Source organism: Jatropha curcas, chromosome 10 (assembly GCF_041381405.1).
Source record: "Jatropha curcas cultivar XTBG-Jc1 chromosome 10, XTBG_Jcur_1.0, whole genome shotgun sequence".
NCBI classification, from domain to species: Eukaryota; Viridiplantae; Streptophyta; class Magnoliopsida; order Malpighiales; family Euphorbiaceae; genus Jatropha; species Jatropha curcas.
The window spans coordinates 624,174-862,862 of record NC_143160.1 but is presented as its reverse complement, the minus strand read 5'-3'; the positions used below and the strand labels follow the sequence as shown (position 1 = coordinate 862,862).

At 34.4% G+C, this 238,689-nt stretch overlaps 42 protein-coding genes, 4 long non-coding RNA genes, 3 other non-coding genes and 2 pseudogenes across 69 annotated transcripts; 20 read left to right on the top strand and 31 right to left on the bottom strand.

Annotated features, from left to right (window-relative positions):
* The first annotated feature begins 4,503 nt into the window (after positions 1-4,503).
* Positions 4,504-9,460, top strand: LOC105650485 (linoleate 13S-lipoxygenase 2-1, chloroplastic). The gene is made up of 7 exons (XM_012237399.4): positions 4,504-4,980; positions 5,067-5,335; positions 6,869-7,424; positions 7,515-7,600; positions 7,690-7,800; positions 7,890-8,458; positions 8,602-9,460. Exons 1-7 carry the CDS (start codon positions 4,632-4,634, stop codon positions 9,359-9,361), a joined length of 2,700 nt encoding a protein of 899 aa, XP_012092789.1. The 5' UTR covers positions 4,504-4,631; the 3' UTR covers positions 9,362-9,460.
* A 7,219-nt stretch (positions 9,461-16,679) lies between these two features.
* On the top strand, positions 16,680-20,371 carry LOC105650487 (linoleate 13S-lipoxygenase 2-1, chloroplastic). Of its 2 annotated transcripts, none has more exons than XM_020685789.3 (9): positions 16,680-17,100; positions 17,285-17,553; positions 17,648-17,885; positions 18,126-18,269; positions 18,339-18,424; positions 18,518-18,628; positions 18,723-19,024; positions 19,108-19,374; positions 19,488-20,371. In XM_020685789.3, the coding sequence occupies exons 1-9, from the start codon at positions 16,746-16,748 to the stop codon at positions 20,245-20,247; spliced, it is 2,532 nt and encodes an 843-aa protein (XP_020541448.1). In that variant the 5' UTR covers positions 16,680-16,745; the 3' UTR covers positions 20,248-20,371. The 2 variants fall into 2 exon arrangements, with proteins under 2 accessions (XP_020541448.1, XP_012092791.1); XM_012237401.3 differs by having other exon boundaries at positions 17,964-18,269.
* LOC105650486 (beta-glucosidase 12) lies at positions 20,363-23,707 on the bottom strand. Its single transcript, XM_089726995.1, has 13 exons — positions 23,506-23,707; positions 23,349-23,418; positions 22,867-22,925; positions 22,696-22,771; positions 22,373-22,450; positions 22,172-22,259; positions 21,830-22,085; positions 21,616-21,731; positions 21,254-21,471; positions 21,125-21,156; positions 20,923-21,025; positions 20,737-20,845; positions 20,363-20,627 (listed from the first exon to the last, which is right to left on the bottom strand). Exons 1-13 carry the CDS (start codon positions 23,662-23,664, stop codon positions 20,459-20,461), a joined length of 1,533 nt encoding a protein of 510 aa, XP_089583121.1. The 5' UTR covers positions 23,665-23,707; the 3' UTR covers positions 20,363-20,458.
* Positions 23,708-26,092: 2,385 nt separating this feature from the next.
* Positions 26,093-35,992, top strand: LOC149492886 (uncharacterized). Its single transcript, XR_016322992.1, has 7 exons — positions 26,093-26,801; positions 27,018-27,155; positions 27,844-27,925; positions 28,745-33,877; positions 34,094-34,231; positions 34,920-35,001; positions 35,821-35,992. It is a non-coding gene; the product is annotated as an uncharacterized LOC149492886 (long non-coding RNA).
* Positions 35,993-36,457: 465 nt separating this feature from the next.
* LOC105646238 (beta-glucosidase 12) lies at positions 36,458-39,892 on the bottom strand. Its single transcript, XM_012232055.4, has 12 exons — positions 39,632-39,892; positions 39,396-39,465; positions 38,776-38,834; positions 38,618-38,693; positions 38,446-38,523; positions 38,238-38,325; positions 37,774-38,145; positions 37,395-37,612; positions 37,265-37,296; positions 37,070-37,172; positions 36,867-36,975; positions 36,458-36,746 (listed from the first exon to the last, which is right to left on the bottom strand). The coding sequence occupies exons 1-12, from the start codon at positions 39,797-39,799 to the stop codon at positions 36,578-36,580; spliced, it is 1,542 nt and encodes a 513-aa protein (XP_012087445.3). The 5' UTR covers positions 39,800-39,892; the 3' UTR covers positions 36,458-36,577.
* Positions 39,893-43,522: 3,630 nt separating this feature from the next.
* On the bottom strand, positions 43,523-45,778 carry LOC105646237 (uncharacterized). Of its 2 annotated transcripts, XM_037640011.2 has the most exons (3): positions 45,559-45,778; positions 45,381-45,456; positions 43,523-44,242 (listed from the first exon to the last, which is right to left on the bottom strand). In XM_037640011.2, exon 3 carries the CDS (start codon positions 44,192-44,194, stop codon positions 43,781-43,783), a length of 414 nt encoding a protein of 137 aa, XP_037495939.1. In that variant the 5' UTR covers positions 44,195-44,242; positions 45,381-45,456; positions 45,559-45,778; the 3' UTR covers positions 43,523-43,780. The 2 variants fall into 2 exon arrangements, with proteins under 2 accessions (XP_037495939.1, XP_012087444.1); XM_012232054.4 differs by having other exon boundaries at positions 45,381-45,778.
* A 1,829-nt stretch (positions 45,779-47,607) lies between these two features.
* Positions 47,608-50,670, bottom strand: LOC105646236 (G-type lectin S-receptor-like serine/threonine-protein kinase LECRK3). Its single transcript, XM_020684146.3, is given in 2 exon segments — positions 47,608-50,296; positions 50,298-50,670. Coding segments are annotated over 2 exon segments (2,418 nt in total). The 5' UTR covers positions 50,316-50,670; the 3' UTR covers positions 47,608-47,896.
* Positions 50,671-50,787: 117 nt separating this feature from the next.
* LOC105646235 (G-type lectin S-receptor-like serine/threonine-protein kinase RLK1) lies at positions 50,788-53,549 on the bottom strand. The gene has a single exon (XM_012232053.4). It carries the CDS (start codon positions 53,472-53,474, stop codon positions 51,036-51,038), a length of 2,439 nt encoding a protein of 812 aa, XP_012087443.1. The 5' UTR covers positions 53,475-53,549; the 3' UTR covers positions 50,788-51,035.
* A 498-nt stretch (positions 53,550-54,047) lies between these two features.
* Positions 54,048-56,910, bottom strand: LOC105646234 (G-type lectin S-receptor-like serine/threonine-protein kinase LECRK3). 2 transcript variants are annotated; one of them, XM_089726759.1, is made up of 2 exons: positions 56,770-56,910; positions 54,048-56,576 (listed from the first exon to the last, which is right to left on the bottom strand). In XM_089726759.1, the coding sequence occupies exons 1-2, from the start codon at positions 56,771-56,773 to the stop codon at positions 54,277-54,279; spliced, it is 2,304 nt and encodes a 767-aa protein (XP_089582885.1). In that variant the 5' UTR covers positions 56,774-56,910; the 3' UTR covers positions 54,048-54,276. The 2 variants fall into 2 exon arrangements, with proteins under 2 accessions (XP_089582885.1, XP_037495944.1); XM_037640016.2 differs by lacking the exon at positions 56,770-56,910 and having other exon boundaries at positions 54,048-56,741.
* A 3,360-nt stretch (positions 56,911-60,270) lies between these two features.
* LIP2 (lipoyltransferase 2) lies at positions 60,271-62,102 on the bottom strand. Its single transcript, XM_089726761.1, has 2 exons — positions 61,800-62,102; positions 60,271-61,127 (listed from the first exon to the last, which is right to left on the bottom strand). Exon 2 carries the CDS (start codon positions 61,122-61,124, stop codon positions 60,369-60,371), a length of 756 nt encoding a protein of 251 aa, XP_089582887.1. The 5' UTR covers positions 61,125-61,127; positions 61,800-62,102; the 3' UTR covers positions 60,271-60,368.
* A 493-nt stretch (positions 62,103-62,595) lies between these two features.
* On the bottom strand, positions 62,596-66,955 carry LOC149492884 (selenoprotein O). The gene is made up of 8 exons (XM_089726760.1): positions 66,458-66,955; positions 65,955-66,064; positions 65,649-65,705; positions 65,176-65,475; positions 64,500-64,747; positions 63,790-64,096; positions 63,440-63,713; positions 62,596-63,029 (listed from the first exon to the last, which is right to left on the bottom strand). The coding sequence occupies exons 1-8, from the start codon at positions 66,866-66,868 to the stop codon at positions 62,775-62,777; spliced, it is 1,962 nt and encodes a 653-aa protein (XP_089582886.1). The 5' UTR covers positions 66,869-66,955; the 3' UTR covers positions 62,596-62,774.
* A 1,317-nt stretch (positions 66,956-68,272) lies between these two features.
* On the top strand, positions 68,273-73,662 carry EML3 (Emsy N Terminus (ENT)/ plant Tudor-like domains-containing protein). Of its 3 annotated transcripts, none has more exons than XM_089726587.1 (11): positions 68,273-68,908; positions 69,113-69,251; positions 70,139-70,338; positions 70,435-70,544; positions 70,653-70,887; positions 71,003-71,197; positions 71,271-71,339; positions 72,380-72,625; positions 72,696-72,764; positions 72,839-72,902; positions 73,291-73,662. In XM_089726587.1, the coding sequence occupies exons 2-11, from the start codon at positions 69,224-69,226 to the stop codon at positions 73,458-73,460; spliced, it is 1,386 nt and encodes a 461-aa protein (XP_089582713.1). In that variant the 5' UTR covers positions 68,273-68,908; positions 69,113-69,223; the 3' UTR covers positions 73,461-73,662. The 3 variants fall into 3 exon arrangements, with proteins under 3 accessions (XP_089582713.1, XP_012087437.1, XP_012087435.1); XM_012232047.4 differs by having other exon boundaries at positions 70,133-70,338; positions 71,012-71,197; XM_012232045.4 differs by having other exon boundaries at positions 68,274-68,908; positions 70,133-70,338.
* A 10-nt stretch (positions 73,663-73,672) lies between these two features.
* On the bottom strand, positions 73,673-75,761 carry LOC105646229 (uncharacterized). The gene is made up of 2 exons (XM_012232044.4): positions 75,297-75,761; positions 73,673-74,181 (listed from the first exon to the last, which is right to left on the bottom strand). The coding sequence occupies exons 1-2, from the start codon at positions 75,643-75,645 to the stop codon at positions 73,859-73,861; spliced, it is 672 nt and encodes a 223-aa protein (XP_012087434.1). The 5' UTR covers positions 75,646-75,761; the 3' UTR covers positions 73,673-73,858.
* Positions 75,762-76,379: 618 nt separating this feature from the next.
* On the bottom strand, positions 76,380-80,316 carry LOC105646228 (uncharacterized). Its single transcript, XM_012232043.4, has 3 exons — positions 79,715-80,316; positions 78,893-79,616; positions 76,380-77,626 (listed from the first exon to the last, which is right to left on the bottom strand). Exons 1-3 carry the CDS (start codon positions 80,017-80,019, stop codon positions 76,619-76,621), a joined length of 2,037 nt encoding a protein of 678 aa, XP_012087433.1. The 5' UTR covers positions 80,020-80,316; the 3' UTR covers positions 76,380-76,618.
* Positions 80,317-86,730: 6,414 nt separating this feature from the next.
* Positions 86,731-86,820, bottom strand: LOC119370873 (small nucleolar RNA Z122). Its single transcript, XR_005178423.1, has one exon. It is a non-coding gene; the product is annotated as a small nucleolar RNA Z122 (small nucleolar RNA).
* Positions 86,821-86,976: 156 nt separating this feature from the next.
* On the bottom strand, positions 86,977-88,983 carry LOC105646225 (uncharacterized). The gene has a single exon (XM_012232040.4). It carries the CDS (start codon positions 88,607-88,609, stop codon positions 87,326-87,328), a length of 1,284 nt encoding a protein of 427 aa, XP_012087430.1. The 5' UTR covers positions 88,610-88,983; the 3' UTR covers positions 86,977-87,325.
* A 1,656-nt stretch (positions 88,984-90,639) lies between these two features.
* LOC119370874 (small nucleolar RNA U31b) lies at positions 90,640-90,721 on the top strand. The gene has a single exon (XR_005178424.1). It is a non-coding gene; the product is annotated as a small nucleolar RNA U31b (small nucleolar RNA).
* Positions 90,722-90,776: 55 nt separating this feature from the next.
* On the top strand, positions 90,777-90,863 carry LOC119370872 (small nucleolar RNA Z195/SNORD33/SNORD32 family). The gene has a single exon (XR_005178422.1). It is a non-coding gene; the product is annotated as a small nucleolar RNA Z195/SNORD33/SNORD32 family (small nucleolar RNA).
* An 827-nt stretch (positions 90,864-91,690) lies between these two features.
* Positions 91,691-93,668, bottom strand: LOC105646226 (SNARE-associated protein-like protein). Of its 3 annotated transcripts, none has more exons than XM_037639852.2 (4): positions 93,317-93,668; positions 92,991-93,188; positions 92,704-92,775; positions 91,691-92,216 (listed from the first exon to the last, which is right to left on the bottom strand). In XM_037639852.2, the coding sequence occupies exons 1-3, from the start codon at positions 93,606-93,608 to the stop codon at positions 92,750-92,752; spliced, it is 516 nt and encodes a 171-aa protein (XP_037495780.1). In that variant the 5' UTR covers positions 93,609-93,668; the 3' UTR covers positions 91,691-92,216; positions 92,704-92,749. The 3 variants fall into 3 exon arrangements, with proteins under 3 accessions (XP_037495780.1, XP_037495779.1, XP_012087432.1); XM_037639851.2 differs by having other exon boundaries at positions 91,691-92,251; positions 93,317-93,664; XM_012232042.4 differs by having other exon boundaries at positions 91,691-92,251; positions 92,991-93,155; positions 93,317-93,654.
* A 24-nt stretch (positions 93,669-93,692) lies between these two features.
* LOC105646227 (uncharacterized) lies at positions 93,693-95,025 on the top strand. The gene is made up of 2 exons (XR_002285769.3): positions 93,693-94,012; positions 94,690-95,025. It is a non-coding gene; the product is annotated as an uncharacterized LOC105646227 (long non-coding RNA).
* A 679-nt stretch (positions 95,026-95,704) lies between these two features.
* On the bottom strand, positions 95,705-98,522 carry LOC105646224 (Pentatricopeptide repeat (PPR) superfamily protein). Its single transcript, XM_012232039.4, has 2 exons — positions 98,042-98,522; positions 95,705-97,898 (listed from the first exon to the last, which is right to left on the bottom strand). The coding sequence occupies exon 2, from the start codon at positions 97,782-97,784 to the stop codon at positions 96,081-96,083; it is 1,704 nt and encodes a 567-aa protein (XP_012087429.1). The 5' UTR covers positions 97,785-97,898; positions 98,042-98,522; the 3' UTR covers positions 95,705-96,080.
* Positions 98,523-98,613: 91 nt separating this feature from the next.
* On the top strand, positions 98,614-99,079 carry SMP1 (seed maturation protein). Its single transcript, XM_012232038.4, has one exon. The coding sequence runs from the start codon at positions 98,664-98,666 to the stop codon at positions 98,931-98,933; it is 270 nt and encodes an 89-aa protein (XP_012087428.1). The 5' UTR covers positions 98,614-98,663; the 3' UTR covers positions 98,934-99,079.
* Positions 99,080-99,421: 342 nt separating this feature from the next.
* On the top strand, positions 99,422-104,326 carry LOC105646221 (BTB/POZ domain-containing protein). Of its 3 annotated transcripts, none has more exons than XM_012232037.4 (8): positions 99,426-99,763; positions 99,859-99,985; positions 100,160-100,667; positions 100,765-100,898; positions 100,984-101,426; positions 101,573-102,703; positions 103,249-103,401; positions 103,569-104,326. In XM_012232037.4, exons 1-8 carry the CDS (start codon positions 99,660-99,662, stop codon positions 103,996-103,998), a joined length of 3,030 nt encoding a protein of 1,009 aa, XP_012087427.1. In that variant the 5' UTR covers positions 99,426-99,659; the 3' UTR covers positions 103,999-104,326. The 3 variants fall into 3 exon arrangements, 2 of the variants coding, with proteins under 2 accessions (XP_012087427.1, XP_020539795.1); XM_020684136.3 differs by having other exon boundaries at positions 101,573-102,754; XR_002285768.3 differs by lacking the exon at positions 103,569-104,326 and having other exon boundaries at positions 99,422-99,763; positions 101,573-102,878; positions 103,249-103,388.
* A 197-nt stretch (positions 104,327-104,523) lies between these two features.
* LOC105646263 (transcription factor bHLH25 pseudogene) lies at positions 104,524-105,004 on the bottom strand (annotated as a pseudogene).
* Positions 105,005-105,721: 717 nt separating this feature from the next.
* Positions 105,722-107,368, bottom strand: LOC105646220 (xyloglucan O-acetyltransferase 3). The gene is made up of 3 exons (XM_012232036.4): positions 107,181-107,368; positions 106,803-107,083; positions 105,722-106,712 (listed from the first exon to the last, which is right to left on the bottom strand). Exons 1-3 carry the CDS (start codon positions 107,308-107,310, stop codon positions 105,924-105,926), a joined length of 1,200 nt encoding a protein of 399 aa, XP_012087426.2. The 5' UTR covers positions 107,311-107,368; the 3' UTR covers positions 105,722-105,923.
* A 700-nt stretch (positions 107,369-108,068) lies between these two features.
* On the top strand, positions 108,069-109,678 carry LOC105646219 (galactomannan galactosyltransferase 1). Its single transcript, XM_012232035.4, has one exon. The coding sequence runs from the start codon at positions 108,095-108,097 to the stop codon at positions 109,391-109,393; it is 1,299 nt and encodes a 432-aa protein (XP_012087425.1). The 5' UTR covers positions 108,069-108,094; the 3' UTR covers positions 109,394-109,678.
* Positions 109,679-110,441: 763 nt separating this feature from the next.
* On the bottom strand, positions 110,442-114,893 carry LOC105646218 (protein PAT1 homolog). Of its 2 annotated transcripts, none has more exons than XM_012232033.4 (5): positions 114,660-114,893; positions 114,329-114,471; positions 114,133-114,189; positions 113,631-113,694; positions 110,442-113,133 (listed from the first exon to the last, which is right to left on the bottom strand). In XM_012232033.4, the coding sequence occupies exons 1-5, from the start codon at positions 114,700-114,702 to the stop codon at positions 111,104-111,106; spliced, it is 2,337 nt and encodes a 778-aa protein (XP_012087423.1). In that variant the 5' UTR covers positions 114,703-114,893; the 3' UTR covers positions 110,442-111,103. The 2 variants fall into 2 exon arrangements, with proteins under 2 accessions (XP_012087423.1, XP_012087422.1); XM_012232032.4 differs by having other exon boundaries at positions 114,329-114,474; positions 114,660-114,889.
* Positions 114,894-115,117: 224 nt separating this feature from the next.
* On the top strand, positions 115,118-117,307 carry LOC105646217 (putative pumilio homolog 19). Its single transcript, XM_012232031.4, has one exon. The coding sequence runs from the start codon at positions 115,721-115,723 to the stop codon at positions 117,077-117,079; it is 1,359 nt and encodes a 452-aa protein (XP_012087421.1). The 5' UTR covers positions 115,118-115,720; the 3' UTR covers positions 117,080-117,307.
* A 435-nt stretch (positions 117,308-117,742) lies between these two features.
* Positions 117,743-124,429, bottom strand: LOC105646216 (protein PAT1 homolog). 2 transcript variants are annotated; one of them, XM_012232030.4, is made up of 5 exons: positions 123,873-124,429; positions 123,114-123,256; positions 122,129-122,185; positions 120,816-120,879; positions 117,743-120,575 (listed from the first exon to the last, which is right to left on the bottom strand). In XM_012232030.4, the coding sequence occupies exons 1-5, from the start codon at positions 123,952-123,954 to the stop codon at positions 118,507-118,509; spliced, it is 2,415 nt and encodes an 804-aa protein (XP_012087420.1). In that variant the 5' UTR covers positions 123,955-124,429; the 3' UTR covers positions 117,743-118,506. The 2 variants fall into 2 exon arrangements, with proteins under 2 accessions (XP_012087420.1, XP_012087418.1); XM_012232028.4 differs by having other exon boundaries at positions 123,114-123,259; positions 123,873-124,427.
* Positions 124,430-126,002: 1,573 nt separating this feature from the next.
* LOC105646215 (GTP-binding protein-like protein) lies at positions 126,003-130,437 on the top strand. Its single transcript, XM_012232027.4, has 11 exons — positions 126,003-126,493; positions 126,575-126,763; positions 126,881-126,934; positions 127,366-127,476; positions 127,808-127,870; positions 127,991-128,245; positions 128,371-128,517; positions 128,602-128,629; positions 128,924-128,994; positions 129,851-129,910; positions 130,002-130,437. Exons 1-11 carry the CDS (start codon positions 126,263-126,265, stop codon positions 130,068-130,070), a joined length of 1,278 nt encoding a protein of 425 aa, XP_012087417.1. The 5' UTR covers positions 126,003-126,262; the 3' UTR covers positions 130,071-130,437.
* Positions 130,438-133,347: 2,910 nt separating this feature from the next.
* Positions 133,348-134,164, top strand: LOC105646214 (SAUR-like auxin-responsive protein family). The gene has a single exon (XM_012232026.4). The coding sequence runs from the start codon at positions 133,540-133,542 to the stop codon at positions 133,942-133,944; it is 405 nt and encodes a 134-aa protein (XP_012087416.1). The 5' UTR covers positions 133,348-133,539; the 3' UTR covers positions 133,945-134,164.
* A 748-nt stretch (positions 134,165-134,912) lies between these two features.
* LOC105646212 (uncharacterized) lies at positions 134,913-139,973 on the bottom strand. Its single transcript, XM_012232025.4, has 8 exons — positions 139,376-139,973; positions 138,952-139,047; positions 138,066-138,176; positions 137,684-137,993; positions 137,329-137,419; positions 136,466-136,799; positions 135,909-136,057; positions 134,913-135,618 (listed from the first exon to the last, which is right to left on the bottom strand). Exons 1-8 carry the CDS (start codon positions 139,730-139,732, stop codon positions 135,099-135,101), a joined length of 1,968 nt encoding a protein of 655 aa, XP_012087415.1. The 5' UTR covers positions 139,733-139,973; the 3' UTR covers positions 134,913-135,098.
* A 1,427-nt stretch (positions 139,974-141,400) lies between these two features.
* LOC105646211 (Trypsin family protein) lies at positions 141,401-146,903 on the top strand. 6 transcript variants are annotated; one of them, XM_012232023.4, is made up of 7 exons: positions 141,401-141,653; positions 141,972-142,003; positions 142,676-143,179; positions 143,314-143,457; positions 144,315-144,555; positions 145,291-145,791; positions 146,199-146,903. In XM_012232023.4, exons 3-7 carry the CDS (start codon positions 142,688-142,690, stop codon positions 146,648-146,650), a joined length of 1,830 nt encoding a protein of 609 aa, XP_012087413.1. In that variant the 5' UTR covers positions 141,401-141,653; positions 141,972-142,003; positions 142,676-142,687; the 3' UTR covers positions 146,651-146,903. The 6 variants fall into 6 exon arrangements, with proteins under 6 accessions (XP_012087413.1, XP_012087412.1, XP_089571795.1 ...); XM_089715669.1 differs by lacking the exons at positions 141,401-141,653; positions 146,199-146,903 and adding exons at positions 145,927-145,976; positions 146,053-146,177 and having other exon boundaries at positions 141,953-142,003; XM_012232022.4 differs by lacking the exon at positions 141,972-142,003 and having other exon boundaries at positions 141,402-141,653.
* Positions 146,904-147,843: 940 nt separating this feature from the next.
* SR45 (arginine/serine-rich 45) lies at positions 147,844-152,877 on the top strand. 2 transcript variants are annotated; one of them, XM_020684143.3, is made up of 12 exons: positions 147,844-148,205; positions 148,673-148,741; positions 148,821-148,909; positions 149,626-149,672; positions 149,757-149,837; positions 149,929-150,085; positions 150,174-150,408; positions 150,491-150,556; positions 151,184-151,297; positions 151,546-151,612; positions 151,740-151,768; positions 152,570-152,877. In XM_020684143.3, the coding sequence occupies exons 1-12, from the start codon at positions 147,961-147,963 to the stop codon at positions 152,574-152,576; spliced, it is 1,206 nt and encodes a 401-aa protein (XP_020539802.1). In that variant the 5' UTR covers positions 147,844-147,960; the 3' UTR covers positions 152,577-152,877. The 2 variants fall into 2 exon arrangements, with proteins under 2 accessions (XP_020539802.1, XP_012087411.1); XM_012232021.3 differs by having other exon boundaries at positions 147,846-148,205; positions 152,594-152,877.
* Positions 152,878-153,483: 606 nt separating this feature from the next.
* On the top strand, positions 153,484-157,646 carry LOC105646208 (2-oxoglutarate (2OG) and Fe(II)-dependent oxygenase superfamily protein). 3 transcript variants are annotated; one of them, XM_020684107.3, is made up of 5 exons: positions 153,489-153,781; positions 153,911-155,018; positions 155,627-156,010; positions 156,904-156,957; positions 157,177-157,646. In XM_020684107.3, coding segments are annotated over exons 2-4 (1,443 nt in total). In that variant the 5' UTR covers positions 153,489-153,781; positions 153,911-153,961; the 3' UTR covers positions 156,906-156,957; positions 157,177-157,646. The 3 variants fall into 3 exon arrangements, with proteins under 3 accessions (XP_089582728.1, XP_020539766.1, XP_012087409.1); XM_012232019.4 differs by having other exon boundaries at positions 153,491-153,781; positions 153,940-155,018; XM_089726602.1 differs by lacking the exons at positions 156,904-156,957; positions 157,177-157,646 and having other exon boundaries at positions 153,484-153,781; positions 153,940-155,018; positions 155,571-155,769.
* Positions 157,647-157,859: 213 nt separating this feature from the next.
* LOC105646206 (Lojap-related protein) lies at positions 157,860-160,224 on the bottom strand. The gene is made up of 5 exons (XM_012232016.3): positions 159,860-160,224; positions 159,369-159,492; positions 159,078-159,216; positions 158,897-158,985; positions 157,860-158,342 (listed from the first exon to the last, which is right to left on the bottom strand). The coding sequence occupies exons 1-5, from the start codon at positions 160,109-160,111 to the stop codon at positions 158,221-158,223; spliced, it is 726 nt and encodes a 241-aa protein (XP_012087406.1). The 5' UTR covers positions 160,112-160,224; the 3' UTR covers positions 157,860-158,220.
* Positions 160,225-160,348: 124 nt separating this feature from the next.
* LOC105646207 (large ribosomal subunit protein eL27) lies at positions 160,349-161,054 on the top strand. The gene has a single exon (XM_012232018.4). The coding sequence runs from the start codon at positions 160,462-160,464 to the stop codon at positions 160,867-160,869; it is 408 nt and encodes a 135-aa protein (XP_012087408.1). The 5' UTR covers positions 160,349-160,461; the 3' UTR covers positions 160,870-161,054.
* Positions 161,055-161,283: 229 nt separating this feature from the next.
* LOC119370871 (uncharacterized) lies at positions 161,284-162,061 on the bottom strand. The gene is made up of 2 exons (XR_005178421.2): positions 161,816-162,061; positions 161,284-161,469 (listed from the first exon to the last, which is right to left on the bottom strand). It is a non-coding gene; the product is annotated as an uncharacterized LOC119370871 (long non-coding RNA).
* A 5,559-nt stretch (positions 162,062-167,620) lies between these two features.
* BRG3 (SBP (S-ribonuclease binding protein) family protein) lies at positions 167,621-169,377 on the top strand. Its single transcript, XM_012232015.4, has 3 exons — positions 167,621-168,081; positions 168,180-168,537; positions 168,646-169,377. The coding sequence occupies exons 1-3, from the start codon at positions 168,026-168,028 to the stop codon at positions 169,219-169,221; spliced, it is 990 nt and encodes a 329-aa protein (XP_012087405.1). The 5' UTR covers positions 167,621-168,025; the 3' UTR covers positions 169,222-169,377.
* Positions 169,378-178,266: 8,889 nt separating this feature from the next.
* LOC105646204 (protein WHAT'S THIS FACTOR 1 homolog, chloroplastic) lies at positions 178,267-180,164 on the bottom strand. 2 transcript variants are annotated; one of them, XM_089715519.1, is made up of 3 exons: positions 180,030-180,164; positions 179,612-179,744; positions 178,267-179,450 (listed from the first exon to the last, which is right to left on the bottom strand). In XM_089715519.1, exons 1-3 carry the CDS (start codon positions 180,060-180,062, stop codon positions 178,318-178,320), a joined length of 1,299 nt encoding a protein of 432 aa, XP_089571645.1. In that variant the 5' UTR covers positions 180,063-180,164; the 3' UTR covers positions 178,267-178,317. The 2 variants fall into 2 exon arrangements, with proteins under 2 accessions (XP_089571645.1, XP_089571646.1); XM_089715520.1 differs by lacking the exon at positions 180,030-180,164 and having other exon boundaries at positions 178,267-179,514; positions 179,612-179,738.
* Positions 180,165-180,174: 10 nt separating this feature from the next.
* LOC149492883 (cell division cycle protein 48 homolog pseudogene) lies at positions 180,175-182,577 on the top strand (annotated as a pseudogene).
* A 366-nt stretch (positions 182,578-182,943) lies between these two features.
* Positions 182,944-187,229, top strand: LOC119370125 (elongation factor 2). The gene is made up of 4 exons (XM_089726948.1): positions 182,944-183,115; positions 183,828-183,876; positions 183,967-184,054; positions 184,577-187,229. The coding sequence occupies exons 2-4, from the start codon at positions 183,874-183,876 to the stop codon at positions 187,015-187,017; spliced, it is 2,532 nt and encodes an 843-aa protein (XP_089583074.1). The 5' UTR covers positions 182,944-183,115; positions 183,828-183,873; the 3' UTR covers positions 187,018-187,229.
* A 2,911-nt stretch (positions 187,230-190,140) lies between these two features.
* LOC105646201 (elongation factor 2) lies at positions 190,141-194,472 on the bottom strand. Its single transcript, XM_089726907.1, has 4 exons — positions 194,362-194,472; positions 193,508-193,556; positions 193,339-193,426; positions 190,141-192,800 (listed from the first exon to the last, which is right to left on the bottom strand). The coding sequence occupies exons 2-4, from the start codon at positions 193,508-193,510 to the stop codon at positions 190,360-190,362; spliced, it is 2,532 nt and encodes an 843-aa protein (XP_089583033.1). The 5' UTR covers positions 193,511-193,556; positions 194,362-194,472; the 3' UTR covers positions 190,141-190,359.
* A 902-nt stretch (positions 194,473-195,374) lies between these two features.
* Positions 195,375-199,571, bottom strand: LOC110010756 (uncharacterized). The gene is made up of 2 exons (XR_002285778.3): positions 198,929-199,571; positions 195,375-198,700 (listed from the first exon to the last, which is right to left on the bottom strand). It is a non-coding gene; the product is annotated as an uncharacterized LOC110010756 (long non-coding RNA).
* Positions 199,572-201,212: 1,641 nt separating this feature from the next.
* On the bottom strand, positions 201,213-205,451 carry LOC105646200 (Per1-like family protein). Its single transcript, XM_012232010.4, has 6 exons — positions 205,303-205,451; positions 204,333-204,427; positions 203,210-203,471; positions 202,880-203,076; positions 202,093-202,280; positions 201,213-201,737 (listed from the first exon to the last, which is right to left on the bottom strand). Exons 2-6 carry the CDS (start codon positions 204,425-204,427, stop codon positions 201,451-201,453), a joined length of 1,029 nt encoding a protein of 342 aa, XP_012087400.1. The 5' UTR covers positions 205,303-205,451; the 3' UTR covers positions 201,213-201,450.
* Positions 205,452-206,471: 1,020 nt separating this feature from the next.
* Positions 206,472-209,795, bottom strand: LOC105646261 (cytokinin dehydrogenase 3-like). The gene is made up of 5 exons (XM_012232076.4): positions 208,748-209,795; positions 208,362-208,489; positions 207,244-207,519; positions 206,914-207,161; positions 206,472-206,792 (listed from the first exon to the last, which is right to left on the bottom strand). Exons 1-5 carry the CDS (start codon positions 209,355-209,357, stop codon positions 206,483-206,485), a joined length of 1,572 nt encoding a protein of 523 aa, XP_012087466.2. The 5' UTR covers positions 209,358-209,795; the 3' UTR covers positions 206,472-206,482.
* Positions 209,796-209,826: 31 nt separating this feature from the next.
* On the bottom strand, positions 209,827-212,240 carry LOC105646199 (cytokinin dehydrogenase 3). Its single transcript, XM_012232009.4, has 5 exons — positions 211,508-212,240; positions 211,242-211,369; positions 210,892-211,161; positions 210,549-210,796; positions 209,827-210,218 (listed from the first exon to the last, which is right to left on the bottom strand). The coding sequence occupies exons 1-5, from the start codon at positions 212,112-212,114 to the stop codon at positions 209,918-209,920; spliced, it is 1,554 nt and encodes a 517-aa protein (XP_012087399.1). The 5' UTR covers positions 212,115-212,240; the 3' UTR covers positions 209,827-209,917.
* A 1,336-nt stretch (positions 212,241-213,576) lies between these two features.
* Positions 213,577-215,488, bottom strand: LOC105646198 (NAC (No Apical Meristem) domain transcriptional regulator superfamily protein). Its single transcript, XM_012232008.4, has 3 exons — positions 215,124-215,488; positions 214,242-214,543; positions 213,577-214,151 (listed from the first exon to the last, which is right to left on the bottom strand). The coding sequence occupies exons 1-3, from the start codon at positions 215,320-215,322 to the stop codon at positions 213,747-213,749; spliced, it is 906 nt and encodes a 301-aa protein (XP_012087398.1). The 5' UTR covers positions 215,323-215,488; the 3' UTR covers positions 213,577-213,746.
* Positions 215,489-220,227: 4,739 nt separating this feature from the next.
* Positions 220,228-229,421, bottom strand: ABA3 (molybdenum cofactor sulfurase (LOS5) (ABA3)). The gene is made up of 22 exons (XM_012232007.3): positions 229,139-229,421; positions 228,929-229,027; positions 228,783-228,841; positions 228,275-228,435; positions 227,828-227,985; positions 227,182-227,308; positions 226,413-226,515; positions 226,287-226,332; positions 225,919-225,957; positions 225,687-225,843; positions 225,208-225,310; positions 224,728-224,844; positions 224,536-224,613; positions 224,315-224,416; positions 223,967-224,066; positions 223,313-223,423; positions 223,078-223,142; positions 222,380-222,531; positions 221,807-222,039; positions 221,182-221,318; positions 220,700-220,810; positions 220,228-220,554 (listed from the first exon to the last, which is right to left on the bottom strand). The coding sequence occupies exons 1-22, from the start codon at positions 229,254-229,256 to the stop codon at positions 220,444-220,446; spliced, it is 2,487 nt and encodes an 828-aa protein (XP_012087397.1). The 5' UTR covers positions 229,257-229,421; the 3' UTR covers positions 220,228-220,443.
* Positions 229,422-230,291: 870 nt separating this feature from the next.
* LOC105646196 (scopoletin 8-hydroxylase) lies at positions 230,292-233,742 on the bottom strand. The gene is made up of 3 exons (XM_012232006.4): positions 233,207-233,742; positions 232,104-232,449; positions 230,292-230,696 (listed from the first exon to the last, which is right to left on the bottom strand). The coding sequence occupies exons 1-3, from the start codon at positions 233,704-233,706 to the stop codon at positions 230,451-230,453; spliced, it is 1,092 nt and encodes a 363-aa protein (XP_012087396.1). The 5' UTR covers positions 233,707-233,742; the 3' UTR covers positions 230,292-230,450.
* A 2,022-nt stretch (positions 233,743-235,764) lies between these two features.
* Positions 235,765-237,281, bottom strand: LOC105646195 (scopoletin 8-hydroxylase). The gene is made up of 3 exons (XM_012232004.4): positions 236,724-237,281; positions 236,289-236,637; positions 235,765-236,187 (listed from the first exon to the last, which is right to left on the bottom strand). The coding sequence occupies exons 1-3, from the start codon at positions 237,227-237,229 to the stop codon at positions 235,942-235,944; spliced, it is 1,101 nt and encodes a 366-aa protein (XP_012087394.1). The 5' UTR covers positions 237,230-237,281; the 3' UTR covers positions 235,765-235,941.
* Between the last annotated feature and the right edge of the window lie 1,408 nt (positions 237,282-238,689).

The window sequence follows — 238,689 nt, the reverse complement described above, 5'->3', positions numbered from 1 at the left end:
GTGAGTCTATATTATAAATATAGTGTATTGTAAGCAGGGTAATTTGTAAATGTTTAAGATGTTTTAAATTTGGGCCGAGATTTAATAGAATCTTGAAGTTTATTTTCCTATCAGTATGGGCTGAATATTAACAAAATTATATTGAGATAGTAAATTTTTAGTGTTTCAGGCTTACTACGGGCCTCGGGAGCCTTAAGCTTACCTGGGCTCTAGTGCCGGTCCGGCCCATGGAATCGGGTCGTGACATTAATTAAAAAATATTACGTTTTTATATTGATAATAACCCTTGTTTGTAATAATAATTCCACAAACTGATATAATTGTTTTTCTAATTTCTCTCTTCATCCCTTTTCTAGATTCCCTCTCCATCCATTTCAAGATATTATGTTTTTTTTTTTTTTTCTTTTTAGGAGTGAATAATATTTAAAGTTTACTATTTTACTTTATTTTTATCTAATATGCGCGAAATGGTCAAACTACTATATTATCTTTAACTAAATCTATATAGGAACAAAATCAAAATATTAATATTTAATATTTGAAATAAAACTCTATTTTATTATACATTTGATTATAGTTTGATTAATTTTAAAAATAATTTAATATGTATCATTAAAATTTAATGGATATTAGGATAATGGTATATTAGGAAAAAAAGAAAAAGAGTGTTGTTAACTTATTAAAAATTATTTATCATACTTTTTAATCTCTTACGCAACTTTTTCATTTTAAAAAAATGATACACGTGATGAAATGTAACAAAACGTTCAGAAAATTGTTCGACTGGCATACCATCGCATGCTCGCAGAGTCGCAGTGGACAGGAGGGGAGTCAGACTCTAAAAATAGAGGGGTCAAAAAAAATTTTTAAAAGTTAAGGGGCCAAATCAAAGAAAATAATTTTTTACACTATTTTTAGGTAAAAATTTTTTGGAGTTTGGGGAGGCCGAAGGCATGGCCGGTTCAATGAACTGCCGGTTTCCGTTCATTGAACCGCCGGTTCGAGATGTTTAAAATTTTGAACCGGAACCGGCCCTTGAACCTCTGGTTCCGGTTCCAGCATGGTTCAGCACGGTTCCGGCGAACCGACGGTTCAAATTACGGTTCCGATTCGGTTCCGGCATTACGCAAATTTTTAAAAAAATAATAAGATTTTGATTTCGAATTCATGAATAAATAATAATTTTTAAATTTTTAAATTTTATTAACTAAATAAATTATTATAAAATTTTAAAACAAAAACTTCTATTAATTTAGAACTGTTATCACTATATTTAAATAGAGGAGTGTTAGGATCACCGTACCTTGATGACGATAATTGAGTTTGAGTTACATCCATTCCTACCTCACTTGGATGATGTGATTTTAAATGCCTATTGAGAGTGCCATATCCTCCTCAAAGCTTGAATGCATATTCTTTTTTGCAATAATTACATCGAACCGCATTGATTTCTCCATTATCTTGAACAATTTTTGCAAAGTGCTTCTTGAAAATATCTGATTTTGGTGGTTTACCTATTGAAATATTAAGAGATATTGCTTCTTGTGGTGAAAAATCAATCAATGGATCATTTGAATCAATTTCTTCCACGCTTTGAGCAACTCTCTTTCCCTTGGAGCTTTGTGAATTGTGTGCCATAATTTTAAATGGAATTATGGAAAAAAAAAATGAATAAATGGAATATGAAATTAATGGAATTTAGAATTGGATGTATGAAAATAAAGCAATATTAAGAAGAGAAGAGGAGAGATAAAATATAATTGATTGTAAAAAAAAAAATAATAATCAACTCATCATATTTATACATATTTTTCATTTATGTAGTTTCCCAAATTGTCCCTTATAACAAAAAAAAAAAAACAATTATATTTTTGAATAATTTAGTAAATTATAATAAATAAATAAATAATTAATTAATTAAATTATAATAAACAATTATATCCGTTTGAAGTTTTAACATTGTGTAAATTGTTAATTGTATAGTTAAAAAAAATATGTGTTTGTAAACAAAGTTCAACGGCTAAGTGAAAATGAAATGATGAGCTTTCAAAAAAAAAAAAAGTGAAATGATGATGCTTCCTTTTTTTAAACCAAAATGATGATGTTTTTTTTACTATTTTTGATTATTGTAATAAATAATTTTGTTTGTGAATCCAGTTCGAACCGGACCAAAACCGCCGGTTAACTGCCGGTTCCGGGCCGGTTCAAGTTCATTTTTTAACATTCACATGAACCTTAACCGGCCCTTGAACCACCGGTTCCGGTTCAAAATTTTGAACTGCCGGTTTCGGTCCGATTTCGATTCATCTACAGTACGGTTCGGTTCCGGTTAGAACCGAACAGGTGGCTATGCCCTGGCCGAGCTCCCGCCCCTGCTAGGGGACAATAAATATCTACCCAGAAATTTATCAATAATTGCAAATGGACAGAAAAATTTTGCATTAACTTAAAGTTTTTGTTTAAGAAAAAAACAAAGTACTATGGACCATTTCATGCCATAAGACAAAACGCGTTTCATATATTTCACAAGCAGAAAGAATGAATCCACTCATTTAATGGTCCCCATATACATATTCAGATTGGATGATACTTCGCAAAAATATAATTTTGCTTATATTGTGCAAGCAATTTTTTGGCAATTTTTTTTTTTCCATTTTCAAGTGATGAAGATAAATGCTTGCTTCAGAAAGTATAAAAGAACAAATTTCTTAATTCTCGTTGAAAGATTTTGATGCAGAAGGAGTTAATAGATAGCGTAGAGTAATCCAAATTAGTAAAAACGTGACATTAATGGCCGGTGGACACTCTTTTATTTTTTTTCCTTATTATTTTCCAGATTAAGAAAACCAGAAGCCTCATTTGCAGAAGCCTTTTAGAGGTTGACAAGACCATCACATTCACATGCAACAAGAAGCATTTATCATATCTCAAGATAAGAAAAGGAAATTTCCCTTAAAAAACAAAAGAGATAAGAGTAAGAAAATGAAATGATTTTGTACATTATGTTTAAGTCAACAATTACAGATATTACAAATATTACTCAAAAATGCGATTATAGAAATATTATTGCACAAAATTTACAGGTAAATGTATATGCAGATAGATACGTTACTCTATTGATAAATAACGTGTAACTTACGTTATAAAAATTAGTTCTAGAGGAGGAAGGTTTGTTCAAATTTTATATATTTGTCTAAATGAAACGCACTTGAAGAATGAGTTTGAAATTATTGTGGATGCCAACCGTCCACCAACTGCTGATAGAAGAACACACACATCTCTGTCGATGTATTTATCACTCAAAGAAAAACGATAAAGAACTCTGTTCAATTTCTAAGGATTAAAGGAAAAAAGGGCTGCTGTCGGCCAAAAATTTTCATATATATCTCAAAGTACCATCCATGTGCATGTTTTTTATGTGTCTGAAATAGAAGGAAAGAACTGGGAAATGCTTGGCTTACAACCAGGAGAGGAACTAAAATTTGTCAGTAGAGGCCAAACTGGTAGAAAAAACGGGAAGAGGAAAAGTAAATAAATATTAAGAGGGCAAGATAGTTGAAAGAACAAAAGAAATTACAGTAGAGTTGGGTTGGAATTTTACTGTTGCAAAAGGAAATATTATTATTTTTTTTAAAAAAAAGAGCAATTAATTAATTAATTTGGCATCCATGACCTTTTCAGAATAGACTTCAGGTTTTGAATTATTTCCTTTCGATTAGAGACTTTAATTTTCAGAAGAAAGATGGGATGAAAGTAGATATATGTCTGCGCCAACCACGTGACCAAACTCTTTTTCCATTCACGTCATCGCAATAAAAGTTTTCTTTAATTATTGTACTTTCTTCAACGTATAACACAGTGAAAATTTGGAATTTGACTCATTTTCACTGTAAGCTATTGTTGAATATTATAATAAAAATCTTTTATTATTATATTATAAATTATTTATTGTTATTTAAAATACTTAAAATGATTTGTATATTTTGAGACAGCGAAAATATATCATATTCATTCTAACAACATGAAATTATAATAATTGTATCAGTACAAAAATTCGATTTACTAATTAGATTTTTTTAAAATTAAAATTCATTATATAACTCTATTTTTAGTCACAGATAGGAGCAGGGGCAAAAACAAAAAAAGAAGAAAGCTAAATAGTACAGTTTATGAGGTATGCAACCCTAACGTCATATAAAAAAATCCATGGACTCAAGGAAATAAATATTATACTTTCCTAAATACGTTCTATAATTTTATTTATGTATTAAATCGGTAAAAATATAATTTTTTTTAAAATTTTCACTTTATTCCTTTTTTTTCATGTTCACGGATGGACCCTGTGACAAGTCAACCCCGTAAATAATGGGTTCAAATGAGTTGTAATTAGCTGATTGGCCAGTACAATGGATAGAATTGTCAGTGGGAATAATAATCTAGGAAAAATCTAATCCTATGTAACTTTAGGCCTCACATTAATTTTTCCCTTGTTCAAAACGTGCAATGTCTCTTTACAAAGGAAGAATCCATTCTCTTCTGTCTCTCCACGTCTATATAATTTAGTTACAACCATAACCAAGTCTCCACATCTTTCGTATAATCAAACCAAGGTTCTTCTAATTTCTCCAAAAATGTTGAAGCCACAGGTTCTCCAAACTCATAACTCCTCCAGAGCCCTTTTCCTGCTCCCAAAACCATTTATCCATGGAAATGGCCAAGTCTGTCTCCCTGTCCTTTCGAGGTCCTCATCTAGTAAAACGCATAGAAAGGTTAGAGTTGGCTATAAACCTGGAAATGTTAAAGCCATAGCGAACCTTACACAAACACAACAGTCTACTAAAGTGAAAGCTATAGTGACTGTCAATCGAACTGTTGGAGGGTTCTTGTCCAATATAGGGATAAATAGAGGACTTGACGATATAACTGACTTGCTTGGCAAATCTCTCCTTTTGGAGCTTGTTAGTGCAAATCTCGATACCAGTAAGTAATGTATAGTTATCACTCGCAGTCAACAAAATGATTCATTATACTTAATATTACTGACTTGTTCTTGTATTGCTGTGAAGAGACGGGATTGGAGAAGGGGACGATAAAAGGATATGCTCACCGGAAAGATAAGCATGGATCAGAAATCCGGTATGAAGCAGACTTCGTAGTTCCTGATAGTTTTGGAGAAGTAGGAGCTATTTTAGTTGAAAATGAGCACCATAAGGAGATGTTCATCAAGGACATAACCCTTGACGGCTTCCTTGCTGGTCCTGTTCATCTGGCTTGTGATTCCTGGGTTCAGGCCAAGTCAACCGACAAGCGGAAAAGGCTTTTCTTCACTAACAAGGTCGACTCCCTTTCATGCATTAACTCGCCACATTGATTAATTGCTACCCACCCCATGATTGGTGGGTTTCTTAGTTGAAAGTTAAACCCTGAGGATAGAGGCATAACCAACAATCAGGGATGAGAAAACGATTTGGTTTATTGAAAATCGATTTTTATTAGTTTAATTTTTAAATGAGTCATTTCAATTTTATTTCAGTTTTGTTAGCTGTTTCAATTTGGTTCGGTTTCTTTTTTCGTTTGGTTTGGTTTTAATAAAAGAAAAAACTAAAATAATCAAATGGAATCGAATTTTATATCTCTTATATAATTATAAATTATAAATAAATATAATATTTTTATAAGCTCATGTTACTATTTTGTCTTTCCCTTGATATTTTGTTAGTTTTTCCTATTAAATAATATCCAAAATTAGAAGTTTTTCTATACTATATTTTATTTTGCAAACGACAGAGAACTTCAAAGCTACGGTTTTAAGTATTAGATTTTTTACTTATTCAGATTAGCAATTTCATATGGTGTTTATGGAAGAAAAGAATTATCTACACTTGATATATGATTCTCCTCCTATACACTAAATTAATTAGAAGTTTTTTTATTTTAAATGAGAGTATTTCTGATCATACACAGAAAAAAATGGATAAACAGTAATATTTTTTTAAAAAAATATTTTTTTTATCAACTTAATATATGAGACTACTCATAGGCTGTGTTCGGTCATACTAGCTATTCTAGTAGTTGTTAGCTCTGTATAATTTTAGTAGCTGTTAGTTGTTTAAATAGTGGTTGAAAGCGAAAATGTTCAATAAAAATAATTGTTTAATTAATAATAAATTTAAAATGACAAAAAAGTCATTGGAATTTTCACCTAAAATTTTCAATTAACTTCATTATAGAAAAAAAAAAAGATGATTTCACTAAATCTAAGTTTTCAAAATTTAAGAGAGAAAAAAAATTGAAAAGTTCACTATTTTATAAATAAAATTGAAAATTTTTAATATTTTAGAGATCAACATTTTTAACTTTTAATTTTTATTTTTTTAGTTTAAATACAAATATATAAATAGGGACAAAACTAGGGTTTAAAAAGGAAGGGGTAAACTATTATAAAATTTATTAAGACAATATCATGAAAAAAAGAAGGGGAAAAATAGTTAAAAGTGTCTTAAAAATTTATATAAATAAGAGTTTTTTTTTTTATTTTTTTACTATCAACAACCCAACATAAAGATAATAAAATACGTAATGTAACAGCAGAAAAATTTGATATTAATCAAAGACAATATTAAGCGAAAAAAGTGAAAAGTTTTGTTAAATAAAAGCGAAAATGTCCCTAGATTTATGCAAGTGAATTCCGTGATAAATAAGAAGTGGCCCTGGATTTTTGGAAGTAGATCAAAAGAGAATATTAGGACACAACACAACGTGACAGCCAATAGGTGAAAGCACATTAATTAATTACTTCCGTAGATTTCAATTAAAAAAAAAAAAAATTGTTGGTGTTGACAATTGACAGTTAAGTTCTGTAAAACAGTCATACTTGCCATCACAAACGCCAGATGGACTAAGAAGGCTGAGAGAAGAAGAGCTTGTTCTTCTGAGAGGCGACGGTCAAGGAGAGCGCAAGAAAGGCGAGAGAGTATACGATTACGACGTCTACAATGATCTAGGCGACCCTGACAATGACTCAGACACTAAAAGACCGGTGCTTGGCGGCAAACAGCTTCCTTACCCTAGACGCTGCAGAACAGGAAGGCCAAGGTGCAAGACGGACCCATTGTCGGAGTCGAGGAGCAGTTCCGTTTATGTGCCTCGAGACGAAGAATTCTCAGAAGTGAAGGAGCTCACTTTCTCCGCCAAGACACTTTACTCAGCTTTGCATGCGGTGCTTCCCTCAATAGAGACTTCAATAGTAGACTCCACCCTTCCATTTCCATTTTTCAGTGAAATAGATGATCTGTTCAATGAAGGAGTCAATTTACCTCCTCTTAAAGGCCAAGGCTTGAAACATATTCTGCCTAATATTATTAAGGCTATCGGAGATGAAGCTGACAGCATCTTGCGTTTTGAGACCCCGCAAACTATGGAGAGTAAGACCTCTGTTTAATTACAATTTAATTAATCTCTAATAATGATTCTGTCTCAATTAATTTATTAACGTTCGTTTTTGGCATTTTCAGGAGACAGATTTTTTTGGTTAAGGGATGAGGAATTCGGTAGGCAGACTCTTGCAGGACTCAACCCATTGAGCATAAAATTGGTCACAGTATGTAAACCAATTAATTACTTATATGAAAAGAAAATTAAATTTGCTTGGCAATTGTAATATCATAACATATAAATTAAATGATGCAGGAATGGCCATTGAAGAGTGAACTTGATCCTGCAGTGTATGGCCCTCCAGAGTCAGCAATCACTACAGAATTGATCGAGGAAGAAATCAAAGGGTTTTGTACAGTTCATGAGGTACATATATCAATATATATATTGGCAGGAAATCCAATTTCTAGTACTATTATAATTTGATTGTGGATATATAAATAATTGCTATGTAGGCTATAAAACAAAAGAAGCTGTTTATCCTTGACTACCATGATTTGTTTTTACCATATGTGAGCAAAGTAAGAAAGCTTGAAAATACAACACTTTACGCTTCTCGGACGCTCTTCTTCTTAACCCCAACACACACATTGCGTCCACTGTGCATTGAGCTTACTCGCCCGCCAATGGACGGGAAGCCGCAGTGGAAAGAAGTGCATAGACCAACTTGGTATTCCACAGGCGCTTGGCTTTGGAAGCTTGCCAAAGCTCATGTGCTTGCACATGATTCTGGATATCACCAACTTATTAGCCACTGGTTAAGAACACATGCTTGCACTGAACCCTACATAATTGCAGCCAATCGTCAACTTAGTGCAATGCATCCAATTTATAGACTCATGCATCCTCATTTCCGATACACAATGGAAATAAATGCTCTGGCTCGAGAAGCACTTATCAATTCAAATGGGATTATTGAGTCATCATTTTCTCCTGGCAAGTATTGTATGGAGATGAGCGCTGTTATTTATGATAAGCTGTGGAGGTTTGATCAGCAAGCGCTACCCAAAGATCTAATTAGCAGGTAATTTGGTATTTATGTGCAACTATATATTGAGCTTTAGCTGGTTCTAACTTTGACAACCCAGTAGAATCCAAATTAACCGCTCTTTTTTTCACGTAGCCATTTAAATTAAGTTCTAATTACAAGATTTTGGAAACTGGCAGGGGAATGGCTGTTGAAGACCCATCTGCTCCACATGGTTTAAGACTAACAATTGAAGACTACCCATATGCAAACGATGGATTAGTTTTATGGGATGCCATCAAAGAATGGGTTAGTGACTATGTGAATCACTACTATCCACACTCAAGTTCGATAGTGAACGATACTGAGCTGCAAGCATTCTGGAGAGAAGTTAGAACAATCGGACACGGTGACAAAAAGAATGAATCGTGGTGGCCTGAGCTGAAAACACCTCAGGACCTGATAGAAATTATTACAACAATTGTATGGGTAGCCTCCGGTCATCACGCGGCAGTCAACTTTGGTCAATACACATTTGCAGGTTATTTCCCAAATAGACCTACAATTGCAAGAAAAATAATGCCAACTGAAGAATCAACCGAAGAAGATTGGAAATTCTTTTTGGAAAAGCCTGAAGCAGTACTTCTGCAAACATTCCCTTCACAGGTTCAAGCATCAAAAGTCATGACTGTTTTGGATGTTCTATCTAATCACTCTCCCGATGAGGAATATATCGGAGAGAAAATAGAACCATCTTGGAATGAGGAACCTGTTATAAAAGCAGCTTTTGAAAAGTTCAGTGGGAAGCTGAAGGAGTTAGAAGGAATTATTGATGAAAGAAATGCCGATGTGCATTTGAAGAACAGAAATGGAGCTGGTATTGTGCCTTATGAGCTTTTGAAGCCATTCTCAGAGCCTGGAGTTACAACAAAAGGAGTTCCTTACAGTATTTCTATATAATGTAATCTTATCTTAACTATAAATAATGGTCCAGAAGCTCAATGTGCAAAGAAAGCCGTTCATGTTGAAATAATGAAATTGCTATAACATTGGTTCCAATGAGAGGTTATTTTGTTGCTCAAACCTTAGCCATTTAAACAATACCTGCCTTCACCACTTTGTCTCCCATCACTTGCAAGATCAAATATTTGTTCCCTTAACTTTAAATCTTAGCTTCTCCTGTTAATCAGTACTACATAATATTGGTCATCGGAGGTACTATTTTGTAATCCGGCGACTTAACAACAACAAAAAAAAAAAAGATAATTTTTTATAAATTATTAACGAGTATTACAAAATATCGATTATTGGAACTATTATTTTTCAATCTTACTACTTAAAAAAAAAAAAGTCATTTTTTACAATTTAAATAAAGGAAATACCAACATTAATCTATTTATCAATGTCAGATGAGAGATGCATTATTATTTAGTATCATCAACTTACTAACATACTATATGTATAATTATTTTTAATGATATAATATCAATATATTTATTTATTTTTTTTAAATGGAGAAAGGAACTGCCCAAGTTAGGCATGACTACAGTTCTAAACTAGCAAAAAAATGCTAGTTCTGGTTATAAAAAAAGCAGAACCAAAATTGAATTGCTTTTAGACGGTTTCTATGACAGTTTTGGAACCGTCAAATTTAATTTTATACCGGTTTTAAATTGAAATTAAATAATATATTTAAAACTTTTTAAAAAAATTTTTAGATTTGTAGCTTGAATAAATAATAATAACAATAAACATTACTATGAAAAAAAACACTAAACCAATTTAATAAAAAAAATCTTAAAAATTGCTTTGCAAATTAGAATAAAACGAAAAAAAAAAGTTGGGAGTTTCTTTAATAATATGTTTTGCATAATTTCAAACCGAAACCGTCAGTTTTAATTTCAAAAAATAAAAAACCAGAACCAGAATCAAATTTTAAGTACGTGATTTTAGTTACAGTTTAAAACTAAAATCATTGACTAGACTATATATTAGTGCTGATATTGACCTGTTCAGTTTTGATTTGATTCCAATTTAATATCAAATTGTGGTCATCCCTAACCCAAATAAAAGAAACAGGAAATTTCATTCCTTTCAAAAAATAAAAAACCAGAACCAGATCAAACTTTAAGTAATGATTTTACTTACAGTTTAAAACTAAAACTATTGACTATGTATTAGTGCCAATATTGACCTGTTCAGTTTTGTGTTGTACTTGAAATAATATTATGACCGTATAAACAACTTTTTTAACCATGAATAAAAAATAAATTGGTAAAATACTACGGTGTGTATTTTTGAAAAAATTTAAATACTTTTCGTGTTCCACAGAGATAGAATTGTTTTAATTTAATTTTCACAAATTAAGAAAAATTAATTAATGTAATTTTAATTCTATTTATATTTTTTGTATACTCTTGTATGAGAGCCACTTTTAATTAGAAAAACTATTAATAATAAGACACGCTAAATGGCGATATATTACATAATTAATAAATTAATTATACCTTTAAAAATAAAGTAACCTATAATTTGAGACAAATGAAATATCTTTATGATATGGTGGCAATATTATTATTTAAATTTTGCATTCATTAAGAAAAGCATTGAACAATTTAATTAAAAATATTACGTTTTTATATTGATAATAACCCCTTGTTTTGAATAAATAAATTTCACAAACTGAGATATAATTGTTTTTCTAGTTTCTCTCTTCATCCGTTTTCTAGATTCCCTCTCTATCCGTTCCAAGATATTATGTTGTTTTTTTCCTTGCAAGAGTGAATAATATTTAAAGTTTACTATTTTACTTTATTTTTATCTAATATGCGTGAACAAATATAATGGTCAAACTATTACATTATCTTTAACTAAATCTATATATGAACAAAATCAAAATATCAATATTTAATCTTTGAAAGAAAACTCTATTTAATCTCTTACACAACTTTTTCATTTAAAAAAAAAAAAAATGATACACGTGATGAAATGTAACAAAACGTTCAGAAAATTTTTCGACTGGCATACCATCGCATTCTCCAAAAATAGAGGAAGTCCGCCTCTGCTAGGGGACCAATAATAAATATTTACCAAGGAACATCAATAATTGCAAATGGACAGAAAAATTTTGTATTAACCTAAAGTTTGTGTAAAAAAAAAAAAAAAAAAGTACTATGGACCATTTCATGCCATACGACAAAACGCGTTTCATATATTTCACAAGCAGAAAGAGTGAAGCCACTCATTTAACGGTCCCCACACACGTATTCAGGTTAGATCATGCATCGCAAATATATAATTTTGCTTATATTGCGTAAGCAAAAATAAAATGTTATGGTCAGTTTGCATAAAAACAGATACGACACAAACACAAAACATGATGATTTTTCAAAAATAATAGGATGTTTTTTCAAGTATTCATAAATTCAGAAGTGTTTGAAAGATGTTAGTATATTGATACAATCTGGGTAGATTGAACGTATTAACATATCCGTGCAACCTATGTTACAAGAAAAAAAAAACAGAAATATACGTGTATGTGTATAATTTTAGCTCTTTTTTTTTTTTTTTTTTTTTTTTCTGTTTTCAAGACTTGAAAACGGCCCTTGAACTGCTGGTTTCGGTTCAAAATTATGAACCGTCGGTTTCAGTCCGGTTCCTATTCGTCTACAGTACAGTTCGATTCCGGTTAGAACCGAACCCGTGGCCGTGCCTATTTCAAGTGATGAGGATAAATGCTTCTTGCTTCAAAAAGTATAAAAAGAACAAATTGCTTAAGCGGAACTAATTCTCCTTAATAGATTTTGATGCAGAAGGAGTTAATAGATTGCGTAGTGTAATCCAAGTTATTAAAAACGTGACATTAATGGCCAGTGGACACTCTTTTATTTTTTCTTTATTATTTTCCAGATTAAGAAAAATAGAAGCCTAATTTGCAAAAGCCTTTTAGAGGTTGACAAGACCATCACATGCAGCAAGAAGCATTTATCATATGTCAAGATAAGAAAAGGAAATTTCCCCTAAAAAACAAAAGAGATAAGAGTAAGAAAATGAAATGACTTCGTACATTTTGTTTATGTCAACAATTACAAATATTATAAACATTACTCAAAAAATGTGATTATAGAAATATTATTGCACAAAATTTACAGGTAAATGAATTTGCAGATAGGATACGTCACTCTATTGATAAATAAGGTGTAACTTACTTTATAAAAATTAGTTCCAGAGGAGGCAAGTTGTTCAAATTTTATATTTTTATCTAAATGAAACGCACTTAAATGAGTTTGAAATTGGTCATCGGAGGTACTATTTTGTAATCCGGCGACCTGACAACAAAAAAAAAAAAAAGATAATTTTTTATAAATTATTAACTGAGTATTACAAAATATTGATTATTGGAACTATTATTTTGCAATCTTACTACTTAAAAAAAAAAAAAAGAGTCATTTTTTACAATTTATTGATAAGTATAAAAAATTTAAATCTCGTTCCTTTGATAATAATAAAAAATAAAAAATAAAATGACTATAATAAGGAGAGTTCTAAATTTTGATGTTGGTGATTGCTTCAAGATGATTCAAATTCGAGATTTCTCGTACTTCATATATTGTTATAAAAAGTAAGAAGCTCAATCAAATCGCAAATAATTGATTTTCTTTCTTTAATTGATTTAAAATTTGTTAATTGATCAAATAATTTAACTTGCCTTTCATATGTAATAAATTTATAATATTTAAGTAATTGAAAATTGAATTCAATAATTCATAAACTTTAATTAGATTAATTAACTTAAATTAAAATAATTCAAAAATTGAAATTTTGATGTAAAGTAGCGTCTTGTGCAGTTAGATGATCAATAAAATTTTAATCTCTCTCTCTCAAACCTCCTCCTCTTTTCAATTCTCATTCTCCTTTCCCTCAATTTCCTTCCATTTCTAAGCTACCAAACACGTTGTTAAGAATCAATCAACACTGAGTCTTTGCTATCGAATATTCGAGTTCTTTAAACCAAAAATAAAATTAAAAAAAATAGAATTTTCAAATTCAAATACCGATCTAAATAAAATCCCCAATTATCACGGACAACCAGAAAATAAGTTGGGGATATTTCATTTTCGATATGCTGTATTGACATGTGAACATGATGTAAAATTTCAGAAACGAGATTATTATGCATAAATTAATAGGCGAATGGTACGCCTTCATGAATGTATAGATTAGCTTTTTAATCAAGTGGGGCCACTCTAGAACCGGCGGTTCTAAAGTGGCCTCACTTGATTAAATAATTTAGAACCGGCACATGATTGATTTTCTTACCTTAATTGATTTAAAATTTGTTAACTGATCAAATAATTTAACTTGCCTTTCATATGTAATAAACTTATAATATTTAAGTAATTAAAAATTGAATTAAATAATTCATAAATTTTAATTAGATTAATTAACTTAATTAAAAGGATTCAGAAATTAAAATTTTAATGTAAAGTAGCGTCTTTTGCAGTTAGATATGATCAATAAAATTTTAATCTCTCTCTCTCTCTCTCAAATCTCCTCCTCTTTTCAGTTCTCATTCTCTTTTCCTTCCATTTCTAAGCTACCAAAAACGTTGTTAAGAATCAATCAACATTGAGTATTTGTTATCGAATATTCGAATTCTTTAAACCAAAAATAAAATTATAAAAAAACAAATTTGTCAAATTCAAATACTGATCTAAATAAAATCCCCCGTTATCACGCACAACCAGAAAATAAGTTGGGGATATTCCATTTTTGATATGTTGTGTTGACATGAGGATATGATGTAAAATTTCAGAAACTAGATTATTATGCATAAATTAATAGGGGAATGGTACGTGTTCATTAATGTAGAACCGGCACATGATTGATAGGGGAATAGCACATGTTCATGAATGTAGCTTTTTAATCAAGTGGGGTCACTCTTAACTGGCGGTTCTAGAGTGGCCCCACTTGATTAAATAATTTAGAACCGACACATGATTTATTTTCTTACTTTAATTGATTTAAAATTTATTAATTGATCAAATAATTTAACTTGCCTTTCATATGTAATAAACTTATAATTTTTAAGTAATTGAAAATTGAATTGAATAATTCATAAACTTTAATTAGATTAATTAACTTAATTAAAAGAATTAAGAAATTAAAATTTTAATGTAAAGCAGCGTCTTGTGCAGTTAGATGATCAATAAAATTTTAATCTCTCTCTCTTAAATCTCCTCCTTTTTTCAATTCTCATTCTCCTTTCCCTCAATTTCCTTCCATTTCTTAGCTATCAAACACACTTTAAGAATGAATCAATACTGAGTTTTGGCTATCGAATATTTGAATTCTTTAAATCAAAAATAAAATTTTTAAAAAAATAGATTTGTCAAATTCAAATATTGATGTAAATAAAATCCCCAATTATCATATACAACCAGAAAATAAATTGGTGATATTTTATTTTCGATATGCTATATTAGCTTTTTAATCAAGTGGGGCCACTTTAGAACGGACGGTTCTAAGTAGATTTTGAATTTTATGTTAAACGGTTAGAACCGCGGTTCTAACCGATTTGAGAAGCTTTTTTTTATTATTTTTTAAATAATTTTGTGGAATTTCCAAATTACCCCTTATAACGACTATAAACGGTTAAACCTAAAAAGGATATGTAGGTAATTTATTTTTTTTTTTTAAAAAAATTAAGTTCAAGCCCTCTTTTTTAAATAAAAAAAATAAGTTCCAACTTTTTTAAACAAAAAATAAATTAAGTTGAAGACTTTGTTTTTTTAAAAAAAAAATTAAGTTCAAGTATTTTTTTAAAAAAAAATAAATTAAGTTTAAGCATTTTTAATTTTTTAACGGTTTTTTTTAGAAATTATTTCACAAATTTTTAAAGTTTAAATTTTGAACAAAACATGTTCTCTACTTTTTTATTTTATAATTATGTGAGCCGCCGAAAAATCAGTCGGAGAACCGACCAAAATCGTCGGCTATAAAACCGTTAAGAAACTAAAATTAAAATCGTAACTGTTTATCTCAAATTGTAACCGAAACTGTCAATTTTTAATTAGATTTCAATTTCAAAATTTTTGAAACCGGAACCGTGCCACTAAATAGAGTGATTTATAACCGGCAATTTCGTGAATGCAAGCAAAAAGTTAATGGATTTCTTCTGGCGTGTGGTGTGAATAGCCAAATTTATCCTTGGCAAACGTACTTCAATTATTGGTAGCCATGCATGCATAAATATCTTTAGCTCATTAACCGTCCTGCGGTGCAAGTCATTATTTCAAGAGCCCATGGCTCCAGGGCACGGCCTTGGTTGGCATTTTTTTTTTCTAGGAGATTTAATCCTCTAAGATAATGAAGCATAAAGATTTTAAATCTTTTAAATCGGAACGTTTTCTGAAAATTGAATTTATATTCTAATTCTTACGGAATTGAACTCACTTTTCATCCAAATCAACACTTTATGGGTCTTAATTGATAATTGATCGGTATTTAAGCATAGGATAATTGATCATTTTGCTTCATAATTGGCTTTGGCCATGAAAGTGACCTCTCCGATAAAGGTTCGGACAAGAATTTCGTTTCATTAGGGACAAAATGGTCGAGTACGATGTACTATATTGGCAAGTAACAATTTTTTTTTTCCAATTTTTTTATAGGTTATTAATTTTTTTTGGCATAAACCACCGATATCTAGCTTGAGACTTAGTCACAGTTAAAATCCTTCAGCTTTTTCTATAAATATATTTAGTTGAGATAGAACCCGAAAACATTCTTTCCACATGTCCAATCAATATTGTCAATTGAATCACAATTCATAAGTGGTAATAATTTATTTATTAAACTAAACTTTATACATAAACATGAATTGGGTGCTTTAAATTTATCAAATGAACATAAATGAAATTTTTTAAAATCAAGTTTTGAACAATTAATAAGCAATTTGACTTGATCTTTTTCCCTTTAATTAAAGATTCGAATTCATAACATTAAATATAAAGTCCTTTTAAACAAAGAGAATAAGAATTTGTCACAGATTGATATTGAAACTTTCTGTTCCCAAAATCATAATTATATTTCTAATTTCAAATTCAATGTTTTTACTAAAGTTGTTTAAAATAAGTAATAAAATTGGTTTCCCATCAATGCTATACCGAACTTAATCAATGTGAAAAACGAGGGAATATACATAATGAATTTTTTATTGTGATCAGTTGCTTTTAAGCTTTCATGTCATATATAAAAGAGTGACATACCTGCCTTTCTAATTTCTATAACCACTTAATCACTTATCTTCTCCTACACTTAGCTTGCAACAGAAGGAAAGAAAATGTTGAAGCTACAGCTTCATCACCAAACACATTCTAGAGCTACAACAGCAACAACTATGGCTCATCACTTCTTATTGCCTAATAAACCATTCGCTAATGGAGATGAACATGCGTCAAGGTTCCTTTTCAAGTCTTCAAATTCTCCACTGTTCAGAAAAACACGCAATTTTTATACTATTAGAGCTGCTAATTTTATTAACAACAATACCATCAAAGCCCAACCACCGAAGCAGTGCATTAAAGTAAAAGCTGTAGTTACTGTTAAAGAAACCATTGGTGGGTTTGTCGCAACTATAAAAGACCTACTTGGCAAAACACTCCACTTAGAGCTTGCTAGTACTGACCTAGATCCCAGTAAGTACATATATTTTCACCTTAAGTACATATATTTTCACCTTAACCTTGTCTGCCGACTAGTTTCAGTTACTACTTGTTATTTTCATATTTACGTACTAAGTGATAAATGTTTAATAGGGTAGAATCATGGAAAAGAAAGAAATGTGGTGTATATTGAAAAGTTTTCATTTTTTGTTTGAAGAGACGGGACTAGAGAAGCCTACGATTCAAGGGTTTGCACACCGAATGAGGAAAGAAGATGGAGATATCAAATACGAAGCAGAATTTGATGTTCCAGAAGATTTTGGAGATGTGGGTGCCGTTTTCGTGGAAAATGAGCATTATTCTGAGATCTTTCTTCAGGATATAGTGCTTGATGGGTTTCCCCATGGTCCTGTTAATATCACTTCTGCTTCTTGGGTTCACTCCAAGTATGATAACAAGCAGAAAAGAGTCTTTTTCACCAGTGAGGTCTGTCCATGCATTTCTTTTCGATTTATAGTTATAACTATTTGGGTTTAATTAATGGTATTAATAGTTGATTCTCTGTTATTTTCTGGCGCAGTCTTACTTACCATCACAGACGCCGAGTGGAATAAAGAGGCTACGAGAGGAAGAGCTTATGTTCTTGCGAGGAAATGGACAAGGAGAGCGTCAGTTCGGCGAAAGGATATACGGTTATGATGTATATAACGATCTTGGTGATCCTGATAGTAACCCGGACTTTGCAAGACCAGTACTTGGCGGCAAACAACGTCCATATCCTAGACGATGTCGTACTGGACGGCCAAGATGCGGAACAGGTATATAAAATTGTTGAGATTTCCTTTTAGCAGTAATAAACGTGTTTATTATTGATTTAAAAATGATTGGATTTGTAGATCCATCATCGGAGAAAAGGAAAAGTAACTTCTATGTTCCTAGAGATGAAGCAAAGCAACTAACATTCCCAGCCAAGACTATATATTCATTACTTCATGCACTGGCACCATCATTAGAAAATGTGATTATTGATTCTGAACTTGGATTCCCTTACTTTAAAGCTATAGATTCACTGATCAAAGAAGGGATTCCTATGCCTCCCCTTTCAAGAGAGGGCTTCTGGCAAACAATCATGCCTCGGCTTTTCAAGGCTATCACTGATGGGAAAGGTGTTTTGAGCTTTGAGAGCACACAAACATCAGAGAGTAAGACCTCCAGATATCTATTAGTAATTACAAGTTTTGATCTATCTGATGTGAATTTTTGCATTTCAGGAGAAAAATTCTTTTGGTTAACGGATGAAGAATTTGCTAGGCAAACTATTGCTGGTCTCAACCCTTGCAGCATACAATTGATCGAAGTATTAATTCCATATAACCTGCAATTAATAGCTTTTTGTCATTTTTGTTTAAATAGGGATATTCCAAATATATTTTGCATGTAAATGTTGTAGGAATGGCCACTGAAGAGTAAACTTGATCCTGAGATATATGGACCGCCGGAATCAGCAATTACAACAGAAATAATTGAAGCAGAAATTGGAGGGATTGTTCAAGTTTGTGAGGTAAACCGAACACTAGCACTCATTTATGTTGGTGAAAATAACTCATCCAATGATGATTGATGACCATTCTTTAAATTGTATTTGACTAGTTCAGGCCATAGAACAAAAGAAGCTTTTCATCTTAGATTATCATGATCTGTTGTTACCATTTGTGAGCAAAGTAAGGGAACTTAACGGCAGAACACTATATGGCTCACGGACAGTGCTATTCCTAACCCCTACTGGCATATTAAGGCCCATAGCCATTGAGTTGACTCGCCCACCCATGGATGGAAAGCCTCAGTGGAAGCAAGTGTACACTAACAGTTGGGATTCCACAGGTTTCTGGCTCTGGAGGCTAGCCAAAGTACATGTCCTTGCTCATGACTCTGGTTATCATCAACTTGTTAGTCATTGGTTTGTTCCGGTTCCTCAGTCGTGTATTTGGAGGTTTTAAGTTCTTAACACCAAAATTAAGTGCTTTTGTTCAATTTTTGCAGGCTAAGAACACACTGCGTGACAGAACCTTATATAATTGCAACCAATCGGCAACTCAGTGTTATGCATCCAATTTATAGACTATTACACCCTCACTTTCGCCATACAATGGAGATTAATGCTCTGGCTCGAGAATCACTAATCAGTGTAGGTGGAATTATCGAGTCTTCATTTTCTCCAGGCAAGTACTCTATGGAGTTCAGCTCTGTTGCCTATGATAAATTTTGGAGGTTTGATCATCAGGCACTACCCAATGACCTAATTAACAGGTATTTGTTTACCGTTTCTTCCTGTACAGCATGAAATTTTTGCTTCCAATGTATACAAATAATCTATCCATTTGTCGGTAATCTTTGAATTTTGAACCTTCTGTAATTGCCAGGGGCATGGCTGTTGAGGATGAAAAGGCTCCGCACGGCCTAAAACTTACGATTGAAGACTACCCTTTTGCAAACGATGGTCTAATTTTATGGGACATCATCAAAAGTTGGATAACTGACTACGTAAATCACTACTATCCTGAACCAGACCTTGTCGCGTCCGATGAAGAGATCCAAGCATGGTGGAGGGAAATTCGAACTATAGGACACGCTGACAAAAAGGACGAACCATGGTGGCCTCAGCTTAGAACACCCCAGGATCTAATTGATTTCGCCACAACTATGGCATGGGTAGCCTCAGGTCAACATGCTGCAGTTAACTTTGGACAATATGCATTTGGAGGTTATTTTCCTAATAGGCCTACAATTGCAAGAATAAAAATGCCAAGTGAAGACCCCACAGAAGAAGACTGGAAATTTTTCTTAGAAAATCCTGGGGCAGTACTATTAGCTACTTTCCCTTCAAAGCTTCAGGCAACAAGAGTTGTGGCTGCTTTAAACGTGTTATCGAACCATTCTCCTGATGAGAAGTACATTGGGGAGGAAATGGAACCATCATGGGCTGATGATCCGATTATAAAGGCAGCTTTTGAGAAGTTCAGAGGAAGATTGAAGGAGTTAGAAGGAATCATTGATGAAAGAAATAATAACAAGAACTTGAAAAACAGAAATGGAGCTGGCATTGTCCCATATGAGCTTTTGAAGCCATTTTCTAAACCAGGGGTTACAGGAAAGGGTGTTCCATATAGCATATCCATTTGAAATCTACAGAGAAACCTACCGCTACTGCTTCTGCTGTGCTCAAAATTAAAATTTGCGTACAATTTTTATTGTCTTTTCTTTGAATTGTTGATATGAGAAATAAATTTGAACCTGATTGGCATAATTATACTTTATTAGTGAAAGACAATACATAAAACATTGTAGGTAATGACATAATGAGGTGAATTGACGATGATAGAAGATAGATAGTCTATTTCCTGAGGAACTTCTTGAACCAGCGAGCAGAAAGTTTGGGATATCTTTTCAACCCATTTTTATAATCTACGTAGTTGATGCCAAATCGCACAGTATAACCTGAATTCCATTCGAAATTATCCAGTAATGACCATGCAAAATATCCCTTCACATTCACACCATCTCTGCACGGCCACATCAACAAATTAATTAACTTTAAACATCTCTAATTACATAAAAAAAAAAAACGAGAAACAAATTGATGAGGTAATTAATATTTAATTAAGCATTTACTCGATTGCTTTTCTAAGGAAAGAAAGATGGCGATAGTAGTAATCGATTCTCATATGATCAACCAGCTGTTCTTCTAGTGTTAGTGTGCCATTATTGAACTCGTCAATACCTACAAAGAAAAATAAACATATTTATTTTCTTTTATTGCATTAATGTTGAAATGAAAATAGTTAATTATATATTTACCATTCTCAGTTATGTAAATAAGGGGATTCCTGTATTTCTCTTTCGTGTACAATAAAAGATCTCGAATTCCTCTCGGATAAACACAGAGCCAGTCTGAAGCTGCCTGCAAAGAAATAGTGGTAATTATCTCATTAAGTATTTTGATTTGATTATTAATTATTAATTATTAATTATTCTGAGTTGAGGCATAGCATTAGCATACCTTAGGACCAATTGGAATCCCACGACGCTCAGCTGCATAACATCAAAAATTCAAGTGATTGTTAATTATGTTCAGTTGTAAAATTTGGAAAAATTAAACAGATGATTAGTGAAGATAATCTGAGCTTACATGAAAGTTTAGCACGAGCGTCAGTTACATAGCTAGCATTAATAGCATTAGAAAAAGGAACATAGGCTGCATAATTAGCAGTATAATAGTTCAACCCAAGAAAATCGATCGACCCCTTTAGCATTTCGGATTGCTTTTCTGTAAATTTGGGTAATCGGTTCCCGACAAGAGACCTTAGTGTGTGTGGATAGTCACCATATGTTACTGGGTCCATAAACCTACAATAAAACATTTTTAAAGGAAATTTCAACAATGCAACATCAGTTACTGGAATAGGAGCTGCAATATTATTTCGACATATTCAACATTCTATAAATGATAAAAAAATAATTTAATGATCGAATGTTTGAAAGAATACACACCAACCAAACATGAAATCGAGGGCTCGTTTTGCAGCATTTTGGTGATGCTTGGCTCCTGAAAAAGGCACAAACCAGTGTGACACTAATGTAATTCCAATCACGCCCTTCTGAGTTGCCTGCACAACAACAACAACAATAATATTATTATCATATTCCTCTTTCTTTTGACAGAAATCACATTTCAGACCGTAGTAGAGCGTAACTATTCTAGAACCTGGTACTTTGTCTTGTACAGTTTGACAGCGGCAGCATGAGCAAGAAGCAGGTTATGTGCCACAATATACGGCTCAGTTGCTGAATCCCCACCCAGACAATTCAATTTCTGCCAATCTGAACATCTAAATGGTGCTAAGGATCCCAATGCATATCCACCGTCGGAAAAAGTCCATGGTTCGTTCAATGTGATCCAATGCTTCACTCTATCTCCAAAATATTTGAAGCATATATCCGCATACTCTTCAAAATCATTCCTTTACATTTACAAATTAACAAGTAAATTTACAAATTGAATATATTTTTAATTAGAATATATATATATATGTCTTGGTTAACTTACACAATCTTGGAGCTAAGAAAACCGCCATATTCATCTTCCAGGGCTTGTGGAAGATCCCAGTGGAAGATGGTAACAAAGGGTTGAATGCCTGCACATCATAAGATCACATGTATATATATATAGATTTGGCAAATTAAGAAACAAAGATAAAGATATTAATAGTTGCCTTTAAAAATAAAAATAATTAGATTGAATCACAACCTTTGGATAAAAGCTCGTTGATGAGGTTGTTGTAGTATTTGATCCCTTCAGTATTCACGCCTCCACTTAGCTTCCCCTCTGAGTATTTTAGTTAAATTGATAAATATTAAATCTCAAAATCAAAAAAATAAAAAAAAATGCTTAAATTTGAATAATATTTATTTATTAAGTCGAATGCTTAAATTTGAATTATTGATAAATAATTAAATTTGAATAATTGATACATATTTGGTTCAAAGAAAATTTGTTTTAGAATTTTTTTATGACCCAATTGGTCAAATTATAATATAAATATAAATGCAAGTAAGGACAACCAATCTTACTTGGTAAAATTCTAGACCATGAAATAGAAAATCTGTAAGCATCTAAGCCCATCTCTTTCATAATCCCAACATCTTCCTGCAACATTATTAAATTGGTAATGGTTTATAACAATATATATATATATATATATATATAATATTACTCTATATAATACAGTAAAGTAATTTTACCTTGTACCGATGATATTGGTCAACTGCCACATCTCCATTGCTTCCATCAGTTATTTTACCTGTAATTGACATTATCATCATTTTTTATAACTAGTCATGTGACCGCATCTTACTTTTAAAAATTCAAATAACATTATTTATATTTTTATAATTATATTTCAAAATCTTGAGATATAAATTTCAATTTCTTATAGGTGTTAATTGAATATATTGTAAAATGATTAGAACTAATTAATTTGAAATTGTTAATAGCAGATCTAAAATAAAAAAATTAGACAATTTTTTTATAGACCAATAAATAATAAATTCTCACAGTATTATCTTTATGATTTAAACCTAATTTTAAAAAATTAACATGATATTTTCTAAAATTATTTTATTATCGTAAAAAAAAACATTGCAAAAAACAATATTTGTTAGACCAATAAAATTATTTTTAATTTTACTTTTAAAATCTATTAATGGCAAATGGTAATCTTTACCTGGATATCTATGAGAGTAAGTGTCCCAAATACTTGGTCCTCTACCCGCTTCTTTTGCTGCACCTTCATACTGACAAATGAAATTGTTTTAGCATCTTAATTCTCAATATATATATATATATATATATACTGTAACTCAAAACACTCAAAAACTGACCTGGTAAGATGCTGATGCTGTCCCGAAAAGAAAACCTGCCGGAAAACTGCTGCGATTAAGTGAAACGGTGGCGTAGTTGGAGTCCTCAGCCACAGCATTGCCAGTAATTAGGCCAAGAACAAGGAGGAGGCTAAGCAAAAAATAGCTTTGAATTGTCATCTTCGATTTGCTGGCCAAGACACTTCTATCCTGTCCCTCCTATATGTAGTGCCAATGAGAATAGACATCTTGTATAGTGATTGAAATATCCAAATTATATTATATTATTTATTTATTTATTATATTACCATTTAAATTTGACCGGTTGAATGCATAGACCGACACATGTAATTTTTATAGTATCCTTATCCTTAATCTTAATGTTAAGCTGTTAACTCCTTTACTTTGTAAATTATATCTACTCAAAACTTTAATTTATAATATTGCATGTTGAATATAACTTTACATTTTGCTGTTAGTGAATATAAGTTGGATATTTTAAATGTACTTTAATATAAATTATTGAATAGTAATTTTTATATTTTTAATTATTTGATAGTTAAATATTTATTAAATATAATTTTATAAGTTAAATATTTAATAAACAAGAGTTTAAAAGTTGAAAATTTTAGTAACTAAATAGTAAAGATAGAGAATATTATCTATGGAATGTGGCTTAGTTGACAACGCGGCTGAACATGTGAGAAGAGCTTTGAATTCGATTTCACTAAATACATCTGTAAAAAGACATGAAAAATTTTAACTGTAACTAAATTTCAAACCGATTAAACGGTTGATAATAAAAGCAGTATGCCCAAAAAGTAGTAATGATAACGGTACGGTAAATTGGGATATGATGAATCATCCACTAGCACTTTGTCTGAATAAAGCTTAACACTTTGTTTTGAAGAAATTTCAGCCTTCCATTGTTTATCCATCACCATCAGTATCTTATCAAAATTAAATTTTATTTATTTATTGATAATTTGTTATTCAATGAAATTACTACTTCAAGACTTAAAATGGAGACATACATATGCAATCATCCAAATCAATTTAATTTAGTTGGGAAAAAAATAAATTAATTAAATAAACGTGTCAATTTCTGACTTCCAAGTCAAGGTTGGCGCTGTGATCAAATTTAGGTTAATACAAATATGTTAAACGACAATTACTTCATAGATACATTTGGACAATTTTGATGTCTCTGTTGGTCCCTAACCTCAAATTAGCTAATATTGTCACAACATGTCTTCCAATCATTTTTTATGAAATGCCAATAAAATAAAATATTATTTTTAATTGACTAAATCGGTTTAAGTTGAAAGAACCATTATTCTCTTGTTCGAGCTTTCTATCATCGTACTCGTTATAAAGTGTGGAAATATATCTCAGATATTAATGATAATAATTTAACTATTATATTTATTGCCAAAAAATATATTAAATAAATATAAAATAATAAATTTCAAATATTATTCATTTCATTTTGTAAAGGAAAAAAAAACTATTCACTTCTATACAAAGGAAACATAACAACAATTTAAGACAGCTGAAAAAGGAATTACGATAAAAATTATGGAAAAATAAAATAATATAAAAAGTGAAAAACTAATATTATCTGTAAAATTTTTTATTATCCTATGGGATAAACTTTATAAAAGAATTTGGAATGGGAGGCAAGGGCCACTCCTCACACCTCTCCCTGGATCAATCCACATGGGAAACATGATAACTCATCAGCAATTATATATTCATGATTAGATGTATTTATTAATAGGACAAATAACACTTCAATCATGTATGTCGAGGCATAAACCAGTAATAAATGCATATACAGTGCAACAACGGTAAATTCAATTTTGAATTCTCCGATTCTCAAGAAAAAATAACAGTTGAATTATTGTTCTGAGTCGGAAAGAAACCTGACCTGCATATGTATAAGAATCCCCATGCATATGCGTGGGCCTCTGCCACCTTTTTTGCCTGCACCTTGGTACTGCCAAATTAACGTGTTTTAGCATCTAAAATCAATTCTCAATATATTGTATATTAAACATTTCACTGTAACTCAAAACACCCAGAAACCTATCTTTTAAAATTTTAAGTGTGAATTTAAGCATTTGTCCAAATTATTTTGATCACACACCACATGAAATAGGGACGCATTATTAGTTGTAGGTCCAAAATTATTGATAATCGAAATGATCTATCATCCACTGATCAGTAATATTATATATTTATATATAAACACACCCATATATAGAAGTTGTTGTGATGAAATCTCAGCCTTTTATTTTTTTTTTGAAAGAAAAACTTCATTAAAAGAAAATCTGAAGAGATAAAAAAGAATCTTAGCCTTCCATTATTTATCCGTTAGTATTCTACAAGTTTATCAAAAATGTAAAAGAAAAAAAAATTTATGTGAGAGATTTACATTATCTGTTATTCATTATTCAAAACTAAATTTTATTTTTTTATATAATTTTTTCTATTTTATTATGACATTATAATTTCGAAATTCAAAATCTAGATAAAATTATCTATTTTAATAGTTATTAACACAATTAAAATTTTATATTTATGTAATATCCCGAATTTTTATTTTCAAAACTTTAGAATTTTTATTAAATCAAAAATCCGAATTTTTTTTATAGTATGGGTCGTGAAGACCGAGCATTTCTAACTTGAGCCCAAATTTGAATTGAGCCCAAGCCCAAAAACAGAACGTTCAGAAATTTCGATGAAATAAAATGGAACTCTACGATATAAACTAATTATCCTAAATTAATTTATTGTTATCATTATTTGTTGTACTATTAGAAAGTTAATTGAAGAGATGTTTTATGACCCAACTAAATAATTAAATAAATTAAACCGGACCTAAAAATTAATTAACTGTGTCGAAACCACACGAATAATTGAAAAACCGAGCGAAAAAAAAAAAAAAAAAAAAAAACCAAACGAAACGAGATCAAATCACTGAATCGGACCGAATCGGTTCGAATCGAACCGGACCGGCCCATTTCCTTTCTTTTCTTTTTTTTCTTTCTTTTTCTTTTCTTTTCTTCCTTCTTCTTCTCCAGTAGCGTGACCTCCTCCTCCTCCTCCTCCTCCTCCTCCCTCTTCTTTGATCTCCTTCCTCCGGCCACCGAATTTGGCAAATGAATACTCTAAAAACATCTACTCAACGCGAGGAAGAAGATTATAGCGTAGATTTGAACTGAAATTGTGACTATTTCGAAGGGGAAGAGCTTGAAGTTTCGGACACCTTTTTCCGGCGATTCACGCCGTTTCAGGCAAGCCTAGGACACAAGGTGAGTACCAAATGACTCCTCTCTTCTTCCTCTTTAATTTGATGGCCTCCTCGTCGACTGAAATAGCCGGAATCGGAAAACCCAAAATGGGTATCACCGAACCTTTCCGATCAATTTTCGGCCAAATAGTTCGTACCCACCTTGATTTGAATACATATTAATGATCCTCTCATCGAAACGAATAAAATGATATATTGTTTGTTAATTTTGGTGAAGATTTGAATTTCCGGCCACCGTGCACGGTGGCGACGGCGGTGGTCCGGCGACTGGCCGGCGACACTCCGGTGAGGCACCAAAAGGCAGAATCTTCCTCTTCTCATGTAGGTTGTGGATCCGTCGTCTGATTTTCAATCGGTACACTCTAAAGCTTAATTCGCAATTTTTGAATAAATCCCGAATTAATTAATTAATGAACTTAATTAAGTATTTAAGTAAATTGAATTAAATATTGTTAAATATATTTTATGAATATTAAGTATAACTATAAGGTTGGTACAAAAAAATATATATATATATTCCTAGCTAATAATAAATTTTAGGTATTAACAAATAAATAGTTATAGAACAATTAATTATAATGGATTATGTGAATTAAGTGACCGAATAAATGACGGATATGGCGGACGAGATTAGTGGATATGAATTTGCCCGATGGATGGGCTGTGTGTGTGGATTTGTGAAAATATGAAAAATTTGGATAGTCCAGTTTATAGAGAAAATGTTGCCGAATTTTTAATAAAACACTTAATGAAGAATTAAATTAGTTATATTCTTAAGAAGTAGTGACGACAAAAATTTGAAGTATTAAGAAATATTATACAATATTAGAATTATCATTATATAATATTTCTCACCGAATAATTAGAGATTTTATCTAAAGGTTATAAATTAGAATAGTTATTTATATAAATGAGAGAACCTAAATATATATGCGTATATAACAAGTGAATTAAATGACCGGTAGCCAAAATAAATAAACGAATGTGAAATATAAGTTTTTGAATTAAAATTCTTATTTAGAATTTTCTTATTTATTTTAAAGGTTTATAAAATACAAAATGCGAGGACAAAAGCTGGAAGCATGTGGCTAAAAAGGCAGTCCTTTTAAAGGACAATAAAGAACTGTGAGTAGTGTTAGATAACTAGTATCATCCGCCTGCATTCATGCATTCACGGCTAAATGCTATCATGCATTAATTTGTTGAATTGCCATATTGTGCTGCACTAATTGTTGATATTAAATAAATTATGTGATTACTTGTGCTGTGTATATACTGTGCCTTGTTTGTGTGGAATTGGGATGAAGTGGGCCACCATGGGTTTGTGAGGACGGTCTATGTGATATGGATCCTGAATATGATATGATATGAAATGTGACCGTCGGCCGGGAAAATGGGAGATCGGCGCCCCCGTGTGCACCTGATGATATGGATTATATAGAACCACAGGATGGCCTCTTGTTGTTGCGCACCTGATAATCTAGATTTGATTGTAGCCCGCAGGGTGGCCTCCTGTTGTGAGCACTTGATGATCTAGATTGGATGGAGACCACCGAGTTGCCTCCTGTTGGTATGGAAAAGAAAAGAGAGAAAATGGAAAAACAATGAGAGGACTGGTCAGTGAGGATAAGACCAGTTGGCCGTATGGGGGATCGGCTCCCTGGTGCACATGTATGAGAGGGCGAGCCATGTGTGAGGACGGCTCGTTGGGGTTTCAGGTGGTGCCACTGACTAATTTCCACGTGATGTGATTATATGAAGGTGATGATACTTGTGATTGCTGTTGTATTGCCATTTGTGTGACAAACTGCATGATCATATAATTAAACGGTAACTAGATAAAAATATTTAGCATCTGTGTGATTGTGTGGGGTGAGAGGGTTATCTAACCCTACTCATTGAGTTTGGCGCTCACCCCTGCCTACTATTTTTTTTTTTTTCCAGGTAATAAAAAGAAAGAAAAGCCTTGTGGAGTTGAGACACTTATTGTAGAAGACTGTTAATGATAGAAATAACGATGTAAATACAAAGGTAGAGTTCCGCAATTGTATTCCAGTTGGGTTGTAATTAAATAATGAAAGTCCATTTTAAATATATGAACTGTATTTTGAATGCATATGCATAATAAGTTAATGGGCCCGAATCCATAAATATTTGTAGAATGTCGAATTGGAATAAGTTAGGCTTACTACGGGCTTCGGGGGCCTTAAGCCCACCCAGGTCCTAGTGCCGGTCCGGCCCACGAAAATGGGTCGTGACAAAGTTGGTATCAGAGCGTAAGTTGGGACTTAGGAATCAATTGCGGAACATAGGAATTTAAATAGAGAACTCCTCTGTTGGGATCGGCCGTAACCAACAAAGGAGCTGTAGTCTGGATTGAATTCCATTTTAGTGCCGATGGACGCATCGTGCACGAGGATGGAAGGAAATCTGTATCAAACTTAGGATGAGAACTAAAGGTACATAAATAATAGGAAATTAAAATAGGTCTGGGTAACTGACATTTATAAACGAAATATTTTGAGTTTGCTAAATCCCCTCTATAAAATTTTGAAGTAGAGGATCAGTTGGAAATTGGTGTAATGGCCTGATCACCCAGTACACCTTGATCCAACAAGAGACACTGCTTCGAAAATTATTTAAAATGGTTTAGAAAAAAATTTGGAGTTTTAAAGACAATAAGAAAGTGAGTTTATTTGAACTATGATTTGAGAAAAATGTTTTATTCTTTGCTTGTTGGAAATTGTTTTTATTGTGAAGTTGCAATTAATTGTTTGATTTTATTATTTTGTCGGCATGTCAAAAATTTATTTGATTTTAGAATTTAAATTACTTATAATGATCGCATGTTTGATTAATTTTTATCATATTGTCTATCCCGAGGACTAAATTAGGCTTGCAAAAGTTAATATTGATAAAATAATAATAAATGGTATAGAATATGAATTAGAATGAACATTTCAATGAAGATAGAAATTAAATTCTAGAACTGTTACTGTTAGGGAATAAAAAGTGAAAATTGTAATTTACATTACATGAAGGGTAAAAAAAAAAAGAGGATCTAAGACAAATAAATTAAACTCTCAATTATTCAAGGCTAAACTCAAGGATGTAAAAAGAGAAAATTTGTAAATTATTTAAGTATAACATTAAGGAGAATAGAGACTTATTGGCATAATTAAAAAGAGTTAGACGTGAAAACAATAAGTTGTGTCTAAATACAATAAAAGGTATTTGATTGGTCAAATCTCGATATACAAAATTTAAATGGAGTAATTAAAGCAAAATAAAAGACAAAGGTAAATCAATTATGTGATTACATGTTAAAAACTTTCTTTGGAGAAATTAGTGTGAAGGGTAAAATTTGAGTGTTTTAATATAGAATTAAAAAGTGGTTAGTAAATAATTGGGCAAAAGTTTGAATTTAAAAATTTGATTAATATGGGAAATATTGACTAATGGTTAAAAAAAAAAAAAAAATAAAAAAATAAAAATAAAAATAAAAAAAAAATAAAATAAAAAAATAAAAAAATAAATTACAAACCATGAAATAATTATGAATCTATTGTAATAAAATGAGCAATTAGATTGAATCGATAATGGACTTATGGAACTAATGTGGAACTAAGGGCTAGTTGGTATAAAAATAATAATAAATGAGGTGAAAATTCAGTTTGTAATAAATTTATTAGATATTATATAATTAAGCTCCTAGCATATGTAGGATACTTAATGGGCTAGACTAAGTTCATGAATCTTTTATAATAAAAGGAATGTAGAAGATGATGAGTAACTTTAAATCACAAATGGGGAATTAATGGGGAAAGAATGCTGTAGGAAAACTTAATAATTAACGGAATTTGATATATCTTGACAGAGAGTTGTGCAGAAAAGACTAATATTATTTATTAATCTAAGTTAAGTATAAGAAAACTTACATAAAAATCTGCTTTAAAGAATTCAGTACAGAATTAGATCGAGGTGCTAAATAAGATAAAAATAAAATAAAAGTTAATAAAATTTGGAAGAGGATAAAGGTCTAAGATAACTCATAATGATGAAATTAGAATAAGAAATCCAAGAAACAATGACCTTACGACGGAATTAAATTTTGTGTAGAATAACGGTTTCACGCCATAGATTCATGTACCCACCATTAAATTCTTTTACGGATAAGACTTAAATGAGGTTGGGTACACTAAGAAGATATGGAGGATAAAAAGGAAGATTAGAATGAATAAAAAAAAAAAATCTAAAGAACTTGTATAAAATTAGGGGATGCTAAATAGTAGTAAAGTCAATGATGATAATATGGTCAATTAATCCACGATGAAATACTAGAATAAATAATTAGAAACAAATTGAGGAAGGAGTAAAATTCGATGTAAGAAATATGCAAAAAAAAAAAAAAAAAAAAAAAAAAAAATGAATGATGCTAAAATAAATAACTAAATGAATAAAGATAAAATAATAATAATAATAATAATAATAATAATAATAATAATAATAATAAGATAAATATAAATATAAATATAACTAATAAATCACTAATGAAAATAACTTTTGGAAAAAATTTAAGGTGTGGACCAGTCTATTAGGGAGATTAAAAATAGCGAAAGGAATAGTAATGATGAAGATTAGAATATGCTTGGTTTAAGAGGATCAATTAGGGATGAAATATGTAACAATAGACTGAAATTAGATGATTAAGGATTGTCCTTGTGGAGATAGACAATTTATTTTTATTAAATACCAAAAAGTTTTAGAAATACAATGAGTATTGATTTTCAAACTTCATGAAAATATTTTTATACCACGATTGAGATTGGTTTTGAAATGAATAAAAGTGGATACAAGAATTTCAAAGTTTTGTGTGAGTGACATGCCGATATTTTTTTTAAAAGTGGGAAAGGAAAATTATTTTGAAAGTTTTTAAATAGCCAGTTACCCATAAAATGGTCAAGCTAGTCGGTCGTTGTTAACTCATTAGTAGAATTTTGGATTAAATGATGAATCTAACAAATCAAATGGATGGAATATAATGTGTATTGAGAATATTAATAAAGGAAGTTAGAAATAACTTGTTAGACTAAATAAGAAAAGTTGAGATAGATAAATTGATATTATATTTTAAAACTTGGATGGAAAAAATTAAACAATTAACTTATGTAATATGAAGATGAATTAGGGCCTTATTACTATTTCATAATTAAGGCAGAAATTGAAATTCTATATAGAAACGAATAAATTATTTAGTTGACGCGTAATTTAATAAAGGAAGTAGAATGATTAATGCTTATTTATTCGATGTAATATTTGACTGGTAAGGCAACATTAAGTCGAGATGTAAGAAATTTCATTGAAGACTTTATATGTTGATAGGTATGAGGTAAAAGGTAAATAGTAGGGGCAAGTAATAAAAGGTATTGGATGAAATATTGTTAATGAGATAAATGATGATTAATAATAGATGGAATAATTAAAAAGTACGCTTCGATATTCTTAGGATGAATTAGTAAGCAACATACGTGAAATAGACAATTGAAAAGCAAAAGATGTACTAGGGAAGTCAACTTCTAATGATATATGTTAAGATAAGGAATGAGATTAGACGTAGGGACTACGATTAAATAGAAAGTGTGGAGGTTCCTATAGAGTAAGATAACTAATAGTGCAGGAATGTCCATAGTAAATGAGCTATTTAAATAATTGCGCTAGTGTACGATAAAAGTATTTTAACAAGAATAGAACTTGTATAAAAGAACTGAGAGTGAGCTCGAATAACCCTGTAGACAATGAAAATTTCAAGAAAATTTTTCTTAAAATCTTGGATTAAAGTAACAGTTTTTCGACTTTGATTAAGCAAAGATTTCGTCATAATATATGTTAAATAAATAAATCAAATTAAATTTCAAATTGTTTTACTTTTTGCAAATTATGTATTTGGTTTTCATAAAGAAATGTGTAATAAAATTTAATTTGGGAAAAATATAAGTATTAAGCATTTTGTTGTAAAGCTCGGTTAATTGTAAGATTTTTATTTAAAGAAAGATTTTCTAGCAACTGTCCGATGATAGTTTAGAGGCTAAAGTAACAAAGCTTCCTATAAGTATCAGCTAGGTGGTATTGTATAGCTTGAACGAAATTTTGGTTTAAATATGATTGGTGGTAGAAATACAAGCAGAATACCTCATTCACTTCGTTTCCTCGATTTATATTTTTGCTCGCGAGCTGTCTCCTTGGTATTGGAAGCAATTTCATATAACTTTAAAATTTCCATGTATCCATTCTTATTCTTTCCCACTAGATTCAATTCGAGGACGAATTGTCTTAAGGGGGGGAGATTGTAATATCCCGAATTTTTATTTTCAAAACTTTAGAATTTTTATTAAATCAAAAATCCGAATTTTTTTTATAGTATGGGTTGTGAAGACCGAGCATTTCTAACTTGAGCCCAAATTTGAATTGAGCCCAAGCCCAAAAACAGAACGTTCAGAAATTTCGATGAAATAAAATGGAACTCTACGATATAAACTAATTATCCTAAATTAATTTATTGTTATCATTATTTGTTGTACTATTAGAAAGTTAATTGAAGAGATGTTTTATGACCCAACTAAATAATTAAATAAATTAAACCGGACCTAAAAATTAATTAACTGTGTCGAAACCACACGAATAATTGAAAAACCGAGCGAAAAAAAAAAAAAAAAAAAAAACCAAACGAAACGAGATCAAATCACTGAATCGGACCGAATCGGTTCGAATCGAACCGGACCGGCCCATTTCCTTTCTTTTCTTTTTTTTCTTTCTTTTTCTTTTCTTTTCTTCCTTCTTCTTCTCCAGTAGCGTGACCTCCTCCTCCTCCTCCTCCTCCTCCTCCCTCTTCTTTGATCTCCTTCCTCCGGCCACCGAATTTGGCAAATGAATACTCTAAAAACATCTACTCAACGCGAGGAAGAAGATTATAGCGTAGATTTGAACTGAAATTGTGACTATTTCGAAGGGGAAGAGCTTGAAGTTTCGGACACCTTTTTCCGGCGATTCACGCCGTTTCAGGCAAGCCTAGGACACAAGGTGAGTACCAAATGACTCCTCTCTTCTTCCTCTTTAATTTGATGGCCTCCTCGTCGACTGAAATAGCCGGAATCGGAAAACCCAAAATGGGTATCACCGAACCTTTCCGATCAATTTTCGGCCAAATAGTTCGTACCCACCTTGATTTGAATACATATTAATGATCCTCTCATCGAAACGAATAAAATGATATATTGTTTGTTAATTTTGGTGAAGATTTGAATTTCCGGCCACCGTGCACGGTGGCGACGGCGGTGGTCCGGCGACTGGCCGGCGACACTCCGGTGAGGCACCAAAAGGCAGAATCTTCCTCTTCTCATGTAGGTTGTGGATCCGTCGTCTGATTTTCAATCGGTACACTCTAAAGCTTAATTCGCAATTTTTGAATAAATCCCGAATTAATTAATTAATGAACTTAATTAAGTATTTAAGTAAATTGAATTAAATATTGTTAAATATATTTTATGAATATTAAGTATAACTATAAGGTTGGTACAAAAAAATATATATATATATTCCTAGCTAATAATAAATTTTAGGTATTAACAAATAAATAGTTATAGAACAATTAATTATAATGGATTATGTGAATTAAGTGACCGAATAAATGACGGATATGGCGGACGAGATTAGTGGATATGAATTTGCCCGATGGATGGGCTGTGTGTGTGGATTTGTGAAAATATGAAAAATTTGGATAGTCCAGTTTATAGAGAAAATGTTGCCGAATTTTTAATAAAACACTTAATGAAGAATTAAATTAGTTATATTCTTAAGAAGTAGTGACGACAAAAATTTGAAGTATTAAGAAATATTATACAATATTAGAATTATCATTATATAATATTTCTCACCGAATAATTAGAGATTTTATCTAAAGGTTATAAATTAGAATAGTTATTTATATAAATGAGAGAACCTAAATATATATGCGTATATAACAAGTGAATTAAATGACCGGTAGCCAAAATAAATAAACGAATGTGAAATATAAGTTTTTGAATTAAAATTCTTATTTAGAATTTTCTTATTTATTTTAAAGGTTTATAAAATACAAAATGCGAGGACAAAAGCTGGAAGCATGTGGCTAAAAAGGCAGTCCTTTTAAAGGACAATAAAGAACTGTGAGTAGTGTTAGATAACTAGTATCATCCGCCTGCATTCATGCATTCACGGCTAAATGCTATCATGCATTAATTTGTTGAATTGCCATATTGTGCTGCACTAATTGTTGATATTAAATAAATTATGTGATTACTTGTGCTGTGTATATACTGTGCCTTGTTTGTGTGGAATTGGGATGAAGTGGGCCACCATGGGTTTGTGAGGACGGTCTATGTGATATGGATCCTGAATATGATATGATATGAAATGTGACCGTCGGCCGGGAAAATGGGAGATCGGCGCCCCCGTGTGCACCTGATGATATGGATTATATAGAACCACAGGATGGCCTCTTGTTGTTGCGCACCTGATAATCTAGATTTGATTGTAGCCCGCAGGGTGGCCTCCTGTTGTGAGCACTTGATGATCTAGATTGGATGGAGACCACCGAGTTGCCTCCTGTTGGTATGGAAAAGAAAAGAGAGAAAATGGAAAAACAATGAGAGGACTGGTCAGTGAGGATAAGACCAGTTGGCCGTATGGGGGATCGGCTCCCTGGTGCACATGTATGAGAGGGCGAGCCATGTGTGAGGACGGCTCGTTGGGGTTTCAGGTGGTGCCACTGACTAATTTCCACGTGATGTGATTATATGAAGGTGATGATACTTGTGATTGCTGTTGTATTGCCATTTGTGTGACAAACTGCATGATCATATAATTAAACGGTAACTAGATAAAAATATTTAGCATCTGTGTGATTGTGTGGGGTGAGAGGGTTATCTAACCCTACTCATTGAGTTTGGCGCTCACCCCTGCCTACTATTTTTTTTTTTTTCCAGGTAATAAAAAGAAAGAAAAGCCTTGTGGAGTTGAGACACTTATTGTAGAAGACTGTTAATGATAGAAATAACGATGTAAATACAAAGGTAGAGTTCCGCAATTGTATTCCAGTTGGGTTGTAATTAAATAATGAAAGTCCATTTTAAATATATGAACTGTATTTTGAATGCATATGCATAATAAGTTAATGGGCCCGAATCCATAAATATTTGTAGAATGTCGAATTGGAATAAGTTAGGCTTACTACGGGCTTCGGGGGCCTTAAGCCCACCCAAGTCCTAGTGCCGGTCCGGCCCACGAAAATGGGTCGTGACAATTTAGTAGTTATTTTAATAGCTGTATAAATATTATTATTATTTTATTATACTTAAATGGAATTTATAACAAAATTTAAGGACTAAATAATTAATTACTCATTTAATTGAAGGAAATTATGTATGAAAGTATAATTATCCTCCAATTTATTAGTGAAAAATAATATACTCTCCGTCCTATTTCATTTCTTTATTATTCTTTTTTTGAATGTTTCAAAATGTTTTTAAGATTTTTAAATCTAGATATGTAAATAATTATTTTTCCACGATAACCTTTATGATTGTTCATTACATGAAAGACTTTTATTAATATCTTCATGAATTAAGGGTAAAAAAAGCAAAATAACTTTTATCGACTAAATTCTTAATATGCGGGTATTGTCAAACCATGCAAACAAAATGAAACGGAAGGAGTAAAAAAAACATTATACATAGAAATGCTCTATTTCCTGAGAAACTTCTTGAACCAGCGAGCAGAAAGCTTGGGATATCTTTTCAACCCATTTTTATAATCTACGTAGTTGATGCCAAATCGCACAGTATAACCTGAACTCCATTCGAAATTATCCAGTAATGACCATGCAAAATATCCCTTCACATTCACACCATCTCTGCACGGCCACATCAACAAATTAATTAACTTTAAACATCTCTAATTACATAAAAAAAAAAAAAAAAAAAAAAACGAGAAACAAATTGATGAGGTAATTAATATTTAATTAAGCATTTACTCGATTGCTTTTCTAAGGAAAGAAAGATGGCGATAGTAGTAATCGATTCTCATATGATCAACCAGCTGTTCTTCTAGTGTTAGTGTGCCATTATTGAACTCGTCAATACCTACAAAGAAAAATAAACATTTTGATTTTCTTTTATTGCATTAATGCTGAAATGAAAATAGTTAATTATATAAAATAGTTAATTATATATTTACCATTCTCAGTTATATAAATAAGGGGATTCCTGTATTTCTCTTTCGTGTACAATAAAAGATCTCGAATTCCTCTCGGATAAACATAGAGCCAGTCTGAAGCTGCCTGCAAAGAAATAGTGGTAATTATCTCATTAAGTATTTTGATTTGATTATTAATTATTAATTATTCTGAGTTGAGGCATAGCATTAGCACACCCTAGGACCAATTGGAATCCCACGACGCTCAGCTGCATACACAAGAAAAAATCAAGGGATTGTTAATTATGTTTGGCTGTAAAATTTGGAAAGAACAAAAAGGTGATTAGTGAAGATAATCTGAGCTTACATGAAAGTTTAGCACGAACGTCAGTTAAATAGCTAGCATTAATAGCATTAGAAAAAGGAACATAGGCTGCATAATTAGCAGTATAATAGTTCAACCCAAGAAAATCGATCGACCCTTTTAGCATTTCGGATTGCTTTTCTGTAAATTTGGGTAATCGGTTCCCGACAAGAGACCTTAGTGTGTGTGGATAGTCACCATATGTTATTGGCTCCATAAACCTACAATAAAACATTTTTAAAGGAAATTTCAACAATGCAACAATACCTATTATTAGAAGGGAAGGAGTATTCTTGATTTATAACTCAGTAATATTATTTCGACATATTTAACATTCTACAAATGATTTAATTATTGAGCGTTTGAAAGAATATATACATACCAACCAAACATGAAATCGAGGGCTCGTTTTGCAGCATTTTGTTGATTCTTCGCTTTCGAGAAAGGCACAAACCAGTTAGACGCTAAGGTAATTCCGATGATGCCTTTCTGAGTTGCCTGATACTTTGTCTTGTACAATTTAACAGCAGCGGCATGAGCAAGAAGCTGGTTGTGCGCTGTAATATAGGGCTCAGTTCCTGAATCCCCGCCTGTACAATTCAATCTCTGCCAATCTGAACATCTAAACGGCGCTAAAATGCCTAATGCATATCCACCACTGCTCAAACTCCAGGGTTCATTCAGTGTTATCCAATGTTTCACTCTGTCTCCAAAGTTTTCGAAGCATATACCCGCATACTCTTCAAAATCTTTCCTTTACATTCCCAAAATATTAACCAGTAAAATTACCACACTAAATTGTTTCAAATAGTTAATAAAAATGTATTCGTTTCTTGGTTAACTTACACAATCTTAGAGCTAAGAAAACCACCATATTCGTCTTCCAAGGTTTGAGGAAGATCCCAATGGAAGAGAGTGACGAAGGGTTGAATACCTGCACGTGCACTTATACATTGATATTTACGGCAAATTAAGAAACAACAATAATAAATAATAATTACATTACACGGGTGATAAAATAAATAATTAAATTATTATGAGATTAAAGCACAACCATTGGCTAAAAGCTCATTGATGAGGTTGTTGTAGTATTTGATTCCCTCTTTGTTCACTCCTCCACTTAGCTTCCCTTCTGAAATGTAGTATTTTATTTCAATTAATAGATATTAGATCTCAAAATCCATAATTACAACTATTCCAACTTGTTTAAGGACAACCAATCTTACTTGGTAAAATTCTAGACCATGAAATAGAAAATCTGTAAGCATCTAAGCCCATCTCTTTCATTATCCCAACATCTTCCTGTAACATTAATTAAATTGACAATAAAAAATATGAGAGAGTCCAAAAAGCAAAGTTGGGACCTTTTGTTTTTCCTTTTTACCTTGTATCGATGATATGCATCGATAGCCACATCTCCATTGCTCCCATCCTTTATTTTACCTGTAATTTAAAATCAAACCACCATTACATTTTATAATATATTTATAATTATCAACATAGTTAACATTAATTAAAAAAAACTAATATTATATTTAAAAGAAAAACAGTCAGTCCACAAATTAATTTAATCTAATATTTAAAAAATAGCAGCCAACATCTAGAAATAGGGACAATAATTAAGAAGAGGAAAATATGTAATTTCAACACTAGTACAGTCCTATATCAAGACACATATATAGAAGCACATGGCAGACATGATAATTGATTACGGATCATACATCACGTCTGTTACTGTATAGAACAAAGTAGAAAAAGACACAGTTTTCCTGTGAACACAATAAATTTTTAGTTTTTTTTATTTGTTAGAAAACCGAATAAACCCATATAACATCTGAACTCCTAAATCTTATGGGCAAAATGGGGACAATGAACAATAGAATGATCCAAACCGAAGAAAATATACAAACAATTTATGATTTAATCCATTAATCCTCGATCAAAGAAATAAACAATTTGTTTTTCCATTTTTAGTTATTATTATAAGATAGAAGGAAGAGGGACCTGGATATCTGTGCGTGTAAGTATCCCAAATACTTGGTCCTCTGCCCCCTTCATTCGCTGCACCTTCATACTGCCAAATTAGTGTTTTAGCATCTCAATATATTAACTTTTCTTTTCTTTTGTTTTGGTGAAAAAGAACAGACCTAAACGGCACAATTAGGGCTAAAAGCTATTCTGCTAATATCATAATTAAGCCGGAGAGAAAGAGAGAGAGTTCGGAAACACCGAAAACTAACCTGGTAAGACGATGAAGCTGTTCCAAAAAGGAAACCTACTGGAAAACTGCTACGATTAAATGAAACGGTATCGTATCTGGATTCCACAGATACTGCATTGCTAGTCACTGAGCCAAGAACAAGTAGGAGGCTAAGCAAAAAGTAGTTTTGATTCTTTTGGATTCTCATCTTTGATTTGCTGCACAAGACTACCCCCTCTCATTTCATTTCTCCTCTCTATATTTAGAGTCGAGGGACTCATAGAACAAATAATATATTTTATCCAATTTACTTTTTCAACATAAGATTAAGTTAATTGTGGCCATGAATTTTCTATTTCATATTCTTTTCTCCTTTTGCTTCGTAAAAATTAAAAATTCTAATAAAAAGAAAAATATTAGTATTTGAAATTTGTCTGTTTATGATGTATTTTATATAATAATTATATTTAAAATTTTATATTTATAAAAAGTAAAAAATTGATTCCATATTTTTTCATTTAAATTAATATCTTAGATATTTATTAAATATCATTTTTTAGAGGAGACAGAGAGATATAATCATTCAAACCAATTAATATAGGAGGAGAGGACAATAAAAAAAAAAGAGTAAATAAAACAAAATAAATTAAAAAAACGTGCTTGAACGGCAATCCTGTATTTTCCACTTGGATCGGAGGGCAAGGTCCACGCTACGATCCAATTACGATTTTATAATAAAAACAAGAGATCATGGTCTCCACCCCTTAGGATATTTATTAAATTTGGTTTATTTGTTATTTAATTGAATGCGCAAATATGATAAATGACAACTAATTATTAATTAGATTTGGACAATTATGATGCCGTTGTAATCTTAATATGATTATATTAATTTGACTAAATTAAGGTCTATTTCTGCTAATATTGCCACCTCATACCTTAGACCATTTGTCATTACTTGTTTTCTTTTTGCATGTAGTAAGAGGAAAAGTTATTCTAATCAAGTTTTGACAATATAAATAATATTTGTTGACTAAAACAAAAAAATATATATATATATACATATATATGGGTTGATGATGTTATATAGGGTACAAACAAAAAATCATTACATCTTTATAAGAAATAAGAAAGACTCGTCATTTTCTTCGCAACCAAATCAATAAAATTTAATATTTTTATTAAAACGACGATATTTTTAATTATATAATTGAAAAAAATAAAATTAGAATATTTTATAGAAAATACTTTATTTAATTTGTTTATTCTATAGATGGGTAATGATCGCCCTTAAATATCCTAGCAAGAAAAAATCAAGCGACCTGTTTTATATTACCTCTGTTTCTTAATACTTGTCACATTTGAGAAAATAGTTCGCTTTGTTCCAAAATACTTATCACATTTGTGATTTCAAGAAGTAATAAATATTTTTTTTCTATATTTATTTTTTGTATATGATTGATAATTATTACTTCAATTTACTGGTTTTTTTAGAGTATTAGCATTAAATTAAGGGTAATACGGTGAATTTAAATAATAATTTATTGTAACTTAAATAAATTTAATAATTTTTTTAAGAAATGTGAAATTCCAAATGTAATAAGTATTATAGTTTGTCAGTTCCAGCAAGGGGGGTGAAGTTTAAGTTATTGGGCTTTTACCAAGCCCAATCCGAGAAATTGGCCCATGGCCATAGTACTAACAAAACTCATGGGCCAATGTACAATACTCTTAGCATTCAGAGGATATTCGTGTTCCCGAAATTGAAATTTTTAGGTCCTTTTGAGACAGACATAGTGTATAATGTCATTCTTAAATTTCAAATTTTTTGTTTTTTAAACCGAAGTGAGAGGATGAACTTAAACAAGCAATAAGATATCAATAATATAATACAATAAACCAAACTAATTAAATAGTTATATTTCCTTTTTCTTTTAATTTGAGATGAATGCAATTATTAATTAATTTCACATTTGATTAAACTCCTTTTAAATTTATTTATTTTTGGAAGATAAATGTAAAAGGCTTGTTTTTATTTGAGCATAATACCTAGTTATTTTATATATACATACACTAATATAATAATAATAATAATAATAATAATAATAATAATAATAATATAATTGCATAAATACTTGGTCTGTTTTACAAGTTCGTTAGAGTAATAACGGACTTGGGTACAATAAATAAGCCCAATTTTACACGCAGCAGATACAGTCAGACAAGCGGGCGTCTTTCTTTCTCTGGACTTATTCCCTCTCTCTTACCGTCTTCATCTTCACCCCTTAACCGATGATCATCATTGCCTTTGCCTTGGAAAGGCACTGTTGAAGATGGGCGCCATTCAAGATCATCAACCATCATTTACTACTGGAAGCTTTTCTTATCAACCTGATGAGCTTCAACAATATGACAGTTCAGAATACAAAGAACAAGAATAGCTCTTAGAAGTGAAAGTGCTATCCAGTACGCATAGTGGGCGAGTTGGATCCAAAAGCTTTTTATTTTACAACGATAGAAGAAACGTAAGACAGTCACATGAAAATTTGGAATATTTATTTGGATTTGTATTTTTTTTTTTTTTTCATGTGCCTTCATTAATGCTTACCTTGGCGGTTAGGTGCTTCACTAGTAACCACTTGCCATTTTTTAAAGTTTAAACATTATTGATTCAGAATCTATTTCATTGATTGTAGTATTTGAAAAAGTTAGGTTTGAGTTTGTTTATCTTCCTAACTTATACCCATAAGTTTTTCAAAACTGGAGTTCTTGGGTTGTAGTGTAGTTTTCGATATAGTTTGACTACCAGCAATGCAGTGTTCTCGCTCAAAGTCAAAATGATTAGTTGCTGTGGTAGAACGCAATTTGTTTGATAAAATTCCTCAATGAATTTCTTTTTCCTGTTTGAAACCGCAAAGACAACTAGACAACTAGACAAAGTACAAACCAAAAAGCATCATCAAAGCACCAAAACCCTTACTAGCACTATCCAAAGAGACATAAAAAAAATCATTAGTTTTCAGCAATCTTATCCTTAGCCTCAGGGAATAATTTTGAAGAATGAAGGTCAGCTATTAGGTTATATATCTTAATATCTAGAATCATATTCATATCTGGCAGCTGGAAACTCTCAACAAATAGTGAAATCATCCGTACTATCCATGTTCCATTTTGTGCTTCTCTTCATCAACCATTAACAATAAAAAGTTCAAATATTTAGTTAGATGCCTATGGTTTTCAACTGACCTGTTCAAGCTCCTCAGCTTCATTTTCCCTTATATCTGACTTTCAATTGAAGCTTCTGATGGACAATTCCTTCCAATCGAGCTTTTCAACCTTAAAAGTACTCCAGAATAAAGTAGTACAAGATCATAACTCAAATAGAAAGCTGTGCAAATTCTTAAACAAAGAAGATAATAATAAACAGAAACATCTCTATTACGGCATGTCCCCTTTGCTAAGGAAAATTAAAGAAATCAATCAGACATAATTAAGGAGCTATAGAACCAGTAGACAAAGTAAAGATAACTGAACTACAATATATCAAGGAACTGGATGGCAAACAAAAAATAATGTAATGCATGCAAACCTATCAATCAATATGACAACAGTGTCAGAAACACAGTTCATCAGTCAATACCACACACAAGATAGATATTTGCAGACTTCATAGTTCTATGTCTCCAAGCAGCTAGTTAATCGTTGGATAACATGCATAACTGTAACAAATAAAGGAGGATAAATTTTCGAGAGAGCGCAGACTCACCTACCACTTATGCTCCACAAGAGTTTGAACAAGGAGCACTAGGATTATAAATTTGATGGTGCTATCCAAACCATCAGTTGCATACTCAATATTCATGGAAAGCAATCAAAACAGACATAATTCTAGAGCTGAAGCAATAAACCAACAGCATGTTATGTAAATCACTTGATATGAAATATTAGTGATAATATAAAACATAATAATATTATCAAAAATTACAGGCAGCAAATACGTTTCAAAACTCCCAATGAAAATGAAAAGGAATTAACAATTGAAAGTTGCCAAAAAGATCTTCAAAATAATAAACCAAAAAACAATGTGGAACTAGAGATTTACTAGGCCTCACGTCCAATCTTGTAATTCATCCAGCAAGTCAAAACAAGAGACCCATCATAAATGACCCACGTAAAGTCATGCCAATCATCATTTGCATTCAACACCTGCCTCAGCAGCTCGTCGAGGCTTGTTTTTCCGCCTGCTTCCGTTATGCCGGAATCCATTTGATTTAGTGGAATCATCAGTACTTGATCTGGTAGTAACACCATTTTCTTCCTTAACTGAATCAGGCTTCTCCTTTGCTTGTGAGTATCGCTTCCTTTTCTTTCCATTTTCTGCTGCTATTGGACTTTTTATCTCTTTGCTTGTAATCCCTGTTTTTCCATTCTCTCCATCTTCCTCCTCTATTTTTTCAACTTCTTCTTCATCAATATCATCCTTCAATGGTTTTTGAGGCCTTCCTCTTCTCTTTTGTGCAGGAATTTTCTCTTCCTCACCACTTCCAGGATCCTCATGATTGCTAACAGTCAATTTTTTTCCCTTTCCTCTACCTCTACCCATAACTTTACAATAACGTGAAAGAACAACTCATACGGACAAAGAATATTTCTGTCAAACCAAAAAGGAAGAAAAGAAAATGCTAAGATATTAATTTACACAAAATTTTCAGAATGCAATTTTAAACAGGAAGCATGATAAATGATAAATACACTTTTCACTGAAGCGAGAGAGAGAGAGTACCCTCGTGCTTAAAATCTGACATATTACAAAATACAAACTATCATTCAGGTTTTGCAAGAATAAAAGCTTGTGTGCGTTTAGCACCATTTTTGGGATTGAAGTTACAACTGGAGGCATGATTTCATTTCTTTTATATGCTTAAATTAAGATGATTCCTTTTCAATTCAATACTTCATTACAGAAAACAGGTATGTCCAAAAGGCAATAACCCATTTCATCAGCACCTCATAAAGAGAAAAAATAAAGAAAAGGCACCAGTTAATATATATAAGTGTCTAACCACCCATCTATTGATAAAAACATTAACTTTACCTTGTTTGTGCCAAGAGAAAACAAAAGGACAAAATTTCAGATCAGTGTCTTGATTTTCTATTTATTATGAACTCAAAAGAAGAAATACTCAACTTGATATAACTTAATGACAGTGTTCAGATGAGTCTACTTGAGGCTTTATTTTCAGAAAACCCAATAAGTGAATTCTTTGGAATAAATAATAAATAACTTCTCTTCTTCTCACATAAATGTTTAGAAATATAGAAGTCTAGAAGCCAATCAAAGCATAAACAACGTTTTGATGTTTACGAAATTACAATCAAAAACTGAAAACATATACTAAAATTACTAACAATAGCCGGAAAGGCAGCATCCTAAATCACAGAAAAACTGCAATTAAGGAAGAAAAGGTGCATCCTTTTAGCAACTCAAATTAGGGATCAGTAATTTGATATGATGGAAAACAATGAACAAAAGAAACAAACCACAATCATGTACTTCTGAAGCCACGCGCAAGCTCCATAAACTTATTCAAAGTAAGATCCAATAAAAGCATCGCAATTCTCAGTTTCAAAATAAAAGGATTGAGTAGAACTGAACTAACAATCAAAACAAACTCAATTAGCTTCAACGCTCAAAACCGAAAAAACCAAAAGCCAAAAGCAATACAAATACCCCACCAAACAAATGCTCCTATCAAAATATGCAAATAAAAGAAAGAAAAGAAACTAACCTGGTTTTGGAAAAAGCTTATTTGCATCCTCAACAAGAGACCCATTACTCTGAATCTGTTAAGAAAACAAACAAAACTGAAAAAAGACCAAGAACCAGTTGGATTCTTCCCTGCTGATGGACAAAAGTAAAGATTTTTAAAGTCTAAAATAATGATCTAAAGAAGAAACACTTGATACCCAGATCAAGAAACATCGAGATTCGAAGATATTAAGGATTTGCATAAAGTACTAAAGGCGTGGCCCCCAGAAAAACATAGCCAAATGAAACCACCTACACAGAGAAAAAGAGACAGAAATACACAAAGAGAGAAAGAAAGGGAGAAGGAGGGAGCTAAGAAGCGTGAAGAGATATTTGTTGATAGGCCTTTGCGACTCTGTAAACTGTGTGCTCGAAGTGTAAATTAGTAATATATGTGTATCTGAGTGTTAATGTGTGTAAGAATATTGAATTGTAAGGGCAGTGTGGTAAGTGAGCAAAGTGTAACTGTGCAACAACTAATAAGTAGAGGATACTCCTGTCATCTCTGCTTAACTCCTTGCCTGACCCTCAACCCCTCAAACCTCAACGTGGGATAAAATTAATGCATAATACCAATTTTTCAAAATAAAAATCATCGGGTTTTTAGTTAGCAGTAAAAAACTCGAGTATTTAATTCATTAAAAATAAAATTGAAATTTAAACCTAATTAGCTATTCAAATTATTTTACAAAAAGAATTTTCAAAGTATATTTAACTTTGAATTTTATTATTATCACGACATTCGTTGGTCTCTCCAAGAGAGTTTAAAACGATGAAAATGTTTCGATTTTTAATTAATTGTGAAAATTTGAAAGGGTTTTTTTTTTTTTTTGTAATTTTTGTTCTTTACTATATTGTATTTTATTTTATGACTAAATCCCCTACTCCACAACCACAAGTAGTGATGGAGCTAAGATTCAATATTACGAAGGTAAAAAAATAAATATTAATTAAGGGGTTAAATTAAAAAATAAAAATATATTTTTAATATTTTATAGGATTGAAAAAAATGGAGGTAGGAGCGGGGCCACCTCCCGCCACCAGCCGTGTCTCCGCCACTATGTACAAGTTTATATCATGCCATACATGCATGAATATATTAGGAAACAATTTTATTAACTTAAAAATTAAGTTTTTATTTTTGTCATAATTGCAAGCCTTGAAAAAAAAGTATACTTTTGATGGATTAAGCAACTCAATTGATTACTATCCTTACATTTTAACAAAGCATTTAATCATGTTAAATAAGTATCTATAATTAACACGTTGGTTAGAACATAAGCTCTGTGCAAACGAAGGTGTCACTATAAGTAATAATAACAATATCTTGGGAGGGAGCGCTTTACCTGATTTGTATACTTGCTCGGCGTGATTTTGGATTAGTTGGACTAGTGAATTTCAGACAACACCGAACGATTAAAACTAAATAATAAAAACATGTATAAAAATATATATTTCATCCCGTCTCATAATTTTGTACAGATTTAACTTGCACACATTAAGAAAAATGAGTTAAATTAAATTATAATTTTTGCTTGTTTTTCCTAACATATCCTTATATTGATATCCTAATATATCCTTCAAATATTATTTATTTCATCAAAATAAAATACGACAACAATTTACGATGGATGAGAAAGAAAAATATGACAAGAATTATTGAATAGAAAAAGAGAAAGTAATATATAGTTGTCTATTTCTACTCAAAAACAATGCAATTAAACACTTGGGTTCCACTGTTAATACCCTGTCTGTGATTTTCAATTTTTTGGAATTAAAAAGAAAAATTAAAAAATTTTTTTAGATATTTTTCATGCTAAAAATGGGAATAAGGAAATAGAGAGAGAGAGAGAGAGAGAGAGAGGCATCATGTAATTGTAACTGCCCTTATCTACCAAACAAAATTTACCCTTTGCATTAAGTCAAAAATCTTATCCCTAACGTGGCCACTCTCTTTATGCTTTACTTTGACTTGGTCCTTACTCCTCAATTGGCTCCATCGTCTAATCCTTTTGCTAATTTAAACTGATAAAAAAGGATTAATTTCACAATGAACTATGTAGAATGACATTATTTTCCTTCAAATGATTCAAATTTTTTTTATTAAGAAAATATTTTCAATTGGTTAATTTTTCTAAATACTTTAAACATTAAAAATATTTTTTTAAAAGAAAAAAAGGTACGAAAGGGAGAAAGAAAGAGGAGGAGAGAGAGAAGGGTGTTTTCTGTTTCGTGGTCCAACAGCAATGTTGTTCAACCACAAACTTTGGTAGAATTTTATGTTTGTGGACCTTTTAATAAATAAATAAGTAAAAAATGTTGTCCAAGAAACTACAAATAAACGGACTACCTGAACCAAGAACAAGCAAAGCGTAATCTTGCAATTTACGTTTGATTGACTGTCCACTTCCATTTCTTAGTCACCTGAAGAAAGCATTGATAGTAATTTAGACCAACTAAATTAAAAAAACTAATAATCAATCTATGAATAATATTTCAGAGGGATCCAATTGAACTCATAAATGATGATGGATCTGGAGGAACAGAAACTTCCACTGTTCCTTCCAGCATCTGTGTAACTTTCTTCATTGCAGGTCTTAGAGATGGATCCTCCTGAATGCACCAGATTGCAATCATCACAAACTTCTCAACCCTCTTTATGTCTTGCTTTGCCTCCTCATCGTTCTGTATTAGCAGGTACAATTCCCCTCCCTTGTAGCAATCATAAGCCCAGTCGGCTAGTACCATCTGATTTTCATCTTCCACCTCTGCTTCAAAATTTTTCCTGCAGCAGGTCAGCTCTAAAAGCAGAATGCCAAAACTGTAGACATCAAACTTGGCTGTGACAGGCAAGTTCTTGAACCATTCAGGGGCTACATAACCTCTGGTTCCTCTAATTGCAGTTGTTGTTCGAGTCTGGTCTGTCATCAATAGCTTGGCTATTCCAAAGTCAGAAATTCTTGCAGTAAATGAGTCATCAAGAAGAATGTTTTGAGGTTTAATGTCACAATGTATGATCTGAGTGCTGCATTCTTCATGCAAGTAGAAGAGTCCTCTTGCAATTCCAAAAGCAATCTGCTTTCTTTTGTACCAATGGGGTCTTGAATTTCCAAATAGAAAATTTGCTAAATTTCCATTTCTTACGAACTCGTATACCAAAAGGCGGTGTTCTTCTTCGTTGCAGAATCCTATTAGGTGCACTAAATTCTTGTGATTTGTTCTGCCAATTGCTCTCACTTCTGCTTTAAATTCCTTATCATTTTCTCCCACCATGTTGTGCAATTTCTTAACTGCGACCAGAAGTGCATTATCAAATCCTAGTACTCCTTTATAGACTGTTGCGAAAGCACCCCTGCCAATTTCTTCCTTGAATTTATCTGTGGCTTTTTCTAATTCATTGTAAGTGAAACTTTGCAGGTTTATTCCTTGCATGGTTCCCTCTAATTGAAGCTTCTTTGCTTTTCCATAACCAAAGCAGAAAACAGCCAGAAGAGCTCCTAGCAGTAGAAGAAAGTTAAGAGACAATGAACTACTTAACAGCAACGACCCAATGATGATCAAAGTTGAATGATTTTTATTTCTTGATGAATTTTCATCATCAGGCTTCAAAGTAGAGTTGTCTCTTCGAACTTTTATAAGAGCTTTTCCTCCATCTGTGGAATCAAACCTGCCATTTGATAGGGGAATTTTCTTCTTCCAACATTCACCATCTCTGAAAATGGCAACAGCACAGAAACAATCACTCAAGCAAGCCTTTCTGCACCAATCCTCAGTTACTATTCTAAAGTACTCATAATCAGATAATGGCCAGTCCGTGTTTTCCTTTACTTCCATATAGAATAGATCCACTTCTAGTGATGCCTCTTCACAGTTCTGTGAAACAAAGTCCTGCTTGCATCCCTTCATCACATCATCTGGATCCAAGAAGGTATAACCCTGCGGACATCTGCAATTTGGTCTGTGGTCATCATCTAGAACGCAGTAGCTATTGAACCCACAAGCTCCACTGCCTTTTTCTTCTCTAATTTTCAAGCAGATGTTTACAGGCGTGAATGATACAGGGGACCACCTCATAGGCCCGCCAGCGACACGGAGACTAGGGTCCTTTGGGTAGACATAATGCCTGAAAACTCCATCATATTCCAGAATTGCTCTATGATAAAAGTCTTGAGTTGAAGGTACACTTGCAGACAACATCACAAGTATGCTTTTGTTTTTTGCTTCAAGGTAAATTTCTCCAGACTGGTTGAAGATCACCTGAAAGCCACTGTTAACAGTCTCAGATGACCAATAACCAAAGTTAGGAGAAGCCAGTGGGAAATAAGTTGTATAGAGCTTCAGATCACCATCAGATTGTAGTGTAAAAAGAAATCTTCCAGTTGAATAATTTGTGCTTGAGTAATGAGAAATGAGTTTATTTCCTTGAGTTAAAGTTTGTGTGGGCAATATGGTGTCAGTTGGTTCACCAAAGCTCTCCCACAAATTTTCCGTACCATCATATGCAAGCACAAAGTTTCCATCGTTGAGCATGGCTGCATAGGCAGGTCTGCGTCCAGCAGTATCAGCGTTCCATATCCGTTTGCCTTTTGGGTCATTAAGAACTAATCGGCCATCTTCAGTGAGCTTAATTTCGGAGCCTCTTTGCACTAGATTATTTCTATTAGCAGACCAGGCAATTGTTTTTTGAGGTATCTTGTCGAACCAGATAGCTAGTAGGAAGCCATCAGTTTCAATTTGCTGAAAACCGAAGGCAAATTCACCCGACGGTGACGACCAGGAACTGTTATCATTCAATGCAGTGAGGGATGCACCTAAAGATATGTTTTTGAAGGATTGAGCAGTGGCTAAAAAGGGTTCTGTCAGTAGTAGGAGAGGAAACAGAGGGCAGAGATGAAAAAGGTAGCACAAAATCCATGACATCCCAGAGAAATTTTTCTTTGGGGATTTGCTAAAAGGTTATCAATATGACAGAATGGAATATGTTAAAAGAAATGGAAGAATTCAACCCAGATACCCTGAGCAAGTCCTATGCTGGTTTCTGCAGGTAAAACACTGCTACTTTGGTTTCTTATTTAAATCAGAACAAATTTCTCCAATAAAAAATGACTTCGTAGAAAAATGGTATTCTGGATGCACAAGACATGGAATTTCTTATTGTATAGGTCAAGGTCTGCTTGACTTGTAATAGAAGGCCGCACTCTCTGACCTTGGCCTCCTGAATTTTATATTGACCGCTATTCTCAAGTTTACTTGAGTTTGATTATTATGTTCCATAAATAATGAACAAACCAGCTTGAAGAGAATATCCAACAATATATTTACTAAAACAAGCAAGAATTAATAACAAATTGTAATACAATTCAAGGAAATGTAGATTTAAAGTTAAATTTTGTACGACTCTAAAAGATAAATAATTTTTTATAAAATGATATATTTGGGACACCAAGTCAACAGATTAGACAACCTTGATGCTAAAGTTACATTTTTTTTTTTTTTTATCAAGCGGGTTCATAGACAAAAAATATTTATATATATATATATATATATATATATATATATATCACCAACGCGAAACCATAAACTAACTACAAAGCATTTTAAAAAAGATTACAATCTGCAAAAAAAAACATTTTTATTAACTAACTATGCTAAATGGGAATGGACATGGTGGAACTGGAACTTGAATAATACCTTCAAGCATCAGCATCACAATCTTCATCGTTGGTCTTAAATTGGGATCTTCTTGAATGCACCAAATTGCAACCATCACAAACCTCTCAAGCTTTTTCACATCTTTCAAGGCTTCATCATCATCATCTTCAATTAAAGCACTTATTTTGCCTTCTGCATAGCAATCATAAGCCCAGTCAGTGAGAATTGCTCTCTCTTCACTTATTTCTGTATCTGCATTTCTTCTACAGCAAATTATCTCCAACAATAACACCCCAAAACTGTACACATCAACCTTAACTGTAATTGGGATGTTCCTAAACCATTCTGCTGCAACATACCCTTTTGTTCCTCTAATGTTTGTAAATGTTTTGCTCTGATTTAACACCATTAGCTTTGCAAGTCCAAAATCAGCAATTTTCGCATCATAATAGTCATCAAGAAGAATATTTTGAGGCTTTATATCACAATGGATGATTTGAGTACTGCATTCTTCATGTAAGTACAAAAGTCCTCTTGCAATCCCCAAAGCTATTTGGGTTCTTTGGTACCAACTAAGTTTAATATCTCCAAAAAGAAAATTAGCTAATGTTCCATTGCTCAAAAACTCGTATACCAGCAGCCTGTGTTTTCCCTCATCACAAAATCCTACAAGCTGGACTAGATTCTTATGGTGTGTTTGGCCAATCACATCAACTTCAGTCTTGAATTCTTTGTCATTGTCTTCAGCTACTCTATCCAATTTCTTGATTGCAACAGGGACTTTATTACTGCCCATTTTTATTTGCCCTTTATAAACAATGCCAAAAAATCCTCTTCCTAGCTCTTCTTTGAAGCCGTCTGCTGCTTCCATAAGTTCCTTATAGCTGAAGTAGCGTAAATTGGATTCTGCAACTCTTTCGGTCCTTGAGGATTGTTTTTGGTAAAGGAAGAAAAAGTAAAAACTCACAACACCAACTAGTATGAAGTTGACAAACACAGAGCCACCTAAGAGGACAGACACAGCAATAAGCAAACTGTCTTGGTCCTTCTTTGCGTTGGGGAATGGAAGAGGAGGTCCTCTTATTGTATAATTACTTTTCCTTATTTTGATGAGAGCTCTTCCCATGACACTGTCATCTTGTCTCCCATTTGAGAGTGGCAGCTTCTTCTTCCAGCAATTGTCTTCTCTAGACACAATCACATTGCAGAAGCAATCTTGGCTGCAAGCTTTCTTGCACTCTTCTATGTTATAAGGTTTATACATCTCATAATCAGAAGTTGGCCAATCAGTATTTATCAGCTCCACAAAATCATAATCTTCTAAGGAATTAGACGCACCTTCTAGTTCTTCTTCACATAATTGGGTGTAGAAATCAGGTTTGCAGCCTCCATACTCATCATTTGGGTCAAGTAAAGAAAACCTTGGCGGGCATCTACAGATTGGGCGTTGATCTAGACTTAGTTGGCAGACACCATTAAAGCCACAGGGCCCAGTTCCTTGACGTACAGAAAGGTCACTGCAAATATTGTCCGGCATAGTTCGAACAATCGACCAATTTCCATTTCCAGTAGAATTCTTTGGATATGAATATTGAACCATAACCCCGTCAAAATTGAGAGTTACTCTGTGATAATATTCTGCAGCAGGGACTACTCTTGCCGGAGTGAGGAGCTCCCTTTCATTGCTTGCTCTCAGGACATACAAGTAACCTGACTCATTGAATACTACTCTTAAACCCTTATTCGTTGAGTTAGAATCAACAGTGTTGCTCCAAAAATAAGCTTCGTAAGCAGCACCAGTGGGCAAATTAATTACATTAAGTACAGCATTTCCATCTGGAATCAAACGGAACTGAAACCTTCCACGGGAAAAATTGTTTTGCCTTAGCCTAGAAGAGAGAACTTGGCCACCAGTCTCTAGACTCTGCTCAGGCAATAACCTCTCCATTACCTGTCCAGGCAACAAAGTATCAGTGGGATGATCAAAGCTCTCCCACAGCTTTTCAGCTCCCGCATTTGCTATTATGAAATTTCCCGTATCATTCATCAAACCATAGGCAGCAGTTGGCGTGCTGATACCAGATGCCCAAATCTCTGTTCCTTGAGGGCTAGTAAGCAGTAGCCCACGATCAGAGGTTAGCACTACCTTTGATCCAGTTGGTGCAGGCTTATCTCCGTTTGCATACCAGACTATTGTTTTGTGTGGAATTTTGTTATACCATATGGCAAGCAAGTAAATATCATTTTCCTCAAGCTTGTGAAACCCGAAAGCGAAATCCTGAGAAGGAGAAATCCATGCTTGTGCCCCATTACCAGCAGTAAGGGAGTCATCCACTGTTATATTACCACTATTTTGAGCAACTACTGACAAACAAGGGAGCAAAAGCAAGAAAAAGAGAGAACAAGAAAGAGCAGAAGCCATTGCTTGAGCAGTTTGGTAAGAGAATTCGTGAAATTGAGGTGGATTTTTTTATGTTATTGAACAAAAAACATATTATATAGGTGTTATTAACATCAGTGTGTTGAAGAGTCAAAGCTGCAGAAAATTCATTTGAAGGACAAAGGCAAACCTATTCCTTTAATGGGTCCCCAAATCAATCAGACACGGCATTGGCAGGTGTAAATGGAGTTCCAAATTTCCAACAAGTAATTGAATGCTAAAACCTGTCCCGACAATGAAGCGATTGAAAGTTTCTTCTCAAGCATCTTGACCAGGTCGTATCTTGTGCTTGAGTCTCTTTTACCATTGCAAACGGAAATAGATAATTAATATACCGAAGAAAATAATCTCTTAAAGGACATTTTTGGAGTCCAAATGTTAGGTAAAAAAAGTAATAAAAAAATGGCCTTGAAGATCATTGACAGGATATAATTGATTAGGTCCAAATCAATGTCATTGTGTTTAGATGTATAATACAATATTAAAAAAAAAAAAAAGCTCTCAATCAGTTATCATTAAATTAGTAATTTAAAAGAATATGAACTCAGAGGTCTCTTGGTGGAAGTTTAATATATTTACTTGAGATTAATATCATAAAATAGAATAAAAATTTGTACATAAAGTCATTTCAAGATAAAATGATCCGCAAAAGAAATAAGGAAAACCCACATATACATATATATATATATATTTTTTTTTTTTTTTTTTTTTTTGAATTATGCCGCAAATATTATTAGTGGCTGCTAATAGTGACCCAAGAAGGTAGAATAAACAAAGGCAGGTTTCAACTAGTCGTCATAAATGGGAAGGGACATGGTGGAATGGGAACTTCAACAATTCCTTCAAGCATCTGTGTAACTTGCCTCATTGTGGGTCGCACAGATGGATCTTCGTGAATACACCAGATGGCAATCATCACAAACCTCTCTAGTTTGTTCCTATCATCCATGGCCTCAATGTCGTGTTCAACCAGGGCATCTAAACTTCCTTCATTGTAACAATCATAAGCCCACTCAGCCAAAATTACTTTGTCTGCATTGCTTTCTTTGCTATCCACACATCTTCTGCAACAAATGATCTCCAGCAGCAGAACACCGAAGCTGTACACATCCACTTTCACGGTAATAGGCAAGTTCCTAAACCAATCTGGGGCAACATATCCTTTCGTTCCTCTAATGGCGGTAAGGGTATAGCTCTGATCCAACGACAAAAGCTTTGCCAACCCAAAGTCAGAAATCCTTGCATTGTAATAGTCATCCAGAAGTATATTCTGGGGCTTTATGTCACAATGGATAATTTGAGTACTACATTCTTCATGTAAGTACAGTAATCCTCCAGCAATCCCAAACGCAATCTGGATTCTTTCATTCCAACTGGGTTTATTATCTCCAAATAGAAAGCTTGATAAAGCACCATTGCTTAAGAACTCGTACACAACTAATTGATGCTCTCCATCATCACAGAACCCCAGCAGTCGAACCAGATTCTTATGATGGGTCTGACCGATCACATTTATCTCAGTTTTGAATTCCTTCTTACTATCTTGGACCACAGTATCTAACCTTTTCACAGCCACTTGGATATCAGACCCCATATTAATGAACCCTTTGTAAACAATGCCGAAAGCTCCCCTTCCCAGTTCTTCCTTGAATCCATCTGTAGCTTCTTCAAGCTCTTTGTAAGTAAAACAACGCAAATTTGTTTCTGCAAAACTATCTTGATGGGGCATTCTTTTGAGTTTCTTTTTATTGATGAAGTAAAAACCCAAACACATTGCACTAACCAATAAAATGTTAGCGAACACAGAGAAACTCAGAAGCACTGATCCAACTACTATCAGACCATCTCTATTTTCTTTCTGTATTCTTACTTCTGGTGCAGTTCTCGGGACATTACCTCTCCTAACCTTTATAAGTGCTCTTCCTTCAAGATTAGGATCCACTCTCCCATTTGATAGTGGTAGCTTCTTCTTCCAACACATATCGCCTGATCTAAAAATAGCAACAGCACACATACAATCCTGCAAGCAAGATTGCCGACAGTCTTCTTCTGTAAAAGGCTGCAAGAGAGCATAATCACTTGTTGGCCAATCAGTATTGTCAAGCACTTGAAAATCATACAATTCTTCAACTGGACCAGTCTCGAGTTCTTCACATCTTTGTGTGTAGTTTGGTTTGCAGCTACCATACTGATCATTTGGATCTAGTAAAGAATACCCTCTTGGACATTCACAGGTTGGTCTCCTATCTGGGTCCAGTCTGCAGACACTATTGAACCCACAGATGCCGCTACCAGCAGTTACCCTACTGGCTTGGCAAATATTATCAGGTTCAGACCAAAGAGTTGTCCACTTTGCATTGCCTGTTGATGCCGTTTTTGGGTAATAATAGTGAGTGAAAACTCCATCAAAATTGAGAACTGCTCTGTGATAGAAATTTCTAGTTGAGGGGATCATACTCTCTGTGAAATGGAACCTCTGGCCATTTTCTCTCAATATATACAAGTACCCTGATGAATTGAAGACCAGTTGGTTACCAGCATTTGAGGAATTTGAATTCCCTGTAGTTCCACTCTGATAATAAGGCTCATTAGCGTGTTCGCTGGGCAAGTTTACTGTAGCAATCACAAGATCACCGTCGCCTTGAAAGTCCAGCTGGAACCTTCCTCTGGAAAAATTGGTGTCTGAATATCGAGAAGAAAGCACCTTTCGTCCCCTATCAAACGTTTGTGAAGGCAATATTGTATCAGCAGGATTCTTGAAGCTTTCCCACTTCACAGAATCTCCATCTTGAAGCACAAAGTTGCCAGCATCTGTCATGGCACCAGAGGCAACAACGCCAGTGATGGTCTGGGATCTCCATAACTCTCTGTGTTGTGGGTCAGTAAGGACTAGCCCACCATCGGTTAGTTCTAGCTTTGAATTCTTGGGGGCAGGTTCATCTCCATTTGCATACCAAACTATGGTTTTGTCAGGTATTTTATCATACCATATAGCAAGCAAGAACAGATCTGCACTGTTGTCCAATTTATGAAAACCAAAGGCAAAGTCACCAGACGGTGAAAGCCATGAGAAGTTTTGATCAGCTGCAGTGAGAGAAGCACCAACAGTTAGATTACCTCTGCTTTGAGCAAGAGCAAAATTTGGTAGCAGAAATAACAAGGATAAGCAAAGAGGAAGGATAAGAGCAAAAGCCATTGCTGAAATTGATTTTATCATAAAGAGGTAGATTGCATCAAATTATCAAAATAAACAAATTAAATAGGACAAACAAGAGACCCATCAACTAGGAAGAAGTTTTAAGTCAGCTTCAAAGCCTCCTATGTAGGGCCATGGCCTGGATAACCCACTTTATGATCCATAGCAAAGACTTTTCAAATGTGATCTATTATTGTCCCTCCTTACTGCTTCTTCAAAGACTGATCACCAGTTTGTTTAGATTAAATCAAGTATTTATCTCATAATATAGGTCCAAAATTTGAATAGGCAATATAATTAATATTTATATTTAAACAAATAGAATTTGCTGTAGACATTAAGTTTGATTTCAATCATTCTAGTTGATCGAACCAAGAACTAGTTTGATTCCATAATAATTTCAAAAATATTGTTAAGCAGTATTAAAAGTCCTATTCAAGCACCACTTTGAATAATGTAACAACTTAAACTCGGGGTCAGAGAAAATGGAAGATATGTGACGAATTATGTAAAGAGAAAAAGAACTTCTCAGATTGACGGGCAAGTTATGCTTACCAGCTAATTATTGGCTGCTCTCACTTTCAAATGTCCACCCAGGAAAAAATAAATAAAATGCCAATGCCCAAACAGAAAATTCAAACCACAAATTAGCAACAAAGAAACGTATATTTATCGCAAACAACAAAAGTAAATGAAGTTTCTTCAAGTATCAGTACTAAATGAATATGTACTTGGGGGAACAGGCACTTCAACCACCCCTTCAAGCATCTGTGCGGCTCTCCTCATGGTTGGTCTAAAAGATGGTCTTGAAGAAACCAAATGGCAATCTTCCCGTTCTCGATCAAACTGCGCATTGCACCTTCCCGTTTCAGGGAAAATTTATATTATAGCAAACGACTGGTCATAATGTTCAGTGAAAGAGAAAACGTTGAAAAAAAAGATCGGAAAAAGTTTGTGTTTTTTTTTTTTTTTTTTTTTTTTGAAATTAAAAGTTCGTGCGTAACGAAAGAAAATAATAAAAGATACCATTACTATTTTTCTTTATTTGAGAAGAATAAGAGAAATAAGGGGGAAAAAACAGAAGAAAAATACGTTATTTTTTTTAAAGGATTTTCTTTCCGAATTAGGAGAAAAACGGAAAAAATGTGAACTGTAATATTTTCTTTTCCACTCAGAAAACAATGATCTGTTCAAAAGTTTTAAAGCGTTCGCTCTTTTAGTCAGCAAACGACATTTATTACAGCGCAGTCGTACGGCATTTATTCACGTTTTATTACCTATAAGAAATTCTCCTTGCGAGTTACAATAGGAAAAACCTAAAGAAAGTATGTTGGTGTTGAAATTAAGTAACTGAGAAGAAACAAGAAAGTGATGATAAACTGATTTTATCTCCATTATAACTCATAGAATACCTGTAAATACAGTTCAACTTTGCATCCTCCAAAATTTACTTCGAAAACAAAAACTTGGGGAAAAATTAAATAAACTACAGATCCATAGAGTGTAATTCTTTCTATCTATTAAAAAGTGGAACTGCAAAATTTGAAAAGAGAGTTGAGATTCTCTTTCTTCTAGAGATCTCTCCATGAAAATTGTTGAGGTTACTTGTTCTGAGTAGGATTTGAAAGGCTTGGTGGCGCTGTCCTCAGACTTGTCTCCAAACCTTTCTGAGGATTTTTAATGGCTCTGCTTAAATTGCTCACGTTCGATGAAAATGAAGAGACAGATGGTAGCAGTCTCCTTGGTAGATTCCTGTCTCCTGGATGGATCGTTCTCTCATGATGGAAAGACAGTAGAGAAGACATGAGAATGTGAAAAATAATCAAGGCAAATAGAACAACTGAAACTCTACTGGTTCTCATGTTATTCTATAGGAAAACAGATCAAACAACAGAAGAGGCCTTGAAGGGAGGACATATATGGTGATATCTTTCAACGAAAGGTGGTAGCACATGCGTTTTACAGGCAAATCTGTCTATATCTTTTCAAGAAAGGTTGTAGCACCTATATTCGAGTTTGGTACTTAAAACACTCCTATCTCTAACCAGGCATCAAGTGTTTTTAAGCTACTTAAGCAGAACCACAGATAAATAACCAAGATAATGGACAGAGACTTTACTGTGATCTAAATTCTTCTTTAGTTTAAAGGAGTAGAAACACAATTTGACTGGTCTCTTTCCTGGTAATATTTTCTTTGGGAGATATATTATGGGGATCTTATTCCTTATTTTTATGAGTATTTTTGTTATGTACCTTTTGTTCTTTAATGGGTTAGAACTTGGAAGCAGCTGCTCATGTGATCCTGAATTGAGTATTATATTTCTCTGGTTTCTGTACAGTCCCTTCAAATATTAAACCTAATATCTCATGTGATAACTGATAAGTCACATGAGACCAAATCAGTAATCCATTTTCTGTCCTGCCTTGTTTATTAAATAACTAAATAGTTACGCATTTCTATTAGATGACAAATACAGCTAAAGTTCGCTAAGCAAACCTGCTTTCCACAGCATAAATCAGCCCATATTCTTTCCAGGAAAATGCCAGTTTCTATTCCAATTCTTATCATGTGCTACTTTGTCTTGGGTTCTATCAGAATTGATCCCTATTAGGCTATTACTGCATCTTCTAGCCTTAACTTGATTCACCTAAACCTGGACTCGATGACAATTTTCCTCATGTCTATACAATAACAATTTACATTTTGCCTTCACTAAATCTAGCTGGCTTGTCAGCCAGTCTTGACCAATCTCTTTTGGATTCGTAAATTCTAATTCAAAATTCCCTTCATAGTCACTTCTTTCCTAAATATCATAGATGGATATAACATAGGACATGGATTTAGAACATAAAAGATATGGTAAACCTTAGGTATCTAAATGCCCAAGCTCTATCAGCATTGTTTGAAGCATTATGGAAAACATATCCATTTAATTATGTGAGTCAGTACCACTGCTTAGTCACTTCAGAATACCTTATTCAGCATCATTCGAATTACTTTATGCATACAAATTTCAACCTCAACTCTTTAGGCAGAAGAAAAATAATCATAGAGGCTAGAGAAGAAAATTGTATTGCAAGATCTGGTCAAAGAGCTGGGTTTGAACAACATTAAGATGGTCTCATCATCTTGGACACCAAAGTGCGTGCATATTGAAGATTCTGCGTTTATAAGTAACAATGTTTCTCCCAAAGTACTATTGAAGAAAATGTACTGACTCTTAGACTCCTCTAATGAAGCATCACCATAAAGTTTAGGCATAAAGGCTGAATTATGGATCTAAATGATGCGCAACTTGGATGATTTGGGAAATATAGTTTCAGCATGACCGGAAGGCAGAAATTGTTTAGAGGAGGCAAAACATCAAAGGATAAAAAACTTTCTATTAATGACATTCTACCTCTAGTCTTTGTTCCCCCAATTCCAGAAAATAATTTAGCAATTGTAAAAACGCATCTCAAGTAAAATAATCATCAGATGTTGCAGGATCTGAAAGTGTCTGGTTTCTGTCACTATTTCCAGAATGCAAGAAATTTATTACTACAGTTCGCTAAAACAGATTCAACCTTCACAACATAGTCTATCACCCAAAAAATTTCATCGATTTTCCTTCAATGAATAATTAGATCATACAGTGCAGAATTTACACGGTTTATCTCTCAAGTAGAATATAAGTACATCATTCAGTTTTCTCATTACATAATACTGAAGCATTAGCAGTCACATATTTTTCACTTTTCTCAGTATCTGAAAATACTGAATCATTTGCCTTCCAAATAATACTACTAAAACCAAACAGTCGAGCAAAACAAGAAATCAGCTGCTCATGAACTACTTCATCAGAAGGAAGAACAGTACCTGTCTCCCTTCTCAAAGATGTAACTTCTTTATCCACAATCCCACAAGGTACAATATGCTTAAAATAGTTTAAATCGGGATCAATGTTAAATGCCAATCCGTGAGAGGTGATCCCAGATGATATACGAACTCCAATTGCACCGATCTTTCTGTCTCCAACCCAAACACCTGTCTCACCCTTTTGTCCAGCACAAGCTTTCAAACCATATAGTGATGCCAGTTCAATCATAGTCAATTCAAGTTTTTCCACATAATTTCGAGCACCAAGTCCAATATCTCGAAGCGCAATAATTGGGTATAGAACAGCCTGATGAGGACCGTGATATGTGATGTCTCCTCCTCTTTGTGTATAGTGAAGTTCTGCTCCTATCTTCTGAAGTTGAGATGTGGGAATCAATAGATTGTGATCAGTCCGCCGTTTGCCAAGGGTATATGTAGGTGGATGTTGAAGGGACAAGAGTGTATCAGGAATTTTATGAGCTTTTCTATCAGAGACCAGTTTTTCCTGCAGTTTAAGTGCCTCCAAGTAGTTGACTGTTCCCAGTTTCCAGACCTGAAGACTTCTCAAAGATCTCATTCCCTGTCAACCATGAAACAATTAATTTATTTTCTTGTTTCATTATCACATGGCACCATTTCTAATTATTGTGTGATCACATGGTATCCTTTGTCCAATGTTGACTAAGTCTGTTTATGATTGTCTTATTTCGATTTTATAAAAACAAAATTAGGAGAGAAAAAGAATCGCAATGTAAATATTCAAATCCAAAATTCAAGCATGCTTAACAATAAGAGTTCTTTATCAAACAGTATACACTCTATTTTTTATCAACTAGTTCAGTACAAAAATGCATATTTTTTAAGTGTTTATATATAGACACAACTTATTTCAATTCAGCTCAAACATATATATAAAAAACTGTAATATCATACAAGAATAGAAAAAGATCACAATTATGATATTGATTTAATAGTTAAAGGCTTATAAATTAATTATTTAATAGTTTAAATGGTTCCACTTTAATCTGATAAAATGATAAGTTTTCATCTTATGATCCTTTCACCCTTTCCCGCTTTCTTAACCATATATATATTAAAAAAAATAAACAGATGAGAAATGACGATTCTGAGACGGACCCATGTGTAATTTCAGAACGTAATTTAAAGACAACTGAGAGTGATAAAAAAAAAAAAAAAAAAAAAAAAAAAAAAAAAAAAAAACAGATAATAAGATAGATAGGAGGAAGCTTACAATCACGAAATTGAATATCTGGGATTTCGAAAGCGACAAGCATAGATCACCGCGTTTGGATCTTATCCAAGGGCGGAAAGCCGTTCATGAGGCCTAATATACAATTCCAGATGAGAGAAATCAGGTTTGCTAAACTCAATGCACAGGATTTTATTGAGGGAGGGAGGAGAAAAGGTGGCTCTGTTTCGAAAGAGAGGGGCGGCCAGAAATAGTCTGAAGCTGATGAGAGAGACTGATCGACTGAGAAGGATGAGAAGGGAGGGGTGAGTGTTTTTAGTTTATTTAAACGGTGAGTTGGTTGTTGTCCGGACGACAGCGATCCACATCAAACAACTACAAGGAAAAAAAAAAAAAAAAAAAACACAAATTACCGACACGTTTGACATTTCCTTCTCTTTCTTGTTTTACATAAACCATTACGAAACGGAAGCGTGAATTTTTTTTATTTTTTTCTCAATTTTGAAAAATACGATTTACTCGAACAAGAACAGTGAAATCGATTTACTAGAACAAGAACAGTATAAGAAGTAGATTTACTAGAAACAGAACAGTTAAAAATGTAGAGAGTATGAAATCTCCGGTTCGAGTTCTATGTACTAAAACAACAATCCTCAAATGAATATTATTCAAAGAAGGGTCACACAGCTGTACAACCCACGAGCAAATTTCTGATTTCTATCGCCCATTTAGCATTTTTGCCCAAATAACTGAGCTTTATTCTTAGATTAAATATATAACTTTGACAAAATCAGGCAGGTTTCACATCCTCCATAAGCAATACCATAATCCTTGAACGAGACAGATAAAACTGAAAATGATATTTCAGAAAGTAATAAATAAAATATTCCCCACTATTCAACCGGTACAACATAAAGAAACGAAAGTATACATAATCTACACTTTAAGGGAAAACTCAATTCAACTATTATATACAAGCTAAAAAATATATATTTTGGTATTTGAAATACAACAAACTCAAGAAGAACAAGAAAGCATGCAAACACCAGGCCGATAAGCCCAGGCTGGTGGCAGGCGAGCATATTTTTCCATCCCCGGTTGCTCATCATATGGCCGTTCTATTAATTTAAGCAACCTCCTCACTTCCCCAAAATCACCTTGTTCAGCTGCATCAATAGCAGTCTGGCATAAATAGTTTCGAAGAATGTACTTGGGATTTACAGAGTCCATTTGTGCCTTCCTTTGCTCATCGGAAATGCCACTAGCAGCCAGCTGCAAAAAGCATAAAGGGATTGTATAAAAATATTTTTGAAATGAAATCATGCAAAATGTGAAACACAACCTCCTTCAACTGTTTCAGGGGGAGAAAAATTTAGGGACGTACAAAGACTTTTAACTGTTCCTAAACAGTGAACCTTGATCTATAGTTGGTATGCTAAACTAATAACTATTTGTCAAACAAGAATGACATAGCAATCCATATATAACAGTGTCTTCACAAGAAATCCTTCAAAAAGAAGTTTTTATCTTTTTGCTCAAAGTACATATAATGTGCAAGGTTAAAAATAAGATATGAATCACAGTCAATATGGAAAAATGCGAGAGAGTGAACATTTTGATGCTCAATGTAAAAAATAGATGAATGCATATCCAAGGTACAGACATACGGACTCATATTGTACCTCCTGCACATAGGATTGCACCCAGTTGATCCATGCCTCTTTCCTCTCCTTGCCAATATCTAACAGAACAGCCTTTAGGGGAACTAACATCTCATCTTCTGGAATGTTTGGATCTGCTTTGATATTGGAAAGTAACCGGAAGAAATTTGTGTAATCAACTTTATCCACAGCCATATTATTGAGAAGTTTACCAATCAGCTGTTTATTGTATTTAGGAAGACCAAGTTTTCTGGTCATTATAGCTTGATACTCATCCATGAATTTAGTTCCATATCTGTACAATTAAAGGAGAAGACTTGTAAATAACTGCCATTATGAGTAAATCTCCATTGATGAAAATTCACAAGTACCTTTCCATGGCATAGTTTGCCTCCTGATCATTAATCAACTGGGCAGCTGTTAAAGAAGCTGTGAATTGTGCAATATTCCACAAGCCAATGTCAGGCTGATTTGCAAAACAGTATCTTCTACCAGGAAGATCTGTTGTATTTGGAGTGTAACTTGGATCAAAAGCATCCAAAAAGCCAAAGGGACCATAGTCAATAGTGAGGCCCAGTATGCTCATATTGTCTGTGTTCAGGACACCGTGAGTAAAACCAACCCCTTGCCAGCTTGCAACCAAGGAAGCTGTTCGTTCGGCAACCTCCACCATCCAAGCTGAAATATTCCACAACACAGCAAAAAGGCAAGGTAATCAATACTTCTCACATTAACTGGGAAAAGTATACATGAAAAAAATAAACACTTGAGGAGATAAGAAGAGAGAGGAGGAAAACCAAACTAGTTGCAAACACAAAGCTGATAAATGAAAATGGAACAAATCAGTGTCATATAAGGTGACCGTTGAGGTCATGTTTGTCAATAGCAAAATGCAAGCATAAGACATGGAATTGTCCTCATACCATGCTTCTGCCTTTAGATAATTAGTCATTTAATCAAATCCAATAAGAAAATATAATGCAAATTGCCCAACCAGCTCTCATCCCATTGTACAGTCATGGACTAGACACTTCATTGGTAAGACAATTTTCTTTTATGTTTTTCAGAACTTGAAAGTTACCAGCATATTTGTTGGAGGTTAGATCCACAACTGAATGGTCTTCATCGCCTGTGCTAAAAGATAAGCTCTCACTTTTGTTCATATTCTCAATATGAGGAAAATGATGTCTAATTGCATAGTCTGCTAAAGCACGAACGATGTCAAGGTCCTCATTCCCTCTAGAAGCATGTATTTGGTAGGAACCAAACCGAAGAAATGATTGAGCAACTCTGCAAACAATTGCACCGGGTTCTTCCTTTGGATTGCCACTAAAAAAAAAAAAAAGATAAGAACCTGCAGTCAGCATTCACTAGAAAGAATCTTTGAATTATATGAAGTAATAGATCAAATGATTAATTTCATAAATAGGATTTCAATGACTTCCTAATACAATGTTTTATTATCCATTTCCAATTCTTACTTGCCTGTCAATTCAAAATATTTGTAGAATGACTGTTTTCTTTGAAGAAAATAATATATATTCCAACTATAATATCTCACAATGCTTCTGTGAGGTAAAATTTATTCTGAAATACTATGGAAAATCAGACCTCTTATGTATAAAACAAAAGAGAGAGATTATCTTCCAAAATCAGACAACCTTGCATTAGAGAAACACAAGGTAGCACAAAGGAAGCAGATATGCTGTGAACTGCAAAAAAAAATATCAATCATGATTGAGGTGCTGTTAACATACTCGTAAAACATGTCTCTAGTGACATATTTTCCAGTTGTAACAAGACAAAGTGCACGAGTTGTTGGGATTCCTAAATGGTGCATTGCTTCGCTGCATAGGAATTCCCGAATGCTACTTCGCAGCACTGCAAGGCCATCTGCAAAACGGCTGTATGGAGTTTTTCCAGCACCTTTAAGCTGCAGTTCCCACCTTTCAGACTTCAAATTCAGAATCTCTCCGAGTGTTATAGCTCGACCATCACCCAGCTGACCAGCCCACATGCCGAACTGATGTCCTCCGTAGCACTGAGCATAGGGCAACCTGCCAGAGAAAAGGTCGATAAAGATGAAAGAATCAACTGTGAGAAAGATTAAAAAAAAAAAAAAAAAAAAAAAAAAGAAAACTGAAATGAATAGAAGAAAATAGATAAGCAAGAGCTCAGTGATTATTCTAGGCAGTCACAACGAATTGAAGTGAGAACATGCAACACTTACGCTCCAGCCAATGGAGAAGACCCAGAAAATATAAGGGGGAAGTCCGGTCTTTCAAATCTGCAATCCCATCATGCAAGTTGGCAGTTAGTCCCGCTAATACCAAACACCACATGCACCGTATGTAAAAAATAAAAATAAAAAAGCCAGAAAACAGTAACCAACATTAGTGAAGTTTTAAAAGACGTGAAATGGGTAAAGGGTAGCTCATCATTCTCAATAGATATCTCCACATGAACCTATATCCACAGTTTCAGAAACGCAAAGGCACTCAACCGACCAAGAATCATAAGATAAGGTAAAACTCACTCTTTAGGATCCAAATCAAGGAATTCAGCTACTGATTCCGACCATGCAATAAGCTGAGGATTCTCTACTTCCACTGATGGGGAAACTTTTGTATAACAAGCATGCAAGACCTGGAAACATAGAACATAAAGTCTGAATTACTCCTGAATGACCGAGATTATAAACAATTGGAAGAGAACTAATTTTTAAAAAAAAATCCTCTTACAAACCCTACAGCGAAAATCAAACATTATTTCATGACATTGATTAATTTCGATATGTGCATATTAAATATTGCAACTATAAAAATTTCAAAGTCCAACGTTTAAACCTTAGGATTAATATGAAAAATAAAATAACTACTAATTAAAAATTATTGAGCAAGTATCCAACAAGCAAGTACACTGCATATTCAAATAGGCAAATAGCATAAATCAAAAAAAAAAAAAAAAAAAAAAAAAAAAAAAAAAAAAAGCAACATAAACTGAAACAAAAATCAAGAGAACAAAACAAGAGGGAAATACCTGACGTGGAATCGTATCGGTTCTTGAATCACCGGGCAATTCTCTAATAAAAGAATGGTCCCAATTCAGATCTTCAAGCGTCAATTTAACCTTATTAGCATTACTATTGTTATTATTACAAATTTTATCATCGGCGCCTAGACTCTGATTCTTCAAATCATTCGCCAAGGAGTCTATAGACACGGTGGCTTCCGGCGAGGAAGTATCCATGGGAACGCTACCGCTAGAAGAGCTAGTGCGGACTCTGCATGTGAGGGAAGGTTGTTTGGGGAGAGGACAGAGTTGAGATTGGAAGAAAGCAGAAGGGTAAAACCCGAATCGGAGAGAGCGAGAAGAGGTGTGGTAATAGGTGGGTAGAGTGCAGAGGAGAGGGCGGAGTGAGGACTTTGTAGAGAAATGAGAAAGCAGCATGTTTTACTTTATTTGGTTTGACTGATAATATAAGGAAAAAGCCGGTGGGTTTTCTTTGTTTTAAATTTGCGTTTGGGAAATGTGAACATCGCGAAATTAAAACGACGACAGTTTTGTTATATACGGTGATGATTACATGGCCAGCTAAAAGTCCTGTCTGCCGTGGTTTAATTGTAGCAGTTGATCAAACGGATTTATATCCTCCAATCCATATAGCGGTGGCCGAATGGTGGTGGTCCAACCCTGCAATTTTATTTTTTTAAAAAAAATAATTAAAGTTGAAAAATCAAAAAAAAAGTTTTGTTGAGCGGAGAAAAATCAAAATTGGTTTAGAGGTAGTGTTTGACTTAAATGGCTAGTGATGTAAAATTGAATTTTAGTTAGAATTTATTTAAAAATAAATTTTTATATTTGGTACGTTATGTATTTTAGAATCACAATTTAATTAAGTTGCATATAATTGAAGTTTGGTGGTATAATTTATAATTAAAATTCATTTATTTCATCTTTTAAACTACCAAAAATATAAAAAAATACAGTAATAATTTGCAACTCAGTTGAAAAAATTTTGTGCTAAAGAATTTACAATAATTAATAAATATAAAAAAAACTCTCCTTTAAAAAAAAGTATAAAAGAATTCATTTGCCTTATAATATAGGAATAACATATAAATAGTATCATTGAGAACAAATTTAACATTTTCATCTGAATTTATACCATCGCTAAAATTTGAATTTATAAATGAATTTTATAAAATTTATTTGTTTCAAATAAAGGGTAATTGTGTAAAATAAGCTAAACATTAAAGTTATATTTTTATTAAGCTTTTATTTCTTATTCAGATAGATATTGTACTCTCATATAATACGAAATTCCTAATTAAAGTGCTTTAAGGATAATTAATCTTAATATTTTTTTTTATTTAGAGTTAACAAGACGCAAAAGAAAGGGAGATGAAAGCGTACGGTTACCATAACGAGCATCGTGTGGCAATTGCGTGTATATATCTGATTACGCCTCTTTTTGATAATACTAACGTTTTATGTAGCACCGTTTACACTCCGTTTGGATGGGGTGAGGGAAGGATAGTTAAAGGGAGGGTAAGAAAGGGAAAGAATAAGAAGAGTTATAATAAAATTATATTGATATTTGAAAAGGGTTAAATTAATGGAAAGGTACAGAGATGAATAAATAATTAAATATAGTGCAAAAATACTAAATTACTTATCTCTCCTTCATTACATTCTAATTGGGCGCCTCAAACTAGCCCTAAAAGCGGCACAATTTTAATTTACATAAATAAAAATATTAGCGAAATCAGAAGGTTTTTAAGTTTTGGGCTTTGACTTTGTTTAGTTACGGCTTCGGATATACATTTCTTTTCCAAATTCCAACACCTCAAACCGACACCGTTTCTCTGGTTTTTTGCCGGAACTCAAACACAACTATTAACTTGAAAAAATGAAGCGCGATAAAAGACATTTCAAGTCCGTGTCCGTGTTCCCTCTCTCGTGCAACCCTCACTCATCTTGCCCCGTGCTCGATCAAATCCCTTCTACTCGATTTACACCTTAATTCCTCAATTAATTGACGAATTTCTATCAAAATTTCTCTCTAAACCAAAGTTATCACTATAAATTCCAAGTAGTGCTCTCTAGATCTGTCAGAAACACAATTATCACGTACATCAAATCGCTTCCAATGGCACAAAAGTAAATGAGAAATTGCAGTTATTAGGGACTATATTGGTGAGCTAAAGCAACGAATACTTCGATGGTATGGGCCTTTTGAGTGCTGCAGAGAGCTCAAAGTAGTGTTTCTGGAGGGGCTTCAGCGACAAATTCTGCTTTGAGCCGTGTCGGTTCGTTTAAGTTTGAATTTCGAAGGATTTTTTAATGCAAATTTTCGGTTTTTAACTGCCGTCAGGTGTTAGCAGCTCGTGAAACCATTCATATTTGCAGTGGTTCATTGAGGTTTTTTAAAGCGTCTTCAGGGTTTGGAGAAAGCTTCCATGTAATTTCAGGCCGTTGATAATAGCGGTGCGTTTGTGGTAGTTTTTAGATTTGTGTAAATTTTGGTGGTTTTTGACAGATTTTAGGCTTTAATTTTGCTGTGGGGTGCAGTACCCTTTTGGTTGATGTTTAAAGCTTCGTAGAAGTTGACAAGATTGTGAAGCTTGATTTGAAATTTTTTTCAGTTCAAATGGGAAATTTTTGACCGATAATTTGTTTTCTTTTTGTCAGGTGTTTGTTGCTTCAGTTTTTTGAAGAACTTGGTTCTTTTTTATGTTATTTTTGCTGAGTCCTTTCCTAGTCGTTGTAAGAGTTAAACGGCTTTGGTTTTGAAGAGTTGCAATGGACTATGAACTCTCTGATAGCAGTGGTGAGTTAATTCAAATATTTTGTTTTCCTTAATGAAATTTGCCCAGTGTTTTTGGGACTTAATTATAGTTTACCGAGTTCTACTTCCATCTTCCAAAGTATAGAGAAGAAACTAGGATGTTTTATCCTTCTAATCTGGACTCATAATTCAATATTGTGAATTATGCACTTTGAGATACCGAGGTCATTGTCTAGCTTTTCTATCTCGAAGAGAACTTCTGGAGGTTTAATAAATGGGTTGAATTTTTGTTTGAGAAAACTCTATGCATTACTTTTTGGGTAATGTATTGATAGGCTTGGAGATATGGTGAGAGGATTGCAATAATCTGTGAGATGGCAATATCCTAACGTTTTCTTCTGCATGCATAGTAGATGAAATTATTTTTAGACCCTGCAGGATGTTGAGGATGTGTAAATTTTATTGCTTATGCATTATGGAAAATGGGAAATAGGCTGCCACTGCCTTCAGCTTAACCAGTTAACTATGGGATGCATTAAATGCAGTTTGTAGTTTCAAATCTTACTAACCACTGCCTAACAGCTGTTAAAGAGCTACGCACTTTCATGTATTTGATGGTGTTGTCTATTGAAAGAATTATATGGCTAGTTACAATATTTATTATCAAATCCCAGCTGTCTCTGGTTTCGAAGAACAAGTTACAGCATTTATGGACTCACTTTGTGTATATGTATAATGGATGTTGAAGGGTGTTGCTCAGTGCTGCATCAAAATCTTAAACTATTTGATTGTATTCTTTTAAGTTGTTTTAGTTCTTTGTATTGTATATTTATTATTTTGTTTCTTGGAGCATTTCCATGGACAGGGACTTTTACCTTCATTTATCATTTACAATGCTGTGTCCCTCATCATTTTAATGGCAGGAACAGATGATGACCTTCCACCACCACATCGAAATAGATTCCCAAGTGGGGTACGACCTGCTGGGAATGGAAGATCAACAGTTGTTGGTTCTACTCCATTACCTAGGATGCATAGTGATATGGAAACTCAAATACACAACATTGAACAAGAAGCTTACACTTCAGTACTACGGGCGTTTAAAGCACAATCTGATGCTATCACTTGGGTATCTGCTCGCATACTTATCCAATGTATTAAATTTCACTGTCTATAACTGACTGTTAAGTAAATTTGAATGTGCTTTGTGATTTTCTTTTTCCAGGAAAAGGAGAGTTTAATTACAGAACTCAGAAAAGAGCTAAGGGTATCAGATGAGGAGCACCGGGAGCTCCTATCCAGAGTTAATGCTGATGACATCATCCGCAGGATAAGGTCTAATTACCTCATGGCATGTTCTGCCAAGCTTCTTTTTTCCAAAATCTAACAACTTCTAGTCAGTTTTGTTCTTTAATGGGACAATGTAATAATTTATGTTGCTAGGGAATGGAGAAAGACAAATGCGATCCAACCCAGCATGCCGAGCACAGCCCAGCCTGCTCATGATCCCACACCTAGCCCTACTGTTTCAGCATCACACAAGAAACAAAAAACATCACAGTCAGTTGCTTCATTGTCCATGGGTGCGCCCTCTCCTGCATTGCCGTCTGTGCAACCATCTTCATCAGCCATGAGACGAGGTCCTCCACCAGGACCTAAGAGCAAGAAGCCCAAAGCAGTAAGTTGAATAGCTTTGCACTGTGAGGAAACTGATTAATTGGTTTATATTTCCTGTTTTATTTTTCATAGTTTCTGGATAATGTGGTACATTTTCTGCTGCATCTTCAATGAAGTCGATGCAGTATCCTTCTGCAGGTTTGACTGGAAGAGCTCAAGCTAATAATCGGAGTTCTTCTGGTGCATTCGCCACCAGTGAACCCGCAGAGGCTACCAGTTATGACCCTTTGATTGGAAGAAAAGTTTGGACGCGTTGGCCTGAAGATAACCACTTCTATGAGGCTGTTATAACTGATTATAATCCAGTTGAGGTACATTTTTGGCTTCATGCGGTAATCCAGTGATTCTTATGGTTCAACATGACCAGTTTTCTTGTATTTACAGGGGAGGCATGCTTTGGTGTATGATATTAATACAGCAAATGAAACTTGGGAATGGGTTAATCTCAAAGAGGTAAAATTGTTGCCACGTTCCTATTGATTAATAATTTTACATGGTTATTTTACTTTTATTTCTTATATAAACTTAATATGTAATTGCTAAATGTTGCCAGTTGTTTGTAAAATATAAAAGGCAGGAGTTAGTAGCCTTAGATATCATCTATATCTTGTAAGTGAAGTGAGAATGCAACAAAATTGATTTCTGCTCATCTGTGATTGACCACTTCTGCTTAATTAATTAATGTAATAAATGGTGACTGGCATCTCACGAGATGCAAAGCTTTAATTCAAAGGGCACAAACCTACAACATTACCGTTACAAGTGGCATGTTTTGACCAATTAAACTATAGGCCCCTATATCCTTGAAATGAAACTCCATGCGAACTCATTTTTTTGAAGGAATGAGGCTGTGAACCAGTGAATCTGTGATTTTGGAAATGATTGACACTTTAAATTTCATGTTGAATTTTGCTTCAGCTCTGATATGATGCATGTTTTTGGGATTCTCTATTTATTATTATAATGTGGCAACGTAATTCATGATGGAACTTTCCATGTGGATTAAGTTTGCTCAGCATAATAGTTGCTTCACTTTTTAGAATCACTGGCTATTGTATTGGGACATTTCATTTCGAATTAGCAGTCTTGTATCTGCTTCTCCTCCCCTCTGTCACATACATTCATTGCTAGTACTACTAGCGGATCTAGAAATATTTTTTTCCAGCGTCAATATATAATTTTTTGAAAAAAGAGGGTTCAAAAACATAAATAAGTTGAATTTTATAGATTAATTTAGATAAATATATATATATATATTAAAAAATTCTAAAAAAAAAGAGGGGTCAATTGACCCCTCTTTTTACAATGTGGATCTGCCACTGGCTAGTAGTTGCAATAAAGATTAGAATCAGTAGCACATGTTCTCACTACCCTTTCATTCTCGCATGCAATTAGCCATCAATTTTTTTCCCCAGTTACATTTCATCTTGAAGATGCATCCTCATGGAAAAAAGATCTCTACTCAGTTGATTTGTGTGCTTGTTAATTGGCAGATATCTCCAGAAGATCTTAGGTGGGAGGGAGAGGACCCAGGAATTTTTCGCAGAGGCAGCCGCCCTGGACCAGGCCGTGGCAATAAGAAACCCATGGCTCGTGGTGGAGCACTTGCTGGTGGTGGAAGAGGTAGAGGTACAATGAAGGGGCATTCTAGAAAAGATTTCCCATTATCGCAAAATGGTATTGGAAAAAAGGCGATGGGGGATATTGAGATACTTCACACTGATAGTCTAATCAAGGAGGTAAAACTGGACCACTGCTTAAAACTGCAAATTAATAGCCTTTTTACCTAATTTTTGTGATTTTAAACAGGTGGAAAAGGTTTTTGGTTCTAGCCATCCAGATCCAATGGAAATTGAAAAGGCCAAGAAAGTGCTAAAAGTAAGAACGAACCAAATACCTTGTATCGATGTGCATGTTTCCACTGCAGGATTTTTATATTTTCTATGATGCAGGAACATGAGCAAGCCCTTGTCGATGCAATCGCAAAGCTCGAAGATGCATCTGATGGTGAAAGTGGTAATAACTAATTGCACATAACCATGCTTATATTATACAGTGTTCTCTAAAGACACACTGCCCTTGTATTGTATTATCAAATTGTTGTTTTTGGATCTCCAACGTTAACCTGTAATAGTCAGCGTACTATTTATCATTTTACTAGTGTTGTTTCATCTGAGTGCTAGAGAGGTGGGTCAATGGTTATACGGAAGCTTGCCAACACATCTAGTTGTTTTCTTTTTTAAAAAAAGTTTTGCCTCTTCATCCTTAATAAGAAGAAATCCAGTTTAAGCATCAGTGAGATGGAATAGATGACGGTGCAAATCCTGCATCCACTATAATGGATTTGTTCAGCAATGGGTTTGTGTTTTCTTCTTTTTTTAATTTTCTTTTGGCAAAAAAACAGATGGAGAACATACGTTTTCTCATGGACGATCAATGGACCAAGATCGGGGATGGAGAAAACGGCCATATGATGAGATAGGTGGTGAAGGTAGAGTAATTGAAAGTTCAGATGGCAACAAAATGGCAAGAGATGGTAGAGGTGGGTCTATTGAACTTGGCGATGACATATAAATCATTTGTTTTATTGCTGAATGCAGATGACTTTTGTTGTATCATAGAACTAATTTAATGACCAGCCAAGCTTTTGGCTTTTAGCCTATTCGTTGGCATAGAACCAAGTTCATTTTCATTGTAATTTTTATTTCATTGAATGTTGAAAATGCTTTATGTAAATTATCTTCAGAATGACCTTATGAGTAAAGATTTTTTATAACTCTCCCCTCTTAAAAAAATTTCCGCAACAATATTTTCATTTTCAACGTGATGGCACCAGGCTTTATATAAACCATCAATCACACCCTGCGATTTAACAAAAGATAAAATCAGCACATGCAAATCATACACACAATACTCTGACCACAGGAGGCAATCTGAACCATCAAAATTCAGAGACTGCCAGAAACTAACTGCTATAAAGATGCAATAAACGTGAGGATAAGGTTTGCCATTTGATCATCATAAGCTGGACCTTCCATTTGGAAGTGGCCTGCTCCTTCAATTAGATGTGTTTCGACACGGCCTGAAGCAGAACTCAGCTTGTTCTGTAACTGCTTAACACTGGTAAACCCGTCCCGGGTTCCCATTACAAAGAGTTTCGGTTTTGGAGACTGTAAGATGGCTTTATGATGTCGCCCGAAAAGGACTGAAGCCATCATGCCAAAAGGGTATCCCAGACTAACATATCCAACCACCTCCTTTATCTCATCTACTGCAGAACCTGCGATCGGCGCACCTGTACAACAATGAATATGTCATATTTAACCATAATTAGTGACCTTCACTGTCCAGAATCTTGCAATCTAAGTTCATATAAAAGTTAAACTCTTGTGCATCGAGACAGTGAAACTAGCATTCATTATTGTCATATAAATTAAAGAAGTTGCTAGGAACAATTCGATATGCACCCCAAACTCCCCATGAGAAGGAAAAAGAAAATTACGACTTGAATGGACAGGCATAGTGCAATGAATAAATGCAGCTGGCAATATAACTTTCTACTTTTATGGTTTTGTTTATCCATGTTAAAGCTATCAAAGGTTTATATCTTCTTTTTATCACACTATATATATTATTTGGTCAGGTTACTATGTTTAGTTATCATTTTCCAAACTTTTTTCATTGCATCATTAACTTTCCCTTTTGAGGGGAAAAGAAGAACAGAAAATTTTTTAATCAAAGCAGAACAGGAACGCATGCAGCTGATATTCTACAAAAGGAAGTATATAGTAAATGTCCAAATGATGCATTTAAAAAGGGAAAAACAGCCAAACAACAATATGCTACTCAAGAATCCCACAACCAAGTATTAAACATTTTTCTTCACTAAAACTACCCACTATCAAATTCAGCTGAACTTATCACCTAAAATCCAGCAAAAATATCTATACGAAAACAAGTAAAACACATGAAGCAGAGAGAATAATTAGCATAGCCGTGAAAAATCCCCAAACAGTATGTTTATCCAAGCATAAAAAATCATCAAAACTAGCTGCTTGATAAGTTAAAAGGAAAATATATCAGTCTAACTTCACCAATCCGCAAAAAGCTCAGAAATATCTAATTCCAACAAAGCTAAAAGAAAATTTAATCACTAATGAGCAATTTTAGTAAACTGAGATATGTTGAGAAGCAGTTTCTTTCCTTATATAATGTAAAACGAGCCTAATGATTGCAGCAGATTCACAAACGCATACCAATTTCATAGATCTAATGAATCATCCATTGAAACTAATCAAACAGGCATTTGTAATCATTACCCACAACTCACTACAAATCCAAGTGAAAATAATCGCACATCATCCACTAATCAAATGAATACAATTAAAAATTAATGAAAACAACACATACCTGCCGAGGAACCCACCAACAAAATCCTGTCCGTAGAAAGATTGTCACAAACCCATTTGCAGACAGCGATTACATCTTTGATTTCTGAAAAACCAGTTAGAGAAGGTCTTCCTGTAGACCTTCCGGCACCTCTCATGTCAAAGGTCACAGCCCTATAACCTTTCTCAGCTAACCCAATTGCTATGCCTTTCAAAAGAGCTTGACAACCACCTAAGATTGAAAATGGATGGACAAGAACAATCACCAAATTGTCTTTGATCTCATCTTCTTTCGGCTTGAAAACCCTTGTCCGGAGCTTCACTCCATCACTGGTCTCTACTGTGGTGGACTCAACTGTACAGTTTGACATCTTTCGAAGATAGCTCAAAAATGGCTATTGGGTGGAGGAGAGAGATTGATTACCTCATACCTCGTTGGACAAAACAAGGAGCAGTTGTAAAGACTGCGGTCATAAAGAGAAAGTTGTTTGTTAGCCAAATTTTTGGTGAGCTTAGGCATTGGTTTACTGTTTTTTTTTTTTTAATCATTAACAAAAATTATAAGATAAAGTGCCATTTTTTATATAAAGAAATTTTAAAATATCAATTTAAATTTTTTAAAAATTGATCATTTGAGGTCTGTAGCAAACATAGGAAGAAAATAATTTCCAATACACAAAAAAGATTAAAGAAAGAAAAAGACAATGCTGATTAGTGCACAGAGTTCATAAATTTAGGGTGTCAGTCCTTAATTATGTAAACAGTCTGTGTCCTAAGTTACTCCTTAAAGAGGGTAAGGTAGTTTTTCTTATACATATTGCAGTCAAGAATTAATCAAAGTCTCATTAATTATTTCCAACCAACCACCAGAGCAGGAAATTCATCCACAGGTCCAAAAGTCATTAATCAAGCCTGCAGAACACTCGAGCTTTCCCAATTGGTAGAATAAAAAGAATCTAAGCCCATTCTGCTTCGATCTCAAGCCCAAAATTCTTCCTTCCTCTGCTGAAGCACTGGACAGGCCCACAATACCTGCTGCAAGAGGTAGGAAAATCTACACCCCTTTTAAGAGCAGAAGGATGCCATAAGTTTTTTTCACACAAAGTGCAACAAACAAAAAAATCTTAGCTTATCATTCATGTTATCCCTACAGATGCTGTGTATATGCAATGACTACCACAAACATTCTTCTACAAGTTCACAGTACATTCTCAACTTCCCTTTTTCCTAATCTCCTCTTTAACTTTCTAATGAATAGTGACATTTTAACATATAAGCAAGGCAAAAAATTAAAATTAGAAAAAAAAAAAATCAGCAGTAATATACATCATACAACAATCCACATCACCTCCTTGACCTCTTCTTGGCCCTCCCACCACCCTCAGAACAACCATTATCTCTCCTCCTTTTCCCTGACTCTACCGTACTCTCTGCCTGCTTCTTTGGTGGCCTTCCGAGGTTTCTCTTTCCTCTTCCACTCTCTTCTCTTGCACCTCTTCCTCTGGAACTCCTTGTAATTCGTTCTATGATTGGCTCTCTATTCCTTCCTTTTCTTCCTTTTTCCTCCTTTCCTTTCACATTTTTACTCTCTTCCTCAGAGGAGTCATCACCATCATTGTCATCACCGTCGTCGTCATCATCCTCCTCAGTTACTTCACTCGGTGAATTTTGCTTCATTCTTTTCAAGAAGCTTGCTGCTCCTTGTCTCTTCCTCGTGGTACTCCCTTTTCTTTCCACCTTCATTTCCAAAGCATCATGTGAACTAAGCTCATTGCCGCCATATTGATGCTTTATCTCTCCATTTTTGTTGCTTGTATTAGAGACCTTATGATTGGACGACACCGTCCTATCTTTTGTCCTTTTCTTCTTTATGCTTTTATCCTCAATCTTAACAAGTGAAGCTTCATTCTTCTTGGCACTTGACTTTGGTTTTTCTTCAATCACTCTTTCTTTCTTACTATCAACTTTTTTAGTAGCATTTTCAGACAATGATTTGGCCTTGCCGCAAACAACAATGGTAGAAGAAGATCTGTTGGGTTTTGAAAGGGAAACCGGTTTAGGTTGTTGTTTGGGTTCAGGTATAACAGGTTTAAATGGTTTAACGATGATGGGTTGAGGTTCTGGTTTCCGAAGCTTCTCAGTCATTTCCTTCCAGACTATAGCTCGAAGTTCACAAGCAGCAAGATTTTCTGGTGAATTTTTTCTGAAGAAAATGATTGCATTATTGAATAAAAGGAGAAGATCTCTGAAGAACTTTTGAATGCACGAAGAGTAGACCCTTTTATCAAGCCTAAGTTGAATCGTCTGGAGATCCATGTGTTGCCGGATCAACTTTCTGTACCGTTCGGATTCCTGCAAAATAATTGCCATTAATGATTAAAGACATTTGGCTCTTAATTGGAACTCCATTAAAACACTTAAAATTTTAAGTTTTCGGTGCTTTCTCCCAATTCACGTTCTACGCACAGATGATTTTGTTTTGGGGCTATTTGATCGCACCAATGGTTTGCCATTACCACCAATAAAATGTTTGTTAGGTTACCAGGATTCTGTCATAGTTTGGAGCTAAGTTTACATTTTAGTTCAAAATAATTAACATACGACAAAACTAAATTATATATACATAATACATATGGTTTAAATTAGAATAATCTATACTTTTGTAGGCATATAAAATAAAATTTAAAATATTCTGATCTATTTATAAATAATATTTAATTATACATCATTAACTGTTTTTACAGATTTATCCAATTCCGGTTCAATTCATACGTTCATTTGTATAACAAATAAACAACACCAACATTCTACTTCCAATCACCTAATGCCACGTGCTCATGTTCTACAGTCTATAAAGAGTGGTAGAGATCGTCAACGTGCCAATATTAAAACAACTACTACATCCACTGCCACGTCAACCGTACCACAATGTTCATATTTTAATTTTTTGACGGTCCAAAAATGTCCCTTACTACTTTATCAGGCAATATTCTTTCAAACATGCACCAATAATAATTTTTCCTAGGTAATGACTGCCATACTCTCTCACTTTTTCAGTGCTCTGAGGACTAGGAAAATCCCGTAAATTCGGCATAATTTTTCTAAAATATTTTCTTTACTCATAAAATAGAAGACATGGATATGAAAATTAGAAAAAAAAAATTTAATTATGAGCACTAAGTATTAGTTCATAGCTCTTAATTATTTTTCCCATGAAATATTATGGCTTTGCATTAAAAAATTTTTTTAAGGTATATCTTAGAGAGTTACCTTTAACCGTACGCGAAATTATCACGTAGTTTTCAACAAAACTGTTACATGGACCCCACAGAAACTAGATGCACTTCATCCACGCCGTTAATTTCTCAGAGAACTACGTCAACGCTTCGCAGCTCAATAGCTAACGCATATCGCAGAAGGCTTAAATGACCAACGGAGTAGCACTTCGATTCGAACCGAATTACCAACATACCCACCCTGCATAGTAGGACTTTGCCAATTTGCTAGCCTAAATATTTTTTAGGAATTGGTGTTGCCCGTCAATTGGGAGTGATTATTATGGTCTTTTTAAAATTATATTTTTAAAAAAACATTCCATTAAAAAGCAGATAAAAGTACCTGGCTTCGAAGCCGCCGCTCGAACACAGAGCCAAGCCGATGAGACCGAATTATCCCAATAAGCTTAACCAACGACTCTGATTTGACGGCGGGCGTCTGCTTCGTGGCGGGAGAAACCTCATCACCTCCCTCGGGCTCCTCCCCGCTGCTACTACCAACCCCCAAAACGTTTCCACTGCCACTACCACTCCTACGACGCCGTGTCTTAGTCTTCAGCGACAAACTAGCTGAGCTTTGCACGTCACTATTTTGCTTATCTTTCTCTTCCCGCTTAGACTCCCCGAACGATTCGACCAGCTCATTTGACTCGCCGAGCCCACCCGTGGTCCGACTCATTTTAATTTCAGTTTCCTTTTTATCTAGTGGTGGTTTATCGTCATCATCGACCTCCTCTAACTTACCGTTGCGGGACCAATACTTCGGGTCGGATCCGTCACGAACCCGATCATTTTCATTTTTTATTTCCGGTTCGGTTTTTATACCCGGTTCTCCATTTACGATGTCGTTTTGCTCTCTCACCGCTGATGTATCAGCTTTTTGTTGACCCGTAGAATTGGACTCGTTGAACGATCGGTTGTCGCGCTCCTCACTGGAGTCGTCACCGGCGGCGGATTCACCGGTAACCTTCTCAGGAGAAGGTTTTTTCTCTGTCGCCAGATCTGTCTCCACGTTCAAGCTGCGTTCTCTTTCCTCCTCTAATCTCTTGACCTTCAATTCGAGGGACCTGCAAAGACAAAAGGACGTTGAGCGTAAAAATTCTCAGATCTCAACAAAAACCCGACCATCTAGAATCGGATCTTCAACAATAAGCGCGAAATTTACACGATCGAGACATCACGTCGATGGACCTCACGTCGAAGCTCCTCCACCCGAATCTTACGGAGTTCATCTACCATGGGAACGAGACTGGCAGATGTATCATTTTGAGGCATGAAACGCTGTTTAAGGTCGTTGAACTTATCCCTACAGAGTTGCGAAGTGAGAGAACAGAGTGTAGATGTTCGGTTCTGTACTTCCATGGCGATGGAGTCCCAGCTGTCGGTGCCGTGGCGGTTCACGGCGCAGGCCAATAATAGCTCCTCTAACGTACCCCAAGGTTGCGCGCTGGTTTGGTGTTCCTTGGCCATGAATCTCTTTCATGTCATCATTATGTTTTGTGTATTAGTTCATTTCTGTTTTTTTTTTTTTTTTTTTTTTTTTTTGAAAATTAGGGTTTTTGCTCTTTTGATTGATTGGGGTCTTTCTCTTATATATTCTGCAACTCGTTTGATAGACGATGATGGATTTTTACCTTTTATGTTTTTTAATTTCTCATCTTCATTTCTGTGGCGTATGTATCAATCTATATATATAGCTCTGTTTTTCCTCTTTGTCTTTCTGTATTCGCGGGTATGGGTTTGGATTTTTTCGGCTTTCATGAGTTTTGGGCTTTTTGATTGATTTTGAAGCTGATAAATGGTTTTTGGGTTTTTCTTTCTTTCCCCCTAATTTCCTGCGTACGATAAAATGAGAACTTACATAAATGCCCTTCACATAAATATTTACAGGTGTTTGCCATTTCTGGTTTGATTTAATCAAACGGTTGAAAATGGTCGCAGTCATTTCACAGGCACATGAAATTTCCTTCATCTGCCATTGCTCTGAGCCTCTGACCAAAATAATCCATCATCATTTGAAAGTGAGACAGATGAACTCTTATATGGCGTTATTTCACTTGGCTTTTACAATTTACATGGTGATTGAGATAATGGATTGTTCTTCTTTTTTTTCTTTTTTGGTTAATTTCATTTACATGAAAGTGACTTGGTGTAATAAAAAGTTACTCTGTTTATGACCTAAATCATCTTTTTTTTTTTTTTTTATTTCGAACTCAAATCTTACGTTTTAATTAATTTGAGAGATAATTTTAATGTCTTTAGATGAAAATTGATTAGCGAATCTTTATTATATTTAAGAATAATGAATTATTGATTATTCATTGGTATTAGGGAGTAAATGCCAATACAAATGATAAGCACACCATCTATTATATAAAAAACATTCTATTATTATTTTTCCAATTTCGAATTACAGTCTTCAAAAGTTATAATAATTCTTATTTTAGTTTAGAAATCACTTCTCATGTGTTTAGCTTTTGAAGTGGAGAGGGTTATAATAATTGCTTGTTTATTTTAAAATAATTTCATAAGTTCAAGATTTTTATATACTTGTAGATTTTTTTTTTTAATTTGGAACAATATACAACGATATTAATTTAGCAAATAAAATGCTGAAGGAAATTTTTTTTATCTCTTTTAAGATTTAATTTTAAAAAAATAAATCTAAAATCTTCAAAAAAAAAAAAAATAAAAAACACACTGATTAAGTGTAAAAAAACAAAAAATTAGCTTGAATGCTTAATGTTGGTTTCTTTATTTTTATATTATTAGGAATCTTTGCCCCCAACGCACGAAACTTTTGACAAGCCTTAAAGGATTATTGGGCCGATCATTCAAATTGGGTACTCTATGCAACAGAACAAAGTAAATAAAGGCCCAACATCATTGTAATTTGGGCTTAAAATTGAAGCCCATTTAAATTCTGAGTCAGGTCGAACTTATGTAAATTATGCCCGAGTCTCTTAGTCAGGATCCCAGCCCAAAAACAACAGAATGCAGAGTAGTTGAAAATTGAAATTGATGGGCGTGGTGTGTTTTAGATAAACAAAAAAAAAGAAACACAAGAGTTAGCTAAAGATGATCAATCACATCAAGTAATCATTCTTTTTTTTCTGCAAGCGTTTGAAGATTTGATTGATCATATCACAGAGGTCTTTTCTTTCACTCAATCAAGTTGTAACCAACAAAAGTTAATTAATTTGTGGCAAAAAGAAGAGAAGGGCTTTAATGATGTTTAGTCTTACTTAAATTTACCAATTTAGGAATCCAAATAGAGACATGGCTTTCACATTTTTTCCTTAGAAATTTACCCTTTTTGGACATGTTTTAAGTATCAAATTTCAAATGTTATATTTCTGAATCTCATGTTGAATAATAAAAAAAAAAAAAATTGAATAACTTATAATTTAATTGGATAGTGTATATAACACAAGTCAATTTAATTTTTATGCGAGCGAATTCCGGTGCTTATTTACTTATAATTTTACATATATATTTCAATATTCTTTTTTTTTTTTTTGAAAAGACAATATTCATTTAAAATATATAAAGATGAATAGTCAAATTCATTTTTGCATTTTGCAACCTTGAGTTTGCGACGGTCTGAATTTTGTGAGTGTCTTATAGTGCTTTTAAACTTAAAAATTTTGTTAATACTACATACATTTTCACATTAACAACAACAATTTTTAGAGTTTTTGATTTTTACATGTAAAATATTAATTTATAATAAAGTTATTGTACATTTTAGGATAATCATTTTACATTTTTATCGATTTTATATATGTTTAATTTACCTAATTTTGTAAGTTACCATGTTTAACAAAATGATTTTACAAATTAAAATATTTAATAGGCATTATTTCAATTTGATCAATTTTAATTAAAGGGATTAATTATAGAATATTAAAATTAAAGTACTAAAAAGGGAAAATAAAAAGGAATTGGACTGATCATAGACGTTAATATATATTCATACGGTAATTCGAGACCTAATTAATAATGGAAAGAAAACCCAAATGAAGTAGCTTAAGTCACGAACTTGATCCTCCATAATGTAAATTTCTCTGAATCGATCTCTTTATTTTTTAAAATGAGTCGAAATTAATTAAATTTGTAGATTATTAAAATAAACAAACAAACAACAAAAGAAAGGAAAAGATATACCTTACCTGGCCCTTTCTTATCCCTAATTTTCTTTTAAAAGACCAGGACAAAAGTGAATAGAAGTAGAAAAAGGACAAGAAGATAGCCTCGTTGTGGCAAAGGGATAGTCACGTGACAATTACAATAAAAACATGACAAAAACAAGACATGACGTACGGTACTCGTTATTCACAGAGTAATTTCGTTTTTTTTTTTTTTTTATTCTAATAATTAAATCTAAGTTGAAAACAACAAATCAAATCAATCCTCACCTCTCATCTCCTCCAAATGCAGTCAAAACAAGCACTGCAGCTTTCCCTAGCCAGCACTAACTAGATACCACATCCCTCCAACCAAATTTCTTGGCTACCGTATACTAAACTAAAAAAAGAAATTTTATTTTTTCCTTTTCGCAGTCCATTTGAACTAAAATACTACTTTTATCTAGTTTGGTACACAGACGAATGATTCGTATATTAAGTATAGGTAAATTTTTCCATTTTTCCAAAATAAAAGACTAAGCTCTCGTTTGATTTAAAATTGCCTATTTTCCCAGAAAATATATTTTTCAAAAAATACATTTCAAATGAAATTATTTTGTAGAAAATGTAATATAAATCTGTTTGATATGCAAATCAACTTCGCTGAAGGTAAAAAGCTCTCAAACTACAAATTATAATAATATCCATGATATAATTTTGAGTTTATTTAGAAAATAGGACAAATTAATAAAACATCATCTAAAAGTATTGTACTGTTGCTCTCCAAGCTCAACAATTTTTTTATAGATGTGAGATTAATTTCATTTTACGTTTCAGTATTTGAGGTTGCTCATCTCATAAATGTTTTTCTATTCATCTTAATGAAAGAAATGTAATTAATTAAGTAAATAAATTGATTTTCTTTACTGTCACGTTAACTCCTGCTCAGAGAAGATGCCCTACCTCCACCATTTTCTGCTTCGCATTCATTACCTTTTACCTCTAACGATGAAGCTTAATTGGGTACAATTCTGTATATCCAAGTTCTGTTCAGCTAAGGTCATGACGTTGCTGTGGCAAAAATTTTCATTGCAAAGTAGTACTTCCTAATATTTTCATGCATGTGATTCTCTGACCACTACACTTGCTTCTTCATCAATGAAACTACTTCCTTCTCAGATAAAGAGTAAAAGATTAACTAAAATTTTTAATCAAAAGAAACTTTCTTCCTACTCTTTGATTAGAGTTTGAGACACCCTTTTAATTAATTATAAATGGGCTAAGGTAATTTATCATAATTAGCATATTCTGCTGCTATATATATGCCAACACTGGAAGGCCAAAAAAAAAAAAAAATCGTGAAAGATCTAGAGAATATGTAAAGGCAAGAGTCCCATTAATCTTTTTGGCAAAGGACTGCAAAAGTATTTCCTTTTGCTACTCTTATCTGCAGAAATCACCATTTTTGCTATTTATGTCTCTTTTGGGTTGGATTCTGATAATATATCATTAAGCTAAAAGAATGAAACTTGGCCCCAAACTTAATTAGCCTAAAGTTACTTAATCCCTTTTAGCAGGTAGTTAGGCAAGTGGGTTGCTTAAATGAAGGAGTTAGGGTTTGGCATGTTTAGATTTACACCTGCAAGAGTTAGGGTTTGGCAGGTTTAGATTTACACCCACTCTACAGTTGTGGAGGTTTTTGATTTTTGCTTTGCATAGTTAGATTTTAGACCCCTCTAGTACTGATAAATTAGAAAAGCTTATGGCTGCAAATGGTCAGATAGCCTTCACGATCATGAAACACCATTCAATAATTCCATCACAAAATTGTTTCTTTACTGTCCGAAAAGGAAACGTATAATTCAACTGATTCATGCACTTAATAGCAATTTTTTGACAGTACGAATAAACAACCAAGAAGAAATGTTCATGAAGTTAATGATTGAGAGTGTGGAATGGAGGGAGTTTCGTCTCCGCTTTGCAGGAATGATATGACCATCACTTCAGAGCGTGGTGAATTTGAGATATAGAAATGGCAGATATTTTTCATGTAGTTACAAAGCTTACAGCTCACCCACGCTGCCTAAAACAAGATACGCTGATGTGACCCAAATAGTTCACATGCCCCCACTCTCTATACTCTCTACCCATTATTCTTTTTTCTTTTTTTTTTACTCGGTCCAATTTATGCTTTTTATGCCTTTATTAACAAGAAGTTTCCAATTTACCTATCCTAACTTAATAAAATTTTATGTGTTCAGAGGTTCAAAATTGAATTAGTATGTGTGACATTGAATTAGTGATTTTGTTCTTAATTTCCAACATTGAAATGTTAAAACCTTTATGAGATTGATAACTCCTAAAACTTTTTAAGAGGGGAAAAACATAAGGAGAGAAAAGCTGAAAACGGGTGCTCTTTGGAAGAAATAAAAAATTAAAAAGAGATTGGAGAAAGAGGAATCTAATCAGAGGCCAGGCTCGAGCTCGACTGTCCATGACCACGTTCTTTTTCGCAGCTTTGCCTTCCCTTCAATTTTCTAACTATTTCTTTCTTATAAATCAAAATACATTACGTATGTATCTCTTTTTTTTTTTTTTTCTTTCTATTGTATGCTTTTATTATTATGCATTCAATATGGTTAAGTACAATTATGACCGTTGCATTTAAAATTTCACTTGCTGAGTTCTTGCTTTTACTAAAGAACGTGAGAGAAAAGGACCTGAGATTTCATTGTCAATTAATATTCATTCATTCATTCATTGTTATCACCAACTGGTGGCTTACACGGCAAAAACCGTTGAGATTAAAAGTTTTTTTTTTCTATCAAAATACATTAATGATAGCTTGGGGATTTGACTTTTCTTTAAAATAACTACATTTCTTTATTTGTAAACTAATTTCCAAATACTCAAGGAAAATAAATAAAATCATCAAGAAGCAAAGTGAACTATATCTTTAAATCTTTAAATAAAACAATAAGATTAGACATTCAGAACCTAAAATTATAATTTTTCTATTGCAACGGCCATTTCAGGAGGCTGTTCGAGATAAACAAATTCCAATTTACTTGTGTATCTATTTAGTATTCCATTTTATTTAATATATATTTTTAAGTTTACTTGAAATATATATATATATATATATATATATTTTGTTAAAATAAAATTATATAGAAAAAGTTGTAAAAGAAAAAAAGAGATGTTGGGGGGGTGGGGTTGGGCGTGTGTGTGTGTGTGTGTGTGTGTGTTGAGTGGGTGCTTTGTTTTCACGCTGTCTACCATTGCCCAAAACGCAAGAGGACAAATTCGTTGGTCCGAGAAGACTAGTCAAACTCCCCCAATCGCATGTTATTGATTCTTGAAGGTTAAAAATTCAAATACAAACAAACGGCGACTGATAGATCCAACGGCTAACTATTGGGGTAGGATATTAAGAGCTCTATAGGCCATGGAGTAGGATAATACAATCCTCCAATATATATATATATATATATATATATTTTTTTTTTTTTTTGTTTTGGGGTGAAAAATAAAATTATAAAAAGCCAGTGGTGTTATCTCATAAGATGATAGACCCATTGGACAACGACAAACTGAAATTTGATAATTAAATGATATGCTTGCTCTTTTTCACAGGCACATGGACTTGCATATTTGATTATACAATCCTGTAGGCCACCTGGGGTTATATAAGCATCTTATTTAACTATATTGTAGAACAAATTATGTCCGTCTTTTTTCAATTATTTTTTTAAAAAATTTTAATCTATCAGCGAACAAAAACCAGGCAAATGAACTGGAATTGACATTTTCATCCTCTTGGCTATTTCACTTCAGATAAAAAGATCCAAGAATCTGCCAAAGAATCTGACCAAGTAAAGCATATATTTTCGGAACTTGACCCACATGGGGTCACCCATGGCCCACCGAACACATAATCTTACCCAGATCAATGATCCACTGAAATGGACTAAACAGGTAATTAAAAACTAATTAAATCCTAATTAAAATAAGAAAAAGAGGAACGGTTTAAACAAGGAGGAGGGGGCAAGAGTTCGGGATCAGACTGACGTGCGATAGATTATTCAGCAGAGAGCGCTGGCGCGTCTGCTCATCTGTTTGAATCTTGTCATCATTCCCCAAATTTCACCGCTAAACAACAAAATACGGATTATAAAATATATAAACAAAATTAGTAGAGATAAACACATCAGATTATATTAGATTGCCCATAAGCAAAATACGAGTTCTTGAAGCGCGTGCAGATCAAACACAGCTTGCCATTCCCAACCAGAGAAAGTGAGAAACCAGAGTGAGAGAGAGAGATTCCATATCTTTCAGTCAAGAAACAACTACAGGGATTAGCTGGTTGTTAGATCAGTGGAACAAGAACCAACTAAAATAGGAACATAACGGAATGACATCAACAACAATAACCAACAGAACCCGCCGCTTATATACAGCCATCTAAAAGAACCCCAATGTCATGTGGTAATTTGAAAAAAGAGATAAGGGATAAAAAAAAAATTGAAGAAAAGTCCATAACCGAAATCCCATGAATAGCATTAAACACGCTCTAAAAATCTAAAAGTTAAAAGCTAAATGATGGTGTTGTTGTTACCCTTCTCTCTTTCGCTTTCTCTTCCTTGCTATGTTCGATCAGTCCGGTTCCGGCTACTACTGTGCTGCTGCTGTTGCTGTTGCGCTTTGTTACTGGTTTCTCTTTTTTGAGGAGATGATGAAAATAGTTGACCAAAGCCGAATACAGAGACTGACTTAGAAGTTCCTCTCAGGGAACAAACGGGAACATTGAGAACTGGAGTGACTCTCACATTGGCTGAATATGACCTCTCCATTCCTCTGTGCTTGAATCTTGGACCGCCGTTGAAGCTACTTGGACTACTGGAACTCCTTTCCAAGCTCTGGAAAACTATCTTCCCTGACGAATTCATTCTCGGACTGTCCACTGAAACTCCTCTGCTCGTCACTCCACTCGATTCCCCTGCGGTCCTTCTCATTGGGCTCCTCCCCGCTCTCGTACTAGCCGTTGGATTATTGTTACTGTTGTTGCTGCTATTGCAATTAGTCTCTGATCTAGGCTTCACCATTCTCATTCTAGGAGGATTTTGGTTTGGATTGCGATTGAGGACAAATGGGTTTGGGCTCGGGTTAGGATTTTGGAGGGAGTTCAAACTCGTGTTTGGTTTCTCTGAATCGAGTGAAAGTCTAGGGAGATCCTCATGTTCATGGCTCGAAGATGAAGAAGAAAGCGATAATCGAGAAGAAGAAATGGAAACGGACTCACAATCTGAGTCCTTTAACAACGGAAGACTCAGAGAGTGGTCTAAGGAAGATGAAGAGCTGCAACTGCAAGATTTTGAGCTTCTATGCAAGAAATGCTTCAAAGATTTTGGGTTAAGGTTTGATGAAGATGACGAAGAGGTTGTTTTATGGGTTTCAGCTTTGTTATTCGCATTCTGGTATAGCTTTTTCAACCCTAAGAGCTCCTTCCATCGGCTCGAACACCTAGGGGCTTTCGGGGAAAATAAGTAGGGATCAGTGCTGGATATTTCCATCTCCATTCTACGACAAGATTTCGCAGTCTCCGGCGATCTGATCTCGTTCATAGCATTAACCGGCTTAAGACTAGTAACTTGCAGTGGCACAAGCTTCCCATCGGAAAAAAGCTCGTCGGCGGGTAGCATGGTTACAGGATCCTCCAGTCGGAACTCAAAGTCGACAGGATCTAGAATCTCCGGCGGATTTTCAACCGGAGTATCACATGAGACAGTTTTGGAGGATCCTGGTTGCTTGGAGGCATCTTCTTCGCGACTGAAAGAGATTCGGGGACTCAACCAGCCATACGATGGGTAAGCAGCCGGCGAGAAATTCTCCGGCGACACACTTATATTGTTCACACAAGCCGACGCCATGCCCTACAATCATGCAAGGAAAGCACTGCTCATGTAAATGAATGAGTCACACTCTTGGTTTGTTAGGGGAGTGCTGTACAGCATTAACGGAAATCCTCAGGCGGATGAGATCTATAGAGAGAGAGAGAGGGAGGGAGGGGTGGTTTTGTTGGCGCTTTTGTTAGGGTTTGGAAACAGAGAAATGATATGGGCGCTTAATTCCAAGTGGCTTTGCGTATAACCAGCCCACTGTCTCTGTTAAATTGAAATCTATACTGATTTTTTTTAGATATATTAACAAGCGTGTTGTAATTTTTGTATGGGAAGGCATTTGCGACGTCGTTTCTTGGAATTTTCCCTCATCTCTCCCTCTCTGGCTTTGGGTGTGTTTTTTGGATCAAATTTTTGAGAATAGCTCTATTATTGAATGGAGAATGTATATGAAATGACCAATTTAAACTTTCAATATATGTTATGGCGTGCTGGGCTGGATAAAGAAATAATGCAATATGAATATTCATATAGAAAGAGGTTAGAAATTTGAGCGATCTTTTTTGGCATTAGCATGCAAAACAATAATTAATCAATCAACTATTTCCATCCACAAAGTGCGGTTGCACTTGACTTCTTTATGTCCATATCAAATAACTAACCGTTCTATCTAAAACAGTCACCCATTTCTAAGCCATCAAAATTTCTTACTTCTGTAAAGATTATGAATTGAATTGCTTAAATCCGGTGTGTGCACCACCATGAAAACTAGGGTTGTGAATGAATAGATATGAACACCAATTTATTATATTTAAAACTTGGCTAAAGCTCGATTTTAAACTTTCGAATTTGAAAATTTTAAATTTAAATTTAAATTCAGTTTAATTCAAGTTCAATTTGAAAAATTTTAAATTTGAGTTCGACTTGAATAAATCTAATATAATTATATAAATGTAGACATAGAACCTCAATAATACTCTGCGAGCTTTCGAGCTTAATATCATTAAGATAGAGCTGAATATTTTCGAACTTTTTCAAGTAGAGTTTGAATAGGTTGCGGGTTAGTTTGGTTTATTTAAGCCACTAATGAAAACCCATGAAAAATAATTTTTTATTAAAATATAATTGATTGAAAAAAATAGAATAGTGTGAAAATAATTATTAAATATTTTTTTATTTTGATTTATATATTTGTGGACTTTTAATTAAAATATCAATGTATCAAAATTTATTACTTAAACCTTCAACAGTGAAATACCTTTAAAAAAAAAAACCTTCAACAGTGAAATGATTTGAATCCTAAAATATAGGACAGTAAAAATCTGGACTATAAGAAAAAATAAAAAGTTAATTTCATTAAAGAGGCAAATTGTCAGGAAGAGAGTCGAAAGCCACAATATTAAGAGCTCAAACTGGAAATTCTTGCAACCAAACAGAAACCGTGTCAGAGCCTTTAAAACGTTGAGCCCAAAAGCGGATAGCCAGCCTTGTTCAAGTTCCTGGTTCCTGCTGCTGCTCTTCAAGGGAGAAACTGCAATTTTTAAATGAATTTAATTAATGAATTACACAATTTTAAATCTGGTGAAATCATTATATATTGTTTGGTTTAAACGAACTGGAGTTGAAGTATTCTTATGTTTAAAATCATACAATTTTTATGATGTGAAAAATGAAAATATAGCGCCTAAGTTTTTATTTATGTAATAAATAGTAATATCTTGGTCTTTTTCTCAGCAATTCATTATGTCGACACTTGTTTAGCTTGTAGATGTAGGTTAAGTGCTTGGGTCGATGCCGAGTCCAAAAGGGCTTTTCGTTCTCGGGCTTGGTCCAGTAGAGGTTAGGCTGTTCGACCTAACCGAAAACGAAGCCCAAAACAGGTAAATTTCAACCCCCTTGTCCATTCCGAAGCTAAACCCTAATTTTAGCTCTTTATATTCGCCATATCCTCGTCAATCGTCATTGCTTCTTCTGTTATAAGGTTCTCTTTATTCTATATTGTTTTTTTGTTCTTCTTTTTTTTTTTTTTTTAAATGAGTTTGTGATTTGATCTGAACGGAGAAGATGATGATATTAGATGTCGCCCCAGTCTTACAAGCATATATGATGCTTGATGGTGATTGACACTCCATTATCTGATTCTCTTCTCCTCAATTTGACAACTGAAATTTGGAAAATCGGTACAATTATGTGCAAGTAGATGCGTGATGATGCCTATCCATTAAATTCTGACATCATTGTTAATATGATGATCTCAAAAACATGCACTACCATCTGATTCCTCTTGCGCTTTCAATCTGCAATTTTTTTTTTTTTCTTGATTCCAGCGTAAAGAATCACTTTCGTGCAATCTGTGATGCAATTATCATGTAGTTTATTTACTGATGTTACAGTGATTCGCATATTCACCATCTTTCGACTGAGATTGCCTACTTTTGTTGATTTTTTTAAAATAAAGAATTCAACTTCATACTGTAGTAGAAGTTGCCGGATGGTATCTGACGCCTGCGCTTCATTAAACGGCTAGGCGTTTCGTATGAACGGCAAATAGAAATATTTACAGGCAATTGCGACACGGTCTGCTCATTAGCTTGCCGTTACTTTAATCCTGATTACATTTTATTTTTCTAAATAATAATTATTTAGTTATTTATTTCTTAATTGAATGGCTTTATTTTCTATACAGGTATTAAATCTGATATTTTTCATTACAAGATTGCCAAAAACAAATAAATAAATTTGATGATAATATAAAATCGTTTATTAAGAAAAATTATTGAGATGACAAACTCCGACAGTATAAACGCGGATGTTCACAAGAAAAAAAAAAAAACAAGGTAACTCGGATATTTCTGCTTGCCTTAGCCCGAAGCTTGACCTTGGAGACTGAAGAAAAACACCGGAGAGACCATCTATTACAAGAAATTTCACCAATTTAGTGAGTAAAAACTATGTATCTTGTTTTTCAGTCCATTGGACTCGTAATGAGTTAAAAAAAAAAAAAGAATAATGTAAAATTTAACCTTATATTACACCCAGTTTGTCCGGCATTAATGGAGATTTTCAGAAAATCTGAACAACATTAAACAAACTTAGTTGGGCTAGAAAAGCTTCAATAAATATGCACATCTGAAAATGCCTCTAACATTTATACTGAACGCCAATGGCACATGATAAATATCCACATGCACCCAAGATTTGCATGGATCATGAAGTCAAATTCTAAAACATTTTCCATATGGACCATACCTTGTATACTCTGACCTTCTGCACCTAATGAACAACCAATTGAAGTTTTTAAAGATTTAATCCAATAGACTGGATCTCAGGCGTGTGATAGTGCTCAGTTAGAAACTTGACTGCTTAAATACAAAGCTTGAATCCAACACAAGACAGGTAAAATCTGACAAGAAGGACACACTCAAACTCACTAATAACCATGCCATAGCAATATCCTGGCATCGGTAACCATGACACTTAGAAATCGACTCATCTTTCAAAAAATGGCTGAACATAATCATTAGTCTTCAAATTAGCTCCTTTGTAAATAGATAGAAGAAAAACGCAAAGTAAAGACCATTGCTTTCTGGATGTTTGTGGCAGGCGGGTGGTTGCAAATAGCACAGCACACACTTTTCTGCAGGTGCAAGTAGCTCTATCAGAAGTTTGAATCTGCAAGGGAAACGCTTTTTTTTATGAAACCAGCAATTCTTCTACGCACAAAAAGATAGCCAACTATAATTCAACTTGAACTTCAAAAACCAATCGAATGATGGGCAGATCAAACAGATTGACTATGGTACATAAATTTTTCAGACATATTTTAGTCTTAGATGAGATCATATCTGTGATGATGACCGATCAAGCACATGAAGCAATGGAAGAAGCTCCATTTAACAGTTTGTGAGAGTTAAAGAGAAGAGAAAGTTGCTTCTTTTGTTGAAATAGATTCAATTTCTGCAACACATTGAAGTCTTTGCCCATCCAAACATATAAATAAAGTATGTTTTTATTTGAAAAATCTCAGCATAGCATTGTCTTTCTGTTAGATATTTAGTTTCACAATAATCACTGTCTTTTAAAACTGTAATATTATTCGAAGAAAATGCTGAAGGAACACATACCAAATAAAAGATTTAGAAGTGCATGATTGAGAACCAATGCTAGTTGTCAGGAACTCCCTGAATGTGTTTTCTCTGCACATAAAGAAAAAAAAAAAAAAAAAAAGAAGATTATATATATATCATTCTCTGAAGCATATAATGCAATGACAAGTGACAATATCAAAAATAATCAGGAGCAGGAATTGGATTACACTGAAGTTTTCCAGATTAATAGATATCTAGACTATAGTATTAAACAAAAAATAAAAATAAAAAGTATACACAGCACAAGAGGAAATTATAAATACCTTGAAGAACACCCACAGATAGCATCCGATCCATATTATCAATACGACGCTGTATAGACTTTAGAAGAGAGTTCAATGACGAAACTCTCTTTTTAACTCCTGAAATCTTTGCAGCATGCTGCATAATGAATGGCAAGGGCGCATCTTCTAACAATTGATCAAGCTCTAAAACCCATCCAAAGCCAATAAAAAATTCATCTTAACAAGCAGGAAGAATAGAGTTACAAAATAAACCTAAACCCGCAACATTTGTTACGGATATAACAGAGATTTAAAATAAACTTTGAATCCCAAAAATATTTCTACAGCCAAGATAATACAATTACCTCGGGTAAGACGATCGATGGCTGAATTAAGTTGGTCTTGGCTTTTGAGAGTTTCTTGAGCTTTAGAATCGAAATCCCTAATAACATTGGCTAGCATAGTTGATAAACCCTTGGCCAATGCGTCGCTGCTCTTATTGATTTCATCTTCAGTGTTGGTTTTAGATTTGTGTTCTTGCGAATTAATTTCATTCGAATCTTTATTTCCATTAGATGAAACTGTACGTTCCGCTTCAACGGAAATACAGACGCTACTTTGGTCAGTTGAGTCGCAACTCCCTTTCGAGGTTTCCATTTTGACTCCGGATTTCGGGTGTCGAAGGGAGGAAGAAGAAGAAGATGGAACTTATGTGGTAATGGGCCAACATATTCCATGAGGACTATTTACAATAGAAATGGGCTCAATAGCCCATTTAAAACTTTTAATAAGAGGACAGTGTTGTTGGATCCTAAAGGGCCCATCTTACTTTGTAACGGACCTTATAGCCCTAAAGAACTTCAAACGGACGAAAATAACCCTCTAGCTTCGCAAGGATTAGGGTTTCCAATTGCCAAAACCTTGTCGCCTATAAATATCTAAGAGAGGGCATATTCAATCGTCTTAAAAATTTATATTAGAAAATCTGGTCGATTCTTGTCAAATCGCCGAAAGAGGAAGAGAAGCTGTTTCAGAGAGCTTGAACCAAGATGAGAGCTAAGGTATGATTTTGGTTTCACTGTTCGAATTGTAATCTTATCTTTCGAATGCTATTGCTGGTATCTTGGTAGCTAGATTCACATGTTAGGGTTTTAGAATCACGAAAGGCATGGTGATTTTGGTCTGCTTTCTAGATTTCGAAATGTATCTGCGAGCATGATTTTTTTGTTGTCTGAGTGAAGTAAAACATGGGTTTGAAGACTATACTTGACGGTGAGATTGGAAGCAGTGTTCTAGTAGTCTCCTGAATTAGTTTCTCACAGTCCTTTTTTCCTTCAATGAAATGCAAATAAAGAATATATTAATAATAGGTACAATGGGTAGATCAATCCAATCTGTAAGAATTTTTTCTGTGCAATTTGATTAGCGTTCTTATTCCAATAGCGGTTTACTTTGTTTTTTACATTGGATTGTGCTTCTGCCATATTTCCAGTAGGGCTTTTGCTTGCATGCTTGATCTATTGTTGTCTGTTTTTGCTGGTATTTATAATGTTTAAACTTGAATGAGCTGCCATGAATTGTTTCTAGCTGAAACTAATATTTTTCTCTCTTGCACATGTTCTATTGGTTTTTACAATGGTTATTTTAATTGTTCGGTGAAACTAATTCCTTCTGTTGGTATCTACTCTTTATTCAATAAAGTAATCTTAATGTGTTGTTTGTTGTTTCTACGATACAGTGGAAGAAGAAGCGCATGAGAAGATTGAAGAGGAAGCGCCGAAAGATGAGGCAGAGATCCAAGTAGGCATGTGGAGTGGTACGATATGGGGTTCTTTCCTAGTGATATACTTTCAGCCTTCAGCCTATGGTTCATTAAAATGAATGACTGAATGATGTTCTATAGGGGGAACTCGTTTTGTTTTCTGTGTTCTAGTTTTAGCTTTAGCAATTGTTATTGAGGAGACAGTGATGTTTTCCGACTTGTGGGTTAAATGTTTTTAATCGTATTTGACTTCTATTTTAGTATTGTTTTCAAATGGATGAAGAATCTGCTTAAAAAAGTCCTATTTCACTATGATCTAATCCTTAATATAATGTTCCTTGTATTGAAATGTGTATGATAAATATTTTTTTTATCCCGTCTTTCCTGGTTTACTGTAGCATGTTCCTATTCTCTCATTTCATCCCACTTTGCTTGTTTTCTTGTAAGACTAGAAGATGGATTCTAGGTCTCTGTTGCTTTATCTTGGAATATTTATTAGGGTGTTTACTATAAATTGGATTCTATGAGTTTATGAAATTTATTTTTCGATATCTTCAAATCCATTGAATTGATTTATAAAATTTATTTATTCCAAACAAGGGATATGGCCATTTTCTGATGGAAAGATGGTAAAATATACAGGCTTTTAGCATTACAAAGTATCAGGTTGTAATCTTTATTTTTCGCCCCTCCGCTTAACTTCTAAGTTAAGTGGTGTTTGTAAGTTCCAAAGTCACCTGAATGAATGATAAATCAATTAGTTTTGGGTAAGTCAAACATAGAATTGAATAAACCGTTCTGGGTTTTATTCAACTCGACCTTAATAAATTAATAATGACGATACTATAAGGTTCACCAAACATGATCCTTCGAGAATTATCCGTTAATGGCCGCAGCAAATGCATATGATGAAATGTTGGCGAATGCGCACCTATGAGAAGGGAAAAAGAAGGTTCTAAGGCGAGATTTTTACTTTCATCGGAAAAGTAAGTACCTAGAGCAATATCTAGCATTTAGCATTTCCAAGAATATAGTAAAAATCATACACCAATTGTATGTTTTGTGTTACATATCAATGATAGATGAAGCTGATGAATTATATGTCACAGCAAATCAAATCAACCATGTGAATTGTTTGCTAACTGAAAGATGCAAGATCTCTGCCATATGCTTGAAGGAAGCAGAGATATATAACATGACCGCTTGCCAACCTCTCTAAAATTTGTATAAATTTTGAATGTTAGCCTCTCTTCGATCTTCATTCCATAGATTTCTTAATTTGGCATCGCTATGGCTCTCAATCTGAAGAGTCACAATCTAAATTTCTTGGGGTAGTTTTCTATTCCAGCGGGCTACTGAATGCGGATTTATATTGGAAAACCCTCAAGGTCGTATTGCACAGAAAGTCTTTCAACTGTACTTTGACTCATAACTCGTCTTAGATGCAATTCTTTTAAGACTTCTGCTGCTACTCCCTTCTCATCCTCATGGATAATTCCTTCTATCAGAATAGTGTAAGTTGTTTCACTAGGCTTGTACCCCTTCTCAATCATCATCTCAAAAACCTCCAAGGACAAATCTGTTCTGTGAGATTTACAAAATCCTAGTATAAGGGCATTGAAATTGTCAACATCAGGCTTGTAATGATTTTCTTCCAATAACTTAAAAACCTCCATTGCTTCATATAGCATTCCTTCAATACACAATCCTCTTATCAAAGATGAGTAAGTGTAAGAATCAGGAGTAAATCCATACTTTGTCATCTCATATAAAAGCTGAAATGCTGGATACGTGTTCCCTTTTTTACACAAACACGAGACTACACCTTTGTAGAAGTCATGGGGGGAAGCAGTTTGTTTATTGCTCAAGCTTTGGATTAGGGAAAATGACTCTTGAACCTTTCCGTCCTTGCAGAGCACAGCAATGGCATTGAAAGTTCCCTCATTGGGATTAATACGGTGATGAATCATTTGGTCTAGACACTTAACCACAAGGTCCACCTTACCCTCTCTGCAAAGGCGTGCGATAATTGGATTATAGGCAGTAGCAGTGGGCTTAAATGGTCCCTTCATCATTTCATCAATAATCTGAAGAGCCTGTTCTGTCCTGCCATGAAATGCGAGTGAACCAACTAATATATTATAGGTAACAATTGTTGGAGACCGTTCCTCACCATCCATCTCAGACATAAGATCATTTGCCTCCTCCCATCGTCCCTCGTAACAGAGACTACGCAGTAGAATATTACAGCTTACAACATTCGGATTGAACCCTTTTGAAGGCAGACTCCTGAATAACTGAATTGCCTCTTCAATCCTACCTTCCTTACACAATCCAGTTAACAAAACATTATAACTAACCAAATTAGGCTGCCCGCCCTTTGCAATTATCTCATCTAAAAGCCTCATTGCTTCATTCACTCCTCTCTCCTTATAAGTTGCTTCAAGCAAGGACGAGTAAGTGAATGCATTTGGGACCAACCCTTTCTGCATTAACTTATCCAGAAACTGCAAGCTCTTATTCAAGTTCCCGTTCAAGCAAAACCCTCTAACAAGCGAATTATAGGTAACAGTATTGGGTGGGTAGCCATATTCTTCCATTTTCTCCACTAACTGCATTGCGTGCCCAATGTTTCCCCTCTTGCACAAATAGTTTACCAAAAAAGTATAAGCAGAAGCATCAGGAATAATACCAGAACCAATCATAATTTCCATCACTCTTATTGCTTTCTTCATCTTATTTGACTTGCACAAATCATACAATAGCTGTGTTGTTTGAACGGCATCAGGCTTTAGTCCCTTCTTAACCAAAAACTCTAGATGAAAAAATGCATCACTGAGCCTAATTTCCCTACTTCTTTGATCATTCTTACCAGATCTCCAATTGGGTAGTGTAGCAACGGAGTCTTTTGGTGAAATTGTGATCTGGGTAGATGCCAAAACTCTAGTAAATCCTTTGTTGAGTGAGAACGAATGGAGATTTGGTACATGAGAAAAGAACCCGCAAGCTATTCTTGCTGCCTCTGGAAATGCTTTCGTTAAAGGTGATACTGAATTTACCAAACTTGCCATGGACAAAATCCACTAATGAATTTTTTCTAGCAAAAAGATTTTAGCTTTAGCTCCTTTCCACTAACAAAGCTGAAGAATTCAAATGTCTAGGTTTTCCTAATACTGTGCTCCACCCTAAAAGCAAGCGAAAAAGAAAGAAGTTGTACTATGGATGAATGAATATGAGATAAAATGTGAAAGACACAAGAGTGGCATCTGATATACGAACAGACATACACGAAAATAATGCAAATAAACAGAGAATAGGGTTAACATACAGCTTTTGATATATCGCAGCTCGATTCTTTTCTCGACAATGAAAAAGTTACTGGAGAAATCCAAGAAAAGAGCGAGAGATGAATGATGAAAAAGGCAACAGTGATATGCAGTGTTGTTTATTTTCGCTATCTATTTTCTTCTCTTTCGTGCAGCGCAGAGGGAAGGTACTAGGCTTCTGTTTGGTCCAGTCCAGTCCAGTCGCATCCAATCTGTAATTGCTCTCTGGTTATCCAAGAGTCTTTAGTTGCGGATTGATGTCATTATCACGCCTAATACGCGCCACAGATTGTCGTTTCCACATTGGGCCCTCCTCCTCCGGTTGTAAGCCCAGACCAATATTAAGTTGTAAGTTGGTCTAACCCAAACAGGTGAACGCTAGCCCGACAAATTCGAAGTTGGAATACGTATAATCTTATCCAAACAAGGTTACATCGCAGGCACACATTGCAAAATTGAAAACTGAGAAAAGGGACCACGTGTCAATGAAAAGACACTTGTCAATCTGAAGCTCTCACAATTTGCCACGTAAACCATCCAGGACGTCCAATATTTATATGGATAGATAATAATTCCAGCAACTGGCATGTTGAGAGAGAGAGAGAGAGAGTTGATGGAGAAAGAATGGCAAAGAGTAAGGATGATATCAAGTATGGGACAGCACAGGCAAAGCTATCAGAAGATGAAAGTCTAAGGATGAGGTATAAGCATGGGACTCCGCTTGAAGGAGGCAAGATTGCTGATTCTGAGACTGTTGATCTCTTCTCTAGTGCTCATAATATTCCCAAATCATCGGACTCCGCCACTTCCACTGATCAATCTCAGAGCCACCGCCCCTCGAATGCCGCCGGAGGAAATGCTACCAATAACAATCCCACCACTACCAATGATTGAGAGTTTTATTTTGTTTCATGTAATCTGAGAGCGTGTCGTAGAAAAAAGAAGTGTTAGAATGTTTCTTCTGCTGCTCTCCAGAAACTATATGTGTAATAATAATTTAGTTTTTTTTTTCCTAAGATAGCAATATATAAAAATTATTAGATAGTTTTGTAATAATTCCTGGAAAAAAAAAAAGCATGAGACGACCAGTCCGAAGGATCGTCTTTAAAAATAAAGCAACCAGACACGTTCAAAAAAATAGACGAGTTGTCATTCGTGTAGTTCAATCAGAAAAGCCCAAGTCGTTTCCGTACAACGATAATCTATTCATTTGCGTCAAAGATAAAATAGACATGTTAGTTGTCACTAAAACAAAGAAGGGCTCGTTTGTGCCGGTTGAATAATTCGTTGAAACAGCCCACATAATGGCCCAATTATAACAAAATTAGGGCTCCTTAAAGCATAAGCCCAAATAAAAAGCCCATTTAATAGAAGACAGAAGTAGACGACAACGACCAGTGACGGGAATTATCTGGTATTTTGTAGATAGAAGCCAGAAGTAGACGAAAGATTCATCACGTCACTGATCGCGATTGTTGGTTTAATGGCGGTATTGGGTCTTCCCGCGATTAGAGCAATAGAGTACACCGTCTTTCAAAACCCTAATAAGCTAAACTCCCACTTGATTTTGATTTTTAATTTTGATTTTGATGTCTACGAAAGACGCTGAAATCGAAAAAGATGAGATCTTCGAAGCTACCGGCAGCAGATAACAACAAGGGCATAAATGGCCACATTTACACCCTTTACCAGCGTCTCTACCACGCTCTCAGCCTTGGCAGCAGGTTACTATGTTTTCGATAAAGAATTGGTCCATTTCTAAATCGTGCTGCTTCCAATTCATCTTCATTTCTGATAATTTTCTATTCGTTTCTGACAGAGTTTATGATGGAAAAGAATTAAAATGGCAGTGTGCGGATATTGAAATTCAGAGACTCGTGGTTCGGTCCATTTCTTCTTTTCTTGATTGCATTTCGGGAGACACTGCACGCCATCCTCTAATAAAGGTATGCAGACTGCAGTGGTAATAAGGATAGTTGGACGAAGATGACAGTTAGTAGTGTTCTAATTGAGGTTTATGGATTGACAAAGTGTTCCTTTTTATTTGAATTATGTTTTGCCTTCTCTAAATGTCTTTGTGAATTGCATTTAATGTCTCCTGCTTTGCCTTCAATTTTCAGGATTCAGTGGCTGACATCGTTGCGGCTTTAGTATGGATTCTTCAGAATAACAGTACGGCTATATCAAGCATGGCAGCTAATGTGGTAGTAAAGTTGATCAACGTCGTACCCAATACATTACTGCAATCTTACTTGTTAGATCTGGTCCATCCTTTGGCATCCTTGTTATCTTCTCATCAAGAAGGAGTATCTATTCCATGTGCCATTGCATTGAATATGATTTTTTCAAATCTGAGCATTAAACAAGAGAAAAAGATTTGGGATATCCAGGTTGAAACAGAAACTGTTTCTCGCATTGTCTGTGGCATGCGGGAGTTTGCTGATGGTGATATGTCAATTGACTATTTCCAAGAGATGGCTACGCTCTTGAGTACAATTCTTCATCGGTGGCCTCCATCCCGATACCCTGTTTGGAATGATGATAAATTGTTGAAACTTTTGGAGGTTATGCGTGTAAAACCTGATATTTCCGTTAAGATTGTAGTTTTGAGGTTATACTCTGCATTAGGTATCATTTTTTGCATTGAATTATGTATTTTCTGCTTCCTTTCCGTGGTTGCTTTAGACTAAAATCTGCTAATTAAATCTTTTCTTTTATATGCCAGCACTATGTGGTCATGGGGCCAAGAAACTTCTAGAAAATGGAGAAGCCCTTCTACAAATGATGGTTCTTTGCATGGGAAGGTCCTACCCTCTTTCTATTCGGACGGAGGCCTTTAGACTTGCCCAGTGTTTAGCGGTAATAATTGTAACTTCTTGTTTCACACGATGTCTAATTGAGACACATTACGTGTATAAGTTATTGTAAATCATCTATTGCTCAGACAAATGAACAGGGATTTTTAAGAATGATGAGCTTGTGTTGTGAGCCTATTGTTAAAGCTATAATTGATGGAATGAGTGGTTGGACCTCACATTCAGGGAAGATTGCAAATGACGAGATGTCCTTGCTAGTGGAAGCTTGTCGTCTCTCTTTGATAAATCGCTGGGCAGGGGAGCATCATGATTACTTTTGGAAGCAAGGAATTGACAGGGTCCTCTTCAATCTTCTTCTGACTGATTTTCTCAATGGACCATCTCAGCAATTTCTTTCGTTGGAAGAACAAATATCTATAGCAGAGGAAGGTCTCAAGGCTAATTTTCTTCTGGGTTTGAGGCCATATGTCTGGGACCTTCTTGGTTGGCTCGCAACACATTGTCGGGAAGATTTCAGCCCTGACATGCATGGCCATGACTTAAAAATTGACATCCTTATCTCATGTACATGGTAATGTGCTAATTTTCTCTTATTAGTAACAGAAATATAATTAAAATTGTCTTCACGGTCTTCTTTGTTAATCACACTGTCTTTTGGTTCTTGTATAGCTGTATTTCTAGGACGATTCTAATTGTTAATACATATTTCATCAACAGCATAGCTTTTGTGGATTCAGTTCAGAAAGGGTGCCAAATATATCAAAGTGATGTAGCTGATGCCATCAGAAGCGAGTCAGCTTCAAGGGCAGTTTTAATGATGATTTATTCTCCCTGCAAATACATAGCATCAAAAGCTAGAGTCATACTGCATGAAATAGCGAAGCCAATCAGCAAGGAATGTCTAACACGCTTATTGCATCTCCTAAATATTAAACCATCCAAGGATAATTTTGGGATGCCTAACAGGCTTCAAACTACAATTAGCTTGGTGTCTTTAGTATGTTATTCTGGTTTGCCACAATATCAAAGTCATATTGTTAAAAATGGAGGCATTAAGACACTTGTGGATTGGATAATGTGGTGCATAAGCAACGATATTCATATGGGAAGGCTGAGCCTTGCTCCTCATTTGCATAATACCTTCAGTGAGAGGACTTGTTGCTGGGTATGCAAAGAAGACTGGGAGGGCAATGACATTCTTTTATTGTATGGTCTATGGGGGCTAGCTGAACTAATAAACTCTGGATCTGTAAGAAATAATGTAGAAATTTTTTCTGGTCAGTTAGGTTATGCTGTAGCTCAATTTGTTAGCACACTCCAGGAGATCTGCAGTAACAGTACTTCTCCTGGAATAAAATGGTATGCTGCATTAGTTCTAAGTTACTTTGGATTATATGGTTTTCCATGTAAACTTGGGAGGCGTATTGGGAAAGCACTTAATGTGAATATATGTGCAGATATGCAGCTTATTCTCACAAATGGGGAGACTATGAATGTCCACAGTGTCATTTTTGCTGTTCGATGTCCATCATTGCTGCCTCCTGAAGAATTGCCTCATGATGGTTCTTCAGTCGGATACGATACAAAGAGGAAGCATAGAAATTTTCAGAAAGAAATCCGTTTGTCTTCACATGTTGATAACCAGGCATTAGCCAAGTTATTGGAATTTGTATACTTGGGATATCTAAATGCAGGAGAGGAACTTGTGAAGAAAGTGAAAATTCTTGCCAGACGCTGTGGCTTACGACCTCTATTAATGATGCTTGGCAGAATACGTCCCAAGTGGGGTGCCCTTTTCCCCAGATATGAACTTGCTTTTGCTCTTTCTCCGGCAGGGCATCGTTATTCGTATGATTTGCTCCTTGATATATTTTCAGCTCGTCTTATTTATTTATACGTGTAAATTTCCTTAACCTCCCATGAGGCTTCTTGAATCCTGAAGTGGCTGGTTAACTTGCTTTACACTCCTGTGATGGTGAACCTTTGAAAAAATTCTCTCTCTTTGTTGGTGGTTGGTGGAGGGGTGAGTGGTAGCTGGTGATATGCTAAGCTAGTGATATTGTACTTAATCTTTCCATCTCTGGCCCTCCATCTGCAATTTTTTTGATTTGGAAAAAAATTGCTCAACTTAACCATTAATTTCCTGCAGAATTTAGTTGTAGAATAGAGATTTGCAATGTGGTTTTGAATTAGGAATTGAGGTGGCATATGTATCGCAACATGTTTTCTGTATCCTTTTCAATCAGATAATTTAAATCTGGGACGATTTATTGTGGTAGATAGCCTTAAGGTTTAAGTTGTGACAAATTAATTGAGCATGTTGGGATTTGATTGATTTCATATTTTTAGGCGGTATTTTTTCACTTCTGGAATTGATTTATTTCCTGATTCAGGGACATCGTCTTGGAGGCTAAAGCAACCAAATCAATCTGCTGGACATGCAGTCTGTGCTCCCAATCAGTGCCGCATATGCATTGTCACAAAGTTGTGTTGTGGTCAAGTTGTGATTATCTGCGAGCCTTGTTTCAATCAGGCATGCTAGAAAGGTGGTTGCATGACTTTCATATTGTAACCTTGGATGTTATGTTTTGGTAGATTGATTTGATTACTATGCCTCCATTTTACTGTGTATCTCTTTCTAGCTTGTAACTTTGGTCATTTATGTAGTCTTTTTATATTTCTCATGTAATTCCAACACTATTCATGTTCACAGTGACTCTGAAACCATAAAGGTGCCTGTTAGCTGGGAGGCAATGACTAAATTTGTGAACTGGTGCTATACGGATGAACTGCCTAGTCCTCCATCTGGATGCTTGTGGGATAATATGGATACTGAGGAAAGGCTATCTGTGCTGCAGCCATATCTAGAGCTTTTCTGGCTTGCTGAATTTTGGTTCTTGGAAGACGTTCAGGATATCAGTTATAGAGTGATCATATCTTATCTTGATTCTGCCAGACACTTGTCTATCAAAATTATCAAAATCGCAGCCGATTTATCTCTTTGGAAGTTGGTTGAAGTTGCTGCAATTTACTTGGCTCCTTTATATCGTCAACTTTGTCACTCTGGTGATCTTGAGGCACTAGATGAAGAAGTAGTTGATATGATACGTGCAGCTTCTGTTCGGCTTTCTCAAGAAGGATAAGCAATTCAAGGCAATATATAATGCTTTGGATAAAAACCCTGCAGTTCTTAGCAGCAAAGGACCCCAGGGATGGTTATTCTAATCCCTGAAGGGTGTCAGAAACTATGAAGAAGGGATTACTTGAATTTTGCGAACTCCTTTGGGTTTTCAGTTTTATAGGGTCAATTTGGATTTTGTTTTCTTTTGTCAAGCATTGGAATTGCAGAATGTTGTATATTAATTATTTATTAACGGAAGTTGTTGAACTGTGACCTCTCTTGTCTGAAATTGTACACTTAGTGTAATGTTTTCAATTTCAAGACAATTCTATTCCATTTTTGTTTCTTCATTAGAGGCCGTAATGGTTCGTCTGCAGTTGGAAAGTTATTTCAGTGTGTCTAACTTTAAAATGTACAGATCTTATTTCTTTGAAAGGTTAACATCGTAGTATCGAGATATTTCTGTTTCTCTCTGTCCTTGCTACCTATATACAAAATCTAAGTAGGCGTTATTCCAGATGTGGTACTTGTGGGTATATTTAACAGTTCAAACATCGGACCTGAAATTCAAAAGTGCTGACCGTAGGTACCTCACAAGATCCTTGGCTCTAATGGGGACTTCAGTGTTGATCTGCAAGAATGATGATTTCTGGTAAAGTTCTGACTCAAAATCTCCAAAAGTCTAGAATACGAATACCCTTTACATTTGCAAAAAGTTGCATTTAGGAATTCATGCTCCATACCTGACCAATAACAGTTAGATCCATGGTGCAGCTCCCAAAAGGCAGAATATTGGTAGCCACCACTATTAGAGGAAGCTTCTCCAGTTCATGCAGGACCTTTGCTAGATTTCCTTTGTTCTTCTCACAGTGAATTCTGACGAGTACACTCTGATCTAAAACTTTGGCTTCAATTTCTGGCAGTGGATGATTAAGATTGTTGTCGAATTTCTCATCAACAGATGGCTGAGGCCTGTTTACAAGTAATGCAGATTCCACGATTTTCTTCTTAGCCTGTTCCTCAAGCATGTTTTACATTTTCTTGGAGCTGTTTCAAGTACCTGAGAGCTTCTCCAAGAAGGGAAGTTCTGTCTCTCTTTTGAACAAACATGGCAAAGTTAAAACTCTAGAATAGACAGATGCATAATTTGAAACATGTGAATTTAATCTTGATACCTTCGTTAGACCTGGAATGATGTTTGAAAGAGTGACGAACTGCTGGTTGACAAGTTCTCTGCGCCTTCGCTCTGCTAATATATGATGTGGAGTGCGTAAAAGCATTTGAGTTTCCATTCTCGTGTTCTCATCCCTTCGACCAGCAATAAGTCTGTGATCTTCATATCCTGATGAGGCCTGAGAGATCCTAGAAAAAATGTTTATACATCCATGAGAAGCCAGGTCCCCCCTTTGCCTTCATTCTAGCTTTTTTTTTTTTTTGGGTAGATTTGGTTGCAGGGAAAGTAAAAATGTGGATCCATTTATTGAGCCGTGCTTGAAACAATTGTCTAGCTATTCTTATTTATGATTAACAAATGCAAATGGCGTTTTCCTCGTCTCAGGATGTTTATTGTTTTTATATTTGCAGACTTTTTTAATTAACTTTTATTGCTAGTTTCAATTACAAATTAATCATGAAATATCCATTAATTTATGCAGTTTCTTTCTTTGGTCAAAGATTAGGGTGACGCTTCAAATATATTTAACAAATAGTTAGAGATTTGAGCAACAAGTAGAAACATACACGTCTCGGATACATTTTTATATAGCTTCAAATACATTTTCGAAATACATAACATCAAGAGAGAAATATTCCTGTATTCTTTTAGTAGGATCAAGGAAATTGTAGCTAATCTTTTCCTTTTACATTAACACCAACAATACTACAAACTCCAATTCTTGTGGTTCAAACAAGTAGAACTTCTATGATATTGTACATAATATAAGTTTTTCATTCATTTATCTCCTTTAGTTTAGAGAAATCAGCATATCTTTTAAGCAAAGCCATCAATAAATCATTCCACACATCAATAGGACCTGGCAAGCACCAATGAACACAGTCATTGTAACCTTTCATCCATTGATTATCCCAGTAAGAATCAGGATGACCATCAGGTCTCATTAACATAGCCTTGGTTATATCCAAAACTTCAAATCTTTTCCCTTTTTTCTCTACTTTCCTTGCCTTCTCTATCTCTTCTACTTGAATGCTTCGAAGCTTCCAATCTGAACTTTCCAGGTTAAACTCTCCTTCATCTAAAGGTTTAGTTCTGTTACAGTTTCCTCCTGTGTTCCAGGACCCATTCTCAAAATGTGCAGGTGAGTATGTCCTTAAGAAGGTGACTATGTCTTTGCATTCTTTGCAATTATTAATGTAGTTTAGCACAAGTCTTATTATTCTTTGAAGGGCAAATTCAATATTATAGTTTTTGATATTCGGTTCGTCACAAAATATGCATCCTATAATATTTCCATTGTCATATAAGAAATTCTTCCTGTAAAACCAATGCATATCTGATATTATTGCATAGTCCAATTCAGGAAGTTTACTTGTCCAATTCCTGTCAATCTTGTCTAAATGCAAATCAAAGGTACCTGAATTTGTCCCATTAATCACTCTCTCCTGTCCAGTAATCAAGAACCTAGTCCACAGCACCATTACAGTAAAATTATTGTCAGGAAATTTCCAAGTTCGAAAACGATCATCAGGATCGTTAAAGGTGCTCAATGGGGTTTCCTCCTGCAAAATTTGTCATATTTGTTATAGCAAAGCAAAGGAAGTATGAAAACCTTAAACATTTCTTACATTTTGGTATGTAAAGAAACTAACCGGCGACAAAAGACACAGAAGTGATTCTGCATGGTTTCGAGCAACCGAGTCTCCTACAAATGCCATTGTCTTTCCTCGAACAAGGGCGAAAAAAATCCTGGGATCGAATCTTGCAAGTTCACAAGCATCAGGTTTCCATCTCCAGTTCAAAAAATCTGTATCTTGTCTTCCATGTTTGAAACAATCTTTTGAGTCAGGGATTGATGGGCAGCTCACATTCGTGTATTGAGAACCTCTCAGGTCAGGAATCCAATGGCCGCTGAATAAGTCACAATTTTGCTCTGAAATTTGAAAAATGCAAGAACCAAATAAAAACAAATTGCGAGAAAATTTTCTAAGATCAGGAAAAGAGAAAATTCTGTTAATTAGAAATTTTACCCTTTTGAAATGGAAACCATTGATGAAGGGCTAAATTGTTTGACAGGTTAAATATTTCTGGAGAATAGATAGTCAAGAAGGTGAAAAAGAAAGCCAATCCTATTAAAATTAAGTAATGCAAGAAATTCATGTTTGGATGGAAAGAAAGGAGAAAAAGAAAAAGTCTTAAAGACCAAGTAAAATCTATGGAAACTCTGGGCAAGGAAAATAGACATTTACTTCATGATTAATTTATAAATACATAATTGATTTTAATTGATAAAAATGTAATTTTCATTTGTGAGCTAAATTTCGGTTATATTTAATAATCCCTCGATTTTGCAATAAATAATTATACCAAAAGTGTCAATGTTTTGATTAATAAGGATTTAATTTCCATAAATATTCTAATTATTTCCTTAACTTTGCAATAAATTAATTATATCATAAATATATATTAATATTGTGCTTACATGAATTTAATTTCCATGTGTACTAAAATTTAATTATATTAAATTATTTTTAAATTTTACAAGGAATTAATTACTAAATAATTAATACTCACTTTTATTTTTACGAAATTCACAAATATTTGTTGGTTTAAAGGTATTAAAGTAACAAATAAAAGATATTATATTTCTTAATTGTAAAATATTTAGATGTTTTGTGTCTAGTTTCACTTTGTATCTAATTCTAATAAATATATAATGATTATAAATAAAATAAAATAACTTTCTTATTATAATATTCATCAAATAATTGTAGAAGCGGGGATTTAGAGTGGGCCGTAAAATTTCTGGGCCAATAATAGTAATTGGGCTATAGGTGTAATGGATCTATCTTTCGTTCTCTTTGTTATAAAATGATGCACCTTTCGCGACAGGCTTCACTATATAATACTCAGAAAGCGCCAATTTTTCGACTCTCGCTCTGCAATGGCTTTTCCTGAACTGTCTTCCACAGAGAAACCCATTTTCCTCCAAAGTAAAGCCATTTCACTGGTCGTTAATGGATTCCTATTTGTCGTAGGTGCTTTTGTTGCTGTTTCACTCCTTTTGGAACTCTTTTCTCTACTCAATCCTTCCCCTACTTTCCAAACGCCAATTAGTATTCCTGTTAATCCACCACTCGCCGCCGTTAACATGAGCTATGATCCGCCTGATCGTACTTTCTACGACGACGTGGATTTTCTGAACTATTCCATTGACAGCTCCGTCAAGAACTGGGATGTTAAAAGAAAAGAGTGGCTTAATTTCCATCCTTCATTTGCTTCCGGTTCAAGCAATCGGATTCTCCTTGTTACAGGATCGCAACCTTTCGCTTGCAAAAATCCGATCGGGGATAATTTGCTGTTGAGATTTTTCAAAAACAAAGTCGATTATTGTCGGTTACATGGATACGACATTTTCTACAATAATGTTCTATTGCATCCCAACATGACATCGTTTTGGGCTAAGTACCCAATTGTAAAAGCTGCAATGTTGGCTCATCCGGAGACCGAGTGGATTTGGTGGGTTGACTCAGATGCAGTGTTTACAGACATGGAGTTCAAGATTCCACTAGAGAAATATAAAGATCATAATCTTGTTGTTAGAGGCTGGCCATCTCTTATCTACAAGAAACAGAGCTGGACTAGCCTAAATGCAGGTGTGTTCTTGATAAGGAACTGTGAATGGTCAATGAATTTCTTGGATGCTTGGGTTAACATGGGCCCACAAACTCCAAATTATGATAAGTGGGGCCAGATTCAAAGATCAACATTCAAAGACAAGATGATACCAGAAGCTGATGATCAAGCGGCTTTGGTTTACCTTCTTTTGAAAGAGAAAGAAAAATGGGGAGACAAGATTTATATAGAGGAGGATTATGATTTGCAGACGTATTGGTTAGAAGCTGTTCAGGATTATGATAAAATTACCCAAGATTACATGGAAATTGAGAGAAAGGTGTCATCTTTAAGGAGAAAACATGCAGAGAAGGTGAGTGAGAGCTACGGTGCATCAAGAGAGCAATATATCAAGGTCAAGAACAACTTCAGAAAAAGACCTCTGATTACACATTTTACTGGGTGTGAACCCTGTACTGGTAACCATAATCCTGTTTATTCTTGGGAAGATTGTTTAAATGGTATACAAAGAGCTTTAAATTTTGCTGATAACCAGGTGCTTCAGAATTATGGTTTTCTGCACCAAAATTTACTGGATTTTTCCTCAGTGTCTCCTCTACAGCCCTGAGTAATCAGTACTATGAAATACAGTTCACTTCCACTGATCTACTGATCTAACTGTCTACTGGTTGTTCTTGATTATTATTATTATTATTATAAATTATTTTGCTTTTACTCCTTTTGATAAGGAAATTACCTTATAATGGTGTACAGAAAGGCATCTTGAAAGCAGCTTAAAGTTGAAGGATTGCACATGAAAAAAGAAGGAAGGATGCTTTTAGCAATTAAATTCTTGCTGATGATTGTGAATATTTTATTTCGTTGATTCTAAAGAAGCTCTGCTCTTTTTTCTCTTTTCCTTCTTTTTATTAGTTGGGTTATTTGAAAATCTATTCCCCCATCTTTGCTTAACGAAGTCATTAATGAAAGATTCCACTGTCAACATCCCACCATTTTCTTTCTTCCTCTATTAGCAGAGAATTATCAATTTATACATATAATTAATCTATTTTGGCGTCTAACAAGACATATGTTTCTCTGGCTAAGACACCATTTACCAAATCTATGCAGTTTTAGGTGTAAAATCAGCCCCCGGGGAAACCAACAATTGAGAGACTAGCGCTTCTTCCGGATCATCTGGAACAGATCATGCCTTAAAATATAAGCTAAATCAATTATTTATTCTGCTTTCCAACCATATTTTATTTTATTTATGTGTAATTATTTAATTTTTCTCACAACTTTTGTTAATTTGTTTTTAATTTGTGTCCAAGTTTTATTTTTTATTGAAGGGACAAAGTATTTCAACAAAATTTATAATTTCACTCACTTATCACTCTTTTTTTAATTTTTTATTCTTTTATATATCTTTTTATAAAAAAAATCTCAACAATTGTTTATAATTTTCATTCAATTTCGAAAGGAAAAAAAAAAAAAAAACAGGAGAAAAAAAAATAAAAGATTACAATTTTAATATATGAGTAAAGCAAAAGAATTATCGTTATTGTAAAATTCAATCACATGCATGATAGCCATTTTCAATGCCATCTACGGCTACAATTTAGGACTAAAATTAACTTAAAATCAATGAAAGAGGATCAGAGTATCACTGTAGATAAATGTAATTATCTAATGATCTTTTCTGTGTTTTAGAGATACTGCATTACCAAAACTTTAATCGATTCTAATGTAGTAATACAAAGGAAAAAAACAATTCTTAAGGTCTCTGTCCTTAATTTTCCTTTCGACTTTTCTAACATTCTACCTTATATCCCACGTTTGAAAGGTTCCTGTCCTTGATCCGTAACTTTCTTGTAGTAGTAGAAATCAATTTCTGCAAGTTCTGAGATGCCCCAGCCAATGTCATCTATGGATTCCTCCATCGGAAGCCTCTCCTAAGAACGGAAGTATTGACAGAAGCGCCGAGTGTTCCTCTTTGGAAAGTAGAAAAATCTTTTTCTGATAACGTCTCTTCAGCAAAACCCAACAAGTTGGATATGATTGAAAAAAAAAAAAAAAAAAGCTAGGTTCGAAGATTCGAAGCCATTTCAACACTACTGTATCAAAGAAAAAAAAATATCTGAGGTAGTCGTCAAAATTTTACCGCTGTCACGAAAAATCAATAAAGCCTCAAATTGTATCCTGCGAGGTCCTTAGAAGAGCACCTTTCACAATATTTCCATGAATCATAAGGCACAGAGAAACTTCAGGAAATGTTATTTTTAAGGCACCCAGAGCTTGGTCAATTAATCATTAAACCAGAATTTGCATGACCACATCAACACCGCCTTGACAAACTAAGGAATGCTGGGGAAATATCATATATCATCTTTTTCTGGTAGTCATTTGTATGGGGAATACTGGCACGCAAGAGCTCCAAAGGTAATTCTCTCTTAATGGCTTCTGCTGAATCTGGTGAAGACTGCATAATACTATCCAATTTATTTATGCAGTACTTTACAAGTAGGCTAAAAAACTCATCAAATGAGGCCTTCCAAAGTGCTCGATTTGTTAAATTATAGTTGCTAGCATCTTGAAGCTTATTCAATAGTTCAGTTGCTCTATCAAGAACACACATTAAAACAAGAGAAGCCCCATTTCCAGCAGAGCTTCCAAGGGGGCGTAGTGGGGGCTGCTCTGAGGAACAAACCACAGCTGCAAGACAAGAGCCAAGTGAACCAAGATCCATGCAGCGCACATGTAATAGTACAACTCTTACAAGGTTATGTACAGTCTCTGCTGCTCCCAGATCAGAGGGGAGACCTCCAAACAAAAACCTCAAATGACGAAAAATAGCCATGCAAGCAATTCGCATAAGATCACCACCTGGAGAAAGACACTGAAGATACCTCGCCAGAAGTTTCCTACCCTTGGGAAGAGATACTATTCGTAAGAACACAATGTCATCCGTTGGAGCTAGTTGAGCTGCGTGCCCATCCTTGCCAAATGGATCAACCAACTGCAAGGATTCTGCCAGCCCCTCCAACAATGCCTGCCTCCTGCATTTCAATTGGACCCCTCCATCTTGAAGCTGATTGAATTCTAGAAAACGGTCAATATCATCCACATCAAGAAGGCAGCAAATGCCATCTTCTATTGTCACTCTAGCTGCAAGCATTGGCTCCTGTTCTAGGGGCTTCTCAGGAACTTTCTGATCAGTGACAGCACTAGCAGATGAGATTGGCGGATCAATCTCAAGAAGTGGACGGGGTCTACGAATTGAAGAAAAGGGAACCCTTCCAAGAGCATCAACCTGCAAAAAAGCATGGGGCTCCGAGCTAGTGCGTGCTCGAGGAGGAAGATCCCTCAAGTGAGTTGGGCAGAAATGATGTCTAAGCTTTGCACCAGCTGTTTTTTTCGAAAGAAAAGCCTGGTGATAATAATCATCGACATATGGGTCATTACTGTGTGTAGCAGCAAGATGCATTCTGATGATGTTCTCAATTTCATCAGCTGTCATGTACTTGGATCTGAACTGAGACCAGACACCATTAATGCTTCGACCATAGTTAACAAAGCCCTGCTGAGAATAATGGAGATTTTGTCTATCTTTTTGAGCAGATTTAGGTCTTTGATCTCTAATATCACCTGGACCAAGCACCGCTTCAAACTTGCTCGTCCAGTGCGGGGATGAAGGGTGAAGATTAATTAGTTGAGACTGCATCCCAGACAAGTGGGCCAATGATGGCTGAACGTGATGTAGTCTATGCTGCTGTGGCTGCCGTTGTGGAATCAAGTGCGGGGGAATTAAACCATGTTGATGAGGTAGCTGCTGCTGCAGCATATTGTTAGAATGGTTAGGATGATCTCCATGACACAGACCTGTATGATTAATCCATTCGTTTGGAGGCTGTCCATTTGCAGACAGACTAGATGAAAGCTGTGACAAATTTCCACCTAAGTTAGGTGATCCATGATGTAAGCCTGCAAACTGAAGCTGAGGACTAGAAATGGCAGAGAGGTTTGGTAAAGATACTGTCATTTGAGGACCAGAACCAAGATATGCATTATTCAGCTGACCATGATTTGGTGAAGCCTGTGGAGATTGTACACCAGGAGGATGATATGAAGTGTAACAAGACTTTGGTACAAGAATGGGTTCACTAGATAACTGTTGATGGTGTTGTTGCGGCTCAGGGTAAGACGATTGTCGGTACGGAGACATTGATTCTGAAATGTGAGCAGTATAAGAATATGGCTGTGAGGACTGTCTTTTGCCATCCTGAATGCGTTCATAGTCAAGCAGCTGCTGCTGATCAAACCAGTTAGGAAATTCCTCCCCCTGCACCCATTCAGCAGCAGATGAACCTGGAATAAAATATCACACTTAGCTTTTCATTGTTTGTTCCATCCTCAAGGATGAATCCAAAATACTGATAAAACCTTAAGCAAAAATAGTAGAATTTGGTTCACACCAAGCTACAAAATCACAATTTTCAAGATAAATAAATGCCCTGTATAACTTCCCAATGGTTCCCATTGAAAAGATTTATACATTAACAAATACATGATTGTAGCTAAATGGATTATATGACATTCACTGAGAAGTCAACGATTGTCTTGCTTGTATTCAGATCTTCACCCCATTGAATAGAACATATGCAAAATAAGGTTCCCAATATAGCATTAGCTGTACCTGCAACTGTATGGACTCTGAAGGTAAAATCCTTATCCATGAGCAACCTTAAACACTAAAATTGTCTACCACTGAACTACTACAAGTCCACAACCACCATCACATAATGAGGCAATGAAGTATTAGAAAAGCAAAATAATATTTAGAAAATTATATATTCTATACTCACTTGCTCTGGATCCCCTACTACCAATTACTCCTGCACTAGTTGACCCACTGACAACCTTGTTCAACTGCAAGAAGATAAATAGTCGAGCATATGCAAGTAAGAACACGGCAAAACTAGACCGTTCAAGACCTTTGCCAATAATATGATTGACAGCCAATTCATACTTTCTAAATGCCAGCAAGAGCAAGCTTGGATGGTAAAAAAAATGTTGATTTCAAATAATCTTTAAGACTCAAACCTAGCATGCCCCAACCTAAACAAATTCAACTACAACAAAAGTAATGCCTAACAGCTAAAGATTGAGGCAGGAGGTCTTCCACACTTATTTTAAAAACGTTTGTTCATCTAGTCAATTGAAACAGCTTAGAAAGTGTTCACCGTGCCAATCTGGGATGACTCTCGTGACAATAGTTTTATGTGATTTAAAAAACACCAGAAATCATAAAATCAAAATTTTAAAAAATGACTCACACTTCATAGTATCAGGAACTAGTCAACTAACCTTTGAAAATCTGCTAGCAAGATCATCAATATCAGATGTAGATCTTACAACCTCACCCTGCAAATAAGAAAGAAAGTCAGTTGCGCCATTGGAAATGCCTACCACCATCAACCAAAAAATTGAAATTTATATTGAATAACAGTTGTTACATCACAATCAGGTAGGAAAATCTGGAAAATAGAAAGGAAAGTGTAACCTCTTGTCCAACAAAGAGAAACTCCTCCTCATTAAACTCAACTGGAGGAGAGTCCTCTTCATCATCCTCCAATCCGCCTAGCTCAACCTCCCCAACAAGATCTTTACCAAAGAACGCATATTGAGATGCATCAAACACAGCACCTTCTGCACCAAAAAAAAAAAAAAAAAAAAAAGTCATAAACCTTTCAAGTAAGCTGAACTGAAATGAGATTATTGGAAGTACCTAAACAAAAAAAATCTCGAAGACTCAATCTCCAAAAGACCAATTTGGTAAGCGAAGATTCAGCTAAAAGGACTAAAATACAGTAAAGAAGTAAAGACAAACCAACCTGTAGCCTCTTGAATACCGCTCGGACTTTCAATCACTTCCATATCCACACCTTTCCTTTTCCCTATCACTAAAGCTAAAAGTAAAAACTTCAAAAAGCCTAACAGAGAAAATGAATCTAAATCTAGAAAAATACATAAATAAATAACGACACTAAGTACCAAAAACCCTAACACTGAAACTTCTAAGACGTACGGTGAGAAGATTTGCACAGTGAAATGAATAACAAATTTTTGATTTTTTATATTTTTTTGGAAAATTCATTCAATTCCATATAATATTTTATGAAAGTCTTATCTTTTTTATTATTGGCACTCTGCTGTGCCAGGAATAATTAGCAAAACACGTAGATAGGAAAAGGCTTTACCTAAAAAGCGGATATTTAAAAAAATTATTCTTGTTTTATTTATGTTTTTCCTTGTACATAGCCATGAATATCCTGAAAAAAACAAAACTTGAAATATATTTTTTTATTTGTTTGGTGTTTGGGTGGTGCCATAGACGGGTGAATTTGTTTTTACTACTATTAAAACGGCGGGTCGTCTCATATGAAACTTAGAACTTTTCTGATCCGTACCCTGAAGGCCAGACCCTAGCTCCACGTTTACTTTTTTTTTTTTTTTTTTTTTTTGAATATTTAAGTAAAGCTCTTTTACATATTCAGGTTTTAAATCTTGGATAAAGTTCGATTAGAATTGGGATAAATAAATAATTTTCTATTTTTGGGTTCTACGGATAAATAAAGAAAGTCACCAACTCTACATCAATTTTTTTTTTAAATCACAAAAATTAATTAAATACATTTCTTTTTTCTTTTTTCTCTTTCTTTTCTGTTTTTCCTTAGGCCACAAGGATTCCTAGGACAGTCACTTCACTTGTAAAAACTTCTAGTCCTTGGTCTTTTACCAATTCCGATTCTAATAGGATTTTGAATTGCTGCTTGACGATTCCATAAACACTTGTATAAAAACTTCAACGCCAGCGAGACTTTATCAATTTCTTTTTATTTGCATCGTTTCTTGAAATTCTTTGTTTCTTTACTCTGCAACGTGTAGCCTTATTATGGAGAAGGAGAAATCAATTGCTGAAAAATCTGAAACACCCAAATCATTATCTTCTGCGAATTCCTCTATGGAAAGTCTCAGTCTTTCTGTCGAGAATCTTTCCCTTAACAATGGCGAGGTTTCGTCTTCTGTAGGAAGTACCAATTCTTTTCTTTTTCCTGGAGAGACCTCTTCAACAAAAATCCAAGAAATTGTTTCTAAAAATCAAGAAACTTCGTTTGATAAATCAAAGCGAGTTCTACCACAACTTTATCCACAAAATATATGGGCAATCAACAATCCAGAACTTCAACTATCTGTCCATGCTTTGCATAACGAGGGCGCTAATCAAGATTCTGCTCCGCATTCTGTATTTGGTAAGCTTAAAGGGTATTCTTTTCTGGGATATGCTAGAAATCAAGAAGGCTCTAAGAACCTTCAGGAAGTATTAATGTTCAAGAATACAAAAATTACGAGTCAAATTCTTGAAAGGGTTACAGCCTCATTGGAGGGAGTCCCTATAATCCACTATCTGATGATTGATCAATTTGGTTGGCATGTCTGTTCTAAGCTAATTGATTCTTGCAATGAGAAACAGTTGGCGTTGATTGTGGAGACTATAACAATGGATCGACAACTGTTTATTATTCTGTCAAACAACATAACTGCTTCCAAGTTGATCAAAAAATTGATCAAATTACTCAAAAAATCTCCTTACATCAAGTGGCTGGTTGCTAGTCTCTACCTTGCGTTTTACCAATTGATGATTGATAAAATAGGATCATATGTTATAACTTACTGCTTGGACACTCTTGATATTAAGCAGAAAGTATTACTCTATGAAGCAATTATCCCAAATTGTCTTCACTTGGCAATCCACGAGATAGGATGTATATCTTTAAACAACTTCATAGACAAAATCCAAGGTTGGCATAGGCAACACCTTTTAGAATTAATCTCTAACAATGCAGTGTTCCTCTCACATGATCCTTCAGGTAACCATGTTGTGCAGAAAGTCTTGGGGCTTGAAAATCCATTCTTTACTGAAATAATAGGAAACCTGCTTAGAGGTCACTATGCAAGACTATCATTGCAGAAATGGGGTAGTCATGTTGTGGAAAAATGCCTCAAGTCACCAGCTATGAGTTATGCAGTTGAGGACCTTCTGAGCAGCAGTAGCAACCAACTATTGCAAGTTGCCAGAGATCAGTTTGGGAATTATGTGATTCAAAGAGCATTGAAAGTCACTAAGGAACTGAATTTTCCGCTCCATTTGGAACTTCTGAGAAGCCTTCAACCGCATCTCGAGACTCTCCGGTATGGATATGGAAGAAGCATCTTCAATTTGATTGCCAGTGGAATTCCAAATGAAGTTTGATTTCAACTTATGATGACTCTGATATGTTAGTATGTTTTCATAGGTTTTTTTACTTCTGTAGGCAAGTATGTTAAAATTGTTTTAGTTTAGTAACTGGTCATGTCTTTTAGCTTAGGCTTGAATCCTGGTTGCAGTGGGTTTATTCTGGATGGTGAAGTGGTAATTAAATAATGAAACTGTATAAGCTGATGGTTCCTATCATTATATCTATGCAAAGTTTTATGCCAACTGAAGTGATTGAAAAACAAGGTTCTTTGCTCTCGTGTTATTGACAAACAAATTTTAGTTTCATTAGTCATGGACCGATCTAGGCAAATTAATCCCGGCTGATGTTTGATGAAATTAACTATTTACTTTTTGTCTTGTCAAAAAGAGTTGAATATTTATATTTCTGTTGCTAATTGCCTAATAAAATAATCTTCTATAAGAAATACAATAGAAATAAAATAAAGGGTATTCTGATCTGTCATCCAAAATTAACAATAAAATGACCTATCAGTCCAAAAATACAAATCACAGGACAAGGACAAATTTAATTTCATCTAACCAGAGAGACTAAATTACACGAAAAAAAAAAAAAAAAAGAGATTTTTTGATTGCGCCGTCAACAAGACATTATTATTAAGCGAAAAATAAACAAAGCATCAGTCAACTGCGCTAAACTTGCTAAAACGATATGAAAGAAAATTAGAAATCAAGGATAACAATGTCAACGTTTGGAGAAAGCACAAGAGGGCTAATACAATGAGAATGAAAATTAGATGAAAAAAGAAAAACTAGGCTAAACTTGCTAATTACTTGAGAACTCAAAACTCCATCAGCATCCCACATTCGAAACACAAACCACCAGCCTTATTGTCATTTACTTGGGAACCATGGCAAGCACATAGCCCATACCAGAAAAACATGAAAATGTCTTCAAGACTTCAACCCACCTCCTGGATAACAAATACAACAGGAAAGTAGGAAATCTATGTACCAAACCCTGTACACCCTACACAATATTCAGAATTCCACAACAGAACACCAAAGCCTCTAAAGACTTGAGGCGTAAAAATACCCAAGTAAATGAGGAACTTCCAACAGATTTCTAGCACAATACAAGACAAGACAGGCCTGTAAAAAGTTTAGCCAATGCAGTTGCCTGCAATTGAATGAGAAAAAAAAAAAAAAAAAGAAAAAAAACTAAAATTTTTTAATACTATATCCCGAAAGGACTAGACCGACTTTCAATTGATTGCTCCAAAGCATCTGCTTCACTTACTCCGTGTGTTCCTAAATATCCACGGTTTGCAAGTACAAGTAAAAAACAAATACCCGACAACATTGTTGGTCCAACAGTCTTTTACATTCACTTTTTTCAGAAGTCAGCACCACCTTGAGCTCATGTTTTCTAAGGGCCATCATGTTTTTTCACAAGCTTAGCATCAACTCAGCACAGATTCAGAATTCATGTGACCACCATTACCATCTTGACTGGCTAAGGAACGTTGGGAAAGGTCATATAGCAACTTTTTCTGGTAATCATTTACGTGAGGAACACTGGCACGCAAGAGCTCCATAGGTAATTCCCTCTTAATAGCTTCTGCTGGATCTGATAGAGAAGATTGCATAATACTATCGTATTTATTTATACAATACTTTATAAGTAGGCCAAAAAACTCATCAAATGAGGCCTTCCATAGTGCCCGATTCGTCATATTATAGTTGTTAGCATCTTGAAGCTCAATCAATAATTCAGTTGCCCTTTCCAGAACAGACATCAAAATGAGAGACGCCCCATTTCCTGCAGAGTTTCCCAGGGGTCGAAGTGGGGGCGGCTCCGAGGAACAAACAACTGCTGCAAGACAAGCACTAAGCGAACTAAGATCCATGCGGCGCACACATAATGATACAACTTTTGCAAGGTTATTTGTAGTCTCCGCTGCTCCGACATCAGAAGGGAGCCCTCCAAACAAAAACCTCAAATGACGAAAAATAGCCATGCAGACAATTCGCATGAGTTCACCACCTGGGGAAAGAAACTGAAGGTACTTCGCAAGCAGCTTCCGGCCCTTGGGAAGAGATACTAATCGTAAAAACACAAGGTCATCTTTTGGAGCAAGTCCTACTGAATGTCCATTCTTGCCAAGTGGGTCAACCAATTGCATGGATGCTGCCAACCCTTCCAATAAGACCTGCCTCCTGCGTTTCAATTGGACTCCACCATCTTGAAGCTGATTAAAATTAAATTCAAGAAAACGGTCAATATCATCCACATCAAGAAGAAGGCAAAGGCCATCTTCGATTGTCACTCTAGCTGCAAGCATTGGCTCCTGTTCTAGGGGTTTCTCAGAAACTTTCTGATCAGTGGCACCACTAATAGATGAGTTTGGGGGGTCGACCTCAAGAAGTGGGCGGGGTCTACGAATTGAAGAAAAAGGGGCCCTCCCAAGTGCATCAACCTGGAGAAAAGCATGAGGCTCATTATTAGCACGTGCACGAGGAGGAAGATCCCTCAAGTGAGTTGGACAGAAATGATGCTTGAGCTTTGCCCCAGCTGATTTTTTGGAAAGACAAGCCTGATGATAATAATCATCCACATATGGGTCATTACTGTGTGTTGCAGCGAGCTGCATTCTGAGAATACTTTCAATTTCATCAGCTGTCATGTACTTCGATCTGAACTGCGGCCAAAAACTTTCAATCTTCTGGCCGTTGGAGTCAAAGCCATGTTGAGAATAATACAAATTTTGTCTACCTTTCTGAGCAGTTTTTGGTCTTTGATCTCTATTATCACCCATACCAAGAACTGCTTCAAATTTGTTCATCAAATGTGGGGATGAGGAAGGATGAAGATTAAACAGCTGAGACTGCATGCCTGATAAATGGCCCAGTGGCGGCTGAACAGGGTGGTGCATTCTATGCTGCTGTGACTGCAGTTGTGACATCAACTGTGGAGCCATTAAACCATTTTGATGCGGTAGTTGCTGTAACATATTGTTCAAACGGTTTGGATGATCTCCAGGATATAAACCTGTGTGGTTCATCCATTGGTTAGGTGGTCGGCTATTTGCAGATGGACCAGATGAAAATTGTGACAAATTTCCGCCAAAATGAGGCGATCCATGATGTAAGCCCGTCAGTTGTAGCTGAGGACCAGAAAAAGGAGAGAGGTTCGGTAAAGAAATTGCCATTTGGGGACCACCACCAAGATATGGAATGTTTAGATGACTATGATTTGGTGAAGCCTGTGGTGATTGTCCAGGAGGATATGAAGTGTAAGAAGACTTCGGCACAAGAATTGGTTCGCTGGAAAAATGTTGATGATGTTGCTGCTGCTCAGGATATGAAGATGTCCTGTACAAAGGCTTTAATTCTGACAAACGAGCAGAAGAAGAATATGGCTGTGAGGACCATCTTTTGCCATCTTGAAAACCTTCAGGATCGAGTAGCTGCTGTTGATCAAACCAGTTAGGAAAATCGTCCCCTTGAGCCCATTCCGCAGCAGATGAACCTGGAAGGAAATGCCACAGTTAGCGTTATTATTTTTTACCTCTTCAAGGATAAACCCATAGTTAAGAGAACTAAAAATTTTTTAGAAGATGAGAAGAATGTAGGAGTTGACTGCAATAATATGAGAAAAATGGAAAGGACAATATCGTGATTCATCATGAGAATTTATAAGCTTATAATTAAATTTTAAAATTCAAATTTTTACATCACTAAAAGAGATTATGCAATTTTCTACACTCACTTTCTCTGGATCCCCTGTCACCTATTACTCCTGCACCTCTTGGTCCACTGACAACTTTATTCAACTGCAATAAGATAAACAGTAGTAAGTAAATTAGTATAATCTGACACTTTCACAAAGATACTCGGTACATGCCATTAAGATTAGATATCAAAAGAAGTTCAAAAATATCTGAGAGACACAGATACTAAGTTGTGATTATCAGAAACAAATACTGCATCCAATAAAACCAGAGGTAAAAAACTGTTAATGGAAAAAATAATTGACCAGATTCAAACCAAGGATATCTGAAGCCACCACATTCTTTTACAACAACAGAAATAATGCCCAAAGGCTGAATAAGGCATAAATCTAACGACAGGCTCTGAATATTTCTTAAAAATATAAACAAATATAAAGGTTCAATTTTTCCCTCTGTATGTACTGACGCCAGAAAGACCATTTGACCTTTGACATTCAAGTTACAACTAGAGTTAAAATTTATAAGTGTTGAAGCAAGAAAATGCATAAATTTCAAGCACTAAAGTCTACGCTTGCTAATGTTAGAAAGACAGTATATATTTACTTTTGTTTCAGGAAAAAAAAAGGCAGGTAGTCAATGGGTAATTTACTCGTTTTTTACAAATTTCATGTAATCTACATGGTAGAAAATAGAACTCTGACATTAAACTCATGTGCACAAGAAGACTTGAAGACAATAACAAAAGCTAATTAAGGACGTAAAAGATTCTTTTTCAAATAATAAAAGAAATTTGACAACCTATCCACAAAAAGGTCCACATGTTCATATCCATCACTTTGCACCTGCTCATCTCAAAAAGGTTGGAAGGTGTTCTTCCACCATGCCTATTTTTACACAGCCCAGTGTACCTCGTGAGAGTTTTGGGTAATGCAACCAAATTTGCAGTGAATAGAGAACAACTGATAAAATAGAAAATTGGCAAGGGGATATGCACCCATTTTCTCATCTTAATAATTCTTCTGAAAAGAAAACTGTCGCTCTCATCACTCCTATATAGAAATATAGCATTCAGATATAGTCCTAGGAAGAAGAGTATAATTAATTCCCATCATTCCCAAACAGCAAATTATTCGTATGAATCTTTAAAAATACCTTCCAAAATCTACACAGAAAAAGAATACAACTCTTCCACATGAAAGGCAATCAATGGAACAATAAAACTGAGTGTAAAAAAGGCATCAAACAGTGACTAGATTCTTATATGACTTAAAAATTAATAAAAGTGGGGAGGAGAAAAAGATACGAGAGAAATAGACACATAATTTACAGCAGCGGCAATTAGTAAACTGACCTTTGAAAATGTACTAGCAAGATCATCAATATCAGAAAGAGATCTTACAATCTCACCCTGCAAATAAGAAAGAGCAGTTAGTTGCACCATTGAATTTCCTATTGCTGGAATATCATCAACAAAAAATTTACATCTGAAACCATTGTTTTAAACATATCAATCAGGATGTTACAAGTCATGGATATTGGATAATGCAGTCCAAAACCAATAAATTGATTTAATACAAGCATGCAAAGGAGTACTTCAACTCCTGTAGGTTTAATTATATAAAAAATTCGCTGTAAGGGTTGCTTAAAAAGCTGAATTTTCACATTTTTCAAATTTTATGAAAGAAGGAACAACCTGCCAACCAAAACACAAAAGAAAGAAAGAACAAATGAAAGAAACAGCAAAGGAGGAAAAGCCCACTAGACATCCATATTTCATCACCCTTTGTCTAACCCACGTCATTAGTCTCAAATTCCACCAACATATACTCAGAACTTGAACTTCAACGAGAATACCACATATTCCTTATGTTGTAAACATGAACATTCTCATTCTTCAAAACATCCATAAAAACTCCTGCTATTTCAACAAAAAGGAAAAGCTACAGAAGAGCAATTAATAGAAGAATGATTAGAAAAAAATTATTGACAAGCGATATGCCTCTAATATCCAACAATCAGCAGCTAAATGGCAGAGTAAGAGCAGAACAAAGAAAAGTATTTCACTTAAAGTTATTGTGGTAAAGAACAAATTTCTTTAGCTCTATTATGATCTAGGATTTCATGAATCTTGCAGTAAGCCATGAAGAATAAGCTGAACCAAATAGCTCACGAATAATTTATACATTGAATTCATTGATAAATCTACTTATTTACACTCATAATTTATTATTATTATTATTATTATTATTATTATTATTATTATTATTATCAACTAATGCCAGTTTCCTGGTGAAATCACAAATCAACAAAAATCCAAAAACAAAAGAAATTCTGACCTCTTGTCTACCAAAGAGGAACTCTTCCTCATCAAGCTCAGCCGCAGGCAAGGCCTCTTCTTCATCGTCCAACCCCCCTAACTCAACTTCCTCGACAAGATCTTTACCAAAGAATGCATATTGAGATGCATCAAACACGGCATCTTCTGCACCACAGAGACATTCTAGTCAAAAAACTACAATTATCATCAATAGAGATACTTTAATAATGGACATCAGGTACTAACATTCTAACAAAATAGAAAAGCTAAAGTCACTCATAAAAACCAAAATTGATCTATAACACAGTTACGCATCAGGAAAACATGCCTAGTGTTGGAGCTAACTACAACATCACTTTTTCCTATAATTTTGTGGGACAATCGAGTTCATAACGAAATTATGAAAGTTTCAAGCATCTTATGAAGTTGAAGATGCAAAATCAAACAAACACAGTCAAATCCATAAAAACGAAGAAGTATTAACTAACAGCTACACTTCCATTTGACTAATAAAGGAAAGCAATAAATTACTCGAGAATCAAAACAACATCGATCCTGGAATGAATAGAAATTATGCATAAAATGAAACTTAAAACATCATTCGACCTTGACAACATACCACTGCTTAAATAAAAAGATTTGATTCAATTGTCCAGTTATTGAGCCCAGTCGCTGGGCATCCAAATAAAAAGCAAAACGAAGATCTCAAAAACCTCAAAATGGAAAGCTAAGATCCAGCTGAAAGAAACAAAATAGAGAAAAAAAAATCAAAACCAACCTGTAGAGTTATCTCCAGTCTGCTTAGGATCATCAACTTTGGAAATTTCTTGAATACCTATACCACTTTCAATCCCTTCCATATCTACACTTCGTTTTCTTATCGCTAAAACTAAATTTTAAAGATTAAAAAAACAACCGTAGCAAAAGAAATTCTAAATTCTAAATCAAGAAAAAAGCAAAAACGACGCTAAACACTAAAAACCCTTAACACTGAAACTTTTAGGGTTTCGGGTGAGAAGATTTGTACAGTGAAATGGATACAATAATCCATAGTTAAAAATTATTGGATTAGCCAAAAGAGAACGAAAGAGGAACCCTACAGGGAAGAGATAACGATGGCGATTTATTATTGAACCGGAGGAGAGAGAGGGGGTCGGTGAGTATCGTCAAATGGGTTCCTTTTTCTTTTTTTCGTTTTTTTTTTTTTTTTTTGTTCTCTCTCGTTTTACTGTGTTATTGGTAAAAATTATTCGAAGGAAAGATCAAAATGAACAGACAACAGCAATGGAATTGCCTGTCTAAAAAAATTCAGGGTATGTTTTTGTTATTGTTCATCTTGATTTTGCTATTTTTTAGTATTTATCAACCCTTTTTTTTTTTCTTTTTTCCTTTCCTTTTATAGTTTCCTTGAATGAAAGGAAAGGAGGTGGCAAGCGGGACCAATAATCATATAGAATAGGTAACTATTTAATCCCTTAGTAATCCTCAAAAAAAATATATATATATATATAGCACTTCCATTTTCTTAATTTAATTATATAATTACTATTAAATTTTGGCTAATTTATCTTGCGATCCCCTGAACTTACAAGGTGTAATTATAATATTACACTTTCACAAATCATACTACTTGCTAAATAAATAAATTTACAACGATCATAACAAAGTTTATTAAAAATTCAAGTAACCAAAGTATAAGATGAAATTTATATATTGAGCCAATTATTTTACTTTTTTTAATGTTATATGTTTTTTTTTTTTTACTTTTATCACTTTTTCATTAAGTATATGTGGAAAATGTCGTTCATACCCTTAATAAAAGCAAAATCATGTGAAAAAGCAGACTCTCATCCTCTTCCCATCCCTCTCCTTCACCCTCTCTCCCTTAAACTGATAGCTTCCACTCTCTGGAGATTCTAAAATCGAATTGCACTTCCTACTTGTAACAATCCACGATTTAAATGAGACTTTTATCCACGATAGAACATCGACGTTGATCTTCTAATTTCTAAATTGTACATATATAATACTCCACCTCCATATGATTGTTAATCAAATTTATTGTAGGTAATTGAATTGATTGTTGAAAGAAAGGGATGACTTTGGTAGCAAAACAAAGAGCAGTGATGGTAGCTTCGATCTTGTTTTGAAAATTTTGTTACCTTGTGTTAGAGAATTTCGTTATCGAAGAGGCCTAATATGGATTTCAACGAGTAACATGGCATATTTAGAAGCTCCATCTGTGAAACAACTTTTTAGCTTTTTTTTTTTTTTTTTTTTTTTTTCCGCGAAATGATTCTTTTTTACATATACTATAGATATCCTTAGTCCAAGAGATAACTTGGTATATTTAAAACCTCTCTCGATAATTTCAATAACTATAATTCAAAAGCTATTAAAAAAGGCATATCAGAAAATAATCTAATTTTAAGTGCATATAATTATATACTTTCCTCTAATATTAGAAAAGAAAAGCGAAAATTTTTATCATATTGCAAATTAATCGGAAATACATGTTAATTAAAACCGTAATAGAGGATAGAGAAAAAAAATGGGGAAAATCACGTCTTTATGAAAATACTAATAGAAGATATTTAATAATTTTACGTGATTAACCATTATTTTTCCCTAATGGTCTAATATAGACTCAACCACATCAATTTTAATGGATTGAAGTTTTAAATTAAAAGAAATATATATTATATTTTTTTATTTTCCTTTTTTTAATAATATAATAATAAATTAAAAAACATACTATTGATTTTAAAAAATACTAAAAGATATAAATATAAATAACATTATTTAAAATTTGATTTAACTAATTAAAGGGTTAATTTTCTCACATTAAAATTACAACTTTAGCGCTAGTAATCCCCGAGTCACGAAGATATTCCACTGAGAGCGAAGTCCAAGACGATGGTCAAAACTGGTAATTTGCGGCCAATGATGTAAGATTTCTACGAATGTTCAGCGACACATTGAGAGATATGATTGGCTGAAAAATTGAAGAGGGTTTAGTGGTACATCTAAACCCAGGCCAGACCCAGAGGGAGTTTATTTTTTCAATTTTTTCTTTTCATTCAGTGGCCACTCCTTTCCCTTCCCTCCACCGTTTCTTCAGATAAACCCTTTTCATCTCCGACTTTCAAAAACTATAAGCCAATTCAAATGGCTAGAGTGGCCTGCAGTAACCTTATTCCTGCCTTATCTCTTCTTCCAACCAAATCACCATCATCATTTCTGTGCGGAAACTCTTTTCTATTCGCTAAGAGCTCTCAATTTACAGGCGCTTTAGCAATCAATAGGCGGTTTTCTTCTTCTTCGAAGATAAGCATGAGCTTGAAAGCTGGCATCGTCGGCCTCCCGAATGTCGGAAAATCTACTCTCTTCAACGCTGTTGTAAGTATTTTTTTGTATAGTCTTCTTTCGTTGATAGCGTTCATTTCTCACTGTTGTTTTCTCTGGTAATTAAATTTGCAGGTAGAAAATGGAAAAGCTCAAGCAGCTAATTTTCCTTTCTGTACGATAGAACCAAATGTAGGGACAGTTGCGGTGCCAGATCCCCGACTCAATGTTCTTTCTGATCTTAGCAAGTCTCAGAGGGCTGTCCCGGCTTCCATAGAATTTGTGGACATTGCTGGACTCGTGAAGGGCGCCAGTCAAGGCGAGGTTGCTTTAATTCTTTTACTAGTTTTTTTTTTAAATTATAGTATTGGTAAACTCGTAGCTGTTTGTCATGCTTCATTTTATCGATTCTGTTACTTATTTTGAACTTAATTTGCTCAGGGTCTGGGTAATAAGTTCTTATCAAATATCCGTGAGGTTGACTCCATTCTTCAGGTTCTTATTCATTCCTATTCAGATTTACGTTTCTTCCCCGCTATTTTCTTCCCCAATCTGATTTTAAGAAAATAATTCATTATCAAGGCCATGTTTACGGGATGTGCGTACTTGCTATGTTAGTTAGCATTGAGGTATTTGGCATTGTGTTGTCAACACTACGGCACACATGAAGAGTAAATAATTAAACGGATAGCCAAAAGAGGAAAAAGGAAAAGAAAGAAAAGGTAAAGGCGATACAGCGGTTCACTAGTAGCTTCAAGGAACGGAAATCTCTTTTGCCAGGGATTTTGAGTGGCATACCTTTGTAATGACATTTTCTGAGATTTGTAGAAGATATTGCAGAATAGTGGCCCATGATTTTCAAAACTCAGCTTATAATTGTTAGGTACCATATAATTTAATTAAAGACCTGCAAATTCTTCTTTCAGGTTGTGCGCTGTTTTGAAGATAATGACATTGTCCATGTAAGTGGCAAGGTTGATCCCAAGTCTGATATTGATGTAATCAACTTAGAGCTCATTTTCTCGGATTTGGACCAGGTATGCTGAAGAGAGCTTTTATACAACTGAACTGCTTATCTGGGCTTAAGGAAGTTTCTTACATGATTTGCCTCTCCAGTGCTTATTAAATTCTATCCTTATCAGCTATTGGACTTCATAGTCTTCTAGCTGTTTCTTTTACTTCTATCTTTATTGATAATGTTTAGATTCTTTGATTGAACTAGAGCTTCCACTGGTCATGTACTCAAGCGGTGCCTTTGTCCCTGAGTTACATTTGTTTGGAAGTCGCTAGGTTAACCTTATTAAGTATATGTTAATAACTGCAACATAGGCTGATGGAACTGAATTATATCCTTTACAAGAAATGCAGATTGAGAAAAGACTAGAGAAGCTTAAAAAAGGGAAGGCAAAAGATTCACAATCTAAACTCAAGGTAAATTTTGTTTTGGTTCAAAATTCAATACCAGTAGCCTTTCTTATATTTACAGGTGGATAGTTAAGTACAGTAAGCATGGTGGTCTTGAATGCGTGAATGCAATTTTCTTTACATTAGGAGGAAGCAGAAAAGGCAGCTTTGGAGAGAATTCAGGGGGCACTGATGGATGGAAAACCAGCACGGTCTGTTGCATTAACAGATCTTGAAAAGGACGCCATAAAGCATCTCTGCTTGCTTACCATAAAACCAGTCATATATGTGGCAAATGTTGCAGAATCTGACCTAGCTGTTCCAGAAAGCAACCCGCATGTCAAAGAAGTGATGAATCTTGCATCAGAGTTGCAATCTGGACTGGTCACGATTTCTGCACAGGTATGGTCAGACTTTAGTGAATCCTGTGTCTGCTTGTGTGCATTCAACTTTCTAAAATCTAACTCTACTGGTTTTTATGTTTCAGTAGTTACATGTAAGTAATCTAGAGAAGCTTGACTTTGCAGGTTGAGTCAGAGCTCACTGAATTACCACATGAAGAAAGAACCGAATATTTGAAATCACTTGGAGTCAGTGAAAGTGGTCTTGGAAACCTTATTAGGGCAACATATAATCTTTTGGGTCTGCGTACCTACTTTACTTCTGGTGAAAAGGTGAGCAAACTGATTTGACAAAGAAGGTTTTCTGAATACCATTTTTGTTAAGTTTCTAAAAGAGCAGTTTCATATTTTCCACAGGAAACAAAAGCATGGACCATTTTAGCAGGTTTGTTTTGCTTTGCTGGTTATTGATCTTACCTCAAGCAAGCACTAATGTTTTTATTCAACTTGGTCGCTCAGTTAGAGATTCAACAACTTCCTGTTGTTTGAGAATTAGGTTTTGTCTACTTTAGGAGTGTGGAATCTGAAAAGTATGTCTCTAGTAGTTTCATCCTTTTAGATCAGCTCATGTTTAGTTTTGCATCGAGACAGTTTAGGTCAATCTATTGGTAGCCTGTACTTCCTATTTATACCTTTGTGGTTAAGGGTTAGTTTTATGATTTTTCCCCTCTTGATCCAGGAATGACTGCACCTCAAGCTGCTGGAGTTATACACTCCGACTTTGAGAAGGGTTTCATTCGAGCTGAGACAGTAAGTGCCATAAGAATAACTTTTTACTTCCCATCCAAAAGTGGTTTTAGTTTTTGTTTTTATGGGGGAAAACTGTATGCAACTGTAGCATGCTATTTTTGGTAGGAGGAACAACATTTATCTATAGGAGCTTAAACTATATCTGGAGAGTAACATTAAGCATGTCGAAAATAGGCTTGTAGGGAAGATGTAGTATGCACTACTCTAGCTCTTCTGTTCTCCGGGCTTATTGAATAAACTGCACAAATTAGTTATTATAACATGACCATTTAGTCTGTTTTAACTTTTTGAAATTGAAGGGAATCCCATATCTTTGTATGGTTACCAATGAAACTTCAAAACAGCCATGGTATAACATAAAATTGGTTACATTCACGGCACAGAAACTGGAATCCTATTACATTAAACCATGCTATGTGACAAGAGTTCCAAAACATGTTCAATAGCTCTTATGTGGCTTATTGATTCTTGTATGATGAAGTAATCAAACATTTGCTGGAGACATTGGCAACACTAAATAAGAACATTTCAAATGATGATAAATAGAGGTACTATTTGTAAAGACGTGAAAACATGCACATGGATATATTCACCGGAGATATTGACAAGCAGTTGACACATGTTGACACTCATGCTACGGACGTATTTATTGACCTTTCCCTACTTCCTGTGTGCTGAATCCTCTACCAATACGTTAGATCCTTCTCAGATGTATACACAGCTGCAAACACATGGCTTGAGATGTACTTGCATAAATGATCTAAATTCATTAACAGTATTTTAGGTAATTTATATTTAATTTATGCCTATTTATATGAATATATATGTTTTTTTCCCTCTATCCTTCTTTCTTCAGGTGGCTTATGATGATTTTGTTGCTGCTGGTTCATTGGCAGCTGCAAGGGAAAAAGGACTGGTGAGTTGGTTGCTTGACTGCGATTTGTAAATTATAACCTTTTTCTATTATATTAAGGGCATATTACTTAACAGCATTTTTGACTCCACAGTTGAGATCTGAGGGTAAAGATTACATTGTTCAAGAAGGAGATGTAATGCTATTTCGTTTCAACGTTTGACATTACCACCATCAGAGCTGAATTTATCTTCTTGCTACTGTCTATCCAGTTAAAAACATTACATAGCACCAACAGAAAACAGTGAAGTATTCTTTCATTAATCTGCAAGCGATGATCTTACAATTCAAAACCACAGATTTTGTTCATTTGGTTATCCATATGATTGTTTCAATGCAATAGCCTGAGAATTATTTAGAGAATAGATTTTTGAACATACATGGAGGTTGGATGTGAAATTGAAAGTAACATTGCTTTTCTTTTGCCCCATCCATGGGGATGTCATTATAGTTTATAGTTAGGTTTAAAGAACAGCGTGTATAATGGAGGGATCTGTATTTACTTGAGCTCATCTGGATAGAGTTTGAGAGATGGTCATTTTGCTTATTCAACAATAAACAGGGGGTAAAATATAAAACTTTAAGAGCTACAATAATTGGTAAAGTTGTGAATATAAATGGGCAAGGGTGTGTCTGCAAAAAGGCATTCTATATAAGTAGATATGAATAATATAATTAAGGTCAAGTGTCGTTGTTTTGAACTGATGGCATTATGTGTGTTTGATTTTGCTTTCTCATGTGGCTGGATTCTTGGCCCTATTATAAACTTGTCATTGACGTGATAGATGATGCGGTATTGCTTTTGCTTCTAAGCAAGCAAAATTACATGCTGTTTTACTTGGAAGCTAAGCCGAAAAGAAGCTTCATCACTTTGAAATCCAACACAACTTACCATTATATCCTGGAGATTGGTGGCCGGGTCCCATTTCTGGTCACCGATTGGCTTCATACCATGCTCAGCTTGGCTACAATGATTTTGCAAAAATTATGCATTTTCTTTTTCTTTTTTTTTTTTCTTTTTGGCTGTCTCATTTTTATTGCTTGTAATTTTCAAATTTATTGCAAATATGGGGTTTATTTTTTTCAAGAAAAGAAAGGGAAAGGGTTATGAAATATTTGATTTAGGCTTCGTATGGTTCAAAATGATCTATTTCCCATAAATATTATACTTTACAGGAAGATATACTTCCAAAGAAATTATTTTTCAAGGAGTATAATTTGAATGTGTTTGGTATATAAATCATCCTTATGGAAAGTAAAATACTTTCAAATTAAAAAAGATAATAATATTCATAATATAAATTTAAGCATGTTTAAATAATAAAACAAATTATTCATTGCACTTGACTAAGGTGCCCTTCTCTAGTCATCATGCTCTCCTAGAAGTATAATTGAAATATAAAGCAAACACAAGCATTTTATACGTTTCATTCTTTGAAAAGTTACACTTTCCTAATTTGCTTACTCCCAATCAAACATTACCTTGGATAGAAACAAAAGAATTCTAGAAAATGGAGAAAAAAAAAATGTTATAGCAAATTCCATTATTCTTGTTTTATTGTATGATTTTCTTTGGATAAATCAGGTATAAAGACTAAGATAATAACTTCTAACCTTATTTTGGTAGAAAGTGAAGGGAAAATAGAAACTAGGAGCAATTGAGATAACCGGTCAAATGCATACTGAATTATCTGAACTGGTAGTTTCGATAATTAACTTGTGTTCCTATTGAATGACTTGCAGTCTCTTTATAATTGACTTCTGATCTTTCTTCCTTTCTATCCCGTACCTTCCTCTCAATCCCAAAGTTATTATTGCTGTGTCCTGAAAGATCATTTTCTTGTCATTTAGTTCATTAATCTGTAATGCCATGTTCGCTTCCTTAGAGAAATTAAGACCTACACTAGAGAAATTTGAAGTCCTGAAACTGAAGAACTGAACCAATTCGTTAAGATCTTCAATCAATTGGTTAAGATCTCAGCATTAAATTGCTCTCTCTCATACACAGCTGACGTGTGGTCTTCTTTTACCAAATACTCCGATCCTTTAATTTCAACTCTCGAATTTATAGATAATTTTTAAAAAATAATGATTTTTTTTTTACAATTCTATTCTTAATTGCAATTGGTTGTCCGATTATTGAAAAAAAAAATCGAAATAAAATTGTAAAAGTCTGTGAAATTCTGAGTATCCTAATGAATTAGACTGCTGATTTACATATTAATATTAAAATGATATCTAACCCAAATTATAATTGATAAAATTTATTAATTTTCAATATCATTTTTTGAATTTAAATATTGATTTTTTAGATTAACCAAACATATGTATAAAATAAAATCTAAATCTCTAAAATTTATAGAACTTGTCCCGAGAGAGTGAGTCATGCCCTTAAAACGTGTATATGCGGGTTATATGGCTCGATCAACCAATCATATACAAGATTTTTTACGGAGAGCAGAAAGGACCTAGATAGAATAGAACAGAAACAGACTGATTGGGTGGAGGACAGAGCCACCACAGAGAGGTGTGGCTGAGCTAATTTCCGGGGTCTCTCCATTTTTAGGTAAAAGCCAAATACTTTTCACATGAAAGATCGCCGCCATATATATATATATATATATATATATAACACAGAGACAAGAAAATATATGTTGGCGACCAGTTGTATGGAAAGTGACGTTGGTGGTTAATTTTAGATTGAAATATTGTTTTACATTTGTTAACAAGAAATGAAATTAGGGTTGAAGAAGAAGAGAATAAGAAATTGCCCATGCCTAGGTAACATGTTGATGAACCCAACAAACCTTTTTGCATGCAATGTAATGTTAGAACAAGTGGATGTCTCTGGTTAGGTCTAATTCGCTAAATGTTTGTTTGGTTGGGTTAAAGGGGCCATGTGGGTATGGGAATGGCAAAGGAAAGATGATAAAACGGTCCACGTGCTAAGAATTTGTCAGTTAACCATCAAAGAGGAAGCAGTTAGTCAAGCACTCCGTATTTCTGTGGGACTCACGAGTCACGGCTCATGCCTATAATAAACTTCTAATTTCTCTTCTAATTTCACAGATTAAGAAAGTAATAACTTTTAATAATTTGTATATTTGAATTTTTCTCCACACTATCAAGTTAAACATTGTGATTATGTCATGAAAGCAACAAATATATTAGCAATTCATCAACGAAGTTGACACCATACTTAAAATAAAGAGTTTAAGGAAGAAGATCATAAATTAAATGATTGATTGAGGGTTAAGCCTGATGAAAACTTGCCAGCTGCCGAGGCATGAAAACGGTGGGCGTGTTCAATGGTCGTATGGCTTGTGATAAGAAATTTGTTTATGTCGTTTTGTGCGTGTAAAAGCCCCCACCATAGGATTGATTCATATAAAAAGATGACTTGTTTATGTCACTAACAATGAAAAAATGATCGGTTGTAAGCTTATTATATACCCCACATTTTCATTTTTCTAGCACCGGAAAACAATGACATTGTACCCACCATCTCTGCCTATCCAACCAGTATATACATTTTTGTGAGTGTACATTAAGTCTCCCTATATCCCTCTCTTCTCCATTACCTTCTAAACCCTAAATTTCTTTCTTTGTTTCTTTCTCTTAAAAGAAAAATTATGAAGAAGGTGAATTTGATACTAAGGAAATGCAAGAGCTTGTCAAGGCAACTTGGTAGATCCTCATCTTATAGTAGTTTAAGGTCAAAATCTACTAGAGAAGAAGTATTATGGAGTAATGTTGATAATTATAGTAATAAGCAAGAAGATGAAGATGGAGATCAAACTACTACAATTTATGTTGGAAGCACAAGAAAGCGTTGTGTGATTAGTTCAAAGTACTTAAGCCATCCTCTAGTGAATGCTCTAATTGAAAAGACAAAGCAAAAGCATGGAGAGGATGTTTTAGTTGCAAAATGTGAAGTAGTTCTCTTTGATCATCTCTTGTGGATGCTTGAAAATGCTGATCCTAATAATCTTAGCTTGGATTCCTTGGAGGAATTGGCTGATCTTTATGTCTTCTAAGGAGCAATTATCTTTCAATTATATAAATATATATATTCCTTCTGGTTATTGATATCTATATATCATTAATTGTAGCTAATTAACTCCATTGAGTTTGTTGGATCTTGTATGGTAAAAACCATGATTTGAACAATTTGTAGATGCACTTCTTCTTTTCTAAATGATTGTTCTTCAATCTTGATCCTTTTATGCTAATAAAATTTTCCTCATTTGGTATAAATCATTAATCCAATAATAGAAGCAAGTTTCGTTTTTCGTTTTTTGTTTTTTTAATTCTTAGAGCCGATAATTTATTTTCTATATTAGTCGATCAATTTATTTTATACTTGTTGTCACAAACATGCATATTATTTTTTATCATCCTTGGTTGAAATTGTGTGATTTTTCCTCCGCTACTTCGTTACATCTTCTGGTTGTTTTTCTTATTACTGAACAATACAATATTGAAACATGAGTTTTCAATTACAACAGTGCCATTTACAATTTACTTGAGCCATGAAAACATTAGACTGACATGATGTCGGAAATATATGCTTATATTTATATATATAATTTCACATTCTGATCCAAATTTATTTTTTCCATAATTTGATTGGAATATTAAGTAATATATGAAAAGAAGAATTATATAATTTCTGTCCATATAAATATAATGATTATAAGCATGCCATCCGAAGTGTTTTTAATAAAACGAAAAAGGTTGAGGAACTCTTGCTGAATTTTATGTTATTTAGAAAAAGGCTCCCCTTGCAGGCCACGACCCACCACTGACCAAACTACGTAAACTTGATCCTTTTTTTTCCTTATCTTTTCCTTTTATACTTCTTTATTTGATTCATTTTGCATAGCATAAGCTGCCTCCAAATAGATACGGTTAAATTACCCCAATAGAACATGGCCAAACACACTAGCTGAAGCTATAGGATATCTGCCATAAATCCTAAAATAGAAAATTATATCTATGAACATTGAGCAATCAATAATGAAACCTAAAATATTAAAAATATAAGCAAATTCCAAAATCCCCCATCATTAGGGGCAAATAATGAGAACAACATAATGCCCGGAACAAAAATGAATGCTGGCCCTTCTGGTTACCCAGTAGATACTCATCTACCTACAAATTATCCAATACAAGTATGGTTCATGGGATTCTACGAAACATTTTTTCCATCTGACTTTGATGCCAGTTTACTCCTCTGTTGATGTTCTGCAACTTTATAATCTACCACTTCGCGGAACAGGTTAGGGTCAAGTACACAATCCTGACTCCCATAAACTGCGGCTTGTACACTAGCCATCAATTTTGCTATTTCTCTACCGGAAAATCCCTCAGTTTTAGCTGCTGCCTCCTTCAAGATGTCGTCAGTCAGTCCCTTAATCTCTATCTTCTGCGGCTGTTTTTTGAACAAATTTCGGAGCCAACCACCAGATTTCACTCCAGTCTGAGCTATATACTTGTCCAAATAAAGCTTAAGCAGCTTGAAGCGTTCCTCTTCCCCAGGCAAGGGGAATTCCAGGACTTCATCAATTCGATCTGCCACAGCTGAATCAAGGTCACCTGGACGGTTTGTGGCAAGAGCAAGGACTATATCCTTAGACTGGTCACCAGTGCGGAAAAGAAGGGCATTAAGTGCACTTCGTTGAGCTTCACTCATGTAGGTCTTGTTCCGCCTGCAAATTTTTGTTGACAAATTCAGTCCTTTCGAATTTAGATCCACGAGAAGTGTAAAACATTTTATATAATAATGACATTTAGCGGATTATCTACAGTACAAAGTTTCCATTATATGGTCCACAATGAGCATCAATATTCCTATACTTTCGTTTTAGCATATTTGCCAAGTTCTGAAACTAAACACTGGTTAGTCCCAACTCATCCTTCTACAACTTGGCATGAAGCCCAAAAGTGAAAAACATCAATCAAATACTCATACTCAAATCAAATTGCAAATACCACTTACTCGCATAAAAATGCATCTGCCTCATCGATGAACAGCAACAAGCCCCTGTTAGATTTCTTAGCCCAATCAAATAACTGGTGTATCTTAGTAACAGCCTGTGATCCCAGTGGAGCAACATCACCGCCAGTCATCAATGCATAATCTAGTCCCTGGGTGTAAATTGGACAATGATAATAAGAAGCTGCTAAGGTACTAAAGATGACATGAATATATGAATCATTACTTTGTTAAATTTCTCTTCCTTTTTTAAGTAAAAACATTTCTTGTCATGTAGATGACCAAATATTTGCATAAATGACATTTTGAGTTTAAAGTGTCCAATGTCCAATTCAATGTTGAAAGGCAAAATTGAAAACCAGGCAGCAGAGGAAAGGAAACAGTAAAACTAAGTCTAATGCTACCATCAAATACTACAAACTCTGTGGCAAGTAATCTATGATACTACACAAGATGGTTTCAAAAGTCAAAGCACCGCAAATCAATATCTTTTATGCTTGCAATAATACCATAAGCAAAGGAAGAAACACAAGAAAGGCATAATTGAATAAATCCCATACAGATTTACGAGCAAGCTCTCTGGCAGCCATTGTTTTCCCTGTTCCCGGAGGGCCATAGAAGAGCATATTTCGGAAAGGCGCCTGATGGGATTTGGTATTGGCAGTTGCATTGGATAGTTGTTCAATTCTTTTCTGAAGAGAAGGATGTAAAATCACATCACCAAACCCATTTCCAGTTTTAGAAGATGACCCTTTATTTGCAGCGCGTGATACAGTGCTCATGCCACGTGTAAAAAATCCTGACCAAGGGTATTTCCCTCGGGAGGACTCTCTGATTAGTGATGGTTGTCCCAATATTCTATCAACGTAACTCCATATAACTTTTGCACCCTCTCTGCATTAAAGAAATAAGATGATCCACAACATGTATGCCATAAGTATTAGTCAAGAAATAAAATTTAGGGGGAAAAAAATGACAATAAAGTCTAAAGCACATTCTTGATTCAGATATGGTAATGCTGTCATAAGCATGAATATTCTTCTGCAGAAAGAAACAATTGATCAAGAACCAGTTATGCTGGGATAAAATAATTAATGTTCTTTTCCAAGCAGAATAATGGCATGTAGCCTAATAGTGCTGCATGGCACAAATGGAATAGTAAATACCATTTCCACCTTAAGTCAGCAAAAAAAATAGGTAGCAAGTGCATTGTAGCAAGGATCAACATGCAGCTAACATAGTAGCAAAAAACAGATTGGTTACACTTCTACTCTCACCCAGCAAGATTTCATCACAAATAAGAAGGCCAGTTCAACTATAATTAAATCTGTGTTAACCGCAAAGCTAAATGGTTTCCTGAATTTTCACAGCAAAGCAAAACAAAGACAGGAATCCAAATATTCAGTTAGAAGTTGATCACTACCTTGTGGTATAAATCCCAGCCGCAAGAGCAGTCACTCCCCCCACAGCAACAATCAACTTATTTTGATCTGTTAAGATGGCTCGTAAACCACCTGTGAGAGACATATGCATCCAGTTTAGAAACATGAGAAACAAAATTAACTCAACTGTTTTGCATTTATGAAGGCTAATATGTCTCCACCCAGTTTAACTTCTAATATAACAATAATATGTGCAACACTAAATTTAGGATTTGAGGTGCCTCAGTTACCAAAGTCTTCTCACAGTTACAGGTGAGAATTTAAATTAGAACATAGTTTGTAAAATAGCAACGACAAAGAAACCTAATAAGATATTTTGTTCATGATTATTCATACCTCCAATATGGTCGAAAGTAGTATTTATAGCAGCGATCCATTTCTCTCTTTCAGCATTTGCACGATCAACCAGCATCCGCCTGTTAACTTCTTCAGCTAACTTCGCTTCATGGGCTCTCCCTTCTGCTTCTGCCATAGCTCTCACCCTGATCGTTTCACGTTCTATCTCAGCTTTTTCTCTCTCCGTCTGTCGCCGTTGTGCTTGAATCTGTTCTTCTGTGGCTCGTCGAGCTTGCTCTTGCCTTATCGATGATTCTTCTTGCAGTTTGACAAGCTCCTGATTCCTTGATCTTTGGTATTCATTATCAGCCTGTAAAAATAACCAATCAAACTCCTCTCCAAAAAATAACTTCTTTCAAACCAAAAATGAGGTGTAACATGCCTGCATCCTTTTTCTTGCCAGTTCATCCTCATAACGTGCCATCTGGGATTTAGTTTGCGCTTGATGCTGAGCCAACTTTTTCTGTTCATCATATATCACCCTTTGTCTCTCCTGCCAAGTAACAAGGCAAAACGTTTAAGAAACAATGATAAGTCAGCGACAGTAATTCCAAGAAATTTGGAACACCAAGGATGAAGTACACAACACAAAAGAAAAATTCATTATGCTTGAATCTGAGCGCATGACACTTGTGACAAAGGTCCATAGCTTGATTTCTAACCACTTCACCAGATAAGTCCAATGAACATAAAAGCAAACTCATCAAGTGGAAATTTTCGAAAGCACCCAGAAAGGGAGTATTCATATGCTCCCAATGAGTATAGCCAAGTTTGACCACATTAACAGTGAGATTCAGGGAAGAAAATAAAACTAGTTTCTACAAGACACCAAGAGAAAAGAGTGCCATGTTTCTTTATGATCCATTTGAAGAGAACTAAGTCCTCAGTAAAGAAGATTGTGCAAATCAATTGAATGGTCATGCAGGTAACTGTAACATAGTTTATTTGCATTCCAAAGGCACACACAAAATGCATTCCTTTAAGTTCACGACTTTAAACCAAGCGAGAGAACCCATGATGCAGTAACATTTTCACTGGCATTTTGTTGGAATTCTTCAAATCAAGTATGAAATTATGCAGATTCTCCACTGAGGAGTGAAGCTTCACAGCCGACAAGCCAAAATTGTGTTGGAAGGAGTAGAATAGAACAGCTTTTTTTTGCACGATAGCCACCAAAGGTTTCAAAGCCGCTAATAAGTACTATATATTGCGAAGTTATCAAAAGCTCTATATAATACAACTAGGGAGCGCATATACGTATGTCTTACAGTTTCAGCTTGCGCTTGCATTGCCTTAAACTCTGCAGCCTTTGCTGACAATTCTGTCTGCCTCGTTGCTTCTTGAGTCTTCATTACTTCAAAGACCTATATCAACAACAAGCAACACGAGTTTTAAAGTTCAATGACTAAAGTTCGTTCAAACTCACTTTCATACTCAATCAACAAAGTTGGAAAGTATGGAATTATTTATTACCAAACTAAAAAACAAAAACATTGACATTCTAAAAAAAATTTTGAGTTGATTATTTGTGCCCACCACCAAAACCTCCAAACCAATCAAAGGCAATTGTAGAAACCTAACAAAATCAACATAGAAGCATAATCCATTTCTCCCAAAATTCTCATGAAACACAGAAAGAACATAAGCATGTCGTCGACCACAACTTCAAAATTCAAAAGATCAACAATAAACCTTCTTAGCATGAGATGAGGAGGCAATCTCCCTTAAGGCCTTAGCACCCCTCTCGAGAGCCTCGGGGTCGAACCCAGCAGACGTCGTTCTAGGGTTATCATTTCTGGGAGCTTTAGGAGCAGAATCAGCAGCATCAGCCGCACCAGACTGAGCGGAATTGGACGGCATAGATTGACCAGATGACGGAAATGAAGGAGACTGAGAAGGAGTATTCGAATTGGTTGGAGAAGGAGCAGAAGAAGACGGGAAGAGTGTGGAAAAGTTGAAAGGGCCGTCGGCGTAAGCGATGGAATTCGACTGTGAGAGAGAAGATGCAGCGATAGCTGAGATTAATCCTATTGCATATGTTTTCCCCATTTCCTTTTTCTTCTTTTTTCACATAAAATTGACTGATAGTTGGTTGTTGAAGAAATGGTTTTTGGAGGGTTTTATGTCTTGAAGAGCACGAAAGTCCAACCCTAAAGTAAAGAAAGCCAGGCAGGGAAGGCTTTGGGAGTTTCCATGCAATGGCGGACGGACCCTAAAGTTAGAGAAAGAGGAGCAGAGAAGGTTTTGGAAGGGTTTTTGTAGGGTTTCTTTTGATTTACTATTTTATTTTTTATTTTAGGTGGTAAAATTGTGGCGGTTTTTATGTCCGGAACGGGTTTGGGAGGGTCGGACCAGATTTGAACCGGATATCAACAGGTTCGTCCCGTTGTCATGAAATGAAGATGAGCAAATGGGCTTCATTTTAGTGCAGCGAAAACTAACCTGGCTTCATCCATCGATAATAAAACCAAAGCCCAGTCTCGTCTTGTGGCCCAAAGAAAATCATGCTTGAACCAACTTTTTTAGAGAGTGGATTTATAATTTTTATTATTGTAGACATTTCCATTTATAATCAAATAAATTATAATTTTTGATAGAAACAAAATTCACGGGTATTCCTTTGTTGTAAACATAATTAACTATAGTTTAAACATTGCTAGTTATTTTTTTTTATAAATTTTTATTTTTTATTTTTTTTTGGTAACAAAAATTTTTATATCTATTATTGAGCATCTTGATATATAAAATTACAATAATTTTGATTTAATAACATAATACACATATAAGATAAGAGCACAGCACATTTTTTATTAAAATTATTGTAATTTTTAAAAATTTAAAGAACAAAATTATTATTATTATTATTATTTGAGGGCACAAAACATCAATTTATAAAGTAAAGGAAAATACATTGACTAAAGAAAAAGATGTTGACTAACTGGCAAGTTTGTGGGCCATTATGTTGCAAGTTCACAGAACATGGGAACCATTCATAGGGCGAAAACCATTTGATTAGCTTTTTTTTTTTTTTTTTTTTTTGTATGTCTTTTTAATCCCTTCTCCAAACTCAGATTTTTCATTTGTCTCTGCCCTAAAATTATTACCAGTCAGTCTCAACCCATCACTTCAGATTTCAATTCAGACAACTGGAACTCAGACATTCCAGGAGTTAGCTAGTTTCTGTTCTAATTAAGCCGTGCCTATTTCTAAATAACAAGTTATATCTTTTTTTTTTTAAATGATAAGCGAATTAAATTCTGTAAAAATAAAAATAAAAATTTAATTTTTAAAAATATATTTTATTATCATTCTAGTTTGAATTCAAATTTCATTTTATATGGCATGAATTGATAATATATTTTTAAGGTGTGGAACATCTTCCTTGTATTATGTCTATATTTTATTTTATTGCACTCGCTTGGAAGAAAAAAAAAACAATAACAAATCTTATTTCCTTTAGAGAAATCCAAGAGGCACGAAAAGCGAACGAACTCCACATTCCCATCATAACATAATAAAATGGGCCATCCACACGAAGTGCTCTTATGAACCGTACGATTAGACATATATGGACTTCAAGAATTGTCGATCACATGAAATATTTGAATCCAACGGCTATAAGAGTAGGCCTCAGGGTTGTTGCCGCGACATTGGCCACGTTGGGTATGCTTCCCACCAACTCTCTTGCTACATGTATATTGTCTCATTAAAGAATTACTACCATGCCTAACTTTACCTTGCCATTTATACTTTATGCTGTGCTCATGGGTTTCCATAAAAAAACCCATCATCATTTTGCTGCATGTAACGCGAACTGCAAAATTTATCTGCAACTTCTAAGCAGATTCTTGCTTCAATTGGGTATACAGGCTTTGTGAGTCTTCATATCAAGCTTTTGAATTTCTCCGGACAGGACCTGCTTGTCTTCTGAACTTCTCTACCACCTTTTATCATTGCTGATCAGTGACCAGTGAGCTTCTTAACTCTTCTCTTTGATTTCTTTATTTTTCTCCATTTTGTGTAAGAAATGGTTTGTGTTACTGATTAATATATATATATATATATATATATATACTTTGAAGGAATATAGTTTTTGGCTTTCTGGGTTTGCTGTTTCTTTTATTTCTTCTTGTTTCTTTTGACTTGATGTTTTCACTTTTTGCTTTTCCAGTGAGTTCCAGAAGAAAATGAAAGAAATTCAAATAAACACTTCTCTGCATATTTTTTTTTTCTCAAATCTTTTTAATCTCTGAACTGGAATGTCAATTTACTTTGACCATGTCTGCAGGATTGGGAATTGCATTTGAAAAGGAAAAACCAGTAAGTTTGTGATCAACCTTAAATTGCATACTACGACATGGGTTTTTAAGTTTCCGTCTAGCAGAAAAATATTACCTTTGTCTTCCAAAAAATTCATTTGAATGGGAGTGGTATGAAATTTCAGAACAGAATAAATAATTGAAGCAGAATGATTGCATATTCTATTGCCTTTTCAAATAAGCTCACAAATTGTTTTTGCTTCTAGCTTTCTGCATTAATTTATTATTATTATTTTAGCCTATTTTAACGTCTAAAGAACACAGGTGCTTTATATTTTCTGACGATGGAATATCGTTATTGTGAGATGACTTGGAACACTTTGGAGATGTCACTGTAGTGTGAGAATTGCTACTGCAACCATAATGTCTATGATAAATTCATTCCTTGTTCCATTTGAACCACATGGTGGAAGATGGAACGAATTTTTTGACATTAACGAAAACTGCTCAAGATTATCTGTAGTATTACTTTGACATATGTTGTTTTTTGCTAGTTAACTTACTTCTGGTGACAGATAAAACATGAATGCTTCTGTTTTTCATGGTTTGTGATTTGTTTTATGTATGCTTTTGTTCTTCTATTCAACCTATAATGTCTAGTTGTTTGTTTTCAAAATTCTCCAAAATTATGATTCTTTTTATTTATTTATTTATTTTTGCATATTTTTCCTAGGTGATCTTAAAGATGGAGTGCAGTAGACTTAATATGAGGGCCCGTTGCACTGGGTCAACACCATCAGAGGAATCGGCACTGGATACTGAAAGGAACTGTTACATTCATCCTAGTCTGTCTTCATTAAGTCCCCGAACTCTTCAACCTTTTGCTTCTGCTGGACAGCATGGTGAGAGCAATGCTGCTTACTTCTCTTGGCCTAGTTGTCGGTTAAATGATGCTGCTGAAGAGAGGGCAAACTACTTTGCAAATCTGCAGAAAGGGGTTTTACCTGAAACTCTTGGTCAGTTACCAAAGGGGCAACGGGCAAACACATTGCTTGAACTCATGACCATTAGGGCATTTCATAGCAAGATCTTGCGATGTTACAGTCTTGGAACAGCAATTGGTTTCCGTATTCAGCGAGGTGTTCTGACAGATATACCAGCCATTCTTGTTTTTGTTTCCAGGAAAGTTCATAAGCAGTGGCTCAGTCCCATACAATGTCTGCCTAATGCCCTTGAGGTAAGAAAGTATACTTGCTGTGTTCCTATCCAGAATTTGATGCTTTTTCAGGGAGTAAATTTCTTTCAGTGATTCCATCTTATTTTACTTGATATGAATTGCTGCTAATATGTGCGTTCAATTGTTGTTATCAGGGACCAGGAGGTGTGTGGTGTGATGTTGATGTGGTTGAGTTCTCATATTTCGGTGCACCTGAGCCAACTCCCAAGGAACAGTTATACACTGAAATTGTGGATGATTTGCGTGGGGGTGATTTGTGCATTGGTTCAGGTTCTCAGGTGCTTACAAATTCTCTGAATCATATCCTTTTGAACATAGATTGGAAGAAGTTTTGCCTTTAAATCCAAGATATCAGTGTCCATTGTGTGTTGTGATTCAACTGCTTTTGACACAAACTATATTTTTAGTATATAGATTCTGAAATCATGGTATGGAAAAGCTAGATTTTTAACTTCGTATGGTTTACCAAAAGCATAAATGAAGCCTATAGTGATCAATACAGGAGTTGGCTTTCAATTCTACTTCTACAAGTTTAGTATTCTGATGTTGTTTTTTGTGAAGAAACCTTTTTTATTATTATCATCTATAATGGTTAGTTACGCATAAACAAAACTAGCTTTTAGTCAATTGGTTGTATAAGTATGGTTACTGGTGAAATCTATGACCAAGGACCATTACTTGGTTGCTGGTGAAACAATAAGAATCTTGCGTCTGACCGAGAGTACAAATTTAAGGCGTCAGAGTAACCATTGCACATAAAAATACAGAACAGAACTGCCTTCTGAGTGTCATTTCTAATACACAGGTGTTCAACTTTGGTGGGATCATGGCTAGGTGATTGCTCTTACATACTATTTCGTACAGAAAAAGTTAAAACGATAGAGCACCTGACTGTAACACTTAACCAGCTGTCAGAGAATGTAAATCAGCCTTCGCTTTTAATATGTACGATGGTAATGCATAGTGGAAGAACTCATTATGATTGCCCTTGACTGGTTGTCCAATAAATCTTTAGTCTATAACACACATTTATTTTCTGTTAGCTGCAACATTTTTCCTATATGGGCAATTACTACAATGATCTATAATTCTTACCTCACATAATGATGGGAATTTCAATTTTGTTTGTGCCCAGGTTGCAAGCCAGGAGACCTATGGAACTTTGGGTGCTATTGTGAGGAGTCAGACTGGCAGTAGACAAGTTGGTTTCCTAACAAATAGGCATGTGGCAGTTGACTTGGATTACCCAAATCAAAAAATGTTTCATCCTTTGCCCCCAACACTTGGACCTGGGGTATATCTTGGTGCAGTGGAGAGAGCTACTTCATTTATCACAGATGATCTTTGGTATGGCATTTTTGCTGGAATAAACCCTGGTAAGGAGGTTCCAAAATATGGGTCTAATTGTAGTAATTACTGTTCGACGATCTCTGCATTGCCAAATTATGCATTTCAGGCTTGAGATTTCTAGTGGGAGTTGGCAAGTTTGAATTTTTTCTGGGGTTGGGGCAGTCTGAAAGAGGGAGGGAGCTCCCTTTACTGCTCATGAATGGGGAAAAAATAGGAAAAATGGGGGGAAAGAAAAAGACACGCAATAGCCTATTTAGAATTGCTTATGTTCATTTCTCTGCTTTGAAAGCTTTGGTTAAGGAAACTGCAACCAGACAACTTTAGAGTTGTTACAATGAAATTATAATAATTATAACAGGTACCATTTATCTGATTACAGGACCAATAAAGTACTTGGCTCCAACATGAATTGGGTTTTCTTGTCTGTGTCTTACCTACTTATTTTATCTGCTACCAATGGATCTTGATAACTCAAGACATTGCTATTCGATGTTTTTATTTCTTTTTTATTTTATTTTATTTTATTTTATTTTGGATTAAGTGCGAGTACCATTTTAGATTCTGTGTCACTTCCAAGTAACTCTTTGTTCTCTCCTTTTTGGATCTCCTAGAAAATCAGAACACTTGATTGTTTGCCTTGAATTGAAATTGAACAACATAGCGTTTATTCACGTTTAACAAGTGTTAACTTGTGCATAACTGTCTGAGCAGTTAAACTGTAAGTTTCACAATTATGGAATACTCTTTGGCACTCCTTGCAGAGACATTTGTAAGAGCAGATGGGGCATTTATCCCATTCGCAGATGATTTTGATATGTCCACTGTGACTACATCTGTGAAAGGTGTAGGAGAGATAGGGGATGTTAAGATTACAGATTTGCAGTCTCCAATCAGCAGCCTTATTGGGAAGCAGGTGATGAAGGTTGGAAGAAGTTCTGGCTTGACCACGGGAACTGTATTGGCGTATGCCCTTGAGTACAACGACGAGAAAGGCATATGCTTCTTGACAGATTTTCTTGTTGTTGGTGAGAACCAGCAGACTTTCGATCTTGAAGGAGATAGTGGAAGCCTCATCATAATGAAAGGTGATAATGGTGAGAAGCCACGGCCTATCGGTATCATATGGGGTGGTACTGCTAATCGAGGCCGACTTAAGCTGAAAATTGGCCAGCCTCCTGAAAATTGGACTAGTGGAGTTGATCTCGGGCGACTTCTCAATCTCCTTGAACTTGATCTCATCAACACCAATGAAGGGCTTAAAGGTTTGTGTTCTGACGTATCCCTGCTTGCCTATGCCTGATTGTTTTATTGTCTTGTTTCTTGGAATTCTTTTAGCATTCACTCATTGTGATTCAAATTCTTTCTTTCCCTCTTGTTTTTCTGCTCTGCTATGACAGAATAAACCCGTCATTGGTCTCCAACAAGACCTCCTAACTGAAAAGATTAGGTATTTTAACATGGAAATTCCAAGTTCAATTCCCATTGGGGTTGCATTTCAATTCCCTTTTTTTTTCCTTTTATAGTTACAAGCATATCATCAGAGGAGAGGAGGGGATTATATGGAGGCCAGCTGAAATGATTCAATTGAAAAATTAACATTATCATTATGTGGCCCCTTCATGATTCTCAAAGTACTTTTTTATTTTCAAATTCCTGTTGTACATTGTAGCTGCAGTAAAAGAACAAAGAGCTGCATCAGCAACAGTGATCGGCTCCACGGTGGGAGACTCCTCAACTCCAGATGGAATGCTCCCAAAGGACAAAGATGAAGACAAATTTGAGTCGCTAGGTCTTCAAATTGAGCATATCCCCTTGGATTTGGAAGTAGAACACAGCAACCCTGAAATGAACCCGCCACTTGCTGAAACTGAATTTCATTTGGAAGATGGAATCAAGGTGGTTCCTAGTATTGAACATCAATTTATACCAAGCTTCATAAGACAGTCTCCACTGCACAGAAACAGCTCGTCAGAGAGGGCAGTATCACAGAATCTTGCTTCTCTAAAGAATGGCTGCAATGAAGATGCATGTGTTTCGTTGCATTTGGGTGACAATGAGGCCAAAAGGAGGCGGTCAATTGCTTCGAGTAGTACCGAAGAACAAAATGAAGTAATGAACTGAGTTGTGGCTTGAACTTCAGTCATTAGGTGATTTTTCTGCCTTAGAAACACTGGTTATACATTATGTTGTACTGGGTAATTGCTGCTCAAGCAAATGGGCAGTGACCCTACAAATTCAGTGCTTTCCCTGCTGAATGGTGAATCATGGTTCGGTTAAAAATGTCAACTTTGCTTTATCATGGTTTCTGTTAAATGTTAAGCTTTGGCATGCAGGTTTGACTCTTTGAAAAAATTTGACATTTTTGAGGTTCAAATCAAGTCCAACCTTGAACATGTTTAGATTTCTGTTACTGTTTCACGTTATGTAAAATCAGGACACGATGACATGTCATAAACCTATAGACTTCCATATTCCATATTATTTATGCACAAAAGAATCTAACCAAGAACAACATGTCTAGATTTCCACATGAAAATTTTTGGAAGAGATTTATATTTTTCTCTGCGCTATTGCAAATTTAGGTTTACTCAACAAAACTAGTTTTTATAATTATCAGCGTAGTTAGTTCACATTTCATAAATGTTAAAAGAGTAATATTTCATAATCCCCTAATTTAAAATCTAACCACTAGTATAATAAAATACTTGTATAGCTCTAAACACTGATGCTAGGCTACCGAACACAGTAAATAATATTGACGCTGCTGAAAGCCATAAATAATAATAATAATAATAACATTTTGACTGAATTAAAAATTACGTTGAAAATATGTGCTAAATAAAGCCTTAATATACATGTAAGAATTAAATATTCAATTGCGGATAAAATTAGGGAGAAACAATGGTAACCCTAGAATATAAATTTAGAAGGGCAAACTGAAGGAAGAAGTCAAGGATCCCAGTTCAATTCCCATAATCAGCATAAAAAAATTTTGGTTTTTTTTTTTTTTTTTTTTTTTTTTTTGCATGTATTTTACGCTGATAATATAACAAACACAAGTCAATAAGACTTAATTGGTTTTTCATTTTAAAGTTATAATTTCTAAAAAAAAACAGTAAAATATCATCAACTTACTCAATAAGTTTATTTTGTTTACAGAAAATTATTTAAACATAATTTTAATACAAGTAAAATGCTATTAAAACGACAACAATATACAATCAATCTGGGGATTCAGTGATCCACGAGCAAAATACAGACCCGAAATAGATCCGGTTCATTATATCCCACCTCCACCGGGCCCACAACCATAAACGCACCGCAGATAAATCATAAAATCACAGTCTGTTCCAATCTCGCCTCTTCTCAATTTTCATCGTTCCAGGGGGTTTATCTAGGGTTTCTTATCCGTTGTGTTTGCCTTCCTATCGATGGCGAAGCCAACGCGAGGCCGCCCCTCGCCGCCCTCCGGCTCGGGCTCGGGCTCGTCTTCCCGATCACGGTCCAGGTCACGGTCACGCTCGTATTCCGGTTCGGATTCTCGGTCCAGCTCTCGCTCGCGGTCCTTGTCCTCCCGCTCACGTTCTCGATCTCGCTCCAAATCCCTCTCTTCATCCTCCTCTCCTTCTCACAGCCTCAGCTCCGGTAGCCGTAGCCCGCCTCCTCAGAAGAAGAGGTAATGACATACACTTTTTTTTTTCTTTGCCTTTCTCGTTCTTTACATTTAGCATTTATGGGTTTGCGGCGGAAATGTGATGGAAATTGATGAAAGCGTAAGTGAACGAGGAACCGGGTTTTTGAACTTTTGACTTACCTGATATGAAATTTTAATAAATGGACTAAAATTCTCCATTCTTCGTTTTGGAGTAAGTTGAGCTTTTCACAACACGAGAACATAATGTTTCCACACCTCAAGTGACTCATAATGCTGAACCTAAAAATCAAGAATCACCAAATGTTTTGGTTGACTTGTTGAAGTTTTCTTGTATTGAATTTTGATATCTGGACTTAAATCTAAACAGATTGAGATATCTTAAGAATTTTTCACGATGCAACATGCATTTTTTAATATTATTTTTTATCCCCAATTCCATTTTTCCTGTACATCTAAAACTCGCATTTGTTCCTTTCTTTTCTGCACAGTCCTACTGAAGTAGCTAAGCGAGGACGTTCTCCACCACCACAATCTAAAAAGGCTTCTCCACCTGCAAGGTATAATTATTTCAAAAGTATCAGAATTTCTTTGCAATCTTTATTTCTAACACATTTCTTTCTGTGGCACTAATTTCAGGAAGATTTCTCCGATTCGTGAGTCTCTCGTTCTCCATGTTGACTCACTCAGCCGGAATGTGAATGAAGGCCATTTGAAAGAAATATTTAGTAAGTTCTAACACATGTTTCCTTTTTTTTTTTTTTTTTCTTAAAGAAAAATTGAGGCTATTGTTCATATGAATGTATGGAAAGGCTGTTGTAACCTGACTATTTTTGTGTAGTAAATACAATCTACATTCTAGAACTATGCTAGTTTAGCAATGATAGAATACTCAATTTCGAAGTAGGTGTATGAGTGCCATATTGAGTTTCGTGTTAAATATATAGCCCCTACAAAGAACGTGCAAATAGTCTAAGGTTCTTTGAAGCAATTTCGAAGTAGGTGTACGAGTGCCATATTGGCTTTTTTGAAGCAATTGCTTTTAAGGAGGAGATGAGCTGTTCAAGTGTATCAAATGAATGTAAAATTGAGATAGATGGTGTTGTCAATTGTGGACTAGTTGGACTTATCCGTTAATGCAGGATTCCTAGTAGATACAAAATTAAATGTGCTTTTTTCCAGTATTTCAATTCTGTGGTTATGAGTGTTCGGGAAGGTTCTTTTAATAGTCTAAGGTTGGGTTAACTATGTTTTGCTTATGTAATGTATGAACGCTGCATGGATGATAATTGTCAAGGAAACCTCTTCTACATTTCTTCTTTTCTTTTCTTGTTTCCTTTTTGCCTCTCTCGCATCTTTTCTTCAGAAAAGAGAATTTGAGGCTTGTGCTTCTTTGGTTGATGGGTTGTTAACTCGGGTGTCTTTCGTTTTTCCTGCCACACAGGTAACTTTGGTGAAGTTGTACACGTGGAGCTGGCAATGGACCGTACTGTAAGTGCATAGCAGTTGTTTTTATGCTGTTGGAGCAATTACTATTTCATCTTCCTAGTACAATAACATGTTTCAATTGACCAGGTTAATCTTCCGAAAGGATATGGATATGTTGAGTTTAAGACACGTGCCGATGCTCAAAAGGCCCTTTTATACATGGACGGGGTAATTTTTGCACTGATGTTGGAGTTGGTGTTATCAATACCATAAAATCCTATTATACCTGATGCCATGATATTGTAATTACATGATGCAGGCCCAGATTGATGGCAATGTTGTTCGAGCAAGGTTCACATTACCACCACGACAGAAGGTTTCACCTCCCGCAAAGCCCATTGTGGCTCCTCCGAAGAGAGATGCTTCCAAAACTGATAATGATGTGGAGAAGGATGGACCAAAAAGAATAAGAGAATGTATGTATGCCCTTTGTTAATACTAAAGTCGTGCAACTTTTAATTTATTCTCTGTTCACTAGTAGTTACTGTATCTTGTTGATGTCAGCTTCTCCCCATCGTAAGCCACTAGCCTCGCCTCGAAGAAGATCCCCTCCTGTTCGAAGAGGTGGATCTCCAAGACGGCTTCCAGATTCTCCTCCGCGTCGACGTGCAGATTCACCTCCGCGTAGACGAGTAGAATCTCCTTATCGTCGAGGGGATACACCTCCAAGGCGGAGACCAGCATCCCCAGTTAGAGGCCGTTCGCCATCTCCACTAAGGCGTTATAGATCCCCTGCAAGGTTGACTACCTGCTATGCATGATTTCTTGCTGAATTGTATGAGTAATTTTGAAAGCCTGTTGACTGATTGTAATTTTTGTAGGGGCTCTCCTAGAAGAATACGTGGTAGTCCTGTCCGTAGACGTTCTCCCCCTCCTCCAAGGCGACGGTAATTATTCTTTACTTATATTATGAGGTTCAAAACTTGAAATGCCTCCAAAAATAGATCTTGTTGCAGGCAGTGGAACTGCCTATTGTTGAAACTTAAGGCTTAGGTGAAGGGTTTTTGTTATTTAGTCTTTTCCTGAGCAAGTTCCATCTTCAAGAGGGGTGGGCTTCAGATTTGTGTTTGTTAAGAGCCTAGCCCAGCTGATTAGAAAAATGTTGATATTTCATAAATTTTATTCTATCGGCCAGATTTGGTCAAAGATATTTGCCTGTATAGGTAGAAAATTGTATGAAAATGGTAGGGAAACATAAATTTATTTACTTATGTTTTTTAAACATGGAATATATCACTCAAGAGTTCAGAATTCTGATCGGAGAAACAATGCTTTTGAAAATGATATTTAGTGTCAACTTATGTGAACTTAACATCTCTGTAAGAATATGAATTATCTTTTCTTTCTGTTTACTCGACATCTGAAGATCTGGCATCAATCTAGTGGCTCCTTGTTTCCTTCTGGGTCTTGTTCCAAGAATTTTTAACCCAACATATATGACTATAATGTCCAAATGCTGAGTTCATTGAAAGTAACTATTTTGGATGGTGAATTTTTGTTGATTTTTACCTCAGTACTCCTCCAAGACGAGCCCGTAGTCCTCCCAGAAGGTCTCCACTTCGTCGACGTAGCCGCTCTCCTATTCGTCGGCCTGCACGCTCGCGTTCAAGGTCACTCTCACCGAGGAGGTAACTTTCTTACATCTTTATTGTTTATCAGAACCGAGTTACGTTGGCATTGGATAATGCTATGTCTATATGATTGATTTGTTCAATTCTCATTAATTTATATCATATCAGATTTTCATCTTAAATAATTGGTCCTCATTTGGTCCAGTGTATGAAATGAACCTCATACCTAAAACAAGCACATCATTAATATACATGCCTTAGTGTTACTGAACAGCCTTACATTGTTTGGTGGCTTTTTGTAACAGAGGCCGAGCACCTGTAGCAAGACGTGGGAGGTCATCAACCTATTCTGGATCACCTAGTCCACGCAAGGTTTGTGCTTATTATTATTATTATTATTTTTTTTTTGTCTCCCTGTGTGTGTGTGTGTGCGCGTGTGCGTGTTAAAGAGGACCTTCTCTTTCATAATGTAAATGGTTTTTTTTTTTTTTGGTTACAGGTCACTCGCAGGAGCCGCAGTCCTAGAAGGTGAATGTTTTAAATCTATATTAATGTTTATGCACAAGTGCCTAACCTTGCTGAGATCAGATTTTTTCATTCTTTTGAAATTCATTAAAACCTATGTTTTGTATGATACTTTGACTGTGGTAGCATGATATTATTGGTTATACATTCAATAAATGCAGATATACTTGTTCAAATTTTAGTTTGACTTTTTAAATTTGAAGTTTTGCATGATACTAAAACATTTCCTTCCAAACCTCTTTTTTTTTGCATTATTTCAAATATCAGTTTGAATCAGGATTTCATCTCTCTGTAAACAAAAGCTTAAGCATATCCATGGCTCAACCTTTCTTCTCGAAGTTCCCAATGTTGAGAAACCGTGTTTCGGGATTTTTACTCTTTGACCATAAACGAGAGAAGGGGCTTGGGGTCAGTGAGGGAAGGAAAGATGGGATGGGAAATGTGGGATAGATAGTGGAACGGTGAATCTGGAAGATAGGAAATATAGTTAAACTCCTCGTTATGATGGTTTTTACAAGCATGTGTTGATATTGCAACAAGAAGTTTGTAAAATTCTGCATTAATAAAGTAGAGCATGATGATGTTTTTGTATGGTTCTGGTGTTGGGGCCAGAAGGTTCACACTTAGACCATGTGCTAATTTTAGTTGAATTTCACTCTCGTTTTCTGTTGGCTAATTTGTTTCAAGGGCATCGGTTAGAAATCATGTTGGGTTTTGGGTTTTTGTGATGTTTTAATTATGTTGATACTGTCTTGTTTTCAGTACTGTCCTTTGATTGTCTTCTTTTCAAATTTCATCGTGAAGTAACTAGAGATGCTACTTGTATAGGAGAGGAAGAAGCACCAGTAACAGCAGCAGCAGCAGTTCGCCACCTCGTAAGCCATAGGTAATATTTTGCTGTAACCTTTTTCTCTCTGCCTCCTTCCCCTCACCCTCAACTTGATAGTTGTGAATCTTGTAACAGTTAAGACTTTTGTTAGAGTGAAAATACTTTCCTTGCCTTTGATGTAATAGGGGTTTGATACTGTTGTTCAGGATTGTATCTCTTTTGCTTCGTTCAGCTGTATAACTTGCTGTTATTTGTTGAAAACTATTGAAACACATTTTGTATATTTTTATGTTCAAATTTCCCTTTTCTTAACGACGGTGAAAATGCTGTGGCAATAATCACATTTTTATACAAGGTACATCGCATTATCATGTGTTTGGATTGATGTTAGCAAGGCGACTGTGATCAGATGGCCGTTTTATTAACACGCATTCAAAATCCAGAGAGGCTTTGAAAATGTTTTATAGAAAGTGAAGTGAAAATGAGAATATACATCATTTATGAAATTAAACTTAATTAGTCAACCAATGATGTGGGGGGGATTTGGATTGGAGGATCGAGACTTCCAAAATCACTCAGAAAAGATATTTAGGCTGGTGTTTGCATATAATTAAAAATCAAGAGAAATCTAGGCCCAATATCCATTGGGTAGAAATTGGGCTTGATTTTCCATAATGAGCCTAGTCTGATTGGACATACTACACGCCCTTAAAGTTGGATGTGAATTTTCATAATGGTACCAGAATTTTTTTTAAAATCCTTCTAAAAATTACATTTCGTCCCCTAAAAATATAAAAATTTCATTTGGCCCCCTAACTTTATTTCTAGTATCATTTTAATTTCCTAAATTGATATAAAATAATTTTAATTGAGGGATTATTAGAGGGGAGAGTTGGCTTTCTATTTTCCTAGGAAAAAAAATTACGATGAAAAATGCTTTAGGAAAATAGAAGTTAAAAAATCGTTAATGTTTCTCAAAAAAAAAAAACGTTATATGCGATGCTAGCTTTATTGCTGATGTGAAATGAAAATGCGTTTCCGAAGCGAACAACGGAAAGAATTATGAATAAAAAACAAAAGAATTAGAAATCGGAAAATTAACAAACGAAAGCTCTGTGGCAAACCCTAATCAATGTTTAATCAAGTTCGCATTCGATTCCCCAAATTCACAATTTAGTTCTTTAAAGGTCAGTCCTCTCTTCTTTTCGCATTCGATAATTATGTGCGTTTGATTCATTAAATTTCAAATTTTTAAGCTTTCATGGCAATTTTTTTGTACTTATTATTGATGATGCCACTTTTCTCTTTCCATTAAGCATCTCTCTGGTTTTCATTTCAAGCTCAGGTTCAGATAACTTTGAAGTTTCATGGCAGGCAATGGCCTGCCATCTTTGGGTCGTGTAAAGCTCAGTGATCTTATTCCATCTGAAGGCCTTCCTTCTGATTCTTACAAACTCTCAGTCTCCACCTTGTCTCAGTCACTTGCCCAATTTTCTGCTGCCATTATTCAGTTCTCGGCAAGCGATGGGGCTCTTCTGAGATCCGGTTTGGATTCTGCTCGTCTCTACTTTCATCAAAGACCATCATACCCTTCTGCGGATATGATTCATACCAACGATCGTGAGTGGTGCAAGACTTCTGGCTATTATGCTGATCCTCAGTTATACCAGGAAACCTATGATTATAGACCGGGCTTGACTCCTGCAGAGCCTAATAATGGAATTGATTATAAACCTATGGAATTTCCTCCAGGAGGATTGCCTGACATATTTGCCTTGCTTGGAAAGGCAGCTAGGGATATATTGGATGCTATTAGCTTTTATTTAAACTTGCGTAGCTCTCCTTTTACTGAAATACTTGATAATGTTCCTTTAAGAAGTAGAGAAATTTCTTCTTCCGTGTTGTCTGTATGCTGTCATGCTAGACCATCATTTCAGGGAGCACAACACCATAATTTAACTGCTCAAGAGGATGGTCAGTTGGTTATGTATCCTGATCATGAGAACCAGGTTGATAAGAGCTTGATATCTCTTGTTAAGTCAGATAAGGCGGGCTTACACGTAAGAGATTATCATGGTAGGTGGGTTCTTGTGGATGGTGATCTTGGCCCTCAGGAAGCTATTGTTTACCCTGGACTTGCCTTGTATCAGGCAACTGCAGGCTATATAAATCCTGCATTGCAGAGAACGGAGATCAATAACGTGCAGGGGAACATGTATGGGCGCTGTTCTTTGGCTTTTAAACTTATGCCAAAGTCTATGACAAGTCTAAGTTGTTCAGAGATGAGAGCAGCTGGTCACGGTGTTGAAGCTCAGTTCCAGTTACCTGTGCCAGTGGATGACTTCATGCAGAGATCTCACCCGCCTGATCAGCTCTTTAACAGGCATAGTTTCCAGAGTTTCAATTTCCCAACATCTCAAGAAGGTAGGCAACACTCTCACTATATTTTTGATTGTGTAACTATTATTTATAAATGTGTCTCTGCTGAAAATTTTGGCAAATCAATCGTGCAGACACTTAAGTGGCATATATCATAACTTTCTTTCATACTACTTTAGGTTATTCATATCACAGTCGGCACATACACACATGCGAGTTGCTTTCTCCCATTCTACTATTTTTAGTTGATTGATTCTTTTTGGGCATTTGATGTTCCTTATCCATCACTTTGATCAACTTCGCAAAAATTTCATTGCATTGTGAGCCTTCGCACTGATTAGCCTGTAATTTTATGCATTAACATAAAAAGAATATAATTGGAGATTATACATTTGTTTCTGCTGTAATGGAGATCAACTCGATGACTTGTCTTGTTGTGGTCAATTTTTGGGCTGTTAAGCGAGCCATTTGCTCATCCTTGTGCCAATATTCTTTCGTCTCTTTCTATATGTAATACTCATAATATTTCTTGGCTGTTTCAATCTTTGGAACCCTCTTCTTTTTGGGATTTTCAGTTTTCTTTTTCTGTGCAAGTAGTCCTTAGCAAGAAGTTGTTAACAGCAGGTCCTTGGATCGATGACATGCTGGTACAGGATCTATGAAGCCAATGATGAAGAGAAGGAAAAATAATTCAAGATGCAAACCTCTGCCACCTTCCAAGAGACTAAGGCTTGAGGCCCAAAGAGTTCTGAAGGAAAGAGTTCAAGACATTGCAGATAAGAAGGGCGTCAAGCTAAGGTTCTGCAATCTGAAGGAGTGTGAGAATCACATTCATGCCCTTGATAGCCCTTGTGCCAATATTAGATTGGAGATTGGGTGGCCTCCTGGAGTGCCATTTGTTCATCCCCATGATTTGCCTAACAAGGCAAAGATTGGATTCCTTGAAGCATATGAGCCTGGGTGGACAGCAACTCATGGTATGGAGTTAAGTCTGACCGAACCTGGACAAGGCAGTCAACATTCAGCCAACTGTACCTGTAACTCACCTCCTCAATTTCTATATCCACATGGTTATATCTTTTATATCAATTGTCTCTTATGCTCAAGGCCTCATACACATAGATACATGTGCATGAATCCACACGTGTATTTGCACCATGCACAAATGTAGACAAGCATGCTCATACGAACAATAGATAGGTGTCTCCTAGAGTATCTTGAATAAATGATGCTGATTTTCTTAAAGTTCTGTTATGAATGGGTACATTATGCTTTCTGTTGGCTAGTTGAAAATGGTTCAAAAAGAAAGGAGAAGCTCTATTAGTATTGATGTACATTGTTTGACTCTACACGTGTGTGTATTACCTTGAACTATGGGAGTTTGTTCAATTTGTTTAAATGCCTGTGGAAGCTTGGAAATGGTATCATAGCTGACTTTTCTGCTAAAAAACATGAATTGACAACTCAAAATTGAATTTGACCAATTATGGTAAAGTTGTGTATTTAGAATTCATGTATAAATTCGTTTTAACTGGATGATTAACATTGTGTATGCATGTGGTGACATGCCTAGATATACATTTAGATCTATTTCATTGATATGTGTGATTTTATCAACTTAAAAAATTGAGCTTTTTATTTATTAGAAGTATATATTTGCATCTGTTTGTATTTGTATGGATGATATGTAGCTAAATTAATGTTTGGCCAAGGATGGTAGTTATTCTGATATAAGACTTGGTTTGACTCTAATATTATGTGCCTTTTCACGGAAAATGTGTCATCATTTTCACTTCCTCATAAATCATCATCAATCCCCTTTTCTCCCTACCCCCATACACACAATGCAGATATGCATGTATACATCTGTATATTTCTCTACCTCTTTTTGCTGTAAAGTAATGTCATGTCATCATTCTAATTTGTGCAGGAATCAGTTTCCATGTTTCCAATATGCAGGGATCCTTGATCAGCTTCTGAATAGGTATAACAGAATTCATCTCCATGGTGTACTGTCAGTTATGACTTTAAGCAGTTTGTTGTTGTTGCATGTGGATTGTGGAATCATGGTGCTTGCATTGCGTTGGTTCCTCGCTTTTCACACTAGATGACTTGACCGAAGTTTCATTTTTTCTCTTGGCTATGAGATTTATATCAGCGGTTCTGCTGAAATGAGCTTATTTACTTATTTATTCCTTTTTAGCATGCTCTTTGGAGGGGGGGTACACTATACTGTAGAAGAATGAAGAAATAACAATCATGCAGATAGTTTGAAGCCTAAGGGGAGACAGCTAGGAGTCTAATTTGTGAACCTTATCCATAGCAGCTGCTGCAGACTTGACACAACCCATGTTTTCTCCAGGGTACGAGAGAAAGAAGCTCCTGTTATAATAAGAACAAAGCTGCAGTTTGTCTCTGTACAAAAATCTGTAGGAGTTACATTCGCTTACAAACCTTTCCAACAGCTAATTTTTTAAATCTTTGCAGTGTTCGCTTATGAATTTTCTGTAGCTGGTTACAGGTCTGTGCAAATCTTGTATGCTTGTGACATTCAGATTCTAGTATTCTAATATGAAAACATTTAACAGGGGGAAGTTGTGTACTTAGCCAGTGGGCTTGTCATGTCTGTACAACGAGCAGTGTGTAAATGATGATTCAGTTCTATTTCTTTCAGTTTCAATCTAATAGGCTTTGAAAAGAGTGAGTTTAGCAATTGGCTTTATCTTACGCATTTGGTTTGGAGCATCTTACTAATACACCAATTACGCTTCAACCATAAATTTTACAGAATTCAATATAATTACAACAAATTTGATTATTTGCAAATGGTTGTAAATGGTTTTCATATTCCCAACTCATTTATACCAAACGGGAAGATAAGAAAAATAGGAGCCAATCAGCCGAGGGTGCATTTTCAGATCGAGAAACTGCAAAAGGAATTACATGGATCAACACGTTCAGCTTTCAAGTTCCAACAGTTTAGGTACATTACAAATACAGGGCCTGTCGCTTGCGGTAATACTATGCAATAAAGGAAGCTAAGCTATATCCACATATGTCAATATCAGTGCCACTCCTTCGTAGATTAGCAAAAGCCCATCTCATGGAAGACAACTGCCGCAAATATGTTCCTTGCCCGATCGCTAAATGCATAGCGTTTAGCAAACAAATTCAATTTGGCGTAGTTGAAATCAATCTGGTGCCATATGGCCATCAACAAAAGCTTTTAGGTTGTTGAAATAAATTCTTAACTGCGAAATGGAGGTTGGTTCTCAAAAGAGAGTTCGATGGGCGTTGCATTGCCATAAAATTCTTCCAAGTTGTAGAAAGCTCTCTGCTCAGGAAGAAATATGTGGATCACTACATCACCTGAAATCCAAATGCAAATCAACAAGAATTTAATGGATTAACCCAAGCCCACCAAAACAATCAATTCTTAACAATATTTCAAAACGAAGTCCAGAACAAAAGAAAAAAAAAAATTCTGAATTCGGCAATTTGATCTATGATTTATCAATTTATCATTCATGGACGATGATAAGATCCTTCCATTTAGCAGCACTTTAGGATGGCATAGTCTTAAAGTTAAGGGCGAGGTTCAAACGAGGAAAGGCTTACGGTGGATACCTAGGCACCCAGAGTCCAATAACCCAATAAGTTGAATCTTAAAATGCCATCTTATATTATTGATTTGGCTATCTAGTCAGCTATAGGTATCTTTGATAAACTTATGTTGAATCATCTGCCTAAGAAATAAACAAACAGCAGTTGTGAAAACATATGGTAAAACTTTTCCATGAAGCAGAGTTGGTCTCAGAATCTTACTTGTAGCCAATATCCAAAGAAAAATGTTAATAGCAGGAGCTGATATATAAATCCATTTCTATCTTGTGAGGTGCTGGTAATCATTTAATGGCACTTACCAAAATCCAGCAGGGTCCAAGATTTAGGTTTTGTGTCCCCTGACGGAAATTTTCCGTACTTCTTCTCAGCAAGATCCCTTATTTTCGACCTGCAGAATAACAAAACTATCAGCTGATGCATTGCACCAAATTTTGACAAGTAATGGATGTATCAATAACCAAAATACATGGAGATTCATACGCCATAGCATCAATCTGAGGGCGTGAAAACGCTGTTGCAATGATAAAAAACCGAGTCCAATACACAAGAGGCTTTACAAAAAGGACCCTTAAATCTGCAGCCTTAACATCACTCGCAACCTTGGCCATATCCACAGCAACTACCGAGGTAAAAAAAAATCATGAAACACAGGTATAACATGTTGTGAGAACTAAGGGACTAAAAATATATCATAAGCCAGAAGATAAACAATATGCACATCCAAAAGATAAGCAATTATCTATCTTACAAATACGTGTGAGATGAACTTACATGACAAGCTCTCGGCATCATCATCAACCTCAGCAATAGGTGGCTTTTGGTCATTTCTCCTATATACCACTTTCCCGTATTTATTAAATAAGTCATCAAACATTTCATCAGTATCTCTTACATCCTGCAAAAGATATCACTTAGGTCATAAGGACATTCGTCAAAGCTTTCTAAATATAAACTGTGCGTTTAGTGGCATTTGATTGCATTCAAGAACTCAATATCGCACAAAAGACACATAGCATAAAATCAAACAGCTTGAAGTTTGATCAAACAATATTAAACTTGTGACAAACTCAAATACTCATCTTTCTCGCACCGTTTGCAGCTTTGAAGCATTCAAACCGAGTATAATTTTGCAAAATGAACCAAAACAACAGAAAATGACGTACAAAGGAATAATAAATATCACAAATGTATCTTTAATCTTCAACAAGTACTTCCCTACTGAATCGTATTAAACAAAATCAGAAGCAACTGAAACATCATACCGAAAGGAAGCTATCATCAGAATCTTTGCGAAGAGCAAAACTCGGCTTTAATTTCAACTTTCTGGTTCTGGGTATTTGGCACAACCGATTATAGTGACGTAACTCACGATGAGCATTAACCCACAAACACCCAGTTTGTTTTCTGTTTCTTCGGATGGAACCAGGTTCAAAACGACCCCGTCGCTCAAATTCACCGGAGAAACCAGTACCCGCACCACCGCCGACGATGAATAGGACGGCGGACGCTGCCATTATTGCTTTTGATACGAGAAAGAGATAAAAGAGAGGGAGATTCGTATCCGATGAATAAGATAACTACAATATCTGGCCCGACTCCATAACCCGAATTAAGTCGATGGAGATGAATTAGATTGAAGGCCCACTGCTATTTGGGTATATATGACCCAAGATCTTGGGCCTTTAACTTTAATAAAGTGGCATTCCTGTAAATTTATCCATTATCAATGCCCATTAGGCCGTTCCAATTCTTATCAGTCTCACACAAACCCTAACAGCCCTCACCTGATATAACCACCAGCAGCCAAAAAACAAAAGGAAACCCTAAACCTTTGGCCTCTCGCTCAACACAGTAAGAATAGAGAATGGTGAAATTCTTGAAACCTAACAAAGCCGTCGTCCTCCTCCAGGGCCGCTTCGCCGGTCGCAAGGCGGTGATAGTCCGATCCTTCGACGATGGAACTCGTGATCGTCCCTACGGCCACTGCCTCGTCGCCGGCATATCAAAGTACCCGTCAAAGGTGATCAAGAAAGACTCCGCCAAGAAGACAGCGAAGAAGTCACGCGTGAAAGCGTTTATGAAGGTAGTTAATTACAGCCATTTGATGCCTACAAGATACACTCTCGATGTGGATTTGAAGGATGTGGCGACTCCTGATGCGTTGGTCGGCAAGGATAAGAAGGTGACCGCTGCGAAAGAGATCAAGAAGAGGTTTGAGGAGAGGTTCAAGACTGGAAAGAACCGATGGTTCTTTTCAAAGCTCAGGTTTTGAAATGAAAATTTTGATTTTTGTTATGAATTAAGTTACTCTTCCTCTTTTTTGGATTAGGGAAGCTTTTGTTAGTTGAATGGTATCAATTACAGCTTGCTAAGTAGGATTGAATTTCTTGAAATGAATTTACATTATGCAGATTTGTTATTAATTAATATCTTTGGATATTGCTCTTTTTACGTTCATTCACTTTTCTACTGATGATTATTATATTTGGATTCTTGCTAGATACCACTGGATATGTGATTAAAGAATGTTTATTTTTTTTGCATTAGTAACGAATTCAAACCTAATACAGCTTAATTATATTACACTAAGCACTTGAGTGTCGATTATGATTTGATAATGTAATTATGCGGGGCAAATTAGGGTGTTTCGAATTAGTCAAGTTGAGCCTGTAGGAACACATTCATGTACTGCCAATTTTACATTATGATGATGTAAGTAACAGAAATTCTAACAAGGAACAGATTTTATTAGATAAAGATTACGATTAGTAACGAGGAGGAGATCAAACTATCAATATATGGTTTTGTTTTTCCTCAAAACTTGGATCAAAAGCACGTATCCAGGACGCAGCAGCAACAGAGAGCAGCGAAACTGCAAGCACATGAAGGATTTAAAAATCTTCAATAGGGATCAATTTTTTGTTATTTTTTTACCAGTCAAGCTTTATAATTAGGTGCATTTGTCTGGGATTATAAAGAACTTTTAAGAATTTTTTTTTCCAGAAAAAAAAATGAGCATTAGACAGTATAAAATTAAGAAATAAAAATAATACATATGTAAACATATTATTTCTTCAGTAAATTATTTTTTTGGATAAAAAATTCGGATCTGATATATTTAATATACTAAAATGGAAAACTGAAGTATATAATTATCTCTTTTATGATTTAATATAATTCAATTAGGTGCTATAATATAAATATAAGCGCATACGTACCATCCTTTCAAAAACCCGTCGCCCTTGCCCTTGGTTGTCCACGGGCATATGTTGCCCTTGATCTCATTGCTTGTTGCATTGGCTTGTACTAGTGTTGCAGCCAAGAAATTGCCACTTTCTAGTTAATAAATAATGATAATAAATTTCTTTTTGAAAAAAAAAATGATAATAAATAAAAATAATAGAAAAAAAGTTCTAATCGGTTCACAGTCCAATTTGTTTCTTAAGAAGCCCATAGAGAGGGAAACCAAGAAACAAAGAAGGCCCATTCCCCTTATGGCATCAAATTTTTGCCATATAGATGTGGAGACAACGCTTGTGGGTATACAACACTCGGTGGCACGAGAAGCCCAGACCTGGGAGCCTCGTATCAACCCACGAAATGACGATTTCAGTTTATCAGCCCGCACAGACGAAGGAAACTTTTCTTCTCTTCTGTGTGCCGCAGATAAAAGTTTCTCTCCATTGAAACTAAAGGAAATTTTAATTGTTCCCCTTTATTTTTTTTTATTTTACAGGAGTGTCAGCCATTCTTACTCGTCTAAAGCTACAGTTGAGTGTTAACCCTTCCATGCCCTTCGTGGTTAGATTGCACTGGATTTCTTCCATCCCGTTTTATTTATTCAAATTTTATTAGTTTCTTCAATTTGATGTTGTTAGTAACAATCAATGCAGATTGAGTCTATTTTCAAGCAAATTTTATCTGTAAAATTAGAAATTTAAACCTGAAATCAGCTATAATTATAAAATTTACCGGAATACATCCCCTCTGGAAATGTGAAAACATACGTGTGAATTAATTTAAATAAAAAAAAAAGAAATTGGCTTAGTTGATACATGTATAGATAGATGTTCATCAACATGATATGATGACAAGAAAACAGTTAACATTGACAAGTCTCAACAACCCACAAGAAGTGGCTTGCTGATATGGGTTAAGGTAACAGAGGGAAGAAGAAGTTGGAGTTCACATCAAGATAGAAAAAAGTAGACTTCATTTCATAATGTAGCCGTTGAAAAAAAAAAAAAACACATCAATAAGTAATCTAGAAAATGACACATAGCCTGCCATAAATTCATACACATCATATCACCAAAATTGAGCAGTATGTTGTCGCCTAGTGATCGATGACTTTGATGAAATTAAATTTAATATAGCCAAAGTTTCTGATACTGATGAGAATAGAATTGTCCATTAAATGTCATTCAACCACTCTTAGCCAAACCCAGTATACATATAGCCCCTCGAAAACAATTAATTTGAATTGTCACGAGTCTTCCCATCTGAAACTCGATAGGTATGAGAAAAAGTATATTCAACCATCTTAATTAAATTTCTGCCAAAGATCACGGCAAGAAAATTGTGCTTGTTGGGTCAACTATATAACTGATACAAGCATATATATTATACGTGAAAGCATCAATTAATAATAACCATATATTAAGATTGGTCAATACTTATGATATCCCAGATTTTAATTTCTAATAAAGAAAATTCTCAAAATATTTACGTCAAGCTGAAGCTTATGATATTTCTGGAAATGGGGTCGTGACGCGTCTGAGACGTAAATAGTTCAGCACAGGTGGGTTAGGAGCTAATGATCGTATGGGTTAGTTTATGTCATATAGCTAACGGGGTAACGTGCAAATCGGAAACGATATTTTATACAAAGGCAGAAAGATTTCCGAAACGCAAAAATGTCCATGGTATCATATGCTAAGGGCAATCAAGTATAGCAGTTTTAATTGGATGAAGCATCTCCCATGACTTGTCCATGAGTGGCACAAAGCATGGATATGCACATGGAAACATTAAGATGAGGGAACTGTTAGAGCATATATAGCAACAATGAGAAATAACAGAGAAGCTTGCATTGACAAACGTGTCTTATGGGAAGAATTTTATCTTCTGTTTTCTTTTTTCTTTTTTTTTGTTTTTTAATTTTCAAAGTCCATCACTCACTCCATATTCAACCCACTTCTCCATTTTTGCTTTTTCTTTAGCTTCAATTATTAGTCAAGGGAGATTGATGAATAAATGTGTACACAATAACATATCAGTGAAGATAGAGAGAACCGAGTACCCTACCTTTTATTATCAAAGAGGGGTCCATATTTCCATTAACATATAATGTAACACTCTATCTTTATCTATTTCTTTTAAAGTATATCAACCCATTTCTTCTCATCACTCTTTAACCTAACGGTCAAATTTTTCTGGCAGAAAAACAAAGCGAAGGTAATCTCTCTCTTTAAGAATCCTTAGCACAAGTAAGGTATGTTTCCAATACAAGAAATGATGATAGCTCAACTGACCCCATCCATGAGGAGCAAATTCTTACACAGACCAAACTTTTTAACCCCATTAAAATAAACACACAGAAAAAATTAAAGAAAGCAAAGAACAGAGAAAGTAAATGCTTTCGTTTTTGCTTTGCTGTAAGGAATCTCATTCATTAATTGTCAAAACTAGCTATGAATACATACCCATCTCTCTATTTTACTTGATTTTAATATATATAATACATACAGAGAAGATTGAGACTGACATATCCAAAGGGTATGGTTTTTGTTTTGTATTGTTGTTTGTGGAGTGGGTGATGGATGAGATTCCCAAAAAGCTAAAACAATGTGAGATTCTCATAATGTGTGAGGTTAAAAAAGATGGGAGGTGTTGTGGTCACATGTACAAATTTATATATATCACTAACTTTAAGTTGAATAGAAGAAAAAGATAAAGAAAACTCCTATATCAAGTCAAGATGCAATACATTTGCCCTAAAAAAGAGGGGAAGCACAAGCACACATGATACCCTCTCTCATATGTTTATTTATTCCTTTTTTATACAAATTGTACTGTCTTAATTTATCATGACAATACATAGAGCAATCATAGCCGTCCAACTTAGTATCTTTTTCTCTTTTTTTTTTTTCTTTAATTTATTCACAATAATAAAGTCATAAAATGTACAAATATTATGTGGGTTGTGACCCATTACCTCTTTTTTCCCTAACTTTTTTTTAATTTTTCACTTTGCTTTCTATTGTGTTCTCTTTTTTTTTTCTTCCCCAATTTCGGTGGTGGTTAAATTAAAGTGTGGTCGATATTGGTTGGCTTGATGCATGCAATAATAGAGGTAGAATAAAAGAAAAGGGTGAAAGAAAGGAAAGGGCAAACACAGAATCCATCTATCTAGCAATTACCAACTTTTCATCTAATCTTCTTGTTGTGGGGTTCCTCTCTCTCTCTCTCTCTCGAACAATCATTAACTCCCAATTTTTTATTCACTTAATTATCTAAAACTTTTCTTCAATTCCAATCCAAAAATTTCTTCAACCTTCTACCCAATTAACAAAACAAAGCAAATAATTTTTTTAATATATAGTAATGCGGTAAATATTATATCGTATGTCTTTTAACTCGATTTGATCATGTAAACAATATTTACGTATTGGACTTCTCATTTTAATAGGTTTTAAATTATTGGTGAGGCAGAATATATTAATAATATAAATAAAGAATTATAATAAAATAAAGCTTAGAATTGATTAACAAAACTAATATATCAAGTAATGTCTATTTTTGCACAAATATAAAAAGGGTTGCGTCAAAAATGAAAAATGTAATATAGTAGTTCTAATGCGTAGGCCATTTTAGGTATTTTTGAATAAAAATAAATAGCGAGGTGAGTGAGATGGAGAAGTACAAGCCAAGGTGTCATTTATTAATGCACTATGTCTGAGTGTCTGTACGGCCTGCGTGTGTTATCTTATAGTTATGCGGTTGCTTTTATTGTATGTTCAGCCATGTTGGTGTCATATAATAATTAAAATTACATTTTTATACATCCCAACCCAAAGGCTCCGCCTTTCCTCACCCGTATTTATATGCATATATGGAAATTGCCACCAAACAAACTTGTCAGAAAATAAAAGTCTTTGCCTCCTTAAACGGTCCGTAGATCAAAATTTGTAATTAATTAAAAATGTTAAACGGCTGATTTTATTTGTCGTTTTGTCTCAATAATTAATCTCCTATTGTTTTTATTTTTCAAAACCAAATAAATTAAATTGGGGTCATAAAAATCAATGTAAAAAATGACATTGAGATACATTAGCCAGAGCACGTGCAACCAGCACAACTAATTTGATAGATGCTTTTTTTTTTTTTTTGGGGGGGGGGGGGGGGGATTTTTTAAAAATACTATAAATTAAATTCTTTTATATTGGTATGCACAAAAGTGCATATGGGCAAACTTTTATTGCTATATGGTCATATTTGGATAATTAATTTTAAGTATTAGCAAGTGCACTATTTATTAATAATTTTATAATTTTTTTTATTTAGAAAATTCTGAAAATAAAGAATTTTAAAAGTAGGTAATTAGTTATGGCATACCGATTAGAGATTTGGTCAATAAATTAAGTTTATTGTCAAAATAAGGTAGAATTCCTTTTCAAAAAGATAAGGCAGAATTCACAAATTGAATGAATAAATATAGATATGGAAATCCAAGCTGAGAATGAGTCATATGTCATAGGTGTGCATATACCTATCAACAAAATTTGGTAAGCAAGTTTGAAGAATTGAAAACTTGTTCCAAATACACAAATTTCCAGGACAGAAAACAGATTAATCAAAACTATAGAATTTGAATCTGTGCAAGAAGTTTCTGGTTGCCAGCCAACCCAAGATTACTATATAATTAAATAATCACTTTCAAACTCCAAAATAGAATTTGAATACTACCAATTCTAAATGAGAAAATTAAATTAAGTAAAATAAAATACTTCTTAATTTGATTAAATTACCTTTTGATTTATCTAAATAGTTTAATCTCAAACATTTTTTTCTTTATTAATTTGTCACTGAGAACCATTGATATAATTATGATAGAAAGCGACGTAATAATTTTAAATTATAAAGCTGAGGATACAATTAGAAAAATTTGATTAATACATTATAATCTTCATAGATGATAAATAATTTTAGATAAAGCAACAATTCGTAGTTAAGCAAAAAAGATAAATAATTAATATGTATTTATCTTTAAAATTATAAATTAAAATTTAGGTTAAAGTCTAATTAGAAAAGCAGATATAAAATTAAATGGAGCAGAAAATGAAAATGGTTGTTGATGAACAGCAATTTTACCGTAGGAAATTCAAGGAAGGAAAGAAAATAGTCCGTGAGAGTGGAAGCCACGTGGCACAGACAGTGCCAAACCTAAACAAACGTTTCCCATGCGACCAGCATGAATTAACGTGTCTTAAATCAGGAAAAATATCAAAAGATGGAAAAAAGTTAAGTGGAGAAAGAAAGAAACTGCCAAAGGACCCTGACTGGGTACACCGTACCCTTTCCCAACGGCCGCTTATTAGTTCCCTTTTTTCTTGACAACAATCCAATCTTTTGTGGGCCATACTCACTGCCACGCTGGATACTATTTTTGGCCCCCCCCTTTTGTCTTGTCCCTCTTCTTACTCCTGTAGCCCTGTCCCACACGTGTATACGTGGACCCTATCCTCTTCACAGACGTTCACTGCTTCTACGTGGCGGACTCTAGTGGGCAGGTGATTACGTGGCCAATACCCCTGATGCTTGTCAGTTAATATTAATCACCAACATCAGTGTTTTTCTTTTTAAAAATGTTTTTATCAACGGAGAAAAAAGGAAAACTTAGTAAAGGAAGCCAGTTACAATGGACAGGGCCTGATATTCCGGTAATACCCCTGCATAATCGGTGGAATAACGGGATGACCAGGACCTCTGTTTGTTATAGAATTGGACTCAAGTAGGGGGATGGGGGTTTTTCTAGTAACCGAATCCTAAAATAGACAAAAGAAACCCAAACCAATCAATACAAATATCTCTCTCTCCACACCTCCTCTACAAAATATATTTGTGTTTTGATTTGATTCTCTCTCTCTAGATAGATTGCCCTTTTTCTCTCTCTAGACCAAACCAAACCCTAAATAAACCCCACCATACAGCCTTGCCACCTCTATTGCATGCCCTTTTGTTCATTTCCTAATCCTTCTTGTTCTCTTCTTCTCTAAAAACCAAAACCGAAACAAGAACTCTAAAACCAGCCACTAGCCAAGAAAGCAAAAGAAAGAAAACCCCAAGCAATACAGGGACACTTCTTTTAAACATAGCATAAAGCATACATATCTTAATCATCTTCTTCACTATTATTATCATCCTCCATGGCTGTAGAAGCACGGCATCTCAATCTCTTCTCTCCTCAGCTCTTAGGCAACCGGTACCGTCTCTTTTTCTTTCTCTGCGCTTAAAATATATTATGCTGTATTTATGTCTTTCATCTCGATCTAATATTCTTTGTCGGTGATGAATTTGCAGGGAAATAATGAACCCAAGTGAAGCGAATATGAATATGTACAATTCCCAGATGGGATATCGGCTTCCATTATCAGGAACTACAACAACGACAGAAACGCTGCTTCCTATGTACAGTTGTGTGATTGCAGATTCAATCCCGCAAAAAACACCGATCAAATCAGAAAGTGGTTTAACCTACAATCATCTGCCTATGCCAAGAAAGCGCCCAAGAGACTCCATCAATCCTCTTCTCTCATACCCAACTCATCAACCTAACAATAAGACAGGCTCTGGCTCTCCCTTCTCCTTTTTAGGCCAAGACCTCTCTCTACAGATCCAGCAACAGCAACTAGACATCGACCATCTTGTTTCCCAACATGTACGTATCTATCAATGCCTGTTTAATTAATCTTCGCATAGTAATTAATTACTCGAGAAGAATGTATCTCTATCATTGATTTTAATTTATTTTTTATATTTTTTATAGATGGAGAAAGTGAGGATGGAGTTAGAAGAGAAAAGAAAGAGACAATCGAGGAGGATAATAGAAGCAATAGAAGAAGGGATGCTAAAAAGGCTAAGAGCAAAGGAAGAAGAAATCGAGAAGATTGGTAAATTAAATTGGGCACTCGAGGAGAGGGTCAAGTCTCTTTGTATAGAGAACCAAATATGGCGAGACCTGGCACAAACCAACGAGGCTACAGCCAATGCTTTAAGAACCAATCTCGAACAAGTACTAGCAGCGCAGGTTAAAGACGAGCGCACCAGGGGCGCAGGTCTAGACGAGCCGACAGCAGAAATGGACGATGCGCAATCATGTTGTGGCAGTAGTGGCGAAGGGGAAAGGTTAGACGAGGAGCGGTGCACGTTACCAAGTGGGGCGCAGGATAAGGACACAACATCGAGCAGGTTGTGCAGGAACTGTAGGAAGGAGGAATCATGTGTATTGCTGTTGCCGTGCAGGCATCTGTGCCTGTGTACTGTTTGTGGGTCTAGTCTCAATACTTGCCCCATCTGTAAAGCCACCAAGAATGCCAGTTTCCATATTAACATGTCATTATGAGTGATCAAACATAACACCAGAAAGGGAAAAAAAAAAAAAAAGAACAAAATATTCAAGAAACCAAAACAATGTTCATTTTACTTCTCTTCTTTGGTTTAGTTAGAATGATTCTTTATTGCATTTTACATCAAATTAATTTTTGTTCTTGATTTTCAATCTCTGGTTATTTTGTTTCAAACTGTTCGTATGGTGGATTAAATTCCAGTCAGAAAATTCCGCAAAGATGATTTTAAGGTTTCAAAAAAAAAAAAAGTGTCGATGGTACAGTGTCCAATTAAGTATTCGTATTAGTGAAGTATTTATCTTTAACTTGTTAATAATTTTTAGAATAATACGGATAAGAAGGCGCATTGTAGCGGAACGGGGGTTGGATAGACGAAGTTGGTTCGGGCTTAGGAGTGAAGGCGAAAAAGATGAGAAGTGGGGGCGTGGGGATATGTGGGACCCGGTCTCCCAGAGCACGCATCTACCCGACAGATGGACAGTACTAATATATGTGAGAAATGGGATGGGCGTGCGAAGGACGCTCGTTGAGAAACGCGTGGAGTCAACGGGAATAAGAGAGCGACAGATGTGAGGCAAAAGCTGACACGTAGGACGCGCGCAAATGTCGCAGTAGTTGTGCAGTGGCAGTAGTTGTGGCACTGAACATATACTCTCTCTCGTGCGCACACCCACACCCAAACCCACTTTTCTTTTCTTTCCTTTTTGTTTTTTAATCTTTTTTCTGGGGATGCCGATGCGGTTATCAGAGTTTAACAAGGGCGTGTTTGCTGTAAAACGATAACGCCTGCAAGAAATCTGCCTCCTGGTTAGTTCCTTTTATCTTATTCTATGTTGTTAAATTAATTAATTAATTAATTTAATTAATTAAGATGTAAAAAAGAAAAAAGAGGGAGAAAAGGACGCGAGAATGGGTGGTTGGAGAGCCCCGCCAAAACAGGTAAGAAAAGGTAAAATAGATAACACCTAAAAGAACGAAAGAAAAGAAAAGAAAAGTAGAGAGAGGCGGAGTCTGGCACTACCGTATTTTGTGCATTATCGCTTGGCGTATTCTAGACGACGACGTTATCATTATTTTCAGTTTTTCTTGGTTGTATAATAAAATAAAAGCGTGTGAAAAGTCGTGATATGATGATGACGATATCTTCAACGGGTAGCGCATTTTAGCAGGTGAGTTTGTTGAGAGTTGCGAGGCCGAGACGGGGGTGGTGATGGTGGAGTGAGTGACTGAACAGTGAATACTGATGGGTTTTTTGAAATGAACGAGGCCCGTCCCAAGCACGTTACTTTGCTGCCTCTTTTGTCATTGTCAATAGGGGACTATATAAAAAAGGTACCGCCTTTGTTGCCTCCCTCCTCAATCACAAAGTTGTACCTTTATTTTTTATTTTTTATTCTCTCTTCAATTACCTCAGATTTTACAAATTTATTTATTTGGTGTAATTTTAATTTTTTTTGTTACAGGAATAGGTTAAAAATAATTGAGTTGTACTGTTGTTTGATATGCTGAAGAGAAGACAAAAGTTAGGCAGCTTAGGAATTGCCATGCAACGAAAATGAAAGAGGTGTTCTGTTCAACTTTCGTGATTAACATGTTGACGTGGTTTTATTTATTTGTTTGTTATTTTGAATTTTAAAAATATGCTGGCTATATTTGTAATTACTTGTGAAAAATATGCTGCTAGAAAAGATAATTACGTGTAAATAATACGAATGAATATTGTTTTTAATTTTTTAAATAATTATTATTCGATAAATAAAAATAAAAAAAGGTCGTACAAAATCTGGTGGAGTCAATTCCAATAAAGGGCATATTCAATTGGGAATATTACATGGCCTCCAATAATAGTGTTATCTCCATAGAAAAAATGTCCCAAGTTGTTTACAAGTCATCTTCAATTCCCATTCAAGCATTTCTTTCAAACTTCAAAATTGTCCAACTAATTAAAGGGCCATTTTCAGAAAAATATTTTTATTTTAAAAGACAGAACAAAACTCAAAGTTAAAAAAATAATAATAAAATAAAAGGTTTCGAAAGGAAAAGGGCCCCACATTAACACACACAAAAATCCAAAGTTAGCATTTAATAAGGAGAAAGTAACAAGGACAACACAATAATAAGTAGATTTTGTTTGTAGGATCCGTGGGCCCACTCTGTGGGTCCCTACCAGATGAGGACCATCTGTCCCTTTATGACCGGCATGCCCTCCAAAACACGTGAATCTGATTCCCCGCTTCTTTCCTTTCTTTCTTTCTCTCTTGGCCCTTCACGTTTTTATTTATCTCAGTTAATTAAGAGCAATTATTAAATAATGGTAATTGCTTATTGACTAACACTATGTGATAATGATTTTAATTATGCTTTATGTTGTATAATTATTTATTTAATTAAAGGGCAAATGGACTTGGCAATTATAAAAGGTCTTTTAGCCTAGGTATCTAATCAAAAGCAGGGGGAACATCTTACTTGAAAAAGAAAATTTCCCTCTTTTGGTGGGTTTTTTTTTTTTTTTTTATATTTTTTTTTATTAGCATTGGAACATCATAATGGCAACTAGCATACGTGTTTGACGAATTACTTACTTCCCCTAGTCATTTTACGATAATTATTTCCTTCTAAAATATAAATTATTTTAAATATTTTTTAAAAAAATAAAAGCGATCTTTTTTTAATTTTATTATTATTTATATTAGACAATACAATATAATGATATAAGATGTAAATAATAATTTGAGATAAATAGTAATTTAGTCAAATTATTATTATTATTGTATAAAAATTTATATACCGGGACAGAGATGAAGTATCTTTCATTGAATTTCAATATAATTATAACAATAATGATTGCACAAACTGTAATCCATCACGTAAAAATTAAAGGTTTATTATATAAATTCTTTAAATCAAAACCCATTTTTTCCTGAACAATAAAAGAAGAATACCGTAAATAAATTCATGGTATTTTATACTTTTTGAAATGACATTCTAACAAGCTAAAAAATTAAAATAATATAAAACATTTTTTGTCCACAAATTGATTGGACGAGCATTTTTTCAAAATATTTATCCCTTTGGTAGAGTTGTTAATTTTGTTCCTTCAAATAATAATATTGTTCATTGAATTTTAGAAGTTTATTCAATGAATAATCCAATATTTGACGCAATAAAAATTGACTAATTTGTTTGATTTCACAATTGAAAATTATATCTCGTCCTTTTATCAAAAACAAATTGCCGTATCCATTTGTGATTGTCCTAAAAGAATGATATATACATTATATAAGGACATAGGTGCAACAGTCCAATAAAAATGTCAATGCAGTATGCCAATTATCAATAACACAAAAATAAAATAAAATTATTTAGTCGCAATCACACCTTGCCATCATCCTCTTAGGATGGAAGGTGGCCAGAAGCCTGATTTTTCCTTTGAAAATTACTAATCAATGCTAATAATTGTGTTTAATTTTAGGAAAATAATATATAATACATATATATATTATTTTTCACATAGTTTGGTTCAAATCTTAAATTAATTTGCGGTTAATCAAACTAAAATCAACTAAAATAAAAATAAATTGATCGAGTAATGCTTTTCTTTCTTTATTTAATGGTATCATTTTCAAAAAATTGGTTTGATGAGTTCTAATTTCAATAGTAATACTAATAATAGTGCTTGTCTTTGGCCGGAGAGCTTACAATTGCATTAGCATTAAATTAAAAAGGGAGAGCTTATATTTGCAATTTTAGGGTTTGACCTAAGCATTAAAAAACATATGGCTTGAACTCAATTAAATGAACTTTTATTTATGTCCAACCAATGTGCAATTTTTAAAATAAGCTTTCTTTAAGAATGAATACTTGTAATTAAAAAGCTTCGTGCATTAATCATGATTTATTGGTGGGATTACATCCATCGAGCATAATCACACCATTAGTGCATAATTTAATTATGGGTCCCGCTTTGAACCGTGATTAAATTTATTCGATGGCGACGGTGTAATACTTGATAATTATTTTTTACGTAGATTACATTCCAATAATAAAAAAATCAAAGTTATTTTTAATTTTTTTAAAAGAGTATCTTATAATATAATTGGGATTGTCAAAAGGTGGGATTAAGTACTAATTTGTTAATTGTTATATAAATATATAAAATGGTACTAACACATATCATGGTGTGAGTTTGGTTTAGTGATGTATTGCACATAGAAAAATCCCCAACTCTAAATATTTTAATCACTAGACATAAACGATAAACAAACACAAAATGGTATTCTCTTTATTTTTTAATATTTGTCATTCTAGGGTTGTTTTCTTTATATTTTAAATAAGCGTCAAATCACGATTCTAACGCTTCATTAAATATTTTCTTTCCCAATTTACCCTTCTTTCATTAATAATATTATTAGTGAAAGTTAAATTTAAATTACGTGAATTTTTTTTTTAGAAAAATAATATAGTTTTTTATTCTCTATTTTTATTAAAATTTAATATATTTATCGTTGTTATGAATTGGTGTATAAAAATTTTAAAGGACAAATATAAAAAAATTAGAGTGAGTATTAATTATAATTAATGGGTATGGTAAGGCAACCAACCCAAGACAAACACAAAACACAAAACCCCATGTCCTTTATATATGAAAATGAAATGTGAAATAAAGAAATATAAAGGGCATTAGCACAATTTAATTGAAATTGGGTTGTTCCCCTTTCTCCTATAGAATCACATATCCATTTCATGTGGGTCATATATATTCTTTTGCTTAACTTATTCTCCTCCCTCTCTAATACTAAATAATAATAGTAATATATATACTTATGTATCACTCACATGATAGATGGATGGACCGATGGATATAAATTCTTAACAAAGACAAAAAAAAAAAAAAAAAAATGTAGTAAATGCTAGAATTCATCGTCACGTACACACTACGCACAAGGCCAACCAAATGCCGACTATGAGGAAAGTGACACTTGACCCAATGCCAATATTTAAGTATCTAAGGTCCATTTGCCTTTATTATCTATCTTTTTTTTTTTGTTTTGTGAAGAGAGATGTGTGTGTGTCACTTAACCATATTCCATGTCTCAGTTGAATGGTTGTGGGTTGTGGGGTATCCCAAAGTAAATGGGACAGTACAAAGCATAGAATATGAATCCAAAGGCATGGGGGCCATTATGCTAACCCTAATTTTTTTGCTTTTTGCACCCTTTCTTCCTTCTTCTCTCATCTTCTTACATTTGATTTTGTTTGTTTTGCTTTTTAGTTTATTAATGTATTTTATTTTATTCAAAAGAAAGGAAATTTTAGTTTTTTTTTTTTTTTTTTTTTTTAATCTTCTTACCTGAAAGGCCCACATATGCCCATATCACAAGATTGCTATCCATCTAATAGGACAGGTCAAGCTAAAGACTTTGATGGCCCCAAAGTGGCATTTCTTATTAAGTATGATTCGTAACCCCAAAAGGACTATACGTTAAAAGCTTTTAAAGTTGGAGGAATTCCAGGGCATTTCCTAATGCTTAATCAAGTCATGAATATTGGTAATGAGTAATAATGCAATTAATTAATTTTCTTTTGAAAAGGCATGGTGGGTCAAGATAAGAACCCACAAACTCAAAAAGAAACGAGGCATAAACCATTATTCACTTAGAAAATCATATCTTGCACAATGAATATGTGTTTGATTGTGTATATATACCTTTATGTGGGAATTTCAATGACCTGCCATATATTGAGTCTGCTTTACATGGATGGATTTGGTATGATAGGTATGGAGTAAGCCTAAAGATAAAGGCAATTATTCATCACATTTTGAATCATCAAAGAAAAAGAAAAAACAAAACTATATATGGATCGGAATATTTCAAACACAAAATAAAAAACAAAACAGGAATTTTTCTTTTTTAAAAAATAAAGCAAAGCAACCAACCAACGGTTGATTGGAGTGTTAAACGATCTCAATCCGTATAAAAGTGAATATAGAAATTTAATATTGAAATTGCTAAACACGTTTGAACTTTACGACCACAGAGGATTATAAAAAAAAAAAAAAAAAGAAAGCAAATCAAGAAAAACTATTTGAAACTATTCCCTTTTCTGGGTTTGACAGACTTGCTATGCAAGTGTAAACATCAACCTTCCCCACTAGACACAATACATCCATGTGCTGTGAACATCAAGTCTCACTCAATCCCATTAATGGTGTCTAGAAGATTGTGGTTAGTAACCCAACTCCTCCATCTTTGGTAAAATCATTACCCTCTCTTTCTCTTTCTCTTTCTCTTATATTCATATCTATAAGCACTTTCTCTAAAGTGCCTGAATAGTTCCTTCTTGTCTAACGTTAGGCACCATTGAAAAGCTACCCACTAAAGTAAAATCATACATGTAGCTTAGCTCGGTATAGGTAAAGTGGGCACACATTATAAGTAGCAAAGAAATGGATTTTCCATGTGGATGGATGGATGGATGGATAGATAGATATTTGATTGGACTAAGTAATGGGTTAAAATATCATAAAGTGATTCCTATCAAGAAAATTTATTTTCTTTTTTCTTTTTCTTTCCCACTTCTGAAAGTTTCACATTCTCAGAGTGTGATAATGACATGAGAATTGAGATGGGAGTTGAAAGATGACATTACAAAGAATCAGCCAACACATTGGACCAAATAAATACAGGAAATATTTGGTAATATTTCCACTATAGACTGCAATATTATTGTTCCATCAGTAATCCATTGCTTATATTTTGGGTTATTGGGCCCTACCAATAATGGACCATCAACGTTGGTCGCATTAAAATTGGACCCTTCCTTTTTCTTTTATCATGTTCTTCAAAATAGTTCCTATGTCTAATCGTGATTTCTGATGCCATACAAGGCTAATATATATATTATATATTATTATCATGAGTTTGTTTGTATATTATTTTTTGTTATCATGAGTTTTAATACTTAATCCGGGATAATATTCAGGTAAAATGTTTCCGTTTGTCCATTGGAATAGACTTTCTTATTCTATTTTAAATTTTTTACCTTTTAATATGTTGTTGTTGTTATTATTTATTTAATTTGTTGAAATTTCAATATTGAAAATCAAATCTAAGTCTCATTTTGGATGGCTCAGGCTCACACTGCTTTGGGAATGTGAATGCTTCCTTTGCTGCTTTTGTATTTTTTTGACAACTTGGAAATATTGGATATTTTGTACCCATTATAGCAGCATATGCCAATGCTTTCAATTGACATTACCACAAGGCTGTCATTTCAGTTTGTCTTTGGGGAAATTTTTTCCAAAAAGTTTGTATCTTTATAAGAAATTTAAACAGCTGTCTTTAATTGCTCAAAGAAAGAAAATAATGATTTAAATAGAACATCCACTACAAAATGTCCTTATGCAAGTTCCACAAAATATAATTACTTATATTTTTCTTAAACTTTTTCAGTTTTAATGAAAATCCCATATCATCTGGAAGAAATCAAAATCAAAATCGTTACAATTGTAATTATGGGTATTATAATTAAAAAAATATATTAGAAAATAAGGAAAATTTTGAATTATTTTAGTTGTTGAAAGAACATAAATAAACATTTAATACCTAACAGAAAAAGGGCCACTTGAAATAATCTGACAGGACTGACTATAATCATTGGGCCTGATATTGGGCTCCACCATGAGCTGATCCAATTAATAAATTAATAGACTTTTGGTTTCAGTGATGAAAAGACTTCTCCAGTGTATAATGAGAAGCTGCACAGCCTGGGACTGATCCCACCGTGTTTTTAATATACACACACATCTCGTGGCTTTCTGGACTTTTTATGTACCAGATTTATTCAAACACGTAGCTGGATTCACATGTTCCAACTTAAGTTTTTTGTAACATCAGTTGTTCTACTAACGGTTTCTCAAATATCAAAGGAAATTACATTTCATAATCGGTTTTTTTTAACTCTTATAAGTATTATGTCACTAAATACTATTATAAATAATAAAAATAATATTTTAACTAAAGAAAAAAACACTAAACACTACATGAAAAGCTGTTGTTAAATAGAGTCGTATCGTGTATATGTTCATCATGATAATTGACAATAACAAAGCATGGGTGCCAATGTTTCATAATGCAACAAAACAACAAAAAAGGACATCTACATAGTAATAAAACATGTAAAATGAAATTGCATACAAAATGAGTGTCGGTTGTGCCACACCCAACCACTAATTCTTCTATCCATATCTGATTTAAAATTTGATTTCTCTTTTAACCGGTCTGAATTTTATCTATCGATGTATACATCTATATCTACATATGACATCACATATATTTTCAAATGAATGTGGAATACCTTATCTCATAATTTATATGCAAGATAGATGGTTAAAATCCTTTCTACTATAAAAGTTATTATCAATTTTAATTTAAGGGGAGGGCTATCGCTGTTCTGTAACCCACGTATTTTTCCTGTTCATTCGACCTTCTATGTATATATAAAAAAAAAATATTACTTATGAGATTGACTTATGAGTAATGCTATTGAGTTTAATCTCACCTTAAGTGTCAAGCCAATTGCCCGCAAGGATCTGAATCATGAAAAATGGTTATGGGATTTAAAATGAGAAATAAATAAGTAAACAAACTCATAGCTCGTGGGCTTTCTATCAAGAAGTTATATTATTGGACCTAACGAGTAGCTACTCCCTTTTTAGGCTTCAGCATGCCCAAAATTGTGTGATGGTCCAGCGGAGGATTGTATAAGCTGGTCAGGCAGAAGAAAGCTCACTGCTAAAGAATGGGCTTTGCTGTATTGGGCCAAGAAGAGAATCCAAGAAGAAGAGTCCTGGCTTGAACAATTAAGGGCCATTGCTTCCTCTTTCCTATGCAAATATGGATTACAAATCCTCAATAAATACAACAAAAGCAACTAGCTTCCAATAATTCACAGCCCATACAAATTCCCACTTTCAGTTCCTTTGTCTTCTCTGGGTAAAACCAATAATGACATTCTAAACAAACAGATACCAAAAAGCATAAAATTAAAGCGACCTTTTTGTTGAACAAAAATTGATGCAAAAGAAATTGTCAAAAACGCATTTCATTACAAAAATTGCTCTCTCTACGACCACTGAGTGCTACAAACTTGTCGTTGAACAACAACAAGGGACATTTATCAATTAAATTTGAACCATCATAGGCTTCTTTGAGGAAAACAGTACTTCTTGCTCCTTTGTTGGTGATATAAAATATACCAGGATTCTTTACCAAACAAAGCAGCAATCTAGATGGCAGCAAAGACTCAGAATGAAATGCATCCAATTGCAGAGATGTCATCCTTTTTTCGATTGTCAAGCTAAGGAGCTCATGAAGCACTGCAACTACACGCTTTCTTGCCTTTGGATCAGCAGCATCAAATCTCCTTGCATTCAAGTATGGAGAAGGAAATTCCAATCTCTGCCATCTTTCAAGTTCCTCAAGATAACTTGCATTTGGCCTAAAACCAGCTGGAAAACGCATTCTAAAGGCAAATGGACCCAAGAAATTACCATCCTTTGATATTCTGACCTTTTTCTTTGGTGGATTGGAAGCAGAAACTCCTTCGAGCGATAATCTTTCCTCTCTAGCAGTGATTGCTAATGAAGAATCCCAATTCTCCAAATGAAGATAAGCTTTCCCATTCACATTTTTCACTGAAAAATATTCTGGGTATTTTGGTATCAATGAATTCTTGAAACCTTGGGGTAAGCCTAATTCATTTCCAATGAATTCAATCTTTTCTAGTGGCACTCTACAATCAACCGACATCATCAACAGCTTTCTCAAATTCCTTACTAAAATGGGTTCCATGGACTCTCTAGCTTCATGTTCCTGATTGGCTATCTTTATTGCTTTCTCAGTAAGAGTAACAAAAGGAGGTGTTCTGTCACTACCGCCACCAACGCGGAATATTGAAGGATACTTCTCAAGTACAGCCATGAAGTTCCATTTCTGAACAAACCCAACTTGCTTCTCGAGGTCTCGGAGGAGTAGACATTGATGCTTTTGTGATTGGATAATGGATTTGAGATGTAAGATAAGAGACGGTTTTTTCTGTAAGTCCATGACTCTATCAAGTTCATGGACTCTATGGTATATCTTCTTCTTGGGTCTTCTTCCTCCGCTTGATTTTTCCTTCACTGAAACCCACATGGCACGTGATTTTTGAAACGCACAGACATCTGGTTTTTGTAAAAGACATGATTTTAGAAATTGGTGTATGCGAAATATGGATATCCTGTTCATCTTGGAAGGGAAAAACCAGGTTTTGTTGAGGCAAATAATCAAACGGATAGAGTGCAAAATTCTGCTGAAAAAAAAAAAAGGAAATTTTTTGAGTTACCAATTGCACCAAATCGGCTCTCAATCAGGGTAACCTTGGGCTGGAGATGGATGAGCAAAGGCGTTGAACATAATCCCTCGCAATCAGATTTCTTCATATACAGAACAATGCCTTCAAAGCAACGGACAAATAACTAGTATGGGTTAGTTTAGAAAGCCAACTCAAAGCTTGTTTAGTTAACAAGAAAAGGCAGGGAACTTCCATTACACACGATGCAAGTAACATGCAATTAAGAGAAATTTGCTTCTTCCATTCAAGCAAAAAGTTATTAGAAATCCATTTTTTAGAAAAAAAAAAAAAAAAAAAGAATCCCAAACGCTAAAGGATTCCTAATTTCAAAATCCCTGGTAGCCCCATTGAATTGTCCAAATATAAGTCGAAAAGAAGTCCCCAAGCTCTATATAAGACCTGCCATTACCCAATTTTTTCTATTCTTCACAAACCCAAGCATTCTTATTTCTTGTTTATGCTCTCCGGTTTTCCACTTTCCACAATGAGCAATAAATTAGCGTCTTCGTGCTGCTCTAAGAGAGCTAAGAAAGAAGAAAACAGATTTCTCGTCGATGAATCGCCAATCGACGATAATTCCGTCCTCTCCACCGGAAACAATGGACGAGCTTCAAATTTTCAATGGAGATATGATATTGATCAAAGGAAATAACAGGAAGAACACAGTTTGCCTTGTAGTATCTGATGAAACTTGCGACAAGACAAAGATCGGATGAAAAAAGTAGTCCGATTAAACTTGAGGGTTAGGCTCAGCGACGTCGTATCAATCCATCTCTGCCCAGATGTTAAATATTGCAGAAGCGTTCATGTGCTTCCTTTGGATGACACAATTGAAGGAATATCTTGCAATCTATTTGAGACTTACTTAAAGCCTTATTTCCTTGAAACATATAGGCCAGTAAGGAAAGGTGATCTTTTCCAAGTAAGAGGAGGTACGAGAAGCGTTGAGTTCAAGGTTTTTGAAACAGACCCATCAGAATATTGTATAGTTTTACCTGGTACTGAAATTGTTTTTGAAGGAGAACCTATTAGAAGAGAAGATGAAGAAAGGCTTGATGAAGTTGGTTATGATGATATTGGTGGGGTTAGGAAACAATTAACTCAAATTAGGGAATTAGTAAAGCTTCCATTAAGACATCCCCAGCTTTTCAAGACTATTGATATTAAACCACCTCAAGGAATCTTGCTTTATGGCCCTCCTGTTACTGGAAAGACATTAATAGCGAGGGCTATTGCTAATGAAACTGGTGCTTCTTTCTTTTGTATTAATGGACCAGAGATCATGTCAAAAATGGCCGAAGAAAGTGAAGGCAATTTGAGAAAAGCCTTTGAGGAAGCGGAAAAAAAAATGCTCCTTCCATTATATTTATTGATGAAATTGATTCTAAATTATTGACTCTTGTGGATGGATTAAAGTCTCGTGCTCATGTTATTGTCATTCGTGGTACTAATAGACCTAATAGCATTGATCCTGCTGTAAGAAGATTTGGGAGATTTGACGAGGAAATTGATATTGGTGTTCCAGATGTAGGTCGTCTTGAGGTTCTCCGAATTCATACCAAGAGCATGAAACTAAACGAAGATGTGGAGTTGGAAAAAGTAGCAAAAGAAACTCAAAGGGTAAGTTGGAGCAGATCTTGCTGCTCTTTGCACTAAAGCTGCATTACAATGTATTAGAGAAAAAATGAATGTAATTGATTTAGAAGATGAGATTGTTGATGATGAGATTCTTAATGCTATGGCTGTCACCAACGATAACTTCAAGATTGCTTTAGGATCTACTAATCCTTCTGCTTTACGTCAAACAATTGTTGAAGTGCCTAATGTCAGATGGGAAGATATTGGTGGACTTGATAAAGGAACTCCAAGAGACGGTTCAATACCCAATTGAGAATCCTGATAAATTTGAGAAACATGGTCTGTCGCCTTCTAGAGGAGTTCTTTTTTATGGACCTCCTGGTTGTGGCAAAACTTTGTTAGCTAAAGTTATTGATTGCTAATGAATGCGAAGCAAATTTTATTGGTATTAAAGGTCCTGAGCTATTGACAATGTGGTTTGATGAGAGTGAGGCTAATGTTAGAGATGTTTTCGATATGGCGTGCCAATCTGCACCTTGTGTTATCTTCTTTGATGAACTAGACTCGATTGCTATTAAAAGAGGAAACTCCAATGGTGTCTCTGGTGGTGCAGACAGGGTTTTGAACCCAATTTTAACTGAAATGGATGGCTTATCTGCTACAAAGACTATCTTTATAATTGGGGCTACAAATAGGCCTAATATAATTGACCCTGCTCTTTTACGTCCAGGTAGACTTGCTCAATTAATTTACATTCCTCTGCCTGATCAGAGTTCAAGATTGCAGATTTTCAAGGCCTGCCTGAGAAAATCACCCGTGTCGAAAGATGTTGACCTTGCTGTTCTTGCTCAGCATACAGAAAGATTTTGTGGTGCTGATATTAAAGAGATATGTCAACGTGCTTGTAAGAATGCAATCAGAGAAGAAATAGAGATGGATATTGAAAGGCAAAGAAAGAAAGATCTTGATGCAATGGAAGAAGATTGTATAAAAGAGGAAGCAACTGAAATGAAAGTTGCTCATTTTGAGGAGGCAATGAGGTATGCGAGAAGGAGCGTCAGTGATGCTGATATTTACAAGTACCAGTTGTTTGCCCAGAATTTGCAGCAATTTAGAGGCCTTGGGTCTTTCAAATTTTCTATTAAAGGCACACCATCACCATCATCATCAGATGGCTTAAATCCATTTGTATCTTTATCTAGATGGATAATTGTGATGAGGATCTCTATGGTTAGGTGGTCACAATTTTCTTTTTTAGGGGATTTAATGAAATTCAGTTTTATGTATTTACAGTTTAGACAGAGATGATTGCTAAGATATAAGATAGAAAAGAATGTATCTTTAGTTCTTTTTTAATAGTAATTTTCATTTTAGTCTAACCATTGAATATTATTGACACTTGTACTACCAAAAAAACTTGGTTTGACCTTAATCAAAGCTTAATTAATAAAAAAAGCTTAATTAATAAAATAAATTTCTGTTCAAAGCCCCTAATTAACAAAGAAATGTATTGAAGCTGATCGTTTCAATAGAAACACAGAAAATGATTTTTTTTCTTGAATTGGGAAAATTCAGCGGCAGCCTGCGCATAAATATAAGGGAAAGTCCAATCTCATCAAAAGAGGCCCAATTTTAAAATATTTTAATTATTAGATTCAAGACCTCAAAAGAACTAAACTGATGAAAAGCCCAAAGAAGCCCAATCACACGTTCGAAGAAACCCTAGCGAAGAGGGGGAAAGAGACGAGACTACGAGACGACATTTACAATCGCATATTCCATCGTAAACTCACGCAAGTCAAATTCCCATATAAATTATATTCATATTAGTGCGCCTTTATCTTTTTGAGAGACTACAGAGGCTGCCTCTTCACCTCTCTCTCTCGCCGCCTGTTTTGCTCATTATTCTCTCTTACGGTTCGTTTTTTTTTTTTTTTTTTTCATTACTGGCATTTTTAGATTCTACTTATTTAGTGCTTGTCCTGGTTTCAGATCTCGATCCATACAAATTAGAATATTTTCCTACATCTTATATATGCATATATAGTTTTTGATTGTCCTTTTGAGTTCTTTGATCGTCATAACCTTGTAGATCCAATTTTATAAGTTTTTGCTTTTGGCCACCTTAGTATAGCTTAGGTGATTTACAATTCACTGATATCTGTAATAAGATCAGCTGTTGAATATGAGAGATGTTTAATTCATTGATGCTTTTGTTTTTGTTTATAAGGCTTAGTGGTTGTCTTTCTTGTGGATTTTGGTGTTAGTTCACTTTCTGATAGATTTTATTTGTTATATTTGTTACTTGCCAGCATCATATATCTTGTCTAGCTAATGAATATTTTGGTATGTGCTTATTAGTTGACTTCTCCGTTGTTGGGTCGTGTATTTGCAGATATTTCGGCCAATTCAATTTTGCACTTGTTCTCATTGTATTAATTTATGCGTTTCGTTATCTTGGCTGCCTAAGTGTTTGCATGCTAGTTGCACTGGCTTCTATTTAAATCTGCATAGCTTATGTTTGTTTGACTGTGGAATGGATATCAGTTTGTTACTTTCAGTGTGTTTTAAATATAAATACTTCTTCTTCATTCACCTAACTTAAAAATTTTGTCATTCACTTGTGTAGTTGTTTATTGATAGTCATTGGCCGTGAACTCTAAAGGCTAGTCAAGATGGTAAGCCCGTTTTTCTTAAGTCATTTCTGGAGAGTGAATTTTTCTCTGCCCAAGATAAAACTTACAGGAAGATATTCTTGATATTTACAGGTGAAGTTTACAGCCGAAGAGCTCCGTCGCATTATGGACTACAAGCATAACATTCGTAATATGTCTGTCATTGCCCACGTTGATCATGGTATAATCTTCTGCAATTTTTTGGTGTAATGAATGCTCCATTTATTTTTATTTTCACTTTATAGGCAACCATAATAATCCTAGTATGTCAAAATTCAAAACTGAACGGTATTCTTTTAACAATTACACTGCGAATTACTAGTTGTGTTTGTATGAATATTTACAAGGCTGGTACAGTTTTTTCCTGGATATGGTATTCTTGGAGAAACCTTTATAGAGACGTCAAAGTTGTGAATACTTTTTACAACCTATGCAACTTGTTGAAAGTTTGGTGTTATAAGTGTGTAAATATTTTGATCTGAATTTAGAGTGAGTTGGAATTTATAATGTAACGTATTTTTTCTTCATCATGCCCTTTGTATCTTGGATTGATTTATGCATGCACTATGCTCCTATAATTTAAATCACTGTTTAATATTTTGTGAGTTAGATCAATTATTTTCTAGGTGAGAGTACAATCCTTCAGCGGGAACCCCGTCCTAGGCACTAGTGTACTAATCAATCTGTTACCTTCTATTTTCAGGGAAGTCAACACTTACCGACTCTCTTGTGGCTGCTGCTGGTATTATTGCACAAGAAGTTGCGGGTGATGTCCGTATGACTGACACCCGTCAGGATGAGGCAGAGCGTGGTATCACAATTAAATCTACCGGCATCTCGCTATACTATGAGATGTCTGATGAAGCCCTCAAGAGCTTTAAGGGGGATAGACATGGAAATGACTATCTCATCAATCTCATTGATTCTCCCGGACACGTTGACTTTTCATCCGAGGTCACTGCTGCTCTCCGAATTACTGATGGTGCCCTGGTTGTGGTGGACTGTATTGAGGGCGTTTGTGTCCAAACAGAGACTGTGCTTCGCCAGGCTTTGGGTGAAAGGATTAGGCCTGTTTTGACCGTCAACAAGATGGACAGGTGCTTCCTTGAGCTGCAGGTCGATGGCGAGGAGGCTTATCAAACGTTCTCAAGGGTCATTGAAAATGCCAATGTCATCATGGCTACATATGAAGATCCCCTCCTTGGTGATTGTCAGGTCTACCCTGAGAAAGGAACTGTTGCTTTCTCTGCTGGTTTGCATGGTTGGGCTTTCACTTTGACAAACTTTGCTAAGATGTATGCCTCGAAGTTTGGGGTTGATGAATCCAAGATGATGGAAAGGCTATGGGGTGAGAACTTCTTTGATCCCGCTACCAAGAAGTGGACCACCAAAAACACAGGTTCTCCAACATGCAAGCGTGGTTTTGTGCAGTTCTGTTATGAGCCCATCAAGCAGATTATTAGCACTTGCATGAATGACCAGAAGGACAAACTGTGGCCGATGTTGCAAAAGCTCGGGGTGACAATGAAGTCCGAGGAAAAGGATTTAATGGGCAAGGCCTTGATGAAGCGTGTTATGCAGACTTGGCTACCTGCTAGTAATGCTCTTCTAGAAATGATGATCTTTCACCTTCCCTCTCCTGCCAAGGCCCAGAAGTATCGTGTTGAGAACTTGTATGAGGGTCCCCTTGATGATCCTTATGCCAATGCTATCAGGAATTGTGATCCAGAAGGCCCTCTCATGCTTTATGTGTCTAAGATGATTCCAGCTTCTGATAAGGGTAGATTCTTTGCTTTTGGTCGTGTGTTCTCTGGGAGGGTGGCAACTGGTCAAAAGGTTAGGATTATGGGTCCAAACTACGTTCCTGGTGAGAAGAAAGACTTGTATGTGAAGAGTGTTCAGAGAACTGTTATTTGGATGGGAAAGAGGCAGGAGACTGTTGAGGATGTTCCCTGCGGTAACACGGTTGCCATGGTTGGTTTGGATCAATTTATCACCAAGAATGCTACTTTAACTAACGAGAAGGAAGTTGATGCCCATCCCATTCGTGCTATGAAGTTCTCTGTCTCACCAGTCGTGCGTGTTGCTGTTCAATGTAAAGTTGCCTCTGATCTCCCCAAACTTGTTGAAGGTCTAAAGCGGTTGGCCAAGTCAGATCCTATGGTGGTGTGTACCATTGAGGAGTCTGGAGAGCACATTATTGCTGGTGCTGGAGAACTTCATCTTGAGATATGTTTGAAAGATTTGCAGGATGATTTCATGGGTGGAGCTGAGATTATAACATCTTCCCCTGTTGTTTCTTTCCGTGAGACCGTCCTTGAGAAGTCCTGCCGTGTTGTGATGAGCAAGTCCCCCAACAAGCACAACCGTCTTTACATGGAGGCCAGGCCTATGGAGGAAGGGCTTGCTGAAGCTATCGATGATGGTCGTATTGGTCCCAGGGATGATCCAAAGGCACGCGCAAAGATTTTATCGGAGGAATTTGGTTGGGATAAGGACCTTGCAAAGAAGATCTGGTGTTTTGGTCCTGAGACTACTGGACCAAACATGGTGGTTGATATGTGTAAAGGAGTGCAGTACCTGAATGAAATTAAGGACTCTGTTGTTGCTGGGTTCCAGTGGGCATCAAAGGAAGGAGCACTGGCTGAAGAAAACATGAGAGGTATCTGCTTTGAAGTCTGTGATGTGGTGCTCCACACTGATGCTATTCATAGAGGTGGTGGTCAGATTATTCCAACTGCTAGGAGGGTTATCTACGCATCACAGCTTACAGCCAAGCCCAGGCTTATGGAACCTGTTTACTTGGTGGAGATCCAAGCCCCAGAGCAGGCACTTGGAGGTATCTACAGTGTTCTTAACCAGAAACGTGGGCATGTCTTTGAGGAGTTACAGAGGCCTGGTACCCCATTGTACAACATCAAGGCATACCTACCGGTTATTGAGTCCTTTGGATTCTCAAGCACTTTGAGGGCTGCCACATCAGGACAGGCCTTCCCACAATCCGTGTTTGATCACTGGGAGATGATGTCTTCTGATCCAATGGAAGCTGGTACACAAGCATCAACTCTCGTGGCAGAGATTCGCAAGAGAAAGGGTTTGAAGGAGCAGATGACTCCTCTATCTGAGTACGAGGACAGGCTGTAATCATTTGTTGAGTGAGTGTGAAGATGATAAGACAATTTTTTTTGCTTACTTTTTTGTACTCAAGTTATTTTTTTTATTACTCTCAGTAGTAATATGTTGGGACTAGTCCTTTATATTTCTTCTAGTATTAAGGTCTACTGTGATGTTGTGGTACCTGGTATTCTGAATTTTGCCAACCATTTCAGGTTGATTATAATGCTCTTTTCATTTCAGGTTTTGCTTTCTTCAATAAACTCCTTTCTCCTCTTCTTTCTCAGCAGGTTTGAGTTACTTTGAACGCTTTCAGGTGCATGTGTCCTTGTATGAGGCTCATTCTTCTTATATATTAGAACAAGCAGGGATGGACACGTCAGTAAAAATTCGTAACTTTCCTTATAAATATCAAACTAGTAATTCTGTCAGAGCAGAGTGATATGAAGAAAATAAAAAGAGATTTAAAAGGGGCGTTAAGCAGAATTGATGTCTTTAGCCTGGAAAGAGATTCAAAAGGAGATTTATAGTTGGAAGTGTATGTATATTCAGCGTAATAATTTTGCCTTGTGATACAATTTCTGGTAATTTAATTTTAAATAAGTTAACAAATGCCCGACTTTCTTTAGCTTCCACACAGAAATTTTTCTCCCAATTGATTTTTGCCATTAGAACTGTTAGTATCCACATGAATAGAGTCAAAGGGGTTGCAAAATGTTTAAAAACTAATGCATATACAAATCATTTATCCAGAAATAACTGTATTGTCAAAAATTAGAAGTAACGAAAAATTGATTTCCGGGAAATATGAGAGAAATTTGGGTCACCTATTTTTTTATGGAAATTCATTTAAAATTTTATTTGGACGCCTTGTTTTTCCATCTAGAGTTTGTGATTATTATTATTATTATTATTTATTTTTCAAATATTTGGATGGAAAAAAACATTAGGTGAATTGATAGAATCAAAGAATAAAAGAAAATACGAAACCCTAAAAATGGAGATAAACAATCAAAATTAAAATTGTGAGATATCATTTAATAGATCAATGGAGAAGAATCTAAACTAATGGAAGAATGGACTCTATAACAAGTCAATGAAAAGAGAATTAGAAAGTAAAGAAAAATCTCATTGATTAATGCTAAAGAAATTATCAACGAAAATAGAACCAAAATTTTCATCGAACATAGAAGCAAATTGAACAAGAATATCAACCAAAATCTAAAAATTGAACGAATCATACTTGCGAGAAGAATTCACAACGAAACATAACTTCCATTAACGTTTTGTGGTGAAGATAACGCCAGAAACGAATAGAAACCAAGGTTAAGTAAAAGAGAGGAAAAATTTAACAGTCTTAGGCTGTCTGATCTACAGCTCTACCACCATGTTACGAAACTTAGCATTTGGAATTGAAGCTCTTAGTCATTTCTTTATATATATACTTCATGCGAGCAAAGACAAGATTGTTGGGAAGGTCATTTGCTGGAAAAACATATTTTACACCAAAAGAGGCAAAACCACTTATAAGCACAAGAGGATGCCATAAAAACAGCTTCTTGAGGCCAAAAATTAGATAGAAAACTCTAAAATAAGAGTTTCGTGGAGATTCAACAAAGCTTGAAAGATTTGGAGAAACGCCATCAACAAACAAAGGGAGATTTCACTTCAAGAGGGAAATTTAAGTTGCATCTTTATTGTTTTATTATGGGTTTCTTTCTTCTCCATCCTCTTGTATTGAATTTACAATTAACATGATTAAACCATTTTGTTAGTGCTGAGTTTAGTGTCCAATTTGAATGTTCGATATCTTTGATTTAACTTAAGTGTGCATTAATTAATGCTCATGAGTATCTTGATAACCATGATTGTATGATTTGAGACGTTTAAGTGATCTATTCAAAAATAAAATTTATTATTGGAACCCTTAGATGTTTAACTTTACGTTTTTAGACCTAGAAATAGACTAGATTGTTTTAGTGCTAAAGGGTTATGAAGGAGATTGTTAGGTTTCAATTAACATAAATACCATGAAAAGTAGGTATTATTTTAATTCTAACACTTCTTTTATATTTGAAAAAAGATTTAGAATGCCTTATGGTAAATCTCCATTAGACATATAATTATTCTTAATTTAAAACATGAATAACCATATTAGGTTAATATTTTACAATCATAACTAACACTAAGCTTCTAACCATAATAAGTGAATATGAATCACATTAACTTTGCATTTTAAAAATTTATTATTAAATATGAGTGATAAATTGTAATAGTTGTTGATGATTGATGTAATGATCATCGGTGAAATGATTAGTAGTGATTAATAGATTAATAAATACATGTTTATAATATTTTTCGCTTTTGATTTTTACCTTTCACTGTAAAATACATTTTCTATTGCGGCTAGAATAATCTATTGCTTGAATGCAGTGAAAATGAAATGAACTTAAAACTAACAGTTTAAGGATCAACTCCGGTTCAAACATCGAAGAATCTGAAACTGCTGAATGAACCGGCTAGTCATCATCCATATATCGTAGGTTAGGGTACACTATAATCATAAATATAAGTTTAGGTATAAATAAAATTACTAAAAAGTAATAATAATAGAAAAGAAAAGGAAAAAACAATGCACAGAAAAAAGGATATGAATTTATAATAGGACCAACTGCCTGCCAATTCTGGTTCCAAAATTGTTGAAGAAGTCAAAACATTACAGAACGTTAATCAACAGTCCTCAATATAGTACTATCAATAAAATAAAATAAAAAAAAGTCCTCAATATAAGCACGTAAACAAAAATATATAACATAAGAAATCCCATGGAAATAATATATTACTCAATGAGAAATAGTGCAACTCAAATCAGAATGTAATATGATTAGCGTTTCAACAGTAGCCAAGAGGCTCCACAAAAATCTACTTCAACTTTTCCCCTAAAATTATTTCAAAAGCACGTTAAACTGAAAACCAGTTTTTGCTAGAACAGAAATGTTCCAACAGGGTTAAGAAGCGGAACTCGAAAGCCACCCTGCTTCTTGTATATAATCAAAATGGAACTTATACAAGGGCCTGTATACCTGTAAGCATTTAGAATACCAAACCTGCTGGAAAAAGAAGAGGGGAGGGTGTTTATTGAAGAAAGCAACATTCTGAAATGAAAATAGCATTATAATCAGCCAATTGGTTCGAAAAGTTCAGAACATACCAAGTAAGACAACATCACTATAGACCTTAATACTAGAACAAACATAAAGGATTAATCCCAAAATACTACAACTGACATTCATAAACATAAATAACCGAGTACAAAAACAAAAAGGCAGCAAAAACATTGTCGTATCATCTTCACACTCACTCAACAAATGATTACAGCTTGTCCTCGAACTCAGATAGCGGAGTCATCTGCTCCTTCAAACCCTTTCTCTTGCGAATCTCCGCCACGAGAGTTGATGCTTGTGTACCAGCCTCCATTGGATCAGAAGACATCATCTCCCAATGATCAAACACACATTGTGGGAAGGCCTGTCCTGATGTGGCAGCCCTCAAAGTGCTTGAGAATCCAAAGGACTCAATAACCGGTAGGTATGCCTTGATGTTGTACAATGGGGTACCAGGCCTCTGTAACTCCTCAAAGACATGCCCACGTTTTTGGTTAAGAACACTGTAGATACCTCCAAGTGCCTGCTCTGGGGCTTGGATCTCCACCAAGTAAACAGGTTCCAGAAGCCTTGGCTTGGCTGTAAGCTGTGATGCGTAGATAACCCTCCTAGCAGTTGGAATAATCTGACCACCACCTCTATGAATAGCATCAGTGTGGAGCACCACATCACAGACTTCAAAGCAGATACCTCTCATGTTTTCTTCAGCCAGTGCTCCTTCCTTTGATGCCCATTGGAACCCAGCAACAACAGAGTCCTTAATTTCATTCAGGTACTGCACTCCTTTACACATATCAACCACCATGTTTGGTCCAGTAGTCTCAGGACCAAAACACCATATCTTCTTTGCAAGGTCCTTATCCCAACCAAATTCCTCCGATAAAATCTTTGCGCGTGCCTTTGGATCATCCCTGGGACCAATACGACCATCATCGATAGCTTCAGCAAGTCCTTCCTCCATAGGCCTGGCCTCCATGTAAAGACGGTTGTGCTTGTTGGGGGACTTGCTCATCACAACACGGCAGGACTTCTCAAGGACAGTCTCACGGAAAGAGACAACAGGGGAAGATGTTATAATCTCAGCTCCACCCATGAAATCATCCTGCAAATCTTTCAAACATATCTCAAGATGAAGTTCTCCAGCACCAGCAATAATGTGCTCTCCAGACTCCTCAATGGTACACACAACCATAGGATCTGACTTGGCCAACCGCTTTAGACCTTCAACAAGTTTGGGGAGATCAGAGGCAACTTTACATTGAACAGCAACACGCACAACTGGTGAGACAGAGAACTTCATAGCGCGAATGGGATGGGCATCAACTTCCTTCTCGTTAGTCAAAGTAGCATTCTTGGTGATAAATTGATCCAAACCAACCATGGCAACCGTGTTACCGCATGGAACATCCTCAACAGTCTCCTGCCTCTTTCCCATCCAAATAACAGTTCTCTGAACACTCTTCACATACAAGTCTTTCTTCTCACCAGGAACGTAGTTTGGACCCATGATCCTAACCTTTTGACCAGTTGCCACTTTCCCAGAGAACACACGACCAAAAGCAAAGAATCTACCCTTATCAGAAGCTGGAATCATTTTAGACACATAAAGCATGAGAGGGCCTTCTGGATCACAATTCCTGATAGCATTGGCATAAGGATCATCCAGGGGTCCCTCATACAAGTTCTCAACACGATACTTCTGGGCCTTGGCAGGAGAGGGAAGGTGAAAGATCATCATTTCTAGAAGAGCATTACTAGCAGGCAGCCAAGTCTGCATAACACGCTTCATCAAGGCCTTGCCCATTAAATCCTTTTCCTCGGACTTCATTGTTACCCCAAGCTTTTGCAACATCGGCCACAGTTTGTCCTTCTGGTCATTCATGCAAGTGTTAATAATCTGCTTGATCGGCTCATAACAGAACTGCACAAAACCACGCTTGCATGTTGGAGAACCTGTATTTTTGGTGGTCCACTTCTTAGTAGCAGGATCAAAGAAGTTCTCACCCCATAGCCTTTCCATCATCTTGGATTCATCAACCCCAAACTTCGAGGCATACATCTTAGCAAAGTTTGTCAAAGTGAAAGCCCAACCATGCAAACCAGCAGAGAAAGCAACAGTTCCTTTCTCAGGGTAGACCTGACAATCACCGAGGAGGGGATCTTCATATGTGGCCATGATGACATTGGCATTTTCAATGACCCTCGAGAACGTTTGATAAGCCTCCTCGCCATCGACCTGCAGCTCAAGGAAGCACCTGTCCATCTTGTTGACGGTCAAGACAGGCCTAATCCTTTCACCCAAAGCCTGGCGAAGCACAGTCTCTGTTTGGACACAAACGCCCTCAATACAGTCCACCACAACCAGGGCACCATCAGTAATTCGGAGAGCAGCAGTGACCTCGGATGAAAAGTCAACATGTCCGGGAGAATCAATGAGATTGATGAGATATTCATTTCCTTGTCTATCCCCCTTATAGCTCTTGAGGGCTTCATCAGACATCTCATAGTATAGCGAGATACCGGTAGATTTAATTGTGATACCACGCTCTGCCTCATCCTGACGGGTGTCGGTCATACGGACATCGCCGGCAACTTCTTGAGCAATAATACCAGCAGCAGCCACAAGAGAGTCGGTAAGTGTTGACTTCCCTGAAATAGAAGGTAACAGATTGATTAGAACACTAGCGCCTAAGACGGGTTCCTGCTGAAGGGTTGTACTCGCACCCAAAACATAATTGATCTAACTGCACAAAATATAAAACAGTGATTTAAATTATATAAGCATAGTGCATGATTAAATCAGTCCAAGATACACAGCTAAGAATGGAGAAAAAAACACTAAATACCAACTCACTCTAAATTCAGATCAAAATATTTACACACGTACAATACCCAACTTTCACCAAGTTGCATAGGTTGTAAAAAACATTCTGAAATTTGACGTCTCTATAAGCAGCCATGTAAATATTCATACAGACACTGAACTTGAAATCCATAGCATAATTGTGAAAAAGAATCGTATTCAGTTTTGAATTTTGACATACTAGTATTATTATGGTTGCCTACTAAGTGAAAACAATAATAAATGGAAGTCATACACATTAATAAACTCACATTCCATTAGTAGAAAAATAGCAAGGAGCATTCATTACACCAAGTATTTGCAGAAAAAAAATAAAGATTATACCATGATCAACATGGGCAATGACGGACATATTACGAATGTTATGCTTGTAGTCCATGATGCGACGGAGCTCTTCGGCTGTAAACTTCACCTGTAAATATCAAGCATACCTTCCTGTAATTTTTATCTTGGGCAGAGAACTCCAAAAAATAATTTAAGAAAAATGGCTTACCATCTTGACTAGCCTGTAGAGTTCACAGCCAATTGCTATCAATAAACAACTGCACAAGCAAACGACAAAATTTTTAAGTTAGGTGAATGAAGAAGAAGCATTTACAGTTAAAAGACACTGAACGAAATAAACTGATTATCCATTCCACAGTTAAACAAAGATAAGCTATCCAGATTTAAACAGAAGCCAGTGCAACTAGCATGCAAACAATTAGGCAGCTAAGATAAGGAAAGCCATATATTAACACAATGAGAACAAGTGCAAAATTGAATCGGCCTAAACAATATCTGCAAATACACGAGCACGAAAATAAGCCCAACACCAGACCATAAGCACATACCAAAATATTCATTAGCGGGACAAGATATATGATGCTGGCAAGTGACAAATAAAACAAATAAAATCTACTAGCAAGTGAAGACACACCAAAATCTACACATATCCGCTGACGAAAAAAATAAAAGAAATCAATCAAAATTTTGGATCAGCATAATCATACAGAAAACAACAATTTCTAAACGTTTCGACTTTATTGCTTATGCAATTATAATAGCTATTAAGAAAAAAATAAAAAGGTGAAGCTACAAACAAATCATAAGCAGCCATCAAAAACGTATTAATCTAAGCTTTCATGACTCAAGACAATATCATTTAAGTAAAGAGAAACAGAGTCTCAAATCATCTTAATTACAAATCTAAATCATAAAAACCATAAACTGAGCAACCCAACGCATTATTTAACAGTATGGTATGTTCTGAAGCAGATCCAAATCGACGATAACAAGAAGTAAATCAAAAATAATATCCAGTGACACAGAAATTAAGAATCAGCTAAGCGAAAGAGAGATACATACCTGTCAAAGACGGCCGCTATAGAAGAGAGGTTATGAGAGTCACTCTCTCTTCAGTATCCAGAAATGTGAGAGCCACTTGCTCAACGAAGGGTATATAATGAGAGCTTCAGTATATCGTGATACCCTAGCCCTAGGGTTTTTCTTTCTGGGCTCATTGGGCTGCAAAAAGTGGGCCCAAAATAACAAAAAGTAAGGGAAGATGGAAATTATTCTCGGAAAATGAAAATGAAGGTTTTTTTTTTTTTTTTTTTTTACTGAAAATGAAGGTTTTATTTGTTCTTTTTTATATTTGCTAAATTGAAAGTGAAAAATATTGTATAATAAAATTCAAAGAGTTTAAACATTGTTTAGTTGGTCACTTAGTCATTTTAAAAGGTTGTTGAAAGTAACAAGTAGGGCATTGAAATTGAATTAAATAAACTTTTTAAAACGTGAATTTAGAAAGTGAAACTCATTAAATTTAAAAAGGTTAAAAATTTATGTGAAATTAAAAAGCTCTAATAAGAAGTATAGGATTTGAGTCTTCTCGTCTACAAATTTATAATAAAATTGATGAAAATTATTAAAAGAGGAAAGCCACATAAAATTATAGTCTAACCATTATTTTTACTCATTGCCCCCAATAAGTGGAAAAAAATTACAATGGAACAAGAAATTTAATGAATGTAATTCAATAGTTGGTACAAAATAATATCACTTTTTTTAAATGTGTGCGATCCCATTCTCTTATATTTAAGTAAAAAATAACACCCAGTTCAATGAATTATTTTACCAATATAATATAATTGCAAAGACTCATAGATGGGCACAGCATTTTTTTTTTTAACTAAAATAAATAATTAGAATATCAAAATTTGATAGTTTAAATTCAGTTATCTATGAACCTTTTGCAAAACAAAGGATTTTCAAAAATAATTTTATATGTTTTTTTATTAATTTGCGTCTCGGAGAAATGAAATAAATGCAATTTAGGCGTTGGCTGTGGGCTGGCTCTGATAGACTAGTGCTTGAAGTTGAATTTAAAGAAGCTAGTTCATGCATCCCATTAGTTAAACGACCATAGTCATAGTTACAATATTCCCATCGTATACCATTTGAAAAACAATAGTAAGCAATAAACGACCTTTTTTTTTCCTGTCGTCTGATCGAGTTGGAAATCAGTAAATATCTTTACTATTATATTGAAAGGATGCCCATTCAAATGGACATCTAACACAAGCATAAGCTACGATAAAAAATTTTAAAATTTCGTTTTCTTCACTCCCAAGTACAAAATAATACACACAAATATGTTGGATGGATGACCCTGCCATTTGAAATCAAACCTAATCAATGCATGATATTCTTCCATTCATTCCTCAGCCGTTGAATTGTGAACTTCAAGTTGCCATCTCAGAAGTGTAGTCCTAGTCCTGCTCAGGGCAAAGCCAAGATTTAAATTTAGGGGGAAACAAAATATTAAATAGACAAATATATCGGTATAAATGGTTCCAAGTTAGATGGATTGTCCTATAAATTATTCCATCCTTGGATTTGTCTAAAGAATTTTAATTGTTTAAAAAGAGAGTTCCATATCGTCAAGTGGCTTTGCTACTAGTCCAGCTTTGTCAGGTTCATGCCTCTGCAGCTCAAACACGCAATTCAAGGTAAGTAGAACAAAAGAACACAAAGCAAATTATCAAACAAATAACACTGAAAGAACACAAGCACAAAGTAATTATCATCACATCAATGCATGTGAAAACAAAAAGAGATGTCAAATTGGAATCATTTAACCAAACCAAAAAAGTGAAGTAATAAACAATCAGTTCACATGCAAAAGCAGCAAAAAGTGGTGAATGCAGATTCGCATTAGATGCATCCTTGCTGTGTGAATTTTTTAATTTGAATTTCATTCCCTTTCATCATCTCAGAAGGTAAAGAGCAATTTGGCAAAATGCAGCACTTGCACACAACCAAGACAACCTTTGCTAAAGTTAGAAATATAGATTTGTGGGGGCTGCTTGCTGCCCAATTAAGGAAGAGAATGACATAACAAAGAATCTGCTCAGCTCCATACAAAGCAGGGAAACGTTAAGTTCAGTATAGTATAAAATAATAAAATTCGATTACCAGGCCTGTATATTCAAATTCTGGATATCCATCCTGATACCGCTAACTGACACACACAGTAGAACAATTTGTGTTAATGAAAAAAAAGAGATTCTGAAGCATAAAAAAGAAGATTACCAGATACAGAAAACAGAAGTTCAAATCCAGAGCTCATTGATAAGAGCCGATAGATATCACAAAGTGGTATATCACAGTTTGGCTTCTTGTCATCTTTTTTGAGGCAACTACAATACAGGAGGAGGAAAGTATAGCCAACCATAGAAATGCATTTCAAAGTCGGAAGGTTTTAGTTTACAGTGCAAAAAATGCTACAGATACACAATCCTATGTAAATAAACATTCAAGTCATGATACATGTCCAGGAAAATGTTATTACATAGAAATCACCTCAAAATAAAGAGCTATCAAGGAACGTTCCTCTTAAAAGCAAACCAGAATTCTCATACGTATTTGGATGCCAGTAAAATAGATGAAACTTAACTGGACCATAATAGTAACAGCAATTACTATCATGGTTCCTGCATAATAGTAACAGAAACTACTTTGGCAGTTCCATTGCTTCCACCAAAGCAAAGAGGTTCTTGCATGTACCCCAGACCATCAATTGAGACTAAAGAAAATTGGTTATACAAAAAGCATCCTTTCCCCACTCAACTAGTCCAATGCAAGCCCAAAATTATAGTGCACAGAAGATTTCACCTATCGGCATACTGCACTTAGGACAACATACAAATTATTTTATGCATTGCAATGGTTCAACTTTGTCGCCTAGGAGAATCTTCTCAATAAGAATCTGCCTACTATAATTTCAAAAACAAGCAACATAAGAGGAAACTATTTTTTAAACATACTAAAACAACAATGACTTCCATAAAGAGCATAAAGACTAAGTGTCTGTTTTGAAGTTAAAGTTGAAAATGATATTTGAGATCAATCTTTTAGGTAATATTCAAAAAGCAGTTTGGACCTGTTAATTGGTTTAAGACAAAACGTATTGGATGTATGACACAAGTTCTCACTGCCTCTAATCAACATAAGGAAGAAGCTTATTTTCTCAACAACATATATAACAACAATGCCACATACCCTAATCAGTGATACATACCCTAATTCACACACGTTCTCTGAATACTTGTGATAGGATTGTTTTGGGAAAGCATAAGGATGCTTGAAAAATGAGGTATTGCACCACCTATTCAGGGTATCAACTGAGACAGAAAGAACAGACCAATCAAAAGAGGGACGCGAATCTAAATAGTTCACATTCCAATGGACAAGTGAGCATTTGGTGAAGGCTCAATCTTTCTCATTAAGTAGAGTATAACCTCATAGAAAGAGCAAAACTAGTCCATATATGTGTGCATTTGTACATAAATGTCTAAAAAAAGTTAAGATAGTACCAACCAAGTTGCGGTTGAAACTATGAGGTAAAAAAAAGATCTGGCGGATCCACGAATCTTTTTTGTTATAACTGTCCACTTGTAGAAATGTATACATAACATGTGTTCCCATCGATTTTGTTTAAGATGGTTTATGAGCAAATGCTGTTATTTTATTTATGTAATCCTATTGCTCCAAAAACAGTTATGAACACCATAACAAAACTTGTGATTAAAGCAATATAGACTCCAAAGAACATAGGTAACCTCAATCAGGATCACAAAACAACCTAGCAGCAGTGGAAAAAATTGTCAAAGTAAATAAATAGCTACATGAACATACATATATGCATCCATACAAACATTAAAGTTTTAAGCTGTAATGATAATCTTAAAACTTAAAGCATATTCCTTTCCCCCTAACTTCAAATACACACAAAAAAAAAAAAATAATAATAAAAATAAACATAAACAAATTTGCCTTCTGTTAACAGTCCAGTCTAACTCTAAACTGGGGTATACATATTCACATCATAGTATCTATGAAATTGAACAAAAACGGAAACATCAAAAGTTTCCTTAATATGAATCAGCATCCCTGCACTGAGATAAAAATTTCGAACAAGAATTGCAAGCACCAAAAAAATCCAATATTTATCAGCAGTTATAAATCACCAAAAGAATGTATTCGAACATTTTCCAGAAAATTACTTGCTATCCAAATGGACCCTTAAATAAAATGAAAACTTGCAGCTTATAGTAACAATCTGCAAGCAAGATTTTTTGATTGAATTCTGTCGTGCACAAGTTCTTTCCTTTTCTGTTCCATGTAAAGATAGAATCTTTTCCTGCGAATCCGTAGGGGTGCAAAAATAACATACAATACATTAAGTACTGATTAAAAGATCTAATAATTAGATCTATTAATGCCAAATAATATCAGATCAATGAATGCTCAAAAATCCAATAATTAAAGCTGTCATTTACTAGAAATGAATCAAAATCATTTCATTTTTCAGCTACAGATATAATCCACAGCTGCATCACAAAAACTAAATACATAAATAAATCCCAACCTGAGATCTGAACAGTAACCGGAGATACAACCAAGATCCATGCAACCCTTCACCGCGGTCTCCGATTCAGTTGATGCAAGGCGGGATCCAATTCGCTTCCATTCATCTCAACTAATCACATCTCGCCATCTGGCATTGATTAAGTACATACTGTACACACAAGTACATACAAGCGAAGCCAATCAGTTCCCGACCTGCACCAAGCGAATTAGAGACCGCCGGTAACAGAATCAACTCCTCCCCTCTCTCTCCCTCTCCATTTCTTTTTCTCTCTCTTCCTGATATAGATGCTGAATAAAGATTGATAGAAAGAGAAAGCATACAGATACACATCACACCTACCCTATCACGGGTGAGACTGATGGTTATTTATAAAGGGCACAGACGAATAGGATTGTGACACCTAGGCGTGCACGGACTACTGTTATCGAGCGATCCACACCAGATTTTAAGACAGCAGCTACTAGTTTTGGAAAAAGAAAGAAGGGAAGATGCTAAACAAGTAGGCATGGATTTTTATGGAAATTACAATGTAACCATTAAGCTTACGTGGAGCTACAGTGAATGCACGTGCGCGTGATCTGCAGCTGCAACGTGTAGTAAGATGGTTAAATTTTTTTTAATGCGTGTGGTTATACGCATGCCGTCAGACTTACGCTTGTTATGATTTGGAATTTTGAATATCTTTTTAACATTTTCCCATTTTTAACCTTAGATGAAGAAAACTAATTTCTTTTATTTTCTTTCCCACTATTTTTCTTCTTTAAATTTTTTTAAAAAAATGAGAAAACATGAGGAGACGTCTTTTGTCAAAAGTTTAACAAATATATATATATATATTAGCTGAATTTTGTAATTTTGAAAATTTTATTTAATTATAATAATAGAATAACTAAAATTATTATTAATTATTAATTAAATAACAAATCAAAAATTATTTTTTTTGATCAAATGCAATGATTTCTAATTAAATTTAGTCTTATGGGATTGCACGTTCATCTTAATATTTTTATTTATAACATTCATTCTTTTTTTAATTTTTATTAGTACAAAAATTTATTTTTCAAACTATATATATATTTCCAATTTTTTCAAATAATAAGAATTGGATATGGAGTGTTATATTTTTTTTTCTCAATAAAATAACCATTAAATAAATGGCTGTTATATATACATGCGTATTTCATTGAGAAATTAATAATATTATAATTGATGGGTGGTAGCCAGTGAGGGGTGTGGATGGGTGAAGAGAAATAATTGAATATTAACGCATTTGAAGTTTTAATTAAAAAAAAAAATCCATATTGTTCGTATAAAAATTTATGTTTTGATTCTTTTATATTTAAATATAACCCAGTTATTTTATGAAATTTTATGCATGGATTCTTTTTTATAGAATTTTAACAGAAGAGTGGCAGACAGGTTGGCAACTTCACTTCTGCATTACTTTGGGATTATAAATAAATTAATTACCATTTACCTCTCATAATCTACTAAAATTTACAATTTAGGACTTTTACTTTTCAAAAATCATATGATAGTCTTTGTTTTTTTTTTAATTCAACTAACTAGTTCTCTGATGTTCTAATTTTACTCTTTTTTTTTTTTTGTTAACTTAAAAAATAATAATAAAACACTTTTTTTTCATTTTAATTTTACTGTTGATAAAAATCTCATTTTATCTAATAATCTAATTTAAACAAAAGATACAATTAAAAAGTCCAATCATAGTCAAAATGATTTGCCACTAGCCAATTGCATAGTTGTCGCGTATGTATATATTTTCTCATTTCTAACCTGTATAGAATAACACTCAACAATATGTTAAAAAAATTATGGTTAAAAATGACATTTCACTATAATTTAACAGAAAAATTAATGTAAGGACGATATAATTTAACAACAATAAAATAGAGGAATTATTTAATTTTTTTAAAATAGAAGTCCTGATTTGCAAAGTCACTAAATTATAGGGACTAAATATTAATTTGGCAATTTATGTATATAATAAATTGGACGGTGGAAAGTGGGAACTGTCGAAGCCCCTGCTTTTGAAAGTTATGCCCTTGAACCTAATGTGCGAAAAAGGAAACAATATTATTTTATTTTCTAAAGGATTTTCTCCAGAAATATCTGGAGAGCAGTTAACTTGACTAGCGGGCACAGAGCATTACAGAGGTCAAAGAACTCGAAAAGGAAAAAAGACACATAAAGAAATGGGAAAGAAAAGAGTTTGGAGCCAAATTAATCAGAAAAAAAAGGAAAAAACGGAAAGAAGCAAACATTCAGTAAGCAGCCGCAATTCTCAGTTTCATTTCACAATCTAATCTCACCACAAAAATGTTTCATTCAAATTGAATATCAAACTAAGTAGCTTCCATCCTTCAAAGTTTAAACAGGAAAAAAAAAAAACAAATATTACAGGAGAAAAAAAATGCAAATCTTGAGAACTAGTAAACTTTAATTTCTTGTCAAGCTCAAGAACAGGGAAGGTGGTTTTACATATCAAATTGTTTGATAAGCTACTTTGCCTTTTTAAGGAGGTTAGAGGTTCCTAACTCTGTATCATCTCTGATGAAACTCCACCAAATGTAGGTAAGAGGGATGGTGGTGGCATGCCAGAGAGCATGAGCATCCACAAATCCTTTATATGGAGGAAAGTCGTAGATTTCAAGGAGCATTGCAAGGCCACCTCCCACGACGACAACCCACAACTTCCAGCGAGAAGGATGGCGGCTGACACCGGCCCAAATCGCCCAAATGAGAAGCTGAGCCACTGCCATGATGACACAAACTATCATGTTCCACCCTGTAAAATATTCACAATCATGTCAGTCCATGCCCGCTAACTGTTTACATCATGCAGTTAAGGAAAATTAGAAATCACATTGGCATAGCTCTCTCTCTCTTCACGGCATTAATTCCTAATGCCGTGAGAAACAGAACAGATGCAGTCAAGCAAATCACAAGATAGAACGTCATCTCCAGCAATCTTTTATTGGAAGAAATTTGCCTAGTCAGATGTTATGTTCTATAGATGAAGTGAAAACTGGCATAACAGGTGGAAAGCTATTTTTCAAAAATTTTTAAATACATCAGAATGTATCTTATGCATTAATCTTCGAACAAGAATATGTGAAAGTACAAGAGTACAGATAAAATACCATAGTCTAGCTTATAAAAGTTGAGGAACAATATATGAGTTGTCACAAATGCAAGCAGTGGAGCAGCAACCATGACCCTTGCTGCTTCAAGCCTCACATCAAAACTTCTTAGCACAGCAAGAATGAGTGAGAAACCCAGTAATGCCACAGCCGAAGAGTAATCCAACTTCTCTGTCAGGTCCACATCTCTGCAGGTTGAAGTACAAAATAAAGAAAAGAAATACAAAAGAATTGAAGTAAACCTATCACTTTATTTCTGTGATGAAAACAAAAAGTAAACTTGTACGCCATCAAAGTATGAAGCCATAATCTATTTAAATTGTAGAAGTCTCAGGAGTCGGGGCATTAACAACAAATAATCAGTCACCTCATGCAAAATGTGGTAAAGATTAAATTTCCATCACATGCATTCAACCTACTTGGAATTAAATCTTTATGATGGCATTGAATATAGAAATTCTATTATTGTATCCATCTTAAAAGCAACAAATATAGCAAAATATTTATTCAAATATAAAGCAAAATAGATACACAGCAAGAAATTACAACAATTGCCGAAAAGTAAAAAAATGTGGATTTATTTGGCTAGCATGTTGTTGTTACTCCAACTTGGCTACATTAAACAAGCAAAACACAGTTACGCTTGAATTTTTATAAGTAGCATCTAAATTCTAGATTTCATTACAGGAAAAAAGCTATAACATTTCAGATTCTGCAAAAGCACTCAGATGTCCTGAACTGAAACACAGTATCATCAACTCATCCTTAAACAATAACAGAAGATTACCTGCTATGGAAAACAGCACTCCAGAACCAGGAGTTCATTGATAAGAGGCCATAGATATGCCACAAAGTGGCATATTCATAGTATGCCTTCTTATCTTGCTTTAGAGGCAGTTTATAGTACAGCAGAATGAAAAAGGATAGCCAACCATGGAAATGCATTGCAAGGTTCAGTGCAGAGAAAGCAACAGACACAGGCTCCTGTGCATAAAGAATAAGTCAAGATGCATAATCTAGAAAACTATGATAAGATCTAAATAAAATTCAAAAACAAAACAAAACAAAATAAAATAAAATAAAATAACACTAAGGATAAATTTACTGAAAAACAAACCTGAATTCCATACACACGCTTAAAGGGCCATTTACCATGGTACTTGACAGGACCATAACCTAGTGCTTCTCTTTCCTTTTCTCTATCTAGCATACAATGGTAACGACAATCACTTTCACAATCCCATTGTTTCCACTGTAAATAAAGAGGTTCTTGCATGTACCATGGACCATCAATTGAGACACCATCTGAAGAAAATTTGCAGTGTGGAAAACATCTTTGTCCCACACATCCTGTTTTTTCACATTGTTGAACACATGACCTAAATTCCAGAACAGAAAAAAGATACATCAACTATCCACCCAAGTCCAGTGCTAGGAAATTTCAACCAGGTTAGACAAAAGAAAAATTAATTAATACCACAGCAGATGGAAAGACGAGAATTCAAGATGATCCAAAAATGACCCGTAATTAGTTAATAAATGCAAGAAATTTAAAACAAAGACGCCGCAAAAACATACCATCTGAAAGTAAACTGTGATTGTTTAAACATATACCCAATGGAAGTGTTAATTAAGAAGAATATGAGAATTAGCCAACAATTACTACTTGAAAAGCACAAAGAGGCACATGGTTGTGGAAACTACTGGGCAAATATGTGGAAAAAATAATTGCTTCACAGCACATTCACCATCGTATATAATTTATTTTCCATGTACATGCTTTCCCTCAAAATGTCCAACAATATGAGAAAAATATAGCACGCATATCTGAAGAGTGAGATATGTCACTAATTAGAGATAGCATCAATTGAAGCACAGACAGAAGACTAAACAAAAGAAGGGCACTGTGCATATCTTGCACGTACTTCTACAAGTCATCATAAATAAAAGAGTAAAGAGAATAATAAATAAATACCATTAAATGAATTCAGGTATCATTTTGACTAAAATCCTCAGCTTGTAAGAAAATAATGAGGTTTCACTGATTTTCTTTAGGATGAACTAGGAGCATTGAAAAAAAAAGAAACAAAAAACCGGGCAATAATGAATGCCTTTGCACAAGAACCAATGCAAGACCTTGAATTTATTTTTCAGCTATGAAACTCAATGATTGATTGTAATTTGTAAAGCCAATAAAGCTATAACACTGACTTCATAATAAAATTACTCAAAAAAGTTACCTGTAAACTGGATCAGCATCACCAATGCTGGCATCTAAAACTTGAACAAGACATGAAAGCACCAGAAAGAAACTGATCCAATTTCGATCTACCATCTGATTAGAATGACAAAAAAAATTGAAATCTAGAAAATTTGCTGTGATAAAAAGCAATATTCAAGTTAAGAAGCTTAATATAGCAGACTTTTTCAAATATCTTGCATCCTTTATAATTCTCTTTTTCTGAAAAAAAGAAGAAAAAAAGGGGTTGAATGTTCTCATATGGTATCTTTTGTTCTTTTCATTTATCACCTACTCTAAAGATTTCGTGCATCTTATTAATCATTGAAAATGCTCTAGGATCACCCCCCCCCCCTCCCCACCCCCAAACATACATTTCCCCTGATCTCAAACAGAAATTCATTTAAAGAACCAACTTGTTTCTGCCTCGTCACCTTACATTTAATCCATATTATAGTTCCCTACGATTCAAGATACAGACCACAATGAAAGTGTCCCCGTGGCATACGTCCCCTTGGTAAAAATTCCCAGTTTCTTCAGTGAATTTATTCTAACAGATGGACTTGTTCACTCAAGTGACACAAAAGCCGCAGCTTCTACATTCAATTTCCAAAACATCCGAATTTCCACTTCTTAAATAGGGCAAAAATTAAAATTTAAAGTTTTTTTTTTTAAAAAAATATAAAGATTTCCCATTACTTAATCTCCCGTTGATTTATGTTGAGAAGGAAAGTGTAAGCATGTATGTAGTCGGACTAAGCTCCATATTCGAACAAGTAAAGCGAAGTTTCTTATACAATAGATCATCATGCAATTTGAGAATCCTGCAAGGATTCACATGGCACTTCTTATTTGAAGTAAGAAGAGCTAAGATTTTCAAATTGACGACTTACAAGACAAAAAAAAAACAAAAGAAAAGATTGCATGAGCTAAAGAAAAAAATCAAAAGAGTAAGAAAATGGGTGTCATACCTTTTCCGTTGGTGATGAACCAGTAGTGGCGAATCCTTTTCTTCCTATTCTACTCTGAATGAGATGATTCAAATGGAAAATACAAATTGAATCTTGAAACGTGGGAGCAGAGCATTATAAGAATGGAGAGTGATTTTTTTTTTTTCTTTGTTTAATTTTTTGTCAGGAAGAGAGAGAATTCCAGCGCAGAAGTATGGATTATTTTTGGGCTAGGAGGCCCAGGTCCAACTGTCAAAACTTTAGCTAATACAACCACTTCTCAGATCTCGAAAAACGGCTGGCCCAATAGTATAATCTTTCAGATGACAAGGAAAGCCCAGACAGCAAACTGTCATGTGCGTGTAAAGACGAGCACATTTGGGATTTTCCAACGACATGTCGGCCGAGATTCACAAGAGGACAACACGGCCTCTTCATCATTGTAGGCTGATTAATTTAGATAATCAGTACCTCTTCAAATTTGAACCTCAAATATTGTATTATTACACGTGGCATGTAATTTATAAATCTAAAATAAGATAAGCCAAAGGGCTGCTTTCATTTAATTTATTGATTTATTATTGGCATTTTCTTAATAGATGCATGAATGATTATATATTTGATCAGCAACAAAAATTCCTCTTCTGGTTTTTTTTTTCCTTTTTTTAAAGTCAACTTAAGACGAGCAAATTCAATTGGATGATGTAAGCCAACATTTGACTGTAAAATTAAAAACAAACAAGTATAAAATAATTACAAAAAACATATTGATTAAGTTTGAAGGTAGCACCTTTACTTGACTAGGTAAAACTGAATCATGATACGATGAGGCAACAACAGCTACCTTTGACACCGCCCTAGATACTGTGGACAGGTGGATTAGGCTAAAGATTTGTTTGACCAACTTTCCCCAGCCATTGGAATTACATTCTAAGTCATTTGGCATTTCTTTTTCAAATAGCAAGGAGGTTTAATCCTCCTCGGACCCTAAGTGTAAAAGTTTTGATCCTTTCAGCAAAGTGTGTTTTCTGAAAATCGAATTTGTATTCTCATTCTTACAAAGATTAAGATCGCTTATCAGTTTCGAATGTAGGCTTTATTTAGAAAGGAGAGAAAAAAATAATAAAGAAAGAAAAATAATGAAACGTATTTCACATTAAATATATTTATATATGAACAAGATTACAAGAAGTTAAATGAATTAATTTAAATGAATACTAATATTGTTGAAAATTCTCTGTCCTGGTGACAGAATCATTTTTGGATCAAACAAAGCTTTCCTCTGCTCAAAAGTTGCCCATTTGGAGCCAAAATGTGTAATCCACTCTTCTTTAGTATCATAATTAGGAAGATACTGCTTGATCTTAATACCAGCTTTATCACAGAAATCCAAAATTGCTTTGTTTTGATTCTCGTAAACCTGCCAATCATTAACTCCACTTGTATACAAAATTGCTACAGTATAGAAAATATCTTCATCTGGTATAGCAGCAGACATCCTATCATCCCACCTGCAATTTAATTAAAAAAATCAATCAGTACCCATTAATTATTGATCGTCTATCTATCTTGTAGTGTTGTGTCTATATATATATATATATATATATATATATATATGTTAAGAGTGCTTACTTGTCACGGAGCAAGGGGTAGAAAAGGACAGGTCCAGTGGTGATATTTTGTTTAAGAATAATGTCTCTAAAGACACCAGAATTGAAGTCTGAGACACCAGACTTTGGTATAAAGAGATTTAGCCATGGATGTGATTCATTCTTCTGCACTGTAATTTGAACTCTAGTTAGAAACTCTATATAGGAAACATCTATTCCATAGCTATATTGAGGAACAGTCTTAAGTCCTTCCATAAACCGCTTCAATTCCTGTAAGAAAAATATAATTAATGTCTAATTACATGACTCTTAAATTAGCAGATGGTATTAAAGGTGATTAGTTTTAACAAACCTTTTCTATAGATCCTTTGCTGGTGTTGTCATAGCTGAGTGCTAGTTCTAGACTGTAAATGATGCCATATCTTTTGATTAGGGAAGTAATGTTAGAAATATCAGCTGGTGGGAAGAAGAAGGTTCTCCAAGTATTAGGAGTCCCATTGTCTAATAAAATTCCACCTTCCAGGTAAGTGATATTATTCCCTTGTTTCTTTCCATGGAGTGAAATAAAATATTCTTGGGCTTCTGTAAAATCTGTGAAATTGCTGTAAAGTATTTGTACCCATGCAACCTGAAAAGAGAAGAAATATATTTATATATTACCACCACCATAAATATTTTTAGTTAATCAGGCTCCTTAAAAACTTTTATAATTGTAAGATACTAATACTAGCGTAAGGGTTATCTCCTGCTATGTAATTGATAATATTATATCGATAAATTTGACTTTTCAATAAAAAAATAAAAAAATCATATGTTTTGGGGAAGCTCAGGCTGTGGAATGGGTAGAGGGCATACGTCATGATTTTGCGCGTTGCGGAATGAGATGATAGGGTTTTACGGCCGACCATTTAATTTCAGCACTTTTCTAATTTTGACTTCTTAGATATTTTATTTTTAGTTTGACTTTTTTACTAATTAAAAATTTTGCCGGTAAGCAACTTATGCACTCTAACTAATAACTGAAAGATGTTTTAGAAATTATTTATTGAATAGGTGGTTAAGAAAACAATAGTTGTCTCTTTATTTATGTTTCTGTTTTGTATTACTTTATTTTATTAGTATAACCTTCTATTAATAATTTTAAATCAAGATTTTTAACAGAATTACACTTTAATTAAAAGGTCCTTTCAAAAAAAAAAAAAAAGTATTAATCCTCAATGTTTTGACTTTTTTTTCTATTAGTAATTGTTTAGCCTATTAATTAAGACGATAGAGCCCGCCCGCTTGAATTTCTCCCTGAAGAATCCTCAAAAAAATTAATTGGTTAATGCAATTCATGTCTCTTGCAAAATAAGGTTACATATCCTTAATTACTAATATTATATTTTCAAATTGTAGGTCAACCCATCAGTCTAATGGAGAATAAAAAATAAAAAAAAGGTAAACAGGATAATATTGCTTTGTACTTACCCTATTGAGAGCGGGGCCTAAAGCAATCCTTGCTCTGGTTATAATTCCAAATTGACCTAAACCGCCCAAAACAGCATAAAACAGCTCTGAATTGTTATTTGCGGAGCAGGTAATGAGCTCTGCTTTACCTGTAACAAGCAAATTTAATTTAATCACTCTCAAACAGGTAATTACTCTTATTAAGAGCCAGCAAGAAAATCGAACTTGACATTTTATGATTTTCGAGCCACCAAAACGTAGGCTTCGAGAACCATAAACCATAAGTAGCAAAATAAAAAGAAGAAGAAGAAGAAAAGGAGGAGGAGGAGGTAACAAATAACAATGACCCATTCTGGCTGTGAAAATATGAATGAAACTGAAATGAGGAATGGAGAAAATAGCAATACCAGTAACAACATCCATTTCGTAAACGTTGGTAATCTGTGGACCATAACGAAAAGCTTGACCACTGATTCCAGCATTAGAAAGAGTCCCACCAACGCTTAGGTACAAAAAGTCAGTCCAAGAAACAGGCGCAACTCCTTCTTTTACTGTTGCATTTAACACATCAATCCATAGTTGCTCTCCTCCAACATCAGCAAACAATCCCTGTTTATTAATACTAATCCCCTTCCCAATATCCCTTAAACCTTTCATATCCACTACCACTCCGTTGTAAGCCATGTCCTGTCCACGGGTACAATGGCCATTCCCTCTAGCTGAAATTCCATAAGGAACGGAACATCTAAACGAAGCGTTTGCAAGACTCCATATGTCTTGTACGGACGTTGGGTAAAGAACAGCAGCCGGTTTGTCATGAACTATATTTCCATAATCAGTAGAGACTGATTCTATGGCGGCAGGATCCACCTGAAGCCTATTTGATAGCTCAGGTGGCGTAGGACATGTATTAATAATTAAGGTTTCTGATATCCTTAAATTTGGAAATAAATTGGTTATCATGAATACGACAACAAGAAAATTTCTTGGAGATGGAGAATTCATAGCCATTGTCATGATTTGTGAAGATCGATGCAGAGTAAATAGAGATTATATGGGTTTTGTTTGTTGTTAAGAGTGGAGAGAAAAGGAAGGGGTGATGGTGTATATATATGTAGAAGGAATTTGTAAGCTTGCATGAAATTAAAGTAATTAATTATAAATGAGGATGATAGGTTACTGGTTTTGCAAGCAACAAATCTTTAGGGTTGGCTTATTATTGTTTTTGTATTCATCATATAGAAAGAGTCGGTTTTACAGTCATTTTTTATTTTTTGGGTGGTCATCTTGGTGATGAAGATACCTAATTACCTGGAGCTCAACTGGTTTTCTTTTTGGCTGTTTGTTCTTGTGGGTCAATTAATATATAAATCTGATTGATTTGATGTTGTGATCTTGTAATAAAGTTTTTTTTTTTTTTAACTTAAATAAAATATTAGTTAAGTTTTGTATCGATTTATGATGAGAAAAACTTACAAACACCGTGTATCAATTAATTTCACTTATTTATCTATTTAGGGTTTAATACATTAATTAATAACACCTCAACTTAACGGTCATCATAAACATTAAATAAATTAATTTAAGTAGTAGTTGAAAATTCTCTGTCCTGGTGACATAATATTTTTTGGATCAAACAAAGCTTTCCTCTGCTTGAAAGTTGCCCATTTGGAGCCAAAATGTGTAATCCACTCATTTTTAGTTGCATAATTGGGAAGATACTGCTTGACCTCAATACCATATTTATCACAGAACTCCATTATTGCTTTGTTTTGATCCTCGTAAACCTGCCAATCATTAGCCCCACTTGTATACAAAATTCCAGCAGCATAGAAAATATCTTCATCTGGTATGACTGCAGACATTCTATCATCCCATCTGCAAGTTAATTAAAAAAAATTGAATCATTAACCATTCATCCCAATATAATACATTTGCACAGAAACTGATATGAAAACGCGTGAAAATCTAGAAACACGGAAACAATAGTTAAAAACTACACTTAAAATATAATTTTATATGAAAAAATAATATTTTATACATAAAAACAGATACGCAGAAATGTTTTCAGAACGTGAAAAAATTCACGATTAGAAATTTCGATGTATCATATAATATAATTAATTAATCACAAAATATTCTTTTGTTCATGATGTATCAGAAAGTGCTATTTGGTTACTATCAGTAACCAAATATTGGAGTGCTTACTTGTCACGGAGCATGGGGTAGAAAAGGACAGGTCCTCTGGTGATATTTTGTTTAAGAACAATGTCTCTAAAGACACCAGAATTAAAGTCTGAGATACCAGATTTTGGTATGAAGATATTTAGCCATGGATGTGATTCATTTTTCTGCACTGTAATTTGAACTCTAGTTAAAAAGTCTACATAGGAGACATTTTTAGCATAGCTATACTCAGGGACATTGTTAAGCCCTTCCATAAGCCGCTGCAAATGCTGCAAGAAAAATATAAAATGATGTAATTAATGTCTAATTAACTACGTGACTATTAAATTAGGATATGGCATCAAAGTGATTAGTTTTAACGAACCTTATCTGCAGATGATCCTATGGTGGTGGCTACTTCTACACTGTAAATGATGCCATAGTTCTTAATCAGGGAAGTAATTTTAGGGATATCAGCTGGTGGGAAAAAGAAATTTCTCCAATTATTAGGAGTCCCATTGTCAAACAAAATTCCACCTTCCAAGTAACTGATTTCATTAATCCGTTGTTCATTTTCACTGAGTTGTGAAATATAATATTCTTCGGCTTCTATAAAATCTGAGAAATTGCTGTAAAGTATTTGTGTCCACCTAACCTGAAAACACATTTATAAGTCCAAACAATATAAGGCAAGTTGTTACAGTAAACTTCAGAACCAAAAGGCTTTGTACTTACCCTATTGATATGGGTGTCTAAAGCAATTCTTGCTCTGGTTATAATTCCAAATTGGCCAAGACCACCCAAAACAGCGTAGAACAGCTCTGAATTGTTATATCTGGAGCAGGTCAAGAGCTCTCCTTTTCCTAAAAGGAGCAAATTTAATCATTCTCAAACAACTAATTAGTCTTATTAAGAGCCAATCAAAGTAGACCATAAACTGGATATTTTATGATTCTCAGCCACCAAAATGCATAGCAAAATAATAATAATGATAACAATACCAGTAACAACATCCATTTCATAAACGTTGGAAATCTGAGGACCATAACGAAAGGCTTGACCACTGATCCCTGCATTAGAAAGAGTGCCACCAACACTTAGCTTCAAATAGTCCGTCCATGAAACAGCCGAAACTCCTTCTTTTACAGTTGCATTTAACACATCAATCCATAGTTGCTCTCCTCCAACATCAGCAAACCGCCTCTCTTTATCAATACTAATCCCCTTCCCACTATCCCTTAAACCTTTCATGTCCACTACCACTCCGTTGTAAGCCATGTCCTGTCCATGTGTAGAATGGCCATTGCCTCTGACAGAAATTCCAAAAGGAACGCAACACATAAAGGAAGCTTTTACAAGACTCGAAATGTCTTGTACGGACGTTGGGTAAAGAACAGCTGCCGGTTTGTTGTGAACTATGTTTCCATAATCAGTAGAGACTGATTCTATGGAAGTAGCATCCACATGAAGCTTATCTGATAATTCATGTGGGATTGGACATCTATTTATTAAAGTTTCTGATTTTCCTAGATCGGGAAACAAATTGGCCATCATGAATAAGATAACAAGAAAATTTCTTGGGAATGGAGAATTCATGGCCATTGTCATGGCTAGTGAAGAAGATCGATGCAGTGCAAAGAGAGATAAAGGTTTTGTTTGTTGATAGAGTGGAGAGGGAAGGAAGGGGGTGCTGGTGTATATATACAAGGAAGGATAACACTTACCTATGCATGTACAGATAATTTAATGAAAACATGCCATATATATACGAGGATATTGTTGAATGCTTACCATTCACTGGAAAAAAAAATTTAAAAAAAAAAGCGTTAAATGGTAATTTTTTTTTGTAAAAACACTTAATTATTGACTTAGTGTACGACCAGTTCAATACATTGAATGGAGGTAACTAATTTATTGTAAGAAATTTATAAGTTTATATGAAATTGAATTACTTAAAAAAAAAGGAGGGTTATACGTTTTTTATTTTGCAAACATCAAATTTATGGCCAAATCTGATTCCCTAACTGAACAATGATTTTGAGGCCATTTTTAACTTTAATTTATGGCCATTTTTGGTTAATTGTATTATTTCTGGATTGTTTAAAGATTTTTTGAAAAGAATTTAGATTATCTTTCTATTTTTATTTGAAGTTATATTCTCTTACAACTCTTAGTATATAAAATATCAATTCCATATTCTAAGAAAAAATTATATTAATCCTGTACTGAAAAATGATTTCTAAGAAATTTTTTGAATTATAAAGAGTTTTTTAGGGGCTGGTAAAAAAACAAAGTTTATAAATTTAAAATTAAAATATGAGAAATTATAAATTTTATTTTATTTTCAATTAAAATATACATTACCTAATATGAGATGAAATGACAAGAATTTCTGAAAAATTATTATTACTAGCACCAAACTTTTAAAAATTATTCAAAATTTAAAAAATGCGTGGTGTAAAATTTACTATATGAAACTAACTAAGCATACAAATATTCCATTTCTCCATTCATGAAATAAATTAATTTATTTTATACTATATATATATATATATATATATATATATATAATATATATATATATATATATATATACATATACTATATATATATATATATATTCCATTTCTCCATTCATGAAATAAATTAATTTATTTTATACTATATATATATAGTATATTTGTATATATACTATATACAAATATATAGTATATTTGTATATATATATATAGTATATTTGTAAATATTCATGAATGGAGAAATGGAATATTTGTATTAATTTATATATATAGTATATATATATACTATATATATATATATATATAGTATATATATATATATAGTATATATATACTATATATATATATATAGTATAAAATAAAATAATTTATTTCATGAATGGAGAAATGGAATATTTGTATGCTTAGTTAGTTTCATATAGTAAATTTTACACCACGCATTTTTTAAATTTTGAATAATTTTTATAGTATATATATATATATATATATATATATATATATATATATATATATATAATCAAAACAGGGTAATTAATCAATTTGCATGAACGTTCAGAAGAAAGGAAAAAAGCCATGCTTTATATAGATCACATTAGCTATCAGAACCTCCATAGTTAATGTTTCATGATAAGAGAATGTCTAATTTATAGGACTATATATTATAACATAGGCCAGTCAGCAGAATGATAAGAAATAGAAATACCAGTGGAGAAACTATTATTTACAATAGAGAAGGATCAAAAGCAAACTCCACAACTGATCTAAGCTCATCCCAGTCACCATAAGTGAACAACTCATTCTCATAAGAACTTGAAACGGTCGAAGATGAAGCCATTGATGGAGGCTGATGATAATGTTGCTGTTGATGATGAAAATGAGGTATAGAGCTAACCTGGTCTACATGAAACTGTTTCCTCTCATTAAAAACAGGCTTCTTTTCACTATATTGAATAATATCAGGAGCACCGAAGCTCAGATAATTTTCTCTGCTATTTGAATTCGCACTGCATGTTTTTGAGCTTGTGTCATTGGCTGCTTGACGTTTGTTAGATAATTCTCTCCAGTCTGGTGTATATTTTCTGTGCGAAACATTTCTCTTGAAGATTCTACAAAGTGTCCATACTTCCTGTAATTTCATCAAATTAGCATATGGGTAAATTTTATTTAGATTTATTAATCCGACTCTAACTAATTTGAATTGGATGACATTTCTTACAGCTTCTAGAGTAGAGGTTTTGGCATTGACAAGATTTGTAGTATCATTGGCAGGAAGACGAAATTCATGCATCATCCAATCGGTTTTGGTGCCTTTTCCCGCACTGCCACGGTAGTAGACTAATGTTTTCTTGAGTCCAATACAGTCTCGGCCTTCTCCTCCATGTGAGTAGACAGGCTTGTCGATGCCGGTTGCTTTCCAGAATCCAGACCCAGTTACCCTATTTGGTCTTATGCTGTTCCTATATTTCCTCCCTCTTTTGCAAAAGAAGTAGCCTTCTTTGTCTCCAACACTGCTAGGCTCTATATCATTTCATTAATAAATAACATCAAGTTAGAGGGATTAATTTAATTTTTCAGGAAGCAACTAAAAGTTAAAGATTGCACTTGTTAATTACACTTTCATTAATTTAATTGCATTTATTTTATTTTATATGTAACTTCAAAAGCTTTGTGAATTAATACAAAATCGCAGACTGTTGCATTAATTTACCAAAAAAGAAACAACTGTTTCATTTGTGTACGTAGCAGACATCAAGTTCAAAGAACCCTAACTGGGTTAAGAAAATACTAATTACAGTTAGTTAGTTTAATTCGCACCAAAACAAACTATATATATGTACGTACGTCATTTAATTGAACAATTAATCTCTTCAAATATTATTTAAGTCATCTGTTAGGATATGAATATAATTGTATCTTGGGATAAGTGTTATCCTATGTAAGTGCTATAACTCTATTCTTATTATATTTCTTCTGTATGAACACAGAAACACTCACTTTCGTATATGCATATATAGAGAAGCAAGGAGAAAGAGCAAATTAAAATTTAAAAAAAAAAAAAAAAAAGAAAAAGGAAGACAAACAAGAAACGAAAGCATACTTGGAAGATCCCATGGATCGAATTTGTAGATATCAACTTGTTTGATGAGCTCAATACTGAGTGGTTTCTTGTCAACCTTTCTTCGAAGATAAAACCCAACGAGTTCTTCGTCAGTTGGATGGAATCGAAATCCTGGAAGTGCAACTTCTTCTTCATCTTCCATATCTTGACGATCACTGTTATTGTTATTATTATTCATGATCTGGTCTGATAATTTTTCCTCTGAAAATATTTCTCAGTGCAGTTAACAAGATGAAAAGAAAAGAAAAATGATATATAACAAGTCATGAGAGGCGGTGGATGAGGTCCAAGTCATGTGTTTGACTCTGTGGTATTAAGGGACCAGAGAGATATTTAGAATTAGGAGAAAGAGTCATTCTCATTAATTTTGTTTACAGGTAGCCATCGGAGACTTTATCATATACAGAAATGAGTATTTATTCTATGCAGCGCATGCATTTTTACTTTCGTTTTGTGTATTTAAACGTAACAATGCCAATAATGTTTATATCTTGAATATTTATCACCTCATCTCCAAGTTAAAATGACATTTTATGACCCTAGCTAGCTAGTACCTATCTACCTGACCTTTCTTCTACACTTCATTTCCTCCTTTTCCCTTTCTATCAATTTTCTCTCTAGTTACTGCTACGTACGTTTTGAATAAAATGATATTTTTATTAAATTATATTCGTGCTATTCAACGGCACGTTATTTACAGTAATATTTAGAAGTTGACAGAGTTTTTTATCAAATATTATTTTTCCTAATATTTAAGTTCTGCGCAACAATAATTCAAATCAATTAATTACCATTTTTGCAAAGAAAAAAATATAATTAGTGAAATCCTTTAATTAATTTATACTCTTTAATTAGTACCCACGTGATCAATTAACCACTGTTTAGCTAAAAGGGAAAGAAAATTGGAGTATCAATTAAAGCCTAATCAAAACCATGAATATGATAATTGATCATGACCCCAGAAGGAGACTCTATCGTACAAGAGATTACTAACAAATAAATTTATTTAATTACGTGGCAATTATACTTAAGTAAAAATTGTATTTTCTTCTTAAGAGATGTTAATAGACACACACACACACATATATATATATATAGAACACTTACTTGTATAATTCAAAGTAAAATTGCATTCTAGAATTGGAGAGTGTACAATATTTGACCAATATTATATAAATATTAATACTTAAAAATTGGTGAGTGAAGAAGATGTGGCAACTATTGTTTAAAAATTACCAGATTTGACTTGCAACAAAAAGGAGAGAGTGATGTTTTTGCATGTACATATGTCTTTGAATTGCCATTGATGATTATATATATATATATATATATAGCTCAATGATGAAGATTGAAGGGTGGGGATTTTATGTAATTTTGACCATCTAAATGCTGTTTTAATCTTATTCTTCGATTGCTTAGATGTGAACTGCGAACAACAATTGGATTCCTGACTTTAGGACCAAATTGGTCAAACTTTTACGTCTAGTAAGAAAAATAGAAAATTATCTAAAAAGGTTTAATTAGCTATCATTTAGCTCAAGCATTATTATTATTATTATTGTTGTTGTCGCTGTTTGTATATCTTAGACTAAGATTAGGACTAATTTTATTGTTTTAGTTTATGTAATCTTTTATACTATGATTTTCTTATGAATTTAAAAATAATTTTCGAAAATAATATATACGTGAAGTTCTTTTCCAAATTATTGAAATCAATTAGCAATAACAGTATTAAATTACAAAATAATGCAGTTAGGTTATAATGACGTACTAATTACATAGGCAATTTTATCTCTTTCTGCTTGTTTCTTCTTTTGTACATATGGGGAACTGAGGTTCTTGACATATCAATGTCGCTTTGGGAAAATGTCTTAATGATAATTACAGCCTAAGAACAACTCTTTATTTCGTAAATCTAATCATCTATATAAATACATATACTAAGAACAAGTACATGTCTTTTTTGGTAGCATTCAATTCAAGATTGCAGATTTCATTCAACTCTTTCTGCCTGTTTCTTTTGTAAATGTGGGGAACTAAGATTCTTGGATATCAATGTCGTTTTGGGAAAATGTCCTAATGTTAATTACAGTTTAATCAAAATATATTATGTTTTGTAATTAGTAGGAATGACAACCGATGAGTTTTCGAACGTCTGTATTTACCCTCCACAATTAAAAAAAAAAAAGAATTCATAAGTTGATTATGGACATCTGTATTTACTTATTAATTAAAAAAAATTAAGGAAGTTGATTATGTTGCTTTTCTAGAAGAATTCAGAAATCATTAACACGAAGGTGGAAATGGTTTCAACAGTGTATTCATAAGTTGAAGAAGTGAAATGTTCAAAGAAAAGAAAAGGTAACCATTTTGGTTGAAAATTAAACATTACAACTTATGATTTAATTAATGCTGAATTGACTGGACCATGCTACCAAGTCATGAATCATTAATCGGCCAAAAGTCAAACTACGATTCAGCATTAGTCAATAAACAATCCTTGGAGGGTACAGATTAAGACAAACTCAATTAAAAATTCCTTGTTCTATTTCCATAAAGATCTTCTTTTTTTTTTTTTTTTTCACAACCTTTAATTCTCTCCAATCCTTTACATAATCGGAAACTGATACAGTTGTTCCATTTTATTTGATAAGTTTAGAATAAACTATCTAAGCATGATATTATGTTAGTTAAGCAAAAAAAAAATTATTAAGAAGGGTCGAACTATTTGGAATTTTTCAAGTTTTCTAAAAATCTCGAATCAGTAAAGTTTAATTGACGATAATAAAATAACTATTTCCTTAATTTACTAAATCAGTGAATACGTTTATAGTCGAGACTATTCGAATTCGAGAGAGTTTTGATTGCATTGATTGTTCCAAGAAAGCTACCAAGTTCCACTAGCTTGTGCTGACAAAATATGTGTCACAGTTTGTCTCTTAAATTAAAAGACTTACCGGCTGAAGGTATACAAGGGTTCCAAAAAGGCTTCTAGTCAAACCATTCACGAAGAAAAGGTTTAAAAAAGGCAAAAGAAAGAAGGGACAAAGTCAAAGTCCTTAGTCAACAAACCTGAAATTTTTGTACAGTGAAGATTTCAAACCACGGAATTGATTGGTTGCATCTCAACCAGCCAATACAGTACAGCCCTTTGTGTGTACCTTTGCCCTGTACCTTGTCACTGAATAATTCCAGCTAGGCCCCACTTCATTAATCTTGCATTTTGTGTATTGAAAATAAAATTTTGACCGTTGGATTATTATTTCAATGTCAAATTAATTGCTATCGGTGTATTCCTACTTCCATTAAATAAATGTGAAAAATCACTATTGTTCCTTTTCTTCTCTTTGTTGATTATTATTCTGTTTCCAAGAGAATAATCTGTGTTCAAATTAAAAAAAATTTTTTTGATAAATTTGAAGTATGAATCTCATTAGTGTATGAATGGAATTAACAAAAAACAAAAGGGTTGAATATTCAGCGAAAGCGAAGCCATAGGCGTTCTTGATGGATGGATAAAGCTTATGGTTTTAATCTCAAATCCACGTTTTTCCATGCTTTTGCTCTCTGATTTTCTGATGAAACGACTAAATAACAGAGGAAATGGTATTGAAAGTGTCTGATGTTAATGATTAGGGTTATGTACTATTTTCTTGAAAGGAAGCTTCCATCGTTCTTCCATGCAGCATCGACTTTTACCTTACCTTATAATGTGCAGTTTGAGCCAAGTCTCTCGTATCTCTCATATATCAAATCTATCTAAATATATATATTTTTAATTCATTGGAGATCTAACGAGTCGAAATTGATAAAAATAATTGTAGTCTTAAATTTGAAATTTCTTAATTTTTGTATGAGAGAGAAGATCAATTAAATCATTGCCTTCTTAGCAAACCATCTAAATGTTTGTTGAACTGGTCTTTTTAGTCTTTCATCATTCACAATCAGTTTAGTATCTATTGACGATTTAGTATCTTATTGTTTCAAGAGAATGTGAATCAAATATCTAAAATTTCCATAAGAAAAAAAAAATTCAATTTTAATGTTGAATCTTTTAATCCATCTCATTTAATGTTCTGATTAAAAAAAAAAACAAACAAAATGTACGAAAACAACGTTCAACAAAATTATACACAATTTAGAATAGTAAACTACGAATTCAAAATTTCTTGGGCCTTGTAAAGAAGGAGCTACGACATTCAACTCTATGTATGCATACGGGCCTAACGGCCTGAGGAAATTACCGTATTAGCAAACGATAGAACTCGTCGTATGTCGGAAACGACGACGTTCAAAAGTACAACTTGGATCTGAATCCTGAAGCCTAGTTTTAGTCTTTCACTTGTTCGAACACAATAAATACGATATTCTTCAAAGATATACATAAAAACTCACCTCCCTAACTACAAGCATTATATGTGACTTCAAGAAATAGTGTCGAGCCTCCTTGATCTCCTTCTCTGCAATAGCCGTTAACATAGATGCTACAAATAGCTTGCAAGTATGCTATATGTGAGATTAGGATGTTTGGAAGGTATGAATTACAAATCGGGGTTTTAGGACGGAAAGAATTGGAAATTGGGGATTTGTAGGGAAGGTGAGCTCCAACTCAACGTTGGATACAGAGTTCAAAGGATGTGTTTAATTAACAGTAAACCAACTTGCCGTTGCTGTTATGTCGTTCGACGACAGCCTATAAAGTGAAATAGCGTGTCGCAGGAAGGGATTATTTGGTTAAAATAAAAGAAGGGGTAATTACTATTTAGCGTCTCAGAAGGTTTAGTCAAATAAACTACTAAGGACTTTAGTTTTCAAATTTTAATCCCTCAATTATCATTCCCTTATACTGTTTGGTCCAAACGTTAATTTGTCTGGTAAATAGCTATCAAATGTCTAAATTACCCTTAAGACTAAATCATGTGATAGTCACATGGGTTACTAACGTTCGAATGGCTCTAGGATATAAATTTTTTTTCTTGAACTATTAATAATTAATAATTAAGTTAATAGGATATATGATTTTTGGAAGCATCTATTTTGAAGACCTGAAGCCATGTATAACACTAACGTAAAGCATTAAAAATAAACCAATAAAGCAAGAAGTTTATTTATTTATTCCAGATTTCGAAATTTGCAAGTTTGGCTCCTTTTCACATTTCGCCCTGTACATTGTGTATGCTGTATGTCCCTGCATTTGGGAGGCTAGGCTTGTTTATGTATCATAGATGTCCAGAATTTTTATTTTTTTATCCTTTTGTCAGATTTTCTAACTATGGTGTTCCTCGTATTACATGTATCACTATTCTGGATCTGGACATACTTCTTGCCCCACTCGAAGCCATGAGTCCATCCGCAGCTCAGTCTCATCACTCTTCTCATATCTCAACAATATTCCAAACAGAATCTTCCCCTGTTTTTATCAAGAAAATTTACAGTTGCTAGGAATTTAAATGAAACAGCAAGCTAAGTTTTGAGTGTGGCAGTATAGCCATGAACGAAGAAAGGCATGAGAGAAAAGCATATTGGCTGTTTTGAGTGTGGCAGTAATGGCTAACCTTCACTCTCCTGTATGCAGCTAAAGTTGCCAAAGGTTCATTTGACCTCAGCACTCGTCCACCTTGATGCACCAAATTGATCATTTGGCAACGATTGCATCCACCCAATGACTGGTAATGGGAACAACATTGTTAAATGGAGAGAGAGAGAGAGAGAGAGAGAGAGAGAGAGAGAGAGAGAGAGAGATTAATGTGAGTGATGGATAATAGTCATCTGTCCTTATTTGGTTCTTTCAGTTCCATGCATTTTAGAGACATTCTTGTTAACTTTGTGTTCATCATGTCCATGATTCACTATAATGTAAGCCAATATATGTGGATTATGCAAGAATGATCTAGAAAACAGATGATACAGTAAAATATAAGCAGTTCTATAGATTTCATGCTATCATGGGTGAAGCTGTTGTTAATGTAAGAACATAGATGAGTAATAATCTACTTATATCCAATATCAAATCCATTAGTCTCCAGTCAGAACTTACTGTAAAATGCTTGTTCCCAATTTCGAGACTTCGCCATGCATCTTCAGCATAAGGTTCACCCCCAGATATGACAAGGTTGGGCCGAAATCTCATTGGAGTTATTTGAATGGATGGTCCACCAGTTCCTTTTTGCTCATCTGAAATCATTAAGAAGGTATTCACATGTACAATTCCAGTAAATAAGAAGATAAATTAACAAAAATTAAACTACCACATATTTCACACGATAAATTGTGAGCAAAAAAACGAAAGATCACTCATTCAACAATACAATTGGAACATTAAAGCACAACCCAGGTCATCAATTCATGCATATTTTTATGGTTTTTTAATGTTATTATTTACAAGCATTATAATCTCGAGTAGAAGCACAGTGGAGGAGATACCATCACTAGTGAAAGTCGGGGTGGGGGTGGAAGCAAGCCTTAATCCAAATCTAATTCGGGATCCCTATATGTATGCTTTTCTAATTTCTTCACCCCACCCGGTTTAAGGGCTACCTTTTAAGTATATAAATTTCCAAAAATGACATGGTTCATTTACTTGTGGGAAATGCTATAATTCATGCTAAGAAAGTGAAAGTACTAGCTGTTCTGTGACTTCGAAGGACTAGAATAGAACATACTCAGGCTTAATCTGTTTTTGAGGTCAGATACGCTTTCCTCTGATATTAACAAAAACTGAGCTTCATTGGCAAAACTCGATCTGTTATCAACATCTCTGCACATGTTGAAACCTCTATTCTTGTTCCTGCAGACATGGTCTTTAGGCCCAGTATATCGTAATAAAGTGCAGGGACGACCTACAGCATTGCTAAACCATAGATTGACATCATTTTCATAGTGATGTACTTCAAACCTGCCAATCAGCAAATAACCATCAGACAGGCAAATAATCAAAACAATATGTTAGTTATTATAAATGACAAAGAGGGGACAGAAAAAGAAAAAAATATTTTTTAAGAGAAAAAAATTATACGAAGATTGAAATCAAGAAGGAATGGAGGATTTTAATAAAGTAAGAGGAAATAGGTTAAAAACAATTAAAGAGCTTTCTTATGCCTCTGCATATCTTCTAAATAAAATCCTCTAAACGAATTGCAAACAGGAGTTGATTAACCTTGAACAAGTTAGGTAAACCTCCTGCCTAGTTTGGTAATGAGCTAATAAAATATGTTACTCTGCATTTATTACCAAACCTCTTGGAATGCAACTGAATTTCTTCTTTTGCACCAGTATAAGAATCTATATTTAGGTTGATCTGCAACTTCACCATACATCGAGGGGACTCGACAAACATTATGCCTTGATTTAGGTTAATAGAAGTTCCAATAAAGCACATTTCAGGAACCTGGAAGAGAAATTCTGACAAATTAATGCTCCATCATGTGAAAGAAAAATGAAAAATGAAGTTGCTATAGTTTCTTCATATAGTTCAGAATTTTGATTTCCAGGTATAGTAAATTGAACAGTTACGCAAAGGTAAACATATTTCATTCAGTAGATAACTCATCTACTTTCCTAAATTAAACCAGCACAAGTTTTAAACAATTCTCTCTGTTGTATAGACTAGTAGGCAGTGGACCTAATGAATTAACAATTGTCTGCACTTTGAACTGCTCGCCTCAAAATTCTAGTGCATCAGGAGTTCAGTTGAATTAAAGACAAAAGAATTGTTAGCTAGCTAAAGAACAAGGTGTCTGTTGGCCATACTGCTCCAATGCATATAAATCTGGAGCAAGTTACTAGCTAGTTCATCTATCTTCCTGTCCAGTAGAACAAAAGCAGCCAGCACTTCAAAGGAAAAAACAACGCAATAACTAAGACATACAACCGCAAATAAAGGTCAATTTCAGGCTTCACACAAATGATTATTCCCTGTGCATAATTTATTCACCTTCTTCTGTGTAAGAATTTCACCAGTCAGACTCCGAAGAAGCCATTCACGGTCATGTTGCAAACCTGATAATTTGGCAATAGAACAAATTATAATTCAAATTTAGCATCAAAAGTATAGTGCACATGGTTAATACTCAGTATTAGTTGAACAAGGAAGATACTAATAGCATTTATGTTAAAAATAAATGAACATATATGTGCACATGTTGTTCAATTCAATCCAAATAAGCTACCAGTGCTGCTCAGAGGCCAACTTTCAACACTGAATCCTCCACATGACTTTATTGGGTAAATTGTAATAGACTTAAGATGATAACCCACAGGTGAGTGTCTTCTTTCATGCCCTGAAATTTTAGTGAAAAGTCAGATGTTAGGTGCCCCATACTGAAGCTGACAAAAATAATAGTTACTAATATTTTGACTTTGGAGGGGAAACCATGTCACAGCTTTGAATTTAAGTATAATAGCACCACTGAAAATGCTCAAAAAACTCCCCAAGTTAAAACATACTATGAAAATCCTATAGCCAAGTAAAACAAATTGACTCCAATACATGAGCAATTTTTATGGAGACTCTTAAACCACGAAGGTGAAATCAAGAAAATACAAGTGACACCCATTCATGCTATTAACTATACAACTTGGGCAGAAGGTACTACTTTTCCACTCTATAAAAGCATTGTAAATAGTGAAATAGTTTATATTCGATGGGACAATGCAATGGCATATATTGACATTCATTCAAGTATATCATACAACTAGAAAGCTCAGTGGCTTCCTATTGTCGACAATTGAAGACAGGCAATATTTATCACACGGCATGATAATGCAGTTTTATTTACATGTCATTTTATTGGTGACAGTATAGAGGAATGTAAACAACAAACCTTCACTTGAGAAGAGGATGGACCTTGTTGTCAACAAATTCCCATTTCCAGACTTATTTGGCATTGATACAAATGACCTTGTGATAAAATCAATAAATTTCTGCATATCAAATTAGAGAATGAATCATAGGCAGATTTCTTTCAAAAATTCATTGTGTTCCTAATAAATGTAAAACAACCACCACTTTACTAGAAATTTAGATGAATGGCCAGGCCAGTCCTTAATAGTTGAAAGTTCTAACTGTTGAAGTTGGAGAGCTCAAGTTCATATACAACCATATTGAAATCCCATATATTTCCAATGGGATCCTAGGCAAGTCCCATATACACTCATGAACATCTATTTACCTTGGCGTCTTCATAGGTTGACATGTAACCAAATGATATTCTGACGGCTCCAGTTGGTTTTCCATGTATTATGTCATTATCATCCCAGCAAACATGCCCAGCCTGAATTCATACATATGAGTAAGGACATATTATGTGCCTGAAAAAGTAACCAAAAACTTGCAAAACCATCACGCGATCCATCTTTTTGCCCCCCCACTAACCAATGACAAAGAAATTACCTCCAAGTTCGAAAGAAGATCCAAGTGAGACAATCCCAGATACTTTGCACATGCTCCAGGATTGCAAAAGCATCCTGTCTACATAAAAATAGTAGGACAAATAGTAAAACCAATACCATCAGCATTGAGATTAGTTGAGCTACGGATTTTCAACTTTCTCCAAGATGGAAACAAAGTATTTTCAAAGTTTACCCGTAAATGGATTCCAGATAGGGAAGCCAACTTTTCCACCTCACGGTATCCAAACCAAGAACCATCAGGTCTTTTCAAATTGAATGATAGTATGGGACCAAATTCATGAGAAAGTAACTGAAAGTGGAAAGTGTAATCTATATGAGAAACTTCCAAAAAGTCCAGCAAAAAAACGGTAGAAATTAAAGGCACATTCAAAAAAAGGCTGACATGAATTTACATGCACATAAAAATTAAAAAATAGGAAAACTCACATGCAGAAGGAACTCCAAAGTGAAGGATTCCATCATTCACTCGGTCAGAGTTTCAACATATGCAAAGTAACCTAAATTAACCTTTATCCTAGAACGAAAGCTCAATTGATTTCAGTTTGCAGATGTGCTCTTTATCCTTTATCCTATTAATTAAATATCACTCCTAATGAGAGACCAGAACACTGGAAATGTCAAAATTATGTCAGCATTAATTAAACAAGCTAACCTTTGAAGAATGACTCTTGTAAATTGTGCAGACATCAGCCCCATTTTCATGCCTTAAAGCCAAAAGTATCTTCTCCAAATACATTGCAAGTGACAACGTATGCCTGAAAGGACACAAAGGAAACGAGGATGAGGGGGGAAAAGGTACAAAATGAAATCTCAATTAGACTATAAAGTAGACAAAAGCACATCAAAGAAGATATATATCACACATAAATGAGCAGCCAAAAATTTTATTTCACCACCTACTGGATGTTCTATTAATTTGAAAGGACTTTACTCCGCTGCTAGTTGACAAAAAATATTAACAGAGGGGTGCATCTCCATCAATTTTTCCCATTTTTTTTTCTTTTCCTACTTCTTCATCCCTGTTTGTATGTCTATATGTCGAGGTGATTGCCAGAATCTTGGTTCCATTTAATGACATATAATGTAAAACAAGGGACTATCTGCAAAATCATTATGACCTATTCCACCTACCGGAATATCCCAGATGCAGTTAGAGAATTGAGTATTTTGAACCCATGGCGTAAAGATGCTATGCTCAAAAATGAAATAGTGCCATCCTCAAAAAGCTCCTCAACACTTTCTCTTCTTTTAACAAAGTCCAGGTCAGCAGATGATGCAGCAACAGTGCCTGGAATTCTTTTAAATTAACCCACGCAAAAATGATATGACACAATGACTTCGATTAAGACCTCCATGCGCTAACCTCCACTAAAGTAAGTCTTCTTTAATATTTTAGCAGCATCTGTGGTATCAAAATAAAGAAAAAGAAAATATTAGGGAGAACCACTTTGTGTCTTAGGATTTGATTAGCCTAATAGCAATAAATATTTGAAGCTCCTATACAAAGATCATTTATTGTATTAGAAGACAGGGGAAAGGATGAAGGGGAAGCAAACTGAGCATTATCATGCAATAAATATGCTCAATTCCTTCAGATGATAGCAATGATTTTGCACCCTTGCCAAGCAGGTTAAACAAATGATGAGATTATCTGGATTCTTGAAGCATGAATTACGAAATGAACTTCAATTGCAATTCAAAGAAAAATTCTTCACATAATCAATCACTTACCATTTTGAACAATGAGAGCACCAAGTCCAGTTGGATAGCCAAATAACTTGACAAAATAACAAGACAAACCGTAAATGTCACATGAAAGTAATCCTAATCATTAAATGAATGTAAAAGCATTTGTACCTTGTAAAATGAGATTACAACAAAATCAGCAGGGTACTTCGACAAATCTGGTGGTTGTGTTGCACATCCTTTTGCAGCATCAATCAAGACCATGCATCTCCCCCTATTTACAACTAAAGTTTTGAGATTATGGAATTGTATACTTCACTCTTAACCATTGACAGCCTACATCTATTAGAGGCCATTAGGACAAGACTCTCTCTTTAATTGATTTGATGAGGATAAAAATAAAGCACATCCTAGCTCTAGATGTATCTCAAATGGCCCACCCTATCCCTCGTTGTTCATTGTCCAAAGCTAAGTGCTGCACTAGAAGCAAGATTGAGTTGAAATCATTAAATATTTAATTAGGCTATCAACAAAACCACCAAATTTTACTCTTGTCCACACTAATCACCAGAAAATTACAAAATTATTTCATTCCCTTTTATTCTAAATTTACTCAACTATTTAGTATCCCATAAGCATGTATATCACCAAGACAATCAGAAAGGACAGCAAATTAAAATTTCTGAGGAAGCAAATGGTGTACTCAAATTTGTGTTGGAGAGTCCGATGTTGTTGACTAGAAATCAATATAGTGGCACCCGGATCAATTTGGGAGTGCCAATGAAAATAAAAAAATGGCAGTATCATGCCAGCAGTTTAACTAATCTGGAATACAGTCACAGCCAAAAAGGGAGAGGAGACTGTAAGAAAGAAGCCCATGTGTGACATCAAAAGGACCAAAAAGTTAACAACACACTCGATGAAAAAATGAATTGCATACTTGCAAAATTGAGAACCTCCCAAAATTCTTTCTGGATTTTCCTTCATAAGCTTCACCAAGTCAAGGCTGAATCTGAAACCTGAGAAATTGCACTCAGAAGGAAAGGCAAACAAGTTATAAGCAGTACCTGCAAAAAAACAAAGTTACACCAAAGGAAAGTAAGTCAGATTTTACTTAAACCTACATAATCATATAATATTATGTAAATGCCATTGCATAACATTATCAGTTGATCTTCTCACTTATCTCTTGCAAAAGCATCAAAAATATATTATTCTACAGAGGACAACAATCAATGCACATCTAACTGATTACTTCTCCCTTGTCTCTTGCAAAAGGATAAAAAATATATTATCCTACAGAGAGGACAGCTTTCAATGCAAATCTAACTTATTCTTTCCTTGGAAGGAAATACATATACAGAGTATTTTCAAAAATTGGACGTGATATACTTTAATTACAAATAGAACAGGATGCACAAAATTCTCAAAACATTCATATAAAGAAACTAAATGGCATAAAATTGTAAATCCAGCTCAGTTTAAGAAATATTACAGGAAAATAGATGAGGTGCTTTGAATAAATGTAGTTTTCTTGTAAGCTTTATAAGGTTTGATGTTCCATTATTTGTTAATCCAAAAATTACCTGTAAGCTCTCCTTCAAGAAGTTCAGGTTCACTTCTTCGTTGAATTGGGTGAGGTGATACCTTCACCGTGGACATGTGGCTTTTGGGTGCTCCATCATGACGCACAGGACTTTCAATGTCTACTGCAAAGGCTGCAGCTCCTTGACTGAGAGCATATCTAATAATTAATGATCAAGTGCAGACAAAAATATGAATTTTTTATATTTGAAATGAAAGAGAAACTTATGCTAGGACCATTCAGCATAAAGGAATAATGTCTTCATTGTTATGATAATTAGGGTCAAAGCGTAAATATCACAACTAATGCCATCTTGCAATGATCTAAGGCTACATATCCATAAAGTTGCCACCAGTAAAATGGTAGAACTGACGGGCACTGTAGGAAAACAAATGTCAAAAAAGAGATATAATCTGAAATTCAAAGTGGCAATCAGGGAGCAGGATACTCTCGGATCCCAAGCACACTGTTATGATTTTCCATGGTGTACATAAAACTACTCCTGCAGCTCCATGGAAAGGCCTCTCCAACGAGCTTCAGAGCTGCTGTTGCACCAGAAGTGAATATGCATTTGTAGTCTTTTGGAGACGCATTGAAATATTCAAGTACCTATAAACACAATAATTTAATGGTAATAGATTGACGAATATAGATAGGGAACCCAAAAAAATATTCCTCATAAGCTTTGATAGAGCACAAATATTAACTATCTATAAATTTCTCATCTACGTTGGTATGGATAAACGTGAATATAGCTAAGTAAAAAGCAAAAGGGTGTAAGATCCATTTGGGATTGTTTTGGAAAAAAAAAAAAAATTGCAGTCGAAGTTCAAGAACGAGTTAAGGATCTTCTCTAGCAGACATTGAATTCCAATTCATGGAATGACTAAAACTGTAAAAGTTCATTGGTACAAAACAAGTGACCGATCTTCGACACGAGAAATGGGAATAAATACCTGTTGGCGTGCTTCCCTGACTATATCAGAAGCAGCCGAACTAGCTTCGCTTTGGCTATCTGAATTAGAATTTTAAATATTAGACACGATTAATTGATAAATAATGCATCATTTATCTATACAGTAAGCATTCAAAACAAGCATACGGGGATTTCCATAAACCCTAGAATTAAGATCTTCGAGAATTGCTTCCAGCTGCAATTCCGAGTGCAGAGTTGCTCCAGCATGGTCCAAGTATGTAATACCTAAATTTCCAAATCCAAAACGGTAGATGAACATTTGAATAAACAAGCAAAGAGCAAAAAGAGCAGAATATCAGACTTAAAATCTTCAATTTACTACAAACAATATCTGACCATTTTGGTCTAATCGCTTGAACTCAGTAGCTCGAATTTCATCGATACTCTTGGGACCATTCGGGTAACCGTAATCGTGGCCAAACTCCCTTAGGAACTCTTCTTTGTCCGCATCCATATTTCTTCTTCTTCACCGATGCGTATATACCTAGTGCTTACAGCTGAAGAAAGTTTGGAATGCGAAATGAATTTGTCAATTGAAAGAATCTACATTCCGCAACCCAAAAACAATGTAAGGATGCCGTCATACACGACCCATATTTTCCACTGAAATATTTTCCCGGCAAAATTTTTTCAGTAGATTTAGCTGTTTCAGTTTTTTGCCCTTTTCGTACACGGACCCATATTTTGTCAGTTTTAATGAGCTGGATTGTTTTGATTGGTCAGTCTCAGTGAGCACATTCAATTACTAGGATTTATTAGTAATTTTGAGCATATTTTTAATGATGAGTTTTAGTTGAATTTACGGAGAAGACACTTTTTTTCCAGTTAATTTTTGTATTAAATGGTTGTTAAATATCAAAAAAAAAAAAAAATTAACAATAACTTCTATATAGGGACTAAATAGCATAAAATTATGAAAATTGAAGACTTTGCTAGTGTATTTCATCAAATTATAGACACTAGAGTACTTTTAACATTTTAGAGTAAAAAAAATTTAACGGTTGTTTCTTATAGTATAATGGAATTATGATGCATTGACGTGTAATTTTAAAAAAACTGAAGTTTTTACTAGTGTATATGAGCAAAATTCATGGGCTATATAATAATTACCCATAAAATAATCAGTACATTAAATCAATAATTAATTATCATTTTAAAAAATTACCGCAATTATATTTACACAGTGAATAGACATTAATCATATTGTTTGAACTAATTAAACTTATGGAGTAGCCTTCATTATCTCAAGACTTGTTCTTCATTTAACATTTTATTCTTTTTCCCTCAAAACAAATAAATTATTATCTCTAGTATTCAACTTCATAAATAATTTATTAATTTCAAGTTGAACCAATCTCTAGACTATCAATGATTCAATTTTGTATTTCAAATTAATTGAAAATTAAGGAATTTAATCTTTCAAAAAGAAAAAAAAAAAAATTTCAATACCGTAATTAACAAAAACAAAAGGAAATGATAGAAGCCTGAATTTCATATATAGAGTACGACTTTACACCAATGTTTCATTCATAATCCAGGTATTAAATAACATAAAATCACAGATTATGACATTAAAATTTTGAAAAATATTTATTTTCTACCAAAAGTAGAAGTAGAACAAATTAAGCGTTGACAAAGTAAAAGAAAACTAATTGATTCGAGCAAAATCAAGAGACTTTTTTCCTTCATGAGCATTACCGAAGAAATTATTCATATAATCTCCAAACACAACCTCTCTGTAAAGAGCTACGCCGTCGCGCTCCACCAATTCAGCAAACGGTGCAATCTTTTCTGTTGGTTTTGGGATGGTAAAAATTGGTACCGACACTCTTGATTGGAGGCTTGTTGTTCGCACTCTATGTTCTGCGCTTTTGTACCTTCCATTGCTCAGAATCTGACCAATATAATAATAATAATAATGTCAAAGAGCGGTAGATAATATGACTTTTTTAATTCTGATTCCCCGTGTCTAATATTGCTCACACTGCGTCAAATTCACGGGAGCGCTTGTAAGGGTCTAATATTCAATCAACTTTTTACTTAAAATATCTAAATCTTTTCCACCCAGATTAATCCCATTGATAATCCATCATCTCATTTAAATAGTCAATTAATTAAACTATGGTAATGGTGAAAATAGAAAATTAGAAAAAAATAAAATAAAAATCAGATATTACTATGCTTCTTTTGTTGTGGGGTTCCGCCAACATGTGGAATCCACAGACATTTGAAAAGAAAAAAAAAAAAGAGATTCAAACGTCTGGGATCTACACACATTTGAATGAAGAAAAAAATAAAAACATGTTTTGTGTTGGTGGCAGTCAAAGAGGACGGTGCCAAACCAAAGAAAGAAAGAAAAGAAAAAAAAAAGTGGACGCGTGATTAACGCGTCCACTGCGCTCCCTTCTCCTATAAAAAGGAAAAGGATTTTTATTTCAAAATGTACAAAAATAAAAACATAAAAACAAAGAAAAATTTTAGGAAAAGGGTTCCTAAAATTGGGAAAGAGAGAAAATAGTGAATATTGTAATTTTTGGGGTGTTTTTATTAAACACTAGAGTGCCACTATTTTTTGTAATCTCTTTTGTACCTACTATTTTTAGTAGAAGAATTATTCAGATTTTTTGTCCCGTGGACGTAGCCCATAACAGTTGAAGGGTGAACCACATAATTCTCGGTGTTCTTATTTTTTTCTAGCATTTACGGTAATTATTTAATTTTTTTACCGTGATTATTATTTCTGGTGGATTCGATCGTCAATATTCAATATTTAATTATTGGAGGTATATGTGGTAATAGTAATTTTATTTTACTTTTACCATCGATATTTTTTCACGGGCCCCACTCGGGATAAGTTAAAATTCCAACATCTTTCCTTAAAAAGGCATGTCCTCCTTCTCCCAAAAAAAAAAAAAAAACAAAAAAGGAATGCTCCTTCCCTTTACACCTCATGTATGGTGTAACAAGAGGTGGAGCTCCTGAGGCTTGAAGTTGGGTTCCGTCATTCCGAAAAATTTAAAAAAAAAATTTATTAATGAAAAATTACATTTTAATCTTTAAAAATATAAAAAATTATTTGTTTCCTTTAAAAATTTTAAAAAATTTTTATTTAGCTCTCTTAAAATAATTGTCCTAACTCTGTCCTGAATGTAATATTAATATGGAATCCGTATATTTAATGCACATTTAAGTTCTTAGCATCATTACAGAAACAAGTTAGATCTCAATTATGAAAAATAATTAGTCAACATATTAATTAAAAAATGCATAATATATATATTACAAAATTTGGAACTCTAACCTGTAATGTGTCACCGACATTGATGACCAAAGCACCGGTAACCGGTGGGATCTCTATCCATTCTCCTTTATCCTTCCCATCTACGTTATCTTCCAATTTCACGTATAGACCTCCAATTTCATCCTGCAATAACACAGTTAGAGTACCCATGTCGGAGTGGCGACCCACCCCAACAGTTAGCTCTGGATTTGGACACGTTGGATAGAAATTCATGTTCACCATTTTCATCCCAATCAATGCATCTATTTTTGAATCATCCAATTTCACTCCCAGCTTTTCAATTAGAACTTCAAGTAATTTTCTAACCATCTTGATCGATGTTCTTAGATATTCGAGTGCAACTTCCCTGTAAAAGTACAAATATTTCTTTAGTTAGTAATTGTACAACTAAGTCAAAGTGGGACAATCATATAACAAGACTACTGTTTGTTTTTATAAAATAACTTGTAAGAAAATATTTTTTCACAATTTTTCCGTTGTTTGAAGCGCTCAGAAAAATAAATCAATGGAAAATATTTTCCTAGTCAAACGAAAATTAAGTCATTTTTTAGAGAAAATAATTTCTTATTTTCGAGAGAGTAAAATATTTTATGGATATTGACAAACCTTATAAATTCATATTTTTAATTTATTAATCATCATAATTACTATCACCAGTCACCATTTATCACCAACCACCACCACCAACCATCACCACTGGCCACCGACAGCCATCGCCATAGGTAACTTTCATAATTTATATATATATATTCTTTTTATTCTTTTCATAGTTAACAATAAAATTTTTAAATTATAAAATTTCTATTATTATTAATATTTTTTATGGTCTTATGAGATACAAACTTTAATATTTTTAACTAATTTTCAATATTATAACAAAAAAACGGAAAATAAGTCATTTGAAAAATATTTTCAAGATATTTTTCAGCAAGTTATTTTACGGAAACAAAGGATCGTGAATGTATTTGAAAGTTGAACAAAGAATTATTGAATTTCCTTCATTAATTAACGATAACAACAGATTGGGACGATGATAATCCATATCCATGTAATGATGTAAAACAGAAAGAGTAGTGTAAATTTTTAGGTAGGAGAGTGCTTACTTGCATTCTTTAGGCCAAACTTGAAGGGCCTCATCGTCATTAGTATAGATCATACTAATATAATCTTTCCACTCTAATGCCTTCTCTTTCTCTGGAACAAAACTGGTGCCATACTTAACCAACGGGCTAGGGCTAACGCCCTTGCGATAGGCAGCCTTCTTTTCAGGTGTTTGGCTAAAGAAACTATGAGCTGCAACCTTCAAGGACTCGAGCAGCTCCAAGGGCACGCCATGGTTAATCACTTGGAAGAACCCTAGAGTCTCAGCGGCTCTAGAAATTTCTTCAACCACATGGTTATGGTCAGGACCATCTAGTTTTGACAAATCAATTGGTGAGTTATCATTAAGGGTTGCGTTTCGTTTGTCTATTCTTTCTTCTTGGGGTTGAACATATTGTTGTGGTACTTTTGTTAGGCCTAAATCCACCATCCCCTTAACTCCATTTCCGTCTCGGACTACAAAATTGAAAAGTGAGTCTCTATCAGAAAAGCTCGGAGCCATTATTGTATAAGAAAAAAGGAGATGAAGTAATAGTGGGATGGTAGTATGCAACCAAGGGAACCAATATATATAATACTAATGAAGTGATCCTAATCTCAAGTTGGGTTTACTCCCATCTTGCCTGTGATGCTGATAGGTTGATTTTGTTTAGTTAACGAATTATTGACTAAACCCTAAATTTTAATTTTTTTTAATGCATAAGCTATCGGTAAATACATATATATGTACGACTTGATAATAATATTAAAATAAAAAATCCTCCTTTAATTATAATTTATCAAAAAATATATAGAATCATCTACCTTAAAACCTAATAGTACAATTTTGAATATATTTATTTGAGACTATAAAATCAAGGATTAATTACTTTCTATTTGTAAAAGCTTAAACTTGATTAAACAGTCATTCAAATTATTTTTTTCAAAAACATAAAAAAGGGTGCTATTTAAAAAAATACTCTTCAGTGTGAATCACATTTATTTCTGTAGGTAGCCAATTAAAAAGAAAGATTTTAAAAAAAAAAATATTACCATTTTTTTCAGTAAATACGATAAAAATTTTATCATTTGAATTAAAATATTATTTATAATTAATTTAATATATAAGTGAATCAATATATTGGGATGTGGCGACGTGTTTTACTATTTCAGCAGTAAAAGATCGAAAGATAAGAAGTGGTCCGGTATAACTACTACTTTGTCCATTGTGCTAGCAGTCGAGTTTGACTGACCTTAACCCACTTTGTAGGCTATTTTTTTAATGTGTAATAAAGAAAATCACGTGCAATGGCCATGCCCTAATTTTCTAAACCCTGCAAAATAGCCAAGACTCATGCTAACAATTACTTTAAGAATGCTCATACCCTTCACTTTCAAAGAGAAATTTTATATTAATCTTGTTATAATTAATACAACTTGCTTGTTATATACAGATAAGTCTTTCTTAAAATTTGTAACTCAAATTGGTAAAAAATAATTGCATAGGGTTAATTTGTCAACCTCATACGTAGTTATACAATTAAGTCAATATTAGTATTGCATTGATAGGGACATTGAATAAAAATATATGAAAATCTATCTTCTTCAGATGACCCACAAGTTTAACATATTCAAAAAAGAAGCTAATCCAGTGTAATGCCTTTGCATGTCGGTAATATTATATAATTTACAAAATTGATAAGAAAACAAATTAGCAATAAAGTTAATTTTTACTTTTGTTTATCTGATAAATTTTAGCTTGGTGTGGTAGGTGGGTTACATTTCTTTTTTTGTTAATTTATTACAAATAAAATATTAATAACATTTGTTTTATTAAAGTTAAAATGTTAAAGGAAAGAAACATCGTATACAAGAAAACACTGTAATAATTTAGGCCCCAATTGTTTATTTTTAGTTTTTTTATTTATTAGAAACATGAAGCAATTTTCAGTTTTTGAATATTTATCTTTTGAAAATTATTTTTTTTCATGATAGTGAAAAATTCTTCTAATTATCAAATCTCTCCCTTATTAAGCCATTAAAGATTTTTAGTTAATAATAAAAATCTTAAAAGTTCAAAGTTTCAGACAGAATAATTAAAAATATTTTACAATTTAATTTTAAAATTTCAAAGTTTTAGTAACTATTGATTATTATGTTGGGTAAAAAAATAATATCCAAATATTATAATAAATAAATAATACTAAATGACATTAGATTTATATAAATAGAGAAAATAATAGTAAATATAAAAATAATAATAAATGGAGAAAAGATAGAGTAAATTATATGTTTATATATTTTGGATAAATAAATAACATTAGATTTATATATAGAGAGAAAAAATAATAATAATAATAACAGTACCAGCAATTTTATGAGGATAAATGTTATATAATAAATGAAAAAAATGAGCAATGTAGAATTAAAATAGAAAACACAATTCCCTAAACTACTATTTGTGGTTTCATAAAATTTTTTTTTGTTTTAAAAATAGTTTTCTCTAAAGTAAAGAAAAAAATTAAACAAGTTTTGTTTATTTTTAAAAAAAAAAAAAAAAAAAAAAAGAAAAACAAGAAACTTAATCGAACCGTTGCTTAGGAATTAAGGTTCAATTAATTAAGTATTAACAGAGCCAACTCAGTTGAGAATATTCTATATTTATACACGTAATATGTTCACTTCTGTCACAGCCAGAAGGTTATTCTATTATTGCTGCTACTAGTCACATAGCAAGATAAGTTTTGTGAAGATGAAGCTAATATATTCGTGCAAAATCAAGAGATTTCTTTCCCTCGTGTGCATTTCCAAAGAAATTGTTATAGTACTCTTCAAACACTATCTCTCTGTAACGAGCCACCCCATCTTTCTCCACTACTTCAGCCCATGGTCCAATCTTCTCTGTTCCTTTCGGGATCGTAAAAATTGGTATTGAAACTCTCGATTGACTGCTTGTAGTTCGCACTCTATGTTCTGCACTTTTGTACCTTCCATTGCTCACTATCTGTTAATTAAAAAATAATAAGAAGAAAAAAATGAGAGAGTTACTTTGAAAGGTGCTACAAAGGGAAATTGTATTTTAATTTCAAAAGTCCAAATATTTACCTGAAGTGTATCACCAACATTGATGACTAAAGCACCAGGAATTGGTGGGATTTCCATCCACTCTCCCTTTACGTCGCCGTCCATATTTTCTTCCACTTTGACATAGAGACCACCAATTCCATCCTGCAACAACACGGTGAGAGTACCCAAGTCTGAATGCCTACCCACGCCTACTGTGAGCTCAGGATTTGGGCATGTTGGGTAGAAATTCATGTTCACCGTCTTCAACCCAGTTAGTGCATCTATTTTGGCATCAATATCTGCACTTACTCCTAGCTTCTCCATCAAAACTTGTAGTAGTTTTCTTACCATCGTCATTGATGTTCTCAGATACTCGAGAGCGGCTTCCCTGAAAAATGTGTAAATATATGTATTATTCACTTCGAACTTGAGACTGTAAGTTTAAAGAGAAATCAGAAAATAGAGAGTTCTTACTTGCATTCTTTAGGCCAAAACTGAAGAGCTTCAGCGTCATTAGTATAGATCATACTAATATAGTCTTTCCATTCCAATGCCTTCTCCTTCTCAGGCACAAAACTAGTCCCATACTTAACCAGTGGGGTTGGGGTCACGCCCTTACGATAAATAGCCTTCCTTTCAGGTGGTTGGCCAAAGAAACTGTGAGCTGAATCTTTCAATGCCTCAAGCAAATCTAAAGGCACGCCATGGTTCACCACCTGAAAGAACCCTACAGTCTCAGCTGCTCTAGCAATTTCCTCTGCCACTCGATCACGATCAGGACCATCTAATTTAGACATGTCAATTGGTGGGTTATTATTTGAGGTTGCATTTAACTTGTCGATTCTTTCTTGTTGAGGTTGCACGTACTGTTGCGGTACCTTTGATAGGCCTGAATCCACCATGCCCTTCACGCCATTGCCCTCTCGGACTACAAAATTGAACAATGAGTTTGAATCAGAAAAGCTATGAGATGGAGCCATAGATATTGGATTATTAGCTTGAATTGAGCAATTGATGGTAGTGCAAAGCTTGGGTTTATGCCAATATATAGACTAGTTGTGAAGTGGACTAACAACAACCCTACGTCAAGAAAAGAAAGAATGCAATAATACTAATGTATGGAACTGAAAACTAGCGATCTGTGTTGACTTACTGTTATTTTTATTTTTGCCCCCAAGATAAGCAAACGGTCGTTTTTACTTGATAAATATAAAGAAAATTATGAAAAAAAAATGCCACGTTTGAACCATTCATTCCTTCAATAACCCATGATTCATGCTACTTCAACTTGAAAGGGAACGAAATTATTATTATATATTATATGATTTACTTGTTATATAGTGTCTCCAAAAATTGACAGTCGTCTCTATTTGGGTTTTCGTTTTCAAAATTCATATTACAACAATAAGTATTACACATAATTGATCAAACCAAATTTGATAATGATTTGTGAAGCAGCTTGTAAGTAATTGTAAAAACAAAAGACAATTAAGCATTGCAAATTATTTCTTTTAGTCCGTTGAGCTAACACGAATGCCTGCATGAGCCGGTCGAACCACTAAGGGGTGAATTGCTATTTGTTCCATATATGAAATAGAATCATCGACTTCACTTAAAAGATTGTAAAACCATTGAGTGTAAAACTGTTATTAGTAGTTAATTTTTTTATTTTGTTAATTTTTAAAAGTTAATTATATCTTTAAATAATCTTACTTGTACGATTCATTGAAGTGGATATTCGAAGGAAAAAAAAAAAAATCCAGCTTACATGACAGTGAAACAACATATATAAATATAATGTATTATTTTCAGGATCCATACAAAAAATGCCATGTCTCACCCTGTTTTGGTAGGTGGAACATTTACAAGTAAATGCAAGAGGACGAAAATTAAGACAATGTAAAAACACAAGGTGATGTGTTGCGGTTGGTAGGAAACCAAATTTGAGCAAGAATCATGGTTTCAAATCCAGGAGATGAAACTAGAACTACTTTTTATTTTATTTTAAAATTTTATTTTTCTTATTAATTTTTTTAAAAAATAATGGAAATAACTTTTTCATTTACAATAACATATTTAATTATAACTAAGAGTGTTATTGCTTAAAAAAATCGAAATTAGGATAAAATTAATAAAAATATCAAAAATAAAGTGAAATTACAAAAAAAAAAAAAATGCTAAGTTTAAGGTATTCCAATACACATTATTTGGCTAAAATCAAATGTAGGCTCTATTCAGCCGCAGTGTTTTAAATAGTGTTTTGAGGATTGAAACACAATCTTAATTAATTATAGGGTTGGGTAGTACAATATCTACCCTAGGTTTATAGTTTGAGACAGTATTTTATAAAACATTATAACTTTTAGCGTTTTATATATCATCACTTGTCTTTATCTTATTCCTCTCTTTCATATCTTTTTTGTCATTTTATATATATTAA

Excerpts from the sequence above, each read along its gene's own strand:
- LOC105650485 (XM_012237399.4), top strand. The coding sequence starts at position 4,632 with ATGTTGAAGCCACAGGTTCTCCAAACTCATAACTCCTCCAGAGCCCTT. Across the intron at positions 7,801-7,889 it reads GGTTTTGTACAGTTCATGAG|GCTATAAAACAAAAGAAGCT; the intron begins GTACATATATCA and ends ATTGCTATGTAG. Across the intron at positions 8,459-8,601 it reads CCCAAAGATCTAATTAGCAG|GGGAATGGCTGTTGAAGACC; the intron begins GTAATTTGGTAT and ends GGAAACTGGCAG.
- LOC105650487 (XM_012237401.3), top strand. The coding sequence starts at position 16,746 with ATGTTGAAGCTACAGCTTCATCACCAAACACATTCTAGAGCTACAACA. Across the intron at positions 17,101-17,284 it reads TAGTACTGACCTAGATCCCA|AGACGGGACTAGAGAAGCCT; the intron begins GTAAGTACATAT and ends TTTTGTTTGAAG. Across the intron at positions 18,629-18,722 it reads GGATTGTTCAAGTTTGTGAG|GCCATAGAACAAAAGAAGCT; the intron begins GTAAACCGAACA and ends TGACTAGTTCAG.
- LOC105650486 (XM_089726995.1), bottom strand. The coding sequence starts at position 23,664 with ATGACAATTCAAAGCTATTTTTTGCTTAGCCTCCTCCTTGTTCTTGGC. Across the intron at positions 23,419-23,505 it reads CAGCATCAGCATCTTACCAG|TATGAAGGTGCAGCAAAAGA; the intron begins GTCAGTTTTTGA and ends TTCATTTGTCAG. Across the intron at positions 22,451-22,695 it reads ATGGTCTAGAATTTTACCAA|AGGGGAAGCTAAGTGGAGGC; the intron begins GTAAGATTGGTT and ends TAAAATACTCAG.
- LOC105646238 (XM_012232055.4), bottom strand. The coding sequence starts at position 39,799 with ATGAGAATCCAAAAGAATCAAAACTACTTTTTGCTTAGCCTCCTACTT. Across the intron at positions 38,835-39,395 it reads TTACACGCACAGATATCCAG|GTAAAATAAAGGATGGGAGC; the intron begins GTCCCTCTTCCT and ends TTTAAATTACAG. Across the intron at positions 37,613-37,773 it reads CTCGATTTCATGTTTGGTTG|GTTTATGGAGCCAATAACAT; the intron begins GTATGTATATAT and ends GTTTTATTGTAG.
- LOC105646237 (XM_012232054.4), bottom strand. The coding sequence starts at position 44,194 with ATGGGTAGAGGTAGAGGAAAGGGAAAAAAATTGACTGTTAGCAATCAT.
- LOC105646235 (XM_012232053.4), bottom strand. The coding sequence starts at position 53,474 with ATGGCTTCTGCTCTTTCTTGTTCTCTCTTTTTCTTGCTTTTGCTCCCT.
- LOC105646234 (XM_037640016.2), bottom strand. The coding sequence starts at position 56,709 with ATGATAAAATCAATTTCAGCAATGGCTTTTGCTCTTATCCTTCCTCTT.
- LIP2 (XM_089726761.1), bottom strand. The coding sequence starts at position 61,124 with ATGAGATCTTTGAGAAGTCTTCAGGTCTGGAAACTGGGAACAGTCAAC.
- LOC149492884 (XM_089726760.1), bottom strand. The coding sequence starts at position 66,868 with ATGCTGCTTTCTCATTTCTCTACAAAGTCCTCACTCCGCCCTCTCCTC. Across the intron at positions 66,065-66,457 it reads CCGATACGATTCCACGTCAG|GTCTTGCATGCTTGTTATAC; the intron begins GTATTTCCCTCT and ends CTATGTTTCCAG. Across the intron at positions 64,748-65,175 it reads ACTAGAGACATGTTTTACGA|TGGCAATCCAAAGGAAGAAC; the intron begins GTATGTTAACAG and ends TTTTTTTTTTAG.
- EML3 (XM_012232045.4), top strand. The coding sequence starts at position 69,224 with ATGGACTATGAACTCTCTGATAGCAGTG. Across the intron at positions 70,888-71,002 it reads AGAGCAAGAAGCCCAAAGCA|TCGATGCAGTATCCTTCTGC; the intron begins GTAAGTTGAATA and ends TCTTCAATGAAG. Across the intron at positions 72,765-72,838 it reads AGGCCAAGAAAGTGCTAAAA|GAACATGAGCAAGCCCTTGT; the intron begins GTAAGAACGAAC and ends TCTATGATGCAG.
- LOC105646229 (XM_012232044.4), bottom strand. The coding sequence starts at position 75,645 with ATGTCAAACTGTACAGTTGAGTCCACCACAGTAGAGACCAGTGATGGA. Across the intron at positions 74,182-75,296 it reads GTTGGTGGGTTCCTCGGCAG|GTGCGCCGATCGCAGGTTCT; the intron begins GTATGTGTTGTT and ends ATTGTTGTACAG.
- LOC105646228 (XM_012232043.4), bottom strand. The coding sequence starts at position 80,019 with ATGGCCAAGGAACACCAAACCAGCGCGCAACCTTGGGGTACGTTAGAG. Across the intron at positions 79,617-79,714 it reads CGACGTGATGTCTCGATCGT|GTCCCTCGAATTGAAGGTCA; the intron begins GTAAATTTCGCG and ends TTGTCTTTGCAG. Across the intron at positions 77,627-78,892 it reads AGCGGCGGCTTCGAAGCCAG|GAATCCGAACGGTACAGAAA; the intron begins GTACTTTTATCT and ends ATTATTTTGCAG.
- LOC105646225 (XM_012232040.4), bottom strand. The coding sequence starts at position 88,609 with ATGGCGTCGGCTTGTGTGAACAATATAAGTGTGTCGCCGGAGAATTTC.
- LOC105646226 (XM_037639852.2), bottom strand. The coding sequence starts at position 93,608 with ATGGAAACCTCGAAAGGGAGTTGCGACTCAACTGACCAAAGTAGCGTC. Across the intron at positions 93,189-93,316 it reads CATCGATCGTCTTACCCGAG|ATGAATTTTTTATTGGCTTT; the intron begins GTAATTGTATTA and ends CTGCTTGTTAAG. Across the intron at positions 92,776-92,990 it reads ATCTGTGGGTGTTCTTCAAG|AGAAAACACATTCAGGGAGT; the intron begins GTATTTATAATT and ends CTTTATGTGCAG.
- LOC105646224 (XM_012232039.4), bottom strand. The coding sequence starts at position 97,784 with ATGGCAAGTTTGGTAAATTCAGTATCACCTTTAACGAAAGCATTTCCA.
- SMP1 (XM_012232038.4), top strand. The coding sequence starts at position 98,664 with ATGGCAAAGAGTAAGGATGATATCAAGTATGGGACAGCACAGGCAAAG.
- LOC105646221 (XM_020684136.3), top strand. The coding sequence starts at position 99,660 with ATGAGATCTTCGAAGCTACCGGCAGCAGATAACAACAAGGGCATAAAT. Across the intron at positions 100,899-100,983 it reads GACTTGCCCAGTGTTTAGCG|ACAAATGAACAGGGATTTTT; the intron begins GTAATAATTGTA and ends TCTATTGCTCAG. Across the intron at positions 101,427-101,572 it reads ATCCTTATCTCATGTACATG|CATAGCTTTTGTGGATTCAG; the intron begins GTAATGTGCTAA and ends TTTCATCAACAG.
- LOC105646220 (XM_012232036.4), bottom strand. The coding sequence starts at position 107,310 with ATGAATTTCTTGCATTACTTAATTTTAATAGGATTGGCTTTCTTTTTC. Across the intron at positions 107,084-107,180 it reads ATGGTTTCCATTTCAAAAGG|AGCAAAATTGTGACTTATTC; the intron begins GTAAAATTTCTA and ends TTCAAATTTCAG. Across the intron at positions 106,713-106,802 it reads TTCTGTGTCTTTTGTCGCCG|GAGGAAACCCCATTGAGCAC; the intron begins GTTAGTTTCTTT and ends CAAATTTTGCAG.
- LOC105646219 (XM_012232035.4), top strand. The coding sequence starts at position 108,095 with ATGGCTTTTCCTGAACTGTCTTCCACAGAGAAACCCATTTTCCTCCAA.
- LOC105646218 (XM_012232032.4), bottom strand. The coding sequence starts at position 114,702 with ATGGAAGTGATTGAAAGTCCGAGCGGTATTCAAGAGGCTACAG. Across the intron at positions 114,475-114,659 it reads CGGTATTCAAGAGGCTACAG|AAGGTGCTGTGTTTGATGCA; the intron begins GTTGGTTTGTCT and ends TTTTTGGTGCAG. Across the intron at positions 113,134-113,630 it reads TAGTAGGGGATCCAGAGCAA|GTTCATCTGCTGCTGAATGG; the intron begins GTGAGTATAGAA and ends ATTTTATTCCAG.
- LOC105646217 (XM_012232031.4), top strand. The coding sequence starts at position 115,721 with ATGGAGAAGGAGAAATCAATTGCTGAAAAATCTGAAACACCCAAATCA.
- LOC105646216 (XM_012232028.4), bottom strand. The coding sequence starts at position 123,954 with ATGGAAGGGATTGAAAGTGGTATAGGTATTCAAGAAATTTCCAAAGTT. Across the intron at positions 123,260-123,872 it reads GACTGGAGATAACTCTACAG|AAGATGCCGTGTTTGATGCA; the intron begins GTTGGTTTTGAT and ends TCTGTGGTGCAG. Across the intron at positions 120,576-120,815 it reads TGACAGGGGATCCAGAGAAA|GTTCATCTGCTGCGGAATGG; the intron begins GTGAGTGTAGAA and ends ATTTCCTTCCAG.
- LOC105646215 (XM_012232027.4), top strand. The coding sequence starts at position 126,263 with ATGGCTAGAGTGGCCTGCAGTAACCTTATTCCTGCCTTATCTCTTCTT. Across the intron at positions 127,477-127,807 it reads TTTTCTCGGATTTGGACCAG|ATTGAGAAAAGACTAGAGAA; the intron begins GTATGCTGAAGA and ends CAAGAAATGCAG. Across the intron at positions 129,911-130,001 it reads CTGCAAGGGAAAAAGGACTG|TTGAGATCTGAGGGTAAAGA; the intron begins GTGAGTTGGTTG and ends TTGACTCCACAG.
- LOC105646214 (XM_012232026.4), top strand. The coding sequence starts at position 133,540 with ATGAAGAAGGTGAATTTGATACTAAGGAAATGCAAGAGCTTGTCAAGG.
- LOC105646212 (XM_012232025.4), bottom strand. The coding sequence starts at position 139,732 with ATGGGGAAAACATATGCAATAGGATTAATCTCAGCTATCGCTGCATCT. Across the intron at positions 139,048-139,375 it reads CCTCATCTCATGCTAAGAAG|GTCTTTGAAGTAATGAAGAC; the intron begins GTTTATTGTTGA and ends TTGTTGATATAG. Across the intron at positions 137,420-137,683 it reads TACTTTCGACCATATTGGAG|GTGGTTTACGAGCCATCTTA; the intron begins GTATGAATAATC and ends TGTCTCTCACAG.
- LOC105646211 (XM_089715666.1), top strand. The coding sequence starts at position 141,962 with ATGTCTGCAGGATTGGGAATTGCATTTGAAAAGGAAAAACCA. Across the intron at positions 142,004-142,675 it reads CATTTGAAAAGGAAAAACCA|GTGATCTTAAAGATGGAGTG; the intron begins GTAAGTTTGTGA and ends TATTTTTCCTAG. Across the intron at positions 145,792-146,198 it reads CACCAATGAAGGGCTTAAAG|CTGCAGTAAAAGAACAAAGA; the intron begins GTTTGTGTTCTG and ends TGTACATTGTAG.
- SR45 (XM_012232021.3), top strand. The coding sequence starts at position 147,961 with ATGGCGAAGCCAACGCGAGGCCGCCCCTCGCCGCCCTCCGGCTCGGGC. Across the intron at positions 148,206-148,672 it reads CCGCCTCCTCAGAAGAAGAG|TCCTACTGAAGTAGCTAAGC; the intron begins GTAATGACATAC and ends TTTTCTGCACAG. Across the intron at positions 150,086-150,173 it reads ACCAAAAAGAATAAGAGAAT|CTTCTCCCCATCGTAAGCCA; the intron begins GTATGTATGCCC and ends TGTTGATGTCAG.
- LOC105646208 (XM_020684107.3), top strand. The coding sequence starts at position 153,962 with ATGGCAGGCAATGGCCTGCCATCTTTGGGTCGTGTAAAGCTCAGTGAT. Across the intron at positions 155,019-155,626 it reads TTTCCCAACATCTCAAGAAG|GATCTATGAAGCCAATGATG; the intron begins GTAGGCAACACT and ends ATGCTGGTACAG.
- LOC105646206 (XM_012232016.3), bottom strand. The coding sequence starts at position 160,111 with ATGGCAGCGTCCGCCGTCCTATTCATCGTCGGCGGTGGTGCGGGTACT. Across the intron at positions 159,493-159,859 it reads CTGATGATAGCTTCCTTTCG|GATGTAAGAGATACTGATGA; the intron begins GTATGATGTTTC and ends TATCTTTTGCAG. Across the intron at positions 159,217-159,368 it reads TGATGCCGAGAGCTTGTCAT|TTGCTGTGGATATGGCCAAG; the intron begins GTAAGTTCATCT and ends TTACCTCGGTAG.
- LOC105646207 (XM_012232018.4), top strand. The coding sequence starts at position 160,462 with ATGGTGAAATTCTTGAAACCTAACAAAGCCGTCGTCCTCCTCCAGGGC.
- BRG3 (XM_012232015.4), top strand. The coding sequence starts at position 168,026 with ATGGCTGTAGAAGCACGGCATCTCAATCTCTTCTCTCCTCAGCTCTTA. Across the intron at positions 168,082-168,179 it reads CCTCAGCTCTTAGGCAACCG|GGAAATAATGAACCCAAGTG; the intron begins GTACCGTCTCTT and ends ATGAATTTGCAG. Across the intron at positions 168,538-168,645 it reads ACCATCTTGTTTCCCAACAT|ATGGAGAAAGTGAGGATGGA; the intron begins GTACGTATCTAT and ends TATTTTTTATAG.
- LOC105646204 (XM_089715519.1), bottom strand. The coding sequence starts at position 180,062 with ATGCTTGGGTTTGTGAAGAATAGAAAAAATTGG. Across the intron at positions 179,745-180,029 it reads TGAAGAATAGAAAAAATTGG|TTATTTGTCCGTTGCTTTGA; the intron begins GTAATGGCAGGT and ends AACCCATACTAG. Across the intron at positions 179,451-179,611 it reads GAGCCGATTTGGTGCAATTG|ATGTCTGTGCGTTTCAAAAA; the intron begins GTAACTCAAAAA and ends TACAAAAACCAG.
- LOC119370125 (XM_089726948.1), top strand. Across the intron at positions 184,055-184,576 it reads CATTGCCCACGTTGATCATG|GGAAGTCAACACTTACCGAC; the intron begins GTATAATCTTCT and ends TTCTATTTTCAG.
- LOC105646201 (XM_089726907.1), bottom strand. Across the intron at positions 192,801-193,338 it reads CATTGCCCATGTTGATCATG|GGAAGTCAACACTTACCGAC; the intron begins GTATAATCTTTA and ends CTTCTATTTCAG.
- LOC105646200 (XM_012232010.4), bottom strand. The coding sequence starts at position 204,427 with ATGGTAGATCGAAATTGGATCAGTTTCTTTCTGGTGCTTTCATGTCTT. Across the intron at positions 203,077-203,209 it reads AGCGTGTGTATGGAATTCAG|GAGCCTGTGTCTGTTGCTTT; the intron begins GTTTGTTTTTCA and ends CTTTATGCACAG. Across the intron at positions 202,281-202,879 it reads AGTGCTGTTTTCCATAGCAG|AGATGTGGACCTGACAGAGA; the intron begins GTAATCTTCTGT and ends TTCAACCTGCAG.
- LOC105646261 (XM_012232076.4), bottom strand. The coding sequence starts at position 209,357 with ATGACAATGGCTATGAATTCTCCATCTCCAAGAAATTTTCTTGTTGTC. Across the intron at positions 207,520-208,361 it reads TAGGCCCCGCTCTCAATAGG|GTTGCATGGGTACAAATACT; the intron begins GTAAGTACAAAG and ends TTCTCTTTTCAG. Across the intron at positions 207,162-207,243 it reads GCAAAGGATCTATAGAAAAG|GAATTGAAGCGGTTTATGGA; the intron begins GTTTGTTAAAAC and ends TTTTTCTTACAG.
- LOC105646199 (XM_012232009.4), bottom strand. The coding sequence starts at position 212,114 with ATGACAATGGCCATGAATTCTCCATTCCCAAGAAATTTTCTTGTTATC. Across the intron at positions 210,797-210,891 it reads TAGGATCATCTGCAGATAAG|CATTTGCAGCGGCTTATGGA; the intron begins GTTCGTTAAAAC and ends TTTTTCTTGCAG. Across the intron at positions 210,219-210,548 it reads TACCCCATGCTCCGTGACAA|ATGGGATGATAGAATGTCTG; the intron begins GTAAGCACTCCA and ends ATTAACTTGCAG.
- LOC105646198 (XM_012232008.4), bottom strand. The coding sequence starts at position 215,322 with ATGAATAATAATAACAATAACAGTGATCGTCAAGATATGGAAGATGAA. Across the intron at positions 214,544-215,123 it reads CGATCCATGGGATCTTCCAA|AGCCTAGCAGTGTTGGAGAC; the intron begins GTATGCTTTCGT and ends GAAATGATATAG. Across the intron at positions 214,152-214,241 it reads AAACCTCTACTCTAGAAGCT|GAAGTATGGACACTTTGTAG; the intron begins GTAAGAAATGTC and ends ATGAAATTACAG.
- ABA3 (XM_012232007.3), bottom strand. The coding sequence starts at position 229,256 with ATGGATGCGGACAAAGAAGAGTTCCTAAGGGAGTTTGGCCACGATTAC. Across the intron at positions 226,333-226,412 it reads TTGTAATCTCATTTTACAAG|TTATTTGGCTATCCAACTGG; the intron begins GTACAAATGCTT and ends TATTTTGTCAAG. Across the intron at positions 224,845-225,207 it reads ACAAGAGTCATTCTTCAAAG|TTACTTTCTCATGAATTTGG; the intron begins GTTAGCTTGTTT and ends TTCCACTTTCAG.
- LOC105646196 (XM_012232006.4), bottom strand. The coding sequence starts at position 233,706 with ATGGCTCCGAGCTTTTCTGATAGAGACTCACTTTTCAATTTTGTAGTC. Across the intron at positions 232,450-233,206 it reads GTTTGGCCTAAAGAATGCAA|GGAAGTTGCACTCGAATATC; the intron begins GTAAGCACTCTC and ends GTACTTTTACAG. Across the intron at positions 230,697-232,103 it reads ATGTCGGTGACACATTACAG|ATTCTGAGCAATGGAAGGTA; the intron begins GTTAGAGTTCCA and ends TATATTGGTCAG.
- LOC105646195 (XM_012232004.4), bottom strand. The coding sequence starts at position 237,229 with ATGGCTCCATCTCATAGCTTTTCTGATTCAAACTCATTGTTCAATTTT. Across the intron at positions 236,638-236,723 it reads TTTTGGCCTAAAGAATGCAA|GGAAGCCGCTCTCGAGTATC; the intron begins GTAAGAACTCTC and ends CACATTTTTCAG. Across the intron at positions 236,188-236,288 it reads ATGTTGGTGATACACTTCAG|ATAGTGAGCAATGGAAGGTA; the intron begins GTAAATATTTGG and ends TTTAATTAACAG.